We start from the raw sequence: 243,793 nt of genomic DNA on the forward strand, positions 1-243,793 counted from the left end.
TGATCTCCAGTTCTAGCAAACAGCCACTGCCGGCTGGCGGGGAGCACATCGTTACAAATGCACGTCCCCGCAGACACGCGTTTAAAACTGCAGAGAGCTCTTACGCCGGCGTTGAAAAGCAGAGGGTTGACAGGGACTTGGATGCAGTGGATGTTAATTTACATGTGAAAGTCACACTCTGCAGCTCTCGCTTGTTTGTATGTCGTCGAGCGGCTCATGTAAACCAGAGTTTACAACCATGCTAACAGGGATTTGAACATTCAAATATTTTTAACATACCTCAAACCACATCTTAGCTTTCTCTGTTTGCATTCTACCCTAAACACCTGATGATTCCCTCTTGAGATTTACAGATGTTTTGGTCATAAACTTAGAACAACGTGACAAATGTTGCTCCCATCTGGAGCACTGTTATTACAGTTAATTCTCAGGAGGACATGTGCCTAATGTCATGGCAAGTTCTTTAATACATATCGAGACATGTCACTCAAAAGTGAAAATGTATATCTCATGGTGTCGTCAGGGATTATTGCGATTAATTCTTAGGAGACGATCAATACGTGTGTGCAGATCTTTATAATCGTCTAAGATCCTTTCACTGTTAGACCTGCAATGACTGCTAGGAGGTGAAATTCGTGACACATATATTTTTTTGTTTTTTTAACATCTAATATGAATCAAACTCACCTTAAACAGCGTCCTCGCGGCCAGACTTTGCCTGTCAACCTCTGAGTTCTCGGTGGATGGAGGCTGCGTTTGTGTTTTCCTGCCATTTGAGCTCTTTATCGATGAAACAGGAACCGCGGAGTCCTTAGATGTTGACGCGTGGACGCACTCCGACTCCACCTGGTTGTCCCCTTCCTCTTTACACGGTGCACTTCCATTCTGTTGCTGCTGCTGCTGCTGCTGCTGCAACATTTCCTTCTCCTTCCCATTTCCAGCCTCCTCCTGAGCCTTTTTTGCCACGACGCAGTTGTTCTCGCATCCCTCCTCCTGGCTGTGAGAGGCACCTTCTGCCAGACTCGTACCCGAGGTCTTCCTGCTGTCCCTCCTGATGCGGCTGCGGCTGGCCTTGGAGATGCGCCAGTACAGGTGGATCATGATGGCCACCGGTAGGTAAAAAGCTGCTATGGCTGTGCCAAAGGTCACCGCCGGGTTGGAGAAGAACTGGATGTAGCACTCGTGCGGCGGCACGGTCCTCCCGCCCACAATGAACTGCCAGAACAAGATGGCAGGTGCCCACAGGATGAATGACAGGACCCAGGCGGCTGCGATCATCAGGCCTGCCATTTTGGTGCTGCGGCGCACCGGGTAGCTGAGTGGCTTGGTGACGCAGAAGTAGCGGTCGAAGCTGATGATGAGAAGGTTCATGACTGAGGCGTTGCTAACGACGTAATCAACGGCAAGCCAGAGGTCACACACCACCGCTCCCAGGGGCCAGTAGCCGATCACGATGTAGACAGTGTAGAGATTCATGGAGCAGACGCCAATAATGAGGTCTGCACAGGCCAGGCTGAACAGGAAGTAGTTGTTGACGGTCTGCAGGTTCCTGTTTACCTTTAGAAAAGAAAAAAGAAGAAGAAGAACGCAACAAAGCAGGCTGTCAGATGCTAATCTTTTTTTGTGCAATGTGATGCATGCCTTCTCATTTCTATTAGATTACCAGGCTGCACAGGGATGCGCGTGTTCTACTCTTATCTCGTGGTGTTCTTCTTTAATGTGTCTAGAGATGAATGCTTGGGTCATGAATCATGAATGATTGCAACAAGAAAATCCCCAACCTTTATCGAGAGCATGACCAGGATGTTTCCGATGACAGTGATCAGACTCAGGGAGCCAGCCACCAGGATGATGAGCACTATCTCCACCATGGTGTACGGGCTTCCAGAGAAGAGGCCGGCGTTATCGCCACCGCTGATGTTGACGGCGTGGGATGAATTCGGAGTCTGCATCCTGTCTGATATCCTCCTCGCAGCTGCTTCAGGCGTGATTCATATCAACGCAGAAGAACCTGAAGGAGATGGTAAGAAGAGTCGTCATGGCTGGTTTTCGTCACGAGTCGCACGCATATTTGTTGTTTGCAAATGCAAAATTGTGGGCACATTGCGGGGTGTAAACAACTGGCAGGTGGTTTTGAGGCTGACAGCCTGGCCCAGGTGTGAAGAACGGACAGGTGAGCGAATAAAGGAAGCAGCAGCTGTGTTTACAAATGTACAACAACCGCCCACACAGCCTTGTCAGGAATAACGTTTAAAGTAGTTTCTGGTTAAAGTTCAAATCTGCAACTGTTTTAGTGCAATTGTTCTGTAGATGTAATTAAACACAATTAGTGTCAGATGCTTCTGTTGTTGTTACTTCTTTGTAGCTACTTTTTTTTTGTTTTGTTATTGTTGTTGAGCTACTCTCTTCTCCTCTCTCTTCACCTGAATCTTAAGTGACCCGGGAGTCCTAACTGACCAAATCTGACCTGACAGTTTGAACAAGACCATATAACGAGGCCACCTCCACTGCTAGAGTTCATTTAAATCCCCATTCGGCCTTGAAAGTCACAAAGTGCCCTTTGGGAGTACCCAATCTGTGCCTGAGAGCCAATTCAAAATGTCAAGTTGTTATCTTGACCCTGGGGGCATCATCTTCCGCTCCTGGGTGTGGAATAAGTACGGCCTGCATTTGGGGAAACGCTTGTGTGCGCTTGTAGTTTTTTTTTCTTCCTTGAGCCAGATGTCTGAATAAACTGTGACAGAAGCTGTGGACGGATTCTCTGAGGGTAAAGAGGAGTTATCTGCAGACCAATATTCTCGCTGACAAACTCAGTGAAACATCTGTGGGTAGTGGGGATTATTCTTTGGCACAGCAGCTGCTTGTTCTGCATGACTGTTTTGGGGAGTGCGCAAACAGATTTCCACTGGGACCACCTACGCTCAAAATAACTCACTCATGGTGTTATTAGGTGCTTTGGATAAAAGCCTACAATTAACAGCATGTGATATGCATATAGAGATGCTTGTTTCTAATGGGTCGTGTATTCGAAATGACCCCAGGCATTTAGGCTGACAGCAAAACATCATAATTAAGTATCTCCCTACAGTAAAATATCATCGAGAAATGTCAGGAATAGAGTCGGAGCGTAAAATGTGATTAACTGATGTGTCCTGATCAGGAAATCAATATAAAGACACTTAGTTGAGACCAAGAGGCTCGTTGCATACTGCTAAGACCCTGTAAGTGACTCCATTAGGCTGCACGATAACATCGTACTGTACCTGAGAGATGTTTCCTTCCTGCTCTTACAGTCCGATGAAACTTCATTACTGCATCTCTAACTCTATCACCTACTCATCAAAGACCCATTCTGGGCCTTTTCTGTCACAGATGAGAAAGAGCCTGTGTTTGTAGGGGTTCAGTTCAGCTGTAATTCTTGGTTCTAATTGCAGGACTCAACCCTGACTGTGAGGTTAGGGAATATGCAAGAGCTGCACTGATGTATGAATCAAAATGAGGTTAAGATTAGTGTAAGGGTCAGGGTGCACGTGTGCTCTCTCGCACAAAGTCACCTCCCCCCAAGGAAAGCCATCAAATGCAAGTATTAAGATTAAGGTCGAGGTCAGGTGTAAGGTCACAGTGAGGTGGCCCTCGGTTAAGAAAGGATCATAGTGGATCTTTAAGTAAAAGTAGCAATGACTCAAGGTAAAAATAATCACTTGTAACAGTAGCATGGAAGTATTATCAGTAAAATGCACTTAAAAGGAAGCACAGAAGTCATTCCTATAATGTGGACATTTGTGAAATGAACTGTGGTCGAGACAGACGTTTTCAAGTAAATTAGATTTTCAACCAGACATCGCAATCAATTTATGTATCATTCGTTCGCCTTTAAAAGGGAACTTCCCCTGAGTTTTCACATTGACGTTGTGTGAGGTTTTAAAGCACTACAGCTGCATGGTGACAGAACAAGACAGGACTACATGAAAAGCTACATGAAATTTGATTTGAAACTGTTGAAATGAGAAGAATAAAACAGCGCAACATACTCATGCACAAGGCAAGCAACTTATATTCAAGTGAGATGCTGCCCTCTTTGGTTTGACATCCTGCTCTTTAATATATTGATATATATGGTGCATACAGTTTCAACTGGGAAAACAAAATGTTCCCAAATTTCTTAAAAACTCAAAATCCGCAATTTGGCCTCCATGTAGAGGCCAGGAAAGTACTGTGTGGGACTAGAAAACAAACTGATCACAAACTCCAGGACATGAATTCTGTCCACTTATTTATTACTTTTTTATTTTTTTATATAGGCTTTTAGGTTTTATGCTGCTGGACCTGGAAATGGAATGGAAATTTAATTTCCTCAATTTTTTTTAACATGGTTGAATGAGAATAAACAAAACTTGAACCTTGAACCTTGAAATAAAATATCAAGTATCGAGTCATCCAATATTTCTTTCATAGCAGTGGAGAAGAATTAACATAAATAGAAATGCCTCACAAATACAAGACGTGAGGATTGTGACGATTGCTGCATTTTATTTAACTTTCCCTAAGTTACAATATAAATGCTTTGGTGTTATCATTTCTTCAAAGCTATTCATCTGTACGTGAGGGTGATTTTAACCTCAGCCTGGAGGCCAGCTTGCATCAGGTACACTAACAAGCTGTCAAATCGGCTTGTGTGAAGATGTTTTCCTGCAATGTGGAAAATGGTTGGGAACCTAGCAGGAGATCGATGCATGCTCACAAGCCTGTCCTCACTTCATTCAGACTAATAAGACCTACATTACTGGACCTCCCTAATTGGTATTCAGGGCTACTGGAGAGAGTCAGGGAGGCAAACAGTATTTCTTTGACAGGCACAGAAACAGAGTAATTAGATCCAGCAGATGCTCCCTGCAACAGCTGTACCGGTAATATGTTCCTAGGATATACTGCGGTAGCACTCATATGGACGGGTAGATATGCATTTAAAAAGTCTGCATTGTCTTTGATATCATGAACGACACGACGGCGAGCCCGCGGAGTGAGGAAGTAGTTACCGTTAAATAAGAGGGCTTGTTTGCGGAGACAAGAGTAGATGTGGGGAAACATCTGTGACTTCGGACGCTTTATCAGGATTTAACCACCACAGGGCTCAAAGTAGTTTTTAACAAATAGATCTTTATCTCGTAAACCTACTTCACTGTTTACTTTGCGGGACAAACAGGTGTCTGTCTGTAAATCTGTAAAATCAGTTTGAACAGATGGGACGTCAGCTCAGTCAGCGGCTGCCTGCGTTTACTTTCAGTCAATGTTTGAGGTCGCACAATTTTACAGTTTGTAAAAGTAACATTTGACAGATGTGAAAATGTTCTAGGGGGGGTTTTTTTTTCTTTTTTTTTTTTTTTTGCAGCATAAGATCCTGGTGTCATTTCAGAGAAGCGTGTCCTGAATTGGAACGGGAAATTTCACATCGACCTGAGCTTCGGCCTCACACAGTGGTGTAACAAAGAAAACCAGCGAATGTCCAACGCAACGCTGCAGCTGAGCCAGAAAGAAGAAAAATGCAAGTGGGAAGGGGGGAACACACACAAAATAACAGTTACAGAGGAAAGATCATAAATTTTTTAAAGAAATTGGAGTGATACACGGTGTACGCAGGGGCAGGAAGGCAAATGAACAAAGTATTTCTAATTTTGGGAGGAATTTCACGGAGGAGCTGAATAATAAGAAATTACTCTCAAACAGTATGAGTGTTTAGTGGAGAGATTCCTCGGGAGCAGGGAGACTGGGGAATCCAGGAGTCGGGATCAGACGCTGGTAGCTGGCAGAAGCCTTTCAAGTCGGGACAGAAATTAAGACAAACATTTGCAGAACAGCCTTATGGGAACTCCGCAGTTTTTATTTACTATAAGATCGAAGATTGATGGACTTCCTCAGGGAGCTGAACCAGTATACACTGGGTACGATTTCAGTCAATATATTGATTTATCATCATGTTTTCTTCTTTCTTTTCCTTCCTGTGAATTTACAAGGTTGTCTGTTCTCAAATGAAATCAAAATTTTTGCAAAAATAAGACACGAGAATGTGCTGGAATGCAATTGAATCTGTTGACGCGTCAGCAATGTTAACATCCTGTTCTGTGAAGCTGTTGCTTGCTTTGGTAGTTTTCTAAAAAAATTTCTAACAAATAAATTAAAGAAAGAAAGAAAGAAAACAAAAAAAAAAGGTAAATGTGTTCTTACCTGTGGCAGTTTGATAGAAATCCACAGACAAATGTTATCTTACCTCGTCCGTAGGGAATGACACGGATGAGCTGTTTTATTTTCGTCCATGTTACTCTCACCTCTGTCGACACACTGGAGCACAGAGGGAATCAGAAAGTGACTCGACGCTGATGCAGCTCCTCCTCTGTGTGTGTGTCTGTGTGTGTGTGTGTGTGTTACAGGGGCTGACAGACAGAGAAGGGAGGGTTTACTGTGGTGGTGGTGGGGGGGCTATTAGTGTGTTGAATCCCTTAAGCTAGTGTAGCAAGTTTGAATAAATAAGAGATGGAGACAGACAGCCCAGACGGAGATGTTTGTTTCAGGACCTCAGACAGCACTGGCCAACGTCTGCAAAACAAACACAACATATTCTCCTGCATCACAAAGCTGTAGGCAGTCTTTCTGGCGGGGAGAAAAAAGTATGAATGGCACAAAATAAAAAAGCAAAGCTCCGTAAGAACGAGGATGAAGGGAGAGGGTCTCACTGTTACGCCCTTGCTGCAGGACGTTGACCTTTAAGTTGCTTTGACCTTTTAACCAAACCGGTGACGCAGTCTGCCCCAGTTGGTGGATGACCTTACTTTGATGGAATTACCACTGAAGATAATGGTCGCACTCCACAAAACAATACTGCAAAACGGCACAAGGAGCGCGCCGCCAAACGAGCCGAGTCGGGCATGTAAGCAAACGTGATTTGCGACGAGGAAACATGAGATGATTTATCGTGCTTGTCCCGATCCAGACTTGAAATGATCAACATCGGCCTGTTATCCGGATGTAATGAAAAGACAACGAGACGTCTTACGCATGTTTGATTCTGTGAGATTTGACATCACGGAAATGTTATTTCGCTGTTTCTTCTTGTTTTGATGCAGCAGTTAATGTGCGCTGGTGCTTTTGTGGCTACGAACACTGAGTTTACAGTTTCACCATTTGTCATGAGCAAATCAATATGAGACTTTGACTACACTTGTGGTTTTCTGTGTCGTGGTTTCCTGTCTCCTTGAAGTCCCCTGTAGCCAGTTTCATTGTCGCTCAGTCGTCTTCTTGCGTTTGTTTTTGTATCTTGTATTTGAAACATGTTATTGTTTATATATATATATATATGACTGATATTAAAAGACATATTTACTCTCTACAATTAATGTTCCTTTAGTAACAGTAACATATGGATGGTAAAATAGCCAAAGGGAAATAAAACTTACTGTATCTTCTTTACTGTATCTGCTCGAATGAGGTAATGTTTAGCATGTACCATGAAAAGTGTATATGAATATATGAATGCTTCCTTGTGATTCTTTAATTAAACTCATGAACTTGTGGTACATTTGAATGCAGCGTTAGTGATATGCACTATTTGCAAATTACAGGTAGCTGGCAAGTTGCTATATGGTAATTTAGTTATATATAGCGTTTACTTTGTAATTGTGATGTGTTTGCAGAAAATGTTTATATGAATTTGTATCGGTTGTGTTGGATTACCCATCATTAGCTAGCTAAACTGTTAGTAGCAGCGGTTTCAGAGATGATGTTCTTGCAACTTAAAGCTAGCCATGTTCATCGACCATAAATTGTATAAACTATGAAGTATAACAGTTTAAATCGCAAATAAGTCAGTGTAGAACAATGTGAGTTGAGGCTGCAACCTCTTGACTTTTTAACCGAACCTAACCGAACTAACTTACACAACAATAAATAACTTTTTTTTTTATCAGCAAATTTTCAATGGAGCTCAAGTTTATGTTGCTCAGGTTGTGACGTATTCAGGTCTATGACCAGTTAATATTGTGAATTATTCTTTTATAATATATTTCATAACTTCCAAGTAAAATGTTAGTGCAGCATCATCCTTTCATATGCATTTCCTAGACTGTGTCCTTGTTGTTGACTTTGCTAATCCAGCGGCGTCTCGACAGTTTGCCTACGTAAATATTACAGGTAGCCATGTACACAAAGTTCTTGTCATTCAAGTGGTAAAACTGACCATAAATCATGAGAATGCCACCGCAATGCGTCTAGGGGACAGCGTGCTAATTTTGCTACATTGCATAAGATGTGGGCAAACATTTCCTGTTGTGTTCCAGTGGTTGTGTTAAGCTAAGCTAACAGCATGAGAGTTAACTTCTTGTATAACTCTTGGCGAGAGATAACAGTGTCATTTAAATGTTTGATTTCCTGCTGCTTTGAGTCAAATGTAATGGAAACACTAATGCAGTTAGCAATGAATGCTACATGTACGCTGGATACAAGTTACATCCACAGCTGCTTGTAATTTTATGAAAAAGTGAGCTCAAACATGATGTGAATGATGGCTTATTTTATGGTCCGTGCGAGCGAAATGTCAAAACATTGGGTAGTAAACTGTTGTCGTGATGCCTCCTCTGGGCGAGAGGCTGCGCGGTTTTAAAGCTCATCCCTGAATGTATAATTTATCAGGGTCATACAGTTGTGCCTTGTCCTCACTGGTGGCCACTGGCGACTGCTTTGCATGTTTGCATCCTGCACCGTCTGACGAAGGATTCGTCACAGGGGGGGCCACTGAAATAACATCTGCATATGTGAATGAGAGCGTTAAAGGTCTCGGGTTCATCAAAAGCTTCGTCTTTGGCTCCAGCGTGTCAGATGTAATATGTTTTTCCCCTGTGGACTTACACGCAAGCTGACCTTAGTTAAAAAGCGCCACACTGACTGTCATGCACATTCATGAAAGTGTTCAGAGTTGAAAGGAGGATAGAAAGCGGCCATAGTGGATGCACTGCTGCAGGGCATATAATGTACTATAGGTTATTACACAACAACATGACAACATGATAAAAGCCACCTCCGTTTGCGCACATATGTAACCTCTCCTTTCACACAGCCGCCACCCTTTACTGTATTTTCCGAATAACTTATAAAAAATTATTTAGCGTTTTTGCAGAAAGTGGCAACGTGCCCATTCAGAAGTTGCTGTCCCATGCGTTGTGTGAGGAATAAATACAAAACAGCAAACAATGAAGCTTTCTCCTCGTCACTATATGAAGAAAAGCCCCAAGGCTGCAGGGAAATGAGGTCATCTTACCCTAGCAGCTGTTTGAATAGAAGACGGGCCGCACACACATCAAAGCAGCTCTTTATATTTTGAAAATTACTGGTGCATTCAGTTAATAACAAAGAAGCAGAATTTATGGGGGGGGGTGGGGGGTGGGGGGGGAGGAGTTACAGAAGGACACAGGAAGCTCACAGTCTCTTGTGATATAGTCTGCTGCATCGTTTAATATTAGCAGAAAGCCGAGGACCCATAGATGTTTACGTATTCGTCGAATCTGGAGAAAATAACAACGTGCTAATCTCTTGAGATGATTCGTTAAAGACCATAATTCATCGTTGCGTAACACATCATGTAACATTGTGTAACCTAGTTTGAATTTAGTCAGGTACTGTCACAGATGCCAGGTTCACGTGAATCATTTGACTACTAGAGCCTGACGTGTGTTACCATCAGATTTGAGTCACACGACACTGCACAAAAAACGACACACAGCTTTCGTGGAAACACAAAAAGAGATTGAACGTCGCCTCAGGCTTCTCTGCCGATACGTCCAGAACTGTTACTCTTCAGTCATAAAGAGTCTGTCGCCATGAAAAATATATATATTTCATAACCTGGAACATGTCTTTGCTTGTTGTGTATTATTATTATTTCTTTTTTTAAAACATCAACACAAAAACAAAATTAGTTGGTGCAGATTTTTTCCTTTTGTATTGTTTCATGTTATTTCTGATTAACTTTAAGGTCTTTAAGGATTATTAATTATTTATTTAAACTCATGTTGTGGCCATTTTATATTGAATTTGTGAGCACTTTTTGCAAAAAAAATAAATAAATAAAACAACACCAAATCTTTTAAGGGGGCTTAAGGATATTTCAGGGGCGCTTTAGCCTTATGGATAAAAATGGTCAAACTGCAACAACATTATATAAGAGCTTTCAGCATATATTTTTACACTCATATATATTAAATTAATGGGATGTTGAGCAGTTCTGCTCTCACATATTCTCATTTTGTGTAGCTACTGTAGACTTATTCCAACTGAATGATAAATTACTGAACGTTGGGTGTTTAGATTTTACTGCTCCGTAGCAGAAGTTCCATCTTATAGGATAATAATAAGACACTTTGCTGTCGTGTGTCTGTTCTGAGTTTAAAGATGAATTTCAGCCATTAGATGAGAACAACAAGAGACACATGGAGGGCAACATACTCATATTGTACTGTACATTTAAATAAATAATAGAGCTTGTGAATATGTGCAGGCTGTAACGAACACATAGCAAAACGTGTGCGTATACTGCACACATGGGCTCATTTACGTTTCTAGGGCTCTTTCTATACCACAGATGGACTAAATGATAATAACAATATAACTGAAATATCAATAAAATCTGATGGGAAACAACTTAGTTTTATAAGCTCAGAGCCCTATGTAAGTCTATGTATTGGACTTACAGCTACAAGACACACATTTCACACATAATGCTACTCACTAAATGTATTTTTAAATCTCACACATAAACACTTTTTATTAGGGAAATAAATAAACCAAAACTGACTACATAACCCTGCAGTTAAAGGTAGTACACAGCAGTTCACAGGCTGAGTTGTAAACCCTTAAAGTTGTTAAAGTTATTTACGGTTCAATGTTTTAAAGAACTGTATAACTATTCATTTTCATTTTTTCTCTCTGAGGATCAACCAGCCTCAAGACTCATATGACCCTTTATAAATAGTAAAACATAAGTCCACAGCACAGTCAGAACCACCTGACTATAAAATGAAGACACAGATGAAACTGACTTTTCATTGTCTCCTCTCCAGTCACCAGTCGTCTTCTCTCATGTCTCTGCTGATTGGTTGCTCCGTGACTCTGCTGCCACCTGGAGGCCTAACGTCTGTCTCTCAAACTACTCCTCAGCTTTACAGCCAGCGAGGCCTGCAGAAAAGTGCTGTGTAGAGACTGTGTCACATTCACTGTGGCATGAGTTTTGTGTGAGAATTCAAACCACAGTTCTCACCAGACTTCAGACTTTACCAGATATGATCAACACGCTGAAAATTAGACACAGATAGACACTTACTTATGTGTTTCTTTTATTTTGAACAATGCACCGCGAGTAGACCTATTTTATGGCCTCATGTCACGCACGTTAACAACACGGTGCAGTGTAGAGCGTCGTAATCTGTGATATATATTTCATATAGCAAGAAAATCTCAATTAAAGCCAACTTGCAAAAGATGAAATTGCTCCGTCGTCATGGAGACCCCTGTGTTGCCATCATGTAACATAAGCATGGAGCTTAATTCGTGTGAATGCGGAGAACGGGAGAGAACATTGGTGGGTGGTTCTTAAAGATTACCCTTTATGATCTTTCATCTCTTTCTGCCGTGGTTGATGACATATCGTCTCATCGAAACCCAATAACTGATGCGTTCAGATTACAGAGTGAGCTGAGTGAGGAGCAGACGATATAAAACAATAGGAAGTCAATGTTTTGCATCTCTCTGTGCAGCAATGGAGAAGTCTGTGGGCACACACACACAAAACACACACACACACACACTAATAGGTCCCTCTTGGAGTCCCTGGTCTCTGCGGAGCAAACTGAACATCAGAGTGCTGACAAGCTGCTCTGTCGTCCCCGTTCGTCTTGCACACATGAAGCTCCGTCACTTGAAAGAGTCAAAACATTTCCTGTTGCTCCGGGGTGCGCTGACAGTGACGTTTCCGTGACAACAACGACAGGCATCCCTCCCCACTCAAAAAGAAACTGACACGCCCTCCTTTGAGTGCCTGGCTTGTGTTTTTTTTTTTTTTACAGATGTTTTTTAAAAAGGGGCCTCGTGCCGTTGACCCTGCACACACACACACACACACACACACACACACATGGGGAGATCCTTCCAGGTTCATTTAGAGCGGGCTGGAAAAACCATGGCACTAGTTTGCATGATGGAGGGACCATCTGCAAAGGAAATCGTATGTAAAGTGAGGAGATGAATTCTGACCACATCTCGTGCATTTTCCATCAGAAACCAATTCACAATATGGTGGCTCGCTGGAGGTCAATTTCATTTTCATCATTAGGAGAGAACATGAATTGCTCGGGTTTTCGGTTTAATATTTTTGCAGCATGGCCCGACATGTCTTCAAGCCATGAACATAGAGTCCTTGAAATTACTGAGCAGCGAAACATGTTGAATGATATTATGTGAACTTGACATGCTCATCCTCTGTAGATTTCAGGTGCTCACGGGGCTAATTTGAATTCCTGGATGTGGTCACCGGCGAAGTTCAACCACAGGGTGTAGCCCTCATTTGTGAGCCTCTGCTTATCCTTGCACCACCTGACAGCAGCGCAGCAGGATTTTGGCATCAAGGCAGAAATCCTTTGAAACCTGTGTTGTTCAAATCACTTCTAAATAATTAACTATAAAAATGGGCGCCTTAATTCAGTGCTGTTTCACTGGCATTGCTGTTTGTTAGTCTCTGCCTCTTCCTACGTAGCGTTATCTATAAAGTCTGTTATTTGTTTAACACTTCTTAATTTTAGAGTCTCTTCTTGTATCTTTTTATATAGAGCAGTATAAAGTCTGGTGGTATGAGACTCTCATATATTTTGTTATTTTTAAGTTTTTGTCTTGATGTATTTATGTCGTGTTTTTATTTTTTTTACATGCTGGTCCCGAGGAAATCACGGTTTTTATTTATTTATTTATTAGCAATTAATGGTGGTGCCATTCTTTGGCCATTTGCCATTTTAATAAACCAGTGTACACAAATGTAGGAAAGTATGACCTCTCCAAAGTGGCAAGCAGCCAAAATTATGAAAAGTCAAAATGTCTGTAGTAAAAAAAAAAAAAAAAAAAAAGGTTTGGACACGTGTTTCAAATTAATATTTGACTAAAATGAAATGCTGTAAATAAAAAAAACTGAACCACCAGCTTTCTTTTACCTGTTTTAACTTTTTAATCTGATGTCATGTTCTCAGATAGCTGAACTGTTTAGTACTAAAGGCATCTCTGAGCAGTTTACAAGCTGCTCATGCAAACATGATACTGAGCATTGGCAGCTTGTGTCAAAGGCCTGCAATGCAAATCAGCACTGACAGCATGGATGAAGTGTGCATGGATCTCTTTCCCACATGCTGTATGTGTTACGTAGTTTCCCAAAGCTAATGTGTGCCATCCTATTGCCGCTGATTTGCCTTAAATATTACTTCATTGTCCCCGTGCCATAATAGCTAAGAATATAACAGGAAAACATGGCAGCTGCTATTTTTAAAACCTGACATGAATTCAGCAACGAAGTCCAAACATAATAGACTGGAAATAAGTCAGGGCAAAAAACAACAGTCACGGTTGGTCGAGTGTGAGATGTTAGCATAAAGATTTGACTTTCTTAATCAAAATTACGTAGGACAGTAGTGGGAAAGTACAATAACTAATTCAACCAAAACTCATTAGTAAAAGTTAGTGATTTTGACTTTCTAATTCAAAGTAGTGAGCTAAAAAAAAAAAATCAAGATTACGTAACATCAAGTAAACAAATCAGGACATACTCAGTCAGGACATACTCTGACACCGAGTCACAGATTTTACGCAGTCAGGTGTTTTAACCTGGATTAAAACAAATGGCATGAACTTAAATTTGTGACATGTGTTTTTAATAAATAGACTTATCATTTGCTAACTCAGATGAGTGAAATTATAAGTAAAACTTTTGAATCGGTGGGGGATAGGAGGACACTAAACAAACAGTTATCAGTCAGGGATAACCTTGACCACCCCCTCCTCGCTACAGGAAATCTTTCCTGCCTCTAGCCATCAAGCATCACTGATTTGTCGATATTTTCCACTTACTAAAATAAAAATAATGCTCATGCAAAGTCAACCGTGCAAATGTGTCATAATGTTGACTTTGCGTATGAAATATTGTTTGTGTTGCGCTCCGTGCGTGTCTGTTTTACCGTAGAGTTGGACTTCATAACCCCCACCCCCCCCCTCGGTTTAATTAGCCTGCATTTTTAAAGAAGCTTGTTGATCTGTCGCGCATGCGCCGTAGTCGTGTACGTGTGAAGACCAGGAAGTGAACATTTTTGATGCAGCCGTCTGCTCCTTCTCTTCGCGAATAATACTCGTTTCCTGGTTGAATATAGTTGGACAGAAAAAGACGCAAGTGGCACACACAGATATTGTGAAAGCCGCATGTTTTGATGAACTGATATATATATTTTTTTAAAAAAAGTCGCGGCGGTGAGATCGGGAGCCAGAGTGCGTGGTTAGGGCGTGTTTGAATCTCTGACTGCCCCCACCACCACCACCACCTCCTCCTCCTCCTCCTCCTCCTCCTCCTCACTGGATGCTAGCTCGGTAGCCTTTGCATGTCGTTGCCCTCGTAGAGTTGGAAGTTGTGTTTTATAGTCTGCGTTTATTTTATTTATTCGGAGGCCAGGAGAGAAGAAGTGGACGAAAGATGGGATGTACGCTGAGCACGGACGACAAGGCGGCGCAGGAGCGGAGCAAGATGATCGACAGGAACCTGCGGGACGACGGGGAAAAGGCAGCCCGGGAGGTCAAGCTGCTCCTGCTCGGTGAGATGGACGAGGGGACCGGGGTCTCGGCCCATTCACTGGAGAAGGGACTCTGCTAGTGCCTGGTCCAAACTTTACCCCCCCCCCTCCCCAACCCGGTTAAATAATGTCTCTGTATTTGATTTGATTTTTAAGTTGAGCCCTGCTGCGCAAATCTGAAACAACCGAGACCCGGAGTTGGAGACATTTTGGGTCGTCTTCTTCTTCTTCTTCTTTTTTTGTTAATGGCACCGGTGGTGGAGGTGCGGTTAGCTTAAAAAGAACAAAAAGTTTGAGCCCTGTGAAATGTTTTTTTTCTCTCTTTCAACAAATTAAGTAGAGTAGGGTTTATTAACCAGCCTAGTGTTTCGGTTCGTAGCCCCCAACCGTGGTTTCCCGAAGACTCAGGAAGCTAATTTAACTCAGCCATTAGCCTCGTTAGCTACTTTAGCTAATCTAGTTTGGATTAGTTATCCGGCGGAAAACATTAGCTATGTGCCGGATATTTAATCGTTCAACAAGTCCCCGTGTCCGATACGTATAATTCGCCTGATTACAGCCATTTAATTTAAGTCTAAATTTTAAATCTCAGTAGCTAGTTAGCCGCCTTTACCGTTTAGCATCCGGTAAATAGAAAGTTAACGCACTTTTAGGCCGTTTCGCTCCCCCTCCTTGCACACAGCGCAACAGTGTACGAAAAGAAAGCAAATAATTTCACACTGATTTCAAATGACTGACAAGTATACGGAGCAAATGTTTGTGTATGTAAATATGAGCTTGTGTGCGTGTGTGTGTGTGTGTGTGTGTGGGTGGGTCGGTTAGTCAGTGTCTGCTGTGCTGCTCAACAAGTCTGAATGATCCTTAACTCCAAATCTGGAAGAAAAGCTGGAGGAAATGTTTCCTGGTTGTTTTTTTCCTCCCCTCTTGGGGCGTTATGCAGTATTTTAAATCAAATATCAATAACCGAGCCCTTTATATTTGGGATTGTGTGATTTTATACTTTTTCTGGTATTACTAGTGAGGTCTTTGACGGGTCTCTATTATCTATGTTTGAACAAGAAGCTAAAAACAAATGCAACTGGACTTGAGTTTTGCTTAAAGAACATCCTAGTGTCATGTTTTATGTTTGTGTAAAATCTACGGGGCGTGCAAACCTGAAACTCACAACCATGGTTTGTTAACAGCCTCCTGCCCATCTGTAATTACAGGATGTTTTTTTAATATTAGTTTACCCATTTGAATACGGTGGTCAAACATGAAAATATGTTCAGGAAATTGTATTACTAAACTGCAGTGACGCTGATATACAAATTCACTCTATCACTTTTACATCTCTCTAGGGTTGCTTTCTCATCCCATCTTCTGTAACCACTTGTCCTCTGGGGTTGTGGGGGGGGGGGCGCTGAACCCTATCCCAGCTGGTCGCTTTCAAGTCGAGGAAAAAATTGCCACACCTTCGCTTTCTTCTTCCCCGTCGCTCGTAGCTGAAGACCACTGTTGGCCGCCTCAGTACGGATAGATGGGGTAGAGGGTTGCATAGCAACCTGTGCAGCCTGGCTCACAGCAATATGCATCTGTGGCAACTGTACACACACATAAAAGAAGCGGCCAGAGCATGCTAGCTGCATGTTTGTCTGAGACGCGCAGTCTTTTTCTGAAAACGCAACACTGTTTAGCATCTATCAGTTCATCTGTCCTCCGGCAGGTCTGTGCGTCTGTGCTACTTCTCGTTCTCAGACATGTGACTTCCACAGACACAATACACCGTTCAGCTGCCGCAGTCGCTTCGTGTATTTCTGCTCGTCATTTGAGGAGAGGCCTGATTTGAATTTTCATGGTTGTTTTTTTTGCCTGACACGATTGCCACAAGCACCTGCACAAAGTATGTGGCTGCGTTTTGTGGATTTATCATTTTAATTTGATCTCGCTCGATATCTAGAAACGCGCAGATGCGTTTCGAGTCCGCATTCGTAAAGTCAGGTTTTTCTTCAAACCCGGTGGGTTTGTGAAGGAGACGCATGCATATGCAGTGTTACATTATCTGCTTACTGCAGTTAACTGCTTTGTCGGGCTTCCCGCTGGGGATGTTTGCATCATTGCAATAAATCAGTAAATAGTACGCTATTGCAGCAACTGTTTTGAGTGGGAGAACTGCCTCAAATATAGATTATTTACATGCTGCACCAATACAAACGCTAGACTGTTTTTTGTGTGGTGGCATTTCTGTGAAACAGTATCTGGCGACGCTGCACAAACGAGATGTAGGGACATTGTTTACTATTACCTGCAGAGATATTTTCATTTTCTAAGTGTTGTTCAGCCAGTGTAGCTCTGTCAGACACAATCGTTGCACTTACAAATATTTTCTAGTATTCTCCACAATGGGCTTCCATTAAATCCTTTCATTTCGAGCGGCTCGGTGAAGCGGGAGTGTGTGTGTGTGTTTGCAAATTAAATTTAAGCGATGTTTTCAGTGATATTAGCTCTGCGCCGTGTGCCTGTTTATCATATGGGACGAAGAATTGGTGAACAGTCCTGCTCATGGGGGAGCTCGGTGTCCCTGCAGAGATATTGTAATTAAAATGTTGTGTGCTCAGCTCAAAACACGCCTGGATCTCAGAGGGCGCAGGAGGACTTTGTGTTACATGGCGCACCTAACACTTCTGTGGCTAACTCAGATTGGTGTTGCAGCATTTTTTGGATATTATCCACCTGTAAGTCTGCAGTGACACCACACTGCAAGCGCGGCGTTGTGTTTTGATAGAACATAAATCAGATTCCCCCTTGAGACACATCTCGCGGCCTCAGCCAGCCTGATGCAGCATGAGCTCCTAACCCTAGACGTTTAAGCTGTGTATAATCCCATTGACGAGAGGATGTAGTTGATTAATCCACTTGGACTGTGACCTGACTAAACTGGGCCTTAGACACCTCACTGCTGTCTACTATAAGGTGCCTGTTGTCAGAAACCGGTGTTTTGTTTGAATCTAAGATTCAAGCTGTCGTCATAAACGCTTCACTTTAATTAGTGTTTTTGACTATAGAGCTCTACAGTGGCGTAAAATAATGATTGTGGATTAGTTTGGGGAGTAAAAGCAAATAATTGGCAGTTGCAAAATCACTTAAACCTCAGTGAAAATGCAAATAACGGCCCTAAAATACATTTTTTGGGAGGAATTTCTTCCCAGGTCATAAAATCATGAAATTAAATGTGGAGAAATAACACATTGCAAAAAATTAAAGCATGCTTTTACTGATATATTTGGGGCATATTTTCAGCTTTGCATGAAGAGTCCTATGCACTAACCAGTATAATCATATGTAATTATGACTTAAAATGAAGAGTTGGGTATGGATTGAGGGTGTTTATTTTACACTAGTCTACAATAAATGTGGTGATTTTAAAAGGGGTAGTGAGTACTGTACCTGGTGGTCTGTGGTTTAAGTTGAAATGAAGTGTCCTGTCACTGTATCAACCAGAATTGAATTTTCTCTCCCATCTGCTTTGTGTTTCAGGGGCTGGAGAGTCTGGAAAAAGTACGATCGTTAAACAGATGAAGTAAGTCTGAACAACCCCGTAACGCATCTAACTAAAAGACTGACATGCATTTTGTTAACAAAGTCCGGAGCACACAACACCGTTTCAGTTTCATTTGACTTTCCTCAAATGCAAAGACAGCGAATGACTAACTTTTATGTGCACCAGATCACCTGAGCCAGACGTGTTTATTTGTAATCAACAGGTTAGACAGAGTTCATCACTGTGACACCACTATTTACTCACTGTTCACTCACTGTTCCCTACATAGTAGACACTCATTCAGGTTTTATTCATGTATCCAACCTTTTAAAAACAATGTCTTGTCGGTTTTTAGAAAACTGACTAAAGGGTGTAAATATATGTAGTGAATGAAGAATATCTGGGGCACAACCACAAATCAGCAAAAGCTTTGATCTGATTATTGTCCGATAGAATTGGATGTCAATTAAAATATGCTCATAGAAAATTAAGTAACTTGTAATTTGTCACATTTCTTAACACATTTTAAAGCAGCAGACAAAGTTGAAAGCAATGTGTAAACTAATGTCGTTAAGAGACATCTGCTAACTAACTTTTATAATGCTAAGTACGTCCGTTAGCTGTGTTAATCTCTCTGGGCGAAAGAAAATCACATGCACTCGACATCGACAACACTTCTGAAAAGGCTCACTTATGAAACACCATTTAATGCCATTAGTGCTGCTGTTAATGCATCATCTTTGCGTTGGCGTGTCTTTGGCGCTTTGCTTCTGCTGGATGCCAGTGGCAAAAATTATGTTTGAATTTCAATATTTCACATAATCTCTTTGCAAGTATAAATCCCATTTTAAATGTCACTCCTCAATCTCATTTCCTGTTTTATTTAATACTTGGCTTCGTTGCCACAAACCTCATCTCACTTTTGTCTTTAAACTATAATACACAGCAAACTATTTTAAAACAAACCTGTGATGCTTCTACTCAGAGACCTGACCTCGTCTCTTTTTGTGTCCCAGGATCATCCATGAGGCGGGCTACTCAGAGGAGGAGTGTAAGCAGTACAAGGCCGTGGTCTACAGCAACACCATCCAGTCCATTATTGCCATCATCAGAGCTATGGGACGCCTCAAGATTGACTTTGCTGATGCAGCCAGAGCAGTGAGTGAAGGAAAACAAACATGGCATTTACACTGTTCTTAACACATCGCAGGTTGTATTTCTGTGTACAGTTCAGGGCAATGAGGGCGACAGCGGCTCAGTCGTTTGTCCAGTGGGGCCGTTTTCTTTGCATTACGTCGGGCCGGACAAAACTGATCTGGATTTAATGTCATGTTCAAAGCGCAGTATTAAAGCTGAGAGGTGTCTTGTTTTTCCTGATTTTATAACATGCCCGAAGAAATTGTTGCTATTCCCATTGGCCTCATTTCCTGCATTAAGATACTTAGGCATGAATGCCCGTCAGCTGTGTTCTCATGACTTACCGCACATGTTATATCTTGAACAACAACAACCGGTTTGTGTTCACCGCTTCACATGCTGTCACCACAAGCTCATGAGCTCCATTTGAAGGCAGCGCACTACAGGTACACCAGAAATCATTTTCCCATGACGCTGTGCAAAACGGCGCTCTTAAAGTTTCCCTCGGTCATTCATGCAGTAAAACCGTTCTCCATCCAGGTAGTTGGAAAGTAAATGCACCTTTCATGACTGGATTTGTCTCGTCAGGATGATGCGCGGCAGCTGTTCGTCCTGGCGGGTTCGGCGGAAGAGGGCTTCATGACCGGTGAACTGGCCGGGGTCATCCAGCGGCTGTGGAAGGACGCGGGAGTTCAGGCCTGCTTCAGCCGCTCCCGAGAGTACCAGCTCAACGACTCCGCAGCATAGTGAGTAGGACGCAGTGACGCTCACCGTTAACTGTTTCATCTGTCACCCGGCGTTCTCCTCCTCCTCATTTGACCCTTTTCCTCTTCTCTAAGTTACCTAAACGACCTGGACAGGATATCCAGCGCCGCTTATGTTCCCACCCAGCAGGATGTGCTGAGGACCAGAGTGAAAACCACTGGTATTGTGGAAACACACTTCACTTTCAAGGACCTGCACTTCAAGTGAGTAAAACCATCGGCAATTTAACGCCGTTTGCGCGATGCCTAGTGGTGCGCTGCTGTTGTTCTAGTTGCCTACAGATGTTTGCCGTTTGCGCCATTTAAAAATGGCCGAGCCAAAAAGATACAAGTGCGTAGTAGTATTTTGTGTGTGTCAGTGGAACTGGCCGGTAGGAACTCAGAATATTACACAACATGTAAAGAATGTACAATCAAATCTGTGCCATTTTATGTTTATATTCCTCTTTGTTTAGTGTTCGGTCCCTGGTTCGTGAATCTGATTGGCCACAGTAAAGTGCGTCATCTGTTATGTGTCGCACATTTATGACTGTAATCACCTAATTTCACACAGTGGGCTTCGTATTACTGCAAAATACAATGTAGCTTGAACCCAGACTCCCTTTACATTCGCTACCGTAAAACCAATAAAAATAATCCTCAGAAGTAACTCTTGACGTATTTTCTGAAGGAAACGTATTTTTTTTTTATGTGGTGCAATTCTCAAACAGTGTCTCTCTGTGTCCCCAGGATGTTTGATGTAGGTGGACAGAGATCAGAGAGGAAGAAGTGGATCCATTGTTTTGAGGGAGTGACCGCCATCATCTTCTGCGTGGCTCTGAGTGACTACGACCTGGTGCTGGCTGAGGACGAGGAGATGGTAAGAAGACCCGACCGGACCTCAACACGCTCTACCTGCTGCTTCTCTTCTGGTTGTTGAGCGTTGTTTTGCGTCTCCCCTCTATTCTTTCAGAACCGGATGCACGAGAGCATGAAGCTGTTCGACTCCATCTGCAACAACAAGTGGTTTACGGACACCTCCATCATCCTGTTCCTCAACAAGAAAGACCTGTTTGAGGAGAAGATCAAAAAGAGCCCACTCACAATCTGCTATCCAGAATATACAGGTAGGAGAGTCACATACACAAACACTTATATGCTAAAACTGTACTTTGTGTCCTGGTCGTTGTGCGTAGAAGACATTAAGTCCAGACGCGTGTGTTTGGTGGTTTTAAGACCCAATTTAAAGCTTTTTATTGGTCTTTAAATCTTAATTTTTACAATCTTAACTCAAGGTTTTTAAAGGTGCTTTAAGTATAATTTAAATCATTTTGCCCAGAGCCTGATGGTGAATAACCTGCATGAATTGTAAATTATTCTGTAATGGTATTAATTTTAGTAACGGTTAAAGCACTTAAAAATGCACATAAAGTGGTTTTCTTCTCCGTAATGTTTACTTTGAGAACCTGCTTCCTTTTGTGACCACTCAGAGGTGTGGCAGTCTCTGCAGAAGACATTGTTTTAAGCCCCCGAACCCTCAAACTGTGTGGGCTGCTTCACTTTTAAACAATATCTCCTTGTCAGCCACGACTTTTAATCACGCTAAGCTGACAACACACTAAATTCCTTTAGTGACTATTTAAGATCGCTGATAGTCAGAGTCAGACATGACCATTAAATAAGACTGATGCAGAAAAGGTGAACAATGTCCAGTATGTCCCTCCAATCATTCACAGCAGCACATATCAGACTGTGTGAAGACAGAGCGCTGACTAAAAGCTTCGTGTGTCACAGCCAGTCACCGCTGAAGTGTTGCTCAAGACCTCCTTGACATTAGCATGTCATTGTTGTGTGTCAGATGTCTCCTTGTTGCTCCACAACGTCTGTTTTCAGTGAAAATTACTTGTAACCGGTGGCCTGTTTTGCCGGTAGCGTGGACACGTCCCCAGGTTTAGTGCTCATAGACTCGACTGACATAGCTAGACTTAGTTCTTATTAGAATATTTAGTCTGGTAAAACCGTTGACTGCATGTGGTATGGACACACCCATCCTGTTGTCACCCATTGGACTCTGAGCCTCAAAAACCTCCTTTAATTATGCCCCCGCCCCTGCACAGTTGTCATGAATAGTGAAAAACCTCTTTTATTTTTTGTACCAGGCTACAAACATGTTTAATAATGCTTTAAATTTGTGTTTTTTAACATGGGGTGTTTGCTCCTTTTGGAGCCCCAAGTGGCCACTCGATGAACTGCAGTTTCATTGCTCAGACTCGGAGGTTGCCGCCCGAGTAAAATGCCATTTGGATTTTAGGAACATTTAAACAAAACATGCAAAACAGTCCTATCTGCGCAGCCTTCAGACTCGTGTATCTGGTAGTTTGGACTCGACCACACACTCTGGAGGACGGGGTCAGGACGTCGGAGGACAGGCATTACTTGGAGCTGCAGCCTACTTGATAATGGCCCCCCGCCCATTTTCACACAGTTTATCTTCCAACGAATCCTCAATAAGACGAGTGGAGTAAGAACCCATCGGGGCATTTGAGGCAGGCTTATAAAACCCTTTTTCACGCTGCACAAAAAAAAACACCCGCTGGTTCAACCTGGGTCAAATAACAAGGCAATCGACCTGGAATTATTTCTGCTCGGCTGCAGTGTGAATCACATGCTGCAACGACCTGGTAATTTACGCAGCTAATTACATTAAAAATTACATTGCAAATTGCCTACCGTAATTCTCTTCACACAGAGGACTTGTGATAATGGTAATCCAGTACGAATGGGAGATTCACACTTGGGAGATTTTACTTTTGCAAGGTTTTTGTTTGATTTCGGAGCAGTACTTGAGTGGCGGGTGTTGACGTTTCTCAAGAACACGAGTGCAGACAAGAGCATATTGATCAACGCTGAAGTTGCCCTCAGATGAGGAGCCTTCCCAAACAATGTGACTGGCACAGGCGGATCTTTGCCAGAGCTTATTCAGTTTCCAACAAAGTAACTCCAGACCAACTTTTCTCCGGTCGTTACTGGCTTCCAGGCTAAAACCTGTTCTGCATCCAGCTGTGGAGTTCAGCCCCTAGGGGTCAGCAAAGGCAAGAAATTCATACCGGGGTCGGTCCCTCTTTGAAGGGAGTCGTCCCAAACTGCTGTATAAAATCCTCAGTGACTCCAAAGGCGGCTTTTACAGAGCAAGAGAGAGTTTTTGAGAAGGGGGCACCTGGAAGGCCGAGGGAGCTAGTGAAAGGTGGTAGCTTTATGGGATTCAAAAGTCAGGATTACCTCAACACTGATAATTTATTATTTGATGAAATTGCGGTGCTACTTTTCCAGATTGCCACTTGTAAATAAAATGCTGTATTTTGTAGGATATACTGATAATAAAATGACCGAATTGGACTTATCAAGCAATAAGAAGCCTACACTTTATTTATTTTACAATTAGTCTCCTATGTCACCGTGTTTTAGGCAGTAACACCTACGAGGAGGCAGCGGCTTACATTCAGTGCCAGTTTGAGGACCTGAACAAGAGAAAGGACACCAAGGAGATCTACACCCACTTCACCTGCGCCACCGACACCAAGAACGTGCAGTTCGTGTTCGACGCCGTCACCGACGTCATCATCAAGAACAACCTGAAGGACTGCGGCCTTTTCTAAAGGTAACGGCTTCAGCGTTGCCATGAAGACGTGTGCACCCTTTCACCTTTCTCCCCCTCTAATCCTCGGCTTGTTTTCTTTCTTTTATTTTTTTTTTGTTCAGGCTCCCCGGTGACCGGCTGAGCGAGTGACTTTGTTCAGGTGGAGTCTGGAAACTTCACGGACCCTGCTGAGAATGTCACTTTTAACCTCCTTATTAACTTATGTTCATCTCTAAAAGATTTAAAGGCGGCGTGTAGAGAAAACATTTTGTGTAAAATATTTGTACAACTGTCTATGGCCAGGGAGTTTTCAGTTTTTAAAATGTGCTTGTTTTACCTTTATTATTTTTAATTTTTATATTAACAGGGGGGCCTTTGCTTTGCTTTTTTTTTTTTTTTTTGTCCATGAATGAACACTTTGTGTTTTTGTTTGTAGTAGTTCGTGCCTTGCATGCTTTAGTTACAGTGTCTTCTTTTTGTCGACATAGGTTTTTGTAGATGCCACCAGTCAGCTCTTTCCCTGAGTCCATATTATCTTTTTTTTTTTTTCCCCGACTGTTGCATAACCTTTGCCTCCTTGTACAAATCAAAAAAAAAAAGACCAAGTCACTCTGTAGACCAATTCACTCTGACGCTGACATACTGTGAGCTGTGTGGAAACCTGTTCCGATGTGTGATTTGCATGCATGCGAATGCATGAGTGAAAGCTTTGTTTTGATCGGGGTCGAATGGCCGTGTGAGTGAGGTGAGTGAGCGAGTGCGTGGATGTGTGCACAATATTAAAACAAAACAAAACAAAAACAAAGGGACTTTATTCCTCTACTTGTCATCCTCTTTCAAAGTTTTATTTTTCTAAGCGACCAAAAAAAAAGAAAAGAAGCTACTCTCTCAAATTAACGAGTGCACGTTGTCGGTGTGCTTCTACAAACATTCCTGAGTGAATCACGGCGGAAAAAGAAGCTTTGAAAAGATGATGCCAATGGTGGCCTTGTAGCAGACAGTAGGACCATATTTAGATCTGTGCTCGGTGCATTGACAGACATACAGCTGGTATAACTGCACTGTTATTGATTAGGATCTGCGATGGTTTCACGTTACATATCCCCCCCCCCCTAGACCCCACCCCTCTGTTTCCATTGGATGGGGACGTAAGCGGACTAATCTCCATACTTTTGCTAATAAAAGAGTTGCTATGGTGAAACCATGGCAACTTATGCAACAACCTTGTTTTTCTGGTCTTTTTTTTTTTTTTTTTTTTTTCCTTCTGAAATGAAAGAGACGTTGAAAAATAAGTGTTTCTGAGAAATGCTCGAATGAATACATGCATGCTGAATCAGGAAATTTATTACAAGATTAATCTGCACGTCAAGATAAAATGCAGCACATTTAGTAGCATTAGTGTTTGATGTTTTTCCTCCGGTTTTCGACCAGAAGTCGTGAAAATGCTTTTCATTTAAACGACCGTTCGGAACAAATAAGAAATCTAAAGGGAGATTTCACCATGGCTCATTGGGGGGGAAAAAATAATATTAAAACATTTTATAGACTGAAATCATAATCCTGTAACTAGTGGCAACCTGAAACTGCAGCCTGTCTTCAAATATCAATTGTGTGATTCATGTTTTGCTCTCATGCAATTTGCTTTTATACGTACCATTTTTCAGAAAGAAAAATAATTTGCCAGTTCATTAGGAACAGTAGGGCACAGTCCTGCACTAGATTTTTGCTTTAAATTTGTTCTAATGTTCACCTTATGTTAAAACAATGGAAAAAAATACGTAATTTATCAGTGGGGAAATCAGGGTGTTACAACAGCAGGACACAAAAAGATATATTAAAAAATATTTTTTAAATTTATATATAAAGAAAGTACATTATGGTGCCAAATATTTACATGTTGCATCATGTTTAAGGAGCTAAACAAAGAACAACTACTGTAAATTGAGGGTTGAGATGATACGGAGGCCGAACATACATAATGACAATCATTAATATCGTGAGCAAAAACGTACATAAATATAAAAAAAGTATTGCAACAACATGACAGGAGGTAATGACAGGGATGAGTATCTGGTATGTACAGATTTATTATGATTTGAAAGCATTTATTTTTAATGTTAGATTATTGCTGAAAATAGAGATTTGGCCTAAGTTTCAGTGCATGTGTTTGAATTACAGCAGGACATTCATGCTCAAGTTAAAGTTACAATAATATAAAAGTATTATTTTTTATATCTCATGTCAGATGGAGAACGTCATCGTCTGGGCTCAGAAACCAACACAGTCTTAGGTCTTAAGTCTTTAGTATAAATTATTTTTTTTCTGTTATGGTCAGAAGTGAGTCTTTGAATGCAATCTACCGTGAACCTGTAAGCAGAGCAATAGATTTATATAAAAAGAAAACTGATCCCAGAACTGAGTGCAAGGAATTAAGCAGCGTGTAGTTCCCTCTAGTGGACGCCATCAGTAGTAATGACCAAGACCGATGGCTGCTTGATGATTGTGGAGGAGACAACTGAGGAAAATCTAATCACCAGTTTTAATATAATTAACGTAGACTGTTTCTGACAAAGACGTATTGGCCTTTCATACGAAGTCTCCGCTGGAAATCCCCCAAGATTAATACTAATTAATCTTGAACTACAATGAGAAAGTGATTTTCTACCAAGCTGTGGTGATTTAAAACACAAGGCCCAGAATCATCGCCAGCATTCATGAGCTGATCAAAGGAATTAGTCTAGAGACGGTGATGGGATTATCAGAACAACTGTCATATAGCAGCCTTTTCTTCTATTTGTTTTTATATTTAATAGACATTAAGACCATGGCAACCCACAAATGGGTCACTGTGGTGCCAAGGCTGACTCCTGTCTTGCAGACTTCACTAAGCCACCGCCGCTCCAGTGCAATGATTAGACATCAGCTGAGAGGACACTATTTTTGAGAGGCATTGTGCGATTTCAAAAGTTAATTGCAGACTCGTGTAGCTAATCCCCAAAGCCCCCCCTGGCAAAATGAAAGAGTTTGAACATGAAGCTTTTTCAAAATGAAGGTGTGCGTTTGAGGTAAATTGTGAGAAAGAGAGCATGTGATGAAGCTTCTGCTGGTGATCAGGCGGCTGAGTCAAAGCAGAGGGAATTCAAAATGGCACAGCTCTGCAGAAGAAACTCACTTAATTAGGCAACGGAGAACGGTCCGGTTTGGGAGACCATTCTCTGTTGCTACATCAGGTCTGTGGACGCCAACGTCCGCTCGTTTTTTCAGCCTGTCTGGTTTGGTTTGGAGTCGGTCTGGATTTCATACAGGTGTAGCCCTCCAATCGCATGTTTCGGGTTCGTAATTAAATCTAATCATGAGCTTGGAGAAAAAGCCAACATGGTTTGGTTGCCAACTCCCTAAAGCCATCCAGTCTAATTAACTTATTCTGTATGTGTGCTCGTCAGTCCCGTGTGTTTGTGCGCAGACCTGATTTTTAACTCCTGGATTTGTAGCTTTAAAGTTGTAAACGTCCTCCAAACACTGTTATTGCCTCCTTCTCCCCTTTTCCTGCTCTCACACAAATGTGGATGAAATACAGACGATAAAGGCGAGAGGAGTATGTTCATCCTGTTTAGTGTGTGTATTAGTGTGTGTGTGAAGGTGACTCCCCCCCACACCCCTCTCTGCCTTGTCTTTGCTGAGCAATAAAAACAACTTAGTGCGCATTTCCTTCCCCAACAGCAAATGCACAAGGCAGAGAGTCAATGAGGGAGGCAGTGAACTAAATCCATATAAGCTCTATTGAAATTCTCCCTCTGAGTGCACAGACTGCCTCGTGTTATTGTATTTTTGCCTTCTGTTGTTGGCAGTCTGGCTTAGGATGCTCATTACTTTCTGTCTATAATGATAATATAAAGTAATATCCTTATCTTTCTTCTTCATGTGTGTGTGTGTGCGCACAAACACACAGGCAGTCGGAAGGAGCCTCTGTGGATGCTTTTAAGAGTGTAACCGATACCGCTATTTTATTGTAACAGTTGACATTCTGACGGAAAGTGAACGATTTGAGGAGTAAATAAAGCGCGTTTTCAAAGCGGCTCCTCCAAAGCAGCGTCGACGCCAGATTACAGTGCTGCTCTCCTCTTCCACAACACCGCCGAAGGAAGCTGCGTCCGTGTCCGTGTCCGTCCAGACGCCGGAGAGATTCTGCTGTACTTCAGCGTCCTGTCAGGAGAAAATCTTAAAGTGGGCGATGTTGTTTAAAGTGGCTCTAAATTTAGACGCTCCAGCGCAAAGCTTCGACAGCTGACGGCTTTTTCTCTTTGTTCCTCTGTCACACTCCGTGTTCATAAAGCGCGGTCCAAAATAGTGAAACGCTCAGATACTCCAGATATAGATAGATGAGCACGGGATGGAAAATTAGTTTGTGATTCATCTGCTCCAGTAGACAATTAATCCTTATGTAACAATATATATATATATATATATATAAACATACTAATGTGTCAGATTTCTTTGAAGGCGACATGAGCTGATGTTTTAGTGGATCTTTAGTAATGTGGATAATTCCTCAACTCTGAACATGCACCATGTTTTCCTGAAGGCCACAAGTCCAGGCCTTGATGCTGCAGTTCTGCCACCCACCAGCAGAGGAACAAACCAGGCAAAGTAGGGATTCATTTCTCGTCCGGGTGCATAATCCAAATCCTAATCCAGCCAGTTTTCTGGATTATAGCAGAAACAGCTCATTTTTTCCCCCCAGTTAGTCTTTAAGATGAGTCCATCTCAACGTCTCCTTAGAAGTAGCTTCAAAAGTATTTGCTATATAACCCAAACACACAGTGTGACCTACATGCCAACACAGTGAAGTAAGTAAACTGACAGCAAAAGCGAATCCACTGCCCTTCATGGATTATTTACTTGCTGCAGATACTCAGGGGCTTGTGTACAGTAATGTTGTTTTGTCCAGAGGATACTCACATTACAAAAGCACACGAATGCCCTTAAAACATTCTCGCGCACACATCCTCAGTAGGTCTTGAGGAAGACTCTGTTGATTTACGCGTTGAATATTGAATGAAACTTTGCTTCGCTGGCCTTTGAAAAAAGGGCCACGCAGCCATGAAAAAGTAATGGCAACAAACGGATTTGTCATTTTCTGTTGGCCTCTGTTGCATTCATGTCATTGTGGCGGTTACGTAACCGCGAGCACCGTGAGGAGAGTGCGTTTTAAAGACCAAGAGACAGATGTGTTCACTTTACAAGAAATAACATTACAACAAAAGTAAAAAAAAAAAAAAAAAGAAAAAAAAAAAGACTGTGTTTTTACTCCCTGTTATACACTCACTTCACTCCAGGTCGTTGGGTACATTAGTGGAAACAAATATATGATTATAACAGTCCTGCTCTAAATCCCTCTTCGTGGTTGTTGTAATGTTTATTTTGAAACAGCGTCAGAAAGGTGGTAATTCAACTGTACGACCAATCAGCAGGATACAGTTTATGGTGCCGTTAAACTGCTTTGAATTACACCCTAAAGTGTTTGTGCTATTCATTCTAGCTCATTGGTTAAATTTGGGTTGTCAAAATAATAGAAAAGGATGCGTCGGTACAACATAACACTGTTGGATAGTTTTACGAACCGCAGCCTCCAAAATGAAAACACAGGTGAATCAACAACTCTCTCAGTTATTTTAAACAAATGCTGAATACCTTAACCTTCCTGAAGCCAAGATTTAGTGCAGGGCTGTTACACTGATCAGCCACAACATTAAAACCACTCATTGTAGAAGTAGATAACATTAACCATCTTCAGTGTTCCGCTGTGAAACTTTTGGACCTGGCATTCGTGTGGATGTAACATGTACTGCCCACCTACACCAGACCAGACCCCCTCACCCCAGCACAGCAATGATGCTCTTTGATGGATGCAGCCTCGCACAGACACAGTCACAGTCACATAAACGGTTTAGAAACAACTCACAAAAAAAACATGAAAACTGCACAAGGTGTTGACCTGGCCTCCAAATTTCACTAGATTCCAAATATCCAATATCCGAATATCCATTCTCTGATGAGTCACAGCTGTTTTGGAGGCACAGGGGGGACCTACACAATATTAGGAAGGTGGTCATAATACCATGCCTGATCGGTGTATATTAGAATGCATTGGTTTTATTAGTGTACCTAATGTGTGAAAGCGAGGGTGGATTTAGACACACGGAAAAACACCCCAGATATTAGAATCACCAAAAAAAGGAGGTCTTGGGGCTGATCTACTCCACTATCTTTGCCTTATGTAGCACGTACATCTAACTGTGGCCACAATGTTTATTAAATAATTTGTTACACAACCCTGATATTTTACCTTAACCATAGTTGCAAAGTACAGTAAATACTCTATATGTCTATGCATCAATGTATGCAGTTTATAGCACCTTATAATTTCAAAAACAGGAAATAATAATAATAAAAAAATACTTTTAAATCAGTCCCTCTCACAAGATGGGTCCTCAAGATAATAATGTTGGTTTTGCCTTAAAGGCATCTATATCGTTTCACTTTGAAATGTGCCTAACAGTCCATGCAGCATTAACAAACACACATGTAATTAATTTACAGTAATTACCACATCCTGGTGAACCTGCAGCCCCCCTGGCCCCTGGAGGTCTGGGCCCTTTCTGCAAAAAGTAGCTTTGGGTGCATTCACTGTGTATAGCATGACGCATATATGCAGAATATTCTCATAAAGTCGGTCCCCCCTCGCATACTAACCAACTTTCTCTAAGGTTTAAAACGCTTAAAACTTAAAATATAAAAGACCTCTTAAACGCGTTGTATTTAGTCTCGCACGACGTTGCACGTAAAATCCTATAAGTTTATGCGTCGTGCAGTTGTACGCGTTGTTCGTCCTGCTTGTCATCGCTTGTATGTGATCACACTGAGCCTGAGGAAGCGCCCCTGGCAGTGTAGTAAGAGTGAAGCGCCTCCTGTGTTATTTCCCCTCCTCTCCATCCCTTTACGCCGAACCAGAACCATTCATCTCTCCCCTCCTTCAGGCTTCACATCCGGGTCATCCGAGAGGATCTGTCTCTTGCGTCTGTGTGTCTGACAGGGTAATAATTATTTCAGCCGCCGCCGCGCTGTACTGCAGCTCTCTGCCCGACCGCGCGTCTCGCCGAGCGGACACTGCGCCGAGCGTGCACCGGTGATGATGGAGCCACGAGCGGCGTGAAGCTGCAGCCGGTCGCACAAAGGCAGGGATGAGACGGTAGGAGGCTTTTTGTATGGGCTAGCCCGCGGTGATCAACTCGCCCTAAACATGTCGAAGAGCCTCAAGAAGAAAAACCACTGGACCAACAAAGTCCACGAAGCTGTGATAACCCGGGGGAAAGAAGGGGAGCTGGGGTTCGAGCTGAAGGGGGGCGCGGAGAACGGCCAGTTCCCCTATTTCGGCGAGGTGAAGCAGGGGAAGGGGCTGATCCAGAGCGGCAAACTGGCCCAGGATGAGCTGCTGCTGGAGGTCAACGACATGCCAGTAGCCGGGCTCACCACCCGGGACGTGCTGGCGGTGATTAAACACTGCAAAGACCCGGTCCGCTTCAAATGTGTCAAGCAAGGTGAGCTAAAACGTGAGACGGGGGTCCAGGAGCGCACCGCCGGATTTGAGAGGCGGAGAGGAGTGCGTTTAATATGTGTATGCGTGTGTGTGTGTGTGCGTGTGTGTGAGTGTGGCGGGTTTGATTAAGATGTCATTTGTGCAGCCAAAGAGAGAAGCGACGTGTTTAGGTGGACCAACAAAGGCCTGTTTGTTGGGGGAAATGTGATTACGAGGCGCAGTGATGGGCTCAGTCCACCAGGATCAGCAGCTGTAATGATTAGAGCCGCCGTTTGTTTATCACAGTGTCGCTGGTTCGATGCCACGGCCAGGAGGGGGTGTGTCCGCTTCGGCGTGATGCCACAGCCTGCGGTTTTCTCGTTATTTTGGCCGAGGACAGGTCTCGTTTTTCACCAAACGGGCCTGCGCTGTGGATCCAATGTTTTTTTTTTTTTTTTTTTTTTCTCTCTCTTTGCTGCCGAGCGACAGACAGACAAGCTTCACTGTGAAACACACTCAGACTGCTGATGAAAACCTGAACCCTGTACCTCATGCACAGGGGCATGTTTTGTGCAGGTCTCTCGCAGTCATGAGGCGGTGGAGGTGGAGTGTGTGTGTGTTGTTGCTGTCATCTGGTGCATCATTTAGTATGATTATTGTGGCCTAATGTGCAGCAGGAGGCTTGTTGTTGGTGTTTCCGGGCGCAGTAGTGGATTTATGACAACAGAGTTGACTGAGTGACCTGCTTCTGTCAGCCGGCGTAAAAGCACAAAGTGTCTCCACGCAGCTAGAACATTGGGTGGAAGTGGAGGAGATAGTTAGACTCGCACCCTGAGTTCAAGTCCCGATAAGTGGTTGTAAAAGGCTGTGTCCTCAGCCATGAAATACGCCTTGTACAGCGGTGGTTTGTTTCTGGGACATGAGCGAAGCGAGAAAAATCCAACCAGTTTGTCGTCGTGGTTGGACATTGCAGAGTTTGCTCGCAGAGGATTTGCCTTCGCACGACCACGCCTGACAGCTCCCTCTCAATCTCTGTGTTTCCATGGGTTGCGTCAATGTGATTGATCACTGGTTTAAAGCTGCTGACAGAGTAAGAGCACAGCCTTTGTGATGTGTGAGGGGTTAAATGCTAATATGTGCTTAACAGACATGTCTGTTCTCTCCCTCCCACCTTGCCTCTTATCCATTTAAACATGAGTCTGTGTGTGTACTGTAGCTCTCCAACTCACCACTCTCCAGACAAACGTGGGCTTCGCTCACAACGTCCTTGAGCACTGTGCTGTTTGTGCACAGCTTGTTGTCTCCTCTGCTATATGTTTTTCTTTTCTCCTTTCTTCACGACTCCCTCCTCTCCCCCTTTCTCCCCTGCTTCCTGTCACATTACTATTTGACTTCCATCCAGTAGAGAGTGGAGCGTATTTTGTGGCGTGCACGCTGACACACTCGCGGCCCGCTGAGGAATCGTCCAGAAGCAGCCGCTCGGCTCAGAAGCCAAGCGCTCGGACGTCCTGTCTTGGCCGCCCATGCAAGCACGCGCTCGCTTACACATCATGCCAGGCTATTTTCAGTCTGCTGCGATTGTAGAAACCCCCCTGTTAACGTCCCTGAAGGAGCACAGCGACCGACGGCGAGGCCTGATGTCGTGACCTCGCCCTCTCATGCTTCACCTTTCATGTTTTTCACCATCCAAATGCGTGGGACTGAGCGCTGCTTTCAAAATATGGCGCCGTCACTCTCACATTACTGGAACAAACCCGTTTATTCGTGGTGCCGCTTCATCTTCGGCCCAAATCTCGGAAAGTTTATAGACGGAGCCACGAACAAAGAAGGTATCGTTTTCACAAGTCCTGTATTGGCAAGTTCTCTTGTGCGTCGCCGCTTGCAGGTGTGAGTGGTTGCGAGGATGAATCATCTCACCTTATAATACTCCCCAGACATGTGTTTCCGCATGACTAGCAATTAAATCTATAGGTGACAGGTGGCACACTGTTTTTGTTTCATATAGGAATGATTTAAATGCGATAGTAGCGTTGCCCGGAAGGAAACATAGTTTGAGTGCACATCCCAGGAGGGCTGTTATTTATTCCCCTGCTGTGTGTGTGTCTAAGTGCTTCAAGGGTCTCGGTTCTCCGTCTTGTAAATGAATGCGCCGCAAATGTATCTCAACTAATGGCAGCATAACAACGCAAAAAAAACAACAACAACAACAAACTAATCCGAAACATTTTAATACTCGACAACTTTTGGATATTTTCCAGGACCGTGTCACACAGTTTAGCTGCTTTAAAGATGAATGCCGACTCTCTATTTAAAGGGTTGTTGCTGCAGCTTTAATAATAATAACATTGTCGAGATGTGAAGAAAAACTTGTAATTACAGATCTTCTTTTAAATGAAATATTGGCTTCATCCATGTTCCCATGTATGTAATTATCTGATAGGGATCTCTCGGGCCGCGTTCCATCTCCTCATCAGCGGCGAGCGTGAGTGAAGTGCAAACGGCTGCTCGGCTCAGTCAGGCGGATCTATTGAAGTGCCATGAAGATCATAACCGCAGAGAGGTGTTAGAACAGTATGGTGAGGAGAGAAGTGTGAAGAAGTGTGTGTGTTGTGACAAAGTGAGAAAGAGAGGTGGAGTTTTAAGAGGAGAGTACGGTGAAGGTGTGAGGAGAAGACACTTGGCGGAACAGACATATTCCATCTTGAAATTTTCTTTCTCCTTTTCCAGATAATCTCTGACAGATTCTTCATTAAACAAATGGAATAATTTTATTATCAAAGGTCTTGTTCGTGTAATTAGGCCGTGTCTTTGTTCTGCCAACTATGAATTCACAAGACAGTTGTGGTAAAATGAGACAATCCTCTTTGAATCGGTTAGTTTTTCTCTGATTGGATCAACTTTACTATTTCTATTGGTATTTATAAAATAAATATGTATCCAACCTTTTAGTTGTCTAAACTTGGCTCAGCAAATTCAGAAATGTAAATAATATTGTCAGCTACAGTTCTGTGGCAGATGTAAAAAGATACTGTAAACTAAGAATGCTTTTCAAATACATATCTATATATAAATAATGATTGCTTATTTTTATCAAGTAGGAAAATACCAAGTGAGTGAATAATAGAACAATCTAAGTCACATCAGTACTGGTGGTACTACCTTTTGCCTTCAAACCAGCATCAATCCTTATAGATACACTAACAAAAAGTGAGGGAATTTGCAAGATTACATCAAACCAATTCAACCAATTACATCAAACAGGTGCTAACGCTCATCATTGTCACATGTCGGTAGAAACACAGTGAATTAACTGAACCAGAAACTGTGTAAGAGGCTTCAAAAACTGGGTGAGGAGCAGCTAAGCTCTGCTACCAAGGTGAAGTTGTGGAAGACAGTTTCATTTCACAAGTAAATACACAATGGCAAGACTGAGCATAGCAACAAGACACACTATGGTTGTGCAGACGAGGTCAGCAAGGTCTCTTCCAGACAAATATTTCAAAGCAGGCTGGTGTTTCAAGACATGCTGTCCAAGTTCTTTTGAAAACGCACAAAGGAACAAGCAACGTTGAGTAATTGTAGATGCACCAAGGACACTTAGTGCCGCAGATGAACACATCAAGCTTATTTCTCCTTGAAATCAGTGTCCAGCAGAGCCACCAGAACTGGCAGAAACTAGTGGGACCCAGGTACACCCATCTACTGTCAAGAGAAATATGAAGTGGTCTTCATGGAAACAAGGCCAAGAGACTTAACTATGAAATGAAACCTAGGAATGGAGGTGCAGAAAAATGGCAGCAGGTGCTCTGGGCTGAGTCAAAATTTGACATTTGAGATTGGCCCGAAATTTATTCTGCGGCAGGACAAAGACCCCAAACATACAGCCAACGTCAGTAAAAAGTGAAGAAGAACAAGAAGTCCTGGAAGTGATGCCCCCACAGAGCCCTGATCTTAACATCATCGAGTGTGTCTGGGATTACATGAAGAGACGGGATTTGAGGAAACTTACATCCACATAAGATCCGTGGTTATTTCTCAAAGATGTTTGGAACAACCTATCACCCGAGTTCCTTCAAAAACTGTGTGCAAGTGTATCTAGAAGACTTGATGCTGTCTTGAAGACAAAGGGTGGTCACACCAAATATCGATTTAATTTAGATTTCTTTTCTGTTCATTTTCTGTATTTTGTTAACTGGAAATAAACCATTAACACATTAACAAAGTTTGAAAGCATTCTAAGTTTACAGCATATTTCCAAACCTGCTGGAATCCTTTGCACAGTACTGTATATCAATTCAGAATACAGCAGGCCCATGATCCGAGGCTGACTCCACAACTAATGTTGCTGCGATTTACAGTTTATAAATGTGATTTTCCCCGCACGACATTGCTCAACTCCGGATAAGAAACACAGACATGAAGCCACAAACATGTCACGTCTGGCTGAGAAATGTAATTTGCTCTCTATGTTGGGTTTGCTTGTCTCTCAGGAGACGAGCGCGGAGGTGGAAGAACCTCAGGTTGTTTCATCCAGTCGGGGTTATGAGAACAATACGCGCGCCGCTTTCGGAGGGGAACATAACACGAATTCAAAATGTTAACACGCCCTTTAACACCTACGTGGAGCACAGACTACGCTGCAGCTCCCGCCTACAGGGTACTGTACGCGGGGCGGGCCAGGAACTCGCTTTTTACCAGTGATACTGTTGAGTGGAGTTCAGCCGACAACTAAAACCTCTTTATGTGACCTCTCGGAACAACAGGTTTTTAGTTTGCTGCAGAGGGAATTGCTACAGATTGTATTAAGTGTAGCTAAGAAAAACCTGCAAATGTTTCCAGTAGGCTTGTTTTCAAAGGTTATTAATATACATCGGTTAGGCATAACCTTCCTCATACTGTGCCTCCAAAATAGTTGTAACTCATCAGAAAATGGACGTGGGTCTTCTGAGGGTGTCCTGTGATGTCTGGCAACTTGTGTTGATAGTGGGGGTCCTTAAGTTGTGATGAGGGACCTCTGTGGATCAGGCTTGTCCAATATATCCTGCAGATACTTGATCAGTTTGGGATCTAGTGAATTTGGATGAAAGGTCAACACCTTGTGCTGTTCTTCGTGTTTCCTTGAGTTGTTCCTAATCCCGTTTTTGTATCTGTGTCTGGGTGCGTCATTCTCCTGTCAGTGGTTTAATGTAGTGCCTGATCGATGTATAGACAGACAGAACTCCACAAAACAATTTACAGCAGATAGAGACACGTTTTGTTTTGGGAGGGCTTTAAAAAAAAAAAAAAAAACTCTTGAGCCTTCCAAACTCTTGAGATTTTGCATACTGCATGTACAGCGCTTCAGTATTTGGAGAAATCCAGAGCTTGGCAGGCCTCCCATGACTAGCTGTGGTTGCTAAGCTCAGTCTGAATAATTGCTGTTTGGAGGCGTTGTTTAGCGAATGGTCACTAAGCATAAATGTCAAAGCTACTGTCCTGGTTGTCTTTTTTTTTTTTTTTCCCTACTGTCTATGTGAAACAAATTAAAGCCGCAGTCATGTTGCTCAGTTGGTGTCCAGTTAACATTTCATGTCAATGAGACTTAGGCGGTCAGGGGTAGTTTTGAAGTTTTCTGAGTGTCCGTGTCTCGCTACAACCTCCTAATGTGGGTACATTGTGGAGGGACAGATGGAGCGGACGACCTTCTTCTGCTCCCGTGTCGATTTGTTGATGAGAAGCTTGAAGAATCAGCGCATAACATCCTGTCTGCTCCGATGGTATTAATAACTCACAGAGAGATGAGTTCTGTCAGAGGCGGAGGAGGATTTTATTGAGGCTAGAAGCTGCTGGAGCTCGGATCAGAAGCTCAAACTCAAGCTCAGCCAGCCAATGACCAAACATCTAACTGGTCCATTTAAGTGAATTAGGTCAATGTAATTCTCCGCACTGTGGACACACTGCATGGGACAATCTGGGACTGAGCTGCAGCATGTGTTCGTGAAATGTGGATAGAAATGTTTTTTATTATTATTATTTGTGTGTGTGTGTGTGTTTGTCTAAGACGTTAGTGAAAGGAGGTTTAGTCAAACCATTTATGCTTAAATATCACTGCCCTCCTCTTATAATAGGATCAGAGTTTCAGTTCAATTTCCAAAAGCATTCAGTTATTTTGGTGTTGGCGACTGGTTGTGATGCTCTGTGATCAGAGATTTGGACTCAGCAATAGATGTGTCATTTCAAAAGAGCCAAAAGAAAGGTTTTTCTCTAGAGCCTCCAACATCACCAACCTCTTAGTGATGCATCACCACTGCGATGTGACTTCACGACACGGCCTGTGAGGTCGTATTTTAGAAAAGAGGACATATTTAACACTGACTGCGATAAACACCATATTTTTATGATTATTCATGATGTGAGTGTCGAGAGAGAGCGAGTGTGTGTCTCGTGCTAAGAAAGGAAGTAAGAACAAATGTGTGTGCTTTAAGTGTATGCATGCACATATTCATTATGAGAACAATGGAAAAACGTGTACAGCATTTCAGCACAGAATCACCTGTTTTCACAAACAGTATATGATGAGATACAATCACTTAGAGCACTAAACCTGTCTGTTGTTGATGTTAGTGTTCTGTGGCGGCCACATTTGAGTTATTCAGTTTCCTTCACTCTCTGTTTTGGAGGTGGAGAAAAATTAAAATCATCCAAGTGATGATCCCATCAAGTCGTCTGTTCCATATTTAGGATGTAGCCTACATTTTACATTAAACACTGTTCTCAATTGACCAAATCATTAAGCACACCGGGAGAAAGCGAATGTTGAAACGACAGTAAGAAAGGTGGGTTTAGAGCTGTATGATGCACAGGAAAAAGACCCGTGAAATTCACGTGCACCATGCACTCGCCTGCCAGTTCGTTAGGTGCACACGTGAAAATGAGTGAAATCTGATGCAACAGACCCACACTCTCAAACGTTACGCTGTTTGTTTGAAATATCTGAGATGGCTGTTGGTTCAACCGTGTTTTCATTTTGCAAGCTACGATTTGTAGAACTATTAAATTACACTGGGGTGCACCGACACATGTTTCTATTGTTTTGACAACTCAATTTATGTCAGCGGGCTCGGCCAAATAATAGAAAGACTTTTGTGTTTAATAAAATCCAGTTTAACAGCACCACAAACTACATCCTATAAAATGATCATCCAGATGAAACCACCTTTCTGAATCTGTGTTAATGTAAATTGAACATTATAACAGTCATTACTGAGGAATTAGTGCCAGACTGTTATATAAGAATACGTAAGGTTTTTAGAAGTAAGTGGACTCCTCCAATTACCAATTAAGCATCTTGACCTTTGTGCTCATTAGAAATAAGTAATATAAGTTGTGGTGCTTCTGCTGTGTATAATGTCACATACTGCTCATGTGAGGACATGTATGTTCTCTATTTAAATAAATGTGGATACCACTCTGCATGTGCTGAATCTGATGTTAAAAATGCTTTGATTGTGTATAATATATAATTAAATTCACCGAAGCCCTGAAGTAACACCTTAATGTATGATTTTTATGAACTGTTAGGTGAGTTTTATAAACCTGTCTCACCGGTTTGGTATGTGAAATCCCATAGTTACTGCTACTGAAATATAGCTTTTAAAATAGATTTTGGGATGTAGGGACACAAGCTTCTGTCTTTTTCTCTTCCCGGCCTCAGGTCAGTGGGTTCAGTCAAACCTGCTGTAGCTGGTGCAGGGCCACAACTGGCCGTCACTTCCAGGGGTGGAGGCAGTTGGGACATCTGACTCGTCACAAATGCTCGCTGCCTTCCCTGGCACCGACAGTCATTCGGTTCCATCTGTTTTCACGGTGTAAGACTCAAGGTCTGCTTTCAGAACGACACCTCCTGCTTTTACAAAAACTTTGCGAGCGTGACAGGGAGCCGGGTCTGTGCTGAAACAACGGCAACCCTCCCACTCTCGCTGAATCATATCTTATTCAGTCAGGCACGGCAGCGCGGAAGGCAGCGGATAGTTTTCATTCAGTGACATACTGTGTAGATTAGCCAGCAGCGCTAATCTGATAGCTTCGCTGTGGGCTTCAGATCTGAATGAGGGGGATTATAAAAGCTGGCGTCAGGAGCTGTTCCAGCTGCAGCGTCGAAACCGGTGGATGGCTACCGACAATACTGTGTGATTTTCTGACTTCGTAAAGTGACTCACCATCATTTCTGAGCTAAATATCTTGGATAGGAGCCAGTGCATATACATATACCCTTATATATATATATATATATATAGTGAATGTACGCAACATGAAGGGAACTGAAACAATTAAAACTCCCCTTCACAATCACTCCTCGTGTGGTTCAAAATCCTCTTACGCATCTGCATCGGTTCACATAAATGTCACCCTTTGTTTTACAGTTTTTGACTGCAATCAATAAGAGATCATAGATTTCACATCGTCAGTGTTTCTCACATAATGGCTCAGTGTCAAAATGTCAGTTTGTGTAAGAATTGGGATTTAGGAGCTTCGCTGTTTAAATATGGATCTAAATTCCAACGCTGACTTAATTGGGTTCATTGCAGCAGCCGGAAGCTTCCTGTCTGGGTGGGAGAAATCTCGGCTGATGTGATGAAGCGCTGCAGTTAAGAGCGAGCATCAGTTCATCACTGTAGTTGATGCTTCCTGCCAGTAGAGGACAGTAGCTGTCTAATCAGAAGGAGTTCTTATTTGCTTCGGTCTCACAGGAACTTTGAGGTCCTTGAGTTCACTTCAGATGGAGAGATACAGTATTTATTTGACAGTTTATACACTTAATAAATGTCCCGACTGTACTCACAGTGTGTCTTCGGCCTGTGTGAGATCCTGAGTGTGTGTGTGTGTATAACATCCAACCCGTCAAAGTCCTCTAATTCCTCAGGTTTAGACGTAGACAGCTGCTAGTTCAATCAGGCGAGACTTTGAGTGAACTGTAACATAACAGAAATATGTTTAACTTAACAGCAATGACATGCACCGATCAGGCATAACATTATGACCACCTTCCTACTACTGTGCAGGTCTACCTTGTGTCTCCAAAACAGCGGTGACTCACTGGAGACATGGACATGGGAGAGAGTGTCCTGTGGTGTCTGGCAACAGATTGTTGTTAGTGGGGGTCTTTGGGTCCATATTTGTTTTTGAGTGTGTGTGTGTGCCTGTGTGACGCTTAATTCCTGCTGTGGGGATTGGCTGCTGCCATCAAGGAGTGGCTATGGAGCGGGGTTTCCTGGTCTGGTGTAGGTGGGTGGTCTAAGTAGTGTCTAAGTAACATCCACACGGATGGACTCGGGTCCAAATGTTTCCCAACAGAACAATGAGTTGCCACAAGGTGCTCGCTTCACCTGTCAGTGGCCTTAATGTTGTGGCTGATCGGTGTAATTGGTTGATTGATATCGTGGCAAAATCTGAATGGTTAAGCTGAAATTCTCCCGTATCAGTTATTTAGTCTTCCCGACTCAACTGAGCTTCATATCATATTATCGTATCCCTAGAAGATGAATATGTTAAATATACCATTATCCATATATAACCACTTATGCTTAGTAGTGGGCCGCAGGGGGGCTGAAGCCCTTCCCAGAGGAGTGATGCACCTTGAACTGATTGCCACTCTATTACAGGGTTAACACAGAAAGACAAATTCTCTCTCGCATGCACACCTACCTGCGGCCGATTTACAGTCACATAACATACATGTCTTTGTACCGTGGGAGGAAGCTGGAGCACCCCGAGAATACCAATGCAGGCTGAGAACATGCCAACTCCGCACAGAAAGGCCCCCAGGCGACTAAATATAATAATGAAACGTAAGTGAAATACTAATTTCACTTCTTCTGGCTTCTGCAACACAGGTAGACCACTGTCGGTGCAGTGCAGGCTTTTAAGACGGACCGGGGTTGGTTTTTCCTGAACAGTTGTGATGTCTCGAATCCTCCTCATAGAGCCTCGCTTTGAACTCAGATTTTTTTTGGTGAGCTCAGAGGAACGTGCAGCAGATGATTGAGTGCGCATCATGCTGCACAGAGAGCGAACACAACACATCTTTGAGGGTTCAATTATAAAGATCTTAGAGAAGCCTGGTGTAAAGCTCCTTTAGGGTTTCATTACGTGGCACGTTGCAGCCAATACAAATAAGAAAAGAAAAAAAACTTCTGCGTGCATTTGGACAGTGCTAAAACCAATTCCACCACTCTGTTGTGAGCTAGTTTAACTCCACGGTGCTAAATAATCCACAGAACACACAGAGATGTCAGGGGTCTTTGTCAGGAATTTGCTGCACTGAAGAAGTATTCGCACTGTATTTACAGGGGCAGGCTTTCTGTCGGGGGGGGAAAAAAATAAGTTTCTATAAAATTCACATTTTCAATGCTGTTGCAGCCACAGACAGAAATCTATTACAATCTCTATTGTGACAGGCTGTGGAGGCAGAGATCTATTTGAGCATCTCAAACCTTGCAAATAAAACTTGGATGAAACAGTCATTCAGTCCTTTCATTTTTTTTTAAAATTCAGTTTTTTATTTTTTATTTTTAAGGTTAGTTCTTAAATTGAATTATCTGACTGAAAACAGAGCAGCCCCTGTCTATTATTTATGGGACTGCTTCCTCTATTCTATTCTTCTATTTATCTAATAAAGTAATTGTGAGAACAGCCAGGTGTGTTGCACGCGATGCTGTAATGATAGTGTTGCAAACATATTTTGTTAATATGTTTTACAACTGACCATTTAAGATAAGATAAGATAAGATAAGATAAGATATGCCTTTATTCATCCTACAGTGGGGAAATTTGCGTTGTTAACAGCAACAGACATTCAACATTCAACATCACAAACAGTGCACACAGTGCACATATAGGTGGACTAAAGAATATAATAATAATAATAATAAATAATAATAATATAAATATCAAAAAATCTATAAAAAATCTATATTATAACAAACAAGGCAGTGTTCAAGTAACCTTGTGGGTTTCTTTGATAATAATAATAATAATAATAATAATAATATATTGTGACAGCCTTAATAAAATGTCAGTCACTAGTGATGAGTCAGAGCGCCATGCATCAGCTTTGAAGAGAAGTATTTTCCACTCGGCTTGTTAGGACGAGAGTTACGGCCCCTTCTCGCAGCTTTTATGTGCAGTGTGTGTATTATACTCTCGTTCATATAGTTCATTCTGGTAGTTGGAATGGAGAAAAGAAAAGGGGCAATCAGGTCAGCGTAGTTGAGCTGAATTCAATTCATTTTAGTTTGGATTTAGCAGCATGAAGTGCCCCTTAATCACTACAGACAGACTTTATTAGACTATCAGACCATAGCAGCCAAGTGATGCATTGGAGAGGAGAATCATTACGGTGCTCAGAAGGTGGCCTTCTCTCAGCCGCGATTATTAATTTTTGTATCGAGTGGGAGCAACACCCATGCTGGTTTTAACCCCTCAGGTTATATCGACCTGTGCCCCCCCCCAGACCCATAGGAAGCTCCTTCCTTCACATCCCTTCCTTATTTCCTTCCTCCCTATTACTTTCACTTAACTTTATGCATCATTTAAACTTTTTCATTACTTTTCATTTAAATGCATTTAAAGGGTTGTTGTTCCTGACAGATCCCGAGGAGCACGGCTTCAGCTGAAGAGTGCAATCACGCACTACTTGCGTCCGTCAGTATTTATCTAATCAGCACGGATGTGTGAGGTGAGGCGAGATGAGGAATTCATTTACCTGCAGCGGGGATATGAGGATCGTACGGGGAACATTAGGGTTAGCAATTCCAATAACCTTCCTCCTTTAATCTTGAAGTCTCATTCGCAGCGCAGACTTGTTTCTCTTTATGGTGACTCAGAGGTTGTAAATGTGTGTTGTGTCTGGCCTTGATTACGGTACTGTAGAGGAAGACATGGAGGAATGTCATTAAGACTAGTCTGAGGATATGTGGGGATCAATATTAAGACCTTTAGGAGAGAGGCTCTGTCACTTAGTATTAATAATGGGCCGAGCCGCCTGCTGTAATAACGCCATTAGGAGAACTGGAGACAAATGCTTCATCCACAGCTAAATGGGCTCACAATACAACCACACGTAGCAGCCATCAGTGCATAGCAGAATAATTCACATATATGTGTTTCTCTCTCTGCATAGGTCCTCCTAGGCCAGCTCAAAGTACCTGTACCCTTATTGGGACTGTTAAAGAAGACAAAGTAGACCAGGTCGGATCAGGCTGTTCTAAACGGAAACAAGAAAAGAAAGTGGGAAAACTGGATGTCAGATGGGACGAAGGCAGAGCAGACACACAGCATAGGCACATAATGGTAGAAATGAATAGATGGAGGAAAACTAGACTAAAAATACAAACAAACATACTCTGTTACAAATAATTCATAAGTCCAGGTCTAAAGAAAGGAACTTTTGAGAAGTTTTTTTTTGCACAATACTCTAATGCATATGGACATTTACAAAAATCCTGGTTATTGGTCCAAATTACAAGACATAAAATAAACTTTGCATCAGTGGTGACACTGATGTAGTTATATTACAGATGAGTCAATAAGAATCTTATGAAAATGATATTTGTATATTTACCTGCACCTTAATTAAGGTTTAACTTGTTGTTGCTTGGCTTTTATTTTGAATGGCACCGTAAACTGACAGTGACAGAAAGTAATATTTAGCTCTGAGGGATGACATCATTTCATTATATCTTCATAAAAAATGATGGGAAATTTTAATGAATTTATTTGATATGCTATTTCAGTTAAGCTTGGTGTCGTTTGTGTTTTCAGTTTGAGTTACCTCTTGATGCTGGTTTGCTTGTATAAAATATGTTGCATGTACCGTAACCGGGAAAATACAACTAAAAAACCAACTCAGTGGCTTCAGTCAAGGCTTTAATGAGATCAGCTTTAGCGTTAATCACGATAAAAATGTTGAATTAACTTCAGTAGTTTCAGCTGCCTCTTTTTCCATTGTCATTTCACTCTCATTGAAATGTTAATGTTCCTATCTCACATCCCATAATAATAACAATAATAATAACAATAATAACTATTATTATTATTGTGATTTAAAATGGTAATTGTCTGGTGCAAATTTAAACCCATGTTAAACCCTTTGTGTATAGAAGAAGTGTGAATTGGGCTTCAGATACACAGTACAGCCATAACATTATGACCGCATAGCCTATTATTTAGTCTCCTTTTTGCTGCCCTGACCTGTCATAGCATGGAACCATAATTAGACCTTGAACTTCTTCTTGTTCCTGAACCATATTCTCTTTGTGGCAGGGTGCTCTATCTCCTTGAACGAAGGGTGTTATAGCGTTTAGGTAGGTGGTACGTTTAAAGTAACATCCACACTAATGGCAGGACCTGAGGTCTCCCAGCAGAACGTCCCCCAAAGCGTCACACTGCCACCGCCAGCTCTCCCTTTTCCCACAGTGCCCCCTGCTGTCAGGTTTTCTTCAAGTAAGTGACGTGTACACACCTGGTCATCTGTGTGATGTAAAAGGATGTGATTCGTCAGACCACAACACCTTCTTCCAGTGCTCTGAGGTCCAGCTCTTATGCTCACACACACACACTGTAGGCGCCTCAACTATGTAGATGCACTTTGTGTTCTGACATCTTTCTATCAGAACCGGCATCAACGTTTTCAGCCATTAGAGCCACAGTAAGTGGCTGTTGTACAGTGAGCCTTGATCATCAATCACACTGTTTTGATTGGTACTGAACACTGTAGACTACAAACACCCCACACTCATGACCTTGCTGATCATTTTGCCGCCCCGTGTCGAACATCAACGCCAAAAGTATTCTGCCAACTGACAGGTGCCGTGATAACAAGATAGTTATTGTTACTGGTGTTATTCACATCACCTGCCACTTGTCATCATGTTATGGCTGATTGACGTATGTTCCTGGTGCTTATAATCAGTGTTCGTGGTTCACCCTGGTTATATTCGCTGGAGATGCTTCTGTGTTTGTCCAGAGAGTCATGAAAGAAGCTTGAGTACAACTGGATGAGGGATGAGGTGAGGATAATATTGTGCGAGTGTGGGTTTCAAAGGTGCCGCTATATATATACGCTGACTCCTGCACTGTAGTTTTGGACTCTTCTGTAACCTACGCGACCTGCTGTGGGAGTACGGGAAAGTTATTGATCACAGAGTCTGTCTTCGAGTCTTGTTCTCCATGACAACCGCTCTGGTAGAGTACCACTTCACCTCAGCTCTCCCCAGACGCCCCCAACATCAGCTCAGATCTCAGCCTTTAACTGGCCTCTCGCTCTACCCGGTGCGGTGGTGTGTGTGTGTGTGTGCGTGTCTGTGTCACTGGGATTTGTCCAGGTGTTTGCGGTGTGTCACTATTCCTTACAAATGTTATGACGGTTTATTTGCATGCCAGTGTAAACATGTTGCCTCGTATTTGTGTACGTGGACGTACAGTATGAGTCTTGAGTTTACTTGCCGGCGTAAATTCCTGAAGCGTGACTCCAGGGTTGTTTGCGCTTAAGAGGTTAGCAGTTAAACTTTGTGAGGAGAGAAACTCTGAGAATCAATGTGGCAAGACTGTGCTTCCCTCCTCTATCGGCCTCCTGGGAGAGTGGGTATGTCAGGCCTAATTATGCCTTCCCAAATCAAACAAAATGGCTCCTGTTGGTTTATGCTCCTTGCCGTAGTAGAAAGTAGTGCGTTGCACATAGCAAAGACGAAATCAAATCATTCTTTTTTCTTTTTTTTTTAAGGTGAAAATCGGGTCAGTCAACAGAAAATGATTCGAGAAAAGATTTGGTAATTAGTTTTTGGCCTGGCATGGAGTTCCTCAATTATGAGGATTTGTGCTGTAAATTGAATATTTGTGTGCTTGGAACCAGTAGATGGCCATTTTATAAAGGAAATAATTATTATTAAATCAAATCATAAGCAAGAGAAACTGTACAGTTTCACAAAGATTACATTATAAGAAAACATCAAAATTCCAGTTTACTGAGGTAAAAGAAGAATAATGATACACTGGCAAAATGTATGTAAGTATTATACAATTATACAATGAATCCTGGAGAAACTGGTGAGTTTCCCTGATATGATGTTGTTGTTTTTTTATAGAATACCTGCCTTCTCATTTTCCTCTGATCATGTAGTTTGCATGCTGGTTAGCTTGACCTCAAGCTGGATGCTATTTTTCAAAAAGCAGATTATCAAGATAAATGACAGGTGGTTGAGTTTGAGCTTGACCTGCTGAGGGCACCGAGGGCAGGATTAAGAATTCAGTTAGCTGCCTCTTGGGGGGAAAGTTGCATTATTATCAGTCCTCGCAACTTTGATGTTCTTGCTCAGTAGATTCATCCATATACATGAATTTGCAGAGACAGAAAGATCCAGGAAGCTGTTTATTATTTAAAGGAAATCAAATGAGGAGTGGTGGTTTAGTATTTTTTCAGGCATATATCTAAAAATATAAAATCAGTCATCTTAAATTACAGGACATCTCCACTGAATGTGTGGTATCTATTTACAAGCGAAGCGACAAGTATTCTGCAGTGACTTTTATGGTATATTTTGAAAATTGTATTTTGAATGCATTTTTAAAGTAAATTAGTCTCTTTTACCCTTTAACCATTTAATACCTGAATATCCACCTGCGCACAAAAAAAGCTTGAGGTTTTTGAATTACCGTAATTCCCCGATGAACAAAATTCTGGAAATTTCATTCTGGAAAAAAATGCTATTACGGTAATATTGACGCACCGCTGCTAACGGCTGGAGGTCGCTGAGCAACGAGCGCGGAACTCCAGCAAGAGAGAGATGTTTGGAGGAATTTGTTGGTAAAAACTAAGTTAGTTATACCCTCGAGATGTCACGAAGATCTTCCAGGCAAAAGCACAACCTCTTAGTGTTCAGCCACACTTTGAATATCGTCGATAGCGCAAACCTTGTGAGTTAACGGTAAGCTAGGTCAAGCTAGGTTTAGCGGATCCGTTCAGTTTTAGTTGGGTTAACTCTGAGGATTCAAGTTAGATGGGTCTTGCTGCTCAGAGGGAACAATAACAACAGGGCCTTTGCTCGTGTAATGTCAGCACAAGCCTGTGGCTCTGGGTTTGTTCTTGTTTTGATGTTTCTGCCAGGGACATTAGTGGAGGAGCAGGACCTTATTTTCAGCAACCTGCATTGAACTATGGTTAAGATAGAATAAAAAATATATTCAAAGTTAAGCAAATATTGCACCAGAATCCACTTATCACATCTGAATCTTTTCATATCCTTTATTGATTCAGTTTAGCGAGACGTGTGATTGGAAGCTATTCAATTAAATTAAAGATTTCCATCTTGAAAGATGAAAGGAGCAGAGTTTATAACAACGTGATCATTGACTGGTGTTGTTGTGACATACAGAACAGTTTTTGGAGGCACAATAACCAACAGAGTGATGGAGCCGCTATAGAATTAATATTAATGGGCGACACCTGACATACACTCTCCAGTTCATTAGGTACACTAGTGAAAGCAAATGGATTCTCATTTAACAATCTGGCACCAAACCAACATTTTTCTGTTATTTTAAACAAATAGATAGATAGATGTTTATTTGTCCTTCACAGGAAAATTGGTGGTCCATACAGCCAGGAGAATACAAACACATCATTCACAAAAAACTGAAAATGAGACACATGAGATATATGCCATGTATCCTCCCATAAGAATAAGACAATACCACCACATATACATGCTACCACACATATCCAACTAACACATTACAGTCTTTTTCCTGCTACAATCTTCAATTTATCTGCCCTCATCTGTTGTTAAGGACAGATTTTGGGTATTTTATTTATTTATTTATTTTTTGCTGTTCTCCTTTGCTCCTTTGATATTTTCTGCTGTGTTTGAAATGGCAGTAGCACAGCCTTTGTCAATGAGGCTTTGTATGAGTATTTCTTGCTTTTTTTTTTTGCCGCACGCTGCTTTGTCACTGGACAAAAGACACACTCGAATATATGCTGATTTGGGGGCATTGTGGAGGCAAACAACATAATTGTAAGGTTGGAGTCTGGCTGCTGCGCTTTGTCGCTCAAAGCGGTGGTATCTAATCTAAATCTTTTTTTTCCTGTGAGCACGCTCACATCAAGGAGTAGATATTTAGGATTAAACATTTGCTTCTATTTCTAATATGGACATGTAGTGTTAGGTAAATCAACAGCTGTGTGCACAAATGTGCTTCTTTTGTGTTGCTAAGCAACAAAGACATTAGAGTTAGTTGTGTATGCTGTCAACCATCTATACGTGCTGTTTATTTCCAGGCCTTCTTTTGTCGAATAGAAATCTACATCCCAGGTTAAACATATGGTTACACTCTTGTTTGTATTGTAAAGATTCTGCTCTCCCCACATTTGGATTCCCTGCGCATACTAAACACTCAGCAGGAACTCGTTTAACTCACGCAGCAGTAACCGAACAGACACATGTTTATGAGATATTGAACATATAAATTCAGCGCACAAGCCCTTAGAGACCCAAACTGTGCTCGAAATCGTCTGCATTCCTTCACTACTCCGTAGCAATAGGCAGTAGCGAGTGGTTATTGTCATCATTTTATATCATCGCTGATTGCCTTTGAGTCCCTGAACTGCGGTGTTTGCCTCGATAAACTGCCTGGCGTCGCGTTGCGAGTTGTGCACATGTCGTGGGCTCGTTTGTTCCTTTCGTGGATGTTTTTTCAGGGCAGTGTGTAGCGGATATAAATAAAATGGAGGACAGTAAATGTGTTGCACTACATCATAAATCGGGAGTGATGTTGGACACATTCCCTGTGTACCATCACGTAATAAGGTGGAGGCTGCTGTAGTGGAGGGAGTGCCAGCAGCTCCGGCATCAGTAACAGCGGCTTGCGGGCAGCGGGGAGGAATGCGACTTCTCCGAGCAGGAGCTGCACTCGTTGCTCCCTGTGCTGATGAGTCTGTGATTAATCAGGATGTCTTCTTTTTTCCCCTGGATGTGTTACAGTTATTGCGAATCTACAGCTTTGAAGCAGCCAGCCACGAAACAAGTTAACTGAGACGAGAGTCGCCAATTCAGAGATTGCCTAATTTGTCCTATTGGAACAGTTACACCGGTAACGTGTCTTTAAATAGACCCCTCCTCCACACTCAACTGTGCCCTGGGCTCGGAGTACTCATATCAGGAGCATGTGTGCGTCTCCGTGTTGGTGTTTGTTTACGTCTTCTATTTTGACCAAACCTTGCTGAAGAAGACGCTCAAGGCATCTTCACTGGCGTTTGCAGCTGTGAGCTCATCAGCCTTTTGTGCGCTCGTGTGTGTGTGTGTGTGTGTGTGTCTAAACTCCGTGTGACATATGCCGCTGCCGCTGCGTTCCACAGTATTTCTCTGGAGCCTTGTGACGTTAACACAAGGTCAAATAGGGAGAGCATCTGGTCGGCGAGATGAAAAGTATTTGAGGAATGTCAGGGAGCAGCTGGATGCACTCGCACACATGCAAAAATATGGACACACGTCTACAAATGCTTTCACATGCATAAACACTCATTTGCTACAGTCACTCAATGTCTCTCTGTCTCTCTCTCGCTCTCGCACTCACTTCCTCTCACGTAAATGCATTGCAGTGCAGTGACAGCGGCAGCAGATAGGGGTCGCTGTATGACCGCGGGAGCCGTCTGACCAATCCTCTGGCAGGTTATTCGGAGCCCGGCTTCCCACTGGCACATCTCCTCTTTTTTTTCTCCCGACGGTCGTCGTCTCTCCTCATCTATCCGCGTCTTTCTACGTTTTCCCATCCCCCCCCCTCTCTCCCCGTCCTCATCATCTTCTCTGGGATTAAAATTGGCCGCGGCCGGTTGCCGTGTGCTGGAGCGGCACTGGAGGAGCAGAGGCAGGAGGAGGGAGAGAGCGGGGTCTCGCCGAGGCAGCGGAAGATGTGCGGTGGTTGGTGGTTGCGAGGCTAGAGGACGCCTGGGAGGACAGGCGGTCTGTGGATGTATACCTGTGGAAAAAAGGACCGCTTTTGTCAACATCTGGGCCAGCTGCTGATAAGGTGCCTGGGCTGCACTGCCTTTCTCGGTGCCGTCTGCCTCCCTCTCCCTGAACGTGTATTGGTTTGCATGTATAAATATGTGTGTGTTGGTGTTGCATGTCAGAGACGTGGCCTATGCCTGAATACAGAGCTGTGTGGTAGGATGTGTACCCGTCTGAAACCGCAACAGTCCTAATAGCGTTAATCAACATTTCATTTTGTCTTCCTTTGTTTACCGGCTCCTCTCCTCTCCTCTCCTCTCCTCTCCTCTCCTCTCCTCTCCTCTCCTCTCCTAATTCATAGTGCTTCACAGATTTGCTAAAATGGTGTCAGTTTGCATGAGATGTCACACCAGATGGATTAATCATTTCAGAAGTCAGCAGTGTCAGGGGCACACACACACACACACACACACATGCTTGTATCTGCACAATATGTGCAGCGGTGTCCAGGAATGAGTTTCGTCTCCAGTGCAATATGTTCCCTTTGACAGGTAGGCACTGCATTAATCTTAGCTGGTAGGCCGAGGCACTGTCGACTCAATTTGGCTGGAGGTCACTAGAGTATGCATCAGCGAGAAGACGCGTTTGTCGTTTTGTAAATGCATGGCATGTAACCTCATCCCTCCTGCTGTCAAATGTGGTAGTTTTGCATAAGGGATGTTGCATGGAGAATGAGATCCCCCTCCTCTCATCCTCGTGGGCTTCTTTTGGTCTGAGACCGGGAGGAGAAACTATGCATGGACGTTATCATGCAGCGTGTGCTGCATAGATATGTCGCCCGTTGTTAGTCTTTTGCCTTCGCTTGTGTTGTCATTTATTTTAACTGTGTTTCACTTCACTGATTTAACGACAAGAAAGACAGCTGGTACAGCAAAAAAAAAAAAAAAAAAAAATCAGGGTAGAGAAGAGGAGGAGGAGGTTTGAGTGTCCTCTGTAGCCTTTGTCACCCAACCTGCTGACTCCACACATTTAGCCCCGAGGGAATCACAGGTTTACGCAATTACCATGATCTGTGTGTGTGATTGCATCAGTAGCCTTGGCTATTTTGCTTCGGTGTGAAAAGCATTGCAAGCTTTCAACCCGGTTGAGCCATTTTTGGAAGCTCAGTGTTAAAATCATCTTCATTTTTTTTTTTTACTTGGAGTTGTGTCTTCGGAAACTTTGGGGTCTACGCTACAATTTAAAAGTTTTGTGGGTGTTTAACGGTCGGACCGCTGCTTCTTCTCCTGCTGGAGTGAAAACTTTCTGGTTGTTGTCCGTACACTTGAACCACGATTCACGCAGGGCCACTTAGAGTATCCGAAAACAAAATGTCTTGTCGTGTTTGTGTCATAAATTATGAACCGATACTCATGTCTTTCCTTTACTCTGTTTTTAGGTGGGGTGGTTGACAAGGATTTGCGGCACTACCTCAACCTGCGCTTCTCCAAGGGCTCAGTGGACCACGACCACCAGCAGATCATCAGAGACAACCTCTACCTCCGCACTGTTCCCTGTGAGTCCCCCTCCGTCTCTGGCCTCCATCATTTTCCCTCCTTCACTCCTCTTTGATCTCCTCCTCTAGGCTGCCTCGCGTTCATTGTCTCTCTCAAATATCGCCCCCCTTCCCTCCCTCCTCCATCTCCCTCCTCACAGCTCTATTTCCTTCTCTTTTACTTTTCCCTCATCGCCCTACGGGATGTTGCCCTCTAATTTTTTCATCGCACACATGCTCTTTCTATGTCTCTCACCGTCTATCGCTCCCTCTTTTTCCTTCAGTCGTCCGGCTGCCGAGCTCTCAGCCTGAGGTTTCCACGGCAACCACCCTCTTGTCTCGAGGCTTGCGTTGTCGTGATGCCCTACCCCCTTCAGCGCACACGCTATACATGCACAACACACATAGATGTACAAAAGATAATAAGACGTCACCCTGTCGGAAGACAAATGTTTATGTTTCCAGACAAATAAATAGTCGCCTCGTGTCTGTGGTTCACTGTATACGATGAACATGTTGTTGCGCTCGTGGCTTTTTCCAGTTGGGACCGATGTCATTGCCGTTGATTGACATTGAGGGGATATCACCCTCAGGAGGTCCGCCTTCTGTCAATACGCCGAGCGGCTCGTGAATCAGCCCCCGTCGCTTGACTCTGCAAATCACACGTTACTCCCTTTTCGTGCGTCACGTGGATCGTTGCGCTTTGATTGGAGGTTCTGTTCTGGTGCGTCTGACAGGTTTTCGGTATCCTCCGTTATAACCCAGTTCACAGCACAGGTAGCGGAGTGGGCTAATTTTGACGTCAGCGATAGTTGTTTTTCGCCTTGGCTGAGTGCTCCTACTATACTAGATGTCCTCTGCTGGTGCGTCGGGCCGCTGACACAGAAGTGATTGTTTAATACGATCCCACAGCTGCACAGTCCTTGAGCCTCCCTCTTTTTCCTCTCGCCCTCTCTCCTGTCTTCTTCGTCTCTTTACTTTCGCTGTCTCACGTTCCCCTCGCCTCTCCTTGCTTCTCTGGCTCTTTGATTTCTTTCTCCCCCCCCACCACACACTTACTTGCCTCTCCTTTCTGCTACCTTCCTCAGACTGCTGGCTGGGTAATAATGCAGTAAAGACTGACTGACAGGGTGACGGCTGAGGTGATGGGGACTGGCTGAGACTTCAACACTTCCTGTCCCGTTGAGGCAGAAGTATGGCACGTGTCCGTTTCGGCAGCGCGAACCATAGTTTCGTCACCGTGTTTCTATTGTGGCTGCCTTCCAGACATTAATGCGAATGGAAAGACAGTTACTCTGATGTGTGAGCAGTTATGACATCCCTATAATTAACTGCCGATCACTTAACAAAGCTGATACAGTGTAATGAAATTTATATTAAAAAAAAAAAAAAAAATCCAATTCATAGCCTCGGAAGCTTTTAATGAAGAATATTAGAAATCAGCTAAAATACATTTGGTGAATTCCCAAATTATTTCTTTTAATCTTACCCATCTCTCTTTGGTCAGTAGGTCACCTGTGCGCACTGTGAGGATGTTACATGACTTATCACGTGACGTATGAGCAGGCATTGCCCAAACATCAGAGTGACACAGCATCAGACGACTAAAAAGCGGAGACGCTGGTCCTGTGCGTTTGCGCTGCTCGTGCCCGGCGGGCTGTTTGTTGTTGTGGTTCGGAGGGTTATAAAATCAGTGTTTTTCTCCCTTGTCTGCGGCGCTCTGGCCATGCTGTCAGTGCGGGTCTGTCAGCTTGACAAGCAGACGCCACTCTGCATCACAACATGCTGTCAAGGACGTGGGAGGATGTGTGTGTGTGTGTGTGTGTGTTTGTGGGAACGTGTGTGTTCATACAGCTCGAAGACTCACATGCTGACATCAACTACTGCATCCCGTTACATCATTCAGCTCCAGGATTGGCCTCTCCCCCCTCCGAAAGAATAACTGAGTGTGATGATTTGCTGTCTGGCATTAATAACTTGACTGTATTTTGTGTCTGTGTGTGTTTGTGCGTGTTTTTTGTTGCTGTAATTTATTTATTTATTTATTTATTTATTTATTTTCGCTCGTACTATCACACTTTAGCCAGCGCTTGTGCCAAATGGTGGCTGGGCTACCACTTCAAGGACATATTTCCACCATGACGGGGACAAAGGGTCACTGGAGAATACTAGGTTATTAAATTAAAAGGGATAAACCACAGCGCGAGAATAAATCAATGATGTTGAGCAGTAGGAATCCAAAAAGGCAGATCAGGAGAATTAGAGATGTGAGAGAGGTTTCACAGATTACAGGCCGTTCTTGTAGTCTAACTAACTTCTAAAGCTTTTGAGCTGCGAATGTTTGCAGCGCAATTTAATTTAAGCGATGACTTGACCACATCAGAGCCTCCCCGCTACCTGGCGTGGAGGAATTTAGAGAAGTGTTTCCGATGGTTGTGTGAGAGGGGTAGAAGGAGAACATCTGGAAAATTGAAAGAAGATGATGGATGTGGATGTGAGCAGAGAGGCTCTTCAGTGAGCTGGGAGAAATGGGTGGAAGGCAGGAGGAGAGAAGGTAAAGAATAGGAGAGCAGCAGGGGAGGGATGGGGGAAGAAGAGTGGACGGAGTGAGGAACAAGTCGATGTAGGAGGATGGGTAGAGCTGTGGGGAGCAGGAGGGGTGGACGTGCTCTGCATGGGGGTAGAGGGAGATATGAGGGAGCCTCGTAAGTCATTCCCGGGAGAACCATCTCCTTCCCTCCACTCTACTCAGAGGCATCAGTAAAAGGCTCTATAAATAGCCTCAACAGTAAGCAGCACATTTCTCTACTCAGATAGCCTATAAATACATGCAGCTTCTGTCACTTCACATCCGTTGCTCTGGACGCATGCTACCCCGCAGCTTTCTCAGCCCCCCGACAGGGATTCCTCCTTTGTAGGCTGCAGAGGAGGAGCAGAGGAAGATGAAGAACGTGACTACAAGGTGCTTAGGATGGTGATGGTGATTGAGATGACGGACGCCTCCGGTAGTCGTAGTCGGTAATGAAGATGGTGATCTAGCCGATGTGGGGGAAATTTGTGGAAAACGATGAAGTCATTTTAAATGCGCGGTCCTCTTTAAGGAAGAAACAAATACGTTCACTCACTTGTCAGTTTATTAGGTACACTAAAGAAACCAGTCCATTAAGATGTAACAGTCCTGCACTAAATCTTAGTTTCCCGAAGGTTGTGGTGCTCTGCTTTGTTTAAAATAACACAGAGAGCTGTTGATTCATCTGTGTTGCTTTGTAGTACTGTCGAATTTTATTGTGTTGTACCGACATATATTTCTATTATTTTGACAGCCCCATTTCATTCAGTGGGCTCGGCCAAACTGCAGAATCACCTTTGTTTTTAGTTCAATCCAGTTTAATAACACCACAAACTACATCCTCCAGAATTATCATACAGTTAAATTAACACATTTCTAACACTGTTTCAGTAACAGTCACGGAGGCTGATTTAATGCAGCACTGTCATGATAGAATACACGCTTTTTCTCTCGTGTACCTCATGATTTGACGGGTAAATACGCTTCACCTTTGCACACACAGTCATTACGTCTTATGCGTTTTTTTTTGTAGCTGTCTCCCTGATACAAAGTCAAGTATATTTTTGAGTGTATTGTTAATATTAAAGCAGTACAGTCTTCTTACTGACAGTGACTGAGGCGTTTACATAGGTGTGTTGTTTGTTTTTAGCACAAGTACAGAAATTTATTTATTTCTCTGTAGAAATATTATGTCATGATACGAAGTGCGAGTAAAATCATTTGTCAGGATTAGTTTGTAGAAATGCGCGGGCGGATCTCTTGCTGTTAATTAAACTGGATCATTTTAAACTGGTCCGTGTACACCGATCAACATTAATACCACTGATAGTAGAAGTAAACAACACTGACCAACTTGTGACAATATAATGTTCTGCTGGGACATATATGTGGACCTGGCGTTCATGTGGATGTTACTTAGACACGGTATCACCCATTTAGACCAGACCAGACACCCTCAGCCCGTAGCAATGACACTCCTTGACGGCAGCAGACATCCCCAGCGGGATGCAGCCTGACGCAGACACACACAAAAATGGTTTAGGGACGACTCAAAAAACACGAAGAACAGTGCAAGGTGTTGACCTGGCCTCTAAATTCACTAGATTCCAAACTGATCAAGTGTCCACAGAGAACCCTCCCCTCAACACACAGGACCCAAAGGCCCCCACTAACAACATTGTGTTCCCACAAACATACATGCACAACATGGACATAAGTAAAGGCAGCAGTGAGAGTATATATGTAAGTATGAATGGAGGACTGGTAATTTGTATAAGACTGTATTAACATGCACGTCTGTGCAAATAAATGTGTCTGAGTAGTGGTGGTTCCAAACTATGTGCAGTTAACCGGGCATTTTTACAAGGGAACATTTAAACAGTGACATTGTACAGTCTGACGGCTGTGGGGACAGAGGACGTCCTGAACCTGATCAGTGTATAGCCGGGTGTATTTGTTATAAGGACACTAAAGGAAAAGCGAATACGCAGCCTCACCCATAGAGTTTATTTTCTTGTCAGTAGTTAAAATGTGCAACCATTCAGCTTTTCACAGACTACTTTCACGCTCTTGCAACCTTTTGGCTATTGATAATGTGCAGTCAGATGGACTCTCACTTTAAATACACAGTGGCTAAATCTGCATCTCCAAACGAGCGCTCAGCCCATTCATCTGCGAAGATTTCCTGAGGAAAGGAAGCTGTCACTGCAGTCAAAGTCTCCCACTCCCATCTGTGTTTGATTTTTAATTTGACTGTTCCGAAATTTAACCAGGAATAGATGCAGTGGTTTCTGTCGTTGGAGCAGAATCGTTTTAGTCGTCAATGGTTAAATCCTGTTTATAGATTACTGATTTAATCACGCTTAAAGCGGCGTGCACGGGCTTTACATCTAATTAAATACTGTGACTGATGATGATGAGGCGAAGGAGGAGGAAGACGAGTAATGACAGTTACTGGAGGATGTTTGTCATGATGATAAAAGTTCAATGAGGTGATTGAGATAACATTCATTCTTGTGGGAAAATAATTGTGTATGCACAAAAGCGCACTGTACTTGTAGGAATGTACGTATGTGATTTTTTTTTCTTTTTCCCTGCTCCTGCATTGATTATTCTGTTTGTGTGTCGGAATTTAATAGACTGAGCTGATAAATGAATCATGGGAGTTTTAGACCCTGCTCTCTGTTAGGATTGTGCGTTATATATATGTGTGTGTGTGTGTGCGTGTGTCAGTGAGAGAAATACATATCCCCCAGGGGCTCTCTCCTTAAAGGCATGATTTGCCTACTGGCTTGCTCTTGTTAAAGGACTGGCTGACATGCTTTGATGTGGTTCTGTGCTCCCTGCAGTTTGATTGGCACGCTGGATTAATGTTGCTCCACAGATGAAACAAACTGCGACGGAATGATATGAATTTTATCAAATGAAAACAGCAAATATTGAACGCGATTAACGAACTGGCTACATTTGCGAAAGCCACGTTTAGCTCTGGACAGGTGTCATCTCTCCTCGGTGTGATCTTCTCACCCAGCCGCTAATCACTGAATTAGGTTCTTCTGAAGCCTTTTGTGTCCGTGTTCCCGTCTGTAGTTTTTACTTCTCCGCCCTCTCGTCTCGGTCTGCGGTGTTTCTAAGATCAGAGTAATGTGTGTGATGAGCGGGCTCGTCCGGTCAGTGAGCACTGACACCTCAGAGAGCTGTTTACTCTGCTCAGTCTTCATCCCGCCACACAAACGTCGCACACACACACACACACACACACACACACACACACACGCATTCAGCTGCGTGGTGAACTCTGCACACCAGCTCTGCGTGCGCGGCTCATCTTGACCCTCACTGTCGTCCCGCGTCAGTCAGCTTCGCAGACTAATAAAGGTGCTTTTCAGCCTATCGCGGCTGATTTCCATCAACACAGGAAACACCTCGGTACAGGGGCAATTTCTCAATGTCGCCGCGGCACCAGCTCCGCCAGACGCTGATCCGTCGAGAATCGCTGCTGTCTTCACATCCTGAATGTCAGATACTTCATGGGAGAAACTTTATTTGGAGTGCTGGTGTGGCTCACGATCTAATCGTTAAAATATCAGGTTGTAATGTCAGGTTTAGATTCACAGCAATGCTCCAAATGCCCAAACACATCAAATATGTCAAGATGAAGTCAAAACAAAGATGCTGAAATGCATTTAAGGTAGAGCTGGGCGGTATTTTTTTTTGTTATAATATGAATTTTTAACATACTGTTATACCGGTGTGTTTAATTACACAGCGTTCAGAACGCTGTGCCGCAAGACTGTTTCAGACTGAACCATTTTCAGTATAGTTTTTCTAAACACACACGTCACTAAGAGGTGTGGTGAAGATGGAAAGTTCAGAAAAATGAAGTGGCAGAACGAGGAGACATGTGACAAGAAAAAGGTGCCGTGTTAGTTGTTTGAGTTTTTTTTTAAAGTGACCAGACGTTCTTGGTTTGGATGACCTGTCCCCCAGCTATAGATGTCCCCGGAAGTGTTCCCAATTTTAGCTTTTTATGAATGAGAAAAAAATGTTGCGCGTAGACTACAATTATTACGGTAGCCGGGTATGCTGCCGTTGACATCACAGACATAGCAGTTTAAATATGTTAAAATATGAATAAATATGTCAAAATAAATTAGATTCATTCACTCACTTGCCACTTCATTAGGTACACTAGTGACAACAAATATTATGTGAATATATGTTCAGTTTTTGTTGAAACTGTGTAATTAAGGTGGAAATTCCCCTGTGTGATCATTGTGGAGGATTCGGTTCGTAGTGAATTACACATCTAAGTGTTTCTGTCATTAAGTGTTTCTAGGGTTGTTCAAATAATAGAAATATTCAGTCAGTACAACACAATACAAGTCAATATGGCTACAAGCCGCAGCCTTGAAGATGAAAACACAGCTGAATCAACAACTTTGTTATATTGAACAAATGCTAAATACCGCAATTGGAATACATTCACTGGTGTACATAATGAACTAGCAAGTGAGTGTAATTAAGATTCAGATGAACTAGTGCCTTAAAACAAACAGCCTTACCAAACCTTTTTCTGAAAAGCAGGGAATTAACAAAATTATAATCAAGCCTTTTTTCAAAATCAACTGGTCTTTGGAAAGTTTGTTCTAATTAATTCGTTATTAGCTGCTGCATTGTCAATTTGCTTTGTTAAATGAAAGAAAGTCACATTTCTCGTCTTCAATTAAATTTTATTTAATTTGCCTAGTTTAAATGCCAAACATTTATACAGCCTCTCAAATGGAAAGACTTGAAAGAACTCTCTGTATATTTGGGTTTCAGACTATATACTGTATATAAGTACATATATATATAGTATAAAGTTAACTCTAGTCCTGAGTTGATCCAGTGTTAAGTGTTTAAATCATTACAATTTCCCACATTTTTGGTGTTGGCTGTTTGTTGTTGAATAAATAGTATAAAAAAATAGATTTTCCTACTTAAAATTAATCCTCATTTAAAATATTAGATATCGATTCATAAAATCCTCTGTTTTTACATAGATGAAGAGCTGGACAAAAGCAAAGCCATGTGCAAGATGTGAACTGAGAGGTAAAACATTGTGAAATTCCTACAAATCTCCAAAACCATTTGTTTAGAAGCTGAAATATCTCAAAATGAACCTGAAGTTTGATTCTCATTCCCGCGTCTATAGTGCTTTAATCTCCCTTGAAGCTTTTGTTTAGAAATGAAGCATCGCGTTAGCTCATAGCTCAGCTCATATAAGCCCAACTCATCGGCTAATATTCGATAAGTCCGAATTTATCAGCTGGCAGCATCATTGGTAAATCTCATTCAAAGCACCCATTTAATGTCTTTAACCTGCCTTCCCCTGTTGTTTCTCAGCAGCCTGATTTGACATCCACCTCTACACCAGCTCCTCTTTTTTTACGATGCAGATCTTATCAATGTCATTGTGGTGTCATTGAAGCCTGCTCTGCTCTGTCTCAGGTTTATCCTGCTACCCGTCGGCTTTCAGCGTCGGCTTTGGGAAGGGCAGTGAGCTCCCAGAACGGAGCCATGCCGCCAAAAATAATTACTCTCAGCGCACATGTTCTCTCATCAAAGAAGTCCTTAATGAGCTATTAACACCTGTTTTATTTGCTCAGCGTTACACGAGAAGATCGCAAGTTACCTTAACTTCGCATGTCGACTGCAAGTCTGGCTCTTCCCGAAAGTAATAAAAATCCACCTCCCAGCGCCTCCAAAGCTCACAAGTTGCATCATGTTTGTTTAACATGTACGAAAAACCAAAGTGTGAGAACAGCAGTCCGGGGGGTTATTTCTATTTCTTTTCTATTTCTTATAGGAATCTCCATTGGTTGCCTGGCAACTGATCCTAACCAAGAAATAGCCTGATACAAAACTCCCACAAATAACAAAGTTATTTCTTCACTTTGTGCGTTACATTGAGCGGGCAAACAGGACATGGTGCTGACGGACAGATACTGTACACGGGTGAGCTGTTAATCTGGCTTCACAAGCTTATAAGAACTGCACCTAATAATAAAGGTTAATGAACACTGACAGACTTTATTGGCTTCCAAAGATCAAGATCAATGATTTTCATGAAGTAAATGACCAGATGTTGTCCACAGTAGCACCTTTCTCAGCTCATTCGGCCTTTAAAGTTCTCAAGATGATTGAATGTGATTCCATGGGAGACGGCGCGTATTACAGAAATCTGTAGCCCAGTCTCACAGCCGTCCCACACACGGTCCCACTGCTCGCTGCCGCCAGACTGAATCTGCGGAGCTGAGCATCCTCCCACCCCGAGAGAGATTTACTCTGGAGAGGCGACATCCACGTCCCCGAGTCCCTCCAGCCCGCAGCCTCCGTCGGAGTCAAACCTGCTTAAACACCAGCTGAATTGCTCCGAGGTAGCCAGGTGTGAGCGCTCGGTGGCCGGGGCTGTGACAGTAATTGATTGATGAAGCGTGAGGCAGCGACGAGTACAAACCGGCACCTCTGCTGAACAAAAAGACTCGACGCGAGAACCTCCGAGACCGTAACCGCCGAAAACGGCTGCGTGTCACATCTGACATAAATATTATTCCTGTACAGCTAATGTAGATGTTACCGCTTGTTACCATGGCGAGATGTGTTGTCGTGGTAGCAGACGCTCCTGTCAGAGTGTTGCCATGTTGCGTCGCTGCATCTGTAGCCTGGGCTTTGTAGTGTAAATAAGGATGACTGTGTTTGTGTGCTCAATCATACCTCTCCTATAGACCTGCTGTCACACTTCACATCTGCCAACCGGGAAGGAGAACGGAGGAGGAGGAGGAGGAGGAGGAGGAGGATGAGTGAGAATTTGACACCTAAGACAAAAGTACGAGACAGAGCTTGAAGGAGAGTCAAAAGAAGAGAGGTGGATAATGAAGGGAAGGGGGAATGGATTAAAAAAGACAGAGTGTGTAATAGGGACAGAGAGCACGGAGGAGCAAATGGATGGAAGAGCGATGAGGTAAATTGGAAACAAGAGGACCTAGAGAAAGGGAAAGGATAATGGCGGAGGCCAATTTGAAAAGATGGACAGATAAAGGGATAGATAGATGGACAGCTGTATAGAGTGAGAAACCAGCAGATGCAGGCATTCCTGACACTCCTCTCTTCTCTCTTGCTGCTGTGTTGCTCTGCTCTCTCTGTGTTAGAAAGTATTCTGGGTAAACAAGTTCGGGGTTTTTTCAGGACACTGTGGCTGTGACTGTCTGTATTTTTTGTTTATACCGTTGCAAGATGGTGACTTCAAACTAATGTTCCCTTTAAATTCCCCCTCGGCTAACTCCAGAATTATATTACATTTTTTACAGCTGCACCGCTAAATTGAATAGAAAAATCTTAAGTCTCATGTAAGCCTTCGTAGATTTTTAATGTTAAACACTGGGAGTGGTTGGGCTCCTTTGGGTTTATATTGGAATCGGGAATGCTGAAAAAAGTGCGCTCGTTTCTTAATAGACTTATCAAACCATCCAGCGGGGTCAGAAAGGTAAAACGAATGCTGCACATGCCAAATAGGTTGCCCATTTAGACGATAAATGTTTACCTGAAGACGGGTGTGCTACCACATCTGTGCCCGTGTGAGTCCTCCTTATCAAGTCCACTTGGGGATTATTGTGAAAGCGTGTCAAGCCTGTTCACCTTTCACGGAGTATTTTTAGTTACCGTTAGACTCGCTCTTACATCAGTCTCGTAAGAAATTCGCTCAACTCCCAGAGCAGACTGGTGGCTGTGATGGATGAGACGCACAAACCAAGAGGGGTTTGTGAGACAAACGCAGTCGGTGTGTATCCGCACAGAGACGCGGAGCTGGAGGCTCAGCTGGGACCGCGCGTATCCAGTTTCACTCACCGGGGTTTGTTGTTCAGTCCAATTACTGCGCAACTGCCCCGTGTTTTATAATGACAAATACATTACGAATACTGTAGCTGTAGCGCTATGCCTATATATTAAAGTATTAGCTATTAATATGAAAGTCGCATAAATCAGCCCCTCCCTTCATTCCTCCTTGTTCCCACACTGAGGCCGTATCATTTGACCACCTCCCCCCACCCTTTATCATTATGATAATCAGCCCATCTGTCTTCTATTTATAGCTCTGCTTCTTCCTCTGGGTGACTTCCTGTCTAATTATACAAACATTTGTATTAATACATACATTAATACATGTGTACTCTCAAACACACTTGCAGGCTGCTGCGGCTGCACGGTGAGGTTAGCCCGTCAGGCCTTCTCGCTGTCACCTTCTCTGCCGCTGCCTCTTTTTTTGCCTTTCTCTGCTTGCCACTCTTCTGCCGCTGTATTATTTAGCAAAGGCTTTTGTCCCCTTATCATCCGACACCCAGCTGAGTTATTTCAGTATATCAGCTTTTTTAGCCTCAGCTCCAAATGGACTTTCCTTGTTATGTTTTTTACGCAATCTCTCCCTCTTTCACTCCTTCCCACTGATGTGAAAATATTCCGTGGCGCTCGGTTGACGTGGTTTGAGGCAGAAACCGTCTTCGCCCGCCACAGCGGCAGCACCGGAGCTTTTCTTTGCCCTTATAGATTTAAGTCATTTAAGCCATAAATCTCTGTACCGCTCATACTGCTACTCGCAGCGTCACCTCTGAGAGGTTTGGCTACACTGGCAGATTGCGATGCAAAGACCCTTTTTGGCTCACAGTTGACTTTATCCTTTATTAGCGAGAGCATGACATCCAATCAATAGCGGCAGCAGCAGTGGTGCTTTTGGCTCAGGGTGAGCGTTGCTGCCTTCTCTCTGTACCTTCTGCAGCTATTTTATACTTGAACACCTGTGTGGTTTGCTCTGCTTTGTCCAACCCGTTTATTAAAGTACTGTTTGTACGACAGTGTACAAAACAACATAAAGAGAAAAATCCCCTGAACAGGACTGAAGACATTTTGGCCTCCGTCCACAAGAGTCCACCAATAAAAAATATATATATATTTTTTTTATCATTATTGGCTTCTACCTGGTCGTTTTCGAGGATGAGAAAAAGGAAGTTCCCTACATTTAAAGATAGATGAAGATAGAGGAAGGTAGCAACAGGAGCAGAAGGAACACAGTATAGATTTTTTTCTGTGAACAATGTTCTTTTTTAATAAAAAGAGGTGCTTCAGAGGTATTTAGTCGGAGCGGGAGGGAGGAGGTAGAGCAGATAGCGAGGCAGAAAAACAGGTAATTTGCTAAACCACTCTGAACACAAATGTGTGAAAAGGAAGGAAATGAAAATTGAGGGACGGTCTCCCTATCTGCCTATCTCACGGCCAGATGGTGGATCGATATTCCCAGCTCAGATCCAACAAAACCCTCTCTCCCTGCGTCTCTGTCTCTGCCTGGTTGGCGTGTCCAGTGAAGGAAGCTGTGGGAGAAGGCCATCAGCAGGTCATCAGTATTCCAGCCGGCTCTGCCTGCTCTGGTGTGGGCAGCAGAATAATTTCATTCTGATCTTACAGATCAATAGCTGTACCCAGCGGAAGGCGACCGGCCCCGCCTGGCTGGCTGAGCTGCTGCGGCGTTCAGAGCAACAACTACGCATGCAGTAGAGCGATGCTCCGAGACGTTTTAGTCCGAAATGCACATTTTAGATGCTTTTTAGCCTTTGGTCTCATTGTAAAGGTCTGCAATATCTTTAATGGATGGGGGTTGCATAAAAAAATAACCCTTCAATAGACAGATTTAGTGTTAAATATATGGACTGGGCCAGAGGAGAGAGGATGAATCAACTCCTTGCTATCAGAATATAAAACATATAAACTATAGCTTGAACTATCAGTACTTAAATCAGTACTTCTGACATGAGAAAAAAAAGATGAGTAAAATAAAGTATTTGCAAGGATTGCTGTTTTTTTTTTCTTTTTTCTTTGATCAAATACTGTGTGAATCTGTTTAAATGACGTATATACAAGTATTAAGTTTTACATCAATTGCCTGGACAAGGACCATAATGAACAGGATTTTTATAAACAACATTATGGGGGTGTTTGGTTTTGCCCCTGCAAAACATCTCTCCCCTCTCGTTACCCACTAGCCACTAGCGCAAACACAATCTTGCGGTGTTAATAGTACAAGTAAACAGAAATGTGAATGCAGAGGTTATTAGTAATTAGCTGTGATTGTTTAGCACGGTAAGGGGGTGTGAATAGTGACTGATTCTTGTTTTTATTTTATTTATTTATTTATTTTTTAAATGAAAAAATGTCTATTTTACAGATTTTAAGTTGTGTCTGACTTTACATCACTATACTGCTATCACACAACTCCTAACACCACTATGCACGTTACATGCAAAGAGAATATGAGCTCCAACCTCCACTTCCCCGCCGGCCATAGTCTTAAAAAACCCTGTAGAAAACACTGCATTAACTCACTGACACAAGCCTTGATTTATATCCACGTGCAGGTCAAAAACAAATCCTACGTCTATAAATTTAAATTTCTGTTCAAGCTTAATCTACAGAAACATCTTCATCTTCTGACTGCGGTGTCAGATAAATCCATAATAATAGTTAAATATATTGAGCGGTTTGGAGCTCTTAATAAACGACACATACAGCCATGCCCAGCGTATTCAACAGCCCGAGCGCTGATCAGAGTCAGGGTACATCAGATAATGGGACTCACAGAGATACACACACACACAAACACACACTCATACCTGTGGTGTTGTGGATTTACGGTGTCCTGCAGAGCTGTGATCAGCTTGGAGAGAGGATTACCGTTGGCACATGGGCATTTTACCACCATTTAGAGTCACAAAGACAAACCATCAATACACACATTTAGACACGCAGACTCTAAGATGAGTAGAAACACACCTAGTCAGTCAGTACACAACGTGGCGACGTTGGACAGTTTTATACTCGCGCTGTGGATGTCTTACGGCCTGGGCATCACTTGCGTGCTCATTAGGTGTTGCTAAGCTTCCATCTTTTGCTCCCAGTAGTGAAGTAAATACAGTCGAGCATGTTCAGTAGATGCACTACAGGAGTAAAGTGGTGACAGACGATCAATAGAGATCTAATGATTAAGATATCACACTCTGGGGAAGTTGGAGGATGCTGCAGTCCCCTCTCACTCTCTGTGTGTGTGTGTGTGTGTGTGCCATATGTGAGAGCACAGCACATCATCCACCTGCTGTTTTAATCTCCCACAGCTCACACTTCTGCTATGACACTAGCAAGTGTTTTACAATCCTCCATTCATACCTCAGCATTTTTTGGGGGGCTTTTCGCAACCAGAACTGCTGATCACCTTTTCGGATCTGTTCACTTGGACCATCCGATACGAATCGTACACCTTCTGCCTGGTCAGATCAGTGTGACTTAGCTATTAATCACGTGGACACGTGGAGTCCTGGGAGGAGCTCAGAGAGTGGGCTCCCCTCTTCACACCAGACCAATGGCTGTTTTCAGGCATGATCGATAGAAAGCAGGGATCAACACCAGCGGACTTCACTGAGCCTGAGCTTAAAGTCCACTTGGCAGAGACACAAACACAGCACCTCATTAAACTCAAAACTCCCAGCGCTGCCATCACACAGCCGAGTCTCGCCGCCGCAGCCCTGATGGAGATCTCCAGAGCGTTGATGCAGGAAGTCTCTAATTGCTGCATGGTAATGTGGCGCCTCTGCATTCCTGCTGTTTCGACAATAACCCAATCGGCACAGCATTGTGTGCTGTGCGAGGAGGGTTGAGTTTGTTTTTTTCGTTCGTTATCTACGGAGGGTTGCGGGGGGGCCTGGGGGGCCTATCCCAGCTGTCACCGAGCGAGAGGCGGGGGTACACGTCGGCAGTCTATCGCAGGGCGAACGCAACCACTCACTCCTACGGCTCATTTAGGATCACCAGTTATCTTAACGAGCATGTCTTTGGATGGCGGAAGGTAGAGATCGACTGATACATTGGCCGGATGATATATCGGGCCGATATTTGCGTTTTTGTACTGGTATCGGTTCATGTGTGGGTGCATTCACTGGTACTTTTTTTTTTTTCCACCGGCAAGATTTGCAGACAGGCGCATCAAAAGGCAGCCCTGTGCTGCTAGAAACACTGCGGATCCATGCAGCCCATACATTGCCCTTCCCCCACTAACAGAGTGCGTCTTTTAGTTATTTTTTTTAATGGTTACCAAGCGCACATCTATTTACTGTCACATTACAGTCATTAGCACCAGCCCAACTTTCACTTGCGTTGTTGTTAAGTAGGAGTTTGCTAGCTATCCCCCCTGCTTGTGCTTGTGCGACCACTTTTTACCCATTTATTTCTATACATTAAATGTTTTTTTACATTAGAGTTCAATTCATGTTCATGTTTTTGGCTTAATTGAGACTTGTATCATTTTTATCATGTAAATGGAGGGACAAAAAGCAGAATCAGCTCCAAGTATCAGCTCAGAAAAATCTGCAGTACGTATCGGCCATCGGCCAATGCTGATGTAAAAAAAAAAAATCTGTATCAGCCCTAAAAAATCCATATCGGTCGATGTGTAGTGGAAGGAAGCAGGAGTACCCGGAGAAAACTCACAGTGGCCCAATGAAAACATACCAACTTGGCCTGAATTCAAACATGGAGCCTTCTATCTCTGAGGCATCAGCGCTAACCACCGCATCACTGTGTCGCCCTGAAGTTTTGAGTTATGCCGGATAAAACTACCATATTGATCCGCTCATTACTAAAGCAGCACCAGATGGTCTTGAAGGGACTGAATGGCGGCGGTTTTCTGTTCGAGCTTGCTTTCCCTGTTCCTCTCTAGCTGTCTCTCACTGTCACTCATGCACAGTTGTGTGAATGGATTTGGCTATCACAAGCGATGACTCCTCCATCAGCCTCTTCTGTTCCATTTCCCATCGCCTCCTACTTCCTCTCATAGACTTCGTGGCCTCAAATCTGCCCTTCTCTTTTCCGTCCAGCCCTTTTTTTCTTTCTCCGGCTTCCTGCCTTTTCTTCTCAAGTGCCCTATTTGGCTTGAATGACCTCTCTTTTTCTCTTCCTCTCTGGTCCTGCAGGTACCACCAGGCAGCCTAAGGAGGGGGAGGTGCCAGGGGTGGACTACAACTTCGTGAGTGTGGAGCGTTTTATGGAACTGGAGCAAAGTGGAGCCCTGCTAGAGAGTGGAACCTATGAAGGTGAGCTCTGGGAGCTGTGCAGGAAATATTCTGTGTCTGTGAGATCAGTGCAGGTGCTTGGGGAGTGAAAATGGGTCTGTATGCTTCAGGAGACGTATTTTGCTATTTTTATCATTCATACCGTCTTATTTTGGGACTCTCTTTATCTTTACTTGATTAACAGGATGTGTCAGGTGATGCTCTCATTCACAGTTCAAGTAAACAGACCTCGAAAACCGATTTGTGTTAGAGCTTTCTCTTGAACCTATTGAACGGCTGGTTGCTTATTCCGGTGTGTGTGTGTGTATATGTGAGATGGACGAATGCCATTTCCAAGACATGTCAAGTCTGTGCATCTCTGCTTTGCTACACCGTCAGGGATACATCTACAGATGGGGGGGGGGGGATTTGCTGGTTCATTTGCCCAGAAGCAGTCTTTGTAAGCATGTGCGCCTGAACACACTTACACGACTTCTGTGTGTGACCGTTGGCGTGCGCGGACTACGGGCACACGCATGTGTCTGTTTCCATTTCGCTTGTGCGTGTCACCGTTGTGCGACATGCACTATGACTGCGTATGTTTCCCTTAATGCAGAGCTTACTTATGCCCACTGGGGAACGTTGTCTCTTTCTGGGTGGCTGCACTGGAGGTGCTGCAGCTCTTTTTGCGATGCATATTAATATGAGAGAAGAGAGGAAGAAGCAATGGAGGACAGGGCGCAGATTTAGAAGTCAGTGACACTGGGTGGTGATTGATAGATGGAAGTAATTTATTTATAAATGACCTTTTAGTTGGAGTAATTCAAATGTTAATACGAAGTGATAAGTGCACTTCCTTTAATTTCTACACTAACATTAGAGTTGAGACAGCAATGGAGATGCCCTCACCTGGGATATTTGTCACTGTAACACACAATGTCTTTGTTTGGCAAAGTACGACTTTGATCAGACCACCACGCTGTCTAAAAACTTTGAACCAAAAAGCAGCAGCAGGATGGATTGTGCCAGGATCTGAGCTAAAAGCAGTCCCACATGTTTCTTATCCAAAGTGCAAACCACCGAGCTGACAATATTTTGCAGAAGTAGGATACCAAATTGTATTATTGTTATTGTTAAATAGCTGATCCCATGTGTGTTGATGTTATAGTCGTATTTACGGGAGAAAAGTGGATAGTTTTATTAAAGGAAACTGAATCATATTTGGTCTTGTGTTTATGCAGAGACAAAAACAAAACAAAAAAAAAATCACATTGTTTGTCCATGAGAAAAAAAAAACGGGAAATTAAGTTTTTAGCCTAGAAGGGAGGTCATGAGACCAAAACCTGACAGATACAGCGTATTGCATGTGTGAATGTTGAGTGTGTACAAGGCTTTGTGCACATAATAGCTCACATATGTATGTGGTGAGGTAGGATGAGTCATGGCTGAAGGTGGATATTGAACTGTGCAAAAGCCAAGATGCCTTCAGGCATTTCCTTTTTAAAATCAGTGTGGTTTTCTGGCCTAAACTTATCTCGGGATGCTTTGTGTTCTCCAAAGCATCTCTTCAGGTTGTCTTTTTAAGCTGTCACAGGTGGGCGCTCGGTGCTTATGCAGTTTCATGTTCGTGGTCTTTGTTTACATGTTCCTGTGTGCACACATTTACATTTTTGACAGGATGTGATAATTCTGTCTGGGGCGCAGCAGGGGTAAGTGTTCTTATTAAGGTGGCTGCAATAGATTTGTTTCTAATATCCATCCGCCTCCTGCTGTGATCAGAGTAAACCGACGTCTCTGGACGTTTTACTGCAGATCCTCCTTTTGTTGTTTTTTTTTCTTGTTTTTGTTTTATTTCTGCCTCCTTCCCTCTTCTTTGCTCAGCTGTTCTCTTCTCTTTGCTTCTGTCTTGTTCTTCTTTTTTTTTTTAAAAAAAAAAAACCCACAGCTCTTTGCTTATATGGGGATTTTAAATGAAACATCTTTGCGTCTCACTCACGCTCACACAGTATTATTTATACATGCAGTATCTATATTGATAAGAAATCACAGAAATGTCAAAAAGAGAACAGCGTTCTCCTCTGATTTTTGTTTCTACAGTCAGTAACATTGGGGTGGGTGTATAATGACAGACATCCAATGCTATTTCTGTTTGTTGGTTTGAATCATGTGCTTTTGCCAGCAAACACGCAAAACCTAGAAAATCTGGACCTATTCACTGTCATGTAAATGGATCAGTCATAGGCAGTGTATAGGTTGAAATACAATAGCAAATCTAAGTGCTTTAAAAAAAAGGAGATGGTAAAAAGCAAAGCTATATGAAATTGCTTTAATGTAAGAAGTGTTAGAAACAGAAACATACTCAAAAGGAGGACGCATTAAGTATTTAAGGGGGAACATATGTGTTTTAAACCTGGATTTAAAGGCGTTCGAAGTCTAATATCATTTGGACGTTTGTTTGAACTCTTTGGTGACTATAAGTCTCCAGCAGATCTTCAAAGCTAGTGCAGAAACCTGAGAGCTGTGTCATGTGTTCACTTTTTACTTGGAGTTATGACTCAGCAGCAGCATAGGGAAGATATTTTCAGTAATCGGACCTACTGGAAATTAAAGCATGGATTAGTTTCTCTAAGGGCAGTGACACGGCAAGCTGACAGTCGGCCGTTTTTACGTCCGTGGCTCATCGGCGAGCGTCTGTGGCTCTCGGTTTTGCGGTATGTGCACAAATCGGACCCCTGTCTCGAATCTTTCCGGCCGATTAAGCGCGTTGAACTGTTGGCAGAACACGATCTCTCTGTGAAAGTCTGTTAAGCTCAAAGATCCAGCGTATGACGAGAAGAACAAAAGCAGACGAAACGAAGTTGAAGAGGCACACAGACAGATCTTCTCCTTTTACATCTTTATTTCATTTAATTAACCGTACGCCGGCTGATCGGCACGATTCAGGAGGATTCAGGAGAGGCCAAATCTTTTTCTTTCTTTCAAAAGAGTTATTTCCTTTTACGCAAGCACAAAACGTAAATGCTTGCTTGGTATTTTCAAGTGATGCTACATTCTGCTCACGTAATTCTTTGGTAATTCTTCAGTGATGGTTTGGTTTGTGTCTCTCTGTCTTAAGAAGTGTTGTTTAGTCTGCTCCTTTGTAGTGATGCAGGATTACGTAGAACAAAATACCTTGAGAATAGCAAGTATTTGCAATTTTGTATTGTACACATATAAATGTTCCCAGATATGAACTGAATGCAACCTTTAGACGTCCTATCAAATGAACCATTTATAGACCACAAAAATGCAAAACTGCTAGTTAGAACATGACAGAGACACATAGCTATCATTATGCTCTAAAAGCATCATTATGCAGAGAAAGCGCAGGGACAGGTTTTCCTTAACTACGAAAACACTGTCTTGTCTTAAAAGAGGACACGGCCTGTCCTCGGGGACGTGTTTATATTTGGAGTTTTCCCATTTAAGGAGTAGCAGAAATCTCCCCTGAAACCATTAAGGACACTGGCAGCTGTTGGGGAAGCTTATGGCTATTATTAAAACTCATCCCAACTTTAACTAATATGCTATTCCTCCCGCTAACTGTGTAATAATAATTCTCTAAAGACTCATGTCTGTCCAACGCAACAGTTGTAGCTGTGGAAGAGTCACGTTGATTAGAAAGAACAGACAGATGTTTTGGGCTTTGAGAATCTGCAGACTAGTGAGTCGGATGATTTAGCTCCGAGGCAATGAACAAAAAAGCAGTATATTCAATAGTAGCATGACAATGAACATCTTAGTCATCCTAAATGTGGCTCTAACCATTAAAAGAAAAATCCATGTCCACCTTGACCAGATATAAAAGAACTTGTGTGACTCAATTTTATATATTTTTTTTAATTTCAGCATAAGGTAGAAAACACTTTTAGTAATTGGCTGCAGCCTTTTAGTTTGTAGTTTGCATAGAGTAACTGTGACCCATCAACACAAAGGAAACTATAGATACAGACTAGAAAGTCAGGACAATTCTGCAAAATTGTGACCTTGTGTTGTGTAATATGTTAGAAAACATGTTTTTTTTCTTGGAGGGACTGAGATGAATTGAAAGATGCCTTGAGTGACTCATCTTCAGGATTGAGTGGTAGAGTTAGAAAAGACTTGGTCACATTGAATTGCATGTTGGTGTTTGGTATTGTTGTGTAGCCATAATTGTTTTTTTTTTAGTCTTTTTCGCTTTCTTATAGTATATACTGTATAAAAGTGTATTGCAGTTGAGCCATTTTTTTCTGTGCTTGTGTTTTGTTGTGATGTAGAAGTGAGGAAGGTTAATTATAAAAACAGGTTTTCTTTTATCCCAATTTACTGTGCTGGCGTCATTGCTGTATTCCAGGAGACAACAAAAACGGATTCATAATTCAGTCATGATTACAGCACGCAGAAATGACTGCGCTCCGCTCAGACAGCTGTGTGTTGAAAGGCACTGGTTTTGTTTCAAAGCCAAATCAGCCCACAAGCGGCGGACGTCCGCTCTCCCTGCCAGACTGTGCGTTACATCACCTGAGATCCCTCTTCAGCAGCCCTACATGTGGCCTCTAACACGAGTTGCGCTGTGCCCGTCTGCCCCGCAGATAACTTCTACGGCACTCCGAAACCTCCAGCGGAGCCGTCCCCGGCAGCCCCTCCTCTGAATGTGAGTGAGGCCCTGCTGCCCGGAGCCCGGCCAAGCGCCCAGGGCAAGAGAAAGAGGAACCAGTCAGTCAGCAACATGGAGCAACGCGCCAGCCTGGAGCCGCCTGAGGAGGAGGAAGAGGAGAGTCCGGTTGTCAACGGCAACGGGGTGGCCATCACACCAGGTACTGTGGGATGTGACAGAAAAAAAAAAAAAAAGATTTTCTATATTTTTGTACCACATTTTTCATCCACTCATGACTGAAATTAGATTCACACATGGTCTGTTAATGTGGCCATTGAGACGTTTTAGCACGTTATATTTAGGCGAGAGGAGAATCTGACTCAAAGGTCTGGACCGTCCTCTGGGTTATTTATTGTTGTCTCGGTGGTATGATTGAGTCAAACCGGAGAAACAAACCGGCTGTCATAGCAATCGTCACCAAACCTTCTTACTTACTGGCCCGTAAGGGTAAAACTGAGTCTCTTTTCTCCTTTAGTATAGTTTCATGTCTGCAACAAACTGTACCCTGATCAGTTATTAGCGGTCTCGTGAGCGTGAACAGGTTTCCCAATAACTTTATGTAACAGACTGCACAAGGGCACCTTAATGCCTCCGCTGTTGTCACCGGCCACAGTCTCATTTTGGCTTCAGCTCCCGTCTCTCTGTCCCCTCATTTCTCCGTCTCTCCGCTGTCTTTCTGCCACTGGCCTTTGTCCTTGTTTCTAATAATACCCCAACTCTCCCCTCTTTCTTCTTCCCCTCCTCTGCTGTCCTCATCCTGCCGACCTCTTGCTGTTTCTTGCTCTCTGCGGTTCTGTCCCTGCTGACCTCTCTTCTCTCCTTGTAGTCTGTGTTGTTGCAGCATGTCATATTCATTTTGCCTTGTTCTCTTACTGTCATGAGTTTGCTGTTTTTACTGTAACAGAAAAAAAAAAAAAACAATAATCCCTCAGTAATTTAAAAAAGAGAATACCTTCTCACCTACAACTTGTAAAAGAAAATGCCACTATTACCAGATCTGGTAAAGATACAGAAGATAGAGTCAGTCTTTTTTTTTTCTTTTTAATAATACTTGTGAATGTTAATACTTTGACTTGTCCGTGTCTTTTGCTTGTTCTATGTCCCAGTAGGAATATTATAGAAACATGCACACAGTTTGGTATTCTCCTCCTCGTCCACTGCCTTAGAGGCCACCAGCTTTTCTTTTCTCTCCAAAAACCTTTGCTCATGATTCTGACTCAGCCTCTGACCCCTAAAGTCTTTCTCTGTTTCTCAAAATCTGACATCCCTGTTTTGTTTTCTCTTCATGCTCATTGTCCTCAGACTCCATCTCCCCTCCCTCCCTCCCTCCCTCCCTCCCCCCAGTCTCTCTCCTGGGGGTTCATAGCTCCGCAGTCGCTTGGCTCTGACTCATCATGCATGGTGCACGTAGCGTGTGCATTCAAGTCTGCATGTGTGTACGTGACAATAACTGTGTGTGTGTGTGTGTGTGTTCGGGCCCACAGAGTCCAGTGAACATGAGGACAAGAGCACAGATGCCTCTGGGGAGGTTGCTGTTGAAGCGTCCATCCTGGCCCCAGCCACTGCTGAGCCCCCAACCGAAGGAGAGGAGGGCCCAAAGTCTCCCTCTAAATCCCCCACCAAAGTTCCAGATGCAGATGAGGAGGAGCTGGGTCCTCTGCCTGACAACTGGGAAATGGCCTACACCGAGAAGGGCGAAGTTTACTTCATCGAGTAAGATGAAGCCTCTTGCTAAATATTAATACGCAGCTACTCTGGTGAAAACAGATGCGTTCTAACATAACAGTCCTGCAGTGGATCTTAAATTCATGAGTGTTATGATTTTCGGCATTCGTTTAGAATAACTGAGAGAGTCTGTGTTTTCATTTTGTTGGCTGTGGTTTGTAAAACTATTCAATTGTATTGTGTTGTATTGATTATTTTGACAACGCCGCTTTTTAGTCACTGGACTAATCTTTTGTGTTTTATTCAATCCAGTTTAACAGCAACACAAACAACATCCTCTAACATGAGTCCCAAAGGAGGGCGTTCTATTACAGGACTGTTGTATTAGCATTACTGAATTTACTAAAGTTTTGGCAAGTGACTTTTCAGTTTTATTCAACTGAATGAACTTTTAACCGGCACTGTATCCCAAGGTATTTGGGATTAGTAGGAACTAAGACATATAAAAACTAAGCATTAGTAGTAGTAGTAGCAGTAGTAGTTTTTGAAAAAAGCCTCTATGTTCTCATATATGGACACTGGGATTATTTCATTATTTTTATTACAACAAAGTCCCCCAATGTGTGACAAAGTATAAAACAGTTTATTTTAATACCTGAACATGAATGTGCAAAGAATTGTCAACAATGAAATCCCAATGTCCTCAAACGAGTACTTGCTAATTAGCAACATTGTAGCTTGTTGCATCATATCAAACTACAAACGTTAATAAGGACACGTTATTAGAATGAATGAGTCCACTTATGAGGACAACAGGTTTAAATGAAGCATAATAAGGTGCGATAAAACCTAGAACTTAATGCCCCCATATAAGGACACAGGGTCTTGTGAGGTTAAAAAAAAACAAAACAGTGTGTTATTTTGTGTGTGTCCGTAGCTGTGACAGCGAGTGTGTTTTATGTATAATTTACTAATGGTTAGAAACAAATTCAGCGCATTGCACCTCTTAAAGTGTACCTACTTTAAAATCATGGTTTATGTATTGCTGTGTGTAGACTATATAGCTCTGATCTCCGTTGAATAATTGATGTGACTTTGTAGTACTAACACACACACACACACAGACTTTTACCTTCCTTTCTCACCCTCAATAATTAGTGACAGAGGAATAATTAGTCAATTAATGGCCGTTTACTTCTCTTATAAATATTCTTGTTCCTCTTTCCCGCACACACATAAGTCATTCTCTTATCCCGGCTGTCAGTCAGTCGGTGACCTGAGTTTGCACCCGTTTCCTCTTCGTCTTCTCTTCATCCACACGTCTCTTTCTTCTTCTGTAGTCACAACACCAAAACTACGTCGTGGCTTGATCCTCGGCTTGCTAAGAAAGCGAAACCACCAGAGGAATGCAGGGAGGACGGTGAGTCTGAACAAGCTTTGTTGTTCTCTTGTTATCTTTAGCTCACGTTCATCTGAGTCAAGCTCATCTGTGACCGTGTGTTTGTGTTGTTTCTTCATTTCCTGCTGCTCGTCTACCTGTGTTGTCTTTTCCAAACCTACTGTTCACAAAGAGTACGGAAATACTCAGCTGTTTGAGGCGATCGTTAGTCTGCCGCTGGTCCCAGCGTTCACTCGTATCTTGAATAAATGAAGTGATCAAGTGTATTAGAGGGGCATACAAGCAAACCCCATCAAAGATACATTGCTTATAAGGCTGCTAGTTTACAGGAGCATAATGGAACGACTGAAAACGAATGTTTTCTTGTCTAGAATGATAAAAACTTCCATTAGCTTTATAAATGGTGGAAGAAGTTCATTTGCTTTATTACTGCACTCAACATAAAAAGCACCAACAGATGCACGGCAGCAGCAATGGTGGAGACTGTGTGGGTACATGAATGCCAATCCTTCTCACATTTAATTATGTTTTTTTTTTAATGGACTTGGTTAAGGTACAGACACACCAAATTAAAGCATCAAAGACCTACCGCCTTCAAAGGATGACAGGAAGAGCTACTATTAGCTGGGAGGCTAGGAAACTTAGAAGAGCTGTTAATGATGCTGATGATCTACACTTCATTTATTCTAGATGATGAGGTAGTCGTGATGATATTTGTGAATTTTGAATGTACAGATCTGATGAAGGTGGGAAATTAGTAAAGCCCTCTGTGTGAACTTTAGTTTTTTTCTTTACTTTGACCTCCTCTGTTTTCCTGATAAAAAGAAAAGACCACACAAGTACATTTATTGTATTGTCTTAAGTCACATATGGAGTCATATCTGTAGTGTGTGTCTGAGTCAGTGAATGCTAAAGAGAGACACTGCCCAGATATCTCCAACGTTTACTGTAGAGGTTAGCAACCGCATCAACACAGGTGTCAGCCATCACTCCCCATTAACAACTCCCCAGACACCAACAAATGAGGAAGTGGGACTCGAGTCCTGGAAGCCGTCACATACTAAACCAGTCAGACAGATCACTCTCACGGACTTGTTCTGCCGTAATTTCAATGTGAGGAATCAGCTGAAAAGGTGGCGAAGTGGGTCCAATTGGTGCCAACATTTCGGGGCACGCCACTAAAAAATAAATAAATAAATACATATTAAAATAATAAAATAGCCAACTGTTGCCGACTTGGTGAGTCCTAATCCATCGCACATGGCACTGCATGAAAAGACCTGTATGCGGCCCTGCAAAAATGGGCTGCAGATGCAAACTAATACACATCTCCAGAAAATAGCTGACAGTCAGCTTGGTGCCCACAGCCAGATAGTAGTAGTGGAAATTTTATGTTATGTAATACATCATTTCTGGGGACATCTGGATTGTGTACCTTAGATTAATACTTGATGATACAATCTAAAAGAGGAACAATTACATCAAACTCAGAGGATTGGTTGAAACGTGGCACCCAGGTTAATTCGTCAATTTATTCTGACAAAGATATGTGTTATATCAAAATATGTATTAAAATGGTCCTGGAAAAGCTCCAACTATGACTGTGAGATCCAAACCTTATCACTCGCAAACTGGGATTACATGTATTTATATATATGTATATATATATATATATATTTGTCTTGACTGTCAAAAAACACCATAGGGGGAAAAATATCAACATTTGTATTTTAGTCTTTTTCTCATTTTGTACTTATTTTTAGATGCCCGAGGAGGTTAATTTCTCCGGAATAAATAAAATAGAGATTAAGGAAGAAACAGCAGGCTTAGAAAAACAGAAATGCCTGTCCTGTTAATAATTTCATGGTGTCTCAAATTGACTTGTTTCTTAACAGCGTCCCAAATGATGTTTCTTGGATTCACAGCAGCAGGACGGTTTGTCTGTTCCACTGACTCATGTTGTTCTAATATTTTTTTGCACAACAAAGGACGGTGGTGAGCCACTATATACCACAATATTTGCAAATAGGATTATTTTTATTGTTGACTCTGGTATTTTCTTTGAGTGTGAGAAGTGTCAACATCCAGCTGTTTGAATCAAGTGGAAGACGTGTCAAAAGAAACCTGAATGAACAAAAGTTTTAGAGGAGAAATAATGCCGAGTGTAGACCGGTGCAGATGTAAGTAAAGCGGTGGTTCAGTGTAATCAGATATGTAACAATAAGGTGGTCTTACATCCCGGCTCCTGTCACGGCCTTTGGTCCGTGAATTAATTTGTTTGAGCGGGATCTGAATCAATACCTCCTCCATCTCCATCTCTTCAATCTTCTCCTCCGCTCACACCTCATCCTCTCTCCCTTTCAATCTACCTCTCCTCAATTTCCCCCCCTCTCTCTTTCTCTTCTCTTCTCTTCTCTTCCCACCTCCGTTCTCTCCCTCTGTCTCTTCCTCTGCCCAGTAAAGGACCAGACTGTGACAGGAATTCTAATAACGCCACTCAGCTCTGCACAAACTGGTTCTTACTCCACACACATACACGACTGTTATCAATTCCCAAACCCCTGTCGCAAACATGGCAGGCATTCCTCGGCTTTGTTTTGGTAGAGCCGAGCGGTATTCAGAAGCAAAGTTTGTGTCACTTTAACTGCGATGCTCAGTGTCTCTTTTTATTCTATTTTTAATGCAGCATTTCTCTATGTTACCTGTTTCTCATCAAGAGAAATCTGACGGAAAGCTGCTGCTCCACTAGCTTCTGTGTTTCACTTCAACTCTTGATTCACGTTTTTTTTTAAATTTTTATTGCAGTGTCACAAAGAAACGTTTTTTTTTTTGTGGTACAAACACAGCTGTGCAATGAAATGCTAACAACTGCACACAGCATATTCACCATCTTAGCCTGTTAGCAAGATTAATGTTTGCGCTAGCACTAAACACAAAGTCCAGCTGAGGCTGATGTGCTTGTAGCCTTTGTCTGAATCAAAGCCCGTTAACAGAACGGTTGTGAAGGTCCTGGATGATGCATCCTCTCACAGCACCTTTGAATTCATGGCTTTTTAGAAAAGAGCTTCAGATGTCAGGAAATGTTATTTTTCAGTGCAGAGAGCTCAGCGGCCATTTAGATGACAGATCCAGCTATGTGGCGCTATTTAAATTACTCATCATGTTATTATTTGCTTCTAACGACCACTCCGGTGCCCTGTAGCTCTTTGTTTCTGTGATTTTTTTTTTTTTAAACTTTCTGGGCCCCACTGCGAATTGACAATTTTTCATTTTGGTCCACATCACGGGATACGGTGTCAGTTTTCAAATGAAGAAATATGTATGGATGTAAAAAATCATGCAAGGGGAGTGAATAAAACAATAAATCAGGAGGTGCTGTTCTGAACCACCCCTCTGCCTGAAGGATTACCCACAGCCTGTGTCAGGAAGCAGACATTCAGACGCACTTTCATCAGTGCCGATTTTGCTTCTTTCCTCTTATTATTCCCTTTCCGTTGCTTCAGTCTAATGCATGTCTAGTCTTTTTGCTCCACTTTCCTTTAGCATCTCTCAGCCTCATTCACTATTCCCTTTCCCCTCGCTCAGCCTCTCAGGCTTTCGCTCCCATGCTGAGTTTTGGGAGAGTTTGAGGAGACGCCTGTTTGTGTTGATGTGCGCGTACGTACAACCTTCGCCTCAAAATGTATTGGATCTATACGCCGAGGCTGACTCCCAGAGTTCAAAGGCTTGTCACCACAGATCTGGTTGTCTCACAGTCTTTTTGTCAGTGAGTTTTTTTTTTTTTTGTTGCATAACATAAGCCCTATATCTCCTCCCTTGCACAGAACAGAGCGGGACGAGCTTCAAATCACGGCAGGAGTTGGTTTCCATTCTGCCTTTGATATGCACTCAGGCTCCCCATCAGTTTCAAAGTAATACCAGCGCTACTGACGACAGTGTACTGTTTATAGTCGTTTACAGGCAGAAATCCTCACCGAGATTGACGTCACGGTGTCAATGCCCTTGTCTGTCTGTAACCAACGGAGAAAGACCTGTAACAAAATAACGGACCAGACTGAGAGGGTTAAAAGGAGAGAAGTATAACAAATAATGGAGTTTGAAGATGTAATAGTTTTGAGCAGAGGGTTGCCTCGCCAGTGTTTCTGCTTCAAAACGGTGAGCAAGAGCAAAACGAAGACGGAGGAAGGTTTGCATATGATGAGTGTTGAAGCACAGACGTCGGCCGTACGTCAGTGATGCTAAAAGTGTTACCTCTGAGTTACATCACTGTTATTACAGCCAGACATGTCTGGACGAGGACCTTTTGACTTTTTCACAGTTGCATTTGTTTCTGTTTTCTTGACAACTTGATTTAATTTCCACATTTTTACATATGTTATTGCTACGCCGCTCCAGATCTAGGCTCAGAGGCCGTGCGGAACTTAAAGCTATATCAACTTGATATACTTCTTTGTTGATATGTCAGTCAGCATAGAAGTACTGAATAATATTTTAATTTTTTTTTGTAATTCTCTTTTCATCCAACACCATCACCAATTTTTCTGAAAGACTAAGTACCTGCAAAGCTAATGCCATTAGCCTGTGCTGTACCTTGTGCTGATAAGCTAATCTTAGCATGCTAGCTTGCTATACTAAGATGGTGGTTAAATCATCATTGTCATAAATAATATGTATGCAAATCTTGTTCTGGCTAAAATCCATATTCATGTTTTACAGCTTTTCATGTGTGAATTTTAATCTTTAATGATATCAAACTATACTTGTTCAAACTGTTGTTTAGACAAAACATCTAATTTTTACTGTTTTCTGGAACTGTAGAACAAATAATAATAGCAAAAGTAACTTAATAGCACAATCATTTGTTGCAAGAAGTGTACTTGAAGGATTATTATTATTTTTTTTTGTTGGAGTTTATTCTTGAGGACATTTTTGCTGAGAGTCAGATGTGCTCGGTGCATCTCTCCATGTCAGTCTCTTGGTCAGGGAGTCGTTATGTGAGAGGGGAGATGAGTCATCTAATGCAGAGGAATCGCAATTAGACTGTATGTCAAAAGAGACACCAATGCACACGCACAAACACGCAAGCAAACCCTCAAAAGACACACAAGTGAGCCCCACACATGATGATTTAGTATTTGATGTAGTGTCAGAGACAATGATGCTTCCACTCATTGAGACATGCCAACGCCGCTCAGCCATTAAATACACACTGCACACACACTGCAAATATAGACTCATACGAATGCATTAAAACACACAAACACTCTCCCTCCCTCTCTCTCTCTCTCTCTCTCTCTCTTGCAGGAAATAGAGACAAGACAGAGCCCTCAGCTCAGGCGAGAAAAAAAAAAAAAAAAAAACGACTTCCACTGGTGGTTTCCATGGAAACTGTCTCCCTTTCACTTTAGGGGGAGGGCAAGTGACTAGTGGATGAGTTAGGCCGACATTTAAGGTGGCTCAGGGACGGCGTGGTGGGGAATTTAAGGTGGTTTGAAGTATGAATCCATTTGACTTTTTCACGGCAAACACGAGGTGGGTCATTCGAGGTAACGGCAGCGCGTGGAGTCTGAACGGCGAACGGCTTAAAGTCAGAGCGAGGATAATTGAGGCGGGCTCCCGTTTCACCTTGGACTGCACAGTCAGCTTGCTCGGCAGCTAGGACACACTAGCTAGGACACTCTGACACATACTGTACATTCACACGTGGATTATTGATATCAAAATCACAGATCAGTTCGTAATTACATTACAGCGTGAGGGGATGATGCCACAGTATCCGTGCTGCGCCGACCGGATAATTGTAAAAATAATAGGACTGGGGATTGTAGCGTGTGTGTGTGTGTGTCAGTGAGCAAGTCTCAGTAGACTTTAGAAGGTTAGGTAGTGTTTTGTACTGGGTATCTTTTGAAAACTATCGCTAATGATACACACACCGAGGGAATAATATCTAATACAATGAGAAATGTTTCCTTGAAGTTTCTAGAGTAGGCTGAATTATTTCTTGTGTTTAGTCGTGTTAGTACGACCCAGATTGTCCTTGAGATCTGCAGACCGTGCATATATATGTCTACAGACAAACATACACTTCATCTGGGCATACACCGCCTAGATACAACATCATGACCTAATATTGTGTAGGGGAATGCACACAGACCTGTGGTGTTTGACACATGGGGTGCCCTTACGTTGAGGGGAGGGGTCTCTCTGGATCAGATTTGTTCAAGCGCCTCCAGCAGATACTCAATCAGTTTGGAGTCTGGGGAGTTTAGAGGCTAAGTCAACACCTTGGGCCATTTTTCATGTTTTTAAAGCTGCTCCTGAGCAGTTTTTATTGTGTGGAAATGCACATTGTCCTGGACGACTGCTGCTGTTGTAAAGTGTCATTGCTGTGGGCTGGAGGTGAATATCAGGATCAAACGTCTCCAAGGAGAAACATACACATGTTGAAACGAGATAATCAGTTTATTTCACTTCACCGGCTTTAATGTTGTGGCTGATCAATATGACTAAAACTGCTTTCAAATTTCATTCATTCATTTACAAAAGTGTCTAGAAATGTGGGTTACTGGCATGTTTTTCTTCACAATACATGTGTCATATGAAGCAACATTTGTAAAATACAAAATGCCACAGTGTCTATACAGAAGACATCAGACATTTAAATAATTACAGACCATTTTGGCATCTACTGTGCTTAAATACCAAATCCCGAATATGCTGAAATTGGCTAGGAGAGCGGCCTGAGATGAGTGTTGAATTGTGCCAAATAATGATGGACAGAGGACAATGACCACACACCTTTTCTCTGCAAGTGCAACAACCAACCTCTATGCTCACCAGTCCTTATTCCCACTTTGTCTCACTTTAATTTTATTCACATCCCCCAGCGTTCCTCTTCCTACCACAAAACTTGTCAGTTTTACTTTTTGAATACATGCGAATATAGATATATATATATATATGAATGTGTGTGAATGTATTTGAAATCCAGTAATAAGCTCAGGGTCAAACAAAGTACCAGATGACTCACTGTTGGAGTATTTGTCCTCCTTCCCAATCTGTACGACACTAGCACCCCGCTACGTTTGTCAGGTTTGCCTTATTACACAGTCACAAATTATACTCTTTAATACAAGACACCAGGATTAATTAATATGAGAGAGGAAGAGCAACCCTTCAAGAACATTTTCTGATGAATATTAATGAAAAACATTATATTTTCTATATATATATGTGTAGTATGAGTGGGAGGGAAACAGCTTGGGTATATGAACGGTGTTGGGGACTATGTGTACCTTAATGAAGGCTGAAAGACCAAAACATCTTGAGTTTTGCAAACACCGGCAGAGGGAGCTCATCACAACACACCGTACGTTGTGTGTACGTTGAGTGTATATGTGTGTGTGTGCGCGTCAGTGGGAAGTTTGAAATGAATTGGGAGGCTGGGGCGCAGTGTATGGGAAGTTTAGCGGTGCCTTGACCCAGTTCCTTTCGGTTGAGAGAGGAGAGATAAATCAACAAAGGGATGGATGAAGTGAGCAGGGAACAGAGAAGCAGAGGAGGGAGAGGAGGAGACAATTAACACAACAGCCATGGATGCCATCCAAGGCGAAAACGAGTGGGTGGGTAAAGGGGGGGAAAAAACAGAGACAGACACGAAGTACGGTGAAGGTACATGGCTTTGAAGGATTTGTGCGCACAATAAAGGGAGGTGAAAGAAAGAAAGAGAGGGCAGGACGAAATGTGTCAGATGATTTAAATCTTTTCCGTCCGCCCTGCTTTGTATTGATGTCTTTGTTGTGATTCTTGTCTCCATGAAGAAGCCACCATTGCAGATCGAAGTGTTGTCTGTCTATTAAAGGAGCACTTTGAGAGCGTCTAGCTGTGAGCACTGAGATTCATGTCGTCTCCCCTCAGCGGTTCAATTTAGTGTCTACTTTCCTTCTTCCGCTCTCAGCATAAACTGACTTCATTTCCCTTGTCTGGTTTCTTCCTCCTCTCAGAGCTGCCCTATGGCTGGGAAAAGATAGATGACCCCATCTACGGCAGCTACTACGTTGAGTAAGTTTCCGTGGTTGCCTTGGATAACTCACCGTGTAGTTAAACAGGAAATGCATCTCTGTTGTTTACATTGGCTCGTTATGAATTATAAATGGCTAAATTCTCTTAAATTCTTTTTCATATATTGCCACTTATTTTATTAAAAACTGCTTTCATGTGTAATATCACAAACACAATATAATTCTTTGTAGCTGATCTTTTATGTGGATGTACATTTAATTTTATTCCAGGCCAAACCTTAAACATTGGTGTAGTATATTTTTAAACTTACTGAGCCACAACGATCCACTGTAGGTACAAATTAACTGAGCAATTATGTTTTACAGTCAATACAAAGGAAGTGTCATAAAACAAAGTGCCCCCCAATTTTAGATTTATAATTTACTCGGTTAAGCCTACTTTACTCTCACTTACTTTAAAATACTGTAATTATATTAACGCAGTGATATACCCTCACATTACAATATAACAGCTTCATGATTGTTATAATGTTCAGTTTATGTTGAAACAGGGGTCGCGTTGTGGTGCGTTTAAAGTGTATGGACTTAAACCCGAAGGTGTTTCTATTATTTAGTCCACTAACTAAAACTGGGTTTGTCAGAATAATAGAAACATTAGAAACACACTACAATTAAATATTACTAAAAAAACACATCTCTTTTAGTTGTTTTAAACTGTTGTTGAATAAAATAACCTTCATGAAGCTGCGATTTAGCGCAGGACTGTTTTTCAGTGTAATTGTTTTCACTGGTGTACCTAATAAAGTGTCCAGCTTGCGTAAATCGTGAGCAAAAGGTCAACTTCATGTCAGCAAACACCTGCCTGATATTAGTCAAACAGTTGTTGGTACAGTTCGGTTAAAGAAAGAAAAATCCACAGTGGAAATACTGAAATAACATGAAAGAGACAAAAGCATTAAAGAAAGAAAACCAGACAACTTGAAACAAAAAAAGTAATAATAGATAAAAATTCACTAAAAAATTTACTAATGAAAATCAGAAAATGCTTTCAAGCTGTGGTTCAACAGAATAATTTAAATAAACTTGAACCTTTGAAGAAATTAATGAAACTGGTTTGGTCAAAAATGATGGTATTTAAATAAGGTGCGTCCTGTAATTAGCATCACAGGTGACTTAAGTCTGCCTATTTAAAGGCTGAAAAGTAGTTAATTGATGTAAGTGTACAAACAATTATGTCCATGGGAGTATTTTAGTTTTGGTCCAGATCTTCAGCTTGGTTAATGTTTGTAATAGTGCTGAAGGTTTTATCAAATCAATGTCCATTTGTAGGGAGGTGGCACACACCAACAAGTTTGACATGGCCCAATAAAATTGAGTGAAATTGAGATTTGTCCTCAAGACAAAGCCCTGGGAAGACGCATCCTCTTCAGGAACAAATTCTGCAATTTTAAGTCACTGGAAATCCAAGTTTACTGTTGTACGATGCGATTACTTCCATCACTATGAGTACATACAGTACATACTCTACTAAATACAGTACGTACTCTCAAACAGCACCTGGAACTTCCAGTGTTAATTCTCAGCGAAACTATTAACTCTTTTCTTTAACAGAGAGTCATTCAACTGCATGTAATTATATCAGAAATCCACTAACACCTACATTTAGTTTGTGAGGAAACTGGAGGACAAATGCTTTGATATATTTAAAAATGCCGAGCTGTAGCACTTGTTTTTTCGAGTGTGGTGATCTTCTATGTTTTCAGTCACATCAACCGAAGGACTCAGTTTGAGAACCCAGTCCTGGAGGCCAAGAGACGCCTGGAGCAGCAGAGGCAGATGCAGAGCCAGGGACTCTCCGCTCTACCGCTACCCACAATATATAGAGGTACAACACTACACAATGTGCTGTACTTACATGAAAACATGCTGACATGCTCCCGCGCAGTTGTACAAATATGAAAATGCCGTGGCTGCAGAAAGAATGTGCATGCTACTTGGCTTTGGCTTTGAAGCCTGTGTGCATTTTCTCACTGGTTTACTGACTTATCTCAGGCCATTTCATGAGTGGTCGATGGGGCAGATGCACAATGTCACATTGTATAGGGTTGAACTGAGATCACTGGCTGTGCAGGGGGCAGAGTACACGCTCACCCCGAGGCCACTAGTGTGCCTGTTTCAGACGCGATTGTGAAGACACACCAGACCAGTGCAATGTGTAAAACCGACTATTCCTACGAGGAGATTGTTGCTTTGGCTTCCAGAAGAAAAAAGGTAAACCGAGGACACGATGGATCGCGTCACAAATCAAATGTGCTCCTCATTGCAGAGAAGCCGTTGTTTACGAGGGACCCCACCCAGCTGAAGGGCACCTTCCTGTCCACCGGCCTGCAGAAGAGCAACATGGGATTTGGCTTCACAATCATAGGAGGCGACGAGCCCGATGAGTTCCTGCAGGTGAAGAGTGTAATACCGGACGGGCCCGCTGCTCAGGATGGAAAAATGGACACAGGTGTGTACGATGCAATTCTGACAAAATGAGGTTTGGACGAACTGTAGCTGTCACCGCTGATAGTGTAACTCTGTAGCGCACGTCTTAGCGTAACTACACAATTTATTTTTTTCAGGCACAACACAGTCACTTAAACAGACTGATACTATATCTGTGATTATGTTGTGTTCTTGTGATTACGTGTTGCATTGAATTCAGTTTAAAGAGATATTCAAAGTTTATCAGAAGACACTTTAATTTTCCATAAGGAGATATTAAGGTATTACCTAAACTCCGTGGATCGATGAAGTATTTCTGTTTTCTGTTCCAGTTATCAAGGTTGCCTGCTTCCTTTTACCAGTTCTCAAGTGTTTGTTCAGCCTCAGCTTTAAAACAATCAGATTTTCTTGGTTTGCGGATTTTGTGGTATTAAATCCTTAGGTGATTTTATTGTGTTCTCGTTGTTTTCATCCAAATTAAACACAACGCAGCTTAGAGAACTAACCTTCTCTTCCTCCTTTTTTTTTTTTTTTTATCTCACACGCCCACATATGGCAGGGCACATTTTATATACAAAAAGGTGTCACAATGCTTGTTATGTAAAAACAAAAACAGTTAATGTTGAGCTAATTAAATACTTTTCTCTCTGCATTTAATAACTTATGTCAGTACAGTGACGAAATCACGTTAAAACTTCAAAAGACATTTAAGGCCTCACAATGATCCGCTCCCAGACAAGCACCTCCCTCCCCTCTCTATGCTGTAACATCCGCCTAGTGATAAGACCCAAAAAAAAATTATTTGATTGTCCATAACATAAGCCCACAAAACGCTTTCTTCATCCGCAAATCCATTTCTTCTTTTATAGCCGTAGCACAGGTGCTGTATCCCGGCACCTGTGCCAATAGTCCCGGTATTAATATTATAAACAGGTGTTTTCACTCATAAAACCACATGAACCGTAACATCCACACAAGCAGAAATGTTTGTCTCATGAGGCCGCCCTCGAGAGAGACCCAACATTATTTTATGTGGAAAGTTAAGATTGGGTCCTCGCGACAACTAGTGTGCGTTAATTCGCAGTGTCCTTGAGTGAAGACACCAAATGGGTTCATTAAGCAGTTTTGGATGAAATCAAGGAGGCTCCTACACCTGTATTTGTTCCAATTCAGGAGGTAATGATACATTGTGTTCCAATGTTCTGACATTACATGGAACTGAAATGTCCTTAATGCTACCAACTTTTGTGATTGGACATAAATTGGGAAATAAACAAATCCGTAGTGGAGCATCAGCAACGAATGTGGGCACTGGCATTTATTGCCGTCCTGTATATGAACGACGTTTTCTTAGTTCGATTGTGCATCTAGGGTTCGCATAGAGTAGAAAATGTTTTAATGCATAGGTCTTCACCAGGGGGTACTGCAAGGCCAAGTCTTTGGTTGAATAGACATTTTTCTTATATATTTTTTCAATTTAAATTTCTTTAAAGACACATTAGCATGAAACCAACATATTTTAGTAAAGGGATAAATGGAGGCAGAAGACGTTATCTTTCAGTCAGCACTTCACTCACTCAGCGATACAGGAGCTGTCTCAACAGCGCCACACTAGACCTGTCAATCTAAGCCTCCTGTACACAGTAGGCCCCGCCCCTATCGCCTATGAGCCAATCACATGCTGCATATTACGCACTGAATAGAAATAGAAATAAAAATTATGAATATTTGAACCTTTGTATTATTTGAATAGCTTAATACTGAATGATAATAAAGATGTATATTCATAAATAGCACTAGGTCGAGTTTAATGTAGAACACATATAGTAGTTAGGGGGTCCCTACTTAATCTCTCCATCACTTTGGAGGTCCCTGGCCTTAAAGACTGCTGCTCCCTGAAGATGTGCTCTGGACTCATACACCCACCAGGTGCTCAAGTAAACAGCCACATTGAACACATCCATATTGGTCCACGGGAAGCGCGTGTTCTCACTGCAAACAAATAACTTCAGGGAGCGATTACACACGGGCTGAGACTTATAACTCTATAGGTCTCTATAACTCTCTATAACTAAACTGATTTGTCATGGGACGGAGTTATTCCTGCGTTCACACCGACCCAAATGAACCGACCTGGAGGGAAACACAACTGGACTCTGAACGACGACAAAGGAGAGGATGAAGGTGTCCCCAGGGAAATTATTGATTGTGACTGATTTGGAGTCGTGAAAGAAGTGACGTTAATAAAATAAGTGTGTTTCAGTCACAGGATCAGAGAACATGATACTGTATGAGGCTCTGTGTGTGAGCTGGCCCCATGTCGGCACGGCTGCTGCCTTAACCGCTCATTTAGGCCTCACATCGGAGCTGCGTCGCCTCCTACCTGCTTCACGCTCCCTCCCTCTGCTCTTATGTCTCTCCCTCCGCCTATCAGTTTCCTCTTTTATCTGGATTCTATCTCTTTTTTATTTTATCTCCATCTCTCTCTCTTTGTCTTTCCAGCGTACCCTTCATTATGTCGTCTTATCTAACCACGTCATCCGTCTCTGTTTTCAGCCTCAGTGTATTTTCATCCATTATTTTCATCCATTTTCTCTTTCCACCTCTCCACTTTTTCTCTCTTCATCCCTCCATCCTGATCCGTCAGCCCTTTTCTCTCCCTCTGTTCTGATTTCTCTCTCTCTCTCTCTCTCCAACTTTCTGTGACATTGCCGGAGCTGCGCACGCTCACACACAGACGCTCCCTCGCTGAGATTAACTGGCCTATTTGAGCTGTGCAGCGTTGCTTATAGGGATTGTGTATGATTGTGCATGTGACATGTACGCTGTGTGTTTGTGTGTGCACATGGGAGCGTGTGCGTGTCTGCATGTGTGACAGAGAGCGCCTCTAGAAGTGTGAAATAGAGGATTTGAGGCAGCTGCATTTGTCATGGGGCTGTGACTTTAAAGCTGAAATCCATAACTTTCCGCACGTTCAAACTACAGCAGAGAATCTGGTGTCGCATTTGGGAAGTTGTTTCACTCCTCTGTTACTGGTATGCAGGACAAAAAAAAAAAAAAAAGACAAACAAAAAAAAATATTAGTGACCAACCAGGTAAAGTGGAGAAAAATTTAAATCTTAAGAGCTGCTGGAATTGGACAGATTATTTATATTTATGCCTGAGAGAAGGGGAGGAGTTTAGCATCACAAGGGAAGTGATATAAGGACCAGGGTGTGTCTTGTTCAGGTCCTTTGTCCCTTTGTCCCTTTGTCCCTGTCTGCCATGCTGCCACATCAATCATTATGTGTTGTTTGGTGTCGAGAAAGATGTAAGATGTCCTGATTTCATGCATTCAAATATGGTTTATGGTATGCATGGCAGCATATTGACTTAAGTTTTTGTTGTATAGATGTTCATCCTTTCCCCCATTTTGCCAACCGTCTCCAAATAAACAGTTAAGCGGCTTTCATTTGTGTTTTCAGCTAGTCACCAGACCAGGAAGGAAGAGGCAGAATCATAATACATGATGCATGAGCCAAGACTCAAATCTGTTAGTGCTCAAGACTGTGAGAGGGTGCATCATTTGAATATTTGAGATTTCATGATTAAAAGGTCTCCGTGGATGCCAGTGAGCACCAGATGGTTGTCATATTCACCCCCTCCCATCTCTCTCGGCGCTCCTTCCTCGCCCATGAACTTGTAGATCGAGGGCAGTGACGGCGAACTGATGTTATGTCGAAGTGGAGAAGGACGATGAAGTGCTTCCTCCACGTTGCCTCAGCACGCTGCAGTACTGCTGAGATTTAACTCTTATGACAACGGGCTGTCACAAGACAGATCTGTGCAACATGTGACATAGTGCGACTATAAAGCCCTCTGTCTTCTTGTTTCCTCTTCCTCAGGTGATGTCATTGTCTACATCAATGACATCTGCGTGCTCGGCACCACACACGCCGACGTTGTCAAGCTTTTCCAGTCGGTGCCGATCGGTCAGAGCGTGACCCTGGTGCTCTGTCGAGGATACCCTCTGCCCTTCGATCCCGAGGACCCGAGCGGCGCGGCCAGCACCTCCCTGACGCCCATCGGCCTGGAGCATCGTCCACTGGTGGTGAACGGGCGCGGCAGCTACGACCCGTACCTGGAGTACCTGTCGCTGAGCTCCCAGCTTCCTCCTCAGGCCCTGGCCCAGGCCGGAGGCTCTCACCCCGGGGACACGCACCTCGACGGCTCGTCCCTGCCGCCCACCACGCCCGGCTCGGCGTCGGCGCACACTCCTCACGACGACAACGTGTCGATGGCCTCCTCTGGGACTGCTGGCGTTGCCGGGGCAACCTCGCAAGGGGCAGAGCTGCTAACGGTTACTATGGTGAAAGGGGCGGAAGGATTTGGGTTCACCATCGCCGACAGTCCCACCGGTCAGCGAGTTAAACAGGTGACGGTCACACGTTGAGTACTCCTGAAGTAAATGTGGTTTCAGACCCGCTCTGTATTTTAATTATAATCCACTGAGTTAAATCTGTCCTTTCAAGAATAAAATCTCAGTGCTCAGCTAAACTCGGTAGTAGAGCCGTCTCACAGTTTAAACCTGAGGCAGAGTTAAAACAACGGGTCGTGGAGATTTTAAATTGTTCAACTCAACCAAGTAGAAAGAGATTGAGATAATAGGAACAGAGTGAACTCAGTCTGTGTTGCCACGGCATGGAAATAAACGCTGAGTATCCTACAGATACAGAATGAAAAATCAGTGAGTAACCAGGCAGGAAAAGTAACAGATAAATAAGAGGAGATGAGCTGGAATGTGGCAGATGCTGTTTCTCATCCCTATTGTATTTGTATAATACAGCATATGGACTCCCCAAAAAACCAAAAACATCTGTTTAAACTTGTCATTTCTGAGTCTTATTCTTTTACAAACGAGAAAAAAAAAAAAAACTGCCTGTGGAGTGTCATTATAACAGCAGACATTCAGTTTTTAAACACTGGATGATGAGGAAAATGGACGGATTAAAGTCCCAAATTTCCACACTAGCACAAGTTTTATCCTTCTGTCGATGAGCTTGTGTTATTCACACACACTCAGGTTAAATGCAGTGACCGTGGATGTGTGGTGCTGTGGTGCAGGTACTGGATCCAGGCTCACAGGGATCGTCGGGGGTGGTGGAGGGAGACCTGATCCTGGAGGTGAACCAGCAGCCGGTGGCTGCAGCCGGGCATGGGCGAGTGGTGGAGATGCTCAAAGAGTGTCCTGTGGGAGCGGAGGCGACACTCCTCATACAGAGAGTAGGAACAGGTGAGAGACTCCGGTACAGCTTTTCTCCATCTCTGTTGTTCATTCATAAAGGCTGCAGGGAGGCTTGTAAACGCGTAACCTGATAAAACAGATTTACAGCACTGATTCACAGTAAGTTCATTGTATTTACAACAAAGCCGTTTATTTTTGGGGGTATAAATTTCCTTTCACATAATAGTCACAATAATTTTCACTTTAATGCTCGATGACAGTCTTTAATCTATTTTGTATCTTCAGCGGTGGGAAAAAAAAAACATTACCCCCGCAGTTAATACCAAATCACATGTGACATTTTGATACCTTGCAAACACCGACATCATTTTAGCAAAAGTGGAAACGGGTCCAGTGCAAAAGCAACTTCCATGTTTTATATATAAGCTGGCTTCTGATCAAGAGGCACAAATATCACTTTGCAATGCAGCCCCAGCTGTAGCTTTGCAAGAGAGGAGTCAAGTAGAGTTGACAGTGAGAGCTGAGAGAGCAAAAGAGATTTTGATTATGATAATTTTGAGAACCCGTTCTATTTTTGAGCACATTCAAGTCACAGTGGCTCTTTACTTGAAATTTATTCAAGGCTCTAGAAGAGACTTTATTTTTGGAACATTAAATAGTTTAGAAGAATAAGTTTGTCTGGTGCAAAACGGGACAAATTAGTGTGTTATGTCATGAAATCAAATTGCTTGAGCAGTGAGTTCTGTGTGTCAGTTAAGGAAAAATTAAAAATGAATGGAGAAATCATTGCAGTACCCATTATTGGACCGTAAAAAAAAATATAAAGCACTAGAGTGCAGTGATCAATATGTTGTTTCATAATGTTTCATGATGTGCTGACTCTTGTAGGGAACACAAAAATATTACAGACTAGAAAAGAGTTTAAGCAGATGTCAGACTGAATGTTTTGTGTGACACAGCGTGTGTTGTCTGTGGCTTCCAAATTCGACTTTATCACCAGCGTGTCGTAGATGTTTTCCAGCAGAACAGGCTGGAGCAGCGTGGAGGGGATTTTTTTACATGGGGCGTTTTGAAGATGCAGCACGGCAAATTTAAAATGAAGTGGAGCGCTCGGATGCTAGGTGGAGTTAAAATTACTGTAAGGTGCAGAGCGGCTCTGTGGGTAGTGGGTAGCTGCAGCCCTGCTGTGGGGGAAGAGGTTTCTTTCCCGTCGGGGCCACTCATCTTCAAAAATACATGCTGTTCCTTCACTGCAGTGTGCTTTGGACAGAAATTACCATTGAGTGTAATCAAGTTGACAAACAAGTTGAACTGGTTGGTGTGATGCTGTTTGACTCTAGTCAAGAAGAGAATAAAAACCACAAAGCTGCAAATCCTGCATTTTCTTTCATGTTACTGATTTGATTTGAATTCACATATATTTATTTCTCTAAACGTGAAAGACTAAGGTTATGATATGCCCTTGGTTCCGAGCAAATAAATGATTATAAAGTGGCTGAGAGAAAAGGCCAAGGGAGAAAGAAAATTAACGATGTCTTGTTGCCTTTTCCCCCTTTGTTGTATTTCCTGCACAATCGGCCACATGCAAGGAAATTAAATTGCACAGCTAAAGCCTTATTTGTTTAACACATGCTCTTGCAGTGATCTTTTAAAAGGTGCTCTGGTCACAGGTCAAAATTTGACTTGATAATTAACCCTGGCAGCCACCTGACAAGCGCGCGCTCTCAGCCACACATCGCCGCTCCGACGCGCAGATGAAAGTCGAAAAACTTTCCTGTCCTTCGGCCATTTAAAGGAACAAAGTTCACAAACTCATTATATGTTTTAGATGTGCCACACAGCAGCCCTGCGGTTCACATTTCTGTGCTCATTTTTTTTTGCCGTGGAGATAATTTGCTGGGAGTGAAGAATTAAAAGTTAAGAATTAATTTGCATTGTTTCTGAGAACAATAAAGAAGAATTATGGGTATGGTCTTGTTTGCATCACCCTTTTCATAGATTGTATTTAATTATAGACGAAGGGAATCAGTCTCATATGCATCCCCGGTTTAATTAATTGAAGTGCGACAAGAATTATTATTGGAGACCTGCAAAGCAATCAAAGACATTAGCTCTTAGTGTCCCGGCACATTAGACTGTCTAAGTGCTGCTGGGTGGTTTGCTGATTTTACGCCAGTCATGGTGTCTTGAATCTACAGTTCGTTATTAACAATTATTGGAGATGTGTGACAAACTGAACGCGTACTGTATGTTCAGTTATGCTCTGACACTTGATTGCATTAAATCTAATGAATCTAATGAATGAGTGGGACTGAGATGAAGCAGAATGGGTGAACAGGAATAGAAGCTGCAGCACTGTATGCAACTGCATGTGTGGATGTATATGTGAGCAGGTGAGATCAAACGTGACAGTCCGGCGTGTTTAGAGCCAACACCTGCCACCTGGTGGTTAACCTTTGCAACGTCAAGCTCTCGTGTTTCGCCGTCGGAGACGACATTTAAAATATATCCTGTAATTCAGTGCACAAACGAGGCTGCCCGACGCAGGTGCAAAAGCGCAGATCTGTATTTTAATTCTCGTGATAGATATCCTTCTAAAAGTGGCGATTTATCTCCCTTCCCCCAAAACGTGTCATCTCCTGCCACAGCCTCACCAGTTTCTATCAAACAGCTCAAGACAACGGCCCCACAGGGACTATCAGGCTGACACAACAGGAACCTCTGTGGCTCTCTCTGTGCGGCTCCGCTCTCTGCAGGGTGAACCAAGGGACAAGGTCCTTTACTGTGACTCAGACGTGCAAAATGTCAGGAATGTTTAAACATGTTTGAGTTCACAGACGCTGAGAAGATTTCCGCGCGCGGCATTTCGTGCAATTTTGGAGTTGACCAAATGATTTCAGATGTGTGGCTGCGAGCAGCGGAGCTGTCTGTAACACAGACTCAGTGTTAGACTTCCACTGCATGTGTGACTCCGTGTGTGTTTGTCTCCGTCTGACTGCTTCACTGTAGCGTGGGCGCTCTGCCAGAGCTTCGCCGAGCTCTGGTCGTGTTCACAGCTCCGTCCACTGACATCCCAGTTTGAAGCGGAGCCAACCACCGACCGGAGACATTTGCAGCGCCAATGAGAACGCAGGCCGAGGCTGCGAAGAGAAGGTTGTGAGGTGGCACAAGCCAATCAGACTAATCTGAAGGCTATCCAGCACTCAGCAGGATAGTCTGCGAGGCTGGCCTGCCAGACTGGCTGACCACTGAATTGCGAGAGAAGCCACGTGAAGCCTCTCTCCCTGCCATTCATTTGTAATTCATCAGCGTGCGAAAGAGTGCAGTACACATCCGGCACATATACCGACGAATTATATTAGCATTTAAATTAAGCTTAAATGCGTCTGTGAGGATGACGGGTAATGTGAGTGGACAATTGCCTCGTAGCTCATATTCATTTCTTTCAGTGGGTCATTAAGGAAAGTTTCCTGACAATGAGTTATTAGAATTCCTTAAAGGCTTCCCTGAAGGAACGTATTCCCTACAGAACGTGGTTATTAGTCCCAACCTCCCACCGAGCCCTCCCTCATGTTGCTGCCACCGCGCTGAATCATTTCAGCACCGCGGATAGCGCCTTTCTCAAACCCCATTCACGTATATGACATTCATATATATATAGTTTTTTATTTCTGTTTTCCTCATCTCCTTGCCTACTCCACCACAGTGACGGGCGCAGCGGGGACGGATGGCATGTGGTTTTATAATGGAAAACAGTTCCAGGTAGCAAAGCTGCTTTAATTGGGCGAATGGAGGAGGTCTGGAGATGAAGAAGTGAGCGGATAAAAGACGAAGAAATGTTGGAAATGAACAGAAATGTTTAACTTCACGCGGGGGCACAGTGATCGATTCTATTTCTCACCTTGCTCGCTGATTTCGATAGAAAAGTTCTGGTCTGTTGTTAAGTGCGGAGGCCTTCATCTCAACGTCTGAACATGATGAATTAGAGAGTAATTCCATAAATATATTCCACCCAGTGGTCTCTGACATTTCTCAGGAAAGCTCATAAAGTGACTGAATATTAAATATACTCGGGATCTCCAAAGAGTATTTTACAAGCGCCCACGTCTGTTAAAGGATTCAGGAATCTGCTTGATGAGCGTGTCTGTGTGTCTCTATCCACATGTGTAAAGATTCAGACTGAATGTTTGAACAAGGCAGCCACGGTTCCCCCACGTCTGGATGTATGTATGTATTTGGGTCTTGGCGGCATAAATGCAGTGAATGTCTTTGATTCTGCGGAGCCACGGGGGAGCTGTGTTGATGAGATTGTTGTGAAGTGGAGTGCTCCCTGCTTCCCACATGCAGATAAAATACGACTTAAAAAGACAATTTGTGCACGTGTGTCTCTGTGTGCGTGTGTGCGCGCGTGTGCGTGCGTGTCAAGGGGGTGTGGGTCTGTGCTCTCGCCTGCAGCTAATGATGTAATTATGTTGAAAACAAACGCAACAACCAACCCCATTTAGGAAGAGTTACACAAAGTCAAAATAGAGGAATATGAAATCAGCAAACCGAGAGATTCTGTCAGTCATTAAGGGGAGTTGATTTTTGATTAGCAGGGCAGCACAGTGGAGCGGTGGTTTAGGACTGATGCCTCAAGGCAAGAAAGTTCTGGGTGCGGCTCAACAGCCCGCTGGGACCCTCCCGCATGGAGCTCGCATGTTCCCTCTGTGCCTGTGTGGGTTTTCTTTCTCCTTCATAAAGTCCAGAGATATGCTCGTTAGGTTAATTGGCGATTCTAAACTGGCCGTAGGTGTGCTGTGTGAGCTGTGTGGTTGTCTGTCTCTACCCTGCCTCTTGCTCAATGACAGCTGGGATAGGTTCCAGCCCTTCCCGTATCCCCCTTGAGGACGAGCGGTTACCGAAAAGAAATTAAATGAAATCTCATTAGCGGAACTCTTAGTGCAGCGCTGTGCAAAAGTTTTAGGCAGGTGTCGCGGGGGAATATCCTGTAAACTAGGAATGCTTTCAAAAATATAAATAATGATTTATTTTTTATCAATTTACGAACGTGAACAAGTGAGCGAAAACAAGGAAAATCTAAGTCACATCAATGCTTGGTGGTATTACCCTTTGCCTTCAAACCAGCATCAATTCTTGTAGGTTCACTTGCACAAAGTCAGGGATTTTGTAGGATCGTAGACGTAGTGGTCGGCCAAGGAAACTGAAAAACACATCAAGCTTATTTCCCTCCCTGGAAATCGGAAGATGTCCAGCGGAGCCATCAGCTCAGGACTGGCAGAAACCAGGTACACCTACGGTCCAGAGAAGTCGGGCCAGAAGTGGTCTTCATGGAAGAGTTGCAGGCAAAAATCCACACTGCCGACATGAAAACAAGGCCAAGCGACACAACTACGCACAAAAAGATAGGAACTGGGGAGCAGAAGGAAGTTTGTTCACCGAAGGGCTGGAGAGCAGTTACAATAATGAGTCTGCAGGCAACAGTGAAGCACGATGGAGGTTCCTTGCAAGTTTGGGGCTGCATTTCTGCAAATGGAGTTTAGGATTAATGACGTCCTCAGTACTGAGAAATACAAGCAGATACTTATTCATCATGCAGTACGATCAGGAGGCACATGATTGGTCTCAAATTTAATCTGCAGCAAAGACCACAAACATACAGCCACTATCTTCAGAGTAAAGAAGAAGTGATGGCATGGCCCCCACAGAGCCCTGATCTCAACATCATCGAGTGTGTCTGGGATTACATGTCTGGAACAACCTACCAGCAGAGTTCCTTCAAAAACTCTGTGCAAATGTATCTAGAAGACTTGATGCTGTCTTGAAGATAAAGGGTCACGCTAAATATTGATTTGATTTAAATTCCTCTTCTGTTCATTCACTGCATTTTGTTAACTGATGAAAATAAACAATAAACACTTTGTGTTTGAAAGCATTTTTAGTTTACAGCATCTTTTCATACCTGACCAAAACTTTTCCACTGTACTGTAGATTCCTCCTTATTCTATATTCTGGAGAGTTTGAATTTATTCTCTATTAACCATTTCTCTTCTCTCTCCATCTCTCCCAGGTCACATCTCTCCGTGGAAGGCGTCCAAACAGGTACAGTGATTAAAGCAGAAGTGTTTGTGCTGGGATGTTAAGATAATTCGTCTCAGTGGCTGCGTTACCTCAGAGGTGTCTGACTTTGACTTTTGCTGCGAACGGTGGCGGCCTCTCCTGACCCGCTTATTAGTTTCATCACATCACATGTCACGTCTCAGCAGCTGGGGAAAAGCTCTTCAGATTTATACTTAAACTGCACCTGTTGCTGCCTCTGCAATCAGCTCTTATTCATGCTGGAGAGAATATTCAGACACGACGCTTCTTGCCTCATTTGGGCTTAAAATGTGAATATTGATTTGAATTTGTTATCAAATCCGCTCCTGCCCAAATACTTATTTTCTTTATTGCATAATTGAGCCACTGAAGCGTCAAATATATCTTCCACACTTGATATAATAACATTATTCTTTATAATCATTGTAATTATGTTTTATAATTATTTATCACCTTCCATTATTTAGATTACCTTTAATACTCTGCATCTCTGCATGGAGTTAGACTAGAAGGTTTTATTTTAACAGTCTTTAGTTATGAGTTTTCACTTTGACGGGAAAGAGGGTATTTTTTGTAGATTCTTGTAAATAAAAAAAAAAAAAAAAAAAAGCCAAATTATTTTGACCATGATTCAATTTGTAAAGGTCAAAACATCCATCAGGGTGAATATATATTATATATGAATAAGGGATGTTTCTCACATTGATCTGATAAGAGGCAGAAGTTTCTCTGTGCTCAGTACCAAGTATCCAACCTTTAACATTTACAAATGAAAGCAGACACTGATGTATGTAATTTTCAGTCCAGCAAACTTGCTCAGACATGGATGTTTAACAAACTGCCAATGTGTAAAATCAAATGCCATATCTGAATATATGTAACAAATAAACAAGGTAATGTATTGGCTGTAAGTCTAAATGAAGTCTAATATTTAATTAAACCTCACTTGTTGTTGTTTCCTTTAAAGCTGCCTGATCAGTGGGATCCACACGGCAGCCCTCAGACGAACCTGTCCGGCCCGGTCCTACCGCCCGGGACGCCCTTTCCAAACCAGCCCCAGCACCGCACATCTGTGCCCGACTCCACCGAAGGCTTCGACCTTAACAAACCTGACCCGTACGACCTGTACGAGAAGTCGAGGGCCATCTACGAGAGCAGACGTGAGTGCGGAAAACGTGTTGTCAGTGGGTGCTGGTGGACGCTAACGTGGTTTGTCAACCTTCACCGTCTGCTTGTGTGTGTGTGTGCGTCAGGCCCGGAGTACGAGGAGGTGGAGGTGCACCTGCTGAGAGAGAAGACCGGGTTCGGCTTCCGCATCCTGGGGGGAGACGAGGCCGTGCAGGCTGTGAGTCCGGACGCCCGTGACAAGGCTCGTATGGGACGGGCTGGACCACACACATTTATAATCTCATACACGCCACCCTCACCTGACCTGCACCTAACCTCATCTCAGACTCTTTATCCAGTCCACACATCTGACCAGACACCCTCACGCTCACAAGCACACCTCGGTCTCTTCACACTGTCCTGACCCTCTAACTGCTCCCATACTGAAGCAACGCCTTGCTAACGTGTCCACGTTGTCAAACAGCATGCAAACTAAGAAAGAAAATGTGTTGGCAGACGATTTGAAACAATGTTACCGTGGCCCAAAAGTAGCTCGCAGGCTAGATAAAGCAATTACTGTGTGTCTCATCCTCTTCACCTTCATCTATGCTGCTAATATTGATTGTCTTTGAACAGATTGTTATTGGCGCAATAATAGAGAACACTCCCGCTGAGCGCGATGGGCGGCTTCGACCCGGGGATGAGCTCATTTCTGTGGATAAAAATGTGGTTGCTGGGAAACCGCACAAATACGTAATAGACTTGATGCACGCAGCCGCCCGCAACGGTCAAGTCAGCTTGACTGTGAGAAGGAGAGTGCAAATGCCTGGTGAGGACGTGATTTGTGTTTTTGTTCTTTTTGTTGTTGTTTTTTTCACACTTTTTCCAAAATTGGAGAACAGGCTGCACATTTCACTGGCATCGAATGTTTTAAAAAAAAAAAAAAAACACAACTTGGACCACGCACACATGCTAACAGTCTGTGCACTGGATCACTGTGTACTTCTCACCCACTCATCTTGTCTGGTGTAGTAGATCATAGATACTGTAACATTTTTCCTTTGTTCGTCGCGAGCGCTGCAGCAGCTACTCTAAACCTACTGCAAGGGCGTCCAATCACAGGAGAGTCCTACCTGACAAATGACAAACAAGCCCCGTTTGACTTTGACAGAGGATCCAGGCCGGAGCCGGAGAGCTTCACCTGCTTTTGCCCCAAAAAAAAAAAAACAACAGTCTGCTGCTTCTGTGTCTCATCCCGTCTCCTCTCCTGCGCCCTTTGCTTCAGGTGAACCGTGTCCCGTGAACGGCCGTAGCCCCGGCTCGGTGTCCACGCAGCACAGCTCCCCGCGCAGCGACGCCGCCTCGGCCTCGGGCCCCCCGGCGGTCAACGTCCCCGTCGCCACGTCGCCTCCGGAGGGATCGGGCCTGCAAACCAGCGACGTGGTCATTCACCGCAAGGAGAACGAGGGCTTTGGCTTCGTCATCATCAGCTCCCTGAACAGGCCGGAGAACGCCACGGTCATCAGTGAGTTGCAGAATGACTGGCGTCTGTCTGGGGCCCCAAAGGTTGTTCCTAATGGTGACTGTGCATCCGGATGACAATCATCCTAAGGGTCTTACAGTACTACAGTCAGTACATATATGATGTGTCTGCACTGTATGTCCACTAATAACTGTTTCACCCATTTTATCTGGTTCACTTTGAACCAATGAGCATCGTGTCGCTCAACAATTACTGAGAGACGTTTCTTACGTCCTCCAATAGCAGCGGTCAAACCAAAATTGATTTGTCTTTTAAGATTTATTTTTTATTTTGCTCTTAATTTCAAACCAAGGTAGTAAAGTCTCTATATAAGTATTAAGTGAAGCTTTATTGAACTATAAATATGGTGTGGCTAGAGTCCTCTCGGACTGATTGTACAGTAAAGCTCTTTTATAAGATTGCAGGCTCCTCAGAGTCCCAGTGCAGCCATGAAAACAACCACTGCTCTCAAAAAATATTCATGCATACGAAACTTATGATGATGTGTGCCTAAATTCATGGCTCCCTCTCAAGGTTTCTGCTTACACCAAGGAATATACATACCCACTAAGAGGGTCTGCTACAGTAGACATTACAATATCAAACATTACTTCAGGATGTAATGGTGCATGTTCAACAGCCTCGCAGGGATTTTCTACACCTGGTGGGTCCAGAAATATTTATATAGTAGTGGAAATTTTTTCATTTCGTTGTTTCAAGAGCAGAAAAAAATAGTTAAATAGTCATAGCAGCTTTGGACGTAGTGAAATATCACAATATTACTATTGCTGCTGTAACGTTCGTCTTTGAAATCGCCAGTGACAGTCACCTTGTTATCGCCTGTTTCTAGCTGTGCCCCATAAAATAGGACGCATTATTGAGGGCAGCCCCGCGGACAGATGTGGGAAGCTGAAGGTGGGCGACCGGATCCTGGCCGTGAATGGACAGTCCATCATCAGCATGCCACACGCAGACATTGTCAAGCTCATTAAAGACGCTGGACTAACAGTCACACTGCACATTATACCGGAGGAGGGTAAGTGCTTGTGTGTGTGTGTGTGAAATGACCACTGAAAAGAAAATGGTGATATGGTCTCAGGCTGAGTTGTTATCATGTAAATGTTGTATGGCTCTATGTATAGTGTTGCTATTGTATTCACGGGACTCATTCTGCTTTGTCCTTAGCCGAGAACACACAAAAATGTTAATATTTCCATCCAAAAAGTCTACATCAGTTCAGCAGTCCTGCTAAAAGTTAAAGCTAATTTTGCCACTCAAGTGAAATCTTGTCTCTCGTCTCCCCCTCTCGTCCACCGCAGGCTCCCATTCAGGCCCCGGCTCAGAGAAGCAGAGCCCCATGACCCAGAAACACAGCCCACAGACCCAGCCCAGCCCTGTAGCCCAGCCAAACCAAGGTGGCGCCCAGTCTGTCCAAATGGCTCCCCAGCAAGGCCAGACGGCCACTCAGCCAGGTCAAGCACCTGTCCAGCCTGGCCAGACACCAGCTCAGACGAACCAAACCATGACCGGTCCTCCTGCACCAGCAGCCTCCCAGCCCGCACCAGCTGGAACCCAGCAGAGCCCGGTCACCCAGGCATCTGGCCTCCCTCCACAGCTCTACCTCCATGACGGCAGGTGAGACCACGCTAAAGAGGGACGTTCTCGTTTGGTGGTTTCTCGCGCACACACACACACACACACACACACTGTATGTACCATATAGAAACGCTCTTGTAGCATATCAGTAAATTCAGAAGAAAACCAGTGACTGCAGCCAGTTTTTGTCCCAGGCTGACTCTCGGTCTCAGGCTGATTTCCACTTTGTTGCGTAACGCCACTTAACTCCTACAGTTTGAGTGAATAATTCATCTCAATGTATCCTCTCTATAATTCAGGAGCCCAGCAATCAGACCCTGTTTCTTGTCAAAACTATGGAAGTGTGAGTGCATGCATGGACGTGTGTGTGTGTGCATGCGAGTCTCAGGTGTAGACATTGAGAGCAGCGCTCCCAGAGCTGTGGATTTATGGACATTTTACAACTGGGAACTTGATAAATGTTTCAAAACAGAGGCTGATATTAACAACTTTTTTTTTTTTTTGGCGCGCCTGCTCCCATTAATCCTCTTCCAGATCTGTCCTCCCTCACATGGCAAGCTGAGCTCAAGTTTTATTTTATCAGTAAATCCACATCATTTGGGACACAACCCGTCCTTCGAGAGGAGACCCACGCATATGGTCTTGCATACAGCTGGACACCTCCATCCTGAATTCTTGCTCTTTTATCCTGTTTCGCTTCTGATTTGGCAGATTTTTCTTCTCCTCACAGGTCAGAGGTAAAAGCAAGGCAGGACGTCAAGCCTGACTTCCGCCATCCACCGTTCACTGACTACCGACAGCCTCCGGTAGACTATCGCCACCCACCGGTGACTGATTACCGTCAGCCACCAACACTGGACTACCGGCACCCGCCCGGTCTGCTGGACTTTAGACAGCATCCCGCAGCCGCTCAGTTCCCTCTGGGAATCCCCGCTGACTTCAGACCACAGGTAGAGCTAGACCAAGAACTGTCTGCTTATGTTGACCGTACATCCTTCATTTCTCTGCAGGTGTGTAACACATTTCCAATAAACAGATCATAATTATTGTCTTTTGACAAAGTTTTTTTCATCTGTTGCGTTCGTTGCGGGTCCTCGTAAAATTGTCCGCGCTTCGTTTCGGGCAGGACTACGATTACTTCACCGTGGAGCTGGAGAAAAGCGCCAAGGGTTTCGGCTTCAGCATCCGCGGAGGCAGAGAGTACAAGATGGATCTGTTTGTGCTGCGTCTCGCAGAGGACGGCCCGGCCATACGAAACGGAAGGATGAGGGTGAGATGTTCAAAACCATGACAAAATCTGGCAGATTTCAGCTTCCGTTGGTGAGGAATACTTGTTTTTTCAATGAAGAAATATGGAATGAGATTTAGCCAGTGCCCTTTTATCCATCTCACGTGCAGGCTGAATTTAAATCAAACGTCGAACGTGAATTTTTAGCCTGAACTATAAATGCATGTGAACACAGTGACCGGGTGACCCTCCGCTCACCCTACACAGCTGCTGTGGAGGTGAACACGGCTCTTTAAAGGCACTTATTCCCCGGTTGCTCAGCGGAAGTTCTCGGGAGCGTTCTCAGACCGGTTGTGTGTTCCATGTGAAAACGGTGTTTGACAGAAATCGACCCTGTCCTCGTTTGTCTCCCGCAGGTGGGGGATCAGATCATAGAGATTAATGGGGACAGCACTCGGGACATGACTCACGCTCGCGCTATTGAACTCATCAAGGCGGGAGGCAGGCGGGTCAGGCTGCTGCTAAAGAGAGGCACAGGACAGGTGCCAGAATATGGTGGGTTTTACTGGCACCAACTAAACTCTGTGGATGTCTGACACTTTCTTTAGCCTTTGATTTAATGGCGGCCTCAAACCAGAGGCATTAATGATTCATTACCAGAACAAGCTTTTTTCTCCAAATGCTTCATGTTTTTCTCGTTAACGTATTAACATGCATCAGTGCCTTTATACGTGTCACTCCTCACTCTGCAGTCATCTGAAATAAAACTCGTCTTTACGTGTAAATCTACTCTGACAAATACAGAACGTTAACAACCTGCTCTCTAGCCTCCATGTGTCGTAACCCCCCCCCCTGCTTTAAGTCTAATGATTGGTATAGGCTTTTACTTGCCTTCCCTCAGGAATGGTACCTTCCAACCTCTCCATGTGCATGAAAGGTGACACACTAAGCTCCCCCTATTTCTTCCTAATGGGCCACTCTAAAGACACGGTTTGTGAAAAAACTGCACGTCTCTATTTCCATACTGATGAGTCTGTGTGGTCTGTGCATGCGTTCGTGTGTGTGTGATATCTTCATGCATGGGAGAATAGTAGTCGTGTGTGGCATCTGTTTGTGTCGTGTTAAAAGAGCAACATGGTCTGAAGTGACCCTCCAGGTGAACTTGTATCATCCTGAAGAGTGCTGTGAAGTAGGCCGTTAGATAGAAACCCATATGCTCAGAGCTGCTCGGGATCCGTTTGTTGCACAGCTGCAAACATGTTTATTGTCTTCAAGCACTGAATGATTACCAGCACAACCGCTGCTCAGAAATATTTGCATGTAAGTTTTCTTCGTATTAAAATGAAGACGTTCCTCTGATTTTCTTCCTCTGTGTGCATGTGCATGCTGGTCGTCCACCTCTCTCACATCAGACTACCTGACTGTGTTCTCTTCTTCTCTGGCAGACTGTGCCGGCCCCTGGGATTCCCTTTCTACAGCCCACTCTGCCCTGCAGGAAGTGACCCTGGAACCTCACCTGAATCCATTGCTTTCATCCCATCCAGCCTCAGCCCCAGATTCCCCTCATCAGGTCCCTCTAGAGGCCACAGTGTGCATGGCAGACAAAGCTCCACTGCTGACAGACCACAGCTCCATTAGAGGGGCTACAGGTGGCAGGTCCACCGAGCAGAAGTGCATCATTAGGGGACAGGGAACCCCTCAGGGGTCTGCAGATGTTGACTGTGGACCGGGTGACAGGCAGCCTCGGGCTTTGCCTCCCAAGGCTGTTGTGGGAAGGTCCGTCGAAAGAAGAGAGAGGCAGAGGGACACTTGCTCCCCCTGCTGTGAGAGGAAGGGCCTGCATGCACAGGCGATGAGCACTGTCTGGCCCTGGGACCCTTATGTGAGCGTGAATCTGAACGGAGCCTCTCTGGGCAGTGGAGACGGACACGTCGGCCTCCAGGAGAGGCTCGTGTCCAGAGGCCTGTTCTCCAGAGAAGACGAGAAGGCCGGTGGCCATGGTGGGCTCTGCTGCCCCTCCAAAACCATGGAAGATCCTCCAGCGAGGAGTGCAGCTGCCTCCCCGGGGCCCTGGAACATCCCCGGGTCCGACAAACTGCCAGGCACCCTGAGGTCCTGGACCTCCACGGTCAGCAGGTAGAATGGATCTAGCTGGATCGAAACCAGCTCACACTGTACGGTTCCTCATCGAGTTCACCACAGGACACTTGAGAAACCCAGTATATGTCTCTTGCCCTCTCCTTCTAGCCCCATTTCCTTCCCCATCACATTTTATGTCATATTTTATGTTTAATTTGTTCTTCTAAGATGATTATTACACCCACCACCTTAAAGAGCAGAGAAACTTTCACAGCTATTGTAACATACAGTATAAACCTTGAAGGAAGCGCTGACGTCCTGACCGGAGCCGGAGCGACGAAGTCTGATTGTGTGTGGAGCTGCGCTTTCAACGTGTACCTTTAACAGCGCGGCTCAGATCGGTTAGCGCAACGCGGCCGAGAGACAGATGTCCATGCTAGAGATTTACTTTTGCTCTATTTTCTCTGCGCGGCGGAGAAAAAAAATGGACTTCAAGCTCTGTCAGATGGAAGCGGGCGACGCTGACGCCGACCCAGACGACAGCCTGGTTAAAACCCGACATATGTTAGATCTCACACGCCTACCAATATATCATATACTGTTAATGTAAAGATGAGAAATATGTACATTTGGTTTACTCAAAAACAAACCTCTAAGTGTTTTTGGGGCAGTGTTGTAGTTAAATACATTGTAAAAAAAAAAACAAAAACAAATAAAAAAAAAATAAGAGAGAGAGAGAAGAAACCCAGGATCATATTTTAGGATCAATATTTCCATGGCCTCGTCTATAACTACATATCAAAGACTGTGCCAGTCACCAAACCCAGACTGCTGAGGGAGGCTGCGGCGGCGGTGGTTTTGGTGTGTGCATGGATACAGACCACCATGTCATCAGACAAGGACTCACATGTCTTTTAAAAGTAGAGGACTGACCAGTCGCCATCCACGTGACACTAAAAGGATCTTCTTTTCTTTTTTCCATGAACTTTTGGAGCGACTGAAAGCGGTCGGCTTACTAAGAACTCGTGATACTCCCCTGAGTCATGTACACACCTTGATCCACAAACGCAGTCATCGTGCTGAACTATAAAGCCGTGTTGTATTCATTTAAAGCTCAAAGTTTTTGTCCCGTCTCTATTTCCCATTTCTATGCCTTTTAACTGTGCTACGTGTACCACATCACTGTGGGAGAGGGGCATCGGTGCGGGGGAAGAGGAGGCCGATGGTTGTGAGGTGGGGCGGAGTGCCTTACTCAAACTAATGCAGAGCCGAGTCGGGATTCGTTTTTGGGAACTGAACGCAAAACAGATACTGGTGACCGTGCACACGCGTCAGCAGACCGCTGAGCCGTGGAGGATGCTTTATTCTTCGGACATAACGCCAAGCAGTATATATATCTCGATGCACTCTGCTGTACAGCTTATCAATGTCAATGATTGCCCTCGTCCCTGAGTGTTTTAAAAAAAAAAAAAAAGGGACAAATGTAGCCTGTAGCATCACGTCCTCTTCTTAGGCGTCCTCTAGGAGTGTTTATCGAGACAGGGTTTTTATCGAAGTGGACCATCGTTTCTGGACTTTGTCTTCTAAAGACGACTCGGGAGTTTGCGTTGTGACACAGTGGCAACACCCGCCGCGTCTGAACCTGAGGTTTCAGATGATCCGTGAGGCGCAGATGCTTCGAAAAAACGTGTGTTTTAATCACAAGATGTTGTCTCCGGCAGGGGTCGAGGCATGCTGCTATCAGACCTGAGACACCCGAGATGAAGTCGCTCTCCTCCTGCATTCCTCCATTTTGATAGCATCCCTTTGTTCTCAGCGACATTTACGCTCTCAATTAAAAATGAACCACTAGAGCTCCTTTGAGTACCGGAGGACCGGATGAGTTTAAAAAATAATAATCACAACGCTTTTGTGACGATTTGACTGAATGCAGCATGACGGCACATCCCGAGCTGCACTTGTAAACCGCTGGTGACGTGCTTTCGGCGGAGCAAACGCTCCCGCAGATTTTGGGACGCTGGTCAGACGGCGAGGATCGAGCATCACCAGGACACCGGGTGTTGATCCACGAGTAAAAAAACGTTGTCCGGATGTTTCCGAGCTGACCGATGAAACTGATGTGATGATGAAGTGGTTTAAACATAGTAGCGAGGAGCATGACAACATGCCGTTTAGGCTGTAGAAATGTGTTTACTGTTTGTACCAATGTCAAAGCTCAGAACAAGCTGAAGGAATACGTCGTCCAGCCCTCTTGTCTCCATCCAGGCCGCCCCCCCCTCCCCCCCTGCCTGCTGTGACTGATTTTATATACAGAAACAAAAAAAAATCTATGTATTGGAACTTGTGAAGGATGGCACGTTCATAAACCCCCATTGAGATCAAGTATAACTGTGTAGTGTTAATTGTGTACTATTCACCTTGTACAGCTGTATTCCTACAAATATGGTTTACTGTATCATTGATACTGTAGTTTCAAAGACGTGAACAACTATTTTTATGAAATGCGACAGTACTGATATATTACATTTTGCTAAAAAACAAAAAACTTGTTTACTGAAAGATATTCTGAAATACTGTCAAATAAACTCTTGACATGGTGTAAAATATTCTTCTCCAGAGATTCTTACTTAAAACGAGGAAAACCATTTGTATATTTACTCAATTAATGTCTTGGTTGGCTCTTTGTAAATAACTGTCACGTTTTTAGTTCTCAATATCTGCCTGTGCTGGTTCTAAATTGTGTGTTTTGGGGAAGTACGCTCATCAGCCATAACATTATGACCACAGACGGGTGTGATTTGTTTGACAGCGAATGAACATTTTGTCCTCAAAGTTTATGTAGGAAGCAGTAAGTAAATGTCAACCAGCAAAAGAGTCATGGACGACAAAGGCCAAAAGTTAATGGTGGTATATCAGGTTGTGTAGACACAGGCCAGTCAAGGTGTCGATGCTGACCCCCTGTAATAGACATGGCCACTGGAACAAGGAGTCCTGTCCGACGAGTCTTTTTGTTGTGTGTGTGTGTGTGTGTGTGTGTGTGTGTGTGTGTGTGTGGGAATGAGCAAAAGCAGGAAGTGTCAGCTTTGGATCTCGGTATTTTGACCTAAACCTTGTTGCAGACCATGTACACTCCTTAGAAACTGTATTCCCTGATGACTGTGGCCTCTTTCTGCAGGATAAAGACTCTGCCACAAAGTAAAACTGTTGACTCCAGTCAGATGGGCCCATCCTAGCCACGTTTAAGGACTTAAAGGACCTGCTGCCAACACCTCGGTACCAGATAAAGCAGCGCACCTTCAGAGGTCGACTTCAGTCTGTGTTCAGTTCAGGGCTGTTTTAGCTGCAGAAGAGGAACCTGCACATAACGTTATGGTCGATCAGTCGACACTAAGGTTTTATCAGAACAACCACAACGTCACGTCGGGCTCTGGGATTATCCTCAATGATCTGATTAATCCATTAATTTAAAGCGAGACCGGAGACAGAGCAAAAAACACTGACAATGAATCAATGCCAAGTTGAAATTGTATTTTAATGAACACATCAGCCTCCTTGTTCAACAATCATTTACGCACAAACACATCCACAAACCCCTCAGGTTTTCTCTCACAGTTTCCCTTTGAAGGCCCCGACACACATACACAGGTTATGTTCTTCATCGGAGCTGATTTTTACAGCTAAAGAGTATCTGGAGGTAGAACTATATCAAAGAAGATTCTCGTTTACGCTGCTCCACATTAAACATGCGAAACTAATCCGTCAGGGAGATGTCAGGTGACACACTGTGTGTTAAAACAAAGAGCCTGAATAACGCGTGGGCGTAGGGCGGGCGTGTATATACGTCGTATTTAGTGTAATCAACTCCTGCGTTCCAGTGACGGTCATGGATAATTAACGAAGGCACCGATTACAATCATTCCAAGATGGATGAGGTCGCATCTGAATCTGACATCCGCTTCATAAAAATATTTTTAAAAATCTAAAAATATTACACATTTCTGAACAAAGCACATTTTCATCAAACCGTGTAAACATTTCCCCAGCGTCTCGTTGCTGGTGTCGTCTCATCACTGAGGTAAATCTTCTGTAGGAACCAGAGCTTCAGTGTTGTTCTGCACATCGGGCTCAGGATCGGTCTAAGAACAAAGGAAGAATATTAACAATAAGGGATTTATAATAAATAAGAGGGTTGAGTTTACTCTGCGTAGTTCACATTCATGTTTGCACTTACACTAAGTTGTCTATAGACGCCCACTTGGAAACGGCAGCAAATTATATCCACGAAGAATCCGACAATACCGTGAATTATGCCTGCAAGAGAGAAACTTAATTAAATATTGCTTTTTAGTTAAAAATAGCCTGAGTTATGTCGTTAAGTACATTAAGTTTTCCTTTTCTATAGTGGATGATGATGAGTTAAAGTGGCAGTCTGCATTTTAAAACCCACAAACATTCATGAATATTACATAAAGCAAGGTTTTTGTATTTTTCCAAGCTATTTAACACAGTTTAAGAATGAACCTCTTACCCTTTAAGCTCTTTAAAATTCAAACTTGCCAATTACTCCGTCATGTTCGGGAGATTAAAATGACAACGTGTTCAACACTTTCTCCCAAACACTTAAAAACATATCTTAGAGGAGATCTAGCAGCTATTTCCTGGATTAGATTAAAGCGGTTGATGAACGATGATTGTTGGGGGCGTACGATGTGCAAACATGCGTACGTACTTTAGGACCTAAACACCTGACTGTATCTACCTGTGGTGGAGAAAATGCCTCCAATGATGCCGCAGAGTCTGATGAGAAACTGCCACAGGGGCATGTGATGCTCGGAGACTTTAACCATCAGTGAGCTGATGTCGTATTTCATGAAGATCCCCGAGACTCCGTGGCTGCCTGCAGCATGGTTTATCGCTCGCTCCTGCACAACAAGTGAGGCAAACGCAAACACATTAATCAACGCGCTGACGCGGAGTCAACTCAACAAAGACACGACGTGAAGACCTACCCGTTCGGTGACGGAGTACTGATGTGTGTCTGCGGAGATTTTGTAGGTGTTTAGTTTCGTGGGCACGATGGTGATGAAGTACTGGAACATGTGGTTAGCTTGAGAGAAGCATCAATCAAAACAAAAACAAAGAAGGAAAATCAAAGAATGAATTTATATTAAACTAAATGTAATAATGTCTGACAACGCAGACACACCATCAGGTGCGACTTTCTCCGTGCCGTCCAGGGGGTTGATTAATCCAGGGACAGCTTCTCCAAAGGAGAGGTGGTCAATGCGGTGAGAGAAGTTATAACCTGTAACACGACAACAAATCAAAACCAAATTACAATCGAGAGAGTGCACCGCAGCCAAAACTGCACCGTTCAATGGGAAAACTGTTGACACGGCCCCAAAGGGTCAAAAAGATAAAACTCACTGTCATGACTGACGAGAGCAGCTAGATGTGCGTGACCTCTGGGGTGCGGGATGGACCTGCGCAGGAATGAAAAGGTCAGATGTCGCAAATTAAGAACAGACTGTTCCGTATACAAAGAATGACAACGTGACATCTCCCTGGAAATTAAGCCAAAATATCTCAGAAAGCTGAACTTCCATCTAGCACAGATTACACTATTTAAAACCATAGAGTTACAGTAGAGAGTAGGATATGAAAGCTAATCTTTAGCTCCCATCTTTGTAACATATTGGCTTCGCTTCTGTACCGTAGGATGACTCGAGGTAGCATTTCCCATCTTTTTACACAGTCTACGCTGAGGAACTCATGATGTGGTCTGGATGTGGGTACGTACTTGCCAACTGTAATGTGGAAATTTCCCGCCACCTTGTTGACGTACATGTGTCCATGTATCCTGCAGGCAGTGAGCGAAGTGCCACTGTCTTCACTGTGGGGAAAATGAACAACACTTCCTGGTTTATCAGTGTAATCACGTAGATGTAATCAGACAGACGATACTATGGGTCCCGCACTTTTGAGTCATGACAGGAGGAGCTGCTTTTATTGCAGACTTGAACAGCACGTCCTGCAGCGAGTGCTCCACTCTCAGACGCTCCTGGATGTGCAGAAGAGTCCTGACAGAGAAAGATAAGGACAACTATAGTTACAGCACAAACACAAAATGCAATTGTAAACACAGGTGTTTAAAAATTTAAAAAGGAAATCATTCGACATTAACTTTTACCTGAGGGTCAGTCATGGACAAACCAGTAAAACCAGTCTTTGAAATTAGTTCAATGGTTGAAAATATGTCTTGCGTCCTTTGGGGACTTAGATTTAAATAATACTAGAAAAAAAAATGTACGACAAGTTTATTTGAATCTTACATGTGCCACAATCTGTATTGTGGTGGGAGTTCGAAGTGGACCTAAAATATAGATTAAAAAAAAATGTCAGACAAGAGTACAGAGGTTTTAAGGCTTCATTTTTTAGTGAATAATTAAATCTCAAACTCACTGGTTCATATTTTAAGCCATCAGAAGCAACCATGGTCTCTGCCAGGTCCAGCACATCTGCACCAACATCTGCAATCAACCATGCATCAATGTTAAAAACCTTTCTAGAGTTTAAATACACATCAAAGCTAAATGCATGTACTTACATTGACACCTCATAGCCACTGTGATGTCCACATTTATCCTCAGTTTACTGGAAGGGAAGCACAGGTGCAGTCAGGACACAGTGTGTGTTAATTTAAGGAGAGAAATCCCATGTTTAGCTTTTACCTGCTGAAATCCGTGTCCACTTCATATTCATACTTCATCCATGTGCTTCTGTATACAAAGAATTCCAGGAAGGCGAGGACAGCCATGAGAGTGAAGGCTATCAGAGACACTGGGGAGAGTTTTTTATTTTTTTCGTTATTTAATATTAAACATAGTTAGTAGCAAACACAACCTCTGTAAGTTAAATGCTATCTGTTTACCTGTCCCACCGCTGGCTGTGGACTCCACGTAGCTCTCGGGCACTTTAGGAAAGGCGTCCAACTCTTTGACCAGAGTCAGAGCCTTCTTCTTGGTCAATCTCCTCATCTTGGAGGCAGCAGCAGAGTTCTAGGATATCCAGAGCTCCAGGTAACCCGCTCAATGTGATGTTTTAGGACAGCTAGCCAGCTAGCCTCAGCTGATTTGTGACGACCGTTCAGCCAGTTACACGTCGGTGATGACGTTGTGGCTAACGTTTGGCTACCAAACTGTTAGCTACCGAGGCTAACGTTAGCCTAGCAAACTATTAGCGACTGAGGCTAACATTAGCCTAGCAATCCAGCAAACTGTTAGCTGCCGAGGCTAACTTTAGACTAGCAAACTGTTAGCTGGCCAGCTAAAACCGGCTAAAAAGCGCAACTGCACACGACTGGTCTAACGATAAATGGAGGGTTATTATCCACGTTAAAGTGCTTATGAACAAATTCGTTAAAAACACGACGGACGTTGTTTTGGACGTGTTTTAAATTAGATAATGTGTCGTTTGACCCCATTGTCTGGAGCAGGGTTTGAATAACTGCTCCAGATTATGTTAGCGCCCTCTAACGGTAGCTAATGTTTCCCCAATAACCTTGTGCTAGTAAAGTTTTTCCTTAAATATTGCTCGGAGAAGATATTAATTTCTGACCAAATCTGGATTACACACGACCTTTACTATTAGTGTAATTATAATATATTGTTTTGTGACATTTTGGTTTATTTTTTTAAATCACAGAGACCTACTATAAACATAATATAATAAGTAGTATAAGGAATGTTTATATTAACCTCTGCTAAATTTTTACTTTCCCCCAAAGGACTATGGAGTATATACACCATGTATCACCAGTAGGTCTTAAAGGCTCTATATTAAATGTTAAATGAGTACTGAACAAAACCAAACTGGTCCTCAACCTAAAACATAAACCCTCATGTTACCTTGTTTTTTTGTTTTTTTTCTCACACATTCCCCAAGTTGAGATTGATCATAAACACCATAAATATTTTAACCTAAAATCTAAGTAATCTTCAGATTTAAAGGCTTTTAATTGAAGGGTCAAATATATTCCTCGTGTACTTGAGGCAAAAACGTTTTTCAAAACACAATCACACTTCTCATATTAGCTTTAGGTGAAAATACTCTATATAAATACAAGTTTATGCTATTACACGTTTTTTTGAAAGGCGTTGATGCAAACACGCTACAACTGTTAATGAGTTAGAGAACACTAACTTCTGTCATTTTTAATAATGAAGACATTAAGGGGAAACTTCTCCCCTCATCCGGGTGTGCATCTTTAAAAAGCAGGAATACGCTTCCACTGAAGGCTTTTGCTCAGATATCCTGTCAGTATATATCTAGATATATCTAGTGAAATATTACACTTCAAGTATCTTACGCATTATTTTAGTGCTGTGCAGGCATAGGACACGTAAACATGCCAACAAACAAATTCAGCGTCATAATAGACAGTTCAGAGCCACAGATAACATCAACATATTAATATCTGCAAATATTACACGCACTTAAATATACAACATGACTCCCGTTAAAATTATTTTAAGACCGAAGCTCAGTTTCAAGTGACAGAGCTCCATTTACAAACTGTCCGCTTTATTCTGCAGGTACAGAGTCTGGACCTTCGTCTCGTAGAACGCCTATCTCGAGGACATCAGAGGTGGGCGTGTCAGGTGGCTCTTGAGAGAGATCTTCTGAACATCTGCTCACAGTTGGTGAGATGACATCTGGACTTGTGTCGCACGACTCTGTGCTCTGCTCTGAGGTGGCTGTTGTAGTTGTTATTCCAACACTTTGGGGAACTGGGTCAAACTCATCGTCATCATCCTCCAGGATGGGTGACTCGTGGATATCTGGCAGAAAAAAAAAGAGATGCTTAAGGCACGTTATTTAGGTTTTAGGAAGTTATTGTGACTATAAAACGATGCTAACTCACTGCTGAAAGCTTCTGGGTACTGCTTAGCAATCTTTCCTTTTAGTGTCCTGGAGAAGCAGAGGAGAATAATTAGAGGTTGTGTGAGCACATGTATGCCTGGCCTGGATGACAAGTGACTTACCTAATCCTTCTGAAGATACTGTCCAGATCTTTCTTCATCTCCACCAGGGTGCGTGTGTGTAGCAGGAATCGCTCATTCATTTGCTGCAGTCGCACATTAGACAGTCCGTTGAAATTGATCAGCATCTCGTTGGTTTTCTCAAAACGGTCGAGCCTGTTCGACACAATAATTAAGCACAGAAACAACTAATGAAATGAATGAATAAAAACAAGTGTAAGCAGGTGAAGAGGACAGGTGAACCAAACAGGCAGGACTAATGACAGTATGACCCTCACATGTGTCTCTGAGCCTGGATGATGGCATTGACATCCTCAGAGTTGACCATGCTCAGCATCCTGTTACAGAAGACACCAGATGCTGTGGGCTCCTCCATGATGACGAGCAGGCAAATAGAAAGCTGCAAATACAAACTTCATTTAAGAATCTGTACATTGCAGTGTAATAGCTCAAAATGTCAACAACAGAAGCACTGAATTCACTAGCCTATAAAGGCAAAAGACACGGACACTGTTGGCAGGATATCTGCAATAACTAGTCTGATTTAATTAACTTATTATTCCTGCAGAGAAGCTCTCGCTGTTCCCTTTCTTCGTGGTCATTTATTGCAGCATCATGAACTAGTGCTCAACTTCATTCGACTTCCCCGTTAGCAGCTGGACGAACCATTAGCTTCAAAGCTACAATAACAAACGAAGCAATAACTTTCACATTACCTGCCTCAGGTCCCACGGTGGATGTTTATTTACGCTTGGCTGTCCAGATAACAGATTAAAACTACATCTGACAGCTGGCTGTAAAACAAAAACAAAGCACTTCCGTATTTTTTTTCTAACTTCCGGTCATGCCGGTGCCGGTTTTCTTCTTCTTTGTCTTTATTGGGGGGTTCACAATATAATAATGATGCATATCGCCACCTACTGTACAATTGTGTCAAGTCGTACGCCTACTAACACGTTCAGGGGAAACAGCTAATTAAATTCTTAACATATTTTTAAATGATCTATATTATGTAATCTTATAATAATTATAATTGCCTTTTAATTAATAATTGTGTTGCCTTTCTGCTGTAAATCATAGATAAGAAGCTCCCTCTTGCTATCAGACTCCTCAATTTCACATCAACAAGTACCTCCAGCCTCAACTCAAAAATAGGTGCCTCATCAGAACTGTATATAATGCTAATTTGCATATACGCTGTTTATAGACTCTGTATAACTTTGTCCCACAGTGGTTCCACAGTTTACAATGGTTTCTGCACAAATCCACACGTACTATAAATACATTGGGTGTGGTTGTATTGCACAGATAACAAAGATGACTAGTCGATACAGTATTTTTGTTGCTGTTGTTATTTTCTTAGATTATGTATACAGTGTATATATATAGAGAGATTCACATATTTTCTTACCGTCTTATTATATTAGTTCTATGTTACCTTGTATTTCTTCTTACAAAGGTTCCATGGAACCATCTCACCTGTAACTGGTAGCGGCGTTAAGTTTTACTTTTAGAAATATCATCCCAAAGCAGCTTTGGGAAGGTATAATCACAGGATTACATCAACCTATGTCCATGACTGAGGTGTCTTGAGATAACTGCTCCCCCTGGTTGTATACAACGCTGAGTAAATAAATGGACTAGATAAATAAAAGAAAAAGAAATACAGAGCAGTAATAATATAAACAGTATTAAATACATTTGAATGCAGTCATTTACTTTATGCCACGTTCTCTCTCCTCCCTTAATTTGGATCATGTGGTTTAAGCCCTTTCTTGCTTCCATCAACAAATTTAGAGCCCTACTTCCAGAAAACTCACAAAATTACTTTTATTAAGGGACAAGTAAAAAAAGTACATGATGTATAAAAAATACAAAACCGCTTTGTCTAACTTGTAAGCTAGGTAAATGCATAGCAACAGTTCATGCAAGTCTAGAGTTAAGTATCCTACTATTCTGTTCTCTACTATTCTCTTTTAAGCTACAAGGTAAAAAGGGAGACGTACAGTTTGGTTGCAATCTATCAGTCGTTTCAGTCTACATGATACAGATCCAGAGTGATGATACAGAATAAGTTAGGTTGCACGCGCAACTCAGCCGATGAGTAAATAAATACTTAACAACAATTCACAAATATTGACAACCAGTAATTCGACGCAACGTCAAAGCGGAGCTTGCGTGAGAATTACATTCGTTTTTCCAATGAATAAAACCATTCTACGTGTGAGCTAATGGTGAAAAAGAGTTACAGCACGTCTAAGCAGGGATGCAGGGATACAAATAAATATAAAATAAATAAATAACGAAAACCGATATAAGAGCCGTAAGACTCGCCCAACCCAATATGTACATAGCACACCCTCTGCTCCTAACTACAACATCACAAGTATGAAATTTCATATTAGTGTTCTTCTTAGAATACGATACATACATACAAATGACCTCGGACAAGCACAAGTGTCCATAGAAAACCTGCATTGATTTGACATTGGGTGAATTTCAATGTGCTTTGGCTTCTCATTTGATAAATAATAATATTAGGCTATATATCACAACACATTTGTGGTATATAATAGGCAATGGCATAGGATTTCAGCTTGTATAAAGTATTTTTACCGTACACTGACCCAGGAATGACAGAAATCACTGATATTGATATTGCTGAATGACTATAGACCGATATGGAGTTTTGCTGTTGTATTGTGTGGTATTATTATGCAAAGACACGTCTGTTTTTCCTTTTTCGGTTTTTCTTGTTTACATATAAAAATAAGCTAAAACTTCAGAGAAACGGATCCAAAAAAATAAAAGTAAAATTTACAGTTTTCTATAAGGCCATGCAATTTTAGGAGACTCATGCATCAGATCACCAGGTCTTTTGGATGAGTGGGTTTTTTTTTGCCATTCATGCAAAATGCACTACGTGTTGCTGAGGCCACAATAAATATAGCTACCGTCCCTTTTTGTTCCTTAATACCAATCCAGAATTAACACTAGCACTGTCTGTAACACATAGTTAAGGCTGGTGTATTTGCTGTTGAAGCTGTGAATAGGCCTTGTTTAAAATCGGACCATCATTTGAACACAGAGACGCTTATCCGGTCTAAAGAAAAAAAAAAAACAGTTTGATAGGAGTGGGTGTCGTCGTGAGCAGACAGAGAAAACACACGGGCTACTGTACAGGTATGTGCTCGGCCACAGTAAAGTGTCTTTGATTCCAAAACGGCATAGCCACCATTTAAACAAAAAGAGATCCCTACTCTTTACAAAGACAGCAGAATGAGCCCCATCATCTTAATCATATTCACATATATGCTTCTGAAATATCCACACTGAGATTGTGTTTGATTTGTTGAGTGATGAATGTCAAGTAGCACCTTTTTTTCTGTAAATAAGTGGATCTGTTTTGGAATAAAGTCCGTTAAATGTACCAGCAAACTAGAGCTCCAGCATCTAAAGTAGATCAATGACAACACAGATGACGGCCCATCGGAGCGATGGTAAGAATATTAAATATCAAAAAAACAACAAAAAAAAAAGAGAGAGTGGAAACACAACAGTTCATAAGTTACAACATAATAAACAACCCTCCAACGTTATAATGGAGAAGACCGAAGGATTTTCAGCTGCTTTATGATTGAAGGCAATCTGAGGGAATTTCTTTCTGTAAGTGCTCTAGAAATAAAATAAAATAAAAAAAAAACATAACAGCACCCCAAGATTTCTTCAGAGATGTGTGACTTTACCACCCTTCCTTCACCACCACCATCGCCGCCGCCGCCGCCGCCTCCTCGCTCCTGGCTGGAGACGTTGTCACGGTAACACGTAGCTGCTGAGGAGGCTCGCCGTTCTCCTCACACCTCGGTAACTCCTTCGCCTCCTCCTCCATCTGGGATTTTTCAGCATCCACTTGGGCCTCCTCCACCTCCACCTCTTCCTCCTCGTCCTCCTCCTCCTCATCCTCCTCCTCCTCCTCCTGCCGTTGTTGCTGCTGCTGCTGCTGCTGTCGCTGCTTGTTGCGGCAGCACGGTTTGAACAAATGGGGGTCGATGAGCACTTCTCCGAAGCGCCCCTTGTAGATTATCCCACAGCACACCTTTTGCCTGAACAAAACATGAACACGTTGTGTCTAATCAAGGGCATCAGACTGAACACACATTCACATCAATTATCACACCATATAATTAACACCAGAACACATTATGTGTAATAATAACTGTTTTCCTAACAGTGCAATTATGTCCATATTTTATATTCAACCTGCACCGTTTTTTTCCCACTTAACTTCAGTTTGGTGTAAATATTTTTTGAACCTATTGCCCTGCCACTGGAACGTCTACACTTTCCCTCGGGATAAATTAAGTCTTGTGTTGTGGCAAGATTCAAGTCCTTACAAGTTTTCAACTAAATAATAAAAAGGAAAACCTTTAAAAAGTTAAATGTGCGAAAACACTAGTTCTTGTTCTAGCCTACAGATAGAAACATGTTGGTACAACACACTACAAATGTACAAAAGTAATTTTATTATAACCTCTTTAAAGCTACAATTATATTACAACACATTAACTTTCACTAATGTACCTAATGCAATGGCAAGTGGGCGTATTTTCTAGGATTATCTGTCTAAAGAAAGTCTCCACAACCTTTATACATTATAATAAATGCCATATGTAGGTAAACATGCAAAATAATAGTCTTTTATTTTAACATCACAACTTCAAATGGCTCATAGTTCAACAGCATCTAAAGGTAAACTGACTAGCTGAATAACAAATAGTGACTCTTAAATACAACTAATCTTTAAACAACTGGTGTGATTGCTGCGGCTCTGAAACGCCTACAGAAATTCAAGTGAAAGATGTCAAATTAATGAGACAAGAAGCTGAACCGGTTAAACAGAATTAATTAACAGGAAAGCGAAGCTTGATATGTACACACATGCTTTCAAATCTGCAAAAAAACAAACAAAAACAAAACCTGGGTGTGATGTGCCTTTACATGCCTATGCAGTCATAAAAGTATTGAGGTCAAAGAGTCTGTCTCACCTTTTCCAGTAAGTCAGGTCCAGAAAGGAGAAGACGGGGGAGCGGCTGGACCCGGGGCTGATCTCCGTGTCGGACCCCTCGTCTGACAGGTTGCTGTAGCTGGGAGACTGAGCTGGAGAAGCACTGGAGGTGGTGCTGTGAGCATCGGAGTCTGAAGATCGGGGAGATCAAAACATGAAGGTGACCTGCGTGTTACAAAACAAAACTTTTTTAAAAAAACTACTTCCAAATCAGAGGAATTAAACAGCCTTACTGCTTCTTTTGAGCTCTTTCTGCAGCCTGCTTATCTGACTCGGCCTCGCTTTCTTGGAGATGGATTTTATCTTCTTGGGCCTCGAAGTTATCTTTAGGCTGGGACCTCCTCTGGCATCGACGACCTGTATGAGGGATGTGAAATCAGTTTTCCGAGCGTTTTACTGCGAGAGCAGCTCCACTTTAATGTCAGCAGTACTGCGCTCCAAACTCACGTGGTTCCAGTTTTTCTTGGTTCCCACAGGAAGCTTTTTCCATCGTTTCACGAGGAGCACGCAGGCGTTACAGATTTCCCCAGATCGCGTTTCACTCAGTCTGCACAGACCATTACAGGGGAAATACATTCACGTTAACCCTTTATGGGGCTTCTACACACATTTTAAATTGTGTCCCTGTTCCTTTCAGTGAGGTTCGGACAAACAGAGAAGATCAAGGAAACGTTCTCGGGTCAAATCAGAGTAAAGTGTGGTCTGTATCTGAGAGTATCTGCTTTATTAGGTACCATGAAGAAGTGGCCTCTAATGTGATAATAATGATAATGTTGACAAGTATCAGCGCTTATGTTCTAATGGTATAAATCAGGGGTGTCAAACATAAGGCCCGGGGGCCAAAACTGGCCCGTCAGAGGGTCCATTATGGCTCGTGGGATGAATTTGCAAAAACTACACTGAAGATATTAGCTGAAATTTTTTTGAAAAAATAAGAAATTGCACTTGTATTTTGCACTTCTTCAGAAATGTAATGTTGTTCGTTACATGTAGCCGTACTTGTTTGCACGAAAGCAAAGGGAAACATTAGGAGTTGTTGTTATTTACCAGGTAATATGCTGTTGTGTTAATGGTCCGGCCCTGCTCACATCAAATTGGGCTGCATGTGGCCCCTGAACTAAAATGAGTTTGACGCCCCTGGTCTAAATACATGTTTACATCACTTAACAGCAAAGAATCATATGGTAATTTAATAAATCTTGATTGCCTCCATGAAAATTTAAAATTTCACAAAAGTATCTTCTTGTGCTAATAACACTCTTGGGTTGAAATTTAAAAATTTCCAAGAATTTCAATGATCTGGCACGGCTACAGCGTGGTGGCTACTACTCTGCAAACACCACGTGTTCAGGTGTGTCTCTCACCCAAAGCAGCTCCTGAAATCCTTCTCGTAGCGCTTGCTGTCCGTGAAGCGAGAGCTTGACGACTTTGCGCGGCAGATGCAGCAGCCGTCCAAACTCCTGTACATCTTCGGCTTGTGAAAGCCAAACATCTGCGCGCAGGAGAAAACAATCATCTTAACATGAACATCTGACGCGCTCATCAGCAGTGTGCGCATCGTGTCTGGACCGCAGCGCTCCCGCTGTCGCACATGTTTGGAATCGGATCGGAGGTTGTGTAGTAAATTACTGTGAATAATAAATTACTGATGGTTGTGCACTAACGAGATTCACGCATAGCAATTTTGTTATGGAGCATCTCTGCGCTCTGACCCACATGAGGGAAGTAGGTCAACAGTCAGACAGCGTGTCAGACAGATAATGTCACCATGCTGCGCTCACAGGATTCACGCTACGTTTTGGAAACCCAAAATATAACATCAGCACGCACTCAAGTCCGAGCCTCCGGGCTGCACGCTGCATGTTTCATGATGCTTTAAAAACAAACTACAAGGTAAAAGCTTGTGTTCTGGCAAAAAAAAAAACAAAATGGCAAAAAATATATAAAAGTATCCGCGAGAAATGACTCGAAATGCAATTAACATGGCGATTATGCAGAGGAATTATGGTTTATGTTGCTAGGCAAATTTTAATCTCCTCAGCACATGGAGACCTGAACTGCGGCAAAACTGCGAGCCGCGCCCCCCAGACTGGGTTTTTTTTTCTTCTTGCCATCAGTCCTCGGGGTCTTTGACAGTGCGGTGCCACGGAGAGCAGCCAGAGAAGAGAAAGAAACACAGACCTCTCACTCTGACGAATATATCAGAGAGATCAGAAAGTTCGAAAAATGAATGAAGATATCAGCTTATGCCCAGTGTCTGCAAAACGTATTCACGCCTTTAGATGTTTATGAATAACATCATGGTCGATATAAATTTTTAACTCTTATTCCTATGTCTATATCTGGTTCACGTATGTTCTTTGTTATCCTGAGACTCTTGGACAAAAAAATTTCCTTGTGGGGGAATAAAGTGATCTTGAAAACAGATTTAATTAAAAATAAATTAATTAAAAATGTAAAATAATACATAAAGAATCAGCCATTCTAGTCAGTATTCAGGAGATGCACATAGGTCCCAAACAAGTCTGCACATCTAGATACCGCAAAAATATTTATTTGCAAAACTGTCATGTTGCATGAGAGTTGCGGTGAACAGACCATTCAAGTTCAGACAAATTCTCTATCAAATAGAAGTCTAGGCTTTAATTGGAAAATCCCTTTTGCCATCTGTGAGAAATCCAACATGGCAAGTGTGTAGAAATTACAACTAGCTCATGCGAACACATTTATTTACCATAATACAGCAATGTGCATGGGTGTAAAACCCTGCAAGACAACAGAATATACACTCACGTGCCGTACAAGTGGAAAACATTTCTAATTTAACAGTTCTGCACTAAATCCCTCTTCATGTCTGTTATAATGCGTTTATGTTGTAACAGCGTAAGAAAAGATGGTGATTCAGCAGTAGATATATGCTGTTGTGCTGTTAAACGGTGTTGAATTAATTACAAATCTATTATTTAGTCTAGTCCGCAACACAACTGAATCAAATCAACCAGTTATTTTAAATAAATGTTAAACACCAAAACCAAAAATAAAATTTATATTAAGATATAATACATTTCACAAGTGCACTGTGTGAACTAGCAATGTATTAACCACTGAAATATTATTTATTTACTGAATATTTATTTGAAAATAAAACGGTTGTCCTATAGAGGTCAAACTTGGGTGGTGAATTACTGAAAAAAATATATATTTTCCGCTAGAATCCTAAAAATATTAGCAGCAAATATCAACTTTTGCATATAGTCTGTAATAAAACATATTTAAATTCTTAGCATTAATTTTAATCTGCAAATGTGCGTGCATCTTGTTTTCCAGCTTCGCGTGTTTCATCTGTAAACTGCAGACGATCTCTGCAGCAGAATACAGTACGTGACGCAACTCAACATGGCAACACACTTCAAAGGCGGAGGCAATGTGGTGAAGGGGGTGTGATGCGATTCTCGGCAAAAAATAGTAAAATATCAAAAGTAAACTGCAAAAATTACCCGTGAAAGCGTTTGTACGTGCGCCAACAACACGTCCGCGTATTAAAATAAAAGAAGACGCCGACAAATGCGCGTGTTTTCATCGAGAGATAAAGTGCAAGTCGGCCAATTTCACCGCCCACTTCCAGCGAGGAAGCATGGCATGCCACACGACCTGCTTCATGCGCACCCATTTTATGACGGCCGTCCTCTTACTCGACGATGCCCGACTTTCCCTTTCCCGCACATCAACTTTACCCCAAGAGATGAGCTGAGGATCGCGGTATTTCGAAAGCAAAACACGCCGGTTTCAGTTTTAAAGGCTCGCTGCTCTGAGATAATCGTGTAATTTGATCTTTAGTCTTTGTTATTCCAGAGCCGCGTCACTGCAACAGTCCCCACTCCAACTACATGTGCGCGAAGTTCAAAGAGACTGCGTCTTGAAAGTCGTTTTTTTTTTACACGATTTCCTTTCAATAAACGACATATTTTGACGCTTTTTTTTTTTTGAGTTGCGCGATGGGGTTCGTGGACAGTTTTGTTTACGGGAGGTGTTTTGTTGACAGCAGCGTCCTCGTGCTGGGACGCATCTCTGCTCCGGGTGGGCGTGAGAGCTCCAACTTGTCTTATTTAGCCAGACATAAGCGTGTAGCAGCTGCCTGCAGGCGCAGTACAACCACGGGTTGGACAATTATGCTTTAAAATGAACGCGTCTGTGGCCACGCCGCGCACTATAACACACTTTAGTTGAATGAAATTAGCGATGCGATGATTTTCCTCCCACAAGCAAAACGCACCGAGCCAGCCCATAACAACAACAGCCGTCCCTCCGCTCTTCACGCCTGCATGTGGAGCCCGTCCTAACACAATTTAAACACATCCCAGACTTCATCTTCCACTTTGCTCGGTTACTTTTATTTATTTTGTTTAAGACCAACCTAAACCTCAATCTGACCATCCACCCGGTTCCTGCAGCAGGCCTTAAAAAAACAGCAATTGTTCTGAGACAACTCGAAGCTTGTTTCCTATACATCCTGAAGCGAGGCTAAAGACTTTAAAAACCCCACGAAAGACGCGACAAAACACGCGCAAACCCCCGCGCGCCTTACCTTGCTGCAAGTTGCGTGGAGGTGATACAAAGTAATAGTCCTTGCGGCGTGTCGTTACGACGTGACTGTTATGAAAATCAAGCCGCATCAGTAAACCGCTCTCTTGTTGATGTCTGCGCTTCTGGACGGGACTGGATAGTTGTGGACGGAGTGCGCATGCGTCGTATCCACGCCTCCATTTCGGAGTGGAGCAGAAGCTTTTTTCTTTTTCTTCAATCAAACCATTTACATAAACGACGTGCGGCGTCACCGTGCGTCTGCGCTCTGCTGGCCTTATAAGGAGGGGAACATTGCGCGGGAACGGGGGGCTCGTCCCCGGTTGCCATGGCACATTGGAGAATGTAAGCAAAGGGGCGGGGCCTGACGTCGCTTTACTACAGAGCGGCAGATGGCTCGTCTGGAGGCCCACGGTGTTTTCAGGAGGCTCGGCGTCTAGCACGGTGTGGGGCTTTGTTGATTTGAATTGCGTGACAAACAGACCAGATTAGTTGTAAATAAAAAGGCGGGTGACGCTTGGCCTCCATCCTGCGGTCAGTTTTAGAAAAGAACAGCCATTTGTAACGCGAGCAATAGCGAGCAAATCATCCACCGCAGCATTAAAACCACTGGCAGGAGAAGTAAATAACATTGGCCATTTTCTGACAATTGAGAGTTCTGCTGGGAAACATTTGGACCTGGCAGTCATGTGGATGCACCTAGGCCAGACCAGGCACTCCCACCCCATACCAAAGGGACAACTTAAAAAAAAATCATGAAAAGCAGCACAAGATGATCAAAAGTCTGTGGGATACTGGAACAAGCCTGATCCACAGAGACCCCTCCCTGAAACACATATGACCCAAAGGTCCCCACCAACAACATCCAGTCATCGGACACCACAGGACACCCTCAGTCCATTCTCTGATGAGTCACAGCTCTGTCTCTGAGGCACAAGGGAGACCTACACAATAATATTAGACAGGTGGTCATAATGTTATGCCTGGTCGGTGCATGTACATCCTAAAAACATCTGTATGATAATGTACGGACTGTTGTGTTTGCTGTTCTGCATTATACGGAGTTGCCAGTATATTAGGTACACTACTGGAAACAAATGCATAACAGGAAGAGTAAGGAAGGTGCTCATTTTTGTTAATGAAGCTTAATGAAGTGTCTATGGATGTATTCCAACATAACAGTCCAGCAGTAAAACTTCATGCATTAATTTATATATTGGATTTTTTTATTTATTTAGTTTTTTCGGAAAAAAAGACGCTGTCCTATGGGGAAACCTGAGTGGTGCACTAGAGTTCAAAATAAATGATCAGCTGTAGAAGATGCTAAGATTTGATCCAGCACTGTTACATTACAGCCACTCCTATGAGTTAAAAAAATAAACTTAATAAAATTAGCATTACAATCTCTTCCAAATGGGCGGCTATGTCTCAGTAGGTAGATCGGGTTGTCCATGAATGGTTAGCGGTTTGATCCCCCACGTGTGCCATATGCCGAAGTGTCCTTGAGCAAGACACTGAACCCCCAGTTGTTCCCAGTGCAACTGGCACTGGTGTGTGAATGTGTGTGTGCTTGGTGTGAGCGAATGGGTGGATGTGTCTCTGACTGTAAAAACTGTAAAATTGTTCTTGGAGTACCTTTGAGTAGGTAGAAAAGCGCTATATAAGAGCAAGACCAAATGAGACTTTAGTTCAGCGTCATTTAATTGAAATATTTAATTATTGGGTATTTTCTATGGCTCATGAGGTCGTTACAACTGCAAAAACATATGAGCACTTTATCAGAGGGTACAACTTTAGCCCCATTATTTTTAATAAGTGTAACGTTTGTGGTGCTAGTGTAAATGATTTGCAACATTAAATTTGCTCTAAGCAAAAAAAAAATAATAATAATTACACCAAGACATGTCACTTATATCAATATTAACTTTAATTTTCAACATCACATTTCATAAATAACAATTATTTATTGCTCTCTCTCTAATCTGTATTTAAACAATAACGGGGGCTTGGTCATGGTGGGTTACATAGTGCTTGCAGGATAGTGCAGGAGACAGCATTTTCATATTTCCTCGACTGTTAAATAAAATGCAACGTCAACATAATACTGAGCTTCTTTTTTTTTTTTGCTTTTTTTAAAGAACCTGTGCTCTATTCATTGTCTGACCTTTGCAAAGACAATTGAACAGTTCAGAAACAAACGGTGTGACGTTCATCCACATAAGAAAGAGCGTCCAGAGTGGAGCCTATTGTTCTACACGGACGAGATAAATGAGATTCACCATGAAAAAAACAAACTGAACATCTTCAAACAGGATGGACAAGAAGGTCTGATGAAGCAAAAATATTTACAACAAGAGAGACGGGGCGAGAGCTTTCTGACAAAATGACAAACCTTAACCGAACTGACACAACTAGGACACCGGTTTGGGTCCAGTGTTTGTCCCTTCAGAGGACGAGGATGAGGATGTGACCCCAAACTGAAATAGACAATGAGAATCAGGCCAAACATTTTACAGTAATAACGATAATAATACTTTTCTTTTACCATTACATTATTTTTCTTGAGTATACCTAGTAAAATATCCAATGGATGAATGGAAATGTTCATATGAATAATAATAATTATAATCATAACAATAATAATTATAATAATCATAATAAGGCCTGAGTCCATATATTTTAGATCACATCACAGAGAGACATAAAACAAACAGTTTCTGGCCATGCATGTGCTTAGTTTAAAATTGAAGTGCAAGCAATACACCAGTAGAAGAACATTTATAGTTGTCCTCGGGTCGGATACAGTAAAATGACGTGGGCGCGTAAAATGTCTATGGTAGATGTGAGTTTATCGATGACTCCGTTTTCTCCTCGAGGAAACAGAATTTCACAGTGTAAACAAGCATAGGACTATTTCCTGAAGCAAATACAGTATATAAGACATTTACATCAGTGAACAAGGCAATATGTTTGGTGTTTGAGTTCAGTGACTTCATCCAGTCCCCTGGTTGATTTGAAGATGGAGTCACATTAGTCTGAATGGATCTCCTTCAGTCACGGATGGAAACACGAACACTTTTAGACCCGTCGGCGTGCCTTCCTTCAGTGGCTTTACAGCACGAGGCCTGAACCTCGCGGTCAGAGGTTCACCCCTTTAACCAGTGCCGTCTCCAGGGTGATGCTGAACTCGTTTAGCGTGTGCAGGATGCGAGAGAGGGAGTGCACAGCGGCACGGTCCCGCAGCAGAGCGCCGTCCTCGTAGGTCCGGGCTGTCAGGGGACACTCTGCCAACAGGGGGAGCCACTGGGAGAGGAGCCGGTCCCTGCCAAGAGAAAGTAGCAGATGGTCAATAACGGTGCCATAAATATCTGAGGAGGCTTGATCTGTAATTAAAGTCAAATTATCTGAGTGGAATATAAAACTAGCACCACGTACCTTGTCTTGTTTGACAGAATATATGAGACTAGAGGCCACTTATCGACCGTATCTGACCTTACAGCACAGAGGCTAATAGCACGGTAACCGTGTCACTAATTACAATCTCTTCATTCTAAGAAAACTTAGATCTGTGTTTCTTCAAAGAATATTTCTTATCTGATGTGTAAATTATTCAATTTATTTGGTATAAGTCAAGTTAATTAAGATCACTAATGCAGATATATTTCTGAATAATGTTTGCGTTTTCTTATGTGAATAGAGAATTAAGAGGAAAACTATTTCGCCTGAACCACATTATAATAACATCAGATACCAAGAGGAAACCTGCTGACTCACTAACTCCCCACGAACTAAACTCTTGTCTTGCACATTACCCTACATAACACAGATTTATTAATGCAAATTTTTTGCACTGTCTTTTTGATTTTAGATTGAGTTTTTCCTTTTTTTTGTTAGATCATTTTCTTATAAGTCTGTTGACCAGACCTCAGGACTTAGTTTAGCTCCCTTTCATGTACTTCATGTTTTGATATCACAAAAAATTTTAAACCTTAATGAACATTTTAACATACATTTGGTTAATTATATTAGTAATTTGGTTGAATAATGGTTGGATTCCTCACCTACACTTGCTTTTATCCCACCAACAGTTTTCTAATATTAATCCAGTTTTTCCTTTGTTTGTTGAGGCATTTGGTGATATTAGTTATTTCTCTATATTTTAAAACCCTTACACTGTCTGCCTGTTAGTTTTCGTATTGATTTTAAACTACTTTTATTAATTATTAAAGCACTCAATGGACTTACACCAGATTATATCTCAGAGATGCTTTTATTGCATTAACTATAAAAGGCCTCTCACATCCTCTGGCTCCTCTCTCTTTTAACTGTTCCACAGAGTAGAACAAAAACATGTAGCGATGCTGTTTTCACCGGCTGGTGGATCTGAGTGGAGCTCGAAACACTGATACCTTAAAATGCTTTTTTATTTTTTTATTTTTTATTGTTTATTATCTTTATTTTTACAAGCGTGTCTATATTTTATTCAATATTTTTTATCCTGCATTTTACGTCATTCTGTTTTTAATGTTCTTATATCATACTATGCTTTTATATTTTATCAATTTTATATTTTTATTTATTAATGTATTTTTTTATATTGATCTTTTATTATTTTAACTTGTGCATTAGTCTCCAAAGTCCTTTTATTTCACTTTGCACTTTCATTTTTTTGCGAGGTTCTATATAAATACAATCTGATTGACTGCTTGATTCATATTTCATATTCAAAATAATAAAATTGTATTTCAAAATAAATAAATCACGTCTAGTCACCTGATTCCCAGGCAGACAAACAGCTGTAACTTTCCCTCTTTGCCAATATTTCGGGGTGATGCATTGATGGCGTTCACGTAGAGACACAGCGAGTCGCAGGGTGCACCTTTAGTTAGCGTCGATCCGTGCAGGTCGCCCATCTGATCGGCCGTCTCCATGGAAACCACTGCCTTCTCTGTGGGACAGAGTTGGCGGCACTTTTAGTTCATAACTTATTCATAATCTGCCAAGATGAGAAAACACTGGTGCGACGCGACGCTGCCCGTTACCAAAACATATCAATCATTCTTTGTTGCACGAAACCTGAGATGTAAAATTCAGACTGGGCACCACTAGATGGAGACACGATGCAGACATCGCTCACAGTACTCACCCACAAAGTCCCAAACGAACACGTTTCGTTGGAAGAGACGGTTTGATTTGAAGCCATGGAGCAGGAACTTCTCCAAGGAAAGCACCAGACCTCCGTCACCACACAAGAGGACTGTCAAGTTTCCCCTCTGGGACGACAGAAAAGCGAGCACTGGGTTAACAAAGTCACTGTGAGTGAGGTATATCCCAAAAAGGCACTTCTTTTATTTATGAAAGGAAAGTAGAGAGAGCCTGTGCATGTAAATTAAAGCCTGCGCACTAAAGATGTCCACATTAACTATAATTTTTTTTAAGTGATGCATCAAGCCTCTGCAGCGCCACTGAGAGAAAAGAGTCTAGTCTGATGAACAAGAGAGACAAATGAGGCTTGTGCTGGAGAAGTCGGGGTAATGAACCGTGTTAGAGATAAAAATAACGCGCAGGAGGCTGAGAGTGGCTGTTAGGATACTCTTTCTCTGCATTTGAACTCTGAGCTTAGTGAGCAATCAAGTTAAATCAGTGCAGGAACTGAATCGAGCACTCGCACACCTCTTGTTCGGGTTTGTGGAAATGTTTCACCAGGTTATTCGCCGCCTCCCTCATATCCTCTTGTACTTCAACAGACAGCATTCCTGAGAACATAAAAGAAGAAAATACTTAAAAATAGAAGCACGGGGATGATAAACACGAGGGGGGGGGTGAAGAACAACAGGCACAATATGGAAAGGCGATACAGGAGCAGGATCTGTTTTTGCAATGAGCGCACAAACAAGTAGGTCAGCTATTGTGCCAAAGAATGCGTTCTTTGTTAGTACGTACGGCTTCGGCTGCCAAGAGATCCCAGCACTGTCCGCACACTCTGAGAAGGAGAGGGCAGCTCCGGAGGCGTCCCCGTCCACCTTCCAGCATCCTCCTCTGCACCAGGCGACACCAGCTGACCGATGAGCACTCTCTCCAGGCTGCCATCGCCCACGCCTTTACCCAGCCACCGGCCGCACGGGAACCTGAAAAGAAAGAAAGAAAGATTTGTTTTATTATGATCGGCTGATGTCCAAGAGTCGCTCCAGAGGTTCCGCACGTTTTAGCCGATTAATTAAATAATTTTCTGATTTTCCTTCAATGACCCGACTTATTTGGCAGAAGATCACTTTATTGATCCTCACAGGGAAATGGTTTTGTCCAGAAGATGAGAAAAACATATATGACCAAGACACAGACATAAGAATAAAATAAAATAAGAATAAGGTAGAAGTACAGTTTACAAAAAATTTATATTTAAACAGTGAATGAAACATTTGGCTCAAGTTTCTCATCATACAATTAGCTAAAGTGTCTAAAGTGTCTTGTGTCTCTGTGCAAATGTGCAACAGAGTTAGTTGCAACAGAGTTAGATTAACAACGGTTAGAGTTGTGTATTATAATGGCTCCGTCCCGCAGCTCAGTGACATTTATTGATTTAATTCACCTTTGTTTATCCAGGTGAGTTAATTAAGAATCACAAGTTCTCACTCACAAGAAAAATACACATACACATACACGAATAAAAAGAAACATTTTAAAAGTACAGTACGTAAAAAACCCAAAAACATTCAGCCGATTAGAAACGGGAACAGTGGTCACAGACAGCTGAATGCAGCAAATTTGTGAATGACGGGAGTTTTACTTAACTTATGGATAATAAAACCTCTTATTTTCTGTCTGCTTTTATGAGCTGTGAGGGTTTAAAGAAGTCCGGGTGACCACTATTTGGCAGTGAGGATAATTTAAATGTCATCATGTCTTTGACTCAATATCAGAGTGGAAGCTGCTGTACCTTGAGGTCACAATAAGCTTTTACAGATGAGATGAGACCAGAGCGTTAATCTTACTTGTAGGTGTGTCCAGTGATCTCGTTGTACACCATCACACAGTCAATCAGACACTTGGCCAGCAGGCCGGAGTTCTCCTGTCCCAGCTGCAGCGTGCTCAGCCGGCCCAGGTTCTTGCACTGAAATAAAAATTAAAAAAAAAACACTGTTAAAGAGCGACTCGGCGTGCGTCTCTGTCAGGTGAGTTTATGGATGCATGTGCATCACAGAGAGGTGAAGACAAACCTGGAAAAAGATTTCTTGCGTATTCTTTGGGATCTGTCTAACTCCTGAATCCCCCAGTTCTCCTGACACACACACCCAAGGGTTGACTGTTGCCATGGCGATGCTCAGCTTCTTCATGGGTATGATAACGACGCGGTATGGAATACCTGGAGAGACACATGAAGTTGTATGTATTTATGTCTTCTCCTTCACTCTTTAAACTCACTGTTCCCACAAAACTCTCATGGTGCTGGAAGTTTTAATGGCTACTGCTCGAGGTCTAGAGGGTCTGTGGGAACACAAAGGATGTTTGACATAAAACGTGTTTACAAGGCCAGCTGGGTGGTGATGCGTGTTGTAAAGCAAATGCCGAAGCCAACTTTCAGTGCCTTCCAGTGCCCTTGAAGGCCACAAAACTGCCTGTAAACTCTGCCGTTGTGCTGTTAAACTTTACGGGACTTACAGATGGACGTGAAGACGCGTGTAAAACAGAGGTAGTCCACAGTGTTGAGAGACAGCAGGTGGAACAAAAACTGTTCCCTTTCTTCCTCACAGAGCAGGAATGCATGAGGTTTATACAGCTGCCTGTCGGGGGACAAAAAGGGAACAAAACGCCTGTCAGATAAAACTACAAATAAAAAGTATTTATGTCTTCCTGTAATTTTTTGACAGCTGACCTGAGCAGCTCCTGTTTTTTTAGCAGCTCTTTGAGGTGTTGGGAAAGCATTTTCTTCTCCAGACCCAGATGAATCCAAGCTCGGGCCTGACCCACCTCAGACAGACCCTCACTCATGGTCTGGATGAACCTGGAAGAGCAGTAAGAAATGCTGCATTAAATCGTGAGATCATGCACAAGGCATCCAACCCATAGACCCCTTCACGGTTTCTAAACAATGTGATGTTTTTTGAGGGGCGGGGCTTAACTGGATGCAAAACATCTTAAGACACTATAGCTTGTAAACAATAGTTAGCGTATTTCAATGGACTGTTTTGGCAAGAATGGATGAGTAAAATGCATGTTTTAGAGAATACTCTAATACACGAACTCTCTGAGACCGTGACTGTTATTTTAAAAAGTTGACTCTGACTGATGGGACTATATTCACCGACCGCGTACACTCTCACTCACTGGATGGACGATTTAACCAAAGGACGATTTGACACAGGAGACGAAATCTGGTCTGTCTTTATCAAGTGAAGTCCCACCAACAAAGATATTACAAGAAGTAAGTGGAACCACTGTGGAGGGTAACGTAGTAAATGGAAATTCTGCTTGGACACTAACGTTGCCTTAGCTCGCAGTTAGCATTAGCATTAACACGTATCAAGAATCCTCCAAATAATGATAAACTTAACGTAATTTCAGTCACAATTTATTCTAACCCATAACGTTATCCAGGCTGAAACTGATGATGCGTTACATATTAATCTTATCTGATAAGAAGTGTGCATGATTGTTGTTGATTGTCTCACTCCAATCCTTTCCTTTTAATGGCCAAAACCAAACCAAAGTTGTCTACGAATGGCAGTGGTTGGTATGTGATAAAACTTCGAGTTAGTGTTTTTGATTTTTTTGGTTTTGGCCCCAAAAAATACAGCAAGACGACATTTTCGTGGTCAAGTGACAGTGTTTGCCTGTTCTGTTTTGCCTCCAGCTAACATCGTGATGTCATGGTGACGTAGGCCATGAATGGGTCTGTAATCAGCCTTTCATACCATTCTGAACTTCACGCACACAGTTTCCAAGATCAGTGTGTGTTTCCCCTCTTTTACCTCATGTCCTGTATTAACGATCCTCTCGGGAGCAAAGTGCCATCGTCAAGCGTTTTCTGGTCTGAGGCACAAACAACACAGATGATCAGTTTACTCTTAACTCTGTGATTTACAAGAGAAAAACAAAATGATCGACTTGTGCTCTGACCTGGAGACTCGGCCGGTGCCTCCGTCTTGCCCTGGGCGGCCTGGTAGTGAAGGAGATGAGACCAAAGGGCGGACTTCCCCTGCTCAGGATAAACACACTTGTCAATAACATGCTCATTCAGTTCGGTCTGTGTTCACGCACATGATGTAGGTTCAGTTTATCTCTTCATATAAAGGCATGCAGTGTCTGCCGGTTAAGTCTGCAGCAGACGAGTTAAATCACATGTCTGACCTGTTTCATCTGCAGCCCGTGGCCCCAGGTTCTCTCCAGCAGGTCGCACAGACCGTGGATCAGTGTGTTTTCCTGCAGGCCTGTGATGTTTGCCTCCCCCTGACCCAGTTCCACACTCTCCTTCCCCATCCGCTCCATCAACATCCGTTTGGTCTTAAGGGGGGAAAAAAAAATAGGCAGAGGTCGTTTTGTGGTATTAACCTTGAACAGGGATTTTTATTGACAGCCGCGCTTTCCCCCGAGGGCCCTCACCTTCAGACGACACTCGCTCAGCAGGTCATCAACGAACTCTCTGTGAGTCTGAGTGACGGCTTGAGGCGACGGGTCAAGTAGTTTAGACTGCCGCAGGGTCTTCCTCGTGTATGTGTGTTTCTGTTGAATAAATAAAACGTCACACGTCAAAGATAGACAACCCCCGAAGCCTGAATATTATATCTGCAGGCTTAAAGGTACCTGTCTGGGTTCGTTGTCCACTCCTGAGTGATCGGTTGATCTTTTGGGTTCGGATCTGCGCGACGCCGTGACACGACCGGACCACCTGACGACACGGCACAAATAAACTTAGCATAACATAACGTAATAGCCTTTATCCAGGGGGATCCACATCACAGTAAAAGCACATTGAAGTGAGTGCGACTGTGTTTCTATATTTAAATTTTGTGCTTAATCTACTACTTTATTCGCTTATTTAATCACCGTGACTTTTAACTATTAACTTTTATCTGTACATGACTTTTAGCCAACTATTTAAAAGCTTCAGATTTACAAGAGATCATATTTGTGAGTTTACGTCCCTCCTAAAATAACGTATATATAGTTTTGATCACAATTATAATTTTTCCTAAGCATCAATACCAAAAACAAAGCTAAAACAAAGATCAAGAAGCTTCTTTAGTTCTAAATGGCTGGTGGTGTTTAGGTTTTTATAGGATCATCTGTGGGTGGTGCACACTTTAAACAGACTTGACCAGGGAAAATTCAACGCTCAGCTTGACCTAGTTTTCCACAGTGAGTGGAGGCCTAATGAGCCGTGGTGTGAAATTGTAATTTGACATCAAGCCTTAACAATCTTACATAAATTGCTGTGGCTCCCAGTACTTTTCTTTATTATAGAGCAACAACTCAGAACACATGTTCACTTATACTTGTACATATTTTTATATATATTTTTATACTGATGCATGTATTGTTACTATAATTGCCTACTTGTTCTTACTTATTCTTATTGCCTACATTACTCTTTGTTCTGAACACCGGTACACTTTGAGTAGGAGCTGCTGTAACGAAAAGTAATTTCCCCCTGGGATCAATAAAGTAATTCAGATTCAAGCCATCCTTCTTCTCTGCCTAAATATTTGTACATTATTGCTGCCCTCTAATGAGTCTTCCTTGTCCTTAGGGTGTACCGCGGAGTCCTGACTTTTTTCTTGATGCAAACTCGACCAATTCCAGCTGCCTTTGTTTCAGCTTTGTTTTCAGCCATGCCCTTGACGACGGGGAATCTCCACAGACGTGCCAACAGAATTCAAATCTCACTTGTTTGTGTTCTGCGCCTGTGCGAGCACATCGGCCTGCAGCTTGGGGAAGTAGCCCGGGTGGTGGCGACCCTGGCCGATCCTCATGTCCAGCAGGTGGGGGTGTATGGCTGTGTGGTCGGCCTTCAGCAGCCGGCGCTCGGTGGCCTGAGCTGCGGAGACAAATGTAGACATGACGGTTCAAACAGAGGCTTCGAGTGAAAGGTTGTGTGTTGTGTTAAATCTGCCGGTAAGTTTGTTTAGCTGCAAGAAGGATCACACGAACCTATAGCTTAAGACGAGATATAATTGACTTGGTGGTGTGATGGAAAAGAGGTAAAGCACCATCTCTGAGTCATAAACGGCACGGATAGACAGAGATGTGAGCGTTGCAGTTTGTGTTGTGAGGTTGGCAGAACTTCAAACGGTTTGGAGCGGTTTTTGGAGGACACACAGCACTGTCACAAGCTCTGTTTATATAATCCTCATCCCCCACTATATCCTGCAGTTCACCCCTCGTTTAATTCCCTAATTCAACTCTCTCCTCTCTATCAGATTCAATCCGCTTTGAGTTTCAATAATTACTTAGTCTGTTTGACGTTCATTTTTATTTAAGAGACGCTCCCTTGACAAGAAACCTTTCTCATTTAAATGTTCTGGTGCAGAAGTCTCATATGAATAACATTGCGGGTTTTCATTAGCCTTAGGGTAACATCACCAGGTCAGGCTTTTTTTTTTATTTTACTTTTTTTTTAATTTTTTAAAATGAGTAGGAAGCACTGAAAATAGTTATCTCTGCATTAAAACTTCACTGTAAACTTTACACATATTTGACATGTTGTGTCGCTCCCCTTTATTTCATCCCGTTTTCATCCTGAGCGCCTTGAACTCACCCGACTCAAAGAGCGTGGTGTTTTTCCTGTAAGGACAGATGCGCGAATCCTCGTCGACCGCGTCATACAGTCGTTCCCGCTCCAAGCGGTTGTCAAACAGCTGCTGCAGCGGCTCCCTGTCGGCCCAGCGAGATATAACTTTCCCATCCACAAAAGAAGAAAACATGGATGTCTCCAGGAACCGGGACAAGAAGCGCAGGTGTTTCGCCGGCTGGACTGAGAGGAAGGAACCCTGAAACATTTAAAACAGTGCGTTAAAACAATCCACACATGGCTAAATATGATTATTATACACTACTAGTTAAAAGTTTTAGAGCAGTACGCAGTATAGCTCTAGTATAGTTGGGCAGGGCTTCATTCTACAGCAAAATAATGACCAAAAAATTAGCTGGATAGGATACAAACAAGATGGAAAAGCCTGAAAACATGGAGTGGACAGCTCAGTTTCCAGAAAAAGAAGAAATACTGGAGAGTTCTAAAACTTTTGACTGGTTGTGTACATTATGAGGGAATCTTCTGAAGTACCTTGTCAAAGCTGAACGTCCCCTCTCGGTTGCTCAACCAGGAGTCCAAATCCAGAGCGCTGTGGATGACAAACTCCTCATACCTGCCAAACATGGCAGCAAAACGAACAGCGAACACCTCCCTGAGCTGAATATTCAGCTTTGCGGCCTTCAGCTCCTCCTCCTCCTCCTCCTCCTCTTCAAACAGAGTCTTGCCTCCCTCGGACATCTTTCCTCCTCCGCACCTCTTAGCCAGAGCCTGGAGTTTCTCCAGCACCGCCAGCTCCTCGCCTCCGAGGTTCCCGTTCCTCCGGTCCTCCATCAGGTCCTCCAGCACCAGGCTGCTCAGGCGAGGCGAGGAGGTCGTGGTGGAGGTGATGGTGGTGGTGGGCTTGGTGACCACTCCTCCCTGAGGCGGGAGCCCGAACTTTAGCAGAACCTCGCTCAGCTCCTGGATTAGCTCGGTCTGATCTGGAAACAGGGGCAGGTCCTCGGGAGCTTCCACGCAGTGGTTGTCAATGTCCACAAAACACAGGTTGGCCTGCGATGAGACAAATAAGAAAGTTAAACATATAAAAACCATTAACCAGACACCTATTTTTTTATTTATATATTTATTTATTTGTAACTTTTATTATTTTTCTCATTTGTTGATGTGTTATTTTCCGATAGAAAAATCAGTAAAAATTAAAAAATATCTAATTATTACTGTTAACACTTCAACAGGAGACCATGTAGAAACTTGCAATATCAGACTCTAATAACAAAATGAAACCTGGAAACCTTTAAAGCTGCTGAACAAAGAACGACACGACTGAAAAAGATAGCTACCGATATTAAAAAAAAAAAAAAAAAAAAGCCTCTGCAGGCAGCAGTGAAGCGCAGCAGTCAGCAGCAATACGACCTTCGGCAGTGACCTCCGGCAGTCAGCTTATAGCCTCAGGGGGAGCTGGGAGATGTACTATCGAGTGGACAGGCGCAGCCGACTCCACAGCTTCATCCTCCTAGTTCATGTTTTTACTTCTTAGTGAAGACACAAACTTTAAAAGGGGAGTTTATGCTTTAAGTAAATCACACAAACACATTTGTTTCACCACATTTACGCTCCGTTTCCCGATTCTTCTGTGTATCAACAAACATGAAACGGTACATGCTCTGGGTTCTTCATATTACTTCATATTAGGACTCAAGACTAATCGCGGATATGCACGTATAATTAAAATAATTCCTTCAAAGCGCACGGTTAAAAAATAAATAAGCGGCGTCCTCTAACGCCAACTGATTATTCAGTGAGCATCGTTATTCTGGATCTGACGAGCTCTGCGTTTTTGCTTTCATCCCCTGGAGCTGTCTCACTGCCGCCTCTTTTCTGGGGCAGAGCGACTTCAAAGAGGCATCAGTGAGACATTCATGCAGCATAAAGTGATCTCGGATGCAGGATCGGATTTGAAAAGGGGAGGGAGGATGGGGGCTTGCAGCTCTGAGGAAATTTATCATCACAGTTCGACTGGCTGGCGGCGGAGGGCAACTTTGAGGATGTTTCACTTTTAGATGCCTCTATCCTGATCTGCATTGGCGCGCCGTAGCTCCCTTGTCGCGTGTCGTACCTCGTGCGGGAGGTGGAGGGAGGACCGCTGGGCTCCGTCTCTGCGCTGGATGCCCATCAGGAACGGCACGGGAGCGTCCAGGAGGTGGTGCAGCGGCGTGGAGACGATGGGCAGGTAGATGTGCTGCCACTGGAACGGGAACAGCAAGGTGGTGATGCCTTCCGCTACCGTCATCAAACGCTGGTAATCTGGAGAGGCGCCGAGACGGGATAAAAGGCGGCGCATGAGAATAAGTAAATCACTTCAAAGCACGAACAGCAGGCGTCATTTTCAGTCGGGCGGAGCAGACGTTCAGTCAAACTCCAGACGCTAGTTTAGTTTCTTGTTGATGATATAAATAAAATTCATGTTTCCATGCTACAGCGCTTGGCACAGTTAAGGGCGGAGGATGCTTCATTGTCATCATTGTCATTAGATATGTCATTCAAACACAACCTGTACAATATCGTACGATATCGTTAAGAATATAGAAAGAAAGATCCTAATTGTGTCGTGGTTATCAGATCCTTTTTCACCGCATACATTTTAACTATTATATGATAAAAATCATTCACTGCTCAGTTCCGTTGAAGGTGCACTGTGAACCAGGGTGCACAGGGACAGGATTGAAACTAAACAGCTAAATTTAATACATCTTAAATGTACGACAAAATTGTATTACAAATAACTGAAGTGTGTGGTCACCTTGAGAGTAGAGCAGGACTTGCGTCTCCAGGAGTGCACAGGTGAGCAGCTTCACCATATTGTCCACACCGAGCAAGGAGAACGCCTCTCCGAGAGGATACTCCCCCAACGGAAGCTCACCCGGCCCGGGACGCTGGCACACGATGGGCCCCTGCACCCCGTGGAACCTCAGGGACCTTCCTGGGGGAGGCAAGGGCACCTCATAGAGGATGTTGTGGATGTAGCTCTCTAGAGGGAGCGGTGGGGCCGTCTGCGACGCGACGGCCTGGTGCAGCTGAGCCAGAAACTCTCGTGAGGCTTGGAGGAACGGGAGCGGCGTGACGAGGCAGAGGGCTTTGGACACGTACAGGGTGTCGCGTGCCGGATCGAAGGAGCCCACGCAGCCGAGGCAGGCGGACACCCCGGGGAGAGAGTCGCCGTCTGACTCATCCAAGCTGCTCGCCAGCGAGTCCATACTGGAGGTGGAAGGCGAGGAGGCGGAAGAGGACGCGGAGGAGGAGGACGGGGAGGAGGCTGATGAAGAGGAGTGATGCTCCACGTGGTGCATTTGACAGAGCGTCTGCATGGCAGTGATAATCTGAGGACAGGTCACCTCCTCGTAGAAGGTGTGGACAAAGCCGTAGGAGCGCGTGCCGTCATCGAAAGCGAGCGTGAACGAGTGGAACTGGGGGTCGAGTCTGTCCGCTTGAGTGCGGAACGAGAGACCTCTGGGCATACAGAGCTGAAGAGGAAATTAAGAGAAACAAGAAGAGCAGGAAGGAGAGAGGAAACATAAAAGAGGGTTTAGAATAAAGCTGAAAAAAAAATAAATAAATAAACAGGATTTTCTAAACCATACACTTTTTTCTACAGTTGCCCTAAAATAAGCTTTAAACATATCTGTTAGAGAACACATTGTTCCAAATCCAGGGTAAAAAAAAAAGAAAAAGAAAACAAGCTTACAGCAGCAAAAGAAAAAGAACTGGTGCAAAGATCATTGTGCTGACATTATTTTTGTATTGTTTTCCAAAATGCACTTAGTGCAAAAACCGATCCATCTCCCGAGAGTTAAAGGAAATACATTTGACTTAAATTGGAAAAAGAAATTATTATTTTTGAGATGCTACATAAAGACTAAGCCAAGCAATATAATTAAAAAAAAAATAGATGTATTTTCTTGTCATTTCATTTGTTATGTCACAGTATAACCTGAAACGCTGTGTCTTCTGGGACACTGTTTACACCAAATCTTAACATGTGAGCAGAAACAAGGGCAGACATTAACATTAATTAATTTCCATCTGACTGCAAACTGTTCTGAGGCTGACCTGATTTTCCACCAGTGAACAATGAGCATGCTCTGCATATTTAAGCAAAGAAAAAAAAAAAACTGGCTGAAGAAAATACTAAAAAAAGAGATGAAAAGAACTATTCCAGGTAATATTGCTTCCTTCATTATTCACATTCACCGGTCGGAAAAGCAACATCAGACGCATCTTGTTGTCTGACTGCCGTGACAGAAAACAACCAAAGCAGAATCAGAGCATTTACGTGTGAACCGGCGTCTCACCATGTTGACAGCATCTCTGTTGAAGGGGTTCCTGTCGGTGTTTTCGGGGTAGTGCACCAGAACCTTTGACTTGAAGGACCTTCGAACGGGGCTCTGCTCGAAGCCCTCGCCTGAAAGACAGACAGACAGACAGAGTGAGTTCAGAGAGGATTATATTAGTGACAATTGACTTTGATTGGAGCTGAATCAGAACTTCTAACAGGCCAGAGGGGACGCGGCTTTGATTTATTAAAACAAACGTACAGGTCAACCATGTCTGGCTAAAAAAAAAAAACAAAGGACCATTCTGCAGCAAAGATGGAAAAATCCTCCCATAGGTTACGTAACTCAACTCATTACCATAAAGATAAGACTGTAAAAAAGTGACACAACACACATCATCTCTTAGACTCTGCAAGTGTAGGAAACTGTCTGCGCTCACAGGGAGAGCTCCGGATTAAAATGCTGCTTTTTGAAAGAGCCGAACTTGCTGCGCACGCAAGATAACTCCATATTCCGTATAAATTTCCGTGGTGCATTGGCCTGCACCTTGTGTCAGCTTCTAGCTCCGGTTACATAGAAAGTGCTGTCATTGTGGGTATGAGCACATGAAGGATGAGGAGTTAAAGGAGAAAAAAAATAGAGAAAGATAGAGGAGGCCACAGAAGTAAACTGTGTGTATGATTCAGAGGAGTGTGTAATCGAGTGATAGTAGTGGATGAGGTGCTTCCATTATTCATCCACTTTCTGAGGGAAGGCCCTCGGATAGTACTCTTCCTGCTCTAGTCCCCATTTCACTAATCCACCATGAATTCCCATCCCGGCATTATACGGCGAACTGCAAATGGCAAACCCACAGCCGTCTCTCAGCCGTCAGCTCTGAAGCATTCATCCACCTTAACCTGCCTACGAGATGACGCACGAGGCCCCCGAAGCAGGAAACGGTGTCGCAGGCAGAGTGAGAAAAGAGCACCGCTTGAGGTTAGTCAGACTGGTAGGTGGGAGACAGAAGCTAATGGATCGCAGCAAGAAGAAGAGGAAGGGGAGGAGGAGGAGGGGGGGTACTCTTTGCTGAGGATACGAGTTGGAGCCGGCACCGGAGAGGCAATCCTCGCAGAAAGACACAAGAGTTGCCATGGCATCCACTTCCGCTGTGGCCTCGAAGGTAGCCATCGAGAGAAAGCTTTTGTGCTCGTCATCGGTTACGTCAGACCGGGTTTCATCACCTGACCCAATTAAAAAAAAAAACACTCTCCTCCTGACGCGAGTTCCCACCAAAGAACACGTGTAAATGAAGCCTCTGTTATTCTTTTGTTTTTTTTGTTTTTACTGTGTCACAGAGTAGAGGGAGGTTTGTTTTCGTGTTTTGTAGGAGACCTTAAATGCTTCTAATTAGTGTTTCACCCCCTTACTGCATTATCACGCATTAGGCGACATTTGTGAGGTATGCGGCACTTTACATCACCAGCAGTAATTATGAAATTTCACGTTAGAAATGTTCAAAATCAATATATAAAAAAAAGAGAGAGAAAATCTGCAAAAATTCACAATTTAGATGGACCTAGTTCATGATTACTTTAATGTCTTGTCTGTGTTTTTTTGGAGTTTCATATTCACCGCAACTGTCACATCCGCAGAACCCGCCGAATTACCGCCACCGGCCCATTCATCACATCACTACATGATGAGGACAGTTACAAAAAGCCGAGATTAAAGTGTCAGCTGGCACTGACTGATGAGGAGTCATTACTTTTCACTTCGAGCCGTTTAAAATCTCGTCGTCGTTAAATTACAAATCTGTCCGTCCACTGGAGGGGAATCAGATCACTCGGATTTAGAGACAGAGGATAAATTAGGTGCCGAGTGCCTCAAAGTGTCTCCGACTGAGTGTCCTTTGTCTTCTGTTCAACATCATAACGTGCAGCTCTGTTCGGTCAGGGAGTTCTCGCCCTCCACTGATGTCATCCCCCTGTGACTGTCATCGGGCCCGAAGCCTCGGCCGTTCAGCATTCCTACAGTGAACGTCACGTGAAATTTGATTAGGCTGCAGAAAGCACAGTGGCATCTATTGAGAAGCCAACAAGAGCAGATTGTCTCTCGGTGGGCACTCACCAATTACACGCTCGCACAAAAAGACATACTGTGCGACCTCATCTAAACACATATATATAGAGAGAGATGTATACATATATGTACCCTGAACACAGTGAATGCTTTGGGGAATATGTTAAGAGAAAGACACAGAGGCAGAAATCCCCTGAAAGGATCAGAGTCCCCTGCTGCAGTGGGCTTGAGATGACCTGCTGTTACATAAGCAGATTGGAGGCGCTCAGATATACCAGCCAGCAGTGTTGCCACTCGCTGCAGGAGGTCTGCTATCAAAGTCTAGTTAGTTAGAGCTCTGGAAAATCTGCAGCAGGGCCATGCATACCCCACATGATCCAGATCTCGTCCTAAATACACAGTTCTCCTCTGATCTGATTCTGCGCTTTTATCCAAAACAAAGCAGTTCGGTTTCAGGCACCTTCTCCCCAAACCACCACCACCCCGTCCCCAAGGAGCTGCTCTACATGAGCTGTCACAAAGACGGACATAGAGAGGATAGGATGTAACTATTGTCTACTGCTCCTAAACTAAAAACTGTCATCTTTTTTTTAATCTTTTTATTTTTTGGTTGAGTCTCCTCACAAAAGACTGCAGCGCACACACACACGCACACAATCAGGACAGACGTCACACAGGACTCCAGGGTGAATCTGTCCTCAACTCCGTGTCAACAACCCCGCACAGGAGAAAGCAACGTCACCTGATATCTGAGCTCAACCCCACAAATAAACCCTCACAAACACCTGACACTGAGGCAGCATCACTGCAGCTTTCATTACCGTGGCAACCTCCACATCCGCCCGCACAGTATCCAATTCCTTTTTTTTTTTTTTTTTTTTCATAGGAAAAGGTACATTTTGCATATCAACATGACAGAGCCATGTCTGAGTGAAATCAAGGAGCCATCACATGGATTAATCACTGCTTTGTGAATCACATAACAGTGTAATCTGGGAGCACAGAGCCCCGGCTGCGTTCACCCCGAGCTCGCTGCCTGGATGTTCCAGCTGTGTTCCAGCTTTAATGAGCAGAACGGGATGCTCTTGTTTTCTCTACATTCAACCCTTTTTTCCCTCAAAATGCTCCTGATCCAGGTGGATGACTTCGCAGAAACACACAAAGGCATATCCTCAACTGACTCCCGATGCTGTCAGGAAAATATGATGAAATATCAACCGAGCAGAGATGTAATGTGTTTACAACCGAGCAGAGGTCAAACAAAAGGACGAGACTGGGCTGCTATATGGGATAATTGTCATTTTCAATTAAATTGCTTAGTATTCACGAGAGGGGTTTTTCTTTAAATGTTAATATTTTATTTGCGTCAGAAACCACTGTTTAAAAATATATAATTCAGCAGCACCTGATGCTCAGAGAAAAATACAGATCCTGTCAAAGCAGCTGTAGAAATAATGACATATTTTTCTGGTTAAATACACTGTTTTTCCAACACTACCCACTGATAACGTTGTCAACAGCGGTGACAGAAAGAAAAACACGTTTAAATGTCTGTCACTGCAGCACACAAAGGCCTAAACGAACTGTCAAATGTAAACCGTGACTTTAAACACAAGCTCGGCCGTGTGCTTCGTTATTTTTTAATTTTTTTAAATTAGTTTCTTTCGTGTTTACTGAAACCTACCAGCTCCATCGTCGGGCTCCAGGCCCGTCTCCGTGTCCACTCCACACACAACAAAATAGTGGGCGAAACGGCAAGAAGCCGATCCCGTGGCCGCCGCAGTCCCGTTCATCCTCGACGCGTGAATGGTGAAGAGAGAGAAGGCTCCGTTTACTTAATGTGGAGGATGTTCATAGCTGATGCTGATTTTAATCCGGAAAACGCTGCGGGCGCGTGTGTGCGTGCGTGCCTCCTATCCTGAGCTGTGTGCGCCTGTGGCTGTCGTTTGCCCGCCTGCACCCACTGATCCTCGGTGTGACTCTGATGGAGTCAGGCTGATCCAACGATGGTCATCTCGTTTGTTCTCACAGGGAGAGGGAGGAGGAGGAGGAGGAGGAGGCTGTTTGGGAGGGAGGCAGGGAGTTGGAGAGAGGCGTGGGAGGGAGGAAGCGAGGGAGACAAAGACCTGAACGCATATTTAATCATTTTGAAATATTATTTCCTCAATTATTCAACACGACCCTCATCAGAATAATCAGTTTTAATTTTTTTTTATTATTATAACTAATATTCCATCATCCAGAGCTAGGTCCTTTTTTTATATATATAAATAACATTAAGTTTATTTGTACAGCACATTAACTACGGAAATGGGAGTCAAAGTGTTTTGAAAAGGCTTTGAAGGAAATAGCATAAATCATTTAAATGAAGTCAAGGCCCTCCACCAATTTCACACATCATCTTTCTTTCTAATATTACTCAGCCTCTGAAAACTGTTTTATGATGTGACTCCGAGGGAGATTTTAACAGTCTCAGAAGATCAGGATTTTATTTATTTGGGCGCCCAATAAACCTATAGGTTGTGCAGGATAAAACAGACAACTGATTGTGGGAAATGAAGGATCCAATGTTGTTGGAGCTGAACACATAATTTATTATAGGCAGTGGCTGTAAAACTACAGCCATTGGGGGTGTACACTTATTTTACACTTGATTTTTTTAATTAATTGGAATCAATCTGTGTTTATTTGTCCAAAATTTCATTTATATAGTGTCAAAAATAATAGCCTCAAGAGGCTTGGCAGTGAAGATTTTTTCAATAATTTCTTTGTATAAACTAGGATTGTATTTACAAAAGTAATTAAAATTAAAATATATATAAAAATTAACTATTTCTCCCAACCGTAAACTTTCTCAGTGCAAAAATCTTTGAACTCTTTTGGGTTTTATACTGTATTTACCTGTTTGATAGTAACTTATTTCTGCATGTTTAGTCTGGGGACCATAAATACAGTAATAATGGTATTTTGGCTCTTGACCACTGACACACTCACTGACAAAACAGTAATTTAGACTCTAGCACTGAGCCTGAATAATGGTGCAATGCTTTCAGATTTCTGCCAAAAGAAATATTTGTGCATGAACAGACTTTAAAGTCCAGATATTGTAAATACTTTTAAATACTATTTAGTTCTTGTCCCAAGTCTAGGTGCCACATATACAGATAGTCTACACTAGACCATGCATAAGGAGGACAGGAGAGGGAAAAAAGGACGTTGATATCAATCATATGCCTCAATGGGTATTTATTGAACCAAACAGACAAACATAGTTTCCTTTTAATAGTCAAAATGTTCACTAGCTTAATTAAATAAATAGGATACTCTAAGTCACAAATAAATCAGCCCCTTGCTGGAAATATTCTGGTAAACCTTATCGCCTGAGAGATATTTAGATTTGGGTTGAACGAAGTCCAAACATAAAAAAAAAATGTGCAGCATTTCTCACCTGGATTTGCCCAAGTCACAAACATCTTAAATCAAACAGTCACATTTCTCATGCATAAGCACCCGTCCTCCTCTTTTCTGTAAGTATTGTCGACAGCTCCAGTCCTACAGGTGGATCTGTCACTTATCAGTGCATAGCTCGACATGGCAACGAGGTTTGTGTTTAACATTCGATCCCTGCTGCAATTAAAAAAAAAAGAAGAAAAAAAAAAGGTTTTATAAATAAAAAATATTCAAACACTCATGGCTGTCATCATTATTCTGCTGTAACAGTCGTACTGTTATTTTCCAGCTGCATTTCTCTTTGATATTCGTGATAGTTGCAAAACAATCATAGAGGTCCAGACATCCTTTTTCCTGGTAATTTCCTCCAACACCTCCCAGGGGGAGATTTTTAGGTGTTTACAGGCCATTTGACATTCAACAAAAGAACGTCCTGGATCGACCCCCTGTCTCCCCTCCCTCCCTCCCTCCAGACTGTAGTGATCTTTGAAGTCAACGTTCAGGCTCCTTCATGAGTCAGGTGTCCCGAACACCTCAGCTCCTTTAATGCTGGTGAGGCCGTGTCACAACTTCACAATCCTCCTGAATCCCTCACTATCTCGTATGAAGCCAAGCATCACGTAGATTAAACTCTTTGGTCCATCTAAAGTTACGATGCAAACCACTGGTAAAATAAGTATTTAGGAGGAAAACAAAAAAAATGTTTTTAAAATCCAGCGAGGACTGGAGCTGTAGTACTTCAATCCAAGGCATGCTAAGGTGTGCAGCAAAAAAACTCTCTGGACCACGGAGGTGTGGTACACCGGGACATGCTGAAACATTCTCTAGAAAACTTCTGGCAGTGGGGTTGGATTCAGAAATTTCACCTGGAACGTGTCTTCAGAGATTTTAGGTGAAGCTCTCAGAAGATAGGGCACTATGGGTCTTTGAGAGGAAATAGTCTCTGGCAGGAAGAGGTGGCGGGTTATAACGCTTAACTAAATGAATGCTTTCTTCCTGCTTCCTGCTCACTAGGTGCTCATCAACTAATTGCAGTGTAGGACGCTAGAAATCAGGATGGCAGAGATAGCTTAGTCATGTGTGGTAATAATAATAATATTGAGCTAGGGAACACTGTACGGGGTGAGACAGAGAAAGCCAAAGTATCCACAGGAGACTACACAAACCTGCTCTTCCGTGAGGATATTGCCAACAGATGTATAATTTAAAACTGGAAGGACGAAAGGTTGGCGGCTTTGGCAAAAATGTGAGGAAGCAAAAATTATAGTGTGGACCGGGAGAGGGAAGTCTATGTCAAGATACGAGCCACCTGGGCCTGAATCTCCCCATCGGGGTGAGAAAGCAGCTGGACGAGTCTGCCCTGCAGCTGGGAAGATTCATCCAGCATGACCCGGAAGAGGCAATCCTGCTTCCGCCTCAGTTCGTCGGCCACCTGGGCAGACGGCCTCCAGGCCTTCAAGTTCCCTACAAAGGTGAGCAGCCGCAGGAGCACCGGAGGGGCCGTTCGCTGGTCAAACAACAGCATCACAGAAGCTGGTGCCTGGATCGAAAAGGAGATAATGTAAGAATGAGGATGTCTAAAAAACATGCAAACTACACCGGTTGTTTGATTTACATGAGGCCGACGAGATAAAGACTGAAGTTTCATCCATTCTGTCTTACCTGAGCTTGAACAATGTCATCCATCATGTCTGGGTTGGATGACAAATTCACAAGGACTTTCAAAGTCTGCACCTGAAACAAAAACACAAGAACACTTTAACCTAACACGTCACAGTCCTGCTGGCCATAACTATCCTCCACAACTTCTTTGAACAGGCAGTTAAAATCTTAGACTGGAAACTTCTTCACTTTCATTACTGTAATGTCCTAAAAAGGTGTAATATCCTTGATCTACACAGCCACCAAGTCTTTATGGATGCCTGTCCCATTTTCAAAGTTTTAAATGCTCTTTTCACCCACCAGCGAATTAATTCATCCAGAGAAAAAATATTGAAAGACAAAGAACGAGAGCTCTAACTAGAGGTGACTGTAATGTACCGAAGCGTAGAACTAAATTCTCCTTATCTATAAGAGGACTGCATTCCTGGAAGTTGTCACCACACATCCAAAACTGCCACAACTACTTACTTTAAAAAAAAAACATCTAAAACACGGATTAAAAATACATCAGACATGTACTCACATAGCCTAAATAGTTTTCTTAATCTGATACATACTCTCAGGGTTCATGGTCCATTAATGTTTTTTTATAATTGTGGGTGAAATGTTTTGTCATAACTGTTTTGATACTGTCTGTCTGTGTCCTTTTTGGTTTGTTTTGACATCGTCTATCTGTGTCTGAATCTGTAATTGTCTATTGTATGATTGTTGTTTTAACGTCTTCTCTATCTGTGTTGTGTATCTGCCTTGAGACCACAGCTGAAAATTAGCATTTGTGCTAAGTCCACGCATTTACACTGATTACTAACACATCAATGTTGATTAACGTGCACTGTCTCACTTCAATAAACTAACAATAATAATAAAAAGGGCCATCACTTATATATTGTCATAGTATTTAACGTTTTTCTGCCCAGAATATACAAACCTGTTGCACTTCATTGCTCACAACCAGCAGAGACAGTAAAAGTGTAACAGAATGCTTCAGCAAGTGTTGATGTTTGTCTGTCACTGAAAGGTTCGTTAGCAGCCTCAGAGCACCAAGCTGAAGGTCCGAATTCACTGGTGACATCTCAATCAGTTCCAGCACTTGCGGCACATAAACCTATAAAACAGGATGTTTTTAGTGGGACACGTCTTCTCCAAAATAAAGACGTGGATATACAATCTAAGCAATAGAAGGGCTACAGACTTGACTTACCTTTATTTGTTCCTGGTTCTGGATGTTCATGCACAGATTATTTAAAGCGTTCAGACTCTGCACTCGAACCCCCGCGGAAGCATCAGAAAGGAAACCGGCTATGATATGAATTCCTTCAAACTCCCGTATCAGATTCTGTGGGATCAATGAGGCAGAAAATAAGGACTCAAATTATATTAAAAAAAAAAAACTAAATACAACAACAACAGATACATGACTCTTAAGCTGTGCTCAGTAGTTGAAAACATAGTTCCTCATTTGAGAATAAAGCAGAATAAACTTCACTAAGGCAGTGCTCTAGAGAAATAAAACTTGACTGATCAGACCGGACCACCTCCTTCCACTGCTCCGTGGTCTAGTCCTGACTCTCATGTGTCCATTTTAGGAGCTTTGGACACCCTGACTACATAAAAACATAAGCTCATATGTAAGTTCAGACCATACTAGTCCGCCTTCACTCCCCTCTTGATCATGGGTTGTAGGTTCACCGCTTTTCCTTCCTTGGACCTCGATCAATGGGTTATGATCACTGCTCACAATAAACACCCTACAAGATTTGTAGTTTTGGAGATGCTCTGACCCAGTCATCTATCCATCCAAACTTAAACCTCCTTTAAGTCGCTGCTGCCTAAAATACCCCACCCACTGACTGGTGCCATGATAATGCATTTTTACTGTACCTGATTCACAGTAAAAGCGGCAGTGTTTCCTAACGTAAGCAGAATCCGACATCTGTCTGATGGATTATCACTGGTCTGCAGACATGACAGCAGCATTTTCAAGTGTTGTGGCTCCAGGTTGCTGGGGGACTGGTGGATGATATCGCCTACAATCAATAAGACACTAACATCACTTATTGAGCTTGTCATGGAGAGACTGTCATAGATAGATAGATAGATAGATTATTGATCCCGTGGGAAATGTGGCATCCAGTAGCATTGTTACATATACAGGAGGACTCACACGTCAATAACAACAGCGAAAAACACAAATAAAGAGTATAATGTGGTACAAACATATATAAATTTTCCAAACGTATATACTGAATATACAAGGATGTATGTATATATAGAATATATACAGTATATATATGTATGCAATATACAAAGACATGAAAATATGGTGAAACGTAAAATATGTATTCATCTTATATAGTATATAAGTATATAAAAATATAGGATGTAGATGTAACATGTAAAACGTGAGATAATTAAAAGAAATAATAATATAAAGAGGTGAGTATATGAAGAATATGTATAGGACTCTACATGATATATGATGTAATTTCTAAGAAATATAAGCCATGAGATAAATAATTCTGTATAAGACATAATGAAAAGTCAAGTTTTTCTACTTCGTACTATATAACCTTGAGGTATTCACTTTCATATCAGCCACCTGGTTGTTACCTGATGAAGCATCCATCGGTCGTGGACAGACAACATCCAGCCCAGACACCCTGGCCACCAGACTCCCCGGCTGTAGCTTCACTCCACTCTGCTGGCAGCTCTTGACACCAGGACCTTCAGCGGAGACATTTTTCTTATTCCTCCTGAAAATACCCCCGCTGATAAGTTTGTAAACCCCGTAAGAAGCTCCAGCCCCGGCAAGAATACCGAGCAAAGCCTTCATGTTGCCTATCCTGGGAGTAATGCTGCCATCGCCCATGCTGCCGCTGTGTCTTTAGCTAAGCTAAGCTAAGCTAGGCTAACCTCCAGATGCCCTGAAACCTTACGAACACGGTCTATTATTAACTTAGCAGCTCACTGACCCGGCTCATTAGCTACCTAGCACTAACGGCAACCCGTCCAGGACACTACAAAGACCTCTGAAATACATTTTAACAGCTTCATTCTTGTGGCAAGTGGACAACTTTGCTGACAAGCCACAGTTGTCAACAATACTCTCTCAGTTGTTCCGGTTTTGAGTCTGAGTCGGTCTCCTCGTCGGGACGTGTTTCCATGGACACGGTGCGGTGGACGCGCGTTTAGACCGATGCTCGCCCACGAAATGTTTTACTCGTACCCACATAAAGTCAATGCGCGTACCATGGAGGCAGTAAGGAGAAACATAAAGCCCAAAATAGTCACTGTTTTTCTTTTTTTGCCGTTGCCAGATGGCTCCGCGTTGACCAAAACAATTTTTTTTAAAAAAATGAGTGACAGTCAGACAGTTCAGACCCTGATGGAGGATTTGCATGAAGTAAGAAAAAAAATGTATTTCTATACAACTTCACCAGCTACCAAGATGCATTCAGACTCAGATTCAGATTTAGAACACTGTGTTTGTCCTCAGGGACTAATTAAGGACACACTGAGCAGGCACCGACGACATGAGACTGAGTAGGAAAGTTATGTTAAAAAATTAGGTAACAGAATAAACAAATTGGAATAAATATATAGCCTACATAAAATAAATGAGAACAAACACACACCTGCTGATGAGTAGTGCAAAAATGAGTAGTGCAATAACTGAACATTATATACAATATATACATCTGGGTGCAAATTTGGCAATGAGAAAGGTCAAGGCTGCATCTGCACTTGTATTAAATAGAACAGCTTTGTTAGGCCGTAATGCCTCAGTTTGTGGTCTTCATCAGGGTCCTCCATAAACACACTGCATAGAACATTTTAAACATCTAGCGTTTTATACTAACATTATAGAGGAAAATTACAGCAAGCAAATTACATTCAATTAGGAACGTCTATGAGACATGAATCTGCAGTTTTACCCAATGAAATTGCACAACTTGGCCAGATGGTGGAACTATAATCTTATTAACAAATTGATTAGTGATTAAACAGAGATCACATTTGTATCGAAATTTGTCTCAACCATTTTTTTTTTGTCTTGCTCACAACATTCTTAAACAAATTAAGGACAAAATTACCAAAATAAGACACCATCACAGTTTGAGCCATGGCACTTTTTGCTTCACAGTCTGAATTCTGTGAGATAAAAACATCAAGTCATCCATCAAGAAGAAATGCTAATTTTTTACATTTCCTCTCCCCTCCAGAGCTCCCTTGTCAGTCTCTGTGTGTTTAGAGACATGCTTCTGTGTGAGGATGGTACTGCTCTCCGGATTTTTCTGTTCTTCTCTACCTTTAGTGGCCTTGCAGTAGCAGTGCAAATGGCTTTGGCTGGTACGTGGATTTAATCGCTCTAATCCTGAACCTAATCCACCACACCTGTGATGGTATGGATGAAAGAAATGGCTGAAAAGGTCTGAGGAGACATAACCCTGTTCAGCTGTAGCAAACTAGACTCACGCTTAACACCCTGGCCTGTTATTTTTTTTTATATACAACTTATTCAAATAAATATTACTTTTGTAACTCTGACATAATGTCTCCACTTCATGGTGTCGCCCTCAAGTCAGGTTATATGTGACTATAATGTCACTCTCTCCGCACTTTACTGTTGACAAGTGGTGGCTAGTCCACACAAAAAACACTGCCACAGATCACCAGATTTTCCCCAAAGGTATTTGATGGTCCATCTACAAAGTTCAACAATGTTGTGAAATGTTAAGGACAGAGTTCATAAAAGCAAACGTGCATAAAAGGGGCACAAAACAACATGTACCTGTATGATTTTAATAAAGTGACTCTAAAACAACAATCACTGATAGTGTTGTAGAGCGAATGTCGATGTATCGCCCGATGATGTAACACGTCTTTATCAAAATATAAAGGCATCGTTTTTGTGCGTGTAATACAGTAATACAGTAAAGATCAATCAAATCAAAAGTCTCTGACATATTTATATCCAATATTATATCCATATTAGAAATAGAAATAGAAAACTATTATTCATTCATTTTCTGTAACTGCTTGTCCTCTGGAGGGTCACAGCAGTGCTGGAGCCTACTCCAGCTGTCACTGGGCGAGAGGCGGGGGGAAAACTATTATTAACAACAACAAATTTTGACAGTCATTGAGACCAGCTTATAAACTATTACTTGTTGGCAGGCCAAGATGGGGGAAAATGTAACAATTATCCTTCAACTGCATATTACAATAGTTGCTGTATTCAAATAAATCCCTGATTTCTGCTGTGGCTAAACAAGTGACCAATGTGACAAGGTGAACAGTGAGGACGAGGAACAAATCATGGGCGAGCTTTACTTGCAATGCGCGTCCACCGTGCTGCTATCGGGGGGCGGGGTCAAAGGGGAAACTGTCCCGACCAGGAAACTGAATGGGACATAACACCAGCTACAGCTTCGAGGGGTCGACCAAAACTTTCTCAGAGTTTCCATTTGCTACACATTGTAATAAAATCGTAGGTCACATCTCTAATTATATGATTTAATTTGGAAAATGTTTCAAATACGTTAATTTAATTTGTTATCAGAAAGGTTGTATGTACACGAAGGCCACAGTGCTGACACTCATTAGTTGTCCAACATTTAACGTCACCTTAGTTTTACTCGATTCGTTACCTAGCAACGGTGACTTCCCAAGTGGAGATGAGGATCCAGGCAAAATCTGACAAACAGAAGTAAAACGATAACTTTACTGTTAAATAATTATTTGGCTGTTTGACCCAACATGGCTGTAGCAAACTCAGAGCCTGTTCTGAAAGACTGCGAACTAAAACAATGCCTACCACAAATATATAAGGTAACTATATTTTCTTGTGTAGAACTATTGGTAACGTTATATGGCAAAGTTTAGCTGCAATTAGCTTTGGATTTGATGGGATCATTTGATGTCGTTAATATACATCTAACTCACCGTGACAACAACCTTATACATTTTTTTTTTCTTGAATGTTAAAAATCATGTAAAATTTCTTTTACAGGCTTTATTGACAGCTTCTTGTCTGTCATGCCCCAGCGACCCCATACAGTTTCTGAAAAACACTCTTAGGGCTTTCCAGGGAAATGATAACCTTCATGGTGTGGACTGGTATGTATATAAACCCACTTTGTGTCTTTTATTAAAACAAACACATGGTGGCTCACTTTCTCACATTTTCTTTTAGGCTACCAAATGTGAACCAGGGGGTATTAGCTTTTTCTTTAGCCATATTTAATTTAATATAAAGATCAATTTCAATGTGTTGTGTGGTTGCACTGTGGATTTACCTAAATTATATTTACATTTTCATATGTACTTAAAGTCACTTAATAAACAACCACTCTGCGATGTTTAGTGTTTTCAGCTCCCAAAAATAATTCACTATAATTTATGGATTATTTAGAAAAGTAATCTGGTTAAATATCTCCTATAAAATGTATTATCACTTCTACTAGTAGCCACTTCTCACATCCTTGCCATTATACTCTCATTCGCCACAACATTAAACCACCTCCCTAATACTGCGTAAGTCTACCTTGTGCCTCCAAAACACTTCTGACTCATTGGGGAGTGGACACAGGTTGTCTGAGTGTGTCTTGTGGTGCCTGGCACCAGGACGTGATCAGTTTGGGATCCACAACACATTGGGCACATGTTTTAGAGGCGTTCCTAAACATGTTTATTTTTGTGGTGTGGAAGACCACATTTTTCCGTTATATTCCGAATATCCAACGGGCTGTGTTGTTGCATAACAGTGGGGGAGCCTGATCAGCAATAATATTTAGGTGGATAGTACGTGTCTAACACCACATAACATCCACGTGAATGTCAGGACCAAAGCTAATGAGACAATGAACGTTATTCACATACATTCTTCACATGAACGGCATACACAGGCCAGTACTTTTAATGCTGTGGCTGATCGGTATATATTGCCATTTTGAACGGTCATTTAACATAATTCATCAGCATTTCATATAAATCGCAGATTTATAAATCATATTGTCTGTGATGTCAGGATTCAGAAACATTCAGTTTTTGATAAAAGCTTTCTGTTTCTAAGGCACAAGTTTGTTGCTGCTGCATCACAACACACTGCAAAAGCTACTCTGACACAAAGGCCGGTGGATACAGAATACATGGATCCAGATAACATGGTACAGTATGGTTTAGCAGCACGCTCAAATGACTTTAAGTTGAGATACTTTGTATCTCGTTTCTTTTATAATATTTTCTGCTCTGCATTTCTTTCTAGGTGTCCTTTTGTGTATTTGAAAAGGCCTATACCTATTACAGTAACAATTTAACAAGCTCTTGTTTCAGGTAAGCCTGCAGTATTTTTACCTCAATGAATATGTGACAGTTTAAGTAACTGATGAAGGATTTCTTGGAGGTATGAGTCAAAAGCAGAAGATGCAAATACTTGCAGTTTTCAAGTGGAAAACATTGAAATTGTTAAAATAATCCATTTGAAAATAAAGACAAGTTAATACCATAAAATGCTTAGGACTTTAATTATCGTCAATGTGTACAGACCACAAGAAACTTGATTTGCTCCAGTTGGAGAAAGACCATTAAAGGCATGAACACTTAGTCGTATTTGCCATCAGAAATGTGACCTACAATTTAAATGAGGAGGAAACACATTCACAGGTTTGACACGTGATTTCTTTCAAAGTTTTGTTAAAAGCACATCCCTTATGTTCACAAACAAAACATTTGAAAGCCATACAATTTAATCTGTCTGCTTTGCTGATCTTCATATTGTATGCTGAGCATTTCTTTTATTTACTTTGACTCAGGGTATACTTCTGTCCTTAGCAGTGATTCCTTTTGAGCCCGTCGATAGGGTGTATAACGTGTGTTTGATCGATGGGCTGCAGCCCTTGTATAGCGGTTAGTGGACTTAGCATAATATATACGTAACGGTGACACATTTCTGGCTGGTCGAGGAGGAAGGCTCATCCTGTGTTCACCATCCCTGGGAGTGATCCTCAATGCAAAACCCTTGGGCACAGACATCCATTCAGAAAACCAGTAAGGAAAGTTTCTGTGCTCCATAGTTAAACTGGAAGGAAGCGTCTTCATTACACCCGCATTGATGCCATTGAGGGAAATGGCTTGTTTTTGTGGCTTGGAAAAGGAATGCATTACGTTGTCAGTTCTGTAAGACGTGATCCCACCCTGGGGTGAATCTGTGTCACTAGATACGGTGTTATCATTCGGTTCCTCAGCGTCAAAAACTACATTTCGATCATCTTTATTTAGCATGATACTGTCTTTTTGAAATCCGAGGTAACCATTATTTTTGCTTGTACCGTGAAGGGAGTTGGACGGTTTCACAGTAAACACCAGGTGAGATTTGTCCATCTGATTTTGTAGTTCTTGTGGAATACTTGTTTGAATACTCACAGAACTTTGTGGTAAAAGGCTATTAGAGCTTGAAGAAACAGAGCTGCCAGTTCCAGGCTGGTAGATGGTAGGAGTATAGTTTACATTATTTGAATACTTTGCTGGTATTTTCCCATTTGGCAGGCGATCTATTGGTGCATATAACCGTTTGCCATGGTAACTCAACGATGCTGGCTTTTGTGTACGTAGGTCATCCGGTTGAGTCACTCTTTGGAAGTCTTTACCAAGCTCAAAGCCATCTGATGGGCTTTGATAACCTTTTAAATAGTCATTACTGTGAGATGTATATTCTGAGTTTGGGATATTTGCCTCAGGAGGTGTTAAACTGGGTGATTCATTGTTGCTGGAATCCTGAGATGGTTCGTCTGGATATTTAAGGGGAGATGCAGTAGAAAAATTCTCTCCAAAATATGAGCCTGAGGGAAAATGCATTTGTTGCAGTTGATCGTTGCTTGTTGACTGAACAGGAAAATCTCTATCATCCATATTACTTAGGTCAATATCTGTGGCTGCTAAATGATATCGTGCGTCCAGGGCATAGTGCGGCCTAAACTCTTGGTTGTCAGAAATACTGGAAGAACCAAGACTTTCACTGGAGTCCAAAAGATCTGCTGTTTTGTAGCTGGCATCCTGTCCGTTCCAGACTTTTTGCTTATGGTTGTCAACATCGGTAGAAGTTTCATTTTTCAAATTAAACTCTCCTGAAGATTCAACATTTTTCAAAGCTTCTTGTGCAGTTTGGAAATGAATACCCACGTCACTCCCTGGTGTTAAGAAGGCGTTCTTCATAATTTCTACAAACCGTTCAAAATGATTGATTGTTGGGAAACTGATGCCAATTACATCCTTTTCTGTATGTTCCTTCAATAAAACGCCAAATGGATGATGATCGGCGCTTGAATGTTCATATTTCTGCTTCAAAGGAGAAGCCTCCAAGAACTCATCTTCTTCCTGTACCGAGTCTGGTTGTCTTTGCTCCTTCTCTTCACCAAGGCTAGTATCAGGGCTGACATCCTGCCCGTCTGTATCTAGGACCGGTTCTGTCTGAGGGGAAACAAAGCTTTGTTGTCTTGTAGCTTCCGTCTCATCCTCATAGTTTGTGTTTAAAGACACTCCAAAAGGAAACTGGTCAGAGGTTTCTGGGCTCTCATAGAGATGGTAGCCATGTGCAATGTTGAATCCTATCAGGGAGTAAACATCGCAATAAAGTTACTTAATGTTTATGCAAGTGAAGAATGCTAAATGCCTTACCTTTTTGAAGAGGAAAACAGATACAGATCCACAGCACAGTGCCAAGCAAAGCCATCCTAGGAAATAAACCATTTTCAGAGACGAAAGTGACAAACGTAGCTAAAAAAAAAAAAAAACAATGCTTAAATGTTATTTACCCAAACTGAAGAGCCATGACAGTAACAGAAGCAGACCATTGATTGCACACAATAATCACTCATGCTCTGCCCTCTCTTTCTCCCGAAAGTTGGACAAGAAATGCCCAAGGAAGGAAAACCTTAGTGCCTGATTGTAATTAGGTGACTGAAGACAGCTGGTGCAGTGTCAAATCAGTCCATTGGAAGTTTAGCATTTACTCCAAGGGCTGCTCTTCATTCTGTCTTTTTAGCTCAGATGTAACTCTAAACCGTCCTGATCACTTTCTCTTCATCATTGTGAACAAGTGGTTCGTGAGGATATTCTATTTCACAGATTACCTTTCAGTTGCCCATTGTCAGTACAGGTTATGTCCCCTATTGACCCTTTCTGTCCTGTCATCACCCTCCTGCCTGAATGTCCAATATCCTAATAATCAGTTTGATAAAGTTATATGGGAGGGATAATACACCGACCAGGCTTGCTGCTGATGCTCCATTTTAAATTAGATTATTTCCTAATTCCCTGCATTGTTTTCTGCCAAATAACTCTCATCAGGCATAACATTATGACCACCTGCCTAATATTGTGTAGGCCTTCTGAAGGAGTCCTGTTGTAACTAATCTTGTTAGTTGGGAGGGGGGCTTTGGGTGTTTTTTGAGTTGTTCCTAAACCATTGTGTGTGTCTGTGTCAGGCTGCATCCAACAAGGATTGTCATTTCTATGGGGTGGGGGGCGTCTGGTCTGATCTGGTCTACGTGGGTGGCACATGTCTAAGAAACATCCACATGACTGTCAAGACTGAAAATGTCCCCCAGCTGAACATTGAATTGTTACAAGACGATCAATGCTTTTCACGTCACCTGTCAGCGGTCATAATGTTATGAATGATCGGTGTGTGATCGCGACCCTGCTTAACCCTAATGCGTGCTCCTGAGAGGCTGCCTGGACGACGCCTCGTCACTGAATTAATAATGAGCTGTGTTCGCTGTTGTGTGACAGAAAGTGGAAGAGGTTCATCGTTCAGAGCAAGAGAGATGCCATGGAGCTGGCACAGAAGATGGACGTGGCAAAGAAACACTTTGAGAGGACATGCCAACGCGTTGCACTCACCAGATGGCTGAAATGGGTAAAATTACACAAGAAGACAAAGGCTGGTAGGTGGCTACTTGAGTATATCTGAGTGAGTAAATTAGAATGAGGGCTCCTTGGCTTAAATAAGGTGGAACTTTTTTTGTGACGCTCCTTCACACTCACTAGCCGGTGCATTGGGTACACATGTGAAAAGTAATGCATTCTAATAAATCAAAACTAAATATTAGCTTTGTGACTGTTATAATGTTCAGTTTATGCTGAAACAGCGTCAGAAACGTGGCAATTTAACTGTATGATCATTTTGGGAGATACACTGTGTGGTGCTGTTAAAGCGTATTGAGTTAAACTCAGAAGCGTTTCTGTTATTTATCCTGGAATAGGGATGTCGAAATATTAGAAACATGAGTCGGTATCACACAGTGTAACAGTACTACAAACCACAGCTTGCGAAAGGAAAACAGATGAATCAACAGCTCTTTCAGTTATTTCAGACAAATTCTGAATCTCATAACCTTCATGAAGCTGAGATTAGGTGCAGGACTGTTACAGCAGCAGATTGCATTCATTTTCACCAGTGTACCTAATAAACCGGCAACTGTACATACCCTGAGAAAACATAAGCTGTGGTTAAGAAACGTGTCCAAGCTAAAAGTCTTTCCTGACAATCATTTCTTCCCCACTCTGTACACCCACTGCTGTGACTCATTTTGTCCCTGCACTTGCACTTTTTCACTCATTGATTTAATTCTACTTTTACGAGCCAAAACTGTCTTCGGGATTCTGAGTAAACTAAATATCTTGTTTTTGTTAGCCGCCATCGGGAAACTTGAGACACTTGTGAACGCTGGCCGCCTCGAGCGCATCATAGCCGCATGGCGTGTGGTCACAAAGGACTCAAAGAAGACAAAGGAATACTTTAAGGTAGTGTGTTTGAAATTGTAAGGAAAACTATAATGAGCGTGGTCAACTTTTCCTTTCTTCATTGCTTCTTTATATAAATCTTACAGAGGTTGGCATCTTACAGAGAAGACATCAAGCATCACCAGATTGGAGAAGGAAGTGATGGACTCTCTCTGCTCCCTAGCAGCATTTCACTAAAGGTAGTTCCTATTGCAGAAGCAAACTGTGTCAACTTTTTTATACCATAGTACGTGTGATGAATTTGCTCCATGCACACACACACACACACACACACACAAAGCTGCAGCAGCCCTGTCCTCTAAGGAGTCAGTGTTGATCTCATATGTGTTACATAACAGTTTCAGGGGAGTCCTTTCTAAACATGGGTCCACTCTGTTTTTTGGGGAGTTGATTAAAGTCAGATGCAGCTCATTATGCTTTAGTTTAAATATACATGTACCACATATACAGTATGTCTTACATAACCGTAAGAGTATTTTCAACAAGTGCAGTCACTGACTCTTACCAGTTGTAGCCTCTGTTTGTTTTGGATTCACGTTTGCAGTATTGGCTTTGTTTACTCTGAGGTTTCTGCCAACACCTCTTTCAATAAATATTGCTTCAGCATGACTATGTTTGGAGACAACGGAGGCTGCTCGTTACACTCTGCCTTATAAAGTGGCAGAGAACTCTTTGCCAACTGTTTGCCAGATATTTCAGCTATTTATGTATAATTAGAAACTAGAGGACCAAATATAAATCAAATAATCAGCATTAAAGATGCTTCAGTGCATCTGTGTGTATTGACATCAGTAAGAGAAATTGTTCCACTGAACATACCCAACAAGAGTCACATAAAAAGAAAGGAAATTAGTTTGTGTACCTTAATTTTCAGCGTCATTTAATGTGTATGTGTGATTGTTTTGTTTCCTCCTTCAGATTTTTCAGTATTTAGAATTACGAGACTGGTTAAACTGTGCTGAGGTATGTTGCATGTGGAAATCTATCATCCAGTCACCCACGCTGTGGAGTCAGGTCTGTACTGAGAAAGTGCTTCTTGTATTTCATTCATGTTTGGAGTAACGCTTTGAACAGGAGTCTAATTGTGCCCTAAATGTGTGTCCTTATCAGATCAACTTCTCCGTGGGGAAAGATTGGATAACAGACGGTACAATGAAGCAAATTCTGCAGAACTATCGACCGTTTGTGATCCGCCTAAACCTGCGTGGCTGCACGTCCCTAAAATGGCCCAGTCTGAAATTCATCAGTGAGTTTTCTGATCTGACAGATGTTATGCGCATGCACCCTCGTTTAGAGTCATATTGTTTAACGGTAATAATTAGTCAAAAACAGTCAAGATGTTGATTTATCTTATATTTTGATTAAAAAGACAACAGTGATGAAATATAAAAGCAAAAAAAAAAGTAGTTTATCCATATGATACAGTCACTGATACAAACACAGTGTTTTTAAAGTTAATTTTCACTTGAGTCAGGACAGCCTGATGATCTGGTATTTCTGCTGCACTCTCAAGTGGCTCGGCTCCAGCTCCTCCTCCTCCAGCTCTCCCTGTACTTCCATCGGCGTGTTCCAGAGCTCAGGGTCCGTTTGGTCTTGATCTGTTCTGCTGTGCTGTCTGTCCTTAGGACACTCTCTGTTGTAGGCATTCACATACTCCTCCACGCTGTCCCCTGCGTGATCGAGGGGAGAGTGACACAGCAGGCCGGAGTGCCTCACTCCTGGGTGCAGACGTAGCCAGTACACCATGTAGTGGATGCTGAGAAAAATGCAGGCAGCTGTTATTTACGTTCATCTACAAACATGCGTCTAAATGTTTAGCCGAACCTACCTATAGTTGCAAATCCAGGGGTTTCCTCCCAGTTTTAGCCGTGACAGGAAGTAGAGGTCTTCAAGAACCCCGTACTGAACAAAATGTAGACTATTGTCTGACAAGTCCAGCTCATGAAGGTGCAAAAGTCCAGACAAGGAACCTGGGTGAGAGAGACAGAGTAGAAATGCATGAATATCATCACATCTGTCGCTTCTTTTTCTCGGTGTAATTATACATGGACACTTACAGTTTATCATCAATCAAAAAATCTAAACACCATCAGACTGCACCGACTGGCTTCGGTTTACAAGTGATCACTTTTCCAAGTTATCACTTTATGTCTGTAACCTTCTCAGCTTTCCCTACCATAAATAAAACTAAGCCTGTATACACAAAGACAGCCACCTGGGACACAGAAGCCCCACACAGAAGTTAGCAGCAGTTGCATAACTGTTCTTAACCTTTTGACTTACCACATGTCACATGAAGAGAAACATCATTGTAGGTTATCCTCCACTGTATGACAGGAGCTATTAGTCCCTTTACACACTGTTGCATTCACTGACTATGATTAATACGTATGCAGAAATAATAACATGTTTACCTGTGTCGATGTGCTCCATGTTGTTATTATTGAGCTTTAGGGTTCTGAGGCCCCTTGCTCCCTGGAAGTCTCTGGCTTTGAGATGACGGATTGCATTATGAGACAGGTCGACCAGAACAACATCGTCTGGAATACCTGTGGGCACCTCCTTTAGACCTGAAAATATAGAGATAAAGAGATAATATTAAAATATATTAGATTGTCTTATCTCTGCCAAAAATCTGTTAGAATTAAGGATCTTTCACGTGTATAAAAAATTTGTCAAATCAAACTTTGTTTTAAGAAATCAGCTGGGATTCACTATCAACGCTGTATGTTCAGCAAATAAAAACTGTCTCTGGTTCGAGCCATTACTTAAATTTGACACTAAAATTCAGGCCTTCCGCCAGTAGCACGTGCATCGTAGTAACTCATCATTTGATTTAGTGTATTTATCATGCGAAGTTGACATAGTTTTCTGCGATGTCTCATTCTGATCCAGCAGCCAAACCTTTTTCCCAAGTTAATTCGGTGACAAATGACGATAAACTGGTTTCAATCAAAGGTTAAGGAAACGACATAACATTAAATGAAAACATATGCCGAACCAGATGTGTACGTTTGCTCGCTTTGCGGCTCACCCTGAAAATACTTTGAGAAATGGAGGTTTAATTGTTGCAGTCATGCACCAGTAATATGTGAATCATGAGCATACGTGGCCTCTGACAGTCGCAGGTATTTTCCCATATCCCTCTGTTACATAAGAAACATGTGTGGAGCGTTTTTCAAAACAGTGGGGTCCAGAGAAGAGTACAGTTAAACTGATTTCTGAAAATAAAGGCTGAGCGCGAGCTTACCTCGATTACTGCAGTCCATCCGTACCTGGGGGAAAAGGTAGGTATGGCAGACCGTGGTAGCGTCTTGTTTGCCAAGTATTGGAAGAGGGCCTATGAAGGGATCTGTTTGGTCACTCTGTGAGTCACCGGCTTCATCAGGCTCGTTACAGAGTGACTCTGCGTCAACCTTCTTCAACTTCATGTTTTTTTGCCTGATGGGCTCTGCACATCTAGCAGAAGAGATATTAGGAGAGTGATCGTTATTCTGAGACTCGGTGATGAGTTATATACCTGTGGAATCAGAGCGATAGATACCTGGCGTGGTTTCCCAGATTACGGTTGCTTGGGACCTGAAGAGTGCGTATGAGACTTTCCATTGGGCAGAGACAGATCCAGGGATTGTCATATAAGCGCAAGTAGCGAAGATTTGGCATCGGGATGAGAGCCTCCTCACTTAGTGTTCCTAGGTGGTTGTGCTGCAGCAGCAGGGTTGTAATTTGCGTCAGGCCATCAAAGGCCCCGTCCTCCACCAGAGAGATCTGGTTCTGCTGCAGATCCAGGCTGATTAAACTCCCGTATCCAGTGAAGGCTCCATCACGGAGGATTTTGATCTGATTGCGGGCGAGAAGTAGGTGCTTGGGCTCTTGGGTCCAGGTCTTAGAGGCGGGAATGGAGATGAGTTGTTGGTCCTGACAATCCACAAACATATCTCCAGATTCTGTCGACTCCGAACAGTTAGATGACACAGGTCTGAAGGGGCCAGATCTGCTGTGACGTCCAACACTTCTTGCCCTGACTCTTCAACAAACAAATAATAATTGTCAGCTTGTCATAGAATTCTGTCTGTGTAAGAGGAATCGTGAAAATTGGATCTAAGAGTAAATCCATACCTGCCCTGTGTAAGTTTGTTTCTCGCTCCTCTAAGGCCTCTGCCCTTCCCTGGTTTTTTCATCTCGGTGGATGGAAGGAGCAGCAGGAGGACGAGCAGGCTGGCAAAGAGTAGAGACGGGATGACATGCATCCTGAGCTGTGCAGGGGTGGTGAGCTAGAGCCAAAGTAGGCGTTTGTACTGTACACGTCTTCAGGCCTGGATGCAGAAGCAATAAGTCAAAGGGCAACAGAGTTAATGCTGACAGAACACAGCTGCTGTTTACCCTGCAGAAGAAGTGAGAGATAGCACATTATGAAAGAGATGAGAGCCCTGCAGGAATACACATGCTGTATACGAAGCTTTTAAAGAAGCAGAATACTAAGACACTGTGTTTCTAACACAATCTGGTTGATTATGTTATTATATCACAACTAATGTAAAATAAATGTACTCAAAAATATTCAACATTTCTTATACTTTCTGTGTCTTCTGTTTTCTTAGGTGAATGCAAAAATCTCCAAGAGCTCAATGTGTCAGAGTGCTATAATGTTACAGTAAGTAAACACTGTTAAGAGATAATGCATTTGAAATCTTCCTCATGTCACATGCTCACACTTTTTTGAAAGACGAATAATGATTTTTTTAGTCGTGTCCAGCAGACAGATACCAGCCTGAAAGACCCCGAGGTGACGTTCTGAATCTGCTCTTTAACAGGATACGATGGTTCAGAGAATTGTCGAAGGCTGTCCCTGCTTGCTCTACTTGAACCTTTCCTGCACACTTGTAACAAACAGAACTCTAAAAGAACTGTCTAGGTAAACATCCACTTGTTTTAAAACCATTAGTGGCCTCGCTTGTGTTTCTAAGCGATCCAAAAAATGTTTCACTGGCTTCCTGCCAACTTAGTTGGCCGGAATTATTCACACTATTGCTTGTCCAGTTAGTTACAGTCCAGTGCTGTCTTTATGTACAGCTGTCACTGGCAAAAAATGATTTAGAGGAACAGATGTGATACTCCTACGGTATGATTGCGTTATTGATAGATTTGTGGGTTCATGAGGTCTCTGTCTCATGGGTACTAGTAGTATTATGCAAGATGTTGTTTAGTGTTTCACAGCTTACCATTAGAATTTTAACAATATTAAATATGAACTCAAATTTGAACATATAATTTTTTCTGGATACCTGTTAATCATAACCAGACTGAATCTGCACAAAGCTGTAAAGAAACATATCTCCAGTATCTTCTCATAACTAACGGATCATTTTGAACAGGAACTGTCTCAGCCTACAATACCTGAGTCTGGCCTACTGCTACAGATTTACAGATAAAGGGTTTCTGTACCTGACCACAGGGAAGGGCTGCCGCAATCTCATCCACCTCAACCTTTCCGGCTGCACGCAGGTAAGTTGGTGCGCTCCTCTCTCAGTTTGGCCCCTCCACTTCAACAGAAGGCACGACCAAACTTATTTCCTCCTCGGATAAATCCAGTCACTTCTCTCTCTTTGCACGTGTCCACTCTTGTTTCTATGTGTGCATTCAGTGAGAGCCCAGAGCAAATTGACAAAGATCTAAAGGACAGCGAGAGTAAAAAGGCAGCTGTGGCCAAGTGGAGGGCTGGGTTTAAAAAATCAGCTCTGGCCCACCCACTCACCATGTGTTTGCTCCGTAACACAGCACATGCACCGCAAATAGCCTTTCCTTTTGGGAATGTGCAAAAGTTTGGTTCCAGACGTATGTTTTTACTTTAGAGCCCCTGCAAATGTGAGGAGTGTGGAAAGCAAAATTCAAGAGAATGATTCGGATTCCAACCGAATTTCCCGTCTTTTCCTCCTAGATGACAGTAAATGGATTCAGCTACATTTCTGTTGGATGCCCTTTACTGAGAGAGATTGTGATCGATGATATGCCCACCCTGTCAGATAGCTGTGTCTTGGTAAGTGCGTTAAACTAAGACACAGAAAATAAGGAATTAAATGAATGAAATAGTTTACTTAATAATTTTCTCTAACAGGCACTACTTGCCAGGTGTCGCTGTCTCTCTGCCATTTCTCTCCTGGATGCTTCGCATCTTTCCGACTTTGCTTTCAAAGCCATTGCTGAAGCAGCGAGACTCAAATCTTTCAGCACAGAGGGTGAGATCATTTTGACATCCTCCAACCATCATTTCCATAATACACATGAAAACAGTTAACCCTTGACCGATTCTGTTGTTCAACCCATGTTACGTGCACTAGGCAATAACCAATTAACAGACGTCAGCTGGAAGGCCCTGTGCAGCAGCTCTCCAGGTCTCCACAGACTCCACGCAGCAGAATGCCCCAGAATGACCGATGCCAGCCTCAAATCTGTCGCCACCCTCAAAAACCTGCAATACTTGGACATCTCCCTTTGCACCCGGTTGGTGCTTGTGACTCTCAGAATACAAGCATTTTGCATTAGATTGCTTCTCATGATGTGTTTGTATTTCAGGGTGAGCGATGTTGGGATACAACACTTGACTGAAGGCTCCTGTGTCACAAACTTACAAGAGCTGAATGTTAGTCAGTGCAATCTCATCACTGACATGTCAGTCCTGAGGATTGCACAAAGGTACGACTTCACAAACGTATGCACTCGGGTAAAAGGTTGTTAAATGTAACTGGATGAACAGATTCACACCAAACACTTTGATGACGTAAGTGACATAATCATTGGTCAAGTTAATAACAAAATCATGTTCGATTATACACCAATCCGCCATTTTATATACACACACATATATATATATATACATATTACCACTTTATATAACATAATATATATATAACATTATCTTGTTATCATGGCACATGTCAGCGGGTGGGATATATTAGAGAGCAAATGAACATTTTGTCCATGTGTAAAAGGATAGTCGCAACTTCAACAAAGGCCAAATCTGACTTGTTGGACGACTTGGTCAAAGCATCCCCCAGAGCTGCAGCTCCTGTGGTTTGTTCTTGGCCGACAGTGGTCAGTACCTTTTGATCCAAGGAATCTGAATCTGCAACAGTGTTATGGTGCGGCCAAAGTTCACGGATACACATTGAAAACAAAAGCTGGCCACTTGGGTCCAATACAGCAAAGCATGTTCTATTGCTGCAGAGCTGCACATTAGCCAGGGTCCCCACGCTGACTCCTGTCATGGCACATGTTTACTTTTGCATCACGTGCATGGCCTGGTGTGTATGTGTCATTCTTTCTGGGAAACACATGGCACCAAGATGCAAGGAACACCTCCCTCTTATTACCCTCGGGGTGCGCTTGTACTGCAATGATGTTCAGATGGTGGTAAGTTTCAAGGTAACATCCAGATAAATGCTTGGATTAAAGTTTCCCCGAAGAACATTACATCATTTTGTAGTAAGATCATCAGTGTCATTCACTTCATTGGTTTTAATGTTGCAATAGATCGGTGTATGAGTGGTAGGCTACAAGTATACACACATCATTGTGGTCGCAGCCTTTTTTGTGTGACATGCTTGTGCACAATCTATCAGGTTCTGTAAACTGTACCATCTGAATTTGAGTTACTGTGAGAGGCTGACTGACTCGGCTGTGGAGTGGCTGAGTGGCAGCTGCATCTCCTCTCTTGACGTCACCGGATGCAACATCCAGGATCAGGTACTGTTTTGATGTTTGCTGCTGCCTTCAAAAGACACATAGCCATCCTGGAGAGACATTGTAACTTGGTGTTTGTATATTTAGGGACTGGCTTCTCTCGAGAGAGTTTGCTTAAAGAAGTTAATTCTCGCCGAGTGTGTCTACATCACAGACATTGGCATAGAGGTACAAATTTACATTTGACTTCACTGTTTAAAGTTTTTAATGAGTTAGTGTTTACTTCCTTATACATTCTGCTTAGACTGTTCTTTCAGATATGGCTTCCCATCTTCTCCACGTTCTCGTTCCATATCAGAAATGCTTCATCACATCCTCGTCTAATTTCCCTTGTTCCTCACGTTTGTTCAGAAGGTGTGCAAAAACGTCAGAGACCTGGAACATGTTGACGTTTCTCACTGCGTAGCTTTGTCTGATGCGGCTGTCCGAGCCTTTTCATTTTACTGCAGAAGTCTAGCCACACTGCGGATGTCAGGTTGTCCAAAGGTATAAATACACGCACTTTCCTAAAGAATTTAAATGTTATCCCACGTGAGGCAAATGTTTTTCCTCTTTGCATTCTTTCTACTTTCCTCTGCTCTGTCTCAGATGACTGACATGGCAGTGCAGTATCTGACAAGTGGATCTCAGTACCTGCGAGAGCTCGACATAAGTGGCTGCAGTCTTCTCACAGATCGCACAACTCGGCACTTAGAAAGGATTTGCCCTCCCCTCGGCTCCATCACAATGTCCTGCTGCAACGGTATCTCCAGGTAAGACACAAATTTCGAAGAGTGCTTTAAAGGTACGGTCCTGCATAAGATCTTTGAACAATGATTGTTTGTTCCCCTCAGGGCGGCTGCCTTAAAGCTGCAGTCACGTGTGGCGTACTGGGAGCACAGCAACGACAGCCCTCCATGCTGGTTTAGATGCAACGTGGGCCAAATAGCGCATCCAGTCACAAGATCCATAAAAACTTAAGAGTCTTGGGAAGTGGTGGAGCCGCACCCAGTGATGGCAACAGCAGCAAGTACATAGTGATCCTAAGCAGATCTAAATAACTCATGTTTATGTTGTTTTGGGAATCAGCCACAGTATAATTTTTTAGGCATTATATGCCTGAGATAAATAACAATCAATGTTTAAAATTCCAAATCGACAGTTTTTAGTGTCTACCCACAACCACAGTTGAGTTGCATCTGTAACACGTCATATTGTCGTATTATCCTGCTCATACTGCTGATCCCCATTCGTTGCCTTTCAAGAACTTTGCACTATGATTTGTAGATACAACTACTTTCCTCATGGGACTGTTTTAGATTCTTTATTGTTTGCAGCATAATTTATAGTGATATAGGGTGTCGAATCCATTACATTGCACAATGTCTGGCATATTCAAGGCAGCCATCAAAAGTCTTTATGCTCTCATTTGGCTTAATATATTGTCTGGATATACTTGAATTGGGATTGATGGCCAGCTGCAAAAGTTGCTGCCATCTATAGAAGTAAAGATTTATTCCTCATCCTTTGTCTTACAAAACCACAGTGAATGTTGGCCGGACATATTTAGGAGTAAGATTTGACTATCATTGCATCGATATATCTGGTGTTGCCCCAGTAGTTCACCAGCTTGAGTTCAAATCTTGTACATTTCGATTACATTTTTAAGTAATGTCCATCTACCTGAGGGTAACTTTTTTTTTTTTTTTACCTTTTATGCTGCTGTGCTTTATAAATTAAATTAAAAATATATTCTATGCTACAGTCTTGAAATATATTTTGAATCCAACATGTAGACTGTGTCTGAGACGTGTTCTAGGTTCTAAATATGCAACGCTGAGAAAAGAATTGACTGATTATTGATTTTTACTGATTTGTGTAAATGGTGGAATAACAGTGGGAGGTGGGCCTGCACTACTGGGCTCTAAACAATTTATCAAGAGAAGAACACATTCAATAACTTAAACAGTAGTTTAGATGTAGAGAGGCTCTGGGAAATGTCAGAGACTAATAAAAGACTCTGGACAGACCTTTGTATAGATGGTGTTGTCCTCTGTTACTGAAGTCTGTGGGATTGAATAACATGATCATGATATCATAAAATCAACAAGCCGGACAAAAAGGGGCAGCAAGCATGTTCCTTTATTTTTATCTTTGTCTGGGAAAAAGACCAAAGTCTCAAACTTTGAAAACGCTAGTCAGTGCGGGTTAAGACTCCCAGACACACAAAGTATGCATCCAACAAAATATGAGCAAAACAAGTCTCTGCTCAACATCCAAAACAAACAGTTAATCAGGATTTGTGTGCAGTATGTTTCCCAGACTCACAGTTATTTCTAACAGACACAGAGCATATGAAAAAACGAGTAATTTTCTTATCTTATCAGATTCGGCAAATCCTGAGCGCATATTTAAATAATCAAGTAAAGTTACATCAGTCTTGAAAATCCCAAGTCCCAGCACAGTGATACAACACTGAGACTCGTCCTGCCGCTCAGCTCCCTAGTCTCAGGGACTCAAACCAGCTTTGTGTCCTGAGTCTGACAGAGCCTCTGTCTGCCTGAGCTTTAAGCCACTGCTCGACCGGAGACTCTCCGTTCATGTAACCTGAAAAGAGATGAATAACAGAGAGGCTCATTGTGGAAAGCAAACAGAGTGCTCCGTGTTTATACACTTGTTTGAGCGAATAAACACGGAGTTAATTTACTTAATGAACAGCGCCACAGTGGAGCGCTGTACTGAAAAGTAATAGCTTACCAGTAAGTGTGCTGTGGCCTTGAGTGGTGTTGTTTTCTACTTTATGCAGAACAACCTCTGGGCCGATATCCAGCGACGCGCCACGCAGCTCCACCCCGGCTCTTAACGAGGACGGGACACGCACGCTCACTGGTCCTATGTTACGATGCGGCGTGAGGCGTAAAGAAAAACAATGACTCAAAAGATAAAAGCAGCACACTGGAAGGAAAGCTGAGGCTCATACGGTGAATATCATCCTCGCACTGTGTGTTTACCTTCCTGACTGTGGAGGTCAGCGCTGCCGCCGTCTCCTACATAGACATCAATGCCTCCGCTGTGAGATGAAACCTTCAGAAAACTATTTGAACCGTCTGCAAAAAAGCAAAAGCAAGCCTCAGGTGTTTTGTGTTTATCGGCCGCTGATGAATACCATACGCAGGTCATTGTCCGGTCGGTCAGTCTGCTTACCTATGACTGTATCTCCAGACACATTCTTCACAGTAGTTTTGCCTTAAAAAAAAAAACAACAAAAAAAACAAGTTAATGATTTATCCAATTAGTTTCTGCTAAAGTAGATATGTATGATTTATAATTTAAAGAATGGTTTCTGTCCCGGACTGTACGTTTAGAAAATCTGCATCACTGAAGTCATCGAGATAATTGTTTCCATGTATGCTATGATAAGAGGCTCGTCTGTATCAGGAAGGAATTAAAATTCTGTGCGGATGACACATTTTCTTTACTTAATGGGTCTGTTTTGTTTTCTGCTTCCCAGAACAGTTTTTGTTATTGTTTCTTTTTTACACAATACAACTTATTAGTTTTATAGCGAATGAAAAAACAAATAACAAATTGAGAAATTTGTGATGAACTGCAAACACACTGGAGCTATATCTGGTCTGTTTTTGATTCGAGCCCAGGAATGCAGATCTTTACTGAGCCGGTTAACGTAAAGCAGCTGTGCACCGAAATGCACTTGACATTAAAGGCAAACAATTCTCCTTCTGTAGAGAACTCCAAAATAATAAGTGAATACATCTAGATTCTTTCCACCCTATGCTGTAAATACTTGATTCTTATTTTATTCACTTCATAAAAAAAGAAAAAAGGGAAAGACACATTTGTGGGGGGTATTTTTTTTTTATCGACATATTAAGTTATGACTTGATCTTGTCTGTAACAGTAACCAAAACATATGTTTTAGATGCAGGTTCACCGTTTAGTTGCCGTTTGCTCACCGTGCACATGTCCCAGTTCTACTCTCCCTGAGCAGGAGGAGACACAGCTGGACTCGGCGTAGATGGCTTTGACCTTCAGAGGGCCGCGCTCTGTCGACACGTTCATCTCGGTGCCCTGGAGCTTCTTGACATCCACTGCCTGCAAACATACACCCGATCACTGCATGCGGCTGTAGAGAGGTGGTGCATGATTTCAACTTATTCAATCTTTAAGAGAGACGAGGCAACACAACCCCGACTGCTGCTCGCACGTAAGTCAGGCTGCTGCTGCCCCCTAATGACAGACGGGTGTAAGAGCAAAACGTCCCAATAACTGATGTCCACCTTACACTGTCTCCGCGTGTGCTGATGTCCACGTTGCCATGGATCGTGCCCACACCTGTAACATGTCCTCCACGGCTCTGCACCACAACCTGATGACCCTGAGAGAGGACAAACAACAGTGAGAGGACCAGAGGGACAGCGTCAGTGTAAAACAACGTCCTTTAAGTCAGAAATCCTCTTGAAAGAGCAGAAAACTCTCAGTGCAGTGCCAATGTTCGCAGTCATGTCTGCTTATACACACCAATCAGCCATAACATTATGACCAGTTAAAGGCGAACTGGATAATTCAGTGGGTGGGATATATTAGACAGCATTTTTTCTTCTCAAAGGTGATGTTGGAAGCAGGAAAACTGGACAAGAGGAAGAATTTGACACATTTTAATGGCCAGACGACTGGGTCACGACTGGGTCAGAGCATCTCCATGACTGCAGCTCGTGTGGTGTGTTCCCTGTCTGCAAAGATCAGTAGCTATCAAAAGTGATCCCAGGAAGGAAAAAGAGTGATGGATGTGGGAGACGAGCAACTGTGGCTCAGATTACTGAGAGTTTAAGTTAATGCTGGTTCTAATAGAGTGGTGTCCGGCACAGGGTGCATCACAGTTTGTTTTCCACCATGCATTTACAATGGGCACATGATCATAAGAAACTGAAGAAAATAGCCTGGTCTAATGAGACCCACTTTTTATGAGTGGTTTGAGGGAAAACAATGACTTTAAGGTGTTGTTTTGGTCTTCAAATTCCATAGATCTTAATCCAATCAACCATCTGCGGGATGTGCTGGACAAATGATTCTGAACCATGGGGGCCCCTCCTTGCAACTTGTCACACTGAAAAAGATGTACTGCTAACGTCCTAGTACCAGACACCAAAGCACATCTTCAGAGGTCTAGAGGAGTCTGTGCTTCGACCGGTCACCAGCGTTGAGTAGTTAATTTCATCTTTAGGTTTTTTAAGACGCCGCTTTTCTACTATGATCCAGTTTTAAATGTTGTTATACAAAACATAAGCTGTACCCCGATTAATCACCCACATGTCAGCCAGTACTAAAGTAATGTTTGTGTTTTTATGTGAAGTTGAATATTTGCACAAACTGGTGTCATACTTGTGCATCTCTAGTTTAAAATGTATTTGTTTACTACCTACCTACCTTGACAGAGTGCAGTAAGCAGTTGCCCATTTCAGTTTGCACCTTGCAGATATCACACTCCATTTTCCTCACTTGCACGCTGCCTTTTCCTTGAGTTGTAATGAAGAGATCTGGCAGTAAAACACAATATAACACTTGTGATCAGTGACGCCCTCTGTTGCAGAGCTGCTCATCCATAGCTGCGTCATTGCTTCTAACGAGGGACTTACTACTTTTGATCGGTGCTGTCATCTCAATCGACACGTCGCTGTCGAGCTTCTCGGCGGAGATCAGCAGCTCGTTGCTCTCTGCATCATAGTGGACGTGCAGGTGGTCCAGATCGACCTCCTGCTCCGTGTCTGGCCGGCGGACAGTCACGAAGGCTCGGTCAGCCTCGGGATAAGTGTGAGGGTCCAGAGGCTGGATGGAGATGTTGCAGCCTAAATGGGCCCGGACGGTGCTGAAGGGACTGACGGCCAGAGCCCACTGCTTCAGAGGTCGATTCTCCTCCTCACGAGTTGGAGACTTGTCGGTGGCGGAGATGGAGAAGAGGGACCGTGGAGTATGGGGAGGACACCGGGGGACAGTGGGGGTCCTGGGACTGAGTGTCAGGGACCAGCAGCGGAGAAGTCCGACACATCCCCGCTGACACGACGATCTCATAAACATCTCGGGTCACCTTCCGGTAAACCAGCTCATCTACACTTTACTCTGCTGCTGTAAAAACTACACAAACTAACTGACTTAAAACCACGCTGTCATTCAGGCAACATGAAGTCAATATTAGACCCAACGAACGAGACCGAGCACTTCCGGTATGAGCTTTCAAACTAAAAGCGTCATATAGAACGTTTACAAAATAAAAATATGAATTGACACTAATATCAGTATTTTTTTTAGTACCCTAAATAAATAAATGCAGAATCTGTAGAATAAATTTTTGTCTATTCATGGTATTGCAAGTGTAAAAATGTTGATATTGACAATATATGCTTAAATCTGAACTTCCTAAATCATTTACTATTATTTTCTGTAATGAAAATAAGTACATTATAGACTTAGACTTAGATAGACTTTAATCATCCACAAGGGACTGATCACAGTAGCATAGTTACAAATACCACTATTAAGAACCACGAGCAAAAATAAAGAAAAAGTAAAAATTAGCATATGAACACATGTGCAAGCACCTTACTATTATTTCCATATACACAGTGTGCATTAACATTTTGAAGTGCATTTTAACACCATAAGCAACTGCTGATTTATTATTATACCCAAAGTCATCTAATGTTTTGTGCAATGTGAACAGTTGTTATGTGGGAATACAGCCCAGTTTTATTGTGTGTGTGTATTTTATATTAATTAATTAATTAATTAATTAATTAATTTATCTTTGGATTTATTCAGCAAATAAGCACTAAGTTATATAATGGATTCCTTAGATATTGACATAGGGCGAGATGAGCATGCATCAAGTTTGGAAAATAAAACAGGTCCCTTGTAACATACATTATACTGCATGTGTTATGTTATATTTTGTTAGTAAATGCTGATTTATGAACACATTTCTATTAAGTCAGCATCAGGGCTGCACATTTCAGTCTCTTTTTTTCTAGCACATCAGTTACCTTTATGGTTATTTGTTAAATTTATATAGTTGTGATTTTATTTTGACAACAAAATGATTCACTTCCTCCCTTCGCCTGCATCTTTCTAATAACCTTGACAGACCGGATTTATAAGCTTGTATAAATTTAGAGCCGCCCTTCTTCTGGTCTTGTCCAACCAGTAGGCTCGGTCTGGTCGCATCGCATGTGACGCCGGTCTCGCCGCAGAGGCTGTCGGGATATTGAGTCTTTCTTCTTGTCCAATAATAATAAATACGCTCAGTGGTCCATACTACGCGTCGCCGATTCAGTGTATACTAATATTGTGCACCGAAACTGTATGTGTGGCATTAAATGTACCAAAATAATATAAAAAGTAAATATATGCATTCATTTATTTATAAAATGTGACATTAATTGATAAGGGAGTACAGAGTAAACGTAATCACTTTGTTTAGTAAATACGTAAACAAATAGTCAAAGAGTGATTAATTAATAAGAACATTTTTAAACTAATTCCTACATATATTTATAATAAATCTGTTGCGATTAATAAATGCATATTTATTTGTTTATTTATTTACTGGGTGATTTATGGATAGGTTTAGTTTGACAGTGTTGCTCATCCACTCGCTCGTCGACTCTTTTGTAGTGATGCTGATTTGAATTTTTTGTGCTGTGTGTTTACACTTATTTTTTTGGAGGACACAAAACAGACTTTATGTAAATCCATTTTTATTAATCTTAACAAATCAAACAATTACAAAACATCCCAGACAGCTTTAATCAACTATCAACTGGCCCCTCGGTACGGTAATAAAAAGTTGCTACTTACCCGTCAGAATCAGATTGTCACTGATAGAAAAATAACTCTTTCACAAATTCCTTTCTCGACACAAAAAAAGGAATGACTATAAAATACTAGATAACATACAATGTGACCAGGACTCTATCCTCTGCATGTACATCCTCAGCAAATTTCATGTCATACTGTAAACAGACAGCTTTCTGCAGATTCAAACGCCACAAGGCGGCAGCAGTGCGTTAATAGTTTATAATAACTGTGTGGAGAGTACAATGGGTTTTATTAAACTTGTAAGGAATATCTTTGGAGCTTAAGTTAATATTTAGATCATTGATGTTTGTTTTTGGTTTTCCAACATGCACTGGAGCTGGAGTTCATGGTGCAAAGCCTTTGGGTCTGATCATCATCCTGACTGATTTAAAAGAGTGTCTCTCGTTGGTGGGGTAATACTCTGATGATATGTTGTGCCACGTCCCCCAGAAAATCCCATCCCGGACTCCTTTGTACTTCCCAACATAGTATCTCCCGTTGAGGTTGGCAGCCATGCAGGCGTCAAACCACCACCCGGAGCTGTAGTAGGCTCCGCAGTTCCCGGATGGGTAGCGGTCGTTGTCCTTATCCGGTGTGGTGAACGCCCTGTTGTTGTGGTCGTACCTTTTGTTGAAGCGAAGAGCATCCCCCGCGGTGCCAGAGTAACCCCCCACCGTCAACCTGAAACGCAGCCGTTCACTCGCCACTCGGAACAGCTCGTACTGCGCATGCTCCCTCTTGCCGTCGAAGTCCTCCAGGTCCACCCGCAGCCCCATGTCCCTGTCGCGGGTCAGCAGGTGGATCATGTGGTTGCCCAGCCAAAACTCTCCTCCGTCCAGCTCCCCGAAGCCGGACTGGTACTCCGCCCAAGTGCGGTTGAAACTCACGCTGCCGTCCTGCCTTCGCTGCAGCAGGGTCCATCCTCCGCCATCACTCTCCATGTCACAAAACACCGGGAAGCTCCTGCTGCGGAGGTCAGGGGTCACCAGGTACACTCCGCTCTTTGTCTCTCCTCTGAGCAGGTGGTCTGAGCAGTCTCTGGGCACTGTGGAAAAGACGATTGATGTGATCATGACCTCTCTTTGCTTAACAGTCCTCAAAACAAGCAGTATGTAATAAATGATCTAATAAATCATCGTTTTTCTTGCACCTTGCAGGTGAAATTATCATCTCACAGCTGCAATGTAGCCGTGAAATGTGTTGGATGAGGTTAAAAGTGCACCAGGTCAGTGCAAAACTACCTTTTCCACAATAAAAAGGTTAGTGTTTCTGATGGACCTCCAGAGTAGAAAAAACAACAGAGCTTTTAAACAAAATGTAAAAGTAGTTTAAAAGTTGTAAATTAGATCTAAATACATTTTTTTCTTATTAAAAATTGGTTAATAATATGCAATATAATGAATGACGTGCTGAGTAGATGGAGAAATCATGTCACCCCTCTCCTATCACTGTAAGAAGAAGGCTGATAGTTGTTGACTAATTCATTTGCAATATCTGTTAATAAATATTTATTTATTGTCTTCATTCACCAAAGGCTCCACGGAAGCATGCCTTAAAGCTGTTAGCACACCCGTGCATACTTGTGGTTTTCTCCCCACGCGCATGTTGAGCCACACATTTTGCGGACACATGTGGATTCCTCCTCTGACAAATAATAACCATGATGTGTGGCACACAAAGATGAGCTCAGACCACATCACTGTATTACAGTTTGTTATTGGAAGATCATTAAAATTTATTGTGTTATCCTCTTCCTTAAATTCCTTTCTGCTCAGCTCATCATCAATTGTTGTTTGTGAGTGAGTAATAGCGTTATGAAGAGACAAACACTAATGTCTAACAGCTCTTCAACAGCTTTTCATTGTTGACTGATGCGGTTTCATTAAAACATTTTTATTTCTACAAGGTGGGCTGAAATTTTCGAATGGCAGTTTTACGAGAAGTTGCATGTGATTTGTTTTAGTTTGTCTTGTCTATTTTGTGCAGAAAAAAAAAACATTTATTTAAATTGACAAAAAGTTAAATTTACATTTTTGAATAAAATTAATCTCTATGACAGTGGGAAATGTTATGTCTTGCCTTTAGATGGTAGCGGTGTTGGCGGTTCTGTCCCGTCAGGCTGGCTGCCTCCCTGGGTGTCCTTGGGGTGCTCTTTTGTGTACCTGTTTGGTGGTCTTCCATTTGGATTCAAGCTGTTATTGAGGAAAGCAGCCACCTGGTTGATCTTTACACGCAGCTCCCGTGCACTGGGAGTGGAAGCCTCTACAGCCAGAGGCTGGGGGCCAGAGGTGGCTGAGGTTGTTGACCTGGAATCAGGTCTTAGTGTGGAGGTGGTCTCAGGACTGGGGGAAGGGACCACGGTTGTAGTTTGGCTCGTTGTGGTCTCCTCCACTTTGTGTAGTGTCTTGGTTTGTGAGCTGGAGTCAGATTCGGACATTTGATTTGGGTTTGCAGACTCTGGACTGGTGCTAGGGGTAACAGTTGGAGGGATCCCATGGACGATTTTGTTTGGTCTCATTGTCGATGGGATTGATGGTGGTTTAGTGGCTGTTTGAGGCCTCAGATCAGACATAGTCCTGCTGTTTGGGCTCATTGTGACATCTTCAGGGAGGCTGTGATGGTTAGTGAAGGGTCCAGTTTCCAGGCTGTTGGAGGTCTTTGGACTCAGAGTAATAGTTTTCCTCGTGCTGGGACTGACCTCTGTGTCCTCTGGGGAATGAGCCACTTCAGGGGCCGGTTTTATAGGGCCAGATGTGGGTGTCATGTTGGTTAGAGAGTTTTGGATGTCGTCTGACGTAGTCCAGCTGATCTGAGGAGGATCTGAATGTGTTTTGGCCTTTGGATTTGGCTTTGGCTGCACTGCTGATTTTGGACGTTGAACAGGTACTGCTCCTGGCTTGACTGCAGGTCTGGTTGGTGGTCTGAATCGGGAGGGAGGCCTCGGTTTGGATGTTTTGTTGAACTCTGCTTTGGGGACTTCATCAGGCACAGAGTTGGGACTGAGATGAGGTATTTGGCCAGGCCTGAGTGTTATAACACTCTGATTGGTTTGTGGTCCTTGGTCATTTTTAGGCTTAACATTTGGTTTAGTCTTTAAGTCAGTCACAGGTTTTGAATGTTTTTGCTTCGGTTTAGGCATCTGGCCAGGTTTAGGTTTTTGGCCAGGGATTCTCTGACCTGTGATTCTCTGACCTGGGATTCTTTGGCCCGGTATTCTCTGGCCTGGGATTTTCTGGCTGGGTTGCGGCCTTTGGTCAGAGGTTACATTAGCGCCATTGAGTGTAATTTTCTTTCCTGGTTTTAAGTCTTGATTGGATTTAGTCTCTGTTGAGGGATTTTCATCAGATTTCGGCTCATTTTGAGGCTTTTCGTTGAGTTTTGGTGCAGAGGTAGCTGTTTCACTTCTTTCAGATTCAGGCTCTTGGAAAGGTTTGGGAGATCGGTTTGGTTCAAATCTTTCACCAGCTGTTTTGTTTTCTTCACTTTTTCTCTCATTTTCAGGTGTTTGCTTTTGTACAGCCTTGTCATTCTTAGAGTAGTGAACCCATTTATTCTCAGGTTCAGAGGTTGGATTAACACCTGGGATTTCATCAGACTCCTGTCCTCCTTGGTCAGTTGGAGGATATTTGTCAGAGTGTTTCACAGTTGGAGGTCTTTGATGAGACGCTGGTCTGCGAGCAGGAGTCACAGGCTTTTGATGAGACTTGGGGTTTTGACTAGGGAGTTTGTTTTGATCGGGCGCACTGTCTTCATAATTTTTAGGATTTTTTGGATTCTGGCCAGTTGGTAAAGTACCAAGTGGAATTGTTGGGTCAGGTTCGGATATTTGGTCTTGTTTTGGATCGTGAGGTTGGGTGGCTGTGGGTTTGTGGTGAGAAGGCTTCTGCTTTTGGTTGTATTTTGTTTTTGTGTCTGGAGAAGGAGTTTGGTCGGGTTTATGGTCATCCCTAGGATTGTTTTTCAGGTTTTGGTCAACTGGTAAATTACCAGGTGGAGTTGTTTGGTCAGGTTCAGGTATTTGGTCTTTTTTTGGATTGTGGATGTGCATAGATTGAGTGGTTGTGGGTGTGTGGTGAGAAGGTGTCTGTTTTTGGTCATATTTAGTTTTTGTGTCTGTAGAAATAGGTTGGTCGGGTTTGCGGCCATCCCTAGGATTGTTTTTCAGATTTAGGTCAACTGGTAAAGTACCAGGTGGAGTTTTTTGGTCAGGCTCGGATATTTGGTCTTGTTTTGGATCATGGGTGTGTATAGGTTGGATGGTTGTAGGTTTGTGGTGAGAAGGTGTCTGTTTTTGGTCGTATTTTGTTTTTGTGTCTGTAGAAGGACTTTGGTCAGGTTTACGGTCATTCCTAGGATTGTTTTTCAGATTAAGGTCAACTGGTAAAGTACCAACTGGAGTTTTTTGGTCTTGTTCGGGATCTTGGATGGGTATAGGTTGGATAGTTATAGGTTTCTGATGAGAAGGTGTCTGTTTTTGGTCATATTTAGTTTTTGTGGCTGGAGAAGGAGTTTGGTCGGGTTTGCGGCCATCCCTAGGATTGTTTTTCAGATTTTGGTCAACTGGTAAAGTACCAGGTGGAGTTTTTTGGTCAAGCTCGGATATTTGGTCTTGTTTTTGATCTTGAATGGTTATAGGTTGGATGGTTGTAGGTTTGTGCTGAGAAGGTGTCTGCTTTTGGTCGTATTTTGTTTTTGCGTCTGTAGAAATAGTTTTGTTGGGTTTGCGGCCATCCCTAGGATTGTTTTTCAGATTTTGGTCAACTGGTAAAGTACCAGGTGGAGTTTTTTGGTCAGGCTCGGATATTTGGTCTTGTTTTGGATCATGGGTGTGTATAGATTGGATGGTTGTAGGTTTGTGGTGAGAAGGTGTCTGTTTTTGGTCGTATTTTGTTTTTGTGTCTGTAGAAGGAGTCTGGTCGGGTTTACGGTCATTCCTAGGATGGTTTTTCAGATTTAGGTCAACTGGTAAAGTACCAGGTGGAGTTTTTTGGTCAGGCTCGGATATTTGGTCTTGTCTTGGATCATGGATGTGTATAGGTTGGATGGTTGTAGGTTTGTGGTGAGAAGGTGTCTGTTTTTGGTTGTATTTAGTTTTTTTGTCTGGAGAAGGAGTTTGGTCTGGTTTACGGCCAATCCTAGGGTTTTTTTGTTTTTGGTCTTCTTCACGCCTAATTCCAGGTCTCTGCTTTTCACCAGGCTTTAGTCCTTGACCTGACACAGGTTTCTCACCAGTCTTAGCATTTGAGCTGCCGTTCTTTTTAGCCGTCCATCTGTGACCTGTAGCTCTGGGGATTGTAGTCGTGGTAGTTGTGGTTGAGCTGATGTGATCCTGGAAGCTTGCCCCAGGCCTTACCCTGGAGTTGACTGTAGTGGTGGCACTAGTTGTCTGTTGTCCATGTCCGCCCAGTGTGCTTACTGTGGCAGAGTCTGAATTAAGGCTTGGGGGCTCAGGAATATGAGCTGCTCCAAGGCCTGTGCTTTGGGTTGGTCCATAATTAGTTACTGTCACGTGGCTGACATCTGTGATCAAATCTAAAGTGGAACTGGGCAAAGGAGTATATGGAAGAGATGACGTAAAGATTGTAGCTTTGTTTGAGTCCATGGGCTCAGGCCTTGAAGCTATGGTAGAATGAGTAGTCGGGCTGATTGAAACTAAGTCTGTGCTTTCAATTGCTTTGTTGGATGCTAATTCTCCATCACCGTCTCTCTGCACACTCTCTGTTTTTTCTTCTTCTGTTTTGATCTCCTTTCCCGTCGTCCTTCTCTCTCCCTCCACCGCCCCCTCTTTTATAGTCCTCTCTTTTTCTGTGTGCCCAATGGTTTCAGTCTGTTTTAGGTTCTCATTATTTCGCTCCACTTTTATTCCCTCTTCCATTTCCTTTTTCCTCTCCTCCCTGTGCTGCGCTTGCTCCTCATCTGTATGCTGACCGTTGTCCTCAGACATCTTTATTCTATCATCAGCTTCAGTTTGGGTCTCTGTCTCTGTTTCCTTTGTCTCATCTTGCCACACGTGACGGTCACTTTCTCCTGGTTTCTCTTTATTTTTCACTTTAGTGGTCATTTTTCTTTCTTTTCCATTCTCCAACTCTTGATATCCCTTTGAATTCCCCTTTTCTGCATTTCCTTTATTCCTGTCTGTCTCCCTGTTATTTTTGTCAGCAACCCTTTCTGTCATCGTATTGACTGTTCCCTCATTTCCATCAGCAGTTGACACATTTCTCTGTCCCAGTTTGTCCTTATCTTTTGACCCCTCCGTCTGAGTTTTTCCATCTGTTACTGACTCTTTTCTCAGAGTTTCTTCTTTCTCATTTTCTTTTACGACTCCTTTATCCCTCTCTCTTTCTGACTCCCATTTTTTCCTTTCTTTCTCTTCTCTCAATGTGTTTTCTGAGTCGCCTTCAGCCGTTTCCATCTCACCTCTGTCTCCTCCACACTCTTGTCTGATATCATTCTCTTCAAGTCTCTCATTCATCCAGTTCCTCTCATTCAGTTTCACGTGCTCCCCCTCTCTTTGCCTTCCACACTCTCTCTCGGTTTGGCTTACTGTACAGTCCGTGCACATCTCCCTCAGCTCATCCACGCTGTCCTTCAGCTTCTGCAGGTCCTTCACAATCTTCTCCAGCTCTTTTAGTTGCCGCGGCAAATAAACAGTTAACGGCGGCAGACTGAACAGGTAAGGGCAAGTGCCCCCATGCTGCCCCTCTCTGCATGGCACCTCGGGCCTCAAAGTTGCAACACAGGGGCCATATCCTTTATCCCCCAGCAGAAGTCCTTCATCAGAGTCTGCTCTGGTCCAAAATGGACTCGCGAACATCAGCAGGGTCCCGCATATACAAAGCGCTGTTAACTTCATCGCGTCTTGACAGTAAATAGTGAAGGGTGAGCTGGGAGAGAGCGTAAAAACGACCCACCTCAGTTTGTGAAGCGCGATGACAGTGAGAGGAGGAGGTAACGTGGGAGGGAGAAGAGGGAGGAGGGGGAACTGATGGAGCTGTGCAGTGGAAAGTGAATCCGAGACACTCTGAGAGGAAAACAGGTGGAAAAAAAACAAAAAGAGCAAGAGGAGAGTCTTTACCGTGCTTCTCAATAGATAGTCGTATGTGAGATAGTGGATTATGAGCACACGGTAAAGAATTTCTCCGTCATAATACGAGCAGATTTAATCACTAGATATCAGCCATGATATGTTTTATTATAATCCTATAATTACATTAGAATTTATCCTCATTCTGGACGAATCGCTTAATGGGGACCATTCGTTTTGCATTCTCGCTGTATGCTGTAATGATGAATGTATCACGGACCTAAGTCTTCATGTGTGTCACAGTTGCTTTGGCAGACTCTACCCAAGCTTCCTGTTCATGGTTCTACAAACATGTGATTGACAGATGTGACAGGTCGAAATATGAAATCGAAGCAAAATATTTTCTGCTGGCCCAACCCAAGAGGTTGTAACTCAGATTTGAGAAGACGTTTTACTGTAAGCTGTGTGGTTTAGTTTAGCTTATGAGCAATGAAAGTGAGGAATGTCTTCTTTATCCAGGAAGCATTCAAAAGCAGTGCCAGAAAATAGAAATATCTCTTGTACTATTGTACTAATCCCCAACAAGTGTCAGGAACTGTCGGGGTGGGTCTCTGAGCGGAGAAGATAATCCCACCATGTACAGACTGTCCCTTCATCTGAGAATTTCTAATTTGTTTTGTCTTTGTATGATCAGAAGAAAAAGGAAAGAAAACACAGTCACATGAACTAAATGAGGCATCTGCTTAGCAGGGAGTTTAGATAATGAGGCTTTAGTTTCTCAGACCCCGGGTGTAAATGTCAGGCCCACTGCAGGATATGAGAGATGAGTGATAGCATGCCATGCCAGCGTGTGATGTTTGAGAAGTTTGTGCATTTTTAATGCACGTTAGACCACTTCAATTGTTCTATTTTTAGCCCGTAACTTGACTCGTGTGCACTTTTGTGTTTGCTGTCTCTTGCAGTGGCTGAGAGATTTCTCAGCTGTCCTTTAGTAATGACAAAGGAAACCATTTGTTTAGCGAGAGGACTGTGGGAAGCATCAGGTTGGAAATGACAAATGAGTTTAGATGGAAGAAAAGGGCTAAGAATATAGCGACTCGCTGGCCTCGACGTTTATATGAACATCTGGAGAAAAAGCACCTTGTTAAGAGCATAACAACTTTTAAATGCTATAGTTACATGGAATGCAAAGTTTAAATTCCAGTTTCATAAAAGGAGTTTTAAAATATTTCCACGTGACCATAACTCTTGGTTTATACTCCTGCCACCGGTCTAAGTAGAGCACATGTAAGTACTTCACGCTGTTGTAAGTGTTTATACTCGCGCGCTGCTAAAATGCTCATCTGCAGATAGTCATCAGAGATGTATTGGAGTTGGAGCAATTAAATGTTGAAATCACCGAAATCATTGAAATCACTGCAGCACAAAAAAAAAAAAAAAAAAAAGAGAAGACATCTGAGTAGGTGGTGTGTAGGAGGCAAAAGGAAGGTGAATCTTCTTTTCTTTTCCGGCCCCTGAGAGACGTTGAGAGGGAAAGACATTTTAGACCAATTACAGCCGTACCCACGCTGTAAGTCTGACGCAGAAGCATAAATCTAGTTTAAGCACAGGTAGATTCTACTGAGGCCTTGTAATCCATGCACATACAGGTCATAGCTACCTATTCAAAACCCATCCTATCTGACTTTACTTTTGGACTGTCGCCCTTCTTCCTCCCCTAATGCAAATGAACCCATGAGCTCATTTGACATTTGACAACTGCTGGCAGAAATGAAAGCCAGAAATATGTGTCCTTTCACCTTTCACAGTCGTTTCAGTACCTCAGCACTTACACCAGGAAATAGTGTGAGAGAAATGTTTACACTCTGGAAAGGTTGAGTCTGAAGACTATTGATTTATTATCGCCAAGCCACATCTTTACAGCACAGCCAAGCACAGATCTCAGACAGTCGCTGCTTAGCCACAACAGACGAACCTGAAGCACAGACTGCACAAAGAACGCCAACTAATAGAAGTCAGAGTGTGGTTCGCCGAGGTTAATGGGGTCGAGTCCTTTGATAATAGCCAATTTAAATTAATTCAACCTGTTCCTGACAGCCACGAAGCACAGTCATGAAGTCTATTATTCCTGATAATACCCCCCACTCTCCACTTTACCCATTTATGGCCAGTTAGTGTTTTTTTCTCTCCTCAGGGTGCCCTCTTAGGATACAGTGTTTTGAATTCCCCCAGTGAGCTGGCTCGGCCCTCTCTCTGTCCTGGATTGTGTAAACACTTTGGTTTTTTCCATACAGAGTAGAACAAACATCTGACCATCAGTCCAGCTTTGCTGTGTGAGCTTCCTGGCAGACCACTTCATCTCCATCCACTTTGGGTAGAGGAGCCAGTGTCGTCGGTCACGTCTGTTATGTGCATAAGTGTCCCATTTCCAGATGAACTGCAGTGAACCCAACAACCGTCCTAGTGCAGCACCAGCCTCTTGTAATACCACACTCAGTGTGCCTGCCTGAAGGTACGGACCTACCTGGACAATATTATTCTACTGACTCACTGTTTGCATGCGAAGAACAAATAAACACATATTCCTTCAGCTAAACGGTTACGTGACACAACACCTGCCTTAATCGTGTGGAACAGCCTGTATCAGTTTGAAATTAAACTTTAAATCCTGGGCTCTTACTTAATCTTAGTTTCCCCTCCGTCATGCAAACACACATTCATATTCATGTATCGTCTATGGCTGAGTCGTTAACTCTGCAGGAACCGGCGGATTCCTTTGCCAAGCGCGAGAATGTTTTCCATTGGTCAATCGACTGATAGTGATTCTTAAAAATGAAACAATTAAGTGTCCCTCACATCTGGGCTGAATTTCCTACGGCGAGCCAACACCAGATAACGTCGGGTCAATTTGTTTCTAATCCAAGTGCCTGGACTTCATTAAGACCGTGTTTGAATTTTCTATTTAAGAATCCCTGTCCTGATGAATGATATGGAAAGCAGGCGTAACATGGGATCAGATTATCAGCTGCTGTCACCGTCTGCCCACCGGGAGTGGACTGAGGTGAAAGTGGACAATTTTTTTTCCTCTTTTTTTTTTCTTTAAGCCTTAACATGCATGGCACATAAAGAGGTATTTTTTTTCCATCACGGGACAGATTTATTTTACATGTATGTTTTGTGGTAAAGCTCCTACGGAGACGTAGCTCATATCGTGTCCTGATGTTCATACTGAATAGATTTGTGCTGCATTCTGTATACTTCCCAGCTGTGGCTAATAGAAACCATGCATAAAGCGAAGACAATGGGGCGGACGAATGCACAGAAAGGTGTGCCTGAACGCATCGCGATGTACCGATTTTTGTTGATGTTTTAAATTGTTATATTTTTTGCACCAGTTTTACTTCAATATTTTAATAACAAAAAAATAGTCGATTACAGGTAAAAGTAGTCTATGGTCCTGCACTACACTACACTTAACTATTATCATTATTATTATATAAGGTCCTTCAAGCATTATAAATAACTGTGAGTGTGATGGTGAATTCATTATTAATGCTGATTCATGATTGATTGTTCCTCATTGTAGTGTTAAAACTTGGAGTTACTCGTAGCTGCAGTTATCAGATGTGTTGGAGTAAAATAAAAATAAAAAATGTGGCATTAAATGGGAATATTCAAAGTCAAGTAGGACAACTATGTACTTGAGGAGATGTGTTTTCCTTCACTGCTGAAGTTGCTGTAACGAATTGTTGGCTCTGCGTCGCTCTGTGTTACGGGGACCAGAAATAACCCTACTTTATTATCCTGTGTCCTTTTTCTCTAGGGCAACTGTTTAAGAGTTGGTTGCGCAGTGTAACACTGTGTCGATGAGCGATTTGGGTCAAAAGAAATAAACAAATCTCGTTTTAGAGTAAGCCAACGTCAGCACCGATGAACACTGTGTATACTACCTTTCCAATCCCCTCGGCAAATTAATACTTTGACATTTGTTGCTGCATAGCCGGACCAGAGTGGCGTATTAAGAGATGAACGAGGGGGTCGTTTGACAGAATGGCAGGAAAAAAACTTTATTTTCCACATTGTTCCTGGATTTATTTCAATTCTATGTCATAACACAAGGATAACTTCCATCCAGTATTCATATATTAGAAACTACAACATTTGGCCTCACATCAATTTCAACGATGTTTTTATTAAAGGAGTAACCGTTTCATTGTGCAATGATGTGATTTTCAAAGGGACACCTCCCAGTGTTTGAATCATAATGGAACAGTTATGATGGTCACTGACCAATTTCAGAGGGAAAGAAAACCTCCGAGTGTAATTAAATAACTTTACTGCCATCTACTGACACTTGGAAGCAATGAATCATAACGCACAGAGTACTTAATTAAATAACAAGACTTATAAACATAAACAACACACAGGGATCATCAGATCAGAAATTATTGCAAAAAATCATAACATCTTGCATAAAATCTTTACTTTTTTGATGGATATATAGAAGAAAGAAAAAAATAAAGTCTATACAGTATGCAAACTTCCCATTTTTACTATTTAAATATTAGAAAGACATTTACTTTTCCCATAAGTAATACATTTTGCCAGTCAATTAAAAAATAGTTATCCTCCAAAATGGATTAGGAAAAATCATAAATAAATAAAATGTTCCCTTAAATTATTTAATTTAATAAAACCCCCATTTACGCCTTGAGTTTATGGCCAATAAATAAAAACAGGATCAAAACAGATGTCTCCACTGTCAGATGAGTGAGTGGCTGTCACTAGTGTTTTGTCATGTGAGTTTCAAGTTGTTGGCAGATGTTCCAGATAAAACCCAAACTCCAAACCAGTCATTTGGGACTGAATAAGAGACTGATCATGATGATGATGATGAAACAGCTTCAAGAAAAATAAAAAAATAAAAAAATAAATAAAAAATAAGTCCAGCCACTGTTGTTGTTGTTGCTGTTTCTACATAAACTTAACATTCATGCAGCCATGATTTAGTGCTGTTGTATTAGAGTACATTTTCACTATTGTCATATCATAGTGTAAACGCACAATGAAATTTTTACTTTGCAAGTCTAATAACTAACTAAGTCTAATAACAGTAATTAAATAAAAATAAATATGAAATTTTAAAATGCTATATATATATTTAAAAACAAAACAAAAAACAAAACAAGGTGCAAGATAAACCTGCTAAATGTTAAATCTGTGTTATAGATACATTGAGTGGGAGTGATGGGGACTCGAGGCAGCGGTATATGAGCAGGAGTCTGACGGCTCGAGGGTCGAAACTTTGTTTTCGTTCTTATTTGACAATTAAAACCGATCCACTCCATCTTTTATCTGTAGTCCGGGGTTCATGAAGGCCCCTCTGTGGGCGGCCCTCCTCTGTTGTACCGATGGTAACACCGCAGTCTGTAGCACAGTTCCGCCTCTTGTCCTGCAGGCTGTAAACAGACTGCCCCCCCTCTCCCCTCCCCCCCTCTTCCTCCTCCTCCTCCTCTGTACGTCTTACGTCACTACCCAAGCCCCGCCCCCGGCCTAGCTCTCACGCACCAGTTACGTCTGACCGTAAAAAATAGAAACTTCCAAGATGGCCGAGTCCGTGGACTCCATGCATTTCGCAGCAAACAGCAAAACAAATTCCCCTAAACCCCTTATAGCCAAACGACCGCCGGAGAGTCGACCGCAGTCTTCCAGCGACATTTTCCCACCGCCCCCAAAGAAAGTCCGGGTGGAGGAGAAGGGCGTGAAGCACAGGAAACTGAACGGAGAGGTGTGCGCAGGGGAAAAACACAACGGGAAGCAGAGTTGTGGGAGCCCAGCGAAATGGAGTTTCGGCCCGGCCAAGGCGAGCCACTCCACCGCCGCCGCGGTGCCAGCGACTCCCGCCCGGAAAATCTTCAAAATCAGCAACTTCCTCGCGTCGCCTCCCAAAATGAAGAAGGCGAAGGAGAAGCGGCACAAGGAGAAAAGCAGCGAGGCGCAGCGGAGCTCAGTGTCTGGTGTGGAGAAAGTGAGCCCAGCTAGCTGCCATACAAAGACCGAGAACGGCGACGTGAAAATGCTACAGAGAGGTAGGACGGTGCAGCCAGGCTGTCTCCACAGGACTCACTTTAACCAGTTTATGGCCAAATTAAACCCGCATCTGAACCTGTGCAGCCTTGAAATGTTTTTATTGCATTATTACATAAGTCACTGTACTCAAGGCCCCAGTATTTATTAGGCCCAGGTGTTGATTGATATACATACACGTGGAAGTGTTTGCTCGTTATTTATGTCTCTCAGCGTGCATGTAGCAGCATTTCACCCGGGCCGTGTCCCCTCTGCTTCCCTCCCCAGATCACCGCGTGAAGGAGAAAGACCGAGAGAAGAAAAAGGAGAAGAATAAAGAGTGGAAAAATCACAAGTTGCCACCTGTGCATGACATTGCGAGGGAAAACGGAGAAGTTGTTTCGCCGCCGCCGCAGAAAGGTGGGAATGAAAGGAGCTGTCAGCACGAAAAGTCACATTTTACATCGTTTTTTGGAACAGCTTTGAATTTTTTTCAGTCTGTTTTAATAAGTTTTCTCTGCATAATGTATGAGTGGGGCAACTTTGCCCGAGTCAGTTCTGAATAATTTTAGAAAACAAGAAATAAAGTTTTAAGGAGAGATAAATGTTTTTATTTCTGCTGGTTTGAACCGCTAAAATTATTTATACTTTTTGCACTTACTTAACTTTATTTTTTTGTATTAATGCTGTGTTTTACTTTTCTATCCCCTCTCTTATGCTGCCTCTGTAGAGTTTCTCACTCCAGGTTAGATAGATCAAATTGAATCAAATTTTACTGTAACCCACATCACTAGAGATGCTCAGCGTTAATATAAACGAACAACTCCTGTCTCTCACCACAGACTCCAAGGAGAAGCCCAAAGCTGGCTCGGAAGACGACCTCATGCTGAAGAAACTCAAGAAGAAGAAGAAAAAGAAGCACAAAGACGGCGAGCGGCCGAAGGAGAGGCACAGCCGGCCCAAAATGTGTCACCGCTCATGTCAGACCGTGTGCTCGGGAGTGTCCGTGGGTCTGCCCGAGTTCCTCGGTCGAATTAACGGGAACAACAGCAGCAACAACAGCAGCGGCCTAATCCACGCCGCCACCACAGCAACGCAACAACAACAACAACAACACCAACACCACCACCACCAGGATCCCGCTGCTACCTCCGCCTCCATCTCCTCCATGGTCCGGGAGAGGCTCGGCTACAGCTCCCCGCTCCACTGCACCCCGGCGCCGGGCCTGCTCGGCCTGGAGTTCGGCCGCCTCATCCACGTCGAGCAGCAGGCCAACGGGGGGGCGTCCGTGGCGCACGCCTACAGCGAGCAGCTCGCCTCGCTGCCCCCGGCCGAGATGCAGCGCTTCGCCGAGGAGTTTGTCACCCTGTCGTTCAGCGAGGACGAGACTCAGGCTGCCAACTTTGTGATGGGAATCATCCACGGAGCGGCGTCCTACCTCCCAGACTTCCTGGACTACTTCACGTACAAGTTCCCCAACGCTCCGGTAAAGATGGAAGTTCTCGGGAAGAAGGACATAGAGACGACCACCATGGCTAATTTCCACTCTCAGGTGAGAATGCTTGTTCGTTCGTTTTTTTTCCGTCTTCGGTGGGCGCCAGGAGGAGAAGGGGGGATGATACTGAAAAGTGTCACTTTGTAGTGTGGAGGTGTGAGCGGCGCAGACGCAGCAGACGTCCATGTCCAGATTGTTACTGGGTATCGCTTTAGAAGCGATGGTGGTAATGGCACCTTCAGTTGTTGTCTGCTGCCGCTAAAGAGCGATACTTCGCGGTCCGAAGATGTGACGGCGAAAGGTTTTCAGTCTGGAGGCCTGTTATCGTGGTCATGGTCTGTGTTTTAGTTTTGTTAATAATAAGTCTACTTCTGTTCAGTCTAAACTTTAACAGTTTCTAAGTGTTGTCTGTCGCTTTGTGTCTGATAGCCTTCTGTTCTTCTTCGAAAGATGTTAGATTCCTGGTTTTAAAGAATTTTAGAGAAGCTTTCACCCTGAGTCTAAATGAAGCTTTGATGTTCAGAGGTCAGATTTTAATCAAGTACTTTATAGTCTTCCAACTGCAGGAGATTAAAAAAAAATACAGTTTTCATTTAATTTGTGCTTTATTCCAAACTAAGAACAGTGTTTACCAGTGCACGTATCAGAAATACACTCACGAGCCACTTCATTAAATACACGAGCGAAAACAAATGCATTCGACTGTAACAGTAATTCATTACTGCACCACAAACTACATCCTCCGAAAGTAATCATAGATGGATAGATACTTTATTTATCCTGAGGGAAATTCAAAGTCCAGCAGCTTCATCACTGATATGAAAGATATTTAAATTATATTATAATAATAACAATGATGTGGAGGGTGGTGGGCATTGTGTACCCAATGTTTTGATAATTGAATCTTTATCAACCTCTTATATTTCTCACAGTTGCCTGAAAAATTACAGCACATACCTTTTAATTGATCCGTCATAAAACATTACTAAATAGCAGCATCTTATCAGACACAGTTAAAAAGTCTGAGATCTCAGATGGTTAACTTGAGTTATCTTAAAAAGTCACATTTTCATTTACAAAACCTTAGGATTAATGTCCCCCTCGCACCTGACCACAGCTTGTAATTTAGCGTCATGACCATGTCGGTAGAAGAATCCATTTAGGTCAGGAAATTATTCATACCAGACCTCTTTCTGGGAAGAAAATTATTCCAAGGTCTCCCGCTCTTGATCGTGCTGATGCTCCAAGTGCTTTGTAATCAGATATTGCTTCAGCTTGTCTGGCATCATGACTTCCTCCCTGACCAACATAAGGCAGATGGTGCGTTTCGTGCTGTTCTCGGTTAAAAACTAAACTTCACACAAGTGTCACTGTAATTTCCTGATTTAGCTGATTTGAGCTTATCGTTGCTCCGGCTGTGAAAATGTATTTTTAATACGAGCAGTCGGCGATGAGAGCGTTTCATGGCCTCAGAATCAGAGTTTCTACCGACTCTAAACTTACACTTGGGAGTAATGGATTCAGGATCACGTGCATTTTATTGCCTGGCTGGGATGAAGTGTCCTGCATGCGACAGAATCATTGGTCTCCACTTCTTGTTTTACATCTTCTCAGGGATCCAGACACATGTTGATTTGTTTATTTTTAACAATTTTCATGCCGTTGTGAACCTAATATCTCAGAAATTCTTAACATGCGACACAAACACTCACTCACTCCGGCATGAATTGATTCACATTTTGTGGCGAAAGGTCAAAGGTCGGCATCAGTTTCACTTCACAACATTAATCTTTGCCCATAACTTGACATTTACAATATGAATTATGTGAATACATTTACCACACGTGTCAAATACAATAACATTATGACAATTATGTGATGTTCACAAGGTCATTATGTTGTTCTGCAAAAACACTTCCTAAACAGTCTGCGCTGCACGCGGCAATATTACACAGCGATCAGCCACAACATTAAAACCACCAAACAGTGAAGTGATTGACATTGATGATTTCATTAAAATTAACTGTTCTCCTGAGGAAACCTGAGCCCTGGTACTTATTGGGATGATGCCTTGAGATGAACTAGGTGCTGGGCAGTTTGACCAAAAATGTACATCGCAGTATTTTGTTCACAACATTTTCTACTGGTTGAGAGAGGAATTAATGCAGCAGATTGACTAAGGATGGAGGATATTTTACTGCCATGATGAGTAAATTGTAGAATAATTCCACACTAGTAGTAAAACTGGTTTGCAGGGCCCCGTGTTAGCACTCCATGCTGATGTGGAAGGCTTTGACCTTAACTTCATATATTCTTGATATTCCAAGACATAAATCTAAGATGTACATCAGATTTTTTTTTAAACCAAAAAAACCCAAATTATTTTTGGCAAAATTCTTACATGTCTTCTTCTCGTTCTTAATTTTCGGACCTTTCCATCTACACCACGCCTCGTAGTTACAGTTGCTCCATGCGCGTTTAAAAGCGCTACATTGAAAATGCTCAGAAAATGTTGTGTAATCAAATACACCAGTATATTAATAATTCATATCATAACGGCAAAAAAAAATTCCAGTACACCACCCAGCCTTAAGACTAACTACCATGTAAATATAGTTAAAATATAGAACACAAAGTGTGTGATCCTTGTTAGCAACGACATCCACGTGATGTAAAAGAAAACGTGTTTCTTTAGACCTGGTCACTTTCTTCCTTATTACCGTGGTCCAGTTCTGATGTTCACATTTTCAGTGGTGTGGATGCATCAGTGAGCGTTGGTCTTCTAAACGAGCCTTTCGCCTCGTTCACCTCTTTTCCTTCCACGGGCCACTTTTCATGGGGACCGACCCCTACAGACCAGAAAAACCCGACAAGAACTGCACTTGTGGAGATGACTTAAATACTAGACATGCAACGCAAGGTTGTTTTTCACTTACTGCTTCAAAAAGACAGTGCACTGTTAGGTGCAGAGGAATGAAAATATGGAACCGTTTGCCACCAGTTGTTCCACGTTTACCGAGTAAAATACAACCCTCAGTCCAAATAGTTTCTGATAACATGATCATCAATGGGAAATTTTCATGAACACGTCTATGCAGTTTTAGTGGATTCATCACTATTAAGATATATATTAAATACGTTTTTCTTTGGGTAGTTTAATTGTTGTTGATGCATTTTTATCTTATCACTGAGCAAAGGGCATCATTTAACTCAGTTCCCTCTGTTGTTGCATCTCTCATATAGTTTTAACATCTATAACAGCCACACTGCTGCAGCTGTTTGTTTGCAGTTTTTATATAGAAACACAACATAGATGCACATTCAGCGCTGCGTTTTTATTCTGTTACTTTATTTTCTGCTTGCAATAGATTACGATCTCATGGGGGGTTCAACTCTGGCGTCTTTAAAACTAAACCCCAGGGTCACATGAGCCGAGTACCATTTATAAAACACTGTCATTCATGAGTTGCATCACAAGATATTCACACATAGTAATTGTCGTCCCTTACCACGTTTACGTGGGCAGTAATGTTCTGCTAATAATGACATAATTGCCCAGTTTGAATATTAATTCACATAAACTGAACTGGAGGACTTTTTTTTAATCAGATTGAGAAGGTTTATATAAACTTTTGATTGTCTTTTTATTGGGGAAATATTGGCATCTAGTGACCGTGTAAACACTGCATCTTAATTTGTGTTGTTTTTTATTTTATTTAAGACAAACAACCAAAACACTTAACAGGACGGGAACAGAACAATTTGTACTGAACAACGAACAACACAGAAGTTTATGTTCTCTCTGTGTGTGTGTGCGTGTGTGTCGGTGTGTGTGGGTGAATATTAAGTCTAGAAGGAAGTTTATATTTTTAACACACATGAACACATAACATACGCAAGAAGAAGGTCCCCGTGGGGGCAGATTTTTCTCCTTCATGTGTTGTAAACATCATGTGACGTGACGATAGAAACGCGACGTTAGCAAAACACGTTGTTCTTACAAGTGTCTGAAAAGATGAATGAAGCTGAACTCGGTGTCTGTGTCTGTCTCCCATTATTGTCAATAAAGTTGGGATCTTTTTTTTATCAACTCTTGCCAAAACATTACGTACACTAGGTAATCAAATGTATTATAACACTGCACTAAGTCGTCCTACTTTATGGCTGTTCCATTGTTCGGTTCAGGAGCGTTTTGCTTTTTGCGGTGATGTTAAACTGGATTAGTGTTTGTGTTACTTAGTCTAATCCGTGGACTAAAAATGAGGTTGTCAAAATATTAGGTGCAACACAATGTAATTCAAAATGAAAACACAGTTGAATCAACAGTTCTCTCTCTGTTATTTGAACAGATGCTGACGACCACGACCTTCACGAAGCTAGGATTTAGTGCAGCGCTGATATATTAGAATGTATTTGTTTACGCTTGTGGACCTAGTGAAGTGTATTTGTTGTTGACGGCGAGGAGAATAACTTTATTGTACTTGATGGTTTAGGGCATGTAAACGCATAAAAGTTAATGGGTAGTTTTTCTTAACGTCCACGTAACTCACTCACTTGTTTCCAGTGTGACCGAATTACATTTTGTTTGGAAAACAAATGGATTATAGAAAAAAATAAATTATAAACCCTTTTATGCCACCTCTGGGGAGGTGAAACTCCGTCCTAATGGAAGTAAATTAAACTCAAAGAGCGCAGGGAGTCGAGGGACCTGAGCTGTGTGATTATATTTTTTTCACATAAACATAAACTGAACGTGTATAGATAGGTGGTTTTCTTGTATTAAGTGAAACATTAGACTTAAATGTGTATCATAACGAATGTATCTTATTAAATACAGCGTGTTTTTCCACCACAAACACACGCTACTCGTATTTTGAGACGTTACAGTTCAGGAAAAAGCCCGATTCTGAAACAGGATTTCTGAGCCGCTCTGATGCATCATCCGCGCTTCGTGATTTCCTCTTCACGCTGTTGAAGTGAGCACTTTCATGTTGACGTTCGTTGTACGGAACCATTATTTTGCGCTGCAGTCACACTCTGATTCACCAACACGGGTTCCACTTGACGCCTGATTTTGTTGTCGGAACTTAACAAGTCTGGAGTCGACGGTGACTGAATATTTAGGATGGTGTTTAATTCCTCAGAGTGACGCTGGCTTACCTTTTTTTTTTTTTTTTTTTTTCGTGTGCTGACATTTACTTCTATTGATGAGCGCTGGGTGTTGAGGAGCTTTTAAATTTCTTTATTTAAGGCCCTGTCAGCTGGATGGCTGGTGGTACTCTTAATGAGAGCTTTATTGAAGGCAGACGCATTGGAAAACACCATTTATATTAAGAACACACCAACAGCGTAGGGCAAAGAGAGAGAGATGTTGTGATTAGTTTTTAGACCAGACTGACCGATTCCTGCTGCGTCTGATCGTCCAGGTGAAGCGGACATATTCCCAGGGAACGTACCGTGCCGGGGCCATGCGGCAGGTCAGTCTGGTCGGGGCCGTGGACGAAGAGGTCGGAGACTACTTCCCCGAGTTCATCAGCATGTTGGAGGAGTCGCCCTTCCTGGAGGTTAGTGAATAACCCGCGCGCGCGCTCGTTTGTGTACACACCTTCGCGGCCAGCGACGACGTCTGCGAGTCGCCGTGATGTAACCTGACATTTCTCACCCGGTATTTGTGCAGCGGACTCTGCCCTGGGGAACGTTCTCCAGCCTGCGTCTGCAGAGCCCCACCGAGAGCGACGACGGCCCCATCATGTGGGTCAGACCCGGAGAGCAGATGATCCCCATGGCGGACATGCCAAAGTCACCCTTCAAACGGAAAAGGTGTCACCAGCATCTCTAATTTAACAAAAAAATGTAGCAAAACCAGCGAAATGCTTTGTCTTTTAGCTGCACGTGTCTTAAACATACCCTGACTTTTTTCAGGTCCACCAATGAGATAAAGAATCTGCAGTATCTACCCAGAGCCAGCGAGCCCAGGGAGATGCTGTTCGAGGACCGGACGAGAGCCCACGCCGACCATATCGGCCAGGGCTTCGAAAGACAAACTACTGCTGCTGTTGGCGTGCTGAAGGCCGTGCGCTGCGGAGAGGAGTGAGTGAAAAGTGACACCTTTCTATGTTATCTCACACACAGGATACATCGCACCTGAATGCCGGTGACTCAGAGATCCCCGCGTCGTCTTATAATGTTGTGATCGTGAAGTCGGGTCAGTAAACAGGACTTTCTCTGCGTTTCCTCACAGCAGCGACACTCCTGCTCGGATCACCAAAGACGTCGTGTGTTTCCATGCTCGAGATTTCCCAGATGTGGTCATGAGGCTGCAGCTGGACCTCCACGAACCCCCGCTGTCTCAGGTGGGTTTGTTTTCCTTTTTTTTAATTAAATCTGTGTGTAATCTATATGATATTAAATCCAAAAGGCGTTTTTAAAAAAAAAAAAGGAAACTGGACTTCATCCAAGTAGCTTTGTGAGTTCTTAAGGCCTGGTGGGAAGTTGAGGTTTAAATAGGAAACTATGGGTAAAAATACATCAGAAACTTGCTTGACTTGTTTCTCTAAGAAACCAGAAACCGGTGCCGCTAATTTCCATTAACGACTGGATACTTGCGTCGTTTCCTTTTAAACCTCAACTTCCCATCAGTCTCTTAGAACTCAAGACGCGACTTGGATGAGAAGTGAAACCTCTAAAAGAAACTCTACAAGTTTTGTGTTTTTATTTAAACATCTTTTGGATTACCATGACTGGAGACTGAGAATCGCCCTCCTCACAACCATCACCAGTTTATTATCACTGCTCTTCTCAACCCGATTTATATTATTTGACATTAAACTTAGGAGAATTTGGTAGAAATTAAGAGGATAAAATAACTGCTTTTAAGCGAGGACACTGCAACATTTACTCCCGTAGATGACGGGCAATAATCATCCTGTTAAAAATGGTCATCCCATTAAAAAAAAAGGCTCAACATAAAGTGTTTGCTTCATCTGTTTATAGCACATGTAGCATGAGTCCCTCCCTCCCTCCCTGACGGTAGCTCTGATAAAGCTTTAGACGGGTATCTCTCTCCTTGCTTGTGTTTACAGTTTTGTCCTCTTTAAACAGCGCACCTCCCACGAGATTTCAGAGTGAGATTTCACCTTGAGAGGAATCCTATCCATTATGTCCTTGAAAGTCCTGTGCGGACTGCAGCTGTGTCGGCTGCGGTGGCTGGTTGATAGTGCCGTCGCTATTTATTTGATTGATTGCAATGATTTTTGTAGCCATTTAGACTGTAAATATTATTAAAGGATGGCAAATGTTGGACATGTGATTCTCCTAACGAATACTAATAATGTCCAGAGTGTGCAGGTATATCTGCTGTAACGATGTTATCATGTGTCGTGTTTAGTAGTTGATACACAAATAGTCTACTACACACAAATGTAAAAGGTTTCAAGACATCTGAGGGTTTCTGAATGTGTCTCTGCCTTCACAGTGTGTGCAGTGGATCGACGACGCCAAGCTGAACCAGCTCAGGAGGGAAGGGATCCGTTACGCCCGCATCCAGCTCTACCACGACGACATCTACTTCATCCCCAGAGGAGTTGTCCACCAGTTCAAGACCGTGTCTGCGGTCTGCAGCCTGGCCTGGCACATCCGACTCAAACAGTACCACCAACACGAAGAGAACGAGGAGGACAACGACGGCGACGAGGACGGCGACGAGGACGAGTGTTCGCCGGGAGAGGCGACGCTTAATATCAAAGAAGAGGAAGAAGATCAGGAGGGAGAGGAGGAGTGCGACCTCGCTGTACAGACGGAGGTGAAGCTGGAGGAGGTGGAGGAACGGGAGGGGCCGTCGCCACAAACTCCTCCGACGCGGATTTTCAAGGAGGAAGAGCGAGAGAACAGAGCGGAGACGGAGGAGACGTCGGCAACGGCGCCGCTGCCTTTTGTGAAGAGAGAGAGAGATGAAGGTGTTCTCACTCCCACACTAATGGAGCCCAAAGCTGAGGAAGATGTGAAAGATGAAAGTAAAGGAGCTGCAGACATGTGTCCGACACAACAGAAGAGCCACGGGGAGGGAGCAGTGGACGGTGCCTCCTTTAAATCATTACAGCCAATTAGGAAGGAAAGCGATGTGGAAGACGAGAGGCCGCAAAAGACGCCTCTGCCGGGTCAAAAAGACAAAAGCAAAGACGGTACGACGAGCACTCCAAACACCCCACAAATCAAAAAGGAAAGGGATAAAGGAAAAAGAGAAAAAGATGAAAAGGAGAGGGCTAAAGAGAAGAAAGACAAGGACAGAGTTAAAGAGAGGGAACGGGATAAGAAAGACAGGGGGAAAGACAGAGACAGAGAGAAGGACAAGGTGAGGGAGCAGGACAAAGTCAAGGCCGAGGGCGGCGCGCTGATGCAGCCGCTGCCTCAGATGAAGAAGAAAGAGGACGAGGAGCGGACAAGAGAGGGCAGCAAAGCCTCTCAAACCGCCCCGACGGCTCCGAGAGACGAGAAGTGGACCAAGGAGTGCGACTCGAAAACACAACCCCACTCCGTCAAGAAGGAGAAGGAGCACGACAAAGACAGAGGAGGCACGCAGGCGGCGTCTCACTTGCGGCCGGACAGAGAGGAGGCTCGGGACGCCTGCACACACAAACACAAGTCCTCGCACGGGAAGAAGGAGAAGAGCGGCCACAGGGAAGGCAAGGACAGCAACGCGTCGAGTGCGCAGGGGGCGCAGGCGAAGACGGGGAGAGAAGACGGGAAGACGCCCAAACCCGCCGCCATCCAGGTTAGGAAGGAAGGAAAGAAGGACTTCGGCAGCAAAGAGGAAAAGAAGAAGCCTCTTTCTGGTCCCGGCCAACCAGAACACAAACAACCACGGACGCTCGTCACCTTTGACCTTTTTAAGCCGATGGAGGCTCACCAGACTTTTGCCCTTTCCTTTACAGACAGTAGACCTAAGACCCACCACCACCACCACAGTGACTCTCGAGGCTCGTCCTCTAAGCCCGGGTCTGACGGTCGGACAGTTGTGCCGTCAAAAGGACCAAAAGTAAAGGACTCGGTGCAGGGGAAACCTGCCGCGGCGCTACAGGACTCGTTGAAGCAGCCCCTGAAAACACACACAACCCACACACAGAAAGACTTCTTAATATGAATGTCTAGATGTCTTCTTCTTTTCTTTCTTTTTTTTTTTTTTTTTTTTACTGTACAACTTACGCCGAGGCTTTGTTAAAATATTTGGAAGTGCATCCTTTGTTTCTTTGCTGCATTATCCCTGCGGCGATGAGACGAGTGCGCGTTCAAAGCATTTTAACAAAGCCTAAGAATGTAAGCTAAGTAGCTCACTTCACGTTTGTTAGCAGATGTATGTAGGCTTTATATAAAAATGTTATGTGACCCGTGTGTCAGTGCCTGTGCACTACTTAGCTTCGCTCTTTAAAGCACCTATTTTAGGTACTGGACTAGCCAATCTGAAAACAACCTGCTACAAGAATCGACTACATCCACCGTTTTGGACACGACTGAGCCGACACCCTCTTCGCTTTGTTACTCTAGTCTGTGGAGTTTGTTGTTTAAAACACTCCTGAATCAGAGCAAAGTGGTTGTTTTCAGACTGGACTGTTGGACTCACACAGGGCTGTAAATGATACTGTATGTACCAAAACTGTACAGTATAGATGTTATTAGCACCAATGTGAGAAAATGTATACAGAAATTGCATATATTTTTTGTAAGACAAGTTTTATTTTCCATAGAACTTATTTATATCATTTACTGTCTGTTTTTATTTGAAACCGATGTATGTGAAAAATTTTGTTGTATATACATTTTATTTCCTAAGATAAGACTTGGTAGTGTGATTTATACTCTGATCAGAACCTCTCAATAAATGGTTCAATATGTTGACTTAGTCGGCGTTTATGTCTTTACTACATCATCTATTAGCTACTTTTTGCCAGATACAGCAGCAAATATTGTTTTAAAAATGCCAAAAACATTAGATGTGATGTTTTGTGTGGTGCTCTAAGCTCGTAGATGTGCCACGCCAGCGTAACCAACCTTAAAAAGCAATGCAGTCAAATAGTAGAAACCACACAGAAACGAATCACAGCACCACAACTGTCGGGGGGAAAAAAGCTACCATGAAACCATTTGATGACATCTTGTCATCTGTTGATAAGTCTACAAAGCCCTGCTCTACTCTTTACAGCTGTTTCAAGCTTTTTATCATCAGAAACATTAAAAAACATTCAAAATTATCCTAAACCAGACCTAGATCTAATTTGCCCACATATCTATTTTTAGCCACAAAACAAATTTGCCTGAAACTGCTCAACTGTGGCAACGCAGGTGGCTGTTAAACCTGGTGTCACCTCCATCAATCCTCTCAAAAGAAAACCCAGTCCACCCAACCTGTACCTATAATATTAACAAACAACAACATGTTAAATGTCATCGTGCTCACAACCTAAACTGACGGTGGCACGCTGACGTATACTTTGTACAGCAGACAGTTATGATGATGTGTCATACTACACCAAACAGCCACAACATTGAAACCGGCGATAAATGAAGTGTATAATATTGGCTGAATTAACGATTAACGAAGAAATGTTGTTTTAAATGTGTCCTGCAAAAAAGAAAGAGGAAAAAAACGCTCCCTACATCCCAGTCTGACAAAGTATCTGCAGGATGCGCTACATCAAGTCTGATCCACAGAAGCCCCGCCCAGCAAAACACAGGACCCGCCACCAGTGTCCCATGTCCTCGTCTCAACGAGTTCACCGCTGTTTTGTTGACATTAATGGGAACAACACACTGGCCGGGTGGTTTTAATGTTATGGATGGTAGGTGTGTGAAAAGCACAGCTGTTTCTAACAATGACAGTCCTGGTGAACCAGCACCCTGACTCTGCAGCGGTTAAATGAAATTCAGTCGTGACTATTTTTTATTGTTAACACTCGTGCTTTTCCTACTGTGACATGTCAGAATGTCTGCAGTGAAAAACATCCATTAAACTCCACCTGCAGGGAAGCAGTGCAGCTGAAGCTGAGGTTGCACTTACTCGAAGCCTCTAAGGACAGACGTGTTTACCATAATAATGTGAAAGAAGTGCTGCTGCAGCGGATGATTGTTGAGCTGGGAGCGTTTAGTAATTTGAATCTGAAGTGTCCTGGTGTCACCGCTGCACAGGAGACGAACACGGTTGATTTAGAGACATTTTGGCAAAAGTTTTAGAGTGCAAAGAACATTTAATCCACACAGTCAGAGGAAGTTCTCACGTTACATTCAATTTGTGTTACTGACAAAGGGGCCATTTGATGTTTGGTCTATCACATAGGAAGATGTGAGGTTTTAGCGTCTGTAACAAGTTTCATAACTACTTACGGCTCAGCTGTGAATTTTGCATATCGAGGAGATGGTACACATTTTTCTACCACAATGCTCGATCACTATTTCTATTTTATCCACGACCCAATCTCACCTGGTGTGGCCCGTTTTTCTCTCAATTGCTGATTAAAGAGGAGCCAAAAGGCAGCAATGTGAATCCCACAACAAAGTGAAGGCATAATTTATTCTCAAGATACCAAACCATGTGGCTGGAGTTCCATTAACCACCAGCATGAGAAAATGCGACGTTTTCTCTCGCGACACTGATTTCGAACATCTCCTATTTAACGCCCGTGTGCCACATGTGTAAAGCCCACTGGGACCCTAAACCCAGTTATTCTACACGCTGGCGTTAATGTACAGTGTCAAGTAGCAGAGGGTTTTAATGTGAACGGTTAGTGATGACCTTCAGCGGCTCATCCTTCGTCTGAGAAGTTTTTTTTTTGTCCCCATCACATCATCTCAAAATCAACATCCTCCACCAGTTCAGTCCCTCCTGTAGTGGAAAACACTGCGTCCCAGCTCCACCAGCGCTCCACCCAGCAGCACCCACAGAGGGACGCACACCACACTGACCCAGATGTCCGTGAGCCTCTCCAGGCGGGAGCACAGTGTCAGACAGAAGGCCAGCTTCAGGAACAGGGCCGTCAAGTACCACAGCCTCTTCTTTAGGCTCTGCTCGCCGTCCCTGGGGCCAAAGTCTGGCTTGCAGCGGCCCGCCATCTTCACTATTAGCATGAGGATGAGGATGGTGTCAAAGGTCCAGACAGGGAGGAAGATGAGGAACCAGTTCCAGTTGATTTTGGAGTCCAACTTGAGGACCAGCATGATGAGGAAGATCAGGGCAAATATCCAGGAGAGGAGCACTCGCTGGGCCAGGGACATCTTCATCTATGGAGGCCTGGCACAGGGCCAGTGTCATCCACACCCGGAGAGACTGGAGAGGAGGCAGGAGACCAGACACACAGATCTGAAAATACACACACGCAAAAAAAAAAAAAAAAAAAAAAAAAAACACAATAGACCTCTTTCTATTTTAATGTAATGCTACATTAATGAGCACATAAAACTCAAGTTCACACATCAAAACAGCCAGCTCTAGCACCCACCCTTTACGTTTCAACTCTCCTTTAGAGATACAGATGTTGTTGTGTTCATGCTAACACGAAGCTAATGTATGCTAGCAAGCTGTATCTAACTTGCGACAACAATGTTCAAATATATCTTACCGAGTTCACTCGAAGGGCCGACGTGTTGTCTTAAAAACTAACTTTGAAACACCAGCTCCTCGCCGGGAAGACGAACGGCAGCACTTTAAAATGTTTAAAGTTTTAACAGCAGCGCAGTTAGCGCTAGCTTTCAGTTAGCACTGACATCCGGTTTCTCATTTCAAAACAAAAGTACGTTTTTAAAGCAACTTGCGACTTCCGGTAACTATTTGTTTAAAAAGCAAAAGCACGATTTTATCATTTTTGAAACATGTATTGTATGGGAAGATATTTACACATTTTTCTATCACAATCCCCGATCACTGATTTTTGGCCAGGTGATTCTCAATCCAAAACAAGTGTATATTTTTCTCATATTTAAAGCCTGTGTACCACACTGCATAAAGACCCAGTTTAAAATCCTTTTTTGGAAATATTAAAGTTACTTAATGACTCAAACCTTAATTTAAATAAGTGAAAAAAAGCTAGGATCAATTTATTAAATGTGATATTTCCAAAATGAACCTTTCAAGAGTTCATAAGGAAATTAAAATGCACACAATTGTAGTATGTTTAGAATTTAGATTGCTATGCAAGTATAAAATGTAGAAATATCAAATTCTTCATGCCTGGTTATGCCAGATTTATAACAGTACAACTGGAACATAATAGGAAAAAGAGAGAGAAAGAAATAAACTATATCCAGGAGTGACTGCTCATTATCTGTTTTATTTAAAAATCTCTGTTTCCTCATTTATGTAAATATTAATACACGTGCGTTGTTCAAAACAGAAAGGGAAAGACTTGTTTTTTAAATATTACTCAAATTTATTTATTCTTTACTGGGCTAGTATAACAAATTAATACAAAGTACAACTCCGTAGACATCATAGATTGTCAAAAAAGTAAAGTACAAAACGCTTGAGGTAAAACATCGTTGAAAAAGATTCAGTTAAAAAGCCCTTATTAAAATCTCACTTTACACCATCTAGCTGTCCTAAAAAAAAACAACAATGCACTTTTATTTACAAGGTAGCGGCGGTGCAAAATACAGTGTGTGAGACAACATTCAGTCAGAATTTCCATGTCTTTGTCAAATGTAAACAATAAACATTGTCATATACCTTGAAATCCAAAGCTAAACCAGAAAATCAAATGCTGTCACACTGACGTTTGCTCTAAGAGCGCTGCTGGCAAGGTAGAGCAGGAGACCTCATTACGACCAAGCAGAACACAACAGAGCGCAGACGGAAAATATAAAACTGTTGTGAGTTGTTAACACATATACAAAACAAATCCGTGAAGTTTGAAACATGATGTGTATGGAAAGTTTCTATGGCCGGCAGCTGCACGGCCAGTTCCTCCGCGAAGGTCTGTTGGTGAAAACCTTTTCATTTCAACTTTTATTCTGAGCTGAACCATAAAATGTTCCTCATTCAACTGAAGGACACACATAACAATATCGTCCTTTTTTTACTTCTTCTTTCTTATTGCCAACAAAACTCATAAACACACCAAAACCATGGAGGCGTCAGTCTGCGTTACGAAGCGGGTTAGAGATATAGTTTTATTTTTAAGTAGGCGAAATCATTTTTGTTCTTTTTGCAAACTATACTGTTTGTTAGGGACTGTTTTCAGCTGCCGATCAATACACACGTGATGCTTGGTTAAGTATTTACAGAGACACTGTCGGAGATATAGGGACCGTGACGGCATGGCTCACTGATATGTTTGCACAAGTCTTTGGACGAAAATAGAGCTCTGTGATATTTCAGAGGCAATATTCGTTTCTTTGATCAACTCATTGTAAATTATGAACTTTGTTGACAATAAGAAAATGTCCTTTAAGAACAACACATCCACAGGTCTTTAATAACAGTACCAGTTTGGGATTTCTTTTTTAGCTCGTTAAGGATTAAAAGGTTTTCACCCGCCAGTGAAAGCACTTGGAGGGGACTCGTCATAGAAACTCATTGTACCACAGTTTAGAAAAGGAAGATGGTACCCTTTTAATCAAACACAGTTGTAAGACTTCTTCCCATTTTCTCCCAAAATATTATAGTACACACTGTGGGTTTTTTCGTCTCTAAAGGCAACCGCAGTTACACAGTGCTCTGCCTGCTCTCGCGGCTAAGCCCCATTGCCTCTGAGGAGTGAGGTGGGAAATCAATAAATATCCCATCTGAGTCTGAGTCGGCAGACTCTAGCACTTGTCCAATTATGGTTTCAGGGCTGGATGATTCACTGGGCGGCGTGGAGGATGCACCTTTACTGAGATCAGTCATTGTTGTCGTGGCCTCGGTGCCGTGGAGAGCTCCTGAGGAATGAAGTGGAAGGATGGCGGGAGACGAAAGAGCGCCGGCTCCGGCTTGTATGATGCCTATAAACGAGACGATGCCGTGGGGTTATTGTTATCAGTGATAGACGCAGATGTGCGAAAACAAAAACTGAAAGCCTACCATTGAACTGAGAGCCCACACACAGCCTGTTGGAGGCAGAGCCAGACAGTTCAGATCCCGGGGCCAGGTCAGCGTAGGCGAGTCCTTGGTCCTCCAGGCATGATATGATCTCACAGGCTGAGTGCCGCCGGATTCCTCCGCTGCCAACGGAGCTGGCATCGGGATCGTACTCGGCCACTGGGGTGAGCAGCAGAGGAATGTTGTAGCTTTTAGATCGTACCACAGGGTTTTTAGACGGTTGATCTCCAGGCTTGGGCCAGCCCCAAGGTAAACGCTTATCTGAAAAACAAGAGCCAAGCGGAGAAAGATGTTATTTATTAAGTTAAATCCAGCCTTACAGACAAACAACATTTTCCACCCCCCGTTTTTCTGTCTCACCAAAAACACAGCACTGGGCCTCGGTGTCGTCTCCAGAGTAAAGCCCGTGGGTGCCCAGGTAGGGCGAGACCACCTTCTGAACCAGAGACTCCAGCCGAAGGTAGTCATCATTCACGCCACGTGACTCATGGACCCCCTAAACACGGAAACCCCGAGGCAGACAGCACAGGAGACTGATCGTTAAGTCTCAAATACAGTTGTTTCTTAATGCTGATGTCAGACTTGATCATGAGAATGAATCATTATTCAAATATATTATGGCTGCAGCGTCTTAGATGTGTTTTGAATTTGGTGCATTACATCTTCTTCTCATGTAAACTGAACAACTACGACTGTGGAGCGAAGTAATAATAAAAAAATAGATAAATAAATAACGATCCAGAATCAGAAACTGCATACAAGTCACAAAACGGTTTTAGTTTTGTATGCAGTGAACACATTTATGTGTTTGTGTTAGTTCCAATCGCACAGTCGTGCGTTTATGTTTACACTCCAATGCCAGTTTATTAGGTACGCATAGTCAAAACTCATTTACAGTCCTTCAATGAATCAGTACTATTCCGGAGAAGGTTACGGCGTTCGGTTTCCGCAGAGGCGCTGATTTACTTTTATGATCGCGTTTGTTGCTGCATTGTTGTTGTTGTTGTGCAGTTGAATTGCGTTGCTTTGTAATGAGAGGTGTTTCTTGCTGATGTGGATACACAGGAGAAACATTCAGCGTGATGCAGTGCAATTAAAAGCGATCACAAACTGCTGCATCCACAACGGTTGGACCAACACGTCTCCGATTTCATGAAAAAACATTATACTTGCCATAAACCGGGAATGGATCGGCGGAGGATTAATTGTAGCACAGTGTATAATAATAATATTAAAGTGGTGTCTATAACAGACTCCAGCACTTAGATAGGAAACACTGGACTGAAGCTGGAACATCCTGATGCTCCTTGTTATGAACAGTAGCAATAACACAAACAGTGAGTGAGCCGAGGTCAAATTTGGGTTGACTCCCGCGCGCTTACCTGTAGAATAAGCAGCATCTGTGTAACAGAGGGGGGCACACGGGCCCGCGGTCGAGACAGGGCGTCCTCTAACTTGACGCTCAGGACTATAGTGTTCCTGAAGTGCAGCAGGGCGAGCTGTCGGACAGAAGGCTCCTTACCCTGCGCGCGGGAAGGAATGCATGAAACGGCAGCTTGAGTGGGCGCCGCGGAGGAGAGGTTGTTGCGTCAAAGACAAAAACAAACAGACTCTTCAGGAGGCTGCGTACCTGAACCGGGTGAAAGATGGCCTGCAGCATCGAGAGAACGTCACAGAAGAAGAAGTCCCAGGTCTCTGCCAGAGAGTCCAGCAACTTCTGACCTGCATGGATCACACGGGAGAAAGAAAAGGCTCGCCTGAATCTTAATTCGACAACATTACCCCGGACGATTTATATTTTAGAGATAATCAGAACTAATTCGGTACCTTCGTAGAACCTTATCTTGTCCCGTAGGATGACCATGCCTTTTGTCAGCAACTGGTTCTGTGAAAAGAAGCCAGTAACTATAAACGTCTGAGGCACTGTTGCTGCTGAGCCGCTCACGATGCTCCAGTAAATATTATTGTCTCATGAAACAGTGGGTTTCAAATATGTAAACGAGTGTTTTGTGTTACCTGAAGGTATTCTGTGAAAAATGATCCCAGCTCAGTCTTCAACAGATGCCTGAGAGAAGAAATATGAGGCATTTGTTTAATTTCTGCTTTGAAAAAGTCAATCTGAGGGTAAACCATTAGAATAAATATACAATAACAGATCAAACTGAGTAAATGTATTTATTTCTAATTGGGAAAGCAATGCTAGTAACCAGGGATTCGTTCCTAAATTATATTTAATTACATAAGAGAATCTCATAGTAAAGCCACGGGATGTAAACTACTCGATTAAACACTGGGCTCTTTGTATGTAGTGAAAGAAATGTGTGTCAACCTCCTCTCGGCTTTTTTTGTACATAAAAATATGTTTACTGAGCTATAATGGAGGAGGGTAGAAGTGATGTGCCTGGTTTGGAAAGATAATGAGATATCTGGCACAGCCACATGACTCCCCAGGCCCACATACAGCACACCACACACAAACAAACTCATTCACAGTAAGACATTCAGTCAGCGTGCAGTACAGACAGTAATTATAATAATTATGGCAGAAAATGACATCAAGAGTCTAGCGTAAGATCCTTCACAGTGCTCGTGTGTGCAGCAGTTCCCGTCTAAACTCACCGGACACCTTCATTAAGGACGTAGAGTTCGTTATCGGCCAAGCCCTTCTTCTGGAAGACTGCTATGACGGCATTGTGGATGCTGGAACACGAAACACACAGAAGCTGGTTCACGTTACTTCCGTTTAAGACATTTAAACGCGTTCATTTGGCATCATTCGGCGTACCTGTTCCAGGTGGCGTTGGCTCCTGCCCTCTTCTGCTTCTCCCCTCTGTCCTCCGGTGAACTTTTCTCGCTCTTCCCCAGCTCGCTGAGGCTGGGAGAGCTCATCAACTTCAGCCGGTGCAGAGTCCTCATGGGGTAAACGTAAAAGGGGGGAGAGAGAAACAGAAACAGAGTGCGTGCTAAGTGGCAGTGGACAGCAGAGAAAGAAGGTCAGGCGATGAGCCGACGTGCACTGAGACGCGGGGAAGGAAACACGAGGAGATGGCTGGAGGGGAGAAGGAGAACATAAGCAGCGTGAGTTTGAGAAAGGGAGTACGCAGAGGGATACAGCACAGTGACAACACAAAGAGCGGCCGGTGGCAGAGGAGGAGGGAAGTAGGACAGAATGATGCATGGTGAGACAAGGGCAGCACACTAAGAGCAGGATGGGTGGAGCCCAGCGTGGAGGTGGGCCACAGAGTCGCTGCACTGGCCGCAGAAAACAATAGCACATGCACTGATGGGGGCACAGTCTTCTTCCCTCTCTGCCTCTGTGTCGGTACAATACGACCATTGATGCAAACAAATATTTATGCAGGGCACAGATGCCAGAGGAACTGCAGGGTAAGCAGAGGGCCGAGGCGGGTTGGGACTTTGTTGTGCTTGTGACTGTACAGAGAGGAGGTGGAGGAGGAAGTCGTCCGGCTTATTAACAACAACAGAAACAGGGTTAGGAAGCAGTGACACAATGTGGGACAATGAAGAAGCTCTTCCTGCTCTCCCACAGCTGGACGTAAGTGGCGCAGGATGAAAAACAGCAAAGAAACAGGAACTTGACCAATGCTGGATTTTTCTGTGGCGAAATGTGTGACCGTTCGTCTTCACGCCGGGGGAGTTGGACGAGAAGATCGGGGGCGGCTAGCTCGGCTTAGGTTAGCATAAAGAACTGTAAACGAAAGGGAAACGGCTAGCCCGGCTCCGACCAAAGGGAGTTACAGACCATGTAATGAGGTTGTAAAAGTCCTCTCTTGTGCGATCAGCTGCAAACTTTAACGACAAACAGAAAGCATGCTGTTGCCATGGAAACAGCAGCGCGAGCCGCAACATGAGCAGCCACCCTTTTCTCTTTTCTTTTTTCTTTTTTTTTTTTTAAGGCCTGTGTTTGTTTACATTTTGAAACATTAAATATGCTGAATTACCTGTTAACCGTTCCTTCCCGATACGCTGGATGCACTGACAACTCACGCGTCAGTCTATTGTGCGCTTTCTTGATGACCGTATAAAACAAAAACCTCTTTCTCGTTTTGTAATGACCTCTCATCTGCAAACTTATACTCACCAGCCAGTTCATTAGGCGCAAGCAGTGTAAAATAAAACACTGTAATTTAACAGTCCTGCACTAAATCTTTCTTTAATATAATGGTCGAGCTGTAGCTGTAGATTCACCCATGTACACTTTTGTAATATTATTGAATTAAATCATATTATACTGACTCATGTTTCTGTTATTTTGACAGCCCTGTTAGTCAGTGGGCTAGGCATAAAAAACAGAAACATTTCTGCATTTCATTTAATCCAGTTTAACAACACCACAAAGTACTTCCTCCAAAGCGATCATCCACTTCAGTTACTACCTTTCTTACACCGCTCCAACACAAACTGAACATTAAAACAGTCATGAAGGAGGATTTAGAGCAGGTCTGTTACATTAGAATACGTTACTTTTCACTGGTGTACCTAATGAACTGGCAACTGAGTGTATTAACTGATAACAAGCTGAAATTTTAAGTCGATCCACCTTAAAAGACACATGACTCCTAAATGTTGATTTACCGGTACTTCAGCGTGACTGTTTTTTGTGCATACTTTAGCGCAGCCATAAGAATTTATATCAAACTGAAACAGTTTTTCAATTTTCAGGAGAGATTGGTAAAAAGTCGCTCTCTGAAAAAGAAAAAATGATGAATCCGTACCCACGCAGTCCTGAAACTCCCTGCTGACAGCACAGCAGTAAACAACAGACTCCCCACCCTCCCCATTCACACCCACATACACACACACACACAGCACAACACAACACAACACAAACACAGAGAAACATAGAGAGCAAGTGTACAGATTGATGAGATGTACACACATGAGGAAATGAGTTAATCAAAAGTCCCACCAGGAGATAATTATCATTAGGCCGGCATGTGTCGCAGCAAAGCTCAGCTGGGTAATGAAATCATCTGGGACCAGGGAGGGTGTGATTCTTATTTATTTATTTTTTTTTGAGAAGGCTAATGAATGTTTTATGCATTTTCCGGGAAGCTGCGCGTTGTGAAATGTTAATACCGGGAGCCTTACCTCCTGATTGGATGCTCGCTGCTGCTGTCCATGTCCGGGCTCGGGGGAGGGGCAGAGAAGGTGCTGAAGTTGAGTGACAGGGGTCTGGGGGAGGGCCGGGAGGCGTGCCTCCGCCGTAGTCCATCCAGCATCTGGACATGGAGAGGGAGGGGAACGATGGAAAAAAAATCAAGGTTTAAGTAAAGCAGAGCATAAAGGAGCGATTAAGAGTGGATCAAAGCAGCCGTGTGAGGCATCAGTGAAAAATGTCTGACACAGTCATGATCCCCCCTCTCCCCCTCTCCCCCTTTACTGAAAGAGTGAGTAAAATAAGAAGCATTAAAACACCAAAAACCAAACACAGGGAGACTTACGGTTGGACTGGCACAGGACGGGATCAAACCACACATCTATGACCTCTTCAGAGAACAAACACTGACTCCTTTCCTTTTCGTTATTGTGACGGTTATTTCGTCAGTAATGGTGTTTCACAATCACAGCTCAGCCTGACACACACACACACACACACGTACGCACACACGCAGGACATCAGTGGAAAGAACCTGTGTGTACATGCATCCCTGTGTGTGTGAATGGTTCCTGTATAGGTGTGTGCTTACAGTCACAGTGTGTTTGGGTGTCTCCCCATAGAAACATACTGTACATAGTAAAGCACCATCCCCTGGTCAGAGGGGAGAACAACAGTCTGGGTTGTCACTCTTCAGACAAAGACTCAACACAAGCCTACTTCACTGCCACCCTGCATGCAAGGGATAAAAAAAGATGTGGCTCGTGTGTTTTCATCAGGCCTGGTCTTGTGTTTCATTAGAGTGATATCACATTTCACTCAGAAACACACACACACTCACAAACACACACACACACACACACACTGTCTAGTCGAAATGCCATGCCACGCCAGTCTGGGCATTTCTGCTTTTGTTCACCCCTCCTCCTTGTCTTCTTTTCGGGGCGACTACAGTCGGATCGATGCCACTTTTGATTTACATTAGCCCATGTCTGGTTTTGGTCAATACATTTCTCAGTGTGCTGCTGTTTTTTCGACGTTAGAGGTCCAATCAATCGGCCCAATACGCAGCCACTAGTCCACGTTTATCCTACAGGGAGGAATGTACAGCCAGTCGTGCGTACGTGGAGCTTTTTTATTTTTTTTCATACCTGCATGGACGAGAAATTGAAGCAAAGTACCAGAATACACAAAAGCATTGTGTTAAGAGCAGACGCATGCTGGCACGGAGGCAACAATGAGTCCCACATATGCATAAAAACTGGACCATAATGGCCACAAAGTTGCCGTATGTCATGCGCCTCTGCCCGCCCACTGTAGCCTGTACTCACCGTTCCTGATCCTGTCGTGTTGCTCCTGATGGGATGAAACGGTCATGTAGTGCAGAGGGGACGTGTTTACTGTCCGGGCTCATCAGCGGCTGGCTCCTCTACTGCTCCCCGCCGGTGTGCGCACCCTCACGGGCATCAGGGTGCGGGCGGATGAAGGGTCCGACCTGCGGTGCAGTGAAGGGGGACTCATTCATGAAGCATGAACCGACGCTTGCTTGCTCGCCTGCTCGCTCTCCGGCTCGCCCCCGCTTTGTTTTGACGAGATGCAAACGCGAACCTGGGCGCGGGCACGAGTGACGAGGGGACGCGCGTTATGGTTATAGCTGTATGCAAAACAGCTGCAGGGAGGAAAAACACAAAGATAGTATTTTTTATTTTTTTCTCACTTTAGGCGTTCACGGAACAATTATTATTTTAAATGCAGGCAATAAAAGGGCAGATTGCCAGGTGTATATAGAAAAAGACACACAACATACTAACAAGCTCAGAGCCACACTGCACTGGCACTGCAGTACAACACCACATGCAGGTGTGCAGTCAGTACTGGAGGAAGGCATGCATGTGCCACGTTGCCTTGAACTCTCGCATGCATCTGGGTTTATCAACAGAGAGGAGATAGTAAACACTATATCCGGCGCTGACCCCAATCTATGCAGTGTAACACACAGGGTGTCCGACCATCTGTCGGTGCAGGAATATTTGGAGATAATCCCCCATTTCCATGGATCTTTATGTACATTTACAAGTCTTGTAAGGAATCTTCACTAGTACATGTTAACTCATAAAATCATACATTCATTTGAATCACCAAAGCCCCGCAGAAACATAAAAAATGCTAAGAGGCCGATCAGAGATTTTGAATTTCACCTGGTGCTCAAACGCAGACTGACATGAAATAATTCCTCTCGTGTACATGTTGTTAATCTGTTGACGCAGTGAAAAGGCTCTTAGTGGATCCACTTGAACACGGAGTTTATCTGAGACAGATTTTATTTCATCCAAGAGTCAGACTGTGGTAATTTTCAGATGATTCAGTTATATAATTTTAGTCAAGGTGGGGACTAAAGCAGAATATAAATATAAAAACAACACACATATATATAAACGAGGTCAGGAAACAACCGCTCACAACAAAATTAGATTAGAAAATTAAGGCCCAAAATGACTTAAAAAAAAAAACTCGATTCACTCTTCCTATGCTGTACATGCTCACTTAAGGAACATCGAGTACTTTTCATTTTCTAGGCCTATGAGAACAAAAATCACATTTGTATCGCACAAGTTGTGCTTAGATTAAATATCTTTTCATTTTCAAAAGATTAATACATAGAAATTAACATCTACTATAGAATACTTACCTTTATTTAAAAAAGGCCACTGGCTGATATTACATAATACGTAGCACGTTTAAGTTTTCTTTTTTCCGATAGACTTGAAAGCAACTTAAGCTCCTCCTCCTCCGTCAGTCCGAGCGGGAAGTTCAGATGTTTCATTCCTAAATATACTCTCATGTAAATACTCAAATATTCCGCCGTTCATTCAACAAAAAAAAACTCTTTCGGGGTATTTTAAACGGTGAGTTTGTATTTACGTTGTTTGGCAAACTTACCACGAAATTCCGACCCTGGCTAATGTTTTATTAACGAGCTAAATGGGACTAGTTTAACCCTCTTATATATATATAGACTGTAGCTGTTAGCTCCTGTAATGGGTGACGTATCTTGCTTCATTGTATCTTCAAACACGAAAGCGAACATGGCTCATTTGTTGTTAGAGGAGACTTCATTTAGCCGTTTCTGCTTATTTCAGTGCCTGTAGGAGACACGTCCGCAGTCATGTCCAGTGAGGAGGAGAGGAGCACCTCTGCATCCAGGTGTTTTGGACAGGTATGTAGCACAGACAACACCAGCCCACCAACTTCTGTAGAGGTTAATTAAAAACACAGGTGTGCAGGATTAGCCGAGGCAAAACACAGCTGTGGGTTCGAGTCCTGCAGCTGTGAAGAAGTAAAGAAGGGTTTTATTATTTAGAGAGTGGCACCGTGTCTTTTATTCTGCAGCACAGCAGAGACAATGATGTGAAGGATCAGTGGGTTATAAGTTATAACAAATGGTTATAAAAAAAAATAATGTAGCACTGGGACAAAATGAGTAACAATATGATGAAGATTGTTGTATGCAACATAATTGACATGTGATTCCTAATAAAAATAAAATGGGGGGAAAAAAGTTATAACAAATTGCAGGGTGCAGTGCAGCACGATGGGTGACTTAAATCAGCCATAACATTATGACTAATCTAGGTAATCACCTATATTATTATGAGACCTGCCAGTGGGTGGAATATATTAGACGGCATGTGAACATTTTGTCCTCAGTCTGGAGCTGTAAAGATGGACAAGCAGGAGGATCTGAGTGACTCTGATGAATGTTAAATTGTGATGACTGGACAGCTGGGTCAGAGCACCTCCAAAAATACAGCTCTTGTGGGTTGTTCCTGGTCTGCAGTGGTCAGTAGCTATCAACGTCAAAAGTAATACAAAAAAAAAAAAAAAAAAAAAGCAGCGAACCAGGGATGGGGTCGAGGCTGAATGATTTACAAGGCTGGTCACTGTGGTCTGATCCGACAGATGAGCTACTGTAGGTCAAAATGCAGAAAAAGTTCATGCCGGGTTTGATAGAAAGGAGTCACAGTTTATTTTATACTGTATGAGGCCGCGTAGACACAGACCGGTCAGAGAGCCCTTGCTGACCCATATCCACTGCTGAAAGCCGCAGCATCAGAACTGTGACCACGGAGCAATAGAAGAAGATGACTCTTATGTGGACAACAAATGGCACCAGGACGCAAGGAACATATCCTTGCTGTTGCTATGACAGCGTATTTGGCCTGCAACAATGTTCAGGTGGTCGGGTCAGGTCAAATCAGAACATTTATTCACTTCCCTGGTTTTAATGTTCTGGCTGATCAGTGCTATCAACACTGATCTTCCTCCATCTGCAAAAGACGATTATAATTACTAACTAATCTGAAACCCTTCATATTTTGACGTATATAAATGGTCTTTTAGGTATTTAGGTGTTTTCTTTCTCATGTTTTTTTTGTTTTTCTTCTTTTTCTCTTGCCTGCTTCGCTGATGCTGGACCGCGTTGACAGTTCACCTACACGGCTGAGGAGTACCAGGCGGTGCAAAACGCTCTGCAACAAAAGCTGGGGCCAGAATACATCAGCACCAGAGTGGCTGGAGGAGGACAGAGGGCAAGTCTTTGTCTTTCTCTGCAGCTGTGTGTGGCCGATTCAAAGTCTCCCTCCACTGTACAGAACAAAAACACACACGAGGCACAAATTACTCAGCTTGTGCATCTCCTCCTCTGATTTCTATAGGTGTGTTACATTGAAGGGCATCGTGTCATCAGCCTGGCCAATGAGATGTTTGGATACAACGGGTGGTCTCACTCGATTTCCCAGCAGAACGTTGGTGCGTCTTATCAGACTATAGAGGCTCCGGCTTCGACGCTGTATCATTAGACTAATGTCAGCTCTTCTATTTTCAGACTTTGTGGACCTCATCAATGGGAAGTTTTATGTCGGAGTCAGTGCTTTTGTCAAAGTGCAACTGAAGGTTGGGTGAACGAATACTTTCATTTTCATTTCTCCATCGTCATTATTGTTCCAATCTCAGGATCAAGTTCACTGTTTGTGTCGTCTGCATGTATTTGAATGAATCTGTGTAACAAGGGCGTGTCCCTCCAGGACGGGTCGTTTCATGAGGACGTCGGCTACGGAGTCAGCGAAGGACTGAAGTCTAAGGCTCTGGCACTGGAAAAGGCGAGAAAGGAAGCTGTCACTGATGGCATGAAGAGAGCGCTGAAGTACTGGAGCTTATTATTTATACTCATTAGCTTTGCTCTTAATAAAATAAAAGTAATATTTTTTTTTGTCTTGTTGAGGTGTTTCGGTAACGCCCTCGGAAACTGTATCCTGGATAAAGGATACCTCCTAGCCATTAACAAGATCCCCAAACAGGTGAGAACATATAAAGTGTAACATTTTCATCAGTAATTCTTCAGGAGCTGAGTCTTGTTTCTTCTCTTCTACACAAAGCCTCCTCCTCCTCTGGACCCGGCCCAGACTAAACGCACCGAGGGCGAGCCGTCGGTGGAGAAGGCCCGCTTTGGAAGTATGGCTCGAGAGGAAAATCAAGCATCGGCTCCTGTCAGGACGCCGCTGGAGCCCAGAGTCATCAACCAGAACCAGGACTGTTCAGAAGCTTACACTCCTAAAGCTGCTGACCTTTGCCCTGATGGGAGGAGCGAGAACGGCTGCTCCAGGTAAAAAAAAATAAATAAATAAAATAAAAAAGCTTTAGTTTGTGGATTTAATCTGCACAGAAACCTCCTCATGTCCTCCTCCTCTCTTACTCAGGTCTGTTACGGACGAGTCGGACCCCAAACAGCTGAGAAAACTCAGACAGCAGCAGCTTCAGCAGAAGTTCAGGAGAGAGATGGAGGCCAAGAAGCTGCAGCAGAAACAGGATCAGGCCAAGTCAGAGGAGAAAGAGGTCACTATCGGACAAGGATCCGGCGCAGGTAAAAGTTTCACATGCACTTTCATTCAGTTTAAAGCTGCTGCCTCAGACTCCAACTACTCGTCAGGAATCCCAAGTAAATGTTGTGTCTTTTTAAACTATAAATGTTTTTTGGGGTTCAACTGTTTGAGAAGTCACTCCATAAACTGAGGCTATAATTGTCACCGCCGGCTGGAATCAGACCTGCGCTCTTTGCTGCATGTCAACCCCCCGTCCCTCTCGCCTCACCACGGTTCAGTAAATGTCACATGCGAAATAAACTTTCCCTCCGTTGTTTCTGTTCCTCAGCTCATGAAAGTGCATCTGCGTTCAGTGACTCAACCACAGGTGGACACGGTAACCACGGCAGCAGGGATGTTTGTTTAGCAGGTGCTGTAAACCACAACCACCACCACCACCACCAGAAGACTTAGCATTACTAGAACAGTGTGATGAGAAAACGTGACTCTCTGCTGCGCTGCTTCGTCTTCGCCTGCAGATGATCCTGAGCTCTGGGACTTCTCCCTGGATGGAGGCGAGGATCTGGACGTCCCAGCAGACGGCCCGTCCCTCAGAGAGTCCAGGGTGAGCACGCCGGGGAATCACCAGATGCAGACGCGCAGCAAGACTCCTCAGAGAGCCCCCATCAGACCTCCAGAGGCCCCGTCGTACAGCAGAGGACACGAACAGGCTCAGTCCAGACCTCAACAACAGAACCAGTATCAGGGGAGAGCAGGTGAGGCGTCACTATGGTCTTCACTCTGAATCTGAGTCCTGTGGTTGTGAATTAATTTCTAATTTTCCATCTTTAAGGTGAATCGTTCAGTCCATACAGACAAGGACAGTACATGAAGAAACGCAGGCTGGACACATGACGTTTTATGCTGCTGTTTGTTCTATGCTGCCTACATTTAAGTGTTATGATTTTATTTATATATGTACGTTTATATAGTTTTTGTATGATATGTGTACAAATGTTTTTGGTTATTTTATTATTAAAAAAGGAAAACCAAAAGAAGCACATTTACATGATTGAACATGTAGCAGTGAATCACACCTCATGAATTCATTTTATTAACCTTTATGTGACTTTTTTTAGTTCATTATTAATGTTCAAAGGAAGAATTTAAAATAAAGTTTGTAAATTAAATCAAATCTCTGTCTCTTTACATAAACAGAAATAATAATAAGACATACAAGAGTCAAGTAACAACATTATGCCTGACTGGTCACATTAATAACACTGATTATCTCATCAGTGGGTGGGATATAATAGGCGGCAAGTGAACGATTTGTCCTCAAAGTTCATTTGTTAGAAGCAAAAAAAAAAAAAAAGATGGACAAGAAAAAGGACTCATTCTGATGTCTAGACAACCGTGATCCATACTGATAAAAAAGAAATGGTCCAAGGAAGGAAAAGGAAAAGTGGTGAACCAGCAACAGGGTCATTGGCGTCACAGATGCAGACGAGGAGAACTGGACCATGGAGAGATCGAGGAAGGTGACCTGGTTTGATGGATCAGGTTTTCTTTTCCATTACATGGATGTCGTCTCTTATCTGGAGAATATATAGCACCAGAAACCTCTTAGCTAGCATTGTGATATAATAATGTTCAGTTTGTGTATCATCTGCATAAACTGATCAGTCATAACATTATGACCGCTTTACTAATATTGTGTGGGTCTTTGTTGTGCTTCATCAGAGAATGGACATGGGCCTTCTGAGGGTGTCCTGGTGTCAGTGGTGGGGGTATTTGGGTTCAATGGGTTGAGGGGAGGGACCTCAGTGGATCCCACAGAAACGTGATCAGTTTGGGATCTAGTGAATTTGAAGGCCTTGCGCTGTTTTTCATGCTTTTTTTAAGTCGTTCCTAAACCATTTTTGAGTGTGTGTCTGCGTGAGGCTGCATCCATCCATCCATCCATCCATCCAGGAGTGTCGCTGCTATGGGGTGGGGGTGTCCAGTCTAGGTGGATGACACATGTCTGAGTAACATCCAATCCCAGGTCCTAGAGTTTTACGAAAGAACTGTTACAAGACGTTCTTCACTTCTCCAGTTGGCGGTTTTAATGTTGTGGCTGATCGGCGCAAATCAAAACAATTCAATGAAGACGACCGGTAAATCAGGACTTTTAATCGATATTATTTTTATTTGCTTTTACATTTTGTACAATGTGAAAAACATACACAAAACAGACACTGAATCACAGGAAGTCAGGAAGGAGGGATCAGAAGAAAGAGAACAACTGTGTGTGTGTGTGTGTGTGTGTGTCAGTAGCCTCCAGCAGTAAAGAAGACGTCTGAGATAATTACTGATAATAACAGCCGACTAGCACACGGAACGTAAGCTTTGTTGGGAGCTTGTGCTGTACAGTAGCCAGTCGTGAGTAGTGAGTCGTCACTTGTTATATTGAACACCAGGTAAGCCAGCATGCAGAACTCATACGTATGTCTTGATACTGAGGTTGTGCCGGAGATATTGATGAATGGCAATAAAACAGACTAGTGACACTCTCAAGAAGGCAAAGAAAAAAAAGATACTTAAAAAGAAAAAAACTGATATTTCAATATCAAAAAACATTGAAGTTGATAACAACCCTCATCAGCATGCAAATGTTTCCAATTTCCCCCTCGGTCCCTATAAAACTTTAAACATTGCATATTCTGCATTGCAGTAACTTATTTTTTTTCTCTAGAGAAGTTAAACTATTTCGTTCAATCTACGAGCAGGCGAAAAAGAGTCACGACGACGGCGGCATGGCACTCGCGTGAGGTGGCGAGACGAAAGCTGAGTCAGCATGACAACTTATAAACCTTTGCACAGCTCACTCGCCGCCCGAAAACGAGTGGTTTCCGTGAAACTGTTTAATGATAAATCCGCAGGAGAAAGGAAAACAAACACGGATCCGCGTTCCACGTGAGCCAAGTATAAACACACAGCTGATTACACAACGTAACTGTAGAGAGAAAAGAAACGGCTTCCACTTTCCCCCCGGTGTGCTTTCCCCGTTCTGCAGTCCTACGTGTGGCCTCTGTTTTCAGCGTCGCATGCTCTGAACTGGTCGTGCCGGGTTGCTTGTTTACATTGGATCTTGTTATCGGGTTTACTGCAGTACAGTCACGGCTACAGGACTAGATGAATGTGGAACTTGTCATTAGTGAGGATGCAAGGCACTAAAGTGTTCCTCATGTTTGCAGGTTAGAGTGCGTGTGCATTTAGAGTGGGTCACCACAAGCATACTCTAGTGACCGAGCATTACGTGAAAGCATTTACCTCACATGAACATATATACACAATAAAATAGAAAAAGGGGGGGGGGGGGCAGGGCAGTTATAGATAGAAGAGCTTAATAAACTGCAGGATTTACTCCTGCACAGTGAGAAGGATACCAATAACAACAACCCTGCAATTGCACTTTTTATATTCCTTTAACTACATGTTGTTTAACAACCTTTAATAATAATTACAGTGAAACAACATCAAAATCTGATGGCTGAATACAGGTCCATAAAGAACATTGTTGTTTGTTTTATTAAATATATGCATACAAAAACAGACCACAGAAAGAGAGAACCCCAGACACTTGTGATTTGAGAGGTCGCAGCTAAAGGTAACGGGTAGAAATATTTTTGTGATGTGAGTTTGCTGTTCGTCTGCGTACTGTGCACCACCAGTGTAAACATCTGGGAGAAGCGGGGACACACCTCTCAGAGTCAGAGACCTTCCTCAAATACTTTAATTTAGCATGTTTGTGATGAGCAGATTATGATCATTCCCAATGTCTCATAACTAAACACCAAGTCGTCCTGCGTCCATTCGGGAGAAAAAAACAACGAAAAAGACAAAGAAACTAAAAGCTCTGCAAAACACAGAGCTTATGATCTACAGCAGCGTCACCTCTTTAGTTCCAATCGGTGGTCAACACCAGGACAATTCTTCATGTGGCAAATCCACTCGGCTTACAACGTTTTGTGAGGAATGAATCTGAATCAGAGACAACTCAAATCACAATGACACCAGACTCTCACAGGGACATAAATATGTTAAATGTAGAATCATAACCCAGAGAAGACATTTCTATGTACAAAGACAATGTTTAAACGTGTTTGGGGATTAAGGCCACAGTTACAAGAGACGGTATCTACTTTTGCCATTATTGCGTTTAACTTAATAGCCACTGGGATGTATTTATACGGCAACGCTATCCATTATCCAGCCTAACTTACCAAGTCCTTCTTCTTCCTACGTCTACCCGCCACTTCATGTCTCCACCTGGGACAAACTGTCCCGCTCGCATGTCCCACTTCCTGTACACTGACAATCTCCCCTCGCCCGCTAAGACAGTTTAACCTACCAAGTCCCTCAACCAGGTTAACGTTTAGACAGGTGTGCACTTGTTATATTTGTGGCGTCTTAGTTTAACTCTCTTAAGTCCCGGCTTAGCCTCAAGTCCAGACCTGTCCCTCCCCACCTCCTCCCCTTCAAAGGAATGACGGTATTGCAACGTCTCCTCTTAAAAGACATCTTTGGCAGCTGTTGGTTAAGCCTTTGGGTCGATACATCACCAGACGCAACCAACTGACTCGTCACAGCTCGTTTTTTTTCCACAGCTAATGGCAGGGCTAAATGTGAGACTTTTGTGCTGTGGATGTGTATTGCACTCTCCCTCCAAATTGCCAGACAGACTCAGCTCTGCCTGAGAGGACTCAATCCACATAGGTCAAACTCTGTTACAGGAATAACACATAATATTAAAAGGTGAAATAAAACAGCACAATACCAAGCCAGTTAACCAGCAAACTGCGAAGAGAGGCTGTGGATCTCGATCAACGACTGTCTGACCTCTCTGCCCTGTGCGCTCCTCCTCCTCAGCCTGAACGGATCGGGCTACGTGGGCCTCAGGTTGGACCCGCCAGAGGCGGCCGATTTCTGGGGGGCCGACGTAGTTCCCATGTGGTAGCCTTGGTGCATGGACGCCGAGGCCGTCGTGGGCGGTTGGAACTGTGCCGGGTTGAGCATGTTGACTTGGCATGTGCCCGTGGGTCCTGCCCACTGGGAGGAACTGTAAGGGGCTGAGGAGTATCCGAATCCTGGGGCCACTGGGCCCAAGGAGCCTTTACGAGGCCCCAGAGGGACAGAAGGGTTGGCTGTGTTCGGGAGGTGAGTGGCGGTGGGGGTGGCGTTGGCGGGCGTGGGAAGCGGACAGAGGAACGCAGGAGCTGAGAATTTACGACCCATGTTGGCTGGAGGGATGACCTGTGAAGATGGAGAAAAATAACACGTAAATATTTAAATAAAACCATAAAAATCTCCAACGGCAAGATTAATTTTTTCACTCCAAGAATACTGAATGCCTACATCGTGTCCCAGGGCTGACTGCGCCCCAGATTTAGGACCTCTCTTGCACTGGGAGAGGTTGATGGCATCTCTGGCCCAGTTATCCACCAGTTGGTGCAGATCGTCAGTGAAGGTGCCCTTGCCCTTCTGAGACGCAGGAGGAGTGGGTCCGGTGGTCTGGGACAAGGACATCGAGTGGTTTGGGAACGGGCCCGAACCGTTCGTGGAGCTGCTCCCGCTGGCTGCTGTAAATAAACAAGGCGGGTGAGACGTGAGCGAGGTTTTCAGAAATCAATCCGAGCAGTCTGAAAAAGATGCACTTGCACAAACCTGCAGCGTAAGTGCTGAGGGCCGGCATGGAGGGAGAGGATGTGAGCTTCTGCTTGGGCGAGCTGCAGACTGCTTGACACGTCTCCGCTGACGTTTCTGAAGCCTCCGAAGTTGCGGGTGAAACTTGCTGTGGAGGCGACTCTGAACCATGACTCAGATGAGGTGAGGCTGGCGAATGAAATCATCGTCAGATTACACAATGGAGTAATAATCAGATAATGGGCAAGGACATATAAGATGCCATGAGAACCATCGCTGTCCTTACCCGAGTGTACGGGGCTGGGCTGTCCGCCGCTGCGAGACGACTTGTGGTTTTTGCTCTTGAGCCTTCGTCGACCTCCGGCCATGGCCGCCGCAGGCGAGTAGACAGACGGAGGAGGAGGTTTTCCCATCCGGGTGAACAGAGCCTCAATCTCCTCCTTCTGACGAGTCTGCAGGGCCTGAGTCTCCATCATGTGTCTGTGAAAAAAGACGAGCAGGGTCAGATGTTTTGAGCTGCGGAGGAATATTTGTGGGGTAAATAAGGCTAGTGTTGAAGAGTGCTGTGGTATGCGACATACTTTTCCCTCAGGCGGCTTATTTCTTTCTGCAAGGCTTCGTCCTCAGTTTCCGAGTCATCGTCGTTGTCGCTGCTGTAAAGGTTGTGTGCGTTATGAGGGTCGGAAGTTGAGGATGACGGTCCGTTCTGCACGCTGCTGGCCTGCGATGGACTGGAGCTCGGTTCTGAAGCTGGGGTCACTGCAGGAAAATAAACCCAGAATAAAGCATTAGAGCAAGATTTAACATGGATATTATACATCTGTCTTCTTCCAGAGCACTTAACACAATCTTAGGACCGAATCCAAAAATGATCTTCTGGTGTGATTAAACATAATGGATTATAAAGATCATTGCTCTCATTGCAGCCTGTAAACGCTTCCACAGAGTCCATGACTTTCTATAAAGACACCTCAGAGTGCATTATCCTCCTTAAAGCATCCCCACTTATCAGCGCCGCTGCAGTGTTAGCAGTGAATTAACTGGTTATGATAATTCAAGTACTAATTCTGGTTGTAATTCAGGCAACGTCCTGCGTAATGTTGGCGAGAGGCTGGTTTTACATTTGTTTAATATATGTAGCTTCTATTACTAAGATTTTGTTAATTTGCTGCCAGTCTGAGACGCACCTGTGACTGAAAATCGTCCCACTTTAGAGCCAGGCGGCTCAGATACGACACTGCTATTTGTTGACACCTGGAATCGTCCAATAGTGGTAAGCTGACAGGTAGGATCAGCAGAAGGAGGTGAGGCTCCATTCCTGTTGTCAGATTCACACGTTCCTTTGGACAAAGTGGACGATCGGTGGAGGGTATTTTCTGGACTTGAAGGGGAGGAGGAGGAGGAGGATGAGGAGGAGGAGGAAGAGGAAGAAGAGGAGGAGGAAGTAGAAGACGGCGTAAGGGAAGAAGAAGGAACAACGATGGGCGTATCTTGAAGACTGGTGGTTGCTCCGTCGGTTGCGACAGAGACCTGGGAGGGAGGAAGGAGATCGTTTTAATGAACTGAGTCAGACGTTAAAGAGGTTTAAGGACAGATTAACCACTGGATACATTTTAAGCTGCGTCTACAACTTACTTGGAAACGTCCTCGAGTGAAACCGTCTGCTGGGGCCTGGCCTCTGTTACTTCCTTGTACAGTTTCTGGACTCAGAGCTCTTCTCAACTGAGTGTCCAGATTACCCAAAGGTTGCTGCGACTATGGAGTCACGGAAACATATATAATATTATATGATGTGATATGACATAAGCAGCCAATATAAACCTACAGAAGTAATTGGGCTTGAGGCATGTACAATTTACCTGATTTGGTCCAGGAAATGGGGGCACAGAGTCAGAGGGGGTTGTAGCAGCTTGGTTAGAATCAGTTGGAAAACTCTAAAAAAAATATATAATATATAAATATAAGAAAAGAGCAATGTCTAAAATGATTATCATCATCGCAATAAACAGCAAGCTGGATTTATTTATGGATGTTGTATGATTCACTTACATTTGCCCTGGACTTGGTGGGAGGTGTGTGGGCATGTCCTGATGTCACACCCTGTCCTGGAGTGGTGGTGGAGACCAGCCCAGGTTGTGGAAGGTTCGATGGGGGAACAACTGCAAGTCCAGGTGGAGGAGAAGTCGTCCCCGCGGGAGGAGAGGAGGTCCCTGTGTTCTGACTGGGATCTAGTGAGGCTGAGGAGGCAGAGCTCTGGTCTTTGAAGAGGGACCGTAGTTTCTTATCTAGGGCTTGAATGTCGTCTCTGCCAGCCGCCTTAGTCTGGACCTCAGCCCCCTCTGACTCCCCAGACTGTGGCTGGACTTGGCTCTGACCGGGTACCGAGGTGGAACACTGAGCAGGGATTGGACCAGGCTGTGAGGCCGGGTGCTGTTGCGCATGGATGGATGAATTCATGGGATGAGAAGAGTTGGTGCCGCTGTTAAACGGCTGCTGCTGTTCAGATGAGGGGCCAGTTGCAGCGCTACTGGATGTACCGCCAGTAACAGAAGAGACAGGAGCACTGCTGAGCCCAGACCCGGGTGCTGCAGGGACGGAGGTCTGAGTTGAAGGAGGGGAAATGTTGGAAGATGACGGTGGGATGCTTTCATGGGTAGACTGGTGCGGTGGACTGGAATCACTGGGGACATTTTGGGACTGAATAGATACGGGTGGAGAGGACGCTCTCTCAGCAGAGTGGGGCGGTGAGGACGTTGCAGTAGGCGTGAGAGATGTAGTAGCGGTGGGAGCTACTGCTTCTGGAAGAGTCAGGAGGCTCTTGGACTTTGAGGCGGCCTCAGTGGAGAGGGCGGCACCTGGTTCTTGCTCAGAAGCTGGGGGGTCGACGGTGTTACATCTCTCCATACGAGCCTGCTTCATGGCACCAAATGCCTGCTGCAGAGTCCCAGATGGCGCAGACAGAGAAAGGCCCAATCCTGTTAAGGGAGCTAGAAATGAAACAAAAAAAAAAAAAACAGAAAGTTAATTATATGAACATCAGTTGGGATGAAAATGTGGAAAATGTACAAAACAAACATTTCTCTCACCAGGTTCATCACTAAAGGAGGTATTAGCAGAAGGAGCTCCAAAGAACTGTTCTCTAAGACGAGACTCTGGCACTGGGCTGACTATGAACCTACGTCCTGCCGAATGAACCACCTGAGCTGAGATGCTGGGGGCGATACCTGAGGAAAAAGAGAGGCCAAATGTGATATAAATATATATATATATAAATATAAATAACATTAAGCATTGTAAAGTATGTTTGTCTGAAGATTGTTAACCTGGCAGCATAGGGACAGACAGCTCGGGCTGTTGCTGGAGATCACTCATCTGCAAAGAGACACAGTGCCTTGAGATTCAGGACAGGTAAGGATGAAATAAATGAGATGTGGCTAACAGGAGGACGTGTAATGAAGGAGTACCTGGGGAAAGCCTTCGTTCATGCCCTCTCCTTTCTCATCAGCCATTTCTATGACTTCACGGACCTGCTCAATAAATGACTCTCGTTCATTTTCCAAGATGAACTCACTTGCAACCTGGAACGGAAAGAAAAGAGGTTCAGTTTCTGTTCCTTGTGCTCTTGGTTTTTGTTCACTGGACTTCTACCCACTTCTTACTAACTCTTAATGTTAACCATGCGGAAGTACAAACACCAACAGAAACTATGAGGAGACAGATACGCATTTTCTCGATGTTTAGTAAGAAAACAAAAGGACCACTCCTACCATGATCTGTGCGATCTCCTCTGGGTTATCTCCATCGAGGTCAAACTTGAAAGTCACCATCTTTCTGTTGTGTGTCTCTAGCTGGCACTCAGCCACTCTGTCTCCCACATTAGAGATCTGCAAAAGATTTATTTATGTTAGAAATGTCCAGTGACAAAGAGCTTCAAGGAAAGTATGAACAATCTCACTGATCTCAAATACGTACACTGAGAACGTTGAGCTTGGCCTTCGCAGACTTCTCGTGGCGAGAGCGGCTGCGTACAGATCGGCGTTGGTGTCGCTTCAGCGAGCGGCCCTCGTGGCGTCCCGATGACGTAGAACTCCCATCGTTACCGTCACTAAGACCCGACGCCGCATCTGAAAGGCAGCTGAAAGAGATAAAACTCCATAAATTAGGTTGTGCCACTTATGTCATACCAATTAAACCAGACTTCTTTTTTTTTTTTGCTTCCATCTTACTTTTCTCCAGATGGTGGCATGAGAGCCGTGGACCCCGGTGGCTGCTCTGCTTGTGTTGACTGAGGGACACTCACAGGCGCCTGAAACACAAATCATCCAGAAATCAAACATTTCATCTCCACAGCAGTTCTCTAAATTAAAAAAATTTAAAGGATTATTTCAGTAAGCTGCCACTGCAGACGTCGTTTCCATTCATTTAATTATTATTTGGTCGTTTGAGGGAAAAAAAAAAAAATGAACACATCAACCACCAGATGGAGCTGTTTAACCTGGTGAAAGAGAAATACTGTGGGTCACCTCTGAGTCAGAGTGTAAATGCTGCTGTGCTGTGGAGTTTTATTTGAGTTCTTTCATCATATGGTTGTCTGCGTCTGCTGTGCTTATGCAGAGATTAGTTATGTTTTATTAGGCTCTGTTCTATCAAGCTCTGGCCCTGAGGGGAGTTACAACATTGCAATAAAATGTCTTTGTGTGGGTAAATGCACACAAGCCGTGTTTCTATTTTTAAAATGACTAAAACCTTTTAGCTCGTAAGAATTCTTTACATTGCAGTCTTGGAATCCAAATGTAATCTATGCTAGATAATTCAGTTTGTGCTGGTATGGATCATGCAGGGTTACTGCCTACGGTAAATTATGCTAAAGATGTTCTAATACATACTCCTAACCACACAAGTTTATTCTGTGCTCTAGTAGAGTACCTGCAGAATAGAGAGGCATGAAGCCTGATAGAGGAAGTATAGGTGCTCTGCGTTGAGTGGAGGAGACAGGATAGGCGTACTTGGATCAGTGGCCCAAGACTTAAGAGTCATGCAGGAAACAAGCAGCATGCAGAAGGGGAACAGTGGGAGGAAAAAAGGGGGACAGTGAAGGTTTGCTCAGAGAAAAGAAAGAAAAGACAAACACTAAAATAAAAAAAACAGCATGACATTTATAATGTAACATGCTGGGGCCAGGAAAATGAATGAGTTTAAACAGGTGCAAGATAAAAGAAATGTGCGTGTTAAGTGTGACCAGGGGTGAAATGTGGGTCACCTGTAGCTGCTGGACTCCAGTGTGTGTTTGTGGTAGGGAACCGAGGCTGTCTGGGTGCTGCTGGGGGACGGACGACTGAGACGACGGGGGAATCATCACTTGCTGGGAGGGAATCTACAACAAACAGAGGGCAAAAAAAACACAACAGTTGAGATAAGCCGACACCATGACATTCACACTGATATGTAGGTTATTCCTAGAAAATCCAGTTTCTCTCTATCTACACTGAGATTTACTTTGGCTCCATGTCAAAAACCAAGTGTAATTACCTGTTGGAAGACAAAGCTGCAAGTATCTGTGTTTATCTAGTTGACAGATATCAGGTCTAAAGCGCATTTTAGAGGCATGTAAGTTACATGTCAATCCACACTGCACTTGTAAGTTCTTTCTTGCATACACCCACTACTATTTAATTGAGACTTACCAGAGCCTGCTATACAGATCAGAACTGACAGAACGTTTGTTTTGTTTCCTAGAACATATTATCTGAAAGACAGTGGGTGTATTTAAACGTTGTAGCAGGAAAATGGGACATTTTATCTACCTGAGGGGGTAGCGATGGTTGGTAGTAAAGTCCGTACTATAAGAAACAAAACATAACACAGGGTAAGAGTAGGAAACCTGAAGAGGGAAAGAAAAGAAACCTAGGGAAAAAGAAAAGACTCGCAAACTCTGGAGTATGAGCTTCTCAGTCACTGGAACCCAGCACAGACTTTAAAGATTAACTTAACGCCATCTGGAAATCATGTTTTTGCTGACTTTGAGTAGTTTAATACAGATTTGTGTGTTCAGTTGACCCTGACATACATATGTAGCAATATTCCCTTGGGCGCAACGTATTTGACCTCAGAGGAGTTCAGTGAAACGGTGCTTATCAGCTGGCGTAAAGTCATTCTTCAAAGACATTATGACATGCAGTATAAAATGTACCTGTGCAGGAGCCACTGGAGCAGACTGACTGGTGGGTGCAACAGGATTAACTTCAGGCTGCATCTGGGGTTGAACCTAATGAAGCAAAGAGAGAGAAACAAAAACAGACTAAGAAGAATGCAAACTACTACTCCGTGAGCGGAGAGGACTGTGTGGTACCTAAATGTGTAGAAGTGAACAGTTCAAACTTGTATTTTTATAGATAGAATAAACAGCTAATTCAGCTAGTGCCACTGGGTGCAACTCATACTAGCAGAGTGGGTGTTTAAGCACGTGCGGGCGTTGCTGCGTGTTGTTGTGAGGCCAAAGGTAGGTTTAGCAGTGTTAAGGATTGCAGTTAATGGGTAACTAGGAGGAAGGGTGAAGATGCACAACAATAAATAAACCAGTACCTAGTCTATAAATTGAATGTATTAAATATATTTCTTTTCAGGAAATAGTCAATACTCCTAAGATTAGGCATTATTTACATACCCCTGACAACTGCTGCTGTGTCTGGTCATTCTGCGTCTGCTGAACCTCTGAATGGATGGAAGAAGGGGGAAGTCTGTCTCCCATGTCCCGAGCTGTATGAAGAGACACTATGATTAACTTTTGAGAAGAACCTAAACGCAAAAACCAGTGTGCTGTCATGAAGTTCACTGTAAAGATACTGAACTATAAATCATCTTTGATGCAGTACCTCCAGGGTGCTGTAGCTGTTGGTCACTCTCAGGCTCTTCAGATTCGGGCTGGATGGTAGCTACACTCTGACCCTGAACTGGGACTTGCCCAGTTGACTGGGGGACATAATGGACCACTTGTGCCACACCAGTCAGCTGGGTGGATTGAGGAGTGCTGTAGTTGGATGTCTGAATGCTCTGCTGTGATGCTGGTTGCGCAGACATCTGTGTGCTGTGTTGGTTAGGTTGCGGGGAGACGTAAGAAGCAGGCTGGGAAACTTGCGGCGACTGAGGCACGTCCATGCTTGATTGTTGCTGTATTGGCAGTGTCTGGCTCTGCAGTTCTTCCAATCTTTTCTTCTCCTGATCTTCTCTGACCTTTAAGAGAATCACCAGCAATTATGTTAAAATCCCTTTAGGAGAAAACTTGTCAATATTAAAGGTTTGAAAAAGTGAAATTTAAGACCTTTTTAAGACCGTTACGGGTTAAATTTAAGACCTATGCAAAGTATGAAAAATAAGGAATATCTGAGACCCAGAATTAAAAAAAATAGGCCGGGGCCAGAGGGGGTCATACTGCAAATGAAGTGGTAGGATTTAAATGTAATTTAAGACTTCTAATGCAAAATAAGCTTGTATTTAAGACCTTAAACTGGGATTATCAAATTTAAGACTTTATAGGACTCCACGGAAACCCTGCTTATAGATCCTGTGACAGAAATACTAATCCAACCAACAGTGAACTTAACTGACATCACATACAGTTTACACAGTGAGCATGGACATACCTGCTGTCGCTGTGCCCTCTTGCGACTGATTAGAGATACCCTGTCCTTTATGGCCTTCGCGATGGTCTTGTGGTCACCTTCACACACATACCCCGACTCAACCTATAGCACAAACACATGACACAAAAATTAACGATGAACAAATCCAAGACTGAGGTAATGGGGCCCGTTCTTCATCCACATTAATGTGGTGTAAAAGTTAAATTCACCATTTCCTGAGCCACATCCTCTGGAACATCTTTGTTGAGGTCAAAAGAAAACTCAATTGCTTCGTTGTCTTTGTACTTCCCCTTGAGTTTTTTTATATCCTCAATCCTCAGCCACAGCTTAATAGCCTCCATCTCTCCGTCGTCCTCTTCTGCCAACTCCACACGCACGCCTGTTTCCTCTTGAAAGAAGGCATGGTTCAGAAGGTCCTTGATTGAGTACCTACGGAGAGAGAAAGACAGAAGGAAGGAACAAATGAAGACATAACATAAACTACGTGTTCTCCTCATGAGTCAGACGACCCTAAACTTGTTAAACGTTTCTTGTTTAGTTAGAGACCTCTCATCTTTGTTCTGGCGGATACATCCCTCGATGATCTCCTTCACTTCAGGAATGGCCACCTTGTCGAAGCTGCCTGGCTTCACCCCCTAGAGGAAACACAGAACCCAGAATGAGAATAGTTCTCCTCATTTGATCTTTTCATACTGTGGATATTACCTAAAACATGTGTCCCATTTTCAGTTCTGCAATCTAGCATCTGCTAAAGCTATAATCAGAAACTGATAATGTTCTTGGAATAATCACTGGTGTCTAATATAGAACGTATGTATGCGAAGACATGTGATATGTTTAGTGCATACAAGATGCCTCCGACATCACTGAAAGACGATGATTAGCTTATATGTCATGCATGATGTGAAATTACTCCACCTCACATTAGCGTAAATTGCCTATTGGATGAGTGTTGGTTTCCAAAGTAATTGTAATATCCTTAAACTAAGATTTTAGCTGGGCTGAGACTCTGAATATAGACTGCTAGTATCAAAATCTGCACGTACTTCACTTTGTTTGGTGAAGGTCAAACATCCAAAAGAAGCAGCACTGACCAAAAATTATTTTATGAAAGATGGAATGGGGGGGGGGCTACTTTGCAGAACGTGGAGTGAAACAAAGGAGTGCTAAGACAATGAAGGACAACTCATGGGAGGTGATGAAAATACCTGGTGCTACAGGAAAATGGAGGATTGGCTGAGAACTAAACAGTGCTGCTGAATGGTAGAAGGAAAATAACAGCCGCTCTCCCACAGGAATACTACAGTAAAACCAGAGCATGTGACACTACCTAAATGTAGGCTCAACAGCCCCAGCAGCCCTGACTCATCTATATTTGTGCTCTGCAGCATGAGCCAGTATTGGCTCATAAAGGGATTACTGAAGTTAACAGTGCAGTGCATACAAAAAAAAATCTCCTGCTCAATAATGTGGTTAACACTTCATTATTTGCATTTTGCAGTTAATGATAAACTGAATGTAGATTAAAAGGCACGTTTTGTCGATAACGCGCCGGAAATGGTCCGGCCTCGTGACCTGTGAGACTTCTAATAGCATGAGACGGGATCATATAAGAGACCATGCATTTAAAAGGTTTGCCAGACTCAACTGCTTGGACAAAACTAAAATGAGTTTTTTTTTCTTTCAGTTACTGCCCTTCAGGCATCATACCAAGCCATAATTATTAGCTGTTAAAAAGACAGCAGGACTGTACTTGTTCAGCTTATCACTTGCACTTCAGGCCTACAGGCGTTCAGGCATACACCTTACAATTCAGACAGAAAGCGATAGTAAAACAGTGTGTAAGTAAGTTGAGCAAAGGCGGGTTAATTGGCGTTAATGTTTTTCTGGTTGCAGGTTATCTAGATTTGCTGATGCTTCAGAGCGACTGGAAACCATCTGGGACACACAGGTATACAACAGCAGGGGACAGAGATGCGTTAGACGGTAAAGAGGTGTCAGCAGGAATATAAAGTTATTCCAGAATGGGACACTAGTCCCCTTTGGCACATGGGAAAAGGTGAAGGCAGGGCAGAGGGGGGGTGACATGGACGCTGAGAAGAATACTTACGCTGGTGACTCTGCGGTAGATCTGTGCAGCGTTCTGGCACTCTGAGTAAGGGTACTCTGAGGTGGCCATCTCCAGCATGCACATTCCAAAGGCATACACATCCACTGACTCGTCGTACTTCTCCTCATACATCTCAGGCGCCATGAACTCAGGGGTACCTTAAATCAAAACAACTATTCAGAACTCTCGTACTCCCTTACTGATTGAGTGGGCTTCTCACAACCCATTGCCCCTCTGCTCCTCCAACCCCTGACGGGTTGAGGAAGAGGAGGATGAGAAGAGTGACCAGCCTGCTGACAGCTCCTGGTGTAGGCCCTGCGAGGTGAAAGTTGGAAGAGAGAGAGAAAAAAAGAAAAAAAAAAAGAAAAAGGGAAGGAAAGCAAAAAAGAGACAGAAAACAAAAAAGGAGGGAGAGGATGGGTTCAGTTAGACTGCAGAGACGAAAGCACGTGTTTGTCTGTGTAAGACCTTTAAGTTTTGGGATGGAAGAGTGACCGAGGTAGCTAATATGCAGAACACACTTTTAAGCCAGTGTTGTTTATAATGGTCAAAATAGCTCTGAAATGGGACATTTCAGCCTAAATAAGTGAATATAGTGAAATTTGACGCCAATTAGATCCGTAAGGAAATTCTGACTAGCTATGGAAATGACTTGTCAAGACCTTACCTTACAACCACAATAGCATTTCCTTTCTTTGGGCACTCACCTTTTGAAGTGTCACTTACCATCTCTTCTGCACCTGAATGAGGAAAAAGTGTTACGGTCAAGGCTGAGAGAAGCGGATCCCATAGCTAGTTACAGTGCTCCAGCTACAGTGTGTCCCTGCACATCAGCCTTGTCCTATTCATTTATTATTTTACATTCAATCTCAGGTCTTACACAGAAAAACTCTTTGGTTTATTTGAATGTAATTGTTTTTGGTATGGATGTGTATTACAGCACACTGTCAGACTTACCAGGCCCATAAAAGATCATACTTACTCAATGACCAGCAGTACCCTATTCATTCCAAACAGCAGAATGGGGCACAGCTGAGGCTAGAGCCTACATTTTAAAAACATACCCAAGAATGTGAAAGTAAAAAAAAATAAATAAATAAATAAATAAAACAAAGCAAAAAAAAAACAAAACAAAGGTAAAGGCTGACAGAGAGAAAGTGGAGAGAGCTCCCTGGACACAAAAAGATTCTGCCGTCCTGTAATATTTTAAAAGACAGTAAGAGACAAACACTAGGAAAAAAAAAAAAAAAAAACCTGTTGAGGCAAACCCATAGAAAAGAGATGTTAAACATTATCGGTATAACTGGCAAACAGACCACATATTTCCAAACCACAGAACAAAGACCAGTCTAAGACAGAAGTAAAGGCCATACCTTTAGACATGACCTGGTTAGCCTGCAAGAAGGCATGACAGCTATTATAATGATATTAATATTTAACAATAGGAGAAATGTAAGGCGCTACTTACATTCAGTAGATGCCTGAAAAAAAACTCTCTCTTTTTGGAGAAACATAGAACAGAAATACTTTGTGCAGGGACCATACTTGATAAAAGTAACTGTGTGACTGCAAAGAGAGAAAGCGTTGTGGTTATCTGCCTAAGATTACCACAGTATATGGCCTCCATTTGAGCTGTGGTTTGAGAGACAGCTGAAACGCTGTGGTCTGTTTTTGAACCACATCGTCAGAAAGACAAGTCAGAAAAATACCTTCTTTAAAGACACCATCATTTTACAAACAAGCATGATACCATAACCTCAGAAAAGTCCACTGCAGGACAGGGATTTTAGGAGGTAGAAGTGACTTCGGGTTCGTACCTATAACACTCTTGGCAAAGGATGCACGCTTAAGCGTGGCCAGTCCCAGGTCTCCAATCTTGACGGATCCTGTCGGGCCTGTGATGAAAATGTTGTCACATTTAAGGTCTCTGTGGATTATCGGAGGAGCCCGAGTGTGGAGGAAGTGGAGCCCCTTGAGGATTTGTCTACACCAGCTCCGCAGCACTTTAATTTTCATCACCTTGAACCTCTTCAGATATCTGCAAGAGAAGACATCATGGTTTTTAAAAACTTTCATGTTTTTATTTTAAATTGCAACAACATTAAGACATTTTAGAAATTTGAGGAAAGTACATCGTCACTTCATACAAACAAATCTTCACTTTTCAAAACATAAGAAAACTACAGACATTTATAATATAGGACGATCTTATTAAAAAGCACAGTCCTTGTGGTATATTGTATATGAGCGCTACATCGATACATTCATTTAGCTCGGTTTGAGACTCACGTTTTGAGCGTGCCAGAAGTCATGAGTTCCGTCACCAATACAATACACTTCCTGCCTTTGCAGGGTCCCTCCCAGGAGTCGTAGAAGCGAACAATGTTGGGATGCTGCAGTCCTTTTAACATCCCAGCTTCCTCCTTAAAACGCTGCCGTTCTGTCTTTGTTAACTTACGATCCTACAGGGAACAAAAATTTTGCACAATTTAAATACATGTCATGTATATACAATATTTCAGAGTACTGGAAAGGTAATTGGTGACAATATGGCATGGAGAAGATGATCAACACTGATGGCAAGGTTCTCCTCTATCGAAGGTTAGTTCTGAAGTTAAACGTTATTATAACAGAGTTCTTCCTGAAACAATTTCTTTCTACATACAGTTGGGGATGTAGGAATGTGGCTCTATTTCCTCTGGCAGATGACTGTAAACCAAAATGAATGTGTTAAGCTCAGCCCTTGATTCCAAAGTAACCAAAAAGAGAAAAGACCAACAGCTGACTAACAATTACAGAAGATGACTATATCGAACATAATAATCAAACCACAAATCTGACCGCTCTTCACAAGTCTTCAGTCGTACAAACCCATTTGTTAATGTTAGAAAAAAATTTTCACAACCATGCATGTAAATTGATAGTCATCAGAATAAACACTGTATAGTTGCTCATAACATCAATAATCACAGACAACAATGAATACTCATATTGACCTATAGCGCACTTAAGCCAATGCTGCGTTCTCCAGTTCTAGACAGAGTTGAAAAATGTCTGGCAGCTGCGAGGTTGTCAATTAATCACAGTGATATGTATGTAAAGACAGGACTGCCTGCCCAGTGGAATTAAACATGCCATAAACAGACTACTGCGCATTTAAGGATTGGCATAAAGGCCTTTTGTAGGTCCTGCATATGGACAAAAAAATTCTGGAACATGCATAACCACCCTTCTCGAGTTTCCTGAGCAATTTCTAGCATGACCTACATTTACAGCATGACTATGAGGCATCAGCTCCATACCAGCCCAGTGAAGCACCGCAGTCAAAGACCTCCCTTGAAACCCACAGAAACCTGGCACCGGGCCAGGCTATTCAGAAAATTCAGACCATTTGTGAAGGGAGAATGAGCTTTTGAGGTTGTGAGTGTTAGCGTTAGGAAACTTTGTTATCTTGGACGTTTGAGGCCAAATGTCTGGGGCCAGAACTAAAGTTGAAACCTCTTAATACCAATGACTAGTAGCAAGAGATACACAAGGTGAGAGGAGTCAATGGCAGGAAAATGGGAGAGTACTTGGACCAAGTGACTCACTTTCCAAAGTATTTATCACGTGGGGCATTGATTTCTTCTTCTGGACACCATGTCAAAAGAGTTATCCACAGCAGCACTCCCAGCTTTAGAACTACAAGGCAACACTGTGTCAGATGGCCGCTCCTCGCTTCAAGCTAAAAACCAACGGCAGTATTTCCACTGAATGAATGATGTCAAGTTCAACTGATTTAAAATTCCCTTTAAAGTCCAGACTAGTTTAAAACCCTTTTCCCAGTAAGGGAAAGGATATTCATCTGTTTGAGCCTTTATATACTATCAGAAAGTAACTGAGGGGACATCTTGGATGGTTTAACATTTAGTTCACTACCTTGACGACCATGGTTTTAGTACGACTTTTAGTTTCTTTACTGTGGATTACCACCATCGCCTGTCTAATGAAGGCTTAATGTTTAATAATGTTTTCTTGCCTAGGAGGCCATTACTGGGATCATCTTACCTCACCCCAGCTCCACCTAGGCTTTGCCCTAATTTAGACTGTTATTGTTATTGTTATTATTATTATTATTTCTATTATTGTTGTTGTCATTGTTAAACCTTTACTTATACAGGTAAATCTCATTGAGGCACAAAGACTAATTTTCAATAGAAACCTATTGGGGAAAAAAAATCAATATAAATTCTTTCAAAGTATTTTAGGTGTTTCCACATCCAAACAATCTATTCCAAATCCTGTTAGTCAACACAGTGCTGATCTCTACAGTCAGACATTACGCATAGTGTATATGAAGTCATGATCCAATGCTTCAGTGGCACGCCTCTTCACAGGATTGGGTAGTTTGTCATCCCAGTTAAAACAACAGTTACTCAATACAAACTGATCAGATCAAAGTGATTGATACAAGTCAGTTGATATCCCAAACGAGTGTGGCAGAAGACAATCTGATCCCCACAATTTATACACGTAAAAACAAAACCGTGAATGAACAGAATAAACTCACTGGGACTAAGACTCTAAGAAATTGCTACCTAGCTCTGGCTATGGTCCAACATTTCACATTTTGAAATCTGAAGAGTGCAGCAGAGTTTATGGCACTGAACATGAAAAGGGCTGGGTGATTTTGAAGAAGAATTCACACGATGTGACATGTGACGTTATCACAAAACAGTGACAAAGCATAATTGCCTACGTACCTGAGCAACTATGCAGCTTGAGGTGTGTTCAGACAATCTGAATCATATCGAATGTCAGTATGACCAAAGTTGAGTGTAAAAAGACTGCTTCTAGGCAAAGGGGAATCATAAATAACCCAACAATCCTAAAAATAGACTGATCACGCTAAGGGCTGGCTCTGTCAGGTCCTCTCTGAGGTTGACACTGAGGACTAAATGGAGTCCTCCTGCTTACACTGGTTAAGATTTGGGTAACGGCTAAAACCAAAGACACAACGTTCTAAAAACATTCATCCTAAATGTTACTCGGTTTTAGCCCAGTACATCAATCTGGACATAAATGTTTGTTGCTCCCATGACACTGTGACACATGGGAATGAGATCAAAGATCACAGAGACCGACAATCAAACTGTCAGGAAAAGACTAGATGACAGATCGAGGCCATGTCATAGCTACAAGTAAGATTATTTTTATGTTTATGAAGGGACTGAACAGAACCAGAAGTATTCACATGAAATACTCTAAAAAGAAGGAACATAATGAATACTGAATTCCAAAAACAACAAACTAAACAAGAAAAGGTTTTGCTCTGTGACTTAATGCTTTGCCTGTGAGATTTTGCCAATTTGTGTAAATCTGAAGTTTAAAAACACTTTTTTTTTATTCCAACAAGAAAGGTGACTACACAGTTTTCATCTGGAAAAGGTATATTAATCCAAAAGCTATGTTGATTTGGGGACACTAGAAGTACAGTGTTTCCTGACCAATATGGTTCAACTGACTTACGTATACAATTTTATCTAGTTTGGACAATCCTGTAGACAAAGCTTGTAATATATGAAACAACTGTGGTCACTTCCACATCTGTGAATGTGAACTTATGTTAAGGAATATTCAACATGTCAGAAAGTACAATAGTCAAAATCTGAGTGAGTCACTGAAGTCGTTGAAGTCTCAAAGGTCAGAGCATTCCACACTCTTACAGTCAGAAGGGAACCAGCATTATGCAGTTAATCTTATCAGTTCAACTTTCTGCCCTTCTTCTAGAGCTATGTGCTTTTTGTTTAACTGGTCTAACAGCTTCATCCATCAAATCTTAGATAGCACATAGCTGAATGTCATCTGTAACTTTACCTCAGTTTTTTGAGGAATTTTATAATGTATAATATTTAACTTTATATATGATTCTTTCCAGATATGTCACACCTAACAATCTAGTAACAAATAAACAACTGAAACGTGAGATCTTATTGCCGGTCATTAAGCGTAATCACAGATGTGTCACTATGTTACACCAATCTATGGTTGGGTATAGTGAGTCACTCCCACTGGATGCCAATGGCCAGCTGGACAGGACAGTCCGAGATAGCTATGTAGAGGATGTCTAGGGTTCTCTTCCTCATCTTTCAAAGTTTGGCTTCGGAAAGCGCTGTTGAGGAAGGAGGTGGGGTGGCGAGTGGAAGGATGACATGTTTGAAAATGGATGAGTGAGCAAGAAAGGGAGGTTCCTAAATGTATTCCTTTTTTTTCTCCCATCGACTTCCTCTCTGTGCTGACCTACTTATTGTTCAGACATGCGTGCAATGTGAGACGTGAAAGAAATGTGTGGGTTCATGGGTGGGTGAAAAGGGGGGAACGCCTTGAAATTCTTAGACGATTGTGGACAGATGGCCTCTCAGGCCGAATGAGCCTAGTCCATTTTATATAAACGCAGGACACAAGCTTGTTAGGCAAACTTGCTAAATAACTTGAAGGAAGTTCATATGTTCATACGTTCAGGCCCAGAAAAAAATCTCTTCCTTATGCTTATGCTTTTAGTCCCCTAAATAAGTAGAACTAATTTCCTGAAATGGCCACAGGAAAAACAATCTGAATACCTTTGGATCAACCTTTCCAATTTTGACCCACATTAGAAAATTTCACAATATTTTTATGGTTTTCCTAAGTGGAACAATTCTTGTGAGGCAGGGCTATTGGTTTGGCAGCATTTTAGACATTTAAGTAAGATTAAGGGATCTTATAGTGGAAAACCTGCCAGACCTGTTTTAGAAGCAAACAGGCAAGCTTTGCCATTACTTCCAGCTGATACCAAATTCCCAGTGTACAAGTGGCAAGCCTGATTAATTTGTGCATCACTGATTCCATCATCAACAGGAAACAAAACAAGAAGTAAATTGACTACATGAGCCACTACTTCTTTCAAAACAGCACAAACTGCATTTTCCACATAACTTAAGGTGAAAGGTACAAAAAGCAATTGAAATACACTAAGAAGTTCATATGTAAGTATGAACATATGTAAACTAGAAGAAAATGATATTTTTCAGATGCCGTTTGACAAAATGCGCCTTCAGAATGTATGGGGAATTAACACTTGGATGATCACAGGACTGCCTTTAAGGCCTGAGACATGTGACAGGGGATTTCATGTGTAGCTAAACCGTTTCTAACCCTGAAACTCGAAAACTGACAGAGGAAGGAAGAATAACGACAGTGTCTGGGCACACGTTAACAACCGACCATGTGCCTGACATACAGCTTGATCAATTTATATAAATCATAAATCGCGCTTCTGTACCGAACTCAGAAAAAAAGATCCTGTGCTTAGGGTATGTGAGCATAAAACTCATTATCATAACATTGAATGCATTCATTCTCAAATAAGTTTTCTCCTGCCTTTTTAAACTGAACGTCAAAAAATCAGAAGCATTCGTCATCATGTTCACTTATCAGCAGTTGCCGGCTCAAAACAAACTGATCAATAACATCAAGGAGCCGCCTCACACGTACATTAGATATCGCAGTGTTTCATTTTGTATTAGTACTCATGGCAACAAAAGTACAATGAGCAATAATAGTGACATATTAAAAGATATTTAATTGCCAAAAGCCTGACGCTTTCGTCAGTAGTTGGCAAATAATTACTATCAGGTGTGTAAGTAAGTAATTATCTTGAGGTCAAACGAAACATAGAGATAACACTGTAGTTTAAACCATCAAAACATAAATGTATGATAACTCTCAAGATTATATGAAATAAAGAAAAACAGTTCAGAGGAGAATGAATGTATGAATATATATAAGGGAGTTAAAAGGCTGGGAGGTGGACCCATATTCTGAAGCAGGTCTTGGCAGGTCAGCTTGCTGTGCTTCACACAGGAGATTCGTCTGTGAGGAATGTGACCCATTTTACATTCACACAAGCATTCGGAGCAGTGACGCACTGAGCATGCGTGTGATCTGGTCTGCATGAGGGGGAGGGGCATGTGTCTGTAATCTTCACATTGTTCTGAAACCAGCGTGCCTGTGTAGCCGTGGCTGTATCTGTTGCAGTGCGAGGCCTATTGCTCCCATGACGAGGTGAAAGCGTGACTGCAAGAGCAAACATTCATGTGGCGAACGAGGTCAAACTTTGCTGTGGGTCATTGGGATCCAGCAGAATTACAAGATTAGTATTTTTAAGAAAATCACTGATGTTCAAAGAAAGCTTCACAAAAATAAAACTAGGTCATGACTGCTAAAAATGTGTTTTAAGAAAGTGGAGCTCAATCATCGCCACAGTAGCCCCTCGGTCTAATGATTCTATTGAGAGTATCTGTAATTATTTAAAAGAGTGGTTAATCATTAATCTTTTCTTTTGCTGACAAAAATTTGTTTCACTTCAGCACTCCTAAAAAATAAGTTTCCAGTGGTATATACCATGTCCTCTGGCAGTGTGGAAACTGGCAGGAAGTGATATATTTTAACTGCAGTGTAAAAGTCTCACCTCACCTCAGATCTTGCCCCTGGTAATTTCCATTGTGTCTAAAGTGTTAGTCATAAAATGATAAACGTGCTCATAAACACACATTGACAGCTGTTGGTACAATGCCAATATCTTAGAGTCAAGTAGACATTTTTTTTGTCTGACACACTGGCTTCGTCATGCCAACCCTTACTGACCAGAATGGACAGCACACAAAAGCCAAACAGGGAAATGAGAATTTTTTTGTTGCTATTGTCTGATGACAGATGCAGTATGAAACAATCAAAGAGGAAATGCTGGACAAGCCTGTCTGAGGAAATGACAGGGCTATGGCTCAGGTATCAGTATGAAAGGAGAGTATTTGGTTTAATACAGGAATAAATGGACAGTAAAGCACTGAGGCTGGCACAATGCTGACATAAATGAAACAACGTAATAAGAACAATGGTTGCACATTTTCATACCTGCAGCTCACACCAGGCCACCTCCACTGTTGTCTCAGTGTCCAGGCCCTTGTAGACGGTCTTGAAGGAGCCACGTCCGATTTCAATGTCAAACTTCAGGAAACGTCCATCAGGTGATGTTCCCACAGCTTTGATTTCTGCCTCTTCGATGTCATCTTGCACTTGTTTCTCAGCTTGTCTTTGCTCTGCCTCTAGTCGGGACTTATTGGACTCCTTGTCTTCCTCCTCCACCTCTCCTTCTTGCGGTTCCTTCACCTCAGCGGTAGTTTCAGGTTCTGTTTGGCTCGGCAGTTCTGTTCCTAAAGATGGTGTGGAGCGGGCTGCCACCACCTCTCCATCATAGATATCTTGTACAACAGCAGGCTCCTGCTCTGAAGGCACTATATCCTCCTTTGCCAGTTCAACAGCTTTTCCTTCACATGTTTCACTATCAGCAGTCTCCTCATTTTTAACTAAACTTGGTTCAGGCTTTGGCAAGTTTGTAACGGCAGCCTTTTGCTTCTGGGGGACAGCCTCTCGTGGCTGAACACGTTGAGGGGCAGGTATGGGGATCTTGCTGGGTAAGGGAAGGGCAAGTGCTGTAGCATTGGAATCACTGATGACACTTCGACGCAGAAAACGATGTTCCTGGTTACAGCGATCACGCTCCATGGTGTGATGTCGCCGTCTCACTTCCGTAGGGCGGCATTCACCAACCATCGAATCTGAACCCGAACTGGGGCCATTTCCACTTTTCTGAGGGGGAGCTAGGAACTTAACCATTTTGTCGTCTGGCTTTTCCGACATCCCACCACCCACACTGAGAGCAAGGGGGTACAATAATTGAAAAATTAAAATAAGGATACTTCCATTTCTGCTATATGGGCTTATAAATACAGTTTCTGTCTGTGCTTTAAAACTAAGAGAACGAGAGACAGAAAGACTCACAACTTCCACCTCCAGTGGTGCTTTGTTATTGCTCAAAGACAGTCTTTATATATATACAGTGCCGGGATTGGAGGTGTAAGATCGGAGGTGTTCTCTTGTAAATGGAAAAAGATTGAACACCGCAGCAGAACACAGAGTGCTGATGTTGATACACAAGTCTCTTTAAGTCCACACCATCCATCCTGTAGGACACGGGATACAGCTTCTTTCAAGCATAAGGAATCACTGGTGAGGAACAAACACGCACAGGCACTAAACTTCCTAGTGCAGGCAAAGGTGGGATGGGCAGGCAGTCTGAATTTGCTCTGGTCCAGTTTCACTGCAAGAGAAAATAGAAAACAAACACCGTCTGACATGTTTCAAAAAGTAACCAATACTATGTCAAGTGTCAACAAGTTTTGTGAAGGAGCAGCCTAAGTCTGTGCAAGTAGAATTTACAGTATACATAAAGTGCATAGCCAGAAACATTATGAACTAACGATTCAGACTGTTGACTGTAATGTGCATTTCCAGTGGAGTGCATTAAATCACCGTCATTTATAGGTTAAAATTTCATTGTGCCTGTCCTTAACATTCCCCCCTTTCTCTTAAGACCACCTTGGCCAAGAAAATGTCATGAAGGCCATGTGTTTGACTTCAAGTAGTATTTTCAACACTGGCCAGTCAATGTACTATTCACTGATTTATTTAGAAGCAATTAAACATATTGCAATAACAACAGCATGTTAAACTGTGTGATGTGGCACAAAACTCAAATACAGCCTTTCAGAATAACTGACTGAGAATTTAATGTCTAACATTTATCACTTTCCTAGTCTCCAGCTTAAACAAGCAAACACATATGCTGTCATTCACAGGTTGAATATAATATCAATATGTGAATTACATGAATTACTGAATTAAATTTCAATCATTAAAGCTGCACAAAGCTATACACATTTAACTTGTTTTTTGCCCAGTAATAAGTCATAATTCTGCATCCCGACCTCTGTTATAGTGCTTCAATTAAGTAAAATAGCTGTGACAATCTTGTTACTTATTCATCTGTAGCCTGTCATGGTTACAGCCATTACCAGCCAAGGCAACCATAATGTCACATCCAAACCGGATAATGTTAGCTGCGACATCCTGACAAATAAAACAAAACGGCAGTGCGAATGAACTAAAAACAAACAAACAAAAAAAGGATAACACCATTTATAGCTTACTAATTTTTCCATCGTCTTATGAGTGACAACATGGCCATCTGAAGTGGCAACATCGACCACAACCTCACAAAACAAGGGGGATCGGTGGCTCTTTGTTAGAGCAAAGCTAGCTGGTTAGCTGTCGTCGGCTAATCCTTGAACGATAACCAACGATGACTAATTTCCGCGTCACATCTTTTAAAATGTATCACCCATGCTGTGATTCAGCTTACATTTTCAAAGTATGTCACTTGGAACGCACAGTTACAATGGCACAGTCCAAAGCCTTTACCCCATCCAGGTCTTGTTTCCATCCCCGAAAGATTAGCATCACATCGGATACGTTCGTCCGGTGCAACGCCGGTTGGAGATCTACCAGGGACGTAGAGCTAACGGTAGCTAGCTGGTTAGCCACATAGCTACCGTTAGCTAACCAGCGAGCTACCTAGCCAACATTAGCCACGTTCCTAACTAGGTGGGCGGCTAGGTAGCTAAAATTGGCTATGTGGCTAGGCAGCTATGGCTAGGCGGTAGGTAGCTAGGCGGCTAGGTAGCGAACGTTAGCTAGGTAGCTAACATTAGCTATGGGGCTAACTTTGCCCACCTAGGCGGGTCTTGCTAACGGCCTACATAGCTGGACCCTCCTCCTGGCTGCCCCCATTCAAATTAACGTTATCTCAAGCGTTAATAATATTAAAGCTGACTTGCCGTCATTAAAATCATAATATCAATCACTGGTTTACACCAACCATTCATAGTAGGGTAGCAAACCATCTAATGTTGGACATAATTTATTTGTGATAGAGTTTAACGTTCAGGTGAGTCTAATTTTGTTGGGAGTTGTTAGCAGTACAGACTTAGCTTCGGCTGAGCGGAGCCGGGTGGTTGATAGCGACCTACCTCAATATCGTATCCACAACACAAGTCACGGTCAGTGGCGTTGAAATTCTCCTCACCGCGTGGATCCGTCTTCATATATATGAAAGGGACCGCATGTACATACTCCACATGTTTGTAAGTGTCAAGCAGGTAATACGTTTCCCAGTCTGTGGACGCCGGAGTTTTTACCGTCTGGTTTTCAAACCAGCGGCGCAGAAGCTACAGATTGAAGAAGAAACGTCTTTTTCCCATCGCGCCTGCGCAACACAGCAATGACCTCATAACCATAACACAGCACTTTGACGCTGCTGGTGTTGGACTTGACCTTCTTATTATGGGTTTGTTTTAATTAACAACGCCTACCTACCGCCTAATTATAGGTGATCAAAAATATTACAGGATATCACATTTCTTGTCTCTCTTCTACAATAGATTGTGGTTGAGTGAGTGACAAGCCCTCGTGTCTATCCTGAATGACTTGATTTTGAACTGATTTTGTTTACAAATGATTTACAAATGGCATACCATGTTTGACCTTAATTGTTGCAGTTGTTGTTGATATGTTCTTGAACAAACAACAGGTTAACCTGGCTATGATTTTGTACCTAACTATCAAACATTTATCTAACTGGAATTTTGTATATTTGTACAACAAATGAAAACCATACCATACTCTTTCTGAAACACAAGTTTACTTTCTGCCAGCCCTCACATGCATGCATGTTATTAAACAAAAATGGTATGTTTTATTTGTCTAATTTCTATCGTGCTATAAGCGTAAAACAATAAACAACGTTGCAATATGTCATAATGACTGTATAATATAGTATAACCATGTTTGATATATGCAGAAAAACAGTGAATTGGATGGAAAAAAGAAAGATATCAGCAGTTTCTAACGAGTTCGTAGTTGCCCTTTTCGTACATGTTAGCACTGCCCCCTGCTGGTATTTGTTGACTAAATGTGCCAAAATGTTCTGCTTTTATGACACAATAAACTGCAGTCTACCATCACAAACAGCCGTTACATTGTAAATATCAAAAAGAGAAATACTCCATTAAATGGTGGCATTTGGGTGCCTGACCTCAACATTTACTTTCACTTCCTTTTTTTTCAGAGCTTTGTATGTTGTCAGCATTTATCCTAAATGAAATGACTTGATCGTGAATTAATGTGACAAACAAATTGCTAAATAGCTTTTATATTTTTAAATGTTTTGTCAAACATAAAAGACAGTATGTTTTATCTTTTGTTCACATTTCACTTTCAGGTTGTATCTTTGCTGTCGAACATTGCTTACTGTGGTCATTTTGGGGATTTTCGGTTTCTTTCTTTTCTTCTTTCTTTCAAGTGAAGCAGGATGTGGGCAGGGATGTTGCTACACTTTCAGGGATTCAATAAAGATATTTTTTTACACACATAAAATATTTTCTCATATTCTTGGTATTCATAATTAATACAATGCAGTTTCACTCTCATTTAATGCAGATTTATCAGCATTTCTTCTTTAACAATAAGTGTTTTATCTATTCCAAATCCTGACATATGTGTTTGTTGAGAAGTACTAATCTAGTTATTGCTCTGTCAATCTCTTGTTCAATTTAAGAACTAAATTGAACTATTTTAATAAAAAATAAACACTTATTATTAAAAATAAATTAATATACACTTGAAAAAGAAACAAAAGACAG

At 42.8% G+C, this 243,793-nt stretch overlaps 18 protein-coding genes across 42 annotated transcripts in view; 5 read left to right on the forward strand and 13 right to left on the reverse strand.

The window, feature by feature from the left end:
* Positions 1-6,381, reverse strand: part of LOC125015408 (muscarinic acetylcholine receptor M2-like) — a 7,729-nt gene extending 1,348 nt beyond the window's left edge. Inside the window, exons 1-3 of one of the 2 annotated variants that reach the window (XM_047597248.1) lie at positions 6,266-6,381; positions 1,782-2,011; positions 688-1,557 (exon numbers count right to left, since the gene is read on the reverse strand). In XM_047597248.1, coding sequence (XP_047453204.1) covers positions 688-1,557; positions 1,782-1,952 — 1,041 coding nt within the window. In that variant the 5' untranslated portion in view covers positions 1,953-2,011; positions 6,266-6,381. Of the gene's footprint in view, positions 1-687; positions 1,558-1,781; positions 2,012-6,222 lie in introns of both variants that reach the window. The other variant, XM_047597249.1, reaches the window with a different exon arrangement.
* Positions 6,382-14,360: 7,979 nt separating this feature from the next.
* LOC125014755 (guanine nucleotide-binding protein G(i) subunit alpha-1) lies at positions 14,361-25,114 on the forward strand. The gene is made up of 9 exons (XM_047596089.1): positions 14,361-14,876; positions 18,372-18,414; positions 19,392-19,533; positions 20,101-20,258; positions 20,352-20,480; positions 21,006-21,135; positions 21,229-21,382; positions 23,721-23,913; positions 24,015-25,114. The coding sequence occupies exons 1-8, from the start codon at positions 14,759-14,761 to the stop codon at positions 23,909-23,911; spliced, it is 1,065 nt and encodes a 354-aa protein (XP_047452045.1). The 5' UTR covers positions 14,361-14,758; the 3' UTR covers positions 23,912-23,913; positions 24,015-25,114.
* Positions 25,115-30,898: 5,784 nt separating this feature from the next.
* On the forward strand, positions 30,899-107,379 carry LOC125015447 (membrane-associated guanylate kinase, WW and PDZ domain-containing protein 2-like). 13 transcript variants are annotated; one of them, XM_047597335.1, is made up of 23 exons: positions 30,902-31,490; positions 51,890-52,006; positions 67,604-67,723; positions 72,292-72,516; positions 73,841-74,069; positions 75,362-75,441; positions 83,424-83,481; positions 85,205-85,326; positions 85,768-85,950; positions 89,813-90,342; positions 91,032-91,200; positions 97,223-97,254; positions 98,219-98,411; positions 98,505-98,596; positions 98,995-99,187; positions 99,644-99,883; positions 100,731-100,916; positions 101,200-101,515; positions 102,207-102,426; positions 102,603-102,746; positions 103,121-103,259; positions 103,606-103,694; positions 104,150-104,363. In XM_047597335.1, the coding sequence occupies exons 1-23, from the start codon at positions 31,193-31,195 to the stop codon at positions 104,204-104,206; spliced, it is 4,032 nt and encodes a 1,343-aa protein (XP_047453291.1). In that variant the 5' UTR covers positions 30,902-31,192; the 3' UTR covers positions 104,207-104,363. The 13 variants fall into 13 exon arrangements, with proteins under 13 accessions (XP_047453289.1, XP_047453279.1, XP_047453278.1 ...); XM_047597333.1 differs by having other exon boundaries at positions 30,899-31,490; positions 98,219-98,620; XM_047597332.1 differs by having other exon boundaries at positions 30,901-31,490; positions 98,219-98,620; positions 102,207-102,486.
* A 917-nt stretch (positions 107,380-108,296) lies between these two features.
* Positions 108,297-112,303, reverse strand: LOC125015448 (endoplasmic reticulum-Golgi intermediate compartment protein 2-like). Its single transcript, XM_047597337.1, has 13 exons — positions 111,715-112,303; positions 111,515-111,623; positions 111,391-111,437; positions 111,246-111,313; positions 111,116-111,156; positions 110,762-110,863; positions 110,584-110,676; positions 110,211-110,266; positions 109,990-110,088; positions 109,793-109,890; positions 109,543-109,705; positions 109,015-109,094; positions 108,297-108,919 (listed from the first exon to the last, which is right to left on the reverse strand). The coding sequence occupies exons 1-13, from the start codon at positions 111,818-111,820 to the stop codon at positions 108,851-108,853; spliced, it is 1,131 nt and encodes a 376-aa protein (XP_047453293.1). The 5' UTR covers positions 111,821-112,303; the 3' UTR covers positions 108,297-108,850.
* A 659-nt stretch (positions 112,304-112,962) lies between these two features.
* On the reverse strand, positions 112,963-115,495 carry kxd1 (KxDL motif containing 1). Its single transcript, XM_047597339.1, has 5 exons — positions 114,541-115,495; positions 114,103-114,224; positions 113,828-113,980; positions 113,707-113,753; positions 112,963-113,623 (listed from the first exon to the last, which is right to left on the reverse strand). The coding sequence occupies exons 2-5, from the start codon at positions 114,198-114,200 to the stop codon at positions 113,367-113,369; spliced, it is 555 nt and encodes a 184-aa protein (XP_047453295.1). The 5' UTR covers positions 114,201-114,224; positions 114,541-115,495; the 3' UTR covers positions 112,963-113,366.
* Positions 115,496-115,629: 134 nt separating this feature from the next.
* On the reverse strand, positions 115,630-123,694 carry LOC125015449 (SIN3-HDAC complex-associated factor-like). The gene is made up of 6 exons (XM_047597338.1): positions 123,475-123,694; positions 120,254-120,381; positions 119,337-119,436; positions 119,123-119,246; positions 118,870-119,020; positions 115,630-117,927 (listed from the first exon to the last, which is right to left on the reverse strand). Exons 2-6 carry the CDS (start codon positions 120,379-120,381, stop codon positions 117,567-117,569), a joined length of 864 nt encoding a protein of 287 aa, XP_047453294.1. The 5' UTR covers positions 123,475-123,694; the 3' UTR covers positions 115,630-117,566.
* Positions 123,695-125,379: 1,685 nt separating this feature from the next.
* Positions 125,380-143,636, reverse strand: LOC125015211 (DENN domain-containing protein 5B-like). Of its 2 annotated transcripts, XM_047596913.1 has the most exons (21): positions 143,296-143,635; positions 139,569-139,678; positions 138,020-138,740; positions 137,336-137,523; positions 135,751-136,269; positions 135,226-135,457; positions 134,355-134,505; positions 133,272-133,356; positions 133,071-133,190; positions 132,819-132,971; positions 132,588-132,666; positions 132,440-132,500; positions 131,344-131,472; positions 131,130-131,251; positions 130,688-130,833; positions 130,463-130,581; positions 129,414-129,598; positions 129,144-129,226; positions 128,617-128,743; positions 128,244-128,418; positions 125,380-126,792 (listed from the first exon to the last, which is right to left on the reverse strand). In XM_047596913.1, the coding sequence occupies exons 1-21, from the start codon at positions 143,402-143,404 to the stop codon at positions 126,609-126,611; spliced, it is 3,798 nt and encodes a 1,265-aa protein (XP_047452869.1). In that variant the 5' UTR covers positions 143,405-143,635; the 3' UTR covers positions 125,380-126,608. The 2 variants fall into 2 exon arrangements, with proteins under 2 accessions (XP_047452869.1, XP_047452868.1); XM_047596912.1 differs by having other exon boundaries at positions 132,440-132,666; positions 143,296-143,636.
* A 1,204-nt stretch (positions 143,637-144,840) lies between these two features.
* armc10 (armadillo repeat containing 10) lies at positions 144,841-149,914 on the reverse strand. Its single transcript, XM_047597573.1, has 6 exons — positions 149,334-149,914; positions 148,605-148,750; positions 147,925-148,059; positions 147,652-147,828; positions 146,724-146,795; positions 144,841-146,601 (listed from the first exon to the last, which is right to left on the reverse strand). Exons 1-6 carry the CDS (start codon positions 149,590-149,592, stop codon positions 146,350-146,352), a joined length of 1,041 nt encoding a protein of 346 aa, XP_047453529.1. The 5' UTR covers positions 149,593-149,914; the 3' UTR covers positions 144,841-146,349.
* A 2,494-nt stretch (positions 149,915-152,408) lies between these two features.
* On the forward strand, positions 152,409-169,252 carry fbxl13 (F-box and leucine-rich repeat protein 13). The gene is made up of 22 exons (XM_047596847.1): positions 152,409-152,555; positions 152,737-152,843; positions 153,799-153,892; positions 153,991-154,058; positions 157,515-157,669; positions 158,419-158,528; positions 158,615-158,707; positions 159,447-159,542; positions 159,639-159,774; positions 163,130-163,182; positions 163,343-163,443; positions 163,904-164,033; positions 164,467-164,565; positions 164,644-164,764; positions 164,867-165,029; positions 165,102-165,221; positions 166,148-166,271; positions 166,356-166,436; positions 166,620-166,754; positions 166,857-167,020; positions 167,102-167,277; positions 169,054-169,252. The coding sequence occupies exons 1-21, from the start codon at positions 152,484-152,486 to the stop codon at positions 167,226-167,228; spliced, it is 2,349 nt and encodes a 782-aa protein (XP_047452803.1). The 5' UTR covers positions 152,409-152,483; the 3' UTR covers positions 167,229-167,277; positions 169,054-169,252.
* Positions 154,229-156,640, reverse strand: LOC125015156. The gene is made up of 3 exons (XM_047596842.1): positions 156,536-156,640; positions 156,399-156,454; positions 154,229-156,328 (listed from the first exon to the last, which is right to left on the reverse strand). Exons 1-3 carry the CDS (start codon positions 156,550-156,552, stop codon positions 154,524-154,526), a joined length of 1,878 nt encoding a protein of 625 aa, XP_047452798.1. The 5' UTR covers positions 156,553-156,640; the 3' UTR covers positions 154,229-154,523.
* LOC125015158 (leucine-rich repeat-containing protein 17-like) lies at positions 159,867-164,122 on the reverse strand. Of its 2 annotated transcripts, none has more exons than XM_047596843.1 (7): positions 163,974-164,122; positions 162,648-162,844; positions 162,073-162,555; positions 161,779-161,987; positions 160,943-161,098; positions 160,357-160,498; positions 159,867-160,284 (listed from the first exon to the last, which is right to left on the reverse strand). In XM_047596843.1, the coding sequence occupies exons 2-7, from the start codon at positions 162,776-162,778 to the stop codon at positions 159,999-160,001; spliced, it is 1,407 nt and encodes a 468-aa protein (XP_047452799.1). In that variant the 5' UTR covers positions 162,779-162,844; positions 163,974-164,122; the 3' UTR covers positions 159,867-159,998. The 2 variants fall into 2 exon arrangements, with proteins under 2 accessions (XP_047452799.1, XP_047452800.1); XM_047596844.1 differs by having other exon boundaries at positions 162,648-162,912; positions 163,974-164,116.
* fam185a (family with sequence similarity 185 member A) lies at positions 168,372-172,480 on the reverse strand. The gene is made up of 8 exons (XM_047596845.1): positions 171,902-172,480; positions 171,693-171,802; positions 170,551-170,643; positions 170,222-170,360; positions 169,452-169,493; positions 169,259-169,354; positions 169,005-169,139; positions 168,372-168,854 (listed from the first exon to the last, which is right to left on the reverse strand). The coding sequence occupies exons 1-8, from the start codon at positions 172,338-172,340 to the stop codon at positions 168,742-168,744; spliced, it is 1,167 nt and encodes a 388-aa protein (XP_047452801.1). The 5' UTR covers positions 172,341-172,480; the 3' UTR covers positions 168,372-168,741.
* A 1,519-nt stretch (positions 172,481-173,999) lies between these two features.
* On the reverse strand, positions 174,000-181,017 carry LOC125014377 (mucin-2-like). The gene is made up of 2 exons (XM_047595369.1): positions 176,196-181,017; positions 174,000-175,161 (listed from the first exon to the last, which is right to left on the reverse strand). Exons 1-2 carry the CDS (start codon positions 180,967-180,969, stop codon positions 174,461-174,463), a joined length of 5,475 nt encoding a protein of 1,824 aa, XP_047451325.1. The 5' UTR covers positions 180,970-181,017; the 3' UTR covers positions 174,000-174,460.
* A 5,693-nt stretch (positions 181,018-186,710) lies between these two features.
* LOC125014753 (lysine-specific demethylase RSBN1L-like) lies at positions 186,711-198,596 on the forward strand. Of its 2 annotated transcripts, XM_047596085.1 has the most exons (9): positions 186,711-187,229; positions 187,495-187,626; positions 187,937-187,951; positions 188,049-188,758; positions 194,128-194,265; positions 194,379-194,521; positions 194,624-194,791; positions 194,943-195,054; positions 196,176-198,596. In XM_047596085.1, exons 1-9 carry the CDS (start codon positions 186,746-186,748, stop codon positions 197,838-197,840), a joined length of 3,567 nt encoding a protein of 1,188 aa, XP_047452041.1. In that variant the 5' UTR covers positions 186,711-186,745; the 3' UTR covers positions 197,841-198,596. The 2 variants fall into 2 exon arrangements, with proteins under 2 accessions (XP_047452041.1, XP_047452042.1); XM_047596086.1 differs by lacking the exon at positions 187,937-187,951 and having other exon boundaries at positions 186,712-187,229.
* Positions 198,597-199,918: 1,322 nt separating this feature from the next.
* Positions 199,919-201,470, reverse strand: tmem60 (transmembrane protein 60). Of its 2 annotated transcripts, none has more exons than XM_047596088.1 (2): positions 201,307-201,470; positions 199,919-201,014 (listed from the first exon to the last, which is right to left on the reverse strand). In XM_047596088.1, exon 2 carries the CDS (start codon positions 200,966-200,968, stop codon positions 200,564-200,566), a length of 405 nt encoding a protein of 134 aa, XP_047452044.1. In that variant the 5' UTR covers positions 200,969-201,014; positions 201,307-201,470; the 3' UTR covers positions 199,919-200,563. The 2 variants fall into 2 exon arrangements, with proteins under 2 accessions (XP_047452044.1, XP_047452043.1); XM_047596087.1 differs by having other exon boundaries at positions 199,919-201,047.
* A 1,399-nt stretch (positions 201,471-202,869) lies between these two features.
* Positions 202,870-210,514, reverse strand: prr5a (proline rich 5a (renal)). 2 transcript variants are annotated; one of them, XM_047596462.1, is made up of 11 exons: positions 210,213-210,514; positions 208,875-209,005; positions 206,548-206,811; positions 206,382-206,462; positions 205,779-205,827; positions 205,590-205,647; positions 205,393-205,484; positions 205,145-205,285; positions 204,123-204,258; positions 203,745-204,023; positions 202,870-203,665 (listed from the first exon to the last, which is right to left on the reverse strand). In XM_047596462.1, exons 3-11 carry the CDS (start codon positions 206,676-206,678, stop codon positions 203,388-203,390), a joined length of 1,245 nt encoding a protein of 414 aa, XP_047452418.1. In that variant the 5' UTR covers positions 206,679-206,811; positions 208,875-209,005; positions 210,213-210,514; the 3' UTR covers positions 202,870-203,387. The 2 variants fall into 2 exon arrangements, with proteins under 2 accessions (XP_047452418.1, XP_047452417.1); XM_047596461.1 differs by lacking the exon at positions 210,213-210,514 and adding an exon at positions 209,228-210,178 and having other exon boundaries at positions 206,548-206,673.
* Positions 210,515-211,642: 1,128 nt separating this feature from the next.
* rad52 (RAD52 homolog, DNA repair protein) lies at positions 211,643-215,917 on the forward strand. 2 transcript variants are annotated; one of them, XM_047596464.1, is made up of 12 exons: positions 211,643-211,787; positions 212,022-212,098; positions 213,369-213,470; positions 213,597-213,690; positions 213,767-213,834; positions 213,966-214,084; positions 214,163-214,238; positions 214,317-214,543; positions 214,638-214,801; positions 215,089-215,169; positions 215,279-215,515; positions 215,593-215,917. In XM_047596464.1, the coding sequence occupies exons 2-12, from the start codon at positions 212,048-212,050 to the stop codon at positions 215,652-215,654; spliced, it is 1,281 nt and encodes a 426-aa protein (XP_047452420.1). In that variant the 5' UTR covers positions 211,643-211,787; positions 212,022-212,047; the 3' UTR covers positions 215,655-215,917. The 2 variants fall into 2 exon arrangements, with proteins under 2 accessions (XP_047452420.1, XP_047452419.1); XM_047596463.1 differs by having other exon boundaries at positions 213,966-214,238.
* A 993-nt stretch (positions 215,918-216,910) lies between these two features.
* On the reverse strand, positions 216,911-242,355 carry LOC125014474 (serine/threonine-protein kinase WNK1-like). Of its 6 annotated transcripts, none has more exons than XM_047595555.1 (28): positions 242,123-242,355; positions 239,109-240,354; positions 232,467-232,639; positions 231,995-232,215; positions 230,178-230,335; positions 228,614-228,702; positions 228,277-228,496; positions 228,068-228,169; positions 227,300-227,657; positions 227,092-227,183; positions 226,618-226,692; positions 226,232-226,267; positions 225,688-225,801; positions 224,654-224,733; positions 224,400-224,562; positions 224,195-224,311; positions 223,892-224,005; positions 223,751-223,799; positions 223,514-223,651; positions 222,477-223,414; positions 222,287-222,361; positions 222,063-222,182; positions 221,615-221,957; positions 221,009-221,186; positions 220,714-220,907; positions 220,449-220,616; positions 220,140-220,360; positions 216,911-220,037 (listed from the first exon to the last, which is right to left on the reverse strand). In XM_047595555.1, the coding sequence occupies exons 2-28, from the start codon at positions 239,892-239,894 to the stop codon at positions 219,669-219,671; spliced, it is 5,691 nt and encodes a 1,896-aa protein (XP_047451511.1). In that variant the 5' UTR covers positions 239,895-240,354; positions 242,123-242,355; the 3' UTR covers positions 216,911-219,668. The 6 variants fall into 6 exon arrangements, with proteins under 6 accessions (XP_047451511.1, XP_047451507.1, XP_047451509.1 ...); XM_047595551.1 differs by having other exon boundaries at positions 220,140-220,363; positions 242,123-242,354; XM_047595553.1 differs by lacking the exon at positions 242,123-242,355 and adding an exon at positions 241,515-241,665 and having other exon boundaries at positions 220,140-220,363.
* Between the last annotated feature and the right edge of the window lie 1,438 nt (positions 242,356-243,793).

The sequence above is a fragment of the Mugil cephalus genome, chromosome 10 (genome assembly GCF_022458985.1).
Source record: "Mugil cephalus isolate CIBA_MC_2020 chromosome 10, CIBA_Mcephalus_1.1, whole genome shotgun sequence".
Taxonomy (NCBI): Eukaryota; Metazoa; Chordata; class Actinopteri; order Mugiliformes; family Mugilidae; genus Mugil; species Mugil cephalus.

What these genes read in the sequence shown, in the direction of transcription:
- prr5a (XM_047596461.1), bottom strand. Translation starts at nt 209,263, where the DNA reads ATGTGTGGTTTGATCCCGTCCTGTGCCAGTCCAACC. An exon ending in GCCAACGCCACCTGGAACAG is followed by an intron (nt 206,463 to 206,547) that starts GTACGCCGAATG and finishes TTCGTGTTCCAG; the next exon opens with CATCCACAATGCCGTCATAG. An exon ending in AGATGCTGCTTATTCTACAG is followed by an intron (nt 204,259 to 205,144) that starts GTAAGCGCGCGG and finishes TTCCGTGTTTAG; the next exon opens with GGGGTCCATGAGTCACGTGG.
- LOC125015447 (XM_047597321.1), top strand. Translation starts at nt 31,193, where the DNA reads ATGTCGAAGAGCCTCAAGAAGAAAAACCACTGGACCAACAAAGTCCAC. An exon ending in CTTCAAATGTGTCAAGCAAG is followed by an intron (nt 31,491 to 51,889) that starts GTGAGCTAAAAC and finishes CTCTGTTTTTAG; the next exon opens with GTGGGGTGGTTGACAAGGAT. An exon ending in AGGACAGGTGCCAGAATATG is followed by an intron (nt 103,260 to 104,149) that starts GTGGGTTTTACT and finishes CTTCTCTGGCAG; the next exon opens with ACTGTGCCGGCCCCTGGGAT.
- LOC125014753 (XM_047596085.1), top strand. Translation starts at nt 186,746, where the DNA reads ATGGCCGAGTCCGTGGACTCCATGCATTTCGCAGCAAACAGCAAAACA. An exon ending in AGGAGTCGCCCTTCCTGGAG is followed by an intron (nt 194,266 to 194,378) that starts GTTAGTGAATAA and finishes GTATTTGTGCAG; the next exon opens with CGGACTCTGCCCTGGGGAAC. An exon ending in TCACCCTTCAAACGGAAAAG is followed by an intron (nt 194,522 to 194,623) that starts GTGTCACCAGCA and finishes GACTTTTTTCAG; the next exon opens with GTCCACCAATGAGATAAAGA.
- LOC125015158 (XM_047596843.1), bottom strand. Translation starts at nt 162,778, where the DNA reads ATGCATGTCATCCCGTCTCTACTCTTTGCCAGCCTGCTCGTCCTCCTG. An exon ending in AATCTGGGAAACCACGCCAG is followed by an intron (nt 161,988 to 162,072) that starts GTATCTATCGCT and finishes CTCTTCTGCTAG; the next exon opens with ATGTGCAGAGCCCATCAGGC. An exon ending in CCCTGGATTTGCAACTATAG is followed by an intron (nt 160,285 to 160,356) that starts GTAGGTTCGGCT and finishes CATTTTTCTCAG; the next exon opens with CATCCACTACATGGTGTACT.
- rad52 (XM_047596463.1), top strand. Translation starts at nt 212,048, where the DNA reads ATGTCCAGTGAGGAGGAGAGGAGCACCTCTGCATCCAGGTGTTTTGGA. An exon ending in TTGTCAAAGTGCAACTGAAG is followed by an intron (nt 213,835 to 213,965) that starts GTTGGGTGAACG and finishes GTGTCCCTCCAG; the next exon opens with GACGGGTCGTTTCATGAGGA. An exon ending in CAGGGATGTTTGTTTAGCAG is followed by an intron (nt 215,170 to 215,278) that starts GTGCTGTAAACC and finishes CTTCGCCTGCAG; the next exon opens with ATGATCCTGAGCTCTGGGAC.
- LOC125015449 (XM_047597338.1), bottom strand. Translation starts at nt 120,381, where the DNA reads ATGTTTGGCTTTCACAAGCCGAAGATGTACAGGAGTTTGGACGGCTGC. An exon ending in GATTTCAGGAGCTGCTTTGG is followed by an intron (nt 119,437 to 120,253) that starts GTGAGAGACACA and finishes TGGTCTGTGCAG; the next exon opens with ACTGAGTGAAACGCGATCTG. An exon ending in GACCTGACTTACTGGAAAAG is followed by an intron (nt 117,928 to 118,869) that starts GTGAGACAGACT and finishes TGTTTTGTTCAG; the next exon opens with GCAAAAGGTGTGCTGTGGGA.
- LOC125015448 (XM_047597337.1), bottom strand. Translation starts at nt 111,820, where the DNA reads ATGAGGAGATTGACCAAGAAGAAGGCTCTGACTCTGGTCAAAGAGTTG. An exon ending in CACAGCCAGCGGTGGGACAG is followed by an intron (nt 111,624 to 111,714) that starts GTAAACAGATAG and finishes AACTCTCCCCAG; the next exon opens with TGTCTCTGATAGCCTTCACT. An exon ending in TTCCACATTACAGTTGGCAA is followed by an intron (nt 110,267 to 110,583) that starts GTACGTACCCAC and finishes ATTCCTGCGCAG; the next exon opens with GTCCATCCCGCACCCCAGAG.
- fbxl13 (XM_047596847.1), top strand. Translation starts at nt 152,484, where the DNA reads ATGGCTGTAGCAAACTCAGAGCCTGTTCTGAAAGACTGCGAACTAAAA. An exon ending in TCACAGACATTGGCATAGAG is followed by an intron (nt 166,437 to 166,619) that starts GTACAAATTTAC and finishes ACGTTTGTTCAG; the next exon opens with AAGGTGTGCAAAAACGTCAG. An exon ending in TGCTGCAACGGTATCTCCAG is followed by an intron (nt 167,021 to 167,101) that starts GTAAGACACAAA and finishes TGTTCCCCTCAG; the next exon opens with GGCGGCTGCCTTAAAGCTGC.
- armc10 (XM_047597573.1), bottom strand. Translation starts at nt 149,592, where the DNA reads ATGGGCGATGGCAGCATTACTCCCAGGATAGGCAACATGAAGGCTTTG. An exon ending in ACCGATGGATGCTTCATCAG is followed by an intron (nt 148,751 to 149,333) that starts GTAACAACCAGG and finishes TATTGATTGTAG; the next exon opens with GCGATATCATCCACCAGTCC. An exon ending in CCGCTTTTACTGTGAATCAG is followed by an intron (nt 148,060 to 148,604) that starts GTACAGTAAAAA and finishes TTGATCCCACAG; the next exon opens with AATCTGATACGGGAGTTTGA.
- LOC125014377 (XM_047595369.1), bottom strand. Translation starts at nt 180,969, where the DNA reads ATGAAGTTAACAGCGCTTTGTATATGCGGGACCCTGCTGATGTTCGCG. An exon ending in AACACCGCTACCATCTAAAG is followed by an intron (nt 175,162 to 176,195) that starts GCAAGACATAAC and finishes TCTTTTCCACAG; the next exon opens with TGCCCAGAGACTGCTCAGAC.
- LOC125014755 (XM_047596089.1), top strand. Translation starts at nt 14,759, where the DNA reads ATGGGATGTACGCTGAGCACGGACGACAAGGCGGCGCAGGAGCGGAGC. An exon ending in GGTCAAGCTGCTCCTGCTCG is followed by an intron (nt 14,877 to 18,371) that starts GTGAGATGGACG and finishes TTTGTGTTTCAG; the next exon opens with GGGCTGGAGAGTCTGGAAAA. An exon ending in TGGCTGAGGACGAGGAGATG is followed by an intron (nt 21,136 to 21,228) that starts GTAAGAAGACCC and finishes CTATTCTTTCAG; the next exon opens with AACCGGATGCACGAGAGCAT.
- kxd1 (XM_047597339.1), bottom strand. Translation starts at nt 114,200, where the DNA reads ATGGAGGAGCCCACAGCATCTGGTGTCTTCTGTAACAGGATGCTGAGC. An exon ending in ATCCAGGCTCAGAGACACAT is followed by an intron (nt 113,981 to 114,102) that starts GTGAGGGTCATA and finishes TGTGTCGAACAG; the next exon opens with GCTCGACCGTTTTGAGAAAA. An exon ending in AGTATCTTCAGAAGGATTAG is followed by an intron (nt 113,754 to 113,827) that starts GTAAGTCACTTG and finishes CTGCTTCTCCAG; the next exon opens with GACACTAAAAGGAAAGATTG.
- fam185a (XM_047596845.1), bottom strand. Translation starts at nt 172,340, where the DNA reads ATGTTTATGAGATCGTCGTGTCAGCGGGGATGTGTCGGACTTCTCCGC. An exon ending in TGACCTCCACAGTCAGGAAG is followed by an intron (nt 169,140 to 169,258) that starts GTAAACACACAG and finishes ATCGTAACATAG; the next exon opens with GACCAGTGAGCGTGCGTGTC. An exon ending in AGGCCACAGCACACTTACTG is followed by an intron (nt 168,855 to 169,004) that starts GTAAGCTATTAC and finishes ATCTCTTTTCAG; the next exon opens with GTTACATGAACGGAGAGTCT.
- LOC125015211 (XM_047596912.1), bottom strand. Translation starts at nt 143,404, where the DNA reads ATGAACGGGACTGCGGCGGCCACGGGATCGGCTTCTTGCCGTTTCGCC. An exon ending in ACAGAGATGCTGTCAACATG is followed by an intron (nt 138,741 to 139,568) that starts GTGAGACGCCGG and finishes TTTCCTCTTCAG; the next exon opens with CTCTGTATGCCCAGAGGTCT. An exon ending in CAGGCGCAGAACACAAACAA is followed by an intron (nt 133,357 to 134,354) that starts GTGAGATTTGAA and finishes CCGTGTCGTCAG; the next exon opens with GTGGTCCGGTCGTGTCACGG.
- LOC125015156 (XM_047596842.1), bottom strand. An exon ending in CTGTTTTCCTCTTCAAAAAG is followed by an intron (nt 156,329 to 156,398) that starts GTAAGGCATTTA and finishes ACTCCCTGATAG; the next exon opens with GATTCAACATTGCACATGGC.
- tmem60 (XM_047596088.1), bottom strand. Translation starts at nt 200,968, where the DNA reads ATGAAGATGTCCCTGGCCCAGCGAGTGCTCCTCTCCTGGATATTTGCC.
- LOC125014474 (XM_047595551.1), bottom strand. Translation starts at nt 239,894, where the DNA reads ATGTCGGAAAAGCCAGACGACAAAATGGTTAAGTTCCTAGCTCCCCCT. An exon ending in TGAACGAAGGCTTTCCCCAG is followed by an intron (nt 223,800 to 223,891) that starts GTACTCCTTCAT and finishes GTCTCTTTGCAG; the next exon opens with ATGAGTGATCTCCAGCAACA. An exon ending in TCACTCGAGGACGTTTCCAA is followed by an intron (nt 221,958 to 222,062) that starts GTAAGTTGTAGA and finishes CCTCCCTCCCAG; the next exon opens with GTCTCTGTCGCAACCGACGG.